Source organism: Pituophis catenifer, unplaced genomic scaffold, assembly GCF_029215685.1.
Source record: "Pituophis catenifer annectens isolate HBS135680 unplaced genomic scaffold, rPitCat1.0.hap2 SCAF_2, whole genome shotgun sequence".
NCBI classification, from domain to species: domain Eukaryota; kingdom Metazoa; phylum Chordata; class Lepidosauria; order Squamata; family Colubridae; genus Pituophis; species Pituophis catenifer.
The window spans coordinates 5172609-5423946 of NW_027256882.1; the positions used below are offsets into that span (position 1 = coordinate 5172609).

The 251338-nt window shown below is 46.5% G+C and overlaps 5 protein-coding genes, 1 long non-coding RNA gene and 2 pseudogenes across 7 annotated transcripts; 3 read left to right on the forward strand and 5 right to left on the reverse strand.

The window, feature by feature from the left end:
- The first annotated feature begins 17695 nt into the window (after nucleotides 1–17695).
- LOC139311633 (zinc finger protein 429-like) lies at nucleotides 17696–20805 on the forward strand (annotated as a pseudogene).
- An 8862-nt stretch (nucleotides 20806–29667) lies between these two features.
- Nucleotides 29668–63721, forward strand: LOC139311665 (zinc finger protein 721-like; annotated as a pseudogene).
- A 39398-nt stretch (nucleotides 63722–103119) lies between these two features.
- LOC139311632 (zinc finger protein 160-like) lies at nucleotides 103120–105368 on the reverse strand. The gene has a single exon (XM_070936115.1). It carries the CDS (start codon nucleotides 105295–105297, stop codon nucleotides 103624–103626), a length of 1674 nt encoding a protein of 557 aa, XP_070792216.1. The 5' UTR covers nucleotides 105298–105368; the 3' UTR covers nucleotides 103120–103623.
- A 13421-nt stretch (nucleotides 105369–118789) lies between these two features.
- Nucleotides 118790–182550, reverse strand: LOC139309261 (zinc finger protein 91-like). Its single transcript, XM_070933314.1, has 14 exons — nucleotides 182055–182550; nucleotides 181686–181800; nucleotides 181516–181583; nucleotides 174886–175012; nucleotides 173058–173487; nucleotides 171137–172889; nucleotides 159067–159074; nucleotides 146327–147436; nucleotides 130533–130734; nucleotides 130164–130278; nucleotides 129980–130047; nucleotides 128097–128178; nucleotides 127214–127285; nucleotides 118790–120475 (listed from the first exon to the last, which is right to left on the reverse strand). The coding sequence occupies exons 1-14, from the start codon at nucleotides 182466–182468 to the stop codon at nucleotides 118971–118973; spliced, it is 6069 nt and encodes a 2022-aa protein (XP_070789415.1). The 5' UTR covers nucleotides 182469–182550; the 3' UTR covers nucleotides 118790–118970.
- A 2704-nt stretch (nucleotides 182551–185254) lies between these two features.
- On the forward strand, nucleotides 185255–192071 carry LOC139309262 (rano class II histocompatibility antigen, A beta chain-like). The gene is made up of 6 exons (XM_070933315.1): nucleotides 185255–185411; nucleotides 187348–187455; nucleotides 190989–191267; nucleotides 191424–191537; nucleotides 191776–191799; nucleotides 192026–192071. Exons 1-6 carry the CDS (start codon nucleotides 185255–185257, stop codon nucleotides 192049–192051), a joined length of 708 nt encoding a protein of 235 aa, XP_070789416.1. The 3' UTR covers nucleotides 192052–192071.
- Nucleotides 192072–194814: 2743 nt separating this feature from the next.
- LOC139311593 (zinc finger protein 721-like) lies at nucleotides 194815–220431 on the reverse strand. Its single transcript, XM_070936057.1, has 7 exons — nucleotides 220018–220431; nucleotides 219651–219765; nucleotides 219467–219534; nucleotides 218120–218249; nucleotides 215230–217007; nucleotides 214975–215147; nucleotides 194815–196796 (listed from the first exon to the last, which is right to left on the reverse strand). The coding sequence occupies exons 1-7, from the start codon at nucleotides 220429–220431 to the stop codon at nucleotides 195554–195556; spliced, it is 3921 nt and encodes a 1306-aa protein (XP_070792158.1). The 3' UTR covers nucleotides 194815–195553.
- Nucleotides 220432–228952: 8521 nt separating this feature from the next.
- Nucleotides 228953–239647, reverse strand: LOC139311637 (rano class II histocompatibility antigen, A beta chain-like). Of its 2 annotated transcripts, XM_070936121.1 has the most exons (6): nucleotides 239398–239647; nucleotides 237826–238098; nucleotides 231217–231498; nucleotides 230947–231060; nucleotides 230682–230705; nucleotides 228953–229037 (listed from the first exon to the last, which is right to left on the reverse strand). In XM_070936121.1, the coding sequence occupies exons 1-6, from the start codon at nucleotides 239645–239647 to the stop codon at nucleotides 229024–229026; spliced, it is 957 nt and encodes a 318-aa protein (XP_070792222.1). In that variant the 3' UTR covers nucleotides 228953–229023. The 2 variants fall into 2 exon arrangements, with proteins under 2 accessions (XP_070792222.1, XP_070792221.1); XM_070936120.1 differs by lacking the exon at nucleotides 228953–229037 and having other exon boundaries at nucleotides 230641–230705.
- Nucleotides 239648–249393: 9746 nt separating this feature from the next.
- Nucleotides 249394–251023, reverse strand: LOC139311681 (uncharacterized). The gene is made up of 3 exons (XR_011599950.1): nucleotides 250915–251023; nucleotides 250653–250676; nucleotides 249394–249571 (listed from the first exon to the last, which is right to left on the reverse strand). It is a non-coding gene; the product is annotated as an uncharacterized lncRNA (long non-coding RNA).
- Between the last annotated feature and the right edge of the window lie 315 nt (nucleotides 251024–251338).

Consider the following 251338-nt stretch of genomic DNA (forward strand, 5'->3'; position numbering starts at 1 on the left):
CACACCTGAAATGTTGTTCTTTGTCTGGGTGGCAACCAGATTAGAGCTCTGCTTCAAATTAGAAATAACAAATTGAATGTTCTTCAGCATTATAGAATTAACAGTTATTAAAAACAATCCCTCAACAGTGAGAAACACTTAGCAAAGTACTCTGAGCTGGAGTGAACCTTTAAAGGACCATCTTGGGGGGCTCACCAGGGGTGGGGACTAAATTTTTTTACTACTGGTTTTGTGGGTGTGGCTTATTTTTGTGGGTGTGGCTTGGTGGGGGGATTAATGTGACTGGGTAGGCGTTGCCAATTTTTTTTTAACTTTTAAAAGCATTTTTTCTACAACCTTAAGAGATTGGGGTAAGCGAGCAGTAAGCGGGCCGGGGACCGGTTCGGGGACGTGGCCAGCCAATGTTATTACGGGTTCTCTGAAGTACTGCAAATTTTTACTACCGGTTCTTGCGAACCGGTGCAAACCAGGAGCAACCCCCCACTGGGGCTCACCCAGACCCTCCCATTAATCCAACTAAGAATTGTGCCAGTTAGAGGATTTGGTGAAGGAGGAGATCAAGAGGGATCCAGTCGAAGGATGTGTGGCGATCCCTGGATCTTACTGATTCAGCCTCAATCTGCCCCCACCTTCCCTTTCCCCAAGATCCCCCCTCATTCCCTTCCACACTTCTTGCCGCCAGTGGTGGGTTGCCCCCCATTTGCACCAGTTCTATAGAACCAGTAGTAAAACCGGCGGGAGGCTCCACCCACTGACCCCGACGTCACCAAAATGGTTCTGCACCTGTGCAAAAGAGCGTGGGAGCGAAGCGAGAGCGTGCGGCCCCATTGCAAACTGGTAGTAAAGGTAAGTAGAACCCACCCCTGCCACCCGATCCCGGCCAAGCTGCCATCTGGGAGTCGGACCCCTCCCCACCTGGAAGGAGGCCAGCCAGCTGCAGGCAGAGCCAGGTCTGGGGGGTCTCCCTTTGCATTCCCCCAAATCCCCCCCTCAGCAAGGATCTTGGCATGGCTCTGCATGGTCAGTCAGTCCCATGTGGCATCTGAAGTAACCAACTTTGTATTCTATTCTGGGTCCTCCTGTGCCTCTCCTGTGCCTCCTTCTCTTCCTTCCTTCCCTCCAGCCAAGCCCACCGTCACCATCTCCTCCACCACAATGGAACCCGCTTCCCCCAACACCATCCTCCTTGTGCACCACGATGGGCTTTTACCCATTGAGGTCCAGTGGCTGAAGAACAGGTGGCCGCACAAGGAAATTTTGGAGATTTGGGGCAGCTTTTCCTTACAGAGACCTGAAAAAGTATTGCAATGAAAAAGAAAAGCACACACAAACACTAAAATCTTGCCCAGAATTTTTCCATGTTTTGGGAAATTGCAAATGGGAAGGGAAGGAAGGGGACATCCCTTCCCATTCCTCCCTCGGGGAGGGTGCACCCCAACTTTGTGGCCAGTTCTTGACCCCCCTTTTTCCTTGTGACATTTGACTCAATTTCCAGCTAAAGGAGCCCCAGGTTCCCTCCTTTGCTGCCACCCCCCATCCTAGCCCCATTTTCTCTGTTCCTATGAAACGTCTGCAGGGAGGGAGCAGGGGAAGTGGGCCCTCCCCTTCTTGATTAACCCTCTAATTAAGTCATTTAGGGAGAATTCCAGAATCTCCTGCAGATGAAATGGGGAGGAATCCCTGGTCCTTCCCAGCTTTTTCCTCCATGAAATGAGCCTATTCTCCCTCTATCTGTCCCTGCCTATCAACCACCCGCCTGCAGTGTGGGCCTGCCTTGGGGGAGGGGGTTGAAAGGGAATAAAAATATGTTATTCTCCCTGGAGCTGCTTCGAGAGAATCCAGGATAGGATGGGTGTTGCTCTGTTCTGCCTGGAGACGGAGCACGTGATCATAATTTGCACATGTAGTCCCTCCTTTCTCGCCTGGTGCTTCCCCAGTTCGGCTCAGTCTTCAGCGCAGAGAGACGTGTTTGAATGAGCGGCTTCACCTTTCATTCTGTGATCATCTAAGTGTGAGCTTTCGAAGCGATTTATTATTGTAATTGTGAGGATCGCTTTTTTTTTTTTTTTTAAATGATTTATATGCCACCCTTCTCCGGAGACTCAGGGTAGCTTACAATGTGCTAAGCAATAGCCTTCATCCTTTTGTATATTTATACAAAGTCACCTTATTGCCCCCACAACTGGATCCTCAATTTTCCCAGCTTAGAAAGGATGGAAGGCTGAGTCAACCTTGAGCCTGGCAAGATTCGAACCTGCAGTAATTGCAGGCAGCTGGTCTTAATAACAGGGTGCTTTAGACCACTGTGCTACCAAGGCTCTAAGGATCGCTTTTGCGATCAGGCTGCTAGTGGTCCACTGGCTAGCGGCCTTGTGCTGGCTTTTCTACAGCCGAGGTCCCCGCCAGGTTCTGAAGGCCCTGGCTGAATCCCTGCCTCTGGCATCACATCTTCTCCAGCCTCCTCATTGTCTGACTCAAGTGCCAGCTCCACAGGGTGAACTGCACCACACCAGCCTCCTCGTTGTCAGAATCAGGAGATAAAATCAAAACCCTCGACTGGAAGGTGCAACTGAAGAAGTTTAATATGGAGGAAATACGCAGCTGCTGTCCAATGGAAGAGGGAGATACGGACACAAACTTTTAGTTTTATATCCATATAAATGAATTTAAGATTCACAGCAGAGAAGACAGTCAGGAACATCCTGAGGTAAATCTCAAACGGCGCCCAGAAGGAAAAGGCGGGAAAAAGGGAAACGCCCCCTTTCCACCCGCAGCAACCAATCAGAGCACAGATCCCCTCAACCACAACGGGGTCTTTGAGACCATTGTGCATTTAACCTTCTTCAGCCATTAAATTGAATATCTTCACATTTAAAGTGTTCAAAGGAAACAGACCTAAAACGACTTTGCTTTTGTCCATTAGATGGAATTGTCAGGTTGGAATAATTGTTTTTTTTCCTTGCACTGTGCTAAAAAGAAGTCAACTTTTCCCCCTTTTTTCTTGTACCTCAAACTTTCTTTTCCCCTCTTTTTCTCCTTTCCTTAATTTCCTATTTCTATTTTTCTTTGTGTTTTGTATAATAAATAAGATCTTGAGATTCTAGAAAGAGTGCAGAGAAAAGCAACAAAGATGGAGGCAAAAACATATTTAAAAAACTTGGTTCCTGGAACTGGGTATTTTCTAGTCTGATGAAAAGAAGGAGGAGGGCAGACATGATGGCATCTTCTGATATCTCAGCGGCTGCCAGAAAGAATATTTATTTTTTCTCTTCCCTTCTCTTCTCTTCTCTTCTCTTCCCTTCCCTTCTCTTCCTTCCCTTCCCTTCCCTTCCCTTCCATTCCATTCCATTCCATAAATAAGAAGCAGGCCGAATGAAAGAGGTGGAGGTGGAGTTCCATTATACGTATATAAGAAATAATCAACAGCTCTAGAAACGCAACAGAAGAAAGGCGAAAACTTCCTTCCATGCATTTGGGTTCATATAAAAGGGGGAAAAGAAGCACAGGCATCGAAGCCTTTGTCTGACAGGGAGCCATTGGGAGGGGCCTTTCCTCCTACTCCCAAGCCCATCCTCCCCGTCCTCTCCCTCCCCCCTCCCATTCACTCCTCTTTCCTGTCCTTTCTACGATCCTGGCACTTTGCACCAAATCCACCAGGGGGCGCCCTCTGCCAAGAGAAGGTGACTCCAGGCACTTCCCCATTGGTCCACTGGAGCCTTGCCTCTCTAGGACTTACGGAGAGGCTCCGGGTGAGTCTAGCATTTCTTTTTCTTCCCTTCTCAGATACCGAAACTGGAAGCCATTTGTGGTCTTTGCAAGGCAAACTTTCCGCTTGGGGGAAGAAGAAAAAGAGCGGAATCCCTTGCAGGGATCAGTCCTGCAACCCCAGAAATGGTCCCCTGAAGGAAAAGGCATCTGGAGACCCACCAGAGTCCTTGGAGCCATTTGCAGTTGCTCTGCAGGACAGAGAAAGGATGGAGACACAACCTTTTGGAAGGGAGGGAAGCGGAAAAGGCCCTTCAGCTGCTCAGCCTGGGAAGGGGGGGGAAGCTCTGGACAAGGACTGGGCCGGAGATCCTGGAGGAGGAAACCATCCTCCCTTCAGAAGTTCAGCCCTGGAACTCCATCCAATACCTGGAGGCTGAGGGTCCCCGAGGACTTTGCAGCCGACTCCATGACTTTTCCAGGCGATGGCTGAGACCAGAGAAGAACACCAAAGCCCAGATGCTGGACCTGGTGGTTCTGGAGCAGCTCCTGTTTCTTCTGCCCCCAGAGATGGAGGGCTGGGTGAGGGAGTGTGGAGCAGAGACCAGCTCCCAGGCGGTGGCCCTGGTGGAAGGCCTCCTCCTGAGCCAAGCGGAGGAGCAGAAGGAGCAGGTCCACTTGCAGGTAAGAGTTCAAAAGAGAATAGAGAATGTGTTTGAATACTTCACCTTTCCTTCCCAAACTTCTCTGACATTCATAATATGTGGCAATGTCCCACCTATTCTTGTAGGACATTGTTCCCTTGTTTCTCATTCAACCTCACGGATGGATATTGGGGGCTTTGAGGTGGCGTTCTGAATATAGGAATCGACTTTACGTCGCGTGACGTACATTAATTCTGCTTCTTTTTTCCTTCCTCCTACTGGAAGTGCTGCACTGTGGAGATCAGAGATCCTGAGGGAAAGAAGAACCCATCAAATCCCCCTCAGGAGGTATTTTTCAGGAGGATCCCTTGGGAAGATCCAAGTCAGGACATCTCAGGAGGTAATGGAAGATCCTCCAATTTCCCATCTGTCTTAACTTCGCTCTCTCTTCTCTTCTATAGAATATCTCCTATTTTGTTAATTATGGATTTTGAAATTATTTATTCCTTACAGAGAAACAAAGAATGACGCTTTCTGGTTTTTATGATGGAAATCAAACAGTGGTTGACCGTCCAAATCAGGTAAGAAAGGGAAAAGTGATTAGATTTCTATTTTTCCTTCAGGAAGTGAAGTGGGTGTGCAGAGGGCTCCCTCCTTCTATTTCCCCCCCTTGTTTGGCCTGGATTATTTTTGTGTTCTTCCACATGCAGAGCAGAATAGCATTTTCAAGTTCCTGTCAGCCAGCATAGCTTCCTCTTTCTGCTACGTACTCCTCCAACTTTGAGTTTATAAGAAGCAATTTTTAAAAAGTCCTTCAAGAGTAAACGTATCGCAGTGACAGTAACTGCTAGAGACCCTTTTTGGGGGAGAATTCTTTGACTCGGAATTCTGCAAGGCTAATGAAAAATAACTAAATACTCACATTGCCACATTACCATTTTTAAAAAACCTTATTTATAACCAGTAGTTCAAAAATAAGCAAACTGTATTAAAAAATAAAACCGACTATTAAAATCCAAAGGGAGTGGCCGTGTTGAGCATGTAATCCAGGAATACAAAATAATTTCCAATCCTCTGATTTGAGCCTCGATTAGGAGATCAAACATTCCCGCTTTGCAAAGGCTGAGAAATGAATTTCCCAGGGAATTTTCTCTTTTTTGTTTTCTTCCTTTCAGCCAATGGCTCAGACTACTAGATCAATCAGTGATAGATAGAGCGATGGATCAGTTGATCCAGAAGTGGGATTACTTTACTAAAAGGCACTGAAAGTTCTGCAGAGAAGACTCTCCCCCTGGGGGTCGCCAGCCTACATTGTTTGGCCGACGGCACCCTGAGGAGGCCCTCTCTGTGGGAGCGTACTGGTCGGTGGGAGGCAATCGGTGGCAGAATGTGGTCCTGTAGATAACCAAGTCCTAAGCCATGGAGCGCTTTAAAGGTGGTAACCAACACCTTGAAATGTACCTGGAAGACCACCGGGAGCCAGTGCAGCTCGCGCAAGAGGGGTGTTACATGGGAACGACGAGTCGCCCTCATTATTACTCGCGTGGCTGCATTCTGGACCAGTTGGAGCCTCTGGGTGCTCCTCAAGGGGAGCCCCATGTAGAGGGCATTACAATAGTCCAGACGGGAAGTGACGAGGGCATGAGTGACTGTGCGCACGGCGTCCTAATCCAGAAATGGACGCAACTGGGAGATCAGGCGAATCTGATAAAAAGCCCCCCTGGCCACGGCCGTCATATGATCATCCAAAGACAGCCGTGAATCCAGGAGGACGCCCAAGTTGCGAGCCCTCTCTGAGGGGGGTAAGATCTCATCCCCAATAGCCAGCGACGGTGTTAACTGACTATATCGGGCCGTCGGAAGCCACAGCCACTCAGTCTTGGAGGGGTTGAGTCTGAGCCTTTTCCTCCCCATCCAGATCCGCACGGCCTCCAGGCAACGGGACATCACCTCAAGGGCATCATTGGGGAGGCCTGAGGTTGAAATGTACAACTGTGTGTCATCAGCATACAGTTGACACTTCACCCCAAAGCCACAGATGATCTCACCCAGCAGCTTCACATAAATGTTAAACAGGAGGGGCGAGAGGACTGACCCTTGCGGCACCCCACGTGAGGAACCTCGAGGTCCACCTCTGCGGTCAGAGAGGAAGGAGGAGAACCACCGTAGCATGGTGCCCCCCACTCCGACCCCCTCTAGCCGACACAGCATGATACCACGATCGATGGTATCAAAAGCCGCTGAGAGATCTAGGAGGACCAGGACAGAGGAGCAACCCCTGTCCCGAGCCCTCCAGAGATCATCAACCAATGCAATCAATGCCATTTCCGTGCTGTAACCCGTCCTGAAGCCCGACTGGCACAGATCTAGATAGACAGCTTCATCCAGGAATCGAGGAAGTTGTCTTGCCACCACACTCTCAACAACCTTCGCCGCGAAGCGGAGGTTGGAGACAGGATGATAATTAGCTAATGCAGCCGGGTCCAGGGAAGGCTTCTTGAGGAGGGGCCTCACCACCGCCTCTTTCAGGGCAAATGGGAAGACACCCTCACTCAACTATGCTTTTTTAATCTCCTGAAACCAGCCTCGTGTAACCTCCCGGGAGGCCAGCACCAACCAGGAGGGACATGGGTCCAGTAAACATGTAGCGTTAAGCTAAGGTGACCAGACGTCCCGCTTTTGGCGGGACAGTCCCGCTTTTGAGCAATTTGTCCCGCGTCCCGCGGCGTTTTAAAAAAGTCCCGATTTTTCATTCTGCCTCCTGGTTCCCGGCTGCCTCCTGAATCCCCGCTGATGGCTAGAGGGAAAAAACCTGTTTAAACTCTTGCCGCGGGGCTTCAAAGGGCTGCCCTACGTTGATTAGCTCGGCTTCCCCCTCTCAGCTGATTTGCACAGGGCTCTGCTCTTGCTAAATTGCTCAGTTTTTTTTTCCTCTTTGTGCAAACCAAGCTCAAAACGAAAGTGAAAGTAAAACAGGCTGTTGGCTTTGCGGTTTGCTTGCAACGTTGGAAAATTAGGCAGCAGATTTATTTTCCTTTTCCTCACCAAAAAAGGTAGGTGCAAACAATGGGAAATTATTTAGGGCAAAAGAGGAGAGTTCAAGATTTTAAAACACAAAAGAAAAAAAAGCTCTTTTTAACTAGGGAATTGTAATAATTGAGATATTATTAATTGTATACTGTGTTGAAAGCAGAAATGGTTAAGTTGTGGTTTGGAGGAATATATGGGGGAAATTATTTGGTTTATTATTATTGGTAAGTATAATTAATTGATTTGTAAGAAATTGGATTGCATGGAAATAATTGGAATATTCATGTTCATATTGATTAATATACAAAAAAGATAGTTATATAACTAATTGATTTATATTAAAATGTTGAATTTGTATTAAACAACTGTATTACATAATTACATAATTAACCAATGTGAGGATGGATATAAAAATAGATGACAATGGGAAGGGGTATAAAATAGAATAGAAGGGAAAAATTGAATTTGATTAAGATTAGAGATGAGGATGAAGGGTAATATTGGTTTTTTAAAAAAATAGATGAGGAATAAATATGGCAAAAAGGAAATATAGAAATTGTAAATTTAATTGAAATGACTAAACACTGTTTAAATTTGTGAACCAGCCAAATATTCTGTTCAAAGAAAATACATTGTATGTATGTGTGTTTCTAATTATTGCTATTTATTCATATTTGTTCTCTTTTATTCTTTAAAGTTTAACAATTCATTCTTTATCTTAATATCTTTATATTTGTTTGGGGTTGGCTTTCTTCCCTTTCATCTTTTTTATTGTACAGCAATCTTTCTCCTCAAACCTACCACCTCTCTTTTCTTTCCTTCTTACTTTCTCTTCCCCCCCCCTCTTCTTCTCCTCCCTACTTCCTCTTCCTTTCTCCTTCTCCTCCTCTCTTCCTCCCTCTCTTAACCGTCACTCCTACTCTAATTTCCCTTCCCTTCCTTCATCCCTCTCAATTACTGTATCCTTTTATGCATATGGACTACTCAGAGGGCTGAAAAAGTTATTTTTGACTGGTCCTCGCACTTTTGACCAGTCCTCGAACTTACGACTGTCCTCACATTTTACATTTTTGCCCTATCTTGTCATCATGGTGAAGAGAAGCAGTTGTGAAATGAGTGACATGGTTGTTAAGAATGCTGCACGGGCATAAATGTGAGGATGGTCATAAGTGTGAGGACCAGTCAAAAGTGTGAGGACCTGTCAGAAATGACTTTTTTCAGCCCTCTGGTTAGTCCTTTTGTGCATATGGACTACTCAGACGGCTGAAAAAGTTATTTCTGACAGGTCCTCACACTTTTGACCGATCCTCCCACTTATGGCCAGTCATCATTTATGCCCGTTGCAGCATTCTTAAATTAATTTAATTTTTAAACTAACAATAAAATATGTTCATGTAATTATGTACCTACTTACTATGTTTTTAAGCAATATGTATATAATAATTTATAATATAATTTTAAATTAATTTTTTTTAGATTTTTAACATGAGTAAGAAAAGAGGATGCAAATTCAACGATAATCTAAGAAGTGAATTTCCTTTTATTAAAAAAACCAAAAGCGATTACATGGTAAAATGTGAGAAATGTAATGGTGAATTTTCTATTTTGCACGGCGGGAAGAATGATATTTCAAAGCACTTGGAGACACAGAAACATAAAAGATATTTAAATACTGCTGCATCTTCCTCCAAAATACAGGAATTTTTTCGGAAAACAATTTATGGAGACGAAGAAAAGAAATTAGCATTAGCAGAAGGACTTATGTCTTTTCATGCTATTAATCACAATCATTCCTTCAGATCTATGGACTGTACATCACAAGTTGTCAGAAAGTTATTCAACAAAAAATTTGCCTGTGCTAGAACAAAATCTGAGGCAATTGTGTGTAATGTGCTTTCCCCATATGCATTTTCAGAATTAAACAAAAATCTAGAAAAAATTAATTTTATATCCATATATTCTGACGCATCTAATCATAAGGATATAAAGTTATTTCCAACCATTATTAGATTTTTTGATTTGGAAACTGGAATAAAAATTAGAATTTTAGATTTCGTTTCTTTGCCTGGCGAAACTTCTGAAATAATTTTCAATTCCATTATTAATATTTTGGAAAAAAACAATTTAAAACATAAAATGATTGCATATTGTGCAGACAACACGAACGCAAATTTTGGAGGAAAAGCGAGAAGAGGTACAAATAATATTTTTTATAAATTAAACAAAAACCTTAATCAAAACATTATTGGTGTTGGTTGTGCAGCGCACATAATACATAACGCCATTCAAACAGCTGCTGACTTGTTGCCTGTAGATGTGGAAAATATTGTTATTAAAATATATTCTTATTTCTATATATACACTGTGCGCGTTGAAATGCTTAAAGAATTTTGTGAAACTGCGGAAGTCGAATATCAGAAAATACTTGAATACAGTAAAACGCGCTGGTTAGCTCTTTTGCCAGCTGTCGAAAGAATTTTGAAAATATACAATCCTTTGAAATCCTACTTTCTATCACAGGATAAATGTCCTAGAATTTTAGAAGAGTTTTTTGAAAAAGAATCTTCAAAAATTTGGCTAGAGTTTGTACACAATCAAGCAGCTCTTTTTCAAAATGCTATAAAACTTATTGAAGGTGACAAAATTTCGGTAATCGAAGTAGCAAATGAAGTTAATAATTTAAAATTTCAGTATCAAGAGCGGTTAGAAAATAATTTTGTTCCATTAACTATCCGTAATAGTATAAGCCAGCTAGAAGAACAAGGTGCAATAAATCCTGTAGATTTCATGAATCATGTCAAAAACTTCTATAGTAACTGCATAGATTATTTAGAAGAGTGGACGGTACATTACAATGATATTGAACATTTTCATTGGGTTACATTAAAACAAGAACTTAATTGGAATAATGTGCAAAAATCATTCGATTATATTACTCAAAATTTCCCATGTAGTAATATTTCTGAAAATGATCTTTTTGATGAGGTATCATTATTAAAAAAATATATTGATAAGGAAAAGGTTAAATCTTGGGCATCAGCAAAAATCACAATAGAGAACAAATGGTTAGAAATATTTCATCATTTTGAAACAAACCATGTTCCATACAATAATGCACTAAAAATTGTGGAATATGCGCTGTCCTTACCAGGAACTAATGCTGCGACTGAACGCGTTTTGTCTACGGTAAATAAAGTGTGGACATCAGAAAAATCACAATTAAGTGTTGAGACTTTGAAAGCCATTTTATGTGTGAAATATAATTTAACAAATTCTTGTGAAAAATTTCATGACCTTTTAAACAACGACAGCAATCTGCTAAAAAAAATTCACTCAAATGAGAAATATGACAAAGAATAAAATAATACTATACATTTATACAATAATTATTTATTATATTTGTAAATTGTAGTTATGTTGAAATAAAAAAATATATTAGAATACTATTTTTGCGTTGTATGAAAATTTTTGATGCTCCATATAGAAATATTTAATCAAGAACCGAATCCCCCCCCCTGTCAATGGTGTCCCTCTTTGGAGGAATATATGGGGGAAATTATTTGGTTTATTATTATTGGTAAATATAATTAATTGATTTGTAAGAAATTGGATTGCATGGAAATAATTGGAATATTCATGTTCATATTGATTAATATACAAAAAAGATAGTTATATAACTAATTGATTTATATTAAAATGTTGAATTTGTATTAAACAACTTTATTACATAATTACATAATTAACCAATGTGAGGATGGATATAAAAATAGATGACAATGAGAAGGGGTATAATATAGAATAGAAGGGAAAAATTGAATTTGATTAAGATTAGAGATGAGGATAAAGGGTAATATTGTTTTTTTAAAAAAATAGATGAGGAATAAATATGGCAAAAAGGAAATATAGAAATTGTAAATTTAATTGAAATGACTAAACACTGTTTAAATTTTTTTTTTTAATTTTTGATTTATATGCCGCCCTTCTCCGGAGACTCAGGGCGGCTTACAATGCGCTAAGCAATAGCCTTCATACTTTTGTATATTTATACAAAGTCAGTTTATTGCCCCCACAAACTGGGTCCTCAATTTACCTACCTTAGAAAGGATGGAAGGCTGAGTCAACCTTGAGCCTTGGCGAGATTCGAACCTGCAGTAATTGCAGGCAGCTGGTCTTAATAACAGGGTGCTTTAGACCACTGTACTACCAAGGCTCTACCAAAATTTGGGAACCAGCCAAATATTCTGTTCAAAGAAAATACATTGTATGTTTGTATGTGTGTTTCTAATTATTGCTATTTATTTATATTTGTTCTCTTATTCTTTAAAGTTTAACAATTCATTCTTTATCTTAATATCTTTATATTTGTTTGGGGTTGGCTTTCTTCCCTTTCATCTTTTTTATTGTACAGCAATCTTTCTCCTCAAACCTACCACCTCTATCTTTTCTTTCCTTCTTACTTTCTCTCCCCCCCCGCTTCTTCTCCTCCCTACTTCCTCTTCCTTTCTCCTTCTCCTTCTCTCTTCCTCCCTCTCTTACCCTCACTCCTACTCTAATCTCCCTTCCCTTCCTTCATCCCTCTCTATTGCTGTATCCTTTTATGCATATGGACTACTCAGAGGGCTGAAAAAGTTATTTTTGACTGGTCCTCGCATTTTTGACCAGTCCTCGAACTTACGACTGTCCTCACATTTTACGTTTTTGCCCTATCTTGTCACCATGGTGAAGAGAAGCAGTTGTGAAATGAGTGACATGGTTGTTAAGAATGCTGCACGGGCATAAATGTGAGGATGGTCATAAGTGTGAGGACCAGTCAAAAGTGTGAAGACCTGTCAGAAATGACTTTCCAGCCCTCTGAGTAGTCCCTATACACATAGCCATGGCCACCCGGTCACATGACCAGCTAGCCACGCCCACCCAGTCACATGGCCTCCAAGCCACGCCCACACAATAAGCCACGCCCACAATGGTGTCCCTCTTACCAATGTTAAAATCTGTTCACCTTACCCTATACACATAGCCATGGCCACCCGGTCACATGACCAGCTAGCCATGCCCACCCAGTCACATGACCAGCTAGCCACGCCCACAAAATAAGCCACGCCCACAATGTCCCTCTTTACCAATGTTAAAATCTGGTCACCTTACGTTAAGCCTCCCCAAAATCCTGTCCACGTCCTCAGGAGTCACATGGTCAAAACGCCTCCCAGATAACACTCTCAAGATTCACCTCCGTCATCCGGTCCAAGGCTATCCAATCAGAGTCCAGGCCGCCCTGAATCTGAGCAATTTTATCATGCAGGTATTGTCCAAAATCCTCAGCTCTACCCTGCAAGGGATCCTCCCTCGCTCCCACCTGTAGTAGAGAGCGGGTCACCCTGAAGAGGGCGGCTGGGCGGTTCTCTGCAGATGCAATAAGAGTGGAAAAATAGTTAGATTTCGCCACTCTTATTGCCATTAGGTAGGTCTTGATATAAGACCTCACCAGTGTTCGGTCAGATTCGGTGAGGCTAGACCTCCAATCGCTCTCTAGGCGTCTTTTCCGGCGCTTCATCTCTCTCAGCTCCTCAGAGAACCAAGGAGCCAATTGACAACGGCACCGAGTCAGAGGCCGCAAAGGCGCGCCGCGGTCCAAGGCTCCGGCGGCCGTCCTGTCCCAGGCGGCTGCCAGTTCCTCAGCCGAGCCGTGAGTCAGAGCCTCTGGGAATGGCCCAAGCTCTGTCAGGAACCTCTCGGGGTGCATCAGGCGCCTGGGACGGGACCACCTGGTCGGTTCCGTCTCCCTGCGGCGAGGGGCAGCAGTCCGAAAGTCCAGCTGAAGGAGCGAATGATCTGTCCATGACAAGGACTTAATGACTAGGTCCCCTATTGTAAGATCATTCAACCACTGACCAGAGACAAAAATCAAGTCCAGCGTGTGTCCCCCAGTGTGGGTGGGGTCATGAACTAACTGGGTCAGGTCCATGGCCGTCATGTAAGCCATGAACTCCCGAGCCGCTTCCGACGTTTCACTGACGGATGGCAGGTTGAAATCCAACATGACCATAAGCCTGGGGGTATCCACCGCCACCCCGGCTATTACGTCGAGCAGCTCAGGCAGGGCAGCTGCTACGTGGCAGGGAGCCAGGTACGTAGTCAGCAAACCCATCTGCACCCCCTGACCCCACTTCACAAAGAGGGACTCACAGCCAGCTATCTGAGGAACAGTGGCCTCACTGTTCAGATTACTTTACTGAAAGGCACTGAAGGTTTTGCAGAATCAATGAACTTGATAAAACTTCCCCAAATATTTCTTCAGTGGAAGTAATTTTCAGATTTGTTCACGTTCTCACCTAATATTAGGACTTGTGCAGTGGTGGGGTTCAATTTTTTTAACAACCGGTTCTATGGGTGTGGCTTAGTTGGGGGTGTGGCTTGGTGGTCATGTGACTGGGTGGTGTGGCTAGCTGCACATGTGACTGGGTAGACGTGGCTATCTGGTCATGTGACCGGGGTGGACATGGCTATGTGCATAGGGACTACTCAGAGGGCTGAAAAAAGTCATTTCTGACTGATCCTCACACTTTTGACTGGTCCTCGCACTTATGACCATACTCACATTTATGCCCGTTGCGCCATTCTTAACAACCGTGTCAGTCATTTCACCACTACTTCTCTTCACCACGGTGACAAGATAGGGTGCAAATCGTAAAATGTGAGGACAGTTGTAAGTTCAAGGACTGGTCCTTGCACTTTTGACCGGTCCTCGCACTTATGACCATCCTCACATTTATGCCCGTTGCGGCATTCTTAACAACCGTGTCAGTCATTTCACCACTACTTCTCTTCACCATGGTGACAAGATAGGGCACAAATCGTAAAATGTGAGAACGGTCGTAAGTTCAAGGACTGGTCAAGAGTGCGAGGACCAGTCAAAAATAACTTTCAGCCCTCTGAGTAGTCCATATGCACATAGGGACTACCCAGAGGGCTGAAAAAAGTGATTTCTGACAGGTGCTCGCACTTTTGACCGGTCATCATTTATGCCATCATTTATCTTCTAGTCCAGAGATCTCCAACCTTGGCAACTTTAAGCCTGGCAGACTTCAACTCCCAGAAAGCTGGCTAGAGAATTCTGGGAATTGAAGTCCACAAGTCTTAAAGCTGCCAAGTTTGAAGACCTCTGAGCTAGGGCTTTGTGGCCAGCCTTTTGGGGAGGGGGTCCCATTCGGAGAGACCCCCTGCTTCTCAGGAAGCATCAGGCCCAGGCAGAGAAAGTTGCCAACGTTGGAGATCCCTGGACTAGAAGACCTCCAAAGATCCCTTCCAACTCTGTAATTCTGGTATTGGCAAGCAAGCACAGTTAAGCTACTTAAATCCTCGAGAGCAGGGGTCCCCAACCTTTTGGACCTCAGGGACCACCAAGTTCATACTTTTAAATTTCGCGGACCACTAATACGAATCCAGTGCGCCGCTTGCTGAAGCACCTGGACTCCCAGTGACGGGATAGGGTCCTTCAGGCACTCTCCCCCCCCACTTTCTCTCTCCCCCCCCTCAATCATTCTCTCTTTCTCTCCCCCCTTTCTCTCTCTCCCCCACTCTTTCTCTCTCTTTCTCTCTCCTCCCTCTTTCTCTCTCTCCCCCTCTTTCTCTCATTCTCTTTCTCTCCCCCTTTCTCTCTCCCTCTCTCCCCCACTCTCTCTCTCTCATTCTCTCATTCTCTCTCCCCTCTTTCTCTCTCCCCCACTCTCTCTCTCTCATTCTCTTTTTCTCTTCCCCTCTTTCTCTCTCTCCCCCACTCTCTCTCTCATTCTCTCTTTCTCTCCCCCTTCTCTCTCTCCCCCACTCTTCCTCTCTCTTTCTCTCTCCCCTCTTTCTCTTTCCCTCCCCCTTTCTCCCATTCTTTCTCCCCCCCTTCTCCCTCTCCCACTCTTTCTCTCTCCCCCCTCTTTCTCTCTCCCTCTCCCCCTCTTTCTCTCATTCTCTTTCTCTCTCCCCCCCTCTTTCTATCTCTCTCTCTCGCTCCTCCACTCTCCCCCACTCTCTCTCTCTCATTCACTTGCAGGGGGCTGATCTAGTGTCTGCAATGAAGAGCAAAATCTGGCTTCTTCTCTCTGCTGTAAGTGCAGAATCAGGATTCCGTCTTGGTATATTTGCAGTGCAAGGCAGCCCTCATTTCCTGCCGACTCGGAGCGGTAAACAGCGTCTGGTTCGGGGAGCAGCCGGATTTTGCTCTCCATTGCTCTCTCGGCCCCCTGCAAGTTCTCATCTCTCGAGAAGCCCAACCAAAGTTTCCCGCACCACTTCAGGGAGCGCTCCTCGAGAGACGAGAGCTTCCTAGAGAGCAATGGAGCAATGGAGAGCAAAATCCGGCTGCTCCCCGAACCAGACACTGTTTACCGCTCCAAGTCCCAAGTGGCAGGAGATGAGGGCTGCCTTGTGCCGCAAATATACCAAGGTGGAATCCTGACGCCGCACTTACAGCAGAGAGAAGAAGCCGCATTTTGCTCTCCATTGCAGACACAGATCGTATTGCACCACCTGCAAAAATGCAAAAATTTCCAAATGTAGCCCTGCCCTCTAACAGCCCTCCTGATGTTCAACTGTTGTCTCTCAAGGAGGATACTTGGCCATCTTCATGCTTGAAAGGATTCTACAGTGTAACAGCAGATGTCTCCCACCTTGGCAGCTTTAAGACTTGTGGACTTCAACTCCCAGAATTCTCCACAGTTCCCCAGAATGGGCTAGGCGGGAGTTGAAGTCCACAGGTTGTAAAAGAGCCACAATTGCCCAGCCCTGGGCTAGGGTAGGCTGACGCGACGCGGGTGGGAGGAGGGGCGGGCGAGCTAGCAATTTAACAAAAGGTTCGGTGTGCTGCGAGGCCCATAAATTGCAAAAAAACACCGAAACGTTTGTTAAATTGCAATAAATTGCAAAAAAACACCGAACCATTTGTTAAAGAGCCTTGGTAGTTCAGTGGTCTAAAGCACCCTGTTATTAACACCAACTGCCTGCAATTACTGTAAGTTCGAATCTCGCCAAGGCTCAAGGTTGACTCAGCCTTCCATCCTTTCTAAGGTAGGTAAATTGAGGACCCAGTTGTGGGGGCAATAGGCTGACTTTGTATAAATATAGAAAAGGATGAAGGCTATTGCTTAGCGCATTGTAAGCCGCCCTGAGTTTCCAGAGAAGGGCGGCATATAAATCAAATTAAAAAAAAAAATTACTGGCCAGCAATTTAACAAACAGTTCAGCCGAACCGCCTAGAACCGGCAGAATCACACCACTGGACTTGTGTGATGCACAGCCATTTAACTTGGTGCACATCTTTACTTTGGGAATTTGGGAACAATGGAACACAATAACAGAGTTTATAGGGAACTTGGAGGTCTTCTAGTCCAACCCCCTGCTTAGACAGAAAGCCCTATAAAATTTCAGATAAATGGCTGTCCAATTTCTTCATAAACACCTCCAGTGTTGGAGCACCCACAATTTCTGGAGGCAAGTCATTCCACTGATTAATTGTTCTCAATGTCAGGAAATTCCTCTTTACTTGTAGGTTGGTTCTCTCCTTGAATCGTTTCCATCCATTGCTTCTTGGAACACTTCTATCATGTCACCCCATCTAGTCCTTCTTTTCATGAAACTAGACATACCCAATTCCAGCAACCGTTCTTTATATGTTTTAGCATCCAGTCCACTAATAATTTTTGTTGCTCTTCTCCGCACTGTTTCTAGAGTCTCAAGATCCTTTTTTACATCTGGCAACCAAACCTGGATGCAATATTCCAAGTGGGGTCTTCCCAAGGCCTTTTAAAGTGGTACTAACACTTCATGTCATCTTGATTCTGTCCCTCTTAATGCAGCCTATGATTCTGTTGGTTTTTTTTCTTTCTTTTTGGCAACTGTAGCCTACTGCTGACTCATGTTTAAGTGGATGTCCACTAGGACTCCAAGACCCCTGTTGCCCTTACTACTCTTCAGCCAGGTATCACCTCTTCTGTGCCAGTCCATTTGGCTTCTCTTTCCTAAATGTAGAACCTTACATTTCTCACTGTTGATTTCATTTTGTTTGATGGGGCCCAAATATGTTGATCCTTCTGTATCTTGAGTGTTGCTATTCCTGTCAATTTGGTCTTGTCTGCAAATTTGATGAGTTCCCCTTCTATCCCCTTGTCTAAATCATTCATGAAGATGAACAGATCTTGTGAATCCTCCTGTTCTGTTCTTTTTTCCGTGATCAGGGGAGTCTTGTGTCCTTTGAGGAGGTGGCTGTGTCTTTCTCTGAGGAGGAATTGTCTCTGCTGGATCCTGACCAGAAAGCCCTGCATTCGGAAGTCATGCTTGAAAACCATAGGAACGTGGCCTCTCTGGGTAAGAGTTCTCTAGTCCCCAATCAGAGAGTTCAAGAAGACAGATTATAGTTAGTTTTTTTATTAAAAAACCACTAATCAGATATCGTCTCCTGGGAGGGAGAAGGAAAGGATCTTCTCGTGCTCCAAGGAAGGAAAGAGTCAATGTCTCTGCTTAGATGTTTTCTGTGCCATTTCTTATCTCTATTTTTCCATTTCCATTTATTTATTTATCAAATATCAAATATTTGAACTTATCTGTGGGGGTATTGCAGAAAATCAAAGGACTCAGACTTCGAGATCAAGAGAAGCTTTATTTGGCCAAATATTGCATTCAGTTTTGGTCGCCACGATGTAAAAAAGATGTCGAGACTTTAGAAAAAGTGCAGAGAAGAGCAATGAAGAGGATTAGGGGACTGGAGGCTAAAACAAAGAACAGTTGCAGGAACTGGGTATGTCTAGTTTAATGAAAAGAAGGACTGGGGTGACATGATAGCAGTGTTCCAATATCTCAGGGGCTGCCCCAAAGAAGAGGGAGTCAATCTATTCTCCAAAGCACCTGAGGATTGGACAAGAAGCAATGGGTGGAAGCTAAGGAGCCTTGGTGGTGCAGCAGACTAAAGTGCTGTTAAAGTAGCACTTAGCTGCCAGCTGCCTGCAATTACTGCGAGTTCAATTCTCACCAGGCTCAAGGTTGACTCATCCTCCATCCTTCCGAGGTAGGTAAAACGAGGACCCGGATTGTGGGGGCGATAAGCTGACTTTGTATAAACAAGAACACCACTTGGAGGGGGGGGGGCGAAAGCCCTACTAAGCAGGTATATACAAAAGTATGAAGGCTATTGCTTAAAAAGCATTGTAAGCCGCCCTGAGTCTCTGGAGAAGGGTGGCATATAAATCAAACCAATAAATAAATATTTAAATAAATAATCAAGGAGAGAAGCAATTTAGAACTAAGGAGAAATTTCCTGACAGTGAGAACAATTCATCAGTGGAACAACCTGCCTCCAGAAGTTGTGAATGCTCCAACACTGGAAGTTTTTAAGAAGATGTTGGATAACCATTTGTCTGAAGTGGTGTAGGGTTTCCTGCCTAAGCAGGGGGTTGGACTGGAAGACCTCCAAGGTCCCTTCCAACTCTGTTATTCTATTCTATTCCTTAACTCTAAACTGAGTGAGGTTTGCATATATAGAGATAATTGTAAAGAAAGAGAAGTTTTCTAGACATCTTCAAAGCTTTCATGACTTATGAATATAGAAATCATCATGTCTATATCACACCCCTGGAAGCGTGCAAACATACAACCTAATGTAATTTTGGAGAAATTCAGAAGGAAATTCACTTGACTTTCTACGCTTTGATCTTTTTCTCTAACCTTGTTATGATTTTCATTTCCCTTTTGCTTCGAAGGTAATAATGGGCAGGAGAATCAAGAGTCCTGTGAACTGTTCCAAGTGATCAATGCTAAAGATGGAACGGAGAAGTTTGGAATTCGAATGGAATTAGGAAGCCATGAGAAAAATCAGTCAAAGAATTGGAATCAGGAAAGCTCATCTTCCACTGATGCTCCGATGCAAGACTTTCTTGCCCAACAAGAGAAAATAAGGAAAAAATATGTTGGGAAAAGTGTGAAGCTAATCAAAGCTAAAGTACAAGTAAATGAACAGGATTTAACCCAAAACAAAGGAGAAGATGCTATAAGAAGACACAACGGACAAAATTACAATGGGACATTCATTCTTTCCCTTGGAAATAACTTCCTTACTTCTCCAAAAGCGATTGACACAAAAGAGAAGCCTTATAAATGTTTGGAATGTGGAAAATGTTTTAGGACAAGCAGGCAACTTACTATCCATAAAAGGATCCACACAGGGGAGAAGCCGTATAAATACACGGAGTGTGGAAAGACCTTTGCTCGAAGAAGTCATTTTATTTCCCATAAGATGATCCACACAGGGGAGAAGCCGTATAAATGCGAGGAGTGTGGAAAGAGTTTTGCTCAGAGAAATGGACTTACAAGACACAAAAAGGTACACACAGGAGAGAAACCATTTAAATGCATGGAATGTGGAAAGACCTTTGCTCAAAAACATAATCTTATTTCCCATAAGATGATCCACACAGGGGAGAAGCCATATAAATGCATGGAGTGTGGAAAGAGTTTTGCTCGGAGAACTGGACTTACAAGACACAAAATGCTCCACTCAGGGGAGAAGCCGTATAAATGCACGGAATGTAGAAAGACCTTTGCTTATAGAAGTAGTCTTATTTCCCATAAAAGTATCCACACAGGGGAGAAGCCATATAAATGCACGGAATGTAGAAAGACCTTTACTTATAGAAGTAATCTTATTTCCCATAAAAGGTTCCACACAGGGGAGAAGCCATACAAATGCACGGAATGTGGAAAGACCTTTGCTCAAAGTGGTCATCTTATTTCCCATAAGAGGATCCACACAGGGGAGAAGCCGTATAAATGCATGGAGTGTGGGAAGAGTTTTGTTCTGAAAAATGGACTTAGAAACCACAAAAAGCTCCACTCAGGAGAGAAACCATTTAAATGCATGGAATGTGGAAAGACCTTTGCTAATAGAAGTAGTCTTATTTCCCATAAAAGAATCCACACAGGGGAGAAACCGTATAAATGTACGGAGTGTGGAAAGACGTTTACTCACGGCAGTGGATTTAGAAGGCACAAAAAGCTGCAGTCAGGAGAGAAACCATTTAAATGCATGGAATGTTGAAAGACCTTTGCTCATAGAAGTAGTCTTATTTCCCATAAGAGGATCCACACTGGGGAGAAGCCGTATAAATGCATGGAGTGTGGAAAGAGTTTTGCTCAGAAAAGTCATCTTACTTCTCATAAAAGGATCCACGCTGGGGAGAAACTATATAGCAATAGCGATTCCACTTAGATTTATATGCTACTCCACAATGCTTTACCACTTTATCTCTGAGTAATTTACAAAGTCAGAAAAGTTCCCAGCAATCTGGGTCCTCATTTTAGCGACCTTAGAAGTATGAAAGGCTGAATCAACTATTAAAAGTAATCTATACGAGTTCAAAATGTTTTCAATAAAATGCCAATTTGAAACTGTTCAATTTCCACTTATTTAAAATGCTCCATCCATTTTCTTGCTGAAATATTTCTTCTCATCCAGAATTTGCATTTCTTGCTCACTCACGATTTTCACTTTGCAAAGCCGCTGCCTTTTTTTTAGCTATTCCACAAAGATCTTTAATGTTCCCAGATGCAAATGGGATTATGATGAAAAAAACAAGAACATCCCACACCTGAAATGTTGTTCTTTGTCTGGGTGGCAACCAGATTAGAGCTCTGCTTCAAATTAGAAATAAGAAATTGAGCGGTCTTCAGCATTATAGAATTAACAGTTATTAAAAACAATCCCTCAACAGTGAGAAACACTTAGCAAAGTACTCTGAGCTGGAGTGAACCTTTAAAGGACCTTCTCGCTCACCAGGGGTGGGTACTAAAAATTTTTACTACCAGTTCTGTGGGTGTCGCTTATTTTGTGGGCGTGGCTTGGTGGTAGGTTAATGTAACTGGATGGGCGTGGCCATTTAAAAAAAACTTTTAAACCTTAAGAGGTTGCAGAAAAATGCTTTTAAAAGCCTCTGACGATCCCAGCTGAGCATTTTTTGGCCGAAGAGGTTGTAGAAAAAATGCTTTTAAAAGTAAAAAAAAAAGCTTCTGATGAGGTGGGCGGGGTAAGCGAGCGGTAACCGGGCTGGGGACTGGTTCGGGGGTGTGGCCAGCCAATGTTATTACCGGTTCTCCAAACTACCACAAATTTTTACTACCGGTTCTTGCGAACCGGTGCGAACCAGGAGCAACCCACCACTGGGGCTCACCCAGATCCTCCCATTAATCCAACTAAGAATTGTGCCAGTTAGAGGATTTGGTGAAGGAGGAGATGAAGAGTGATCCAGTCAAAGGATGTGTGGTGATCCCTGGATCTTACTGATTCAGCCTCAATCTGCCCCCACCTTCCCTTTCCCCAAGGTTCCCCCCCCCCCAATCCCTTCCACACTTCTTGCCGCCAGTGGTGGGTTGGCCCCGATTTGCACCAGTTCTATAGACCCGGTAGTAAAACCGACGGGAGGCTCCGCCCACTGACCCCGACATCACCAAAATGCTTCTGCGCCTGTGCAAAAGAGCGCGCGAGCGAAGCGAGTGCATGCAGCCCCGTTGCAAACCGGTAGTAAAGGTAAGTAGAACCCACCCCTGCCTGCCATCCCATCCCGGCCAAGTTGCCATCTGGGACTCGGACCCCTCCCCACCTGGAAGGAGGCTTGCCAGCTGAAGGCAGAGCCTGGTCTGGGGGGTCTCCCTTTGCATTCCCCCAAATCCCCCCCTCAGCAAGGATCTTGGCATGGCTCTGCCAAAGCCTTGGTGCATCCTGGAATCAGGGTTGTCAGGGCTCTGGACATGGTCAGTCAGTCCCATGTGGCATCTGAAGTAACCAACTTGGTGTTCCGTTCTGGGTCCTCCTGTGGCTCTCCTGTGCCTCCTTCTCTCCCTTCCCTCCAGCCAAGCCCACCGTCACCATCTCCTCCACCACAATGGAACCCGCTTCCCCCAACACCATCCTCCTTGTGCACCACGATGGGCTTTTACCCATTGAGGTCCAGTGGCTGAAGAACAGGTGGCCGCACAAGGAAATTTTGGAGATTTGGGGCAGCTTTTCCTTACAGAGACCTGAAAAAGTATTGCAATGAAAAAGAAAAGCATACACAAACACTAAAATCTTGCCCAGAATTTTTCCACGTTTTGGGAAATTGCAAATGGGAAGGGAAGGAGGGGGACATTCCTTCCCATTCCTCCCTCGGGAAGGGAGCACCCCAACTTTGTGGCCAGTTCTTCTTGACACCTCTTTTCATTTTGACATTTGACTCAATTTCCAGCCCAGCGACCCCCAGGCTCCCTCCTTTGCTGCCACCCCCATCCTAGCCCCATCTTCTCTGTTCGTATGAAACTTCTGCAGAGTGGGAGCAGGGGAAGTGGGCCCTCCCTTCTTGATTAATCTTCTAATTAAGTCATTTAGGGAGAATTCCAGAATCCCCTGCAGATGAAATGGGGAGGAATCCCTGGTCCTCTCCAGCCTTTTCCTCCATGAAATGGGTCTATTTTCCCTCTGTCTGTCCCTGCCTATCAACTACACCCCTGCAGTGTGGGCCTGCCTTGGGGGAGGGGGTTGAAAGGGAATAAAAACATGTTATTCTCCCTGGAGCTGCTTCGAGAGAATCCAGGATAGGATGGGTGTTGCTCTGTTCTGCCTGGAGACTGAGCACGTGATCATAATTTGCACATGTAGTCCCTCCTTCCTCGCCTGGTGCTTCCCCAGTTCGGCTCAGTCTTCAGCGCAGAGAGATGTGTTTGAATGAGCGGCTTCACCTTTCATTCTGTGATCATCTAAGCGTGAGCTTTCGAAGGGATTTATTATTGTAATTGTGAGGATCGCTTTTGCGATCAGGCTGCTAGCTGGTCCGCTGGCTAGCGGCTTTTTGCCGGCTTTTCTACAGCCGAGGTCCCCGCCAGGTTCTGAAGGCCCTGGCTGAATCCCTGCCTCTGGCATCAGAGGCAATCTTCTGCGCATGCTCCAAGATGGCGGCGACCAAGTGAGCTCCGTTTCGGGGATGGGAGAGTTGCCGGTCGCCAGGGTCTTCAGGAGCCTTCCTGTCCATCTCCGGCTCCAGTCCCAGTGAGGGGAGCATCCGCCCTGCCTGTTGAGGGCTTTTTCGCCCTCTGGAACGTCTGGGCAGGGCTAGACGACACCGCGAGAGATGGGGCGATGGGCCTGGCCGCGGCAGCTGTTTCCGGTGTCGGAGGGAAGCGGAGGCCAAGGCATCCGGCGGCGGGCGGCGTTCGTGCGGCGGCGGCTTGGAAGTGCCCCCCCCTCGCTCCCTATAGCCCTCTGGATCCCTGGGGCGCCCTTTTCCGGCGTTTTCGGGGCCCCCGGTGCGCCTTGGGAGCTTGGGGTGCTTGGTTGCGAGCTGGCGACGACGGCGGCGACGGCGGCGGTGGCAGTGGCTGACATGGACCGGCCGGCCAGAGAAACAGCCTGGCAGCAGGTTGATGGAGGAGAAGCTAACAGCCTCACCCCTAAGACTACCATCTGTGATTACTGTGATGACTGTGATTACTGTGATGGGGTGTTTTTAGAACTAAGCTGTGACTGGGGGGTTGTGGAAATTGGGCTGGAGAGACAGGAGGCTGACCATGGTTTGGTTGCTTGGTCGCCTCGGGTGGCCTCTCCTCCCCCCCCCCTTTCCCCCCAGGTAAGGGTGGGTGTTGACCTTAATGGCCAACCACCCCTGGATTGGGCTTTCCTGTCTCGCTACTCCTACTCTCACCTTAAGGAAGATCTTGTGCCCGTGGGTCTATTATCATCTTATTAATATCTTTATTATTACCATCGTTATTAACATCTACACTTTGGACACTTTGGACCTTTATTATGCTCCACTCATACCCTCGCTGGTTGGAGAGACTGTGCACCATTTGAGAGAGCTGAGGGATTTTCCACATCCCAACGGAGAGGATAGAACACTGCTCCCGTCAACTTTGTAACGGGACCGGCCATCGTGAGAGGATGGTTGGCCATTAACCTCTGTTGGAGAAAAAGAACATTGGACCCTCTCCCTGTCGTGAGAGGACAGTGGAGTCCAGCCCTATAAATGGATATTTTGTGACCTTTATGCTCAGTTATCCCTTGGACTATGATAGATTCCCGGACTGGCTTTTCTTTTCCCATCTTTGGCTCGGTTGATGCTCCAAAAAACCGACCTTCTTGCGCTGCGAGACTCCCCCCTCTCACAGGCCTGGCCCTCCACGTTATCGAGGGCCTATCTTGATGACGGGCTTTGGGACCCCGAGAGATGGCATGCAGCAAAGAGGGGGCTGAGGGGTTTTTTAGCTAAATTTTTAAGGAAAATTTTAAGGGGACCCGGGAGGATGGGTGGGAGTTGTAAAAGTGGACCTGGGGGGGTCCAGATAGCGACTGTGCGGGATGAGGGGTTGATTAGCTGCAGCAGAGGGGTCGTGACAGGAAATTTAACTGGGGGGCAGGGGGACGATAGAAAGGGCTGTGTAATTGAAATCATGAGTGGGAGGGGCAGGTACGACGGGCGCAGGGGGTCATATCAAGTGTCGGGGGTGCGCACGCGCTGTCTCCGAGCGATTGCGCACTCCGGCCCCCAATGCGTGACTCGTGTCCTGGGTTGTGTAGAGCCTCAGGCCCAGGGTCTGCGGCTGATGTTATGTAATGCCAGGTCGGTGGTTAATAAGGCCCCCCTCATCTGTGATCTTATTTCGGAGGGGGGTGCAGACCTGGCAGGTATTACGGAGACCTGGTTGGGCCAAGAGGGGGGGGTCCCCCTCGTAGAGATGTGCCCGCCAGGTTTCCGTGCATTTCATCAGCCAAGGGCCCAGGGGAGGGGTGGGGGAGTGGCGGTGATCATTAGGGAGAGTCTTTGTCCGAGGGAGACCACTGTTCCTCAGATAGCCGGATGTGAGTCCCTTTGTGTGAAGTGGGGCCGTGCGGTGCAGATGGGTTTGCTGACTACGTACCTGGCTCCCTGCCACGTGGCAGCGACCCTGCCCGAGCTACTCGACGTCATTGCCGGGGTGGCGGTCGATACCCCCAGACTTATTGTCATGGGGGATTTCAACCTCCCATCCGCAGGTGAGGCGTCAGAGGTGGCTCGGGAGTTCATGGCTTCCATGACGGCCTTGGACCTGACCCAGTTAGTTCAAGGCCCCACTCACATAGGGGGACACACTCTGGACCTGATTTTTATCTCTGGTCAGTGGTTGAATGATCTTGGTAGAGGGGAACTAGATATTAAACCCTTGTCATGGACAGATCATTCACTCCTTTAACTAGACTTTCCTACCGCCTCCCCCCACCGCAGGGAGACGGAACCGACCAGATGGTTCCGTCCCAGGCGCCTGATGGATCCCGAAAGGTTCCTGACGGAGCTTGGGCCGTTTCCTGAGACTCTAACACACGACTCGACTGAAGAGCTGGTGGCCGCCTGGGAAAGGGCGGCCGCCGGAGCTTTGGATCGCGTCGTGCCTTTGCGGCCTCTGACCCGATGCCGATCTCAATTAGCTCCTTGGTTCTCTGAGGAGCTGAGAGAGATGAAGCGTCGGAAAAGACGCCTAGAGAGCATTTGGAGGACTAGTCAATCCGATTCCGACCGGACACAGGTGAGGTCCTATATCAAGACCTACCTAGTGGCGATAAAAGCGGCAAAATCTAACCATTTTTCCGCTCTTATCGCATCTGCAGAGAACCGCCCAGCCGCCCTGTTTAGGGTGACCCACTCCCTTCTTCGGGGGGGAGTGCGGGAAGATCCCTTGCAGGGTCGTGCTGAGGATTTTGTGCAATTCCTGCACGATAAAGTCGCTCGGATTCGGGATGGCTTGGACTCCGATTGGATGAGTCCACGGGAGGAGACCGGGGCAGGCCTTGAGAATGTTATCTGGGAGGAGTTTGATCCTGTGACTCCCGAGGATGTGGACAGGGTTCTGGGTAAGATTAGTGCCGCCACGTGTTTATTGGACCCGTGTCCCTCCTGGTTGGTACTGGCCTCCCGGGAGGTTACACGAGGCTGGCTCCAGGGGATTATAGGTGCTTCTTTGGGTGAGGGTGCCTTTCCTGCTGCCTTGAAAGAGGCGGTAGTGAGGCCCCTCCTCAAGAAGCCTTCCCTGGACCCGGCTGAATTAGCCAACTATCGTCCAGTCTCCAACCTTCGTTTTGTGGCGAAGGTTGTTGAGAGCGTGGTGGCACGACAACTTCCCCGGCACCTGGATGAAGCTATCTATCTAGACCCGTACCAGTCGGGCTTCAGGCAGGGGTACAGCACAGAAACGGCATTGGTCGCGTTGGTGGATGATCTCTGGAGGGCTCGGGACAGGGGTTGCTCCTCTGTCCTAGTCCTATTAGATCTCTCAGCGGCTTTTGATACCATCGACCATGGTATCATTCTGCAGCGGTTGAGGGGGTTAGGAATAGGGGGCACCGTTTTGCGGTGGTTCTCCTCCTTCCTCTCCGACCGCTCGCAGTTCGTGTTGGCAGGGGGGCAGAGGTCGACCTCGAGGCGTCTCGCATGGGGAGTGCCGCAAGGGTCGGTCCTCTCGCCCCTCCTGTTCAACATTTATGTGAAGCCGCTGGGTGAGATCATCCGTGGTTTTGGAGTGAAGTGTCATCTGTACGCTGACGATACCCAGCTGTACATCTCCACCCCAGACCACCCCAACGATGCCCTTGATGTGATGTCCCGCTGCCTGGAGGCCGTGCGGGCCTGGATGGGGAGGAACAGGCTCAGACTCAACCCCTCCAAGACCGAGTGGCTGTGGCTCCCGGCGCCCCGATATAGTCAGCAGGTGCCATCGCTGACTATTGGGGGTGAATCTTTGCCCCCCACGGAGAGGGCTCGCAATCTGGGTGTCCTCCTGGATGCACGGCTGTCTTTAGAAGAGCATATGACGGCCGTGGCCAGGGGGGCCTTTTATCAGGTTCGCCTGATTCGCCAGTTGCAGCCCTTTCTGGATCGGGACGCCCTGCGCACGGTCACTCATGCCCTTGTTACTTCCCGGTTGGACTATTGTAATGCTCTCTACATGGGGCTCCCCTTGAAGAGCACTCGGAAGCTCCAACTGGTCCAGAATGCGGCCGCGCGGGTGGTTATGGGCGCAACCCGTTATGCCCATGTGACACCCCTCCTGCGCGAGCTGCACTGGCTCCCGGTGGTCTTCCGGGTGCGATTCAAGGTGTTGGTTACCACCTTTAAAGCGCTCCATGGCATAGGACCCGGGTACCTCCGAGACCGTCTTCTGCCACCAATAGCCTCCCACCGACCAGTTCGTTCCCACAGAGAGGGTCTCCTCAGGGTGCCGTCAGCCAAGTTATGTCGGCTGGCGACGCCCAGGGGGAGGGCCTTCTCTGTGGGAGCCCCAGCCCTGTGGAATGAACTGCCCCCGGAAATTCGTAAGATATCTGACCTCCGGGTGTTTCGCTGCGCATTGAAGACCCTGTTGTTCCGCCAGGCCGGACTATCAATACAATAGTTTTAAATTGGGGTATTTAAATTTATTGGGGTTTTAAATTTGAGCCATTTATTTAATTATTTTAAATTTTATATCATTGTTTTGTTTGTGTTTTTAAATAGGCTGTACACCGCCCTGAGTCCTTCGGGAGAAGGGCGGTATAGAAATAAAATTATTATTATTATTATTATTATTATTATCACATCTTCTCCAGCCTCCTCATTGTTTGACTCGAGTGCCAGCTGCACAGGGTGAACTGCACCACACCAGCCTCCTCGTTGTCAGAATCAGGAGATAAAATCAAAACCCTCGACTGGAAGGTGCAACTGAAGAGGTTTAATGTGGAGGAAATACGCAGCTGCTGTCCAATGGAAGAGGGAGATACGGACACAAACGGTTACTTTTATATCCATATAGCCTCCCACCGACCAGTCCGCTCCCACAGAGAGGGTCTCCTCAGGGTGCCATCGGCCAAGTTATGTCGGCTGGCGACACCCGGGGGAGGGCCTTCTCTGTGGGAGCCCCAGCCCTGTGGAATGAACTGCCCCCGGAAATACGTAAGATCTCCGACCTCCGGGTGTTTCGCTGCGCTCTGAAGACCCTGTTGTTCCGAGGGCCGGGCTATCAACATAACGATTTTAAACTGGGGTATTTTAAATTATGTGTTTTTAAATAGGCTATACACCGCCCTGAGTCCTTCGGGAGAAGGGCGGTATAGAAATAAAATTATTATTATTATTATTATATAAATGAATTTAAGATTCGCAGCAGAGAAGACAGTCAGGAACATCCTGAGGTAAATCTCAAATGGCACCCAGAAGGAAAAGGGGGGAAAAAGGGAAACGCCCCCTTTCCACTCACAGCAACCAATCAGAGCGCAGATCCCCTCAGCCACAACAGGGTCTTTGAGACCATTGTGCATTTAACCTTCTTCAGCCATTAAATTGAATATCTTCACATTTAAAGTGTTCAAAGGAAACAGACCTAAAACGACTTTGCTTTTGTCCATTAGATGGAATTGTCAGGTTGTAATAATTGTTTTTTTTCCTTGCACTGTGCTAAAAAGAAGTCAACGTCTTTTTTTCCTTCTTTTCTTGTACCTCAAACTTTCTTTCCCCCTCTTTTTCTCCTTTCCTTAATTTCCTATTTCTATTTTTCTTTGTGTTTTGTATAATAAATAAGATCTTGAGACTCTAGAAAGAGTGCAGAGAAGAGCAACAAAGATGGAGGCAAAAACATATTTAAAAAACTTGGTTCCTGGAACTGGGTATTTTCTAGTCTGATGAAAAGAAGGAGGAGGGCAGACATGATGGCACCTTCTGATATCTCAGCGGCTGCCAGAAAGAATATTTATTTTTTCCCTTCCCTTCCCTTCCCTTCCCTTCCCTTCCCTTCCCTTCCCTTCCCTTCCCTTCCATTCCATTCCATAAATAAGAAGCAGGCCGAATGAAAGAGGTAGAGGTGGAGTTCCATTATATGTATATAAGAAACAATCAACAGCTCTAGAAACGCAACAGAAGAAAAAGGAAAACTTCCTTCCATGCATTTGGGTTCATATAAAAGGGGGAAAAGAAGCACAGGCATCGAAGCCTTTGTCTGACAGGAAGCCATTGGGAGGGGCCTTTCCTCCTACTCCCTAGCCCATCCTCCCCGCCCTCTCCCTTTCCCCTCCCATTCACTCCTCTTTCCTGCCCTTTCTACGATCCTGGCACTTTGCACCAAATCCACCAGGGGGCGCCCTCTGCCAAGGGAAGGTGACTCCAGGCACTTCCCCATTGGTCTACTGGAGCCTTGCCTCTCTAGGACTTACGGAGAGGCTCCGGGTGAGTCTAGCATTTCTTTTTCTTCCCTTCTCAGATACGGAAGCTGGAAGCCATTTGTGGTCTTTGCAAGGCAAACTTTCCTCTTGGGGGAAGAAGAAAAAGAGCGGAATCCCTTGCAGGGATCAGTCCTGCAGCCCCAGAAATGGACCCGTGAAGGAAAAGGCATCTGGAGACCCACCAGAGTCCTTGGAGCCATTTGCAGTTGCTCTGCAGGACAGAGAAAGGATGGAGACACAACCTTTTGCAAAGGAGGGAAGCGGAAAAGGCCCTTCAGCTGCTCAGCCCGGGAAGTGGGGGAAGCTCTGGACAAGAACCGGGCAGGAGATCCTGGAGGAGGAAACCATCCTCCCTTCACAAGTTCATCCCTGCAATTTCATCCAATACTTGGAGGCTGAGGGTCCCCGAGGACTTTGCAGCCGACTCCATGGCTTTTCCAGGCGATGGCTGAGACCAGAGAAGAACACCAAAGCCCAGATGTTGGACCTGGTGGTTCTGGAGCAGCTCCTCTTCATTCTGCCCCCAGAGATGGAGGGCTGGGTGAGGGAGTGTGGAGCAGAGACCAGTTCCCAGGCAGTGGCCCTGGCGGAAGGCTTCCTCCTGAGCCAGGCGGAGGAGCAGAAGGAGCAGGTCCACTTGCAGGTAAGAGTTCAAAAGAGAATAGAGAATGTGTTTGAATACTTCACCCTTCCTTCCCAAACTTCTGTAACATTCATAATATGTGGCAATGTCCCACCTATTCTTGTAGGACATTGTTCCATTGTTTCTCATTCAACCTCACGGATGGATATTGGGGGCTTTGAGGTGGCATTCTGAATATAGGAATCCACTTTACGTCGCGTGATGTACATTAATTCTGCTTCTTTTTTCCTTCCTACTATTTAAAGTGTTGCACTGTGGAGATCAGAGATCCTGAGGGAAAGAAGAACCCATCAAATCCCCCTCAGGAGCTGTTTTTCAGGAGGATCCCTTGGGAAGATCCAAGTCAGGACATCTCAGGAGGTAATGGAAGATCCTCCAATTTCCCATCTGTCTTAACTTCGTTCTCTCTTCTCTTCTATAGAATATCTCCTATTTTGTTAATGATGCATTTTGAAATTATTTATTCCTTACAGAGAAACAAAGAATGAAGCTTTCTGGTTTTTATGACGGGGATCAAACAGCGATTGAATCTCCAAATCAAGTAAGAAAGGGAAAAGTGATTAGATTTCTATTTTTCCTTCAGGAAGTGAAGTGGGTGTGCAGAGGGCTCCCTCCTTCTATTTCCCCCCCTTGTTTGGCCTGGATTATTTTTGTGTTCTTCCACATGCAGAGCAGAATAGCATTTTCAAATTCCTGTCAGCCAGCATAGCTTCCTCTTTCTGCTCCGTACTCCTCCAACTTTGAGTTTATAAGAAGCAATTTTTAAAAAGTCCTTCAAGAGTAAACGTATCGCAGTGACAGTAACTGCTAGAGACCCTTTTTGGGGGAGAATTCTTTGACTCGGAATTCTGCAAGGCTAATGAAAAATAACTAAATACTCACATTGCCACATTACCATTTTTAAAAAACCTTATTTATAACCAGTAGTTCAAAAATAAGCAAACTGTATTAAAAAATAAAACCGACTATTAAAATCCAAAGGGAGTGGCCGTGTTGAGCATGTAATCCAGGAATACAAAATAATTTCCAATCCTCTGATTTGAGCCTCGATTAGGAGATCAAACATTCCCGCTTTGCAAAGGCTGAGAAATGAATTTCCCAGGGAATTTTCTCTTTTTTGTTTTCTTCCTTTCAGCCAATGGCTCAGACTACTAGATCAATCAGTGATAGATAGAGCGATGGATCAGTTGATCCAGAAATGGGATTACTTTACTGAAAGGCACTGAAAGTTCTGCAGAGAAGACTCTCCCCCTGGGGGTCACCAGCCTACATTGTTTGGCCGACGGCACCCTGAGGAGGCCCTCTCTGTGGGAGCGTACTGGTCGGTGGGAGGCAATCGGTGGCAGAATGCGGTCCTGTAGATAACCAAGTCCTAAGCCATGGAGCGCTTTAAAGGTGGTAACCAACACCTTGAAATGTACCTGGAAGACCACCGGGAGCCAGTGCAGCTCGCACAAGAGGGGTGTTACATGGGAACGACGAGTCGCCCTCATTATTACTCGCGCGGCTGCATTCTGGACCAGTTGGAGCCTCTGGGTGCTCCTCAAGGGGAGCCCCATGTAGAGGGCATTACAATAGTCCAGACGGGAAGTGACGAGGGCATGAGTGACTGTGCGCACGGCGTCCTAATCCAGAAATGGACGTAACTGGGAGATCAGGCGAATCTGATAAAAAGCCCCCCTGGCCACAGCCGTCATATGATCATCCAAAGACAGCCGTGAATCCAGGAGGATGCCCAAGTTGCGAGCCCTCTCTGAGGGGGGTAAGATCTCATCCCCAATAGCCAGCGACGGTGTTAACTGACTATATCGGGCCGTCGGAAGCCACAGCCACTCAGTCTTGGAGGGGTTGAGTCTGAGCCTTTTCCTCCCCATCCAGATCCGCACGGCCTCCAGGAAACGGGACATCACGTCAAGGGCATCATTGGGGAGGCCTGAGGTTGAAATGTACAACTGTGTGTCATCAGCATACAGTTGACACTTCACCCCAAAGCCACGGATGATCTCACCCAGCAGCTTCACATAAATGTTAAACAGGAGGGGCGAGAGGACTGACCCTTGCGGCACCCCACGTGAGGAACCTCGAGGTCGACCTCTGCGGTCAGAGAGGAAGGAGGAGAACCACTGTAGCATGGTGCCCCCCACTCCGACCCCCTCTAGCCGACACAGCATGATACCACGATCGATGGTATCAAAAGCCGCTGAGAGATCTAGGAGGACCAGGACAGAGGAGCAACCCCTGTCCCGAGCCCTCCAGAGATCATCAATCAATGCGATCAATGCCATTTCCGTGCTGTAACCCATCCTGAAGCCCGACTGGCACAGATCTAGATAGACAGCTTCATCCAGGAATCGAGGAAGTTGTCTTGCCACCACACTCTCAACAACCTTCGCCGCGAAGCGGAGGTTGGAGACAGGATGATAATTAGCTAAGGGAAGGCTTCTTGAGGAGGGGCCTCATCACCGCCTCTTTCAGGGCGGATGGGAAGACACCCTCACTCAACGAAGCATTGGTAATCTCCTGAAACCAGCCTCGTATAACCTCCCGGGAGGCCAGCACCAACCAGGAGGGACACGGGTCCAGTAAACATGTAGCGTTAAGCCTCCCCAAAATCCTGTCCACGTCCTCAGGAGTCACATGGTCAAATGCCTCCCAGATAACACTCTCAAGACTCACCTCCGTCATCCGGTCCAAGGCTATCCAATCAGAGTCCAGGCCGCCCCGAATCTGAGCAATTTTATCATGCAGGTATTGTCCAAAATCCTCAGCTCTACCCTGCAAGGGATCCTCCCTCGCTCCCACCTGTAGTAGAGAGCGGGTCACCTTGAAGAGGGTGGCTGGGCGGTTCTCTGCAGATGCAATAAGAGTGGAAAAATAGTTAGATTTCGCCACTCTTATTGCCATTAGGTAGGTCTTGATATAAGACCTCACCAGTGTTCGGTCAGATTCGGTGAGGCTAGACCTCCAATCGCTCTCTAGGCGTCTTTTCCGGCGCTTCATCTCTCTCAGCTCCTCAGGGAACCAAGGAGCCAATTGACAACGGCACCGAGTCAGAGGCCGCAAAGGCGCGCCGCGGTCCAAGGCTCCGGCGGCCACCCTGTCCCAGGCGGCTGCCCGTTCCTCAGCCGAGCTGTGAGTCAGAGCCTCTGGGAATGGCCCAAGCTCCGTCAGGAACCTCTCGGGGTCCATCAGGCACCTGGGACGGGACCACCTGGTCAGTTCCGTCTCCCTGCGGCGAGGGGCAGCAGTCCGAAAGTCCAGCTGAAGGAGCGAATGATCTGTCCATGACAAGGACTTAATGACTAGGTCCCCTATTGTAAGATCATTCAACCACTGACCAGAGACAAAAATCAAGTCCAGCGTGTGTCCCCCAGTGTGGGTGGGGTCATGAACTAACTGGGTCAGGTCCATGGCCGTCATGTAAGCCATGAACTCCCGAGCTGCTTCCGACGTTTCACTGACGGATGGCAGGTTGAAATCCCCCATGACCATAAGCCTGGGGGTATCCACCGCCACCCCGGCTATTACGTCGAGCAGCTCAGGCAGGGCAGCTGCTACGTGGCAGGGAGCCAGGTACGTAGTCAGCAAACCCATCTGCACCCCCTGACCCCACTTCACAAAGAGGGACTCACTATCTGAGGAACAGTGGCCTCACTGTTCAGATTACTTTACTGAAAGGCACTGAAGGTTTTACAGAATCAGTGAACTTGATAAAACTTCCCCAAATATTTCTTCAGTGGAAGTAATTTTCAGATTTGTTCACGTTCTCACCTAATATTAGGACTTGTGCAGTGGTGGGGTTCAATTTTTTTAACAACCGGTTCTATGGGTGTGGCTTAGTTGGGGGTGTGGCTTGGTGGTCATGTGACTGGGTGGTGTGGCTATCTGCTCATGTGACTGGGTAGACGCGGCTATCTGGTCATGTGACCGGGTGGGCGTGGCTATGTGCATAGGGACTACTCAGAGGGCTGAAAAAAGTCATTTCTGATTGATCCTCACACTTTTGACTGGTCCTCGCACTTATGACCATACTCACATTTATGCCCGTTGCGCCATTCTTAACAACCGTGTCAGTCATTTCACCACTACTTCTCTTCACCACGGTGACAAGATAGGGTGCAAATCGTAAAATGTGAGGACAGTCGTAAGTTCAAGGACTGGTCCTTACACTTTTGACCGGTCCTCGCACTTATGACCATCCTCACATTTATGCCCGTTGCAGCATTCTTAACAACCGTGTCAGTCATTTTACCACTACTTCTCTTCCCCATGGTGACAAGATAGGGCGCAAATCGTAAAATGTGAGAACGGTCGTAAGTTCAAGGACTGGTCAAGAGTGCGAGGACCAGTCAAAAATAACTTTCAGCCCTCTGAGTAGTCCATATGCACATAGGGACTACCCAGAGGGCTGAAAAAAGTGATTTCTGACAGGTCCTCGCACTTTTGACCGGTCATCATTTATGCCATCATTTATCTTCTAGTCCAGAGATCTCCAACCTTGGCAACTTTAAGCCTGGCAGACTTCAACTCCCAGAAAGGTGGCTAGAGAATTCTGGGAATTGAAGTCCACAAGTCTTAAAGCTGCCAAGTTTGAAGACCTCTGAGCTAGGGCTTTGTGGCCAGCCTTTTGGGGAGGGGGTCCCATTCGGAGAGACCCCCTGCTTCTCAGGAAGCATCAGGCCCAGGCAGAGAAAGTTGCCAACGTTGGAGATCCCTGGACTAGAAGACCTCCAAAGATCCCTTCCAACTCTGTAATTCTGGTATTGGCAAGCAAGCACAGTTAAGCTACTTAAATCCTCGAGAGCAGGGGTCCCCAACCTTTTGGACCTCAGGGACCACCAAGTTCATACTTTTAAATTTCGCAGACCACTAATACGAATCCAGTGCGCCGCTTGCTGAAGCACCTGGACTCCCAGTGACGGGATAGGGTCCTTCAGGCACTCTCCCCCCTCTTTCTCTCTCCCCCCCTCAATCATTTTCTCTTTCTCTCCCCCCTTTCTCTCTCTCCCCCACTCTTTCTCTCTCTTTCTCTCTCCTCCCTCTTTCTCTCTCTCCCCCTCTTTCTCTCATTCTCTTTCTCTCCCCCCTTTCTCTCTCCCTCTCTCCCCCACTGTCTCTCTCATTCTCTCATTCTCTCTCCCCTCTTTCTCTCTCCCCCACTCTCTCTCTCTCATTCTCTTTTTCTCTCCCCCTCTTTCTCTCTCCCTCTCCCACTCTCTCTCTCATTCTCTCTTTCTCTCCCCCTTCTCTCTCTCCCCCACTCTTTCTCTCTCTTTCTCTCTCCCCTCTTTCTCTTTCCCTCCCCCTTTCTCCCATTCTCTTTCTCCCCCTTCTCCCTCTCCCACTCTTTCTCTCTCCCCCCTCTTTCTCTCTCCCTCTCTCTCGCTCCTCCACTCTCCCCCACTCTCTCTCATTCACTTGCAGGGGGCTGATCTAGTGTCTGCAATGAAGAGCAAAATCTGGCTTCTTCTCTCTGTTGTAAGTGCAGCATCAGGATTCCGTCTTGGTATATTTGCAGTGCAAGGCAGCCCTCATTTCCTGCCGACTCGGAGCGGTAAACAGCGTCTGGTTCGGGGAGCAGCCGGATTTTGCTCTCCATTGCTCTCTCGGCCCCCTGCAAGTTCTCATCTCTCGAGAAGCCCAACCAAAGTTTCCTGCACCACTTCAGGGAGCGCTCCTCGAGAGACAAGAGCTTGCATGGGGCCGAGAGAGCAATGGAGAGCAAAATCCAGCTGCTCCCCGAACAAGACACTGTTTACTGCTCCGAGTCCCAAGCGGCAGGAGATGAGGGCTGCCTTGTGCCGCAAATATACCAAGGTGGAATCCTGACGCCGCACTTACAGCAGAGAGAAGAAGCCACATTTTGCTCTCCATTGCAGACACCAGATCGTATTGCACCACCTGCAAAAATTTCCAAATGTAGCCCTGCCCTCTAACATCCCTCCTGATGTTCAACTGTTGTCTCTCAAGGAGGATACTTGACCATCTTCATGCTTGAAAGGATTCTACAGTGTAACAGCAGATGTCTCCCACCTTGGCAGCTTTAAGACTTGTGGATTTCAACTCCCAGAATTCTCCACAATTCCCCAGAATGGGCTAGGCGGGAGTTGAAGTCCACAGGTTGTAAAAGAGCCACAATTGCCCAGCCCTGGGCTAGGATAGGCTGACGCGACGCAGGTGGGAGGAGGGGCGGGCAAGCTAGCAATTTAACAAAAGGTTCGGTGTGCTGCGAGGCCAATAAATTGCAAAAAAACACCGAAACGTTTGTTAAATTGCAATAAATTGCAAAAAAACACCGAACCGTTTGTTAAAGAGCCTTGGTAGTACAGTGGTCTAAAGCACCCTGTTATTAACACCAACTGTCTGCAATTACTGTAAGTTCAAATCTCACCAAGGCTCAAGGTTGACTCAGCCTTCCATCCTTTCTAAGGTAGGTAAATTGAGGACCCAGTTGTGGGGGCAATAGGTTGACTTTGTATAAACATACAAAAGGATGAAGGCTATTGCTTAGCGCATTGTAAGCCGCCCTGAGTTTCCAGAGAAGGGCGGCATATAAATCAAATTAAAAAAAAAAAAAATTACTAGCCAGCAATTTAACAAACAGTTCAGCCGAACCGCCTAGAACCGGCAGAATCCCCCCACTGGACTTGTGTGATGCACAGCCATTTAACTTGGTGCACATCTTTACTTTGGGATTTTGGGAACAATGGAACAGAATAACAGAGTTAATAGGGAACTTAGAGGTCTTCTAGTCCAACCCCCTGCTTAGACAGAAAGCCCTATAAAATTTCAGATAAATGGCTGCCCAATGTCTTCATAGACACCTCCAGTGTTGGAGCACCCACAATTTCTAGAAACAAGTCATTCCACTGATTGTTCTCAATGTCAGGAAATTCCTCTTTACTTGTAGGTTGGTTCTCTCCTTGAATCGTTTCCATCCACTGCTTCTTGGAACACTTCTATCATGTCACCCCATCTAGTCCTTCTTTTCATCAAACCAGACTCACCCAATTCCTTTATAGGTCTTAGCCTCCAGTCTACTAATAATTTTTGTTGCTCTTCTCTGCACTCTTTCTAGAGTCTCAAGATCCTTTTTTACATCTGGCAACCAAACCTGGATGCAATATTCCAAGTGGGGTCTTCCCAAGGCCTTTTAAAGTGGTACTAACACTTCATGTCATCTTGATTCTGTCCCTCTTAATGCAGCCTATGATTCTGTTGGGTTTTTTTCTTTCTTTTTGGCAACTGTAGCCTACTGCTGACTCATGTTTAAGTGGATGTCCACTAGGACTCCAAGACCCCTGTTGCCCTTACTACTCTTCAGCCAGGTATCACCTCTTCTGTGCCAGTCCATTTGGCTTCTCTTTCCTAAATGTAGAACCTTACATTTCTCACTGTTGATTCCATCTTTTTAGATGGGGCCCAATCTGTTGATCCTTCTGTATCTTGAGTGTTGCTATTCCTGTCAATTTATTTATTTATTTATTTTATTTTATCAAATTTCTATACCGCCCTTCTCCTTTCGGACTCAGGGCGGTGAACAGCCAAGTAAAACACTTTATATACAAAAGTTAAAATAGATTTAAAATAATTAAATAATTTGGCCCATAATTGAGAACATTACAATTTAAAACCAATTTCAAATTTTAAAAACCCATCATAAAATCAGGACAGCCTGGCTAACTGAAAAAGATAGGTTTTAAGGGCCCGACGAAAAGTCCGGAGGTCTGGGATCACTCGTATCTCTGGGGGTAGATTGTTCCAGAGGGTAGGTGCCACCACAGAGAAGACCTGGGGGTCGCGAGCCGACATTGTCTGGCCGACGGCACCCTGAGGAGGCCCTCTCTGTGGGAGCGAACTGGCTGGTGGGAGGCAATTGGTGGCAGAAGACGGTCCCGTAAGTACCCCGGCCCTAAGCCATGGAGCGCTTTAAAGGTGATCACCAACACTTTGAAGCGCACCCGGAAGTCCACTGGAAGCCAATGCAGCTCGCGCAGGAGAGGAGTCACATGGGAGCGCCCCGTTACTCCCATAATCCCCCGCGCGGCCGCATTCTGCACCAGTTGGAGCCTCCGGGTGCACCCCAAGGGGAGCCCTATGTAGAGAGTGTTACAATAGTCCAGACGAGAAGTGACGAGTGCTTGAGTGACTGTGCGTAGGGAGTCCCGATCCAGAAAAGGGCGCAACTGGGTATCAGGTGAACCTGATAGAAAGCCCCCCTGGCCACGGCTGTCATATGCTCTTCTAAAGACAGCTGTGCATCCAGGAGGACGCCCAAGTTGCGAGCCCGTTCTGTGGGGGCCAATGATTCACACCCAATAACCAGCGATGGCGCCAGCTGGCTATACCGGGATGCCGGCAGCCACAGCCACTCGGTCTTGGAAGGGTTGAGTCGAAGCCTGTTTCTCCTCATCCAGACCCTCACGGCCTCCAGGCACTGGGACATCACTTCCAAGGATCGTTGGGATGGTCTGGGGTGGAGATGTACAGCTGAGTATCATCAGCGTACTGATGGAACTCCACTCCAAAACCACGGATGATCTCACCCAGCGGCTTCACATAAATGTTGAACAGAAGGGGCGAGAGGACCGACCCTTGTGGCACCCCACAAACAAGGCGCCTCGAGGTCGACTGCTGGACCCTGTCAACACAGATTGCGACCGGTTGGAGAGATAGGAGGAGAACCACCGCAAAACGGTGCCCCCCACTCCCAATCCCTCCAGCCGGCGCAACATGATACCATGGTTGATGGTATCAAAAGGCGCTGAGAGATCTAACAGGACCAGGATAGAGGAATAACCCCTACCCCGAGCCCTCCAGAGATCATCCACCAACGTGACCAATGCCGTTTCCGTGCTGTGCCCAGGTCTGAAACTGGACTGGAGTGGATCTAAATAGACAGCTTCATCCATGTACTGGGGAAGCTGTCACGCCACCAAACTCTCAACAACCTTCGCAATAAAGCGAAGGTTGGAAACTGGACGATAGTTAGCCAAAACAGCCGGGTCCAGGGAGGGCTTCTTGAGGAGGGGCCTCACAACCGCCTCTTTTAAGGCAGCCGGCAAGACACCCCCACTCAAAGAAGTGTTAATAATCCCCTGGAGCCAGCCTCGTGTAACCTCCCGGGAAGCCAGCATCAACCAGGAGGGACACGGGTCCAATAAACATGTGGTCGCTTTCAGCCATCCCAAGATCCTGTCCACGACCTTGGGAGCCACAGGATAGAACTCCTCCCAGATAACACTCTCAAGGCCTGCCTCAGTCATCTTGTCTGAGCTAACCCAGTCAGCGGCCAAGTCTTCCCGAATCTGAGTAATTTTATCATCCAGATACTGTACAAAATCCTCAGCTCGGCCCTGCAAGGGGTCATCCCGCACTCCCAGATGGAGAAGGGAGCAGATCACCCTAAACAGGGCGGCTGGGCGGTTATCTGATGACGCGATAAGAGCGGCAAAATAGCTAGATTTCGCCACTTTTATCGCCACTAGGTAGGTCTTGATATGAGACCTTACCAGTGTCAAGTCAGATTCGGATCGGCTGGCCCTCCAACCGCTCTCTAGGCGTCTTTTCCGGCGCTTCATCTCCCTCAGCTCCTTGGAGAACCAAGGAGCTAAGTGAGTTCGGCGCTGGGTCAGAGGCCGCAAAGGCACGACTCGATCCAAAGCCCCGGCAGCCACATTATCCCAGGTGGCCCCCATGTCTTCAGCCGAGTCATGAGCCAGAGTCTCAGGAAATGGCCCAAGCTCCATCTGGAACCTATCAGGATCCATCAGGCGCCTGGGGCGAAACCACCTGGTCGGCTCCGCCTCCCTGCGATGGGGTGTGGCAGTCAGAAAGTCAAGTCGAAGGAGCGAGTGGTCTGACTATGGCAAGGGTTCAATGCCTATATCCCCAGTATCAAGGCCACTGAACCACTGACCAGAGACAAAAACTAAATCCAGAGTGTGTCCACCTATGTGAGTAGAGCCATGAATTACTTGGGTCAGGTCCATGGCCGTCATGGAAGCCATGAACTCCCGAGCTACCTCTGACGTTTCACCGATAGATGGCAGATTGAAATCCCCCATGACCACAAGTCTAGGGGTATCAGCCGCCACCTCGGCTATGACGTTGAGGAGTTTGGGCAGGGTCGTTGCCACGTGGCAGGGAGCCAGGTACGTGATCAACAGACCCATCTGGACCCCACGACCCCACTTCACAAAAAGGGACTCACATCCGGCTATCTGAGGTACAGTGGTCTCCCTCGGATCAAGACTTTCCTTTATAATAACCGCCACCCCCCCTGCCCCTGCCCTGAGCTCTCGGCTGATGGAATGCTTGGAAGCCTGGTGGGCACATATCCACGAGGGAAACCCCCCCCTCATGGCCCAACCAGGTCTCCGTAATACCTGCCAGGTCCGCTCCCCCCTCCAGAATAAGGTCACAAATGAGGGGGGCCTTATTTACTACGGACCTGGCATTACACAACAACAGCCGGAGATTCGGGCCCTGAGACTCTGAGCAGCCTGGGAAACGGGAAGAGCTAAGGGGACCGGGGCATGCAATCGCTCAAACGTAGCGAGTGCGTGCCCCCACCACACGATATGGCCCCCTGCTCCCGCCATACCTGCCCCTCCCACTCAGCGTATTAATAGAAAAGCCCTCAGCAGAGGGCATTTTAACAGCCCTCTTTCCCCCAGAGTCCATACCCCCCGTGGCACCATTAACTGCCGGGTCAGTCCCCATTCCCCGTGGGTTTTCCCCCAAACCCACATAACCTTCCCACCCTCTAGAACCCCTTAAAAGTCTATTTAAAAATGTCCTTAAAAAACCCCTCAAACCCCTTTTTGCGACATGCCACCTCTCGGGGTCCCAAGACCCATCATTAAGGTGGGCCCTCGATAACATAGAGGGCCAAGCCTGTGAGAGGGGGGAGTCTCACAGCGCAAGAAGCTTAGCCCTGGAGTACATTCAAACACTGGAATGGTAATACAGGTGTGGCCTAGACATGGCCTACGGGTCTATAATGATGGTCTCAAACGTCCAGGAAGCAAGACTAAATTAACCGGAAGAATCACAACTACCCTCTCACGGTAATGGGCAGGAGTCCTCATGTTCTGTCCAACTGAGGGAGATATTCAAACCACCCTCTCACGGTGGTTAGCCATCTTAATCAAGGCAAGTTGGAAAAGTCCAGAACCACCCTCTCACAGTGGTTTGGCCCTACTGGTCCTGGAAAGATGAGCATCCCATCAGCGGCGAACGTAGTATGGAACCGGCTCCATCAATCCTCCCGTAACTGTCTTGTCTTCCATACAGCCAGGAAACAGGACAAAAAACAGAGCCAGGTCCCAAGCTCCAGGGTAAGAAAGTCCACATTGACCGATGGCCGATAACAGGGCCAGAAAAAAAAAAGGGGGGGGCATTCATAGCGACCCAATGCCTGAGCCGTCCACCAGCCTCTCCAACCCCAATTTGGTCTTGTCTGTAAATTTGATGAGTTCCCCTTCTATCCTCTTGTCTAAATCATTGATGAAGATGAACAGATCTTGCGAATCCTCCTGTTCTGTTCTTTTTTCCGTGTTCAGGAGAGTCTCGTGTCCTTCGAGGAGGTGGCTGTGTCTTTCTCTGAGGAGGAATGGTCTCAGCTGGATCCTGACCAGAAAGCGCTGCATTCGGAAGTCATGCTTGAAAACCATAGGAACGTGGCCTCTCTGGGTAAGAGTTCTCTAGTCCCCAATCAGAGAGTTAAAGAAGACAGATTATAGTTAATTTTTTTATTAAAAAACCACTAATCAGATATCATCTCCTGGGAGGGAGAAGGAAAGGATCTTCTCGTACTCCAAGGAAGGAAAGAGTCAATGTCTCTTTGCTTAGATGCTTTCTCTGCCATTTCTTATCTCTATTTTTCCATTTCCATTTATTTATTTATCAAATATCAAATATTTGAACTTATCTGTGGGGGTATTGCAGAAAATCAAAGGACTCAGACTTCGAGATCAAGAGAAGCTTTATTTGGCCAAATATTGCATTCAGTTTTGGTCGCCACGATGTAAAAAAGATGTCGAGACTTTAGAAAAAGTGCAGAGAAGAGCAATGAAGAGGATTAGGGGACTGGAGGCTAAAACAAAGAACAGTTGCAGGAACTGGGTATGTCTAGTTTAATGGAAAGAAGGACTGGGGTGACATGATAGCAGTGTTCCAATATCTCAGGGGCTGCCCCAAAGAAGAGGAAGTCAATCTATTCTACAAAGCACCTGAGGGTTGGACAAGAAGCAATGGGTGGAAGCTAAGGAGCCTTGGTGGTGCAGCAGACTAAAGTGCTGTTAAAGTAGCACTTAGCTGCCAGCTGCCTGCAATTACTGCGAGTTCAATTCTCACCAGGCTCAAGGTTGACTCATCCTCCATCCTTCCGAGGTAGGTAAAACGAGGACCCGGATTGTGGGGGCGATAAGCTGACTTTGTATAAACAAGAACACCACTTGGAGGGGTGGGCGAAAGCCCTACTAAGCAGGTATATACAAAAGTATGAAGGCTATTGCTTAAAAAGCATTGTAAGCCGCCCTGAGTCTCTGGAGAAGGCAGCATATAAATCAAACCAATAAATAAATATTTAAATAAATAATCAAGGAGAGAAGCAATTTAGAACCAAGGAGAAATTTCCTGACAGTTAGAAGAATTATTCAGTGGAACAACCTGCCTCCAGAAGTTGTGAATGCTCCAACACTGGAAGTTTTTAAGAAGATGTTGGATAACCATTTGTCTGAAGTGGTGTAGGGTTTCCTGCCTAAGCAGGGGGTTGGACTGGAAGACCTCCAAGGTCCCTTCCAACTCTGTTATTCCATTCTATTCCTTAACTCAAAACTGAGTGAGGTTTGCATATATAGAGATAATTGTAAAGAAAGAGATGTTTTCTAGACATCTTCAAAGCTTTCATGACTCATGAATATAGAAATCATCAGGTCTGTATCACACCCTTGAAAGCATGCAAACGTACAACCTAATGGAATTTCGGAGAAATTCAGAAGGAAATTCAGTTAACTTTCTACACTTTGATCTTTTTCTCTAACCTTGTTATCATTTTCATTTCCCTTTTTTTTGAAGGTAATAATGGGCAGGAGAATCAAGATTCCTGTGAACTGTTCCAAGTGATCAATGCTAAAGATGGAAGGGAGAAGTTTGGAATTCGAATGGAATTAGAAAGCCATGAGAGGAACCAGTCAAAGAATTGGAAACATGAAAGCTCATCTTCCACTGATGCACCGATGCAAGACTTTCTTGCCCAACAAGAGAAAAAAAGGAAAAAATATACTGCAAAAAGTGTGAAGCTAATCAAAGCTAAAGTACAAGTAAATGAACACGATTTAACCCAAAACAAAGGAGAAGATGCTATAAGAAGACACAACGGACAAAATTACAATGGGACATTCATTCTTTCCCTTGGAAATAACTTCCTTACTTCTCCAAAAGCGATTGACACAAAAGAGAAGCCTTATAAATGTTTGGAATGTGGAAAATGTTTTAGGACAAGCAGGCAACTTACTATCCATAAAAGGATCCACACAGGGGAGAAGCCATATAAATACACGGAGTGTGGAAAGACCTTTGCTCGAAGAAGTCATTTTATTTCCCATAAGATGATCCACACAGGGGAGAAGCCGTATAAATGCGAGGAGTGTGGAAAGAGTTTTGCTCAGAGAAATGGACTTACAAGACACAAAAAGGTACACACAGGAGAGAAACCATTTAAATGCATGGAATGTGGAAAGACCTTTGCTCAAAAACATAATCTTATTTCCCATAAGATGATCCACACAGGGGAGAAGCCATATAAATGCATGGAGTGTGGAAAGAGTTTTGCTCGGAGAACTGGACTTACAAGACACAAAATGCTCCACTCAGGGGAGAAGCCGTATAAATGCACGGAATGTAGAAAGACCTTTGCTTATAGAAGTAGTCTTATTTCCCATAAAAGTATCCACACAGGGGAGAAGCCATATAAATGCACGGAATGTAGAAAGACCTTTACTTATAGAAGTAATCTTATTTCCCATAAAAGGTTCCACACAGGGGAGAAGCCATACAAATGCACGGAATGTGGAAAGACCTTTGCTCAAAGTGGTCATCTTATTTCCCATAAGAGGATCCACACAGGGGAGAAGCCGTATAAATGCATGGAGTGTGGGAAGAGTTTTGTTCTGAAAAATGGACTTAGAAACCACAAAAAGCTCCACTCAGGAGAGAAACCATTTAAATGCATGGAATGTGGAAAGACCTTTGCTAATAGAAGTAGTCTTATTTCCCATAAAAGAATCCACACAGGGGAGAAACCGTATAAATGTACGGAGTGTGGAAAGACGTTTACTCATGGCAGTGGATTTAGAAGGCACAAAAAGCTGCAGTCAGGAGAGAAACCATTTAAATGCATGGAATGTTGAAAGACCTTTACTCATAGATGTAATCTTATTTCCCATAAAAGAATCCACACAGGGGAGAAGCCGTATAAATGCATGGAGTGTGGAAAGAGCTTTGCTCAGAAAAGTCATCTTACTTCTCATAAAAGGATCCACGCTGGGGAGAAACTATATAGCAATAGCGATTCCACTTAGATTTATATACTACTCCACAATGCTTTACCACTTTATCTCTGAGCAATTTACAAAGTCAGAAAAGTTCCCAGCAATCTGGGTCCTTATTTTAGCGACCTTAGAAGTATGAAAGGCTGAATCAACTATTAAAAGTAATCTATACGAGTTCAAAATGTTTTCAATAAAATGCCAATTTGAAACTGTTCAATTTCCACTTATTTAAAATGCTCCATCCATTTTCTTGCTGAAATATTTCTTCTCATCCAGAATTGGCATTTCTTGCTCACTCACGATTTTCACTTTGTAAAGCCGCTGCCTTTTTTTTAGCTATTCCACAAAGATCTTTAATGTTCCCAGATGCAAATGGGCTTAAGATGAAAAAAACAAGAACCCACACCTGAAATGTTGTTCTTTGTCTGGGTGGCAACCAGATTAGAGCTCTGCTTCAAATTAGAAATAACAAATTGAGCGGTCTTCAGCATTATAGAATTAACAGTTATTAAAAACAATCCCTCAACAGTGAGAAACACTTAGCAAAGTACTCTGAACTGGAGTGAACCTTTAAAGGACCTTCTCGGGGGGCTCACCAGGGGTGGGGACTAAAAATTTTTACTACCAGTTCTGTGGGTGTCGCTTATTTTGTGGGCGTGGCTTGGTGGGAGGTTAATGTAACTGGATGGGCGTGGCCATTTAAAAAAAACTTTTAAACCTTAAGAGGTTGCAGAAAAAATGCTTTTAAAAGCCTCTGACGATCCCAGCTGAGCATTTTTTGGCCGAAGAGGTTGTAGAAAAAATGCTTTTAAAAGTAAAAAAAAAAAAAGCCTCTGATGAGGTGGGCGGGGTAAGCGAGCGGTAACCGGGCCGGGGACTGGTTCGGGGGCGTGGCCAGCCAATGTTATTACGGGTTCTCCGAACTACCACAAATTTTTACTACCGGTTCTTGCGAATCGGTGCAAACCAGGAGCAACCCACCACTGGGGCTCACCCAGACCCTCCCATTAATCCAACTAAGAATTGTGCCAGTTAGAGGATTTGGTGAAGGAGGAGATGAAGAGTGATCCAGTCAAAGGATGTGTGGTGATCCCTGGATCTTACTGATTCAGCCTCAATCTGCCCCCACCTTCCCTTTCCCCAAGGTTCTCCCCCCCCAATCCCTTCCACACTTCTTGCCGCCAGTGGTGGGTTGGCCCCGATTTGCACCAGTTCTATAGACCCAGTAGTAAAACCGACGGGAGGCTCCGCCCACTGACCCCGACGTCACCAAAATGCTTCTGCGCCTGTGCAAAAGAGCGCGCGAGCGAAGCGAGTGCACGCAGCCCCGTTGCAAACCGGTAGTAAAGGTAAGTAGAACCCACCCCTGCCTGCCACCCCATCCCGGCCAAGTTGCCATCTGGGACTCGGACCCCTCCCCACCTGGAAGGAGGCTTGCCAGCTGAAGGCAGAGCCTGGTCTGGGGGGTCTCCCTTTGCATTCCCCCAAATCCCCCCCTCAGCAAGGATCTTGGCATGGCTCTGTCAAAGCCTTGGTGCATCCTGGAATCAGGGTTGTCAGGGCTCTGGACATGGTCAGTCAGTCCCATGTGGCATCTGAAGTAACCAACTTGGTGTTGCGTTCTGGGTCCTCCTGTGCCTCTCCTGTGCCTCCTTCTCTTCCTTCCCTCCAGCCAAGCCCACCGTCACCATCTCCTCCACCACAATGGACCCCGCTTCCCCCAACACCATCCTCCTTGTGCACCACGATGGGCTTTTACCCATTGAGGTCCAGTGGCTGAAGAACAGGTGGCCGCACAAGGAAATTTTGGAGATTTGGGGCAGCTTTTCCTTACAGAGACCTGAAAAAGTATTGCAATGAAAAAGAAAAGCATACACAAACACTAAAATCTTGCCCAGAATTTTTCCACGTTTTGGGAAATTGCAAATGGGAAGGGAAGGAGGGGGACATTCCTTCCCATTCCTCCCTCGGGAAGGGAGCACCCCAACTTTGTGGCCAGTTCTTCTTGACACCCCCTTTTCCTTGTGACATTTGACTCAATTTCCAGCCCAGCGACCCCCAGGCTCCCTCCTTTGCTGCCACCCCCATCCTAGCCCCATCTTCTCTGTTCGTATGAAACTTCTGCAGAGTGGGAGCAGGGGAAGTGGGCCCTCCCTTCTTGATTAATCTTCTAATTAAGTCATTTAGGGAGAATTCCAGAATCTCCTGCAAATGAAATGGGGAGGAATCCCTGGTCCTTCCCAGCCTTTTCCTCCGTGAAATGGGCCTATTCTCCCTCTATCTGTCCCTGCCTATCAACCACCCCCCTGCAGTGTGGGCCTGCCTTGGGGGAGGGGGTTGAAAGGGAATAAACATATGTTATTCTCCCTGGAGCTGCTTCAAGAGAATCCAGGATAGGATGGGTGTTGCTCTCTTCTGCCTGGAGACCGAGCACGTGATCATAATTTGCACATGTAGTCCCTCCTTCCTCGCCTGGTGCTTCCCCAGTTCGGCACAGTCTTCAGCGCAGAGAGATGTGTTTGAATGAGCGGCTTCACCTTTCATTCTGTGATCATCTAAGCGTGAGCTTTCGAAGGGATTTATTATTGTAATTGTGAGGATCGCTTTTGCGATCAGGCTGCTAGCTGGTCCGCTGGCTAGCGGCTTTGTGCCGGCTTTTCTACAGCCGAGGTCCCCACCAGGTTCTGAAGGCCCTGGCTGAATCCCTGCCTCTGGCATCACATCTTCTCCAGCCTCCTCATTGTCTGACTCGAGTGCCAGCTGCACAGGGTGAACTGCACCACACCAGCCTCCTCGTTGTCAGAATCAGGAGATAAAATCAAAACCTTCGACTGGAAGGTGCAACTGAAGAGGTTTAATGTGGAGGAAATACGCAGCTGCTGTCCAATGGAAGAGGGAGATACGGACACAAACGGTTACTTTTATATCCATATAGCCTCCCACCGACCAGTCCGCTCCCACAGAGAGGGTCTCCTCAGGGTGCCATCGGCCAAGTTATGTCGGCTGGCGACACCCAGGGGGAGGGCCTTCTCTGTGGGAGCCCCAGCCCTGTGGAATGAACTGCCCCCGGAAATACGTAAGATCTCCGACCTCCGGGTGTTTCGCTGTGCTCTGAAGACCCTGTTGTTCCGCCAGGCCGGGCTATTAACATAACGATTTTAAACTGGGGTACTTTAAATTTCTGGGATTTTAATTGGAGCCTAATTATTTAATGATTTTAAATTTTAATTGTTGTTTTGTTATGTGTTTTTAAATAGGCTATACACCGCCCTGAGTCCTTCGGGAGAAGGGCGGTATAGAAATAAAATTATTATTATTATTATTATATAAATGAATTTAAGATTCGCAGCAGAGAAGACAGTCAGGAACATCCTGAGGTAAATCTCAAATGGCACCCAGAAGGAAAAGGCGGGAAAAAGGGAAACGCCCCCTTTCCACTCACAGCAACCAATCAGAGCGCAGATCCCCTCAGCCACAACAGGGTCTTTGAGACCATTGTGCATTTAACCTTCTTCAGCCATTAAATTGAATATCTTCACATTTAAAGTGTTCAAAGGAAACAGACCTAAAACGACTTTGCTTTTGTCCATTAGATGGAATTGTCAGGTTGGAATAATTGTTTTTTTTCCTTGCACTGTGCTAAAAAGAAGTCAACGTCTTTTTTTCCTTCTTTTCTTGTACCTCAAACTTTCCTTCCCCCTCTTTTTCTCCTTTCCTTAATTTCCTATTTCTATTTTTCTTTGTGTTTTGTATAATAAATAAGATCTTGAGACTCTAGAAAGAGTGCAGAGAAAAGCAACAAAGATGGAGGCAAAAACATATTTAAAAAACTTGGTTCCTGGAACTGGGTATTTTCTAGTCTGATGAAAAGAAGGAGGAGGGCAGACATGATGGCACCTTCTGATATCTCAGCGGCTGCCAGAAAGAATATTTATTTTTTCTCTTCTCTTCCCTTCCCTTCCCTTCCCTTCCCTTCCCTTCCCTTCCCTTCCCTTCCCTTCCATTCCATTCCATTCCATAAATAAGAAGCAGGCCGAATGAAAGAGGTAGAGGTGGAGTTCCATTATATGTATATAAGAAATAATCAACAGCTCTAGAAACGCAACAGAAGAAAGAGGAAAACCTCCTTCCATGCATTTGGGTTCATATAAAAGGGGGAAAAGAAGCACAGACATCGAAGCCTTTGTCTGACAGGGAGCCATTGGGAGGGGCCTTTCCTCCTACTCCCTAGCCCATCCTCCCCGCCCTCTCCCTTTCACCTCCCATTCACTCCTCTTTCCTGCCCTTTCTACGATCCTGGCACTTTGCACCAAATCCACCAGGGGACGCCCTCTGCCAAGGGAAGGTGACTCCAGGCACTTCCCCATTGGTCTACTGGAGCCTTGCCTCTCTAGGACTTACGGAGAGGCTCCGGGTGAGTCTAGCATTTCTTTTTCTTCCCTTCTCAGATACGGAAGCTGGAAGCCATTTGTGGTCTTTGCAAGGCAAACTTTCCTCTTGGGGGAAGAAGAAAAAGAGCGGAATCCCTTGCAGGGATCAGTCCTGCAGCACCAGAAATGGTCCCCTGAAGGAAAAGGCATCTGGAGACCCATCAGAGTCCTTGGAGCCATTTGCAGTTGCTCTGCAGGACAGAGAAAGGATGGAGACACAACCTTTTGCAAAGGAGGGAAGCGGAAAAGGCCCTTCAGCTGCTCAGCCCAGGAAGTGGGGGAAGCTCTGGACAAGAACCGGGCAGGAGATCCTGGAGGAGGAAACCATCCTCCCTTCACAAGTTCATCCCTGCAATTTCATCCAATACCTGGAGGCTGAGGGTCCCCGAGGACTTTGCAGCCGACTCCATGGCTTTTCCAGGCGATGGCTGAGACCAGAGAAGAACACCAAAGCCCAGATGTTGGACCTGGTGGTTCTGGAGCAGCTCCTCTTCATTCTGCCCCCAGAGATGGAGGGCTGGGTGAGGGAGTGTGGAGCAGAGACCAGTTCCCAGGCGGTGGCCCTGGCGGAAGGCTTCCTCCTGAGCCAGGCGGAGGAGCAGAAGGAGCAGGTCCACTTGCAGGTAAGAGTTCAAAAGACAATAGAGAATGTGTTTGAATACTTCACCCTTCCTTCCCAAACTTCTGTAACATTCATAATATGTGGCAATGTCCCACCTATTCTTGTAGGACATTGTTCCATTGTTTCTCATTCAACCTCACGGATGGATATTGGGGGCTTTGAGGTGGCATTCTGAATATAGGAATCCACTTTACGTCGCGTGATGTACATTAATTCTGCTTCTTTTTTCCTTCCTACTATTTAAAGTGTTGCACTGTGGAGATCAGAGATCCTGAGGGAAAGAAGAACCCATCAAATCCCCCTCAGGAGGTATTTTTCAGGAGGATCCCTTGGGAAGATCCAAGTCCGGACACCTCAGGAGGTAATGGAAGATCCTCCAATTTCCCATCTGTCTTAACTTCGTTCTCTCTTCTCTTCTATAGAATATCTCCTATTTTGTTAATGATGCATTTTGAAATTATTTATTCCTTACAGAGAAACAAAGAATGAAGCTTTCTGTTTTTTATGATGGAAATCAAACAGTGGTTGACCCTCCAAATCAGGTAAGAAAGGGAAAAGTGATTAGATTTCTATTTTTCCTTCAGGAAGTGAAGTGGGTGTGCAGAGGGCTCCCTCCTTCTATTTCCCCCCCTTGTTTGGCCTGGATTATTTTTGTGTTCTTCCACATGCAGAGCAGAATAGCATTTTCAAGTTCCTGTCAGCCAGCATAGCTTCCTCTTTCTGCTCCGTACTCCTCCAACTTTGAGTTTATAAGAAGCAATTTTTAAAAAGTCCTTCAAGAGTAAACGTATCGCAGTGACAGTAACTGCTAGAGACCCTTTTTGGGGGAGAATTCTTTGACTCGGAATTCTGCAAGGCTAATGAAAAATAACTAAATACTCACATTGCCACATTACCATTTTTAAAAAACCTTATTTATAACCAGTAGTTCAAAAATAAGCAAACTGTATTAAAAAATAAAACCGACTATTAAAATCCAAAGGGAGTGGCCGTGTTGAGCATGTAATCCAGGAATACAAAATAATTTCCAATCCTCTGATTTGAGCCTCGATTAGGAGATCAAACATTCCCGCTTTGCAAAGGCTGAGAAATGAATTTCCCAGGGAATTTTCTCTTTTTTGTTTTCTTCCTTTCAGCCAATGGCTCAGACTACTAGATCAATCAGTGATAGATAGAGCGATGGATCAGTTGATCCAGAAATGGGATTACTTTACTGAAAGGCACTGAAAGTTCTGCAGAGAAGACTCTCCCCCTGGGGGTCACCAGCCTACATTGTTTGGCCGACGGCACCCTGAGGAGGCCCTCTCTGTGGGAGCGTACTGGTCGGTGGGAGGCAATCGGTGGCAGAATGCGGTCCTGTAGATAACCAAGTCCTAAGCCATGGAGCGCTTTAAAGGTGGTAACCAACACCTTGAAATGTACCTGGAAGACCACCGGGAGCCAGTGCAGCTCGCGCAAGAGGGGTGTTACATGGGAACGACGAGTCGCCCTCATTATTACTCGCGCGGCTGCATTCTGGACCAGTTGGAGCCTCTGGGTGCTCCTCAAGGGGAGCCCCATGTAGAGGGCATTACAATAATCCAGACGGGAAGTGACGAGGGCATGAGTGACTGTGCGCACGGCGTCCTAATCCAGAAATGGACGCAACTGGGAGATCAGGCGAATCTGATAAAAAGCCCCCCTGGCCACGGCCGTCATATGATCATCCAAAGACAGCCGTGAATCCAGGAGGATGCCCAAGTTGCGAGCCCTCTCTGAGGGGGGTAAGATCTCATCCCCAATAGCCAGCGACGGTGTTAACTGACTATATTGGGCCATCGGAAGCCACAGCCACTCAGTCTTGGAGGGGTTGAGTCTGAGCCTTTTCCTCCCCATCCAGATCCGCACGGCCTCCAGGAAACGGGACATCACGTCAAGGGCATCATTGGGGAGGCCTGAGGTTGAAATGTACAACTGTGTGTCATCAGCATACAGTTGACACTTCACCCCAAAGCCACGGATGATCTCACCCAGCAGCTTCACATAAATGTTAAACAGGAGGGGCGAGAGGACTGACCCTTGCGGCACCCCACGTGAGGAACCTCGAGGTCGACCTCTGCGGTCAGAGAGGAAGGAGGAGAACCACTGTAGCATGGTGCCCCCCACTCCGACCCCCTCTAGCCGACACAGCATGATACCATGATCGATGGTATCAAAAGTCGCTGAGAGATCTAGGAGGACCAGGACAGAGGAGCAACCCTTGTCCCGAGCCCTCCAGAGATCATCAATCAATGCGATCAATGCCATTTCCGTGCTGTAACCCGTCCTGAAGCCCGACTGGCACAGATCTAGATAGACAGCTTCATCCAGGAATCGAGGAAGTTGTCTTGCCACCACACTCTCAACAACCTTCGCCGCAAAGCGGAGGTTGGAGACAGGATGATAATTAGCTAATACAGCCGGGTCCAGGGAAGGCTTCTTGAGGAGGGGCCTCATCACCGCCTCTTTCAGGGCGGATGGGAAGACACCCTCACTCAACGAAGCGTTGGTAATCTCCTGAAACCGGCCTCGGGTAACCTCCCGGGAGGCCAGCACCAACCAGGAGGGCCACGGGTCCAGTAAACATGTAGCGTTAAGCCTCCCCAAAATCCTGTCCACGTCCTCAGGAGTCACATGGTCAAAACGCCTCCCAGATAACACTCTCAAGACTCACCTCCGTCATCCCATCCAAGGCTATCCAATCAGAGTTCAGGCCACCCCGAATCTGAGCAATTTTATCATGCAGGTATTGTCCAAAATCCTCAGCTCTACCCTGCAAGGGATCCTCCCTCGCTCCCACCTGTAGTAGAGAGCGGGTCACCCTGAAGAGGGCGGCTGGGCGGTTCTCTGCAGATGCAATAAGAGTGGAAAAATAGTTAGATTTCGCCACTCTTATTGCCATTAGGTAGGTCTTGATATAAGACCTCACCAGTGTTCGGTCAGATTCGGTGAGGCTAGACCTCCAATCGCTCTCTAGGCGTCTTTTCCGGCGCTTCATCTCTCTCAGCTCCTCAGGGAACCAAGGAGCCAATTGACAACGGCACCGAGTCAGAGGCCGCAAAGGCGCGCCGCGGTCCAAGGCTCCGGCGGCCACCCTGTCCCAGGCGGCTGCCAGTTCCTCAGCCGAGCTGTGAGTCAGAGCCTCTGGGAATGGCCCAAGCTCCGTCAGGAACCTCTCGGGGTCCATCAGGCGCCTGGGACGGGACCACCTGGTCAGTTCCGTCTCCCTGCGGCGAGGGGCAGCAGTCCGAAAGTCCAGCTGAAGGAGCGAATGATCTGTCCATGACAAGGACTTAATGACTAGGTCCCCTATTGTAAGATCATTCAACCACTGACCAGAGACAAAAATCAAGTCCAGCGTGTGTCCCCCAGTGTGGGTGGGGTCATGAACTAACTGGGTCAGGTCCATGGCCGTCATGTAAGCCATGAACTCCCGAGCCGCTTCCGACGTTTCACTGACGGATGGCAGGTTGAAATCCCCCATGACCATAAGCCTGGGGGTATCCACCGCCACCCCGGCTATTACGTCGAGCAGCTCAGGCAGGGCAGCTGCTACGTGGCAGGGATCCAGGTACGTAGTCAGCAAACCCATCTGCACCCCCTGACCCCACTTCACAAAGAGAGACTCACAGCCAGCTATCTGAGGAACAGTGGCCTCACTGTTCAGATTACTTTACTGAAAGGCACTGAAGGTTTTGCAGAATCAGTGAACTTGATAAAACTTCCCCAAATATTTCTTCAGTGGAAGTAATTTTCAGATTTGTTCACGTTCTCACCTAATATTAGGACTTGTGCAGTGGTGGGGTTCAATTTTTTTAACAACCGGTTCTATGGGTGTGGCTTAGTTGGGGGTGTGGCTTGGTGGTCATGTGACTGGGTGGTGTGGCTAGCTGCACATGTGACTGGGTAGACGTGGCTATCTGGTCATGTGACCGGGTGGACATGGCTATGTGCATAGGGACTACTCAGAGGGCTGAAAAAAGTCATTTCTGACTGATCCTCACACTTTTGACTGGTCCTCGCACTTATGACCATCCTCACATTTATGCCCGTTGCGCCATTCTTAACAACCGTGTCAGTCATTTCACCACTACTTCTCTTCACCACGGTGACAAGATAGGGTGCAAATCGTAAAATGTGAGGACAGTCGTAAGTTCAAGGACTGGTCCTTGCACTTTTGACCGGTCCTCGCACTTATGACCATCCTCACATTTATGCCCGTTGCGGCATTCTTAACAACCGTGTCAGTCATTTCACCACTACTTCTCTTCACCATGGTGACAAGATAGGGCGCAAATCGTAAAATGTGAGAACGGTCGTAAGTTCAAGGACTGGTCAAGAGTGCGAGGACCAGTCAAAAATAACTTTCAGCCCTCTGAGTAGTCCATATGCACATAGGGACTACCCAGAGGGCTGAAAAAAGTGATTTCTGACAGGTCCTCGCACTTTTGACTGGTCATCATTTATGCCATCATTTATCTTCTAGTCCAGAGATCTCCAACCTTGGCAAGTTTAAGCCTGGCAGACTTCAACTCCCAGAAAGCTGGCTAGAGAATTCTGGGAGTTGATGTCCACAAGTCTTAAAGCTGCCAAGTTTGAAGACCTCTGAGCTAGGACTGTGGGGCCAGCCTTTTGGGGAGGGGGTCCCATTCGGAGAGACCCCCTGCCTCTCAGGAAGCATCAGGCCCAGGCAGAGAAAGTTGCCAAGGTTGGAGATCCCTGGACTAGAAGATCTCCAAAGATCCCTTCCAACTCTGTAATTCTGGTATTGGCAAGCAAGCACAGTTAAGCTACTTAAATCCTCCAGAGCAGGGATCCCCAATCTTTTGGACCTCAGGGACCACTAAGTTCATAATTTTAAATTTCACGGACCACTAATACGAATCCAGTGCGCCACTTGCTGAAGCACCTGGACTCCCAGTGACGGGATAGGGTCCTTCAGGCACTCTCCCCCCTCTTTCTCTCTCGCCCCCTCTATCATTCTCTCTTTCTCTCCCCCCTTTCTCTCTCTCCCCCACTCTTTCTCTCTCTTTCTCTTTCCCCCCTCTTTCTCTCTCTCCCCCCTCTATCATTCTCTCTTTCTCTCCCCCCTTTCTCTCTCCCTCTCTCCCCCACTCTCTCTCTCTCATTCTCTCATTCTCTCTCCCTCTCTCCCCCACTGTCTCTCTCTCATTCTCTCATTCTCTCTCCCCTCTTTCTCTCTCCCCCACTCTCTCTCTCTCATTCTCTTTTTCTCTCCCCCTTTCTCTCTCCCTCCCCCACTCTCTCTCTCATTCTCTCTTTCTCTCCCCCTTCTCTCTCTCCCCCACTCTTTCTCTCTCTTTCTCTCTCCCCTCTTTCTCTTTCCCTCCCCCTTTCTCCCATTCTCTTTCTCCCCCTTCTCCCTCTCCCACTCTTTCTCTCTCCCCCCTCTTTCTCTCTCCCTCTCCCCCTCTTTCTCTCATTCTCTTTCCCTCTCCCCACCTCTTTCTCTCTATCTCTCTCGCTCCTCCACTCTCCCCCACACTCTCTCATTCACTTGCAGGGGGCTGATCTAGTGTCTGCAATGAAGAGCAAAATCTGGCTTCTTCTCTCTGTTGTAAGTGCAGCATCAGGATTCCGTCTTGGTATATTTGCAGTGCAAGGCAGCCCTCATTTCCTGCCGACTCGGAGCGGTAAACAGCGTCTGGTTCGGGGAGCAGCCGGATTTTGCTCTCCATGCCATGAACTCCCGAGCTACCTCTGACGTTTCACTGATAGATGGCAGGTTGAAATCCCCCATGACCACAAGTCTAGGGGTATCAGCCGCCACCTCGGCTATGACGTTGAGGAGTTTGGGCAGGGTCGTTGCCACGTGGCAGGGAGCCAAGTACATGATCAACAGACCCATCTGGACCCCACGACCCCACTTCACAAAAAGGGACTCACATCCGGCTATCTGAGGTACAGTGGTCTCCCTCGGATCAAGACTTTCCTTTATAATAACTGCCACCCCCCCTGCCCCTGCCCTGAGCTCTTGGCTGATGGAATGCTTGGAAGCCTGGTGGGCACATATCCACGAGGGGAACCCCCCCCCTCATGGCCCAACCAGGTCTCCGTAATACCTGCCAAGTCCGCTCCCCCCTCCTGAATAAGGTCACAAATGAGGGGGGCCTTATTTACTACGGACCTGGCATTACACAACAACAGCCGGAGATTCGGGCCCTGAGACTCTGAGCAGCCTGGGAAACGGGGCATGGAATCGCTCAAATGTAGCGAGTGCGTGCCCCCACCACACGATATGGCCCCCTGCTCCCGCCATACCTGCCCCTCCCACTCAGCGTATTAATAGAAAAGCCCTCAGCAGAGGGCATTTTAACAGCCCTCTTTCCCCCAGAGTCCATACCCCCCGTGGCACCATTAATTGCCGGGTCAGTCCCCATTCCCCGTGGGTTTTCCCCCAAACCCACATAACCTTCCCACCCTCTAGAACCCCTTAAAAGTCTATTTAAAAATGTCCTTAAAAAACCCCTCAAACCCCTTTTTGCGACATGCCACCTCTCGGGGTCCCAAGACCCATCATTAAGGTGGGCCCTCGATAACATAGAGGGCCAAGCCTGTGAGAGGGGGGAGTCTCACAGCGCAAGAAGCTTAGCCCTGGAGTACATTCAAACACTGGAATGGTAATACAGGTGTGGCCTAGACATGGCCTACGGGTCTATAATGATGGTCTCAAACGTCCAGGAAGCAAGACTAAATTAACCGGAAGAATCACAACTACCCTCTCACGGTAATGGGCAGGAGTCCTCATGTTCTGTCCAACTGAGGGAGATATTCAAACCACCCTCTCACGGTGGTTAGCCATCTTAATCAAGGCAAGTTGGAAAAGTCCAGAACCACCCTCTCACAGTGGTTTGGCCCTACTGGTCCTGGAAAGATGAGCATCCCATCAGCGGCGAACGTAGTATGGAACCGGCTCCATCAATCCTCCCGTAACTGTCTTGTCTTCCATACAGCCAGGAAACAGGACAAAAAACAGAGCCAGGTCCCAAGCTCCAGGGTAAGAAAGTCCACATTGACCGATGGCCGATAACAGGGCCAGAAAAAAAAAAGGGGGGGGCATTCATAGCGACCCAATGCCTGAGCCGTCCACCAGCCTCTCCAACCCCAATTTGGTCTTGTCTGTAAATTTGATGAGTTCCCCTTCTATCCTCTTGTCTAAATCATTGATGAAGATGAACAGATCTTGCGAATCCTCCTGTTCTGTTCTTTTTTCCGTGTTCAGGAGAGTCTCGTGTCCTTCGAGGAGGTGGCTGTGTCTTTCTCTGAGGAGGAATGGTCTCAGCTGGATCCTGACCAGAAAGCGCTGCATTCGGAAGTCATGCTTGAAAACCATAGGAACGTGGCCTCTCTGGGTAAGAGTTCTCTAGTCCCCAATCAGAGAGTTAAAGAAGACAGATGATAGTTAATTTTTTTATTAAAAAACCACTAATCAGATATCATCTCCTGGGAGGGAGAAGGAAAGGATCTTCTCGTACTCCAAGGAAGGAAAGAGTCAATGTCTCTTTGCTTAGATGCTTTCTCTGCCATTTCTTATCTCTATTTTTCCATTTCCATTTATTTATTTATCAAATATCAAATATTTGAACTTATCTGTGGGGGTATTGCAGAAAATCAAAGGACTCAGACTTCGAGATCAAGAGAAGCTTTATTTGGCCAAATATTGCATTCAGTTTTGGTCGCCACGATGTAAAAAAGATGTCGAGACTTTAGAAAAAGTGCAGAGAAGAGCAATGAAGAGGATTAGGGGACTGGAGGCTAAAACAAAGAACAGTTGCAGGAACTGGGTATGTCTAGTTAAATGGAAAGAAGGAGTAGGGGGTGACATGATAGCAGTGTTCCAATATCTCAGGGGCTGCCCCAAAGAAGACGAAGTCAAGCTATTCTTCAATGGGTGGAAGCTAAGGAGCCTTGGTGGTGCAGCAGACTAAAGTGCTGTTAAAGTAGCACTTAGCTGCCAGCTGCCTGCAATTACTGCGAGTTCAATTCTCACCAGGCTCAAGGTTGACTCATCCTCCATCCTTCCGAGGTAGGTAAAACGAGGACCCGGATTGTGGGGGCGATAAGCTGACTTTGTATAAACAAGAACACCACTTGGAGGGGGGGGGGCGAAAGCCCTACTAAGCAGGTATATACAAAAGTATGAAGGCTATTTCTTAAAAAGCATTGTAAGCCGCCCTGAGTCTCTGGAGAAGGGCGGCATATAAATCAAACCAATAAATAAATATTTAAATAAATAATCAAGGAGAGAAGCAATTTAGAACTAAGGAGAAATTTCCTGACAGTTAGAAGAATTAATCAGTGGAACAACCTGCCTCCAGAAGTTGTGAATGCTCCAACACTGGAAGTTTTTAAGAAGATGTTGGGTAACCATTTGTCTGAAGTGGTGTAGGGTTTCCTGCCTAAGCAGGGGGTTGGACTAGAAGACCTCCAAGGTCCCTTCCCACTGTGTTATTCCATTCTATTCCTTAACTCTAAACTGAGTGAGGTTTGCATATATATACAGTACCATAGATCATTGTAAAGAAAGAGATGTTTTCTAGACATCTTCAAAGCTTTCATGACTTATGAATATAGAAATCATCATGTCTATATCACACCCCTGTAAGCATGCAAACATACAACCTAATGGAATTTTGGAGAAATTCAGAAGGAAATTCACTTGACTTTCTACGCTTTGATCTTTTTCTCTAACCTTGTTATTATTTTCATTTCCCTTTTGCTTCGAAGGTAATAATGGGCAGGAGAATCATGATTCCTATGAATTGTTCCAAGTGATCAATGCTAAAGATGGAACGGAGAAGTTTGGAATTCGAATGGAATTAGGAAGCCATGAGAAAAATCAGTCAAAGAATTGGAATCAGGAAAGCTCATCTTCCACTGATGCTCTGATGCAAGACTTTCTTGCTCAACAAGAGAAAATAAGAGAAAAATATGTTGAGAAAAGTGTGAAGGTAATCAAAGCTAAAGTACAAGTAAATGAACAGGATTTAACCCAAAACAAAGAAGAAGATGCTATAAGAAGCCACAACGGACAAAATTACAATGGGACATTCATTCTTTCTCTTGGAAATAACTTCCTTACTTCTCCAAAAGCGATTGACACAAAAGAGAAGCCGTTTAAATGCATGGAGTGTGGAAAGACCTTTACTCGAAAACATCATTTTATTTCCCATAAGAGGACCCACACAGGGGAGAAGCCGTATAAATGCATGGAGTGTGGAAAGACGTTTACTCAGAGCACTGGACTTACAAGACACAAAAATATCCACTCAGGAGAGAAACCATTTAAATGCATGGAATGTGGAAAGACCTTTGCTCAAAGAGGTAATCTTACTTCCCATAAGAAAATCCACACAGGGGAGAAGCCATATAAATGCATGGATTGTGGGAAGATGTTTGCTCAAAGAGGTAGTCTTACTTCCCATAAGATCATCCACACAGGGGAGAAGCCGTTTAAATGCATGGAATGTGGAAAGACCTTTGCTCAAAGAAGTCAGTTTATTTCCCATAAAAGAATCCACACAGGGGAGAAGCCATATAAATGCACGGAATGTAGAAAGACCTTTGCTCATAGATGTAATCTTATTTCCCATAAAAGAATCCACACAGGGGAGAAGCCGTTTAAATGCATGGAGTGTGGAAAGACCTTTGCTCAAAGTAGTCATTTTATTTCCCATAAAAGAATCCACACAGGGGAGAAGCCATATAAATGCACGGAATGTAGAAAGACCTTTGCTCATAGATGTAATCTTATTTCCCATAAAAGAATCCACACAGGGGAGAAGCCGTATAAATGCATGGAGTGTGGAAAAACGTTTACTGATAGCACTAGACTTACAAGACACAAAAAGCTCCACTCAGGAGAGAAACCATTTAAATGCATGGAATGTGGAAAGACCTTTGCTCGAAGAAATAATCTTATTTTGCATAATGTGATCCACACAGGGGAGAAGCCGTATAAATGCATGGAGTGTGGAAAGAGTTTTGCTCAGAAATATCGACTTACAAGACACAAAAAGCTCCACTCAGGAGAGAAACCATTTAAATGCATGGAATGTGGAAAGAGCTTTGCTAAAAGAGATAATCTTATTTCCCATAAAAGAATACACACAGGGGAGAAGCCGTATAAATGCATGGAGTGTGGAAAGACGTTTACTCAGAGCAGTGGACTTATAAGCCACAAAAAGATCCACACAGGGGAGAAGCCATATAAATGCATGGAGTGTGGAAAGACCTTTGCTCAAAGAAGTCATTTTATTTCCCATAAAAGAATCCACACAGGGGAGAAGCCATATAAATGCATGGAATGTAGAAAGACCTTTGCTCATAGATGTAATCTTATTTCCCATAAAAGAATCCACACAGGGGAGAAGCCGTATAAATGCATGGAGTGTGGAAAGTCGTTTACTGAGAGCACTAGACTTACAAGACACAAAAAGCTCCACTCAGGAGAGAAACCATTTAAATGCATGGAATGTGGAAAGACCTTTGCTGAAAGAAGTATTCTTATTTTGCATAATGTGATCCACACAGGGGAGAATCCGTATAAATGCATGGAGTGTGGAAAGACGTTTACTCAGAGCAGTGGACTTATAAGCCACAAAAAGATCCACACAGGGGAGAAGCCATAGAAATGCATGGATTGTGGAACGATGTTTGCTCAAAGAGGTAATCTTACTTCCCATAAGATGATCCACACAGGGGAGAAGCCGTTTAAATGCATGGAATGTGGAAAGACCTTTGCTAATAGACGTAGTCTTATTTCCCATAAAAGAATCCACACAGGGGAGAAGCCGTATAAATGCATGGAGTGCGGAAAGACGTTTATTCAGAGCAGTGGACTTATAACCTCAGATAGCTGGATGTGAGTCCCTTTTTGTGAAATGGGGTCGTGGGGTGCAGATGGGTCTGTTGATCACGTACCTGGTCCCTGCCACGTGGCAATGACCCTGCCCGAACTCCTCAATGTTATAGCCGAGGTGGCGGCTGATACCCCCAGACTTGTGGTCATGGGGGATTTCAACCTGCCATCCATCGGTGAAACATCTGAGGTAGCTCGGGAGTTCATGGCTTCCATGACGGCCATGGACCTGACCCAAGTAATTCACAGCCCTACTCATATGGGGGGACACACTCTGGACTTAGTTTTTATCTCTGGTCAGTGGTTGAGTGGCCTTGATATAGGGGATGTAGATATTGAACCCTTGTCATGGTCTAACCACTCGCTCCTTCGACTTGACTTTCTGACCACCGTACCCTGTCGCAGGGAGGCGGAGCCGACCAGGTGGTTCCGCCCCAGGCGCCTGATGGACCCTAATAGGTTCCAGATGGAGCTTGGGCCATTTCCTGAGACTCTAGCTCATGACTCGGCTGATGACCTGGTGGCTGCCTGGGATAGGGCAGCTGCCGGAAAAGACGCCTAGAGAGCGGTTGGAGGGCCAGTCGTTCCGAGTCTGACTTGACACTGGTAAGGTCTCATATTAAGACCTACCTAGTGGCGATAAAAGCGGCGAAATCTAGCTATTTTGCCGCTCTTATCGCGTCATCAGATAACTGCCCAGCCGCCCTGTTTAGGGTGACCCACTCCCTCCTCCATCTGGGAGCACGGGAGGACCCCTTGCAGGGCTGAGCTGAGGATTTTGTACAGTATCTGGATGATAAAATAACTCAGATTCGGGAAGACTTGGCCGCCGACTGGGTTAGTTCAGACGAGATGACTGAGGCAGGCCTTGAGAGTGTTATCTGGGAGGAGTTTGATACGTGGACAGGATCTTGGGACGGCTGAACGCAACCACATGTTTATTGGACCCGTGTCCCTCCTGGTTGGTGCTGGCCTCCCGGGAGGTTACATGAGGCTGGCTCCAGGGGATTATCAACGCTTCTTTGAGTGAGGGTGTCCTGCTGGCCGCCTTGAAAGAGGCAGTGGTGAGGCCTCTCCTCAAGAAGCCATCCCTGGATCCGGCTGTTTTTGCTAACTATCGTCCAGTCTCCAACCTTCGCTTTATTGCGAAGGTTGTTGAGAGTGTGGTGGCGCGACAGCTTCCCAGTACCTGGATGAAGCTGTCTATCTGGATCCGCTCCAGTCCGGCTTCAGACCTGGGTACAGCACGGAAACGGCATTGGTCGCGTTGGTAGATGATCTCTGGAGGGCCCGGGATAGGGGTTATTCCTCTATCCTGGTCCTATTAGACCTCTCAGCGGCTTTTGATACCATCGACCATGGTATCATGTTGCGCCGGCTGGAGGGACTGGGAGTGGGGGGCACCGTTTTGCGGTGGTTCTCCTCTTATCTCTCCGACCGGTCGCAACCGTGTTGACAGGGGGGCAGCGGTCGACCCCAAGGCGCCTTGTTTGTGGGGTGCCGCAAGGGTCGGTCCTCTCGCCCCTTCTGCTCAACATTTATGTGAAGCCGCTGGGTGAGATCATCCGTGGTTTTGGGGTGGAGTTCCATCAGTACGCTGATGATACTCAGCTGTACATTTCCACCCCAGACCATCCCAATGATGCCTTGGAAGTGATGTCCCAGTGCCTGGAGGCCGTGCGGGTCTGGATGGGGAGAAACAGGCTTCGACTCAACTCTTCCAAGACCGAGTGGCTGTGGCTGCCGGCGTCCCGGTATAGCCAGCTGACGCCATCGCTGGTTATTGGGGGCGAATCATTGGCCCCCACCAAGAGGGCCCGCAACTTGGGTGTCCTCCTGGATGCGCAGCTGTCTTTAGAAGGGCATATGACAGCCGTGGCCAGGGGGGCTTTTTGTCAGGTTAGCCTGATACGCCAGTTGCGCCCCTTTCTGGATCGGGACTCCCTACGCACGGTCACTCAAGCACTCGTCACTTCTCGTCTGGACTATTGTAACGCTCTCTACATGGGGCTCCCCTTGGGGTACACCCGGAGGCTCCAACTGGTGCAGAATGCGGCCGCGCGGGGGATTATTGGAGTGACGGGGCGCTCCCGTGTGACTCCTCTCCTGCGCGAGCTGCATTGGTTTCCGGTGGACTTCCGGGTGCGCTTCAAGGTGTTGGTGATCACCTTTAAAGCGCTCCATGGCTTAGGGCCAGGGTACTTACGGGACCGCCTTCTGCCACCAATAGCCTCCCACTGGCCGGTTCGCTCCCACAGAGAGGGCCTCCTCAGGGTGCCGTCGGCCAGACAATGCCAGCTGGCGACCCCCAGGAGGAGAGCCTTCTCTGTGGTGGCACCTACCCTATGGAACAATCTACCCCCAGAGATACGAGTGATCTCCGACCTCCGGACTTTTCGTCAGGCCCTAAAAACTTATTTTTTTCAGTTAGCCGGTCTGTCTTGATTTTAGGGTTAGTTTTAAAATTTTAATATTGATTTTAAATTGACAAATTTTAAATTATGGGCCAAATTTATAAATTATTTTAACTTTATTTTTAACTGTGATGTTATGTATAGATGTTTTTATTTTGGCTGTTCACCGCCCTGAGTCCGAAAGGAGAAGGGTGCTATAGAAATTTGAATAATAAAATAAATAAGCCACAAAAAGATCCACACAGGGGAGAAGCCATAGAAATGCATGGATTGTGGAAAGAGCTTTGCTCAGAATGGTCCTCTTATTTCTCATAGAAGGATCCATGCTCAGGAGAAACTATATAGCAATAGCGATTCCACTTAGATTTATATGCTACTCCACAATGCTTTACCACTTTATCTCTGAGCAATTTACAAAGTCAGCGTATTGTCCCCAGCAATCTGGGTCCTCATTTTAGCGTCCTTAGAAGTATGAAAGGCTGAATCAACTATTAAAAGTAATCTATATGAGTTCAAGATGTTTTCAATAAAATGCCAATTTGAAACTGTTCAATTTCCACTTATTTAAAATGCGCCATCCGTTTTCTTGCTGAAATATTTCTTCTCATCCAGAATTTGCATTTCTTATCGCCACTAAGTAATTCCTAATGTGGGATCTTACTAGTGTCCGGTCAGATTCAAGAAGACTGGCCCTCCAACTACTCTCTAGGCGTCTTTTCCGGCGCTTCAACTCCCTCAGCTCCTCGGTAAACCAAGGAGCCAATTGAGATCGGCGCCGGGTCAGAGGCCGCAAAGGCACGACCTGATCCAGAGCACCAGCAGCCGCCCTATCCCAGGCGGCCACCAGGTCTCCAGTCGAGGCGTGTGCCAGAATCTCAGGAAATGGCCCAAGCTCCGTCTGGAATCTGTCAGGTTCCATCAGGTGCCTGGGGCGGAACCATCTTACCGGCTCTGCCTCCCTGCAGCGGGGTGCAGCGGTTCGAAAGTCGAGACGAAGGAGAGAGTGATCTGACCATGACAAGGGTTCAGTAACTATATCCCCTATCTCAAGATCCCTCAACCACTGTCCAGAGACAAAAACCAGATCCAGCGTGTTTCCCCCTGTGTGGGTAGGGCCATGAATTAACTGGGTCAGGTCCATAGCTGTCATGGAAGCCGTGAACTCCCGAGCCATCTCTGACATCTCACCCACGGACGGCAGGTTGAAATCCCCCATGACCATAAGCTTAGGGGTATCAACCACCACCGCGGCGATGACGTTGAGTAGCTCGGGCAGGGCTGTTGCCACGTGGCAGGGGGCCAGGTACGTGATCAGCAAACCCATCTGAACCCCATGACCCCATTTCACAAAAAGTGATTCACAGCCGGCCGTCTGAGGAACAGTGGCCTCCCTCGGTCTCAGACCTTCTTTAATGATAACCGCTACCCCCCCCCGCCCCTCCCCTGTGACCTCGGCTGATGGAATGCTTGGAGACCTGGCGGGCACATTTCAACAAGGGGAACCCCCCCCTCCTGGCCCAACCAGGTCTCCGTAATACCTGCCAGGTCCGCACCCCCCTCCTGAACAAGATCACAGATGAGGGGGGCTTTATTTACTACGGACCTGGCATTGCACAGCATCAGCCGAAGGCCTGGGTCCTGAGGGTCTATGCAACCTGAGGAGCGAGTAGAGCCTTGGGGGCCGGAGCACGCCACCGCTCGTAGACAGCGAGTGCGCACTCCCCTAACACGATATGGCCCCCTGCTCCCGCCATATCTACCCCTCCCACCTACAGTACTGATGTTCAAAAAACTATCCGGACAAGCTCTAACCCCCCCCCCTCGATCCCGGGTCCCCCATCCCCCACTATGATACTATGTATCATAGTATTAAGCATAATCTGACTGTCTCAGAAATAATTTTTTTTTTTATTTTAATTTGATTTATATGCCGCCCTTCTCCGAAGACTCAGGGCGGCTTACAATGTGCTCAGCAATAGCCTTCATCCTTTTGTATATTTATACAAAGTCAGCTTATTGCCCCCACAAACTGGGTCCTCATTTCACCTACCTTAGAAAGGATGGAAGGCTGAGTCAACCTTGAGCTTTGGTGAGATTCGAACCCTGCAGTAATTGCAGGCAGCTGGTCTTAAGCAGCTTAATAACAGGGTGCCTCAAACCCTTGTACTACCAAGGCTCTTGGTAATTCATTGCATGTTTAAATTGTTTCATAGTGAAAGCGTAGCAACCACAACAAGAATGTCTAAAGATTTCTTCTCAGCCAGGATAAAACCTGGGACTACTGTAAGTGAACATTTAATATCATTAAACAAAATCAGAGCAGAACTACATTTAAGGGGAGAAATAATATCAGACCAAACAATGAAAAGTGTTATCATTAACTCATTAGACTCATCATGGGATAACTACATATCACATTTAGACACAATTAATTTGGGATATCTATCCATAGAAAACTTATCAAATAAACTAATAGCTGAAGATAATCTAAGAAGAAGCCGCTGTAGTACACACATGGAACATAGACAGACTAAGAGAGTAGTATTTCAAGAAAAACATAGAGAATCAATTGAATGTTATAATTGTGGATCCAAAGAACGTTGTAGAAGGGATTGTCCTAAATTTCTTAGAGAAAGACAAAAACATGACTATAGAAGCAGATACCATAACAGACAATCATCTATTGATAGATATAGGTATAGAAACTCACCAAATTTTAGAGAACGTAGAGGGGGTAGAGATAATTCAAGAGATAGAAAATCTGGATCATTAAATGGACTAGATAAACATAACATAACTAACATACAAAATTCAAGGGATAATGCTTGGCTTATTGATTCTGGGGCAACTAATCACACAACACATGACAAGAAAATACTATCTTCCTTTATAGAAGATAAATTTGTAATTAAGGTAGCCAATCAAGAAAAGGTCCAAGTTATTGGAAGAGGAAGTGTAAATTTACCCGGTCTAGGGAAAATAGAAGGGGTATTATTAATACCCGAAATACCTCATAACATACTTAGTGCAATAAAGCTAAGCAGAGATTCTGACATAAATATAGTATTCTCAAAAGGAAAAGCAATCCTAGAGAAAAACAAAACAAATTTGGGTAGTGTAGTTATCAAAGGGGGCCTACCATATTTAATCACAGAAGAAAAATGGCTACACAATATTGATTCAAACATGGAAGATGACACTAGTGTAGAAAATGAAGACAATAGCAATAGTGATAATGAGGAACATGAAACAAATCATAATCACGAAAACACATCTATTGGTGATACACTCATTAACAAAAAACCTACGATTGGAAAACCAATTCATGATGAATGTGCACATATATTACATAGAAAATTAGGACATGCTAGTTTTCCTGTAATACAAAAAATGATTGAACATGCTGAAGGTGTTAAAATAAAAAATTGTAAAAATTATTTGGAATGTTCAGTATGTAAGTCCTCAAAATTCAGAACTAATCCCAGGCCAAAAAAGGCAACAAGATCAACTAATCACATTTTTGATCTGGTACATATGGATCTAGTTGGTCCATTAACCCCATCAATCACATATAAAAAACGATATTTTCTAACTATTGTAGACGACTATAGTCGTTATGGGTTTGTCTATACCTTGAAACACAAAGATGAAACTTTTCAAAAATTTAAAGAGTTTTATAAACGTGTAGAAACACAACACAATATTAAAATAAAACAAATCATGACAGACAGGGGATCTGAATTCATGTCAAAAGAATTCTCCCAATGGCTAAAAGACAAAGGAATGTTACACTTCACATCTAGCCCTTTCTCTGCATTCCAAAATGGAGTGGTAGAACGAAAGAACTCAACACTACAAACCATGATTAGATGTACATTAGAAGATGCTGGCTTAGGAAAACAATTCTGGTCAGAAGCCTTATTATATTCTAATTATACTCAAAACAGAACTTGGTCCAGCATCATAAATAAAACACCATATGAACTAATGTATAATAGAAAACCTAAGATAACACACATGCACATATTTGGAGTTACAGCGGATGTACACATACCAAAACAATTGAGACGTAAAGGAGATAACGTATCCAGAAGACTTAGATTTATGGGATACGAAACAGGTACAAAAGGGTACAGATTTATTGATAATAACAACAAATTCATAATTTCTAGAACAGCTGTATTTCATGAACAGGCCAATTGGTCTAAGATACATCTTAATGAGATATTTCCAATTACAAAAACTGACATTAAATATCAAGACAAAATAGAAAGAAAAGAACATAACCACAACATACATGAAAACAAAAATAAAACATGGACAAATAGTCAACCCAGAATAAAAACAGATTCATTAACCAAAAAGGAAGCAAGATACTTACACGATAACGATAGCAAACCAGAAAAAACAACTAGATGTAACAGAAATCAAATGCCAAGTAAATATAAGGATTACATAATGTACATGAACAATGAAACACAAACACCCAACACATACGAGGAAGTATTAAGGTTCCCCATTGAAGAAAGAAAAAAGTGGGAATTAGCCATGGCCAAAGAAATGGACAGTTTGCGAGAATTAAATGTATTCACACCAACTCCTGCACCTAAGGACAAAACAATTATAGGCACCAGATGGATATTCAAAATTAAAAATCTGGAAGAAGGCAACACATTATACAAAGCTAGATCAGTTGTACAAGGCTACGCTCAAAAGTATCCTGAGGATTACACAGACACATACTCTCCCACTGTAAGAACTGAGAGTGTTAAGACAGCTTTAGTTATAGCATCTGCACTTAATCTTGATGTTTTTCAATATGATATACAAACTGCATATTTACATGCAAAGCTTGATAAAGAGATATATGTAAGAGCACCTCACAGCCAATACACAAACAAAAATGAAACTTGGTTATTGAACAAAAGTTTGTACGGACTAAAGCAATCCGGCAAACGTTGGTATGAATGTTTGGTCAATGTACTCAAAACTATGAATTTCAATGCCACAACTGCAGACAATTGTTTCTTTGTTAAAAAAGAAGGTGATTCATTAGAATTTGTGTTAATTTATGTGGATGACATTCTATATATTGGTAAACATAAAGAGAAAAGAGATACATTTGTAACAAAACTAAGTGAACATTTTTCTTTAAAATCACTGGGAAAAGTAAATAAATATCTTGGAGTTCAAATCAGTAAGACAAAAAAAGGATTTAAATTATCTCAAAAAGATAAAATTATAGAACTCCTGAATAAATGTAATTTAAATGATGCTAAGCCTTGTGATACTCCAATGCAAGCTGATTTTCTAAGAAACATGGATGAATCATCCCCTGAATTCAGCGATAATACACTTTACAGATCAGTTATTGGTTCCCTTTTGTATATATCTAATTGGACTAGACCAGATATTGCTTTACCCCTTAATCTGTTATCCAGATATGTTAGTAAACCCTTAATGTATCATTGGGAAGCCATTAAACGAGTATTAAGGTATTTAAAACACAGTTTAGACTTCTGCCTACTATTGGAACCCAATAATGTTAAAGATCCCATTCTCACTTGTTATGCTGATGCGGACTGGGCAGGTGATACTAAGTGCAGAAAAAGCACCTCAGGTTATGTATTCTTTCTTAACGATTGTCCAGTCTACTGGTATACTGGGAAACAAGATTTAGTAGCCACATCAACAACTGAGGCAGAATATGTTTGTTTGTCTAAAGCCTCCAATAATCTTGTATGGTTTAATGATTTATTATCAGATGCTTGGAAAAATCCTTCATTACCATTTATTATACATGAAGATAACAAAGCTGCTATAGAGATATCTAGATCTGATGCTATTGGTCAAAGGTCCAGACATATAGATATCAAATTTAAACACGTAAGACAATTATCTCAAGATGGATTCATTAAAGCCATTCACTGCGATACCTCAGAACAAATAGCTGACATATTGACTAAGCCTTTGCAATCTAAACAACATAAATATTTAACTTCAAAACTACAGGTCTTATATTGTTCTGAATCTGAATGTAATTATTGTTATATATCGAATCGGCATTTAGAGGGGGATTTGTTACGAGTAAATGCCTTATTCTCAAATGGGGAAAATATATATTCACAGGGTATCAGGGGTTAATTTATTCTCCCTTCCTTAATGTATTCATATGTAACCACTCCCATCTTTTACTCCGCCTCATTGATATAAAAGGGGATGTATGCACCTCCTGCTTCGCTTCTATCTACAATCACTCAGAGAATATAGAATGCCTACTGTAAATAAATAGTACTTTGTTTAAATACTTTGTTCCTGAATCATTTATTGAGTCTGATCCTCAAATTTATGTAACACATCTCCTCCATCAACATGGACCCCGCTTCCCCCAACACCATCCTCCTTATGCACCACGATGGGCTTTTACCCGTTGAGGTCCAGTGGCTGAAGAACAGGTGGCTGGACAAGGAAATTTTGGAGATTTTGGGCAGCTTTTCCTTACACAGACCTGAAAAAGTATTGCAATGAAAAAGAAAAGCACACACAAACACTAAAATCTTGCCCAGAATTTTTCCACGTTTTGGGAAATTGCAAATGGGAAGGGGACATTCCTTCCCATTCCTCCCTCGGGGAGGGAGCACCCCAACTTTGTGCCCAGTTCTTCTTGACCCCCCCTTTTCCTTGTGACATTTGACTCAATTTCCAGCCAAGCGACCCCTAGGCTCCCTCCTTTGCTGCCACCCCCATCCTAGCCCCAACTTCTCTGTTCCTATGAAACGTCTGCAGGGAGGGAGCAGGGGAAGTGGGCCCTCCCTTCTTGATTAACCCTCTAATTAAGTCATTTAGGGAGAATTCCAGAATCCCCTGCAGAAGAAATGAGGAGGAATCCCTGGTCCTTCCCAGCCTTTTCCTCCGTGAAATGAGCCTATTCTCCCCCTATCTGTCCCTGCCTATCAACAAACCCCCTGCAGTGTGGGCCTGCCTTGGGGGAGGGGGTTGAAAAGGAATAAAAATATGTTATTCTCCCTGGAGCTGCATCGAGAGAATTCAGGATAGGATGGGTGTTGCTCTCTTCTGCCTGGAGACGGAGCACGTGATCATAATTTGCACATGTAGTCCCTCCTTCCTCGCCTGGTGCTTCCCCAGTTCGGCTCAGTCTTCAGCACAGAGAGACGTGTTTGAATGAGCAGCTTCACCTTTCATTCTGTGATCATCTAAGCGTGAGCTTTCGAAGGGATTTATTATTGTAATTGTGAGGATCGCTTTTGCGATCAGGCTGCTAGCTGGTCCGCTGGCTAGCGGCCTTGTGCCGACTTTTCTACAGACAAGATCCTCACCAGCTATGGTTAGTCATAGGGTCTTTGTAGGCCGGCTTCTGTTTGAGATGGGGCCCAGGCATTCCCACCGGAGGGCAGAGGGAACCAGTCCCTGCCCACTTCGTCTGGGCACACTGAAACAGCTAGAGCGCATGGGAGTGCGATTTAGAGTCACGGCACCTTCAGCCCTTCATGGGCCGGCTTGCCTTCATCGCGGTAGAAAATGGCATTTCGCGCGCCTTGTACCAGCTAAGAGGCCCAGAAAGGGGACAAGAGGCCTTGCCTTACAGCCTCCCAGGGTCAGAGGTATGGGGCCTCCAACCAGAGGGCTGCAGCAAAGGGAGCAACAACTAGGAGCCAGGCAGCCACTTCGAGTGGCAAGAGGGACTCCAAATTGGCCGAAAAAAACACAGAACGGCGTCAAAAGGCCTTGGAGAAAGAGCTAGCCAAGCTCCAGAAGGCTAAAAAGAGCCAGGAGCGAAGTGACCCCCCCCCACCCAGAGAAGGAGCGGAACTTTCCCGCCCTGAAGGAGATGAGTCATTGGAGCCTATTAATGATCCAGCTCCTTTGCAAACAGCCTCTTACAGTGCCTGGTCACCAGATGGCACCAGGGAGCCGTCTTCTCCAACCTTAGGAGAGGTTCTGGATAGAGTGGAAGCCTTTGTATTTGCAAACCCCGGTTCGCCTGCAGCAAGTTTTGCAGAGCTACGCCTGCATTCTGTTAGGTTGGGTGAATGAGGACGCAGCAAGCCAGGGTAGTGAGTGACAACAGCTCTTTATTGTATGGTGAGAACCCAGCAACTGACTCAGGGAGCCAGCTCCCTTTATATACCTTGCAGCTGTGGTGGTCAGCCAATCAGCTGATGGTCAGTTAATTCAAACTTCCCGCCTAGAAAACCTATTTACATAACACATACCACTTCAGGGCCTGCAGCTCCCTTTACTCCGAGGGCAGCGGGGATCCGCCCACAGGAGGAAAATGGGTCAGCAGTTCCTGATCATTTGCAGCAACTGATTTCTCAGGTACAGGCATAGGCTTGCAGCAAAGGAACCAACCTTCTCCAGGGGTTCCTTCCCATCAGCCTCCATTATTGCACCCTGTACGTCAGGAGACTTGGATGGGTCCTCAGAGTCTCCCATCTGTGGCCCATTCTATCAGAAGTGGTGACTCCTTGGTTGAGGAGGAGGATTTTAAAGGCCTTTTCTGAAGATGAGGGGATGGATACAGAACCCTTCCCCTTGACAGGCCTTTTCAAACACTGACCTGTTCAAACCATTGCTTCGTAAGGCCAAATCCACTACAAATTTGGAATCTGAGGCTGTTCCTGACCCTGACCCTATCCCGTGGGGTTCTGGTCATGTGCTCCTTAAGAGCCTGCAGTTGAGGCTAAGGTTAGCCTCAACCCATTAGCCTAATTATTTTTGGACATTGTCCAACATCAATGGAACAACCCTGGAGCAGGGCTTCCTCCGTCCAGAGCAGAAAAGAAGCTCTATAATGTGGCTCCAGATCTGGCTGAAATTCTATCAGGCGCTCCCTGGGCAGTGAAGGCTGGCACCTTCGCTTCCTTTTTCAATTGTGCTTCACTGCTCTGGCTTCGCCAAATGCAGGAATGCATTCCACCGGAAGATGTGACTGTACACCAAGATATTAATAAATTAATAGCTGCTGCTAAGTTTTCAGTGGATGCGATTGTCGAGTGTCAAATAACTCTCAATACCACACACATCTTAACAGCATGGAAGACCATGAGGGGGGGAATACCATCGGAGGATCCGGAACATCTGAACAAACTCTAGCAACAGATCACGGTGAAAGGGGGTGTTGCGTTAATAAGCCCTAATAGTGGGTAATGGATGGGACGCAAGAAGAGGTGGGGGGGTGGACTGATGAAACAAGTGGTAGATTTGAGTGTAACAGCTGAGAAAGATTGCCTGGGGATAGGTAATGAGTTAATGAGTTAATGAGGCCCTATAAAACCAACCAAGCGGGAAGCTTGGGCGTCTCTGTCTTTAACTTTTGCTAAGCAGCTCAGTGTCTACTGTTCGTTGCTGTAGTCGCTTTCATTAAACCAGATTTTGAACCACAGCTTATATCGTGGGTGTGTATGTGTGTGTGTGTGTTCCTTCACGCCTGGCGAAGCACCAGCGGCTCCAGAGGGGCTGAGAAGGACATTGAATGCGGCCAAATTTGCCTCACCGGCCATAGCATCTTTAATTACTACCTATTGCCTGTTTTGACTTAAGCACTGGCAGGCTGACAACAAAAACAAATGGAAATTGGCTTCAGCTCCCTTTACAGGCAACAAATTATTTGGAGAAGTTCTGGACCGTATCCTGGTTGAGACCAGAGGCAAAGGTAATGTCGAAGCGTAAATCAGCCTCGTTCCCCCTCGGGGGTAATTGAAATTAATTAGAGGTGGATGGACCTTGTTTTCCAATGCTGTATACTTATAAAAGAAAAAACCGAAGTATATATTCTAATAAGTATTTTATTTATAAAAACAAACAAAACTAGATAACTACATTTTTACTGGACAGCTCATCTCAGGGACGAACAAAGGAAGTGTAAGTCAGGAAGTTAGAAAAGAAAGAATGTGGACATGCGCGGTAGCCCAATGTTTCACAAGACCAGTCTTATCTCAGTTGCTATAGGTACGTGATAAGGTTCTCAGGCAGGCTACCGTAAATCTCAGAATGGATGCTCAGCTGACAAATACATAACGCAGTGACAACCCCTTCTTTGTCAGTTGAACGAACATCAGGTATAGCCATCAAATAAGGCACACCTTCTTACGCAGATACTCGTGCTGAGCTGCTGGAAGCGGTTTGTTGAGCATGTCAGCAATCTGATCATGTGTAGGCACATACTGCAATTTAACAAAACCTTGTTTCACTAATTGTTTTATGTTTTTGTAACGGATTTCAATGTGTCTGGACCTAGAACCCGTGAAACGTGATTCAGAAATATAAATGTGGAAATTGGGATCGTAGAAAACACCCAGGAGCATAGAAGAGTCCAAAGGCAGATGCATGAATAAATGTGATAAATGTATTTATTCATATAACAAAACATATTAACTATATACAAAGGCTGTCTTAATATCCATTAGGGTAGGGGGCACACAGCGTGTGTGACTACCCCTATCAAAGATCATGTCTCATGGAAAACAAACGTAAAAGAGAGCAAGGTGGAAAGGTTAGAGGGGGTTTTATACTCAGTGTAAGCCCCTCCTCTCCACATAGGGGTGGGGGCACTTTCTGCCTCCACTAGTGTCTGTATGATATATGTGCCAATGGCTTGCAAATATTTGACAGTTCCCCTCCTTGCGAGCCAATGGCATGCAAACATACGAATGCAATGCACAACAGATTTTACCCTGTGAGACATAACTTTTTACACAGATCTTTGTGCCTATCTGCTGGTAGAGGTTTTGTGAAAATATCAGCTGTTTGATATTTGGTCTGACAATGTGATAAAGATATAAACCCCATCTCTACTAGTTGCCTAACATTTTGATAGCGGATATCAATATGTCTGGACCTTTTTCCCACCGCATATGCTTTGGCAATGCCTATGGCCCCGGTGTTGTCTTCTATAATTTGGATGGGCAAAGTCGGTGGTGTCCAGATGCTAGAAATTAAGGCATCAAACCATATCAGATCGTTCCCTGCCTCTGATAAGCATGCATATTCGGCCTCAGCGGTGGAGCACGAAACAAATTTCTGTTGCCCCACATGCCAATGGATGGGTGCCTCATTTAATAGTACCAAGAAGCCCGAAGTACTCCTACGTGTCTTGGTATCTCCGGCCCAGTCCGCATCTGTGAAGCATTTTAATTGGGCCTTGTCTCTATTCTCAGGTTCCAAGCGAAGCACGTAATCTGCTGTGGTCTTGAGATACCTTAATAGCTTTTTAATGGCTAACCAGTGGAACTGGGTAGGATGTTCCACTTGTCTAGATAGCAGGTTTACGGCCAGGGCAATATCTGGACGGCTCCAGTTACTTATATATAGTAATGAGCCAATCACTGACCTAAATAGAGTATTATTTTGGAACTCTGGGCTATCCTTGTGTGCCAACCCATAATAGTCGGTCTGCATTGGGATAGCCGTTGGCTTGCTATCTTCCATTTTACATTTCACCAAGAGTTCCTCTATCTTTTCCTTTTGGGAGAGAGCAAAACCTTTTGGTGTAGTGATGATTTGTACGCCTAGGTACTTGTCCACATATCCTAAAGACTTTAGAGTGAACTTTTTTTGTAGGGTCCTGGCAAATATAATACTTCCCCCCTTGTCAGGCCCTATATATAAAAGATCATCGACATACACTAAGACTTTCTCCAGCCCCCCTTTGGTATCCCTTGTGAAGGTACATTTATCAGCTGGAGATGGATGGAAACCCAGTGATTTGAGAGTTTTAGTCAGGCATTTGTACCACAGTCTGCCTGATTGTTTGAGGCCGTACAAACTTTTCTTCAGAAGCCAGGTGTGGCCTTCCTGCCGTTGAAATCCGGGGGCACCTCTGACGTAAATTTCTTGTTTTAGATGTGCGTGTAAATAAGCAGTTTGCACATCAAATTGAAAAATGTGTTCCCCATGTGCTGCTGCGGTGACCAAAACAGCCCTCACACTTTCCGCTCTCACGGTGGGGGAGTATGTTTCATCAAAGTCCTGCAAGTAGCGCTGTGCGTAGCCTTGTGCTACCAGCCGGGCCTTATAGAGGAGTTTGTTGTTGGGCATTGGCTTGACCTTGTAGACCCAACGGGTGCCAATTGCTTTCCTCTTTTTGGAGACTTCCATGGGGATGAAGACTTTCAATTTTTTTTTTTTTGAGACTGTCCATTTCCCGCTCCATTGCCACCCTCCACCTGCGCTGTTCTTCCTCGGGAAGCTGAAGGACATCTGAGTACGTTTTAGGGGCCATGGTAACGCTGTTGACCGAGGCAACACAGCCAATGTCCAATCTTTTGGGTGGCACCCCTTTATTGGAGCGTTTTGATCGTCTGGGAAATTGCCACTCACCATCATCATTGTCATCCGGAGCATCGGTGTCAGAATTGGAGCTGCCGGAGGTATCTTTCCAATCAAAATGGGGCGGGCCTCTGTCCCAGGCGCTGCGAAGATATGGTCGTTTAGGTGAGGCAGGAGGTGTGAAGTCACCCAGGGATTCCTTGTCTGAATCGTCAGAGTCAGGTAGGGATTCATCACCATCTGGATCTTCGCTGGTCAGTTGCTTGGAGTTTGTTGGTTCATCCTCTTCAGATGGTGCTGCTTGTTCAGTGTCGCTTCTAATAGGGGAATAACGGGGTTCATTGGAATGAATTTTTGACCAATTTGACCCCTCCTCAAAGGAAGCTGATCTAGAGACAATGACAAGGTTATTTTTATCTACAAACCTAGAGGCCTTGCTGCCGGTTGCATAACCTATAAATCTGAGCCTCCTTGATGCCTTGCCCCCCTTTCTTCTGAGGTGCTTGGGAATATGGACCCAGGCATAGGAACCAAAAATTCTCAAGTGTGAGAGACTAGGTTTCCTTCCATGGACCAGGAAGTATGGGGTTTGGTTAATGGCACTACTCCACGTCCTGTTGACTAGATAATTAGCCATTTTGACCGCTTCTGCCCAAAAAACTTGGCTCATGTCAGCATCTGCAAGTAGGCAGTTCATGACATTCTGCAGCACTCCATTTCTCCTTTCTGAAATACCATTCTCGGACGGAGTTCGAGGGGATGATTTAAAATGGAGGATACCTCTCTCCTTCATCCACTTTTCAAAAATCTTGGATGTAAACTCAGTCCCCCTATCACTCTGCACCTGAGCGATGCACACCTTGTGTTGCGTTTGGATCTGGTTGTAAAGATATTTGAAGTTGGTAAAGACTTCAGTTTTGTCCTTTAAAATAAATACATGGCCATAACGAGAGTAATCATCTACTACCGTTAAAAAATAACGCCCCCTACCAAGGGAGGGTCTAAAAGGACCAACCAAATCCATGTGTACCAGCTGATAAGGGTACCTTGCACGACGGGAAGAGACCTTAGGTATAGCAGCAGTTTTAGATTTTGCTGCCTTACAGATGGCACATTCCAAATAGGTATTACAATTCTTTATCTTAAGCCCATCAGAAAAATCTTGCATTTTCTTAATAACCGGGAAGCTGGCATGGCCAAGCCTGCGGTGTAATATATGAGCACAATCCAAATGTAAAGGTTTACCCATGCATACTTTGTCAACCTTATGTATCTTACCATTACAAGCTTTGGTCTGTTCAGTAATGAGAGTAGGCACTGGATTAATGGTCACCTTAGAGTTCCTCAGGATTGGCTGAGGAGTTGTGACCTTAATGGGCTCAGCCTTAATGGCTTTGGATGTCCTAGGAGCTGGTTTAAAAGCTTCATTGGTTTTAGGTCCAGGGTCCTTGAGTTTCGACAACCTGGGGGCTGGCACAGAAGCTTTCTGCTCTATCTGGGCGTTAGCTCCCTGAGCCCTCTTGTTAGGTTTCTTGTGCCTTTTGACCTGTGCTTTTGGGGAAAAATAAGGCAAATTGTTGATTTTTACAATATCGCCAACAACACCCCCATTTTCGAAAACATAACCTCCACCCTTCTCAAAAACCAGTTTTACATTTTTATCCTCAGTCAATTTTAAGATGCTTAAAAGGTTGTTCTTGATTGAGGGAACATACAGTGCCTCTGTGACATCTCCTATACCAGGCACATTGATCACGCCTTCCCCAGTTACCTCTGCCTTGTCCCCAGTGGCAACTTTTACTGAGGACTTGAGTGGGTGTAAAACCTTAAATCGTTGCTTCGTGTTGGCTATATGCGTTGATGCACCTGAATCAAGAAGCCACAGCCCCTCAGCATCCTTTACCTGGGAGGTGTGATTGTCACTAGTGACACTAAAGTATTGGTATCCTTTATGACCACCTCCCCCTCTTCCACGGCCTCTTTTATTTTTACTGTGCTTAAGTCCAGCCGTGTTGGCCCTAGAGCGAGGGCACTCCCTTTTAAAGTGACCTTGTATGCCACAGTCAAAGCAGGTGGGAAGGGTATTAATCCTTTCACTTGTGTCCTGGCGCCTCCTCTGAGGCCTAGGCCTGTGATATGCCTCCTTCATTTCTTGTTGTTCCTCATCTCTGCATCTTAAATCTTCCTCAATAAAGCGGCCAGAAAAGTATTCTATATTTCTTTGTTCCCTAGAAACCCCTTCTAGAGAAATAATAAAGGGACTCCAGGATTTGTCTAGGGAATTCAACATCACACTAATTAAAGTGGATTCAGAAACAGGCTCCCCCCTCTGTATAAGTTCATCCCTCATGGCTTTAAGCGTTGCCAAATGTTCCCCCATTTTGACACCAGGTTTGAGTTTATAGTTGTGGAAAATTCTTGACAATCTGCTGGTTGCAGCCATATTGTCACTATGGAACAAATTATATAGGGCAGTCCAAACTTCCTGAGCTGTGAGGCCGTCTGAAAGACTGGCATACAGAGCTGTGTCTATAGAACTTAACAGAGTTGTGTAAGCTCTTTTATGCAGGAACTCAATTTCAGGGCTCCAAGGTAAAGGGGGTGGTCTTTTGATCATGTCCAGAGTATTTTCTCTTAAGAGAATTATCTGAATCTCTTTACACCATTTTTTAAAATTCTGACCACTTAAATGTAATTTTTCAAAATTATTTGGCAAAGTTACAAAATTATTGCCATTAAACTGCATGGGGAGTTGTTCAAATGGCTGAAAAGATCCTGATGTGAATGGCATTGGGATCCCTAAGCCTGGGATCGATTGCTTAGGTCTGGCTCCTTTTTGTAGTCCTTCTGTAGTTTGAAGCAACTGGGCACGTGCAGGAAATGGAGCATGCTCCAAAGCCTTTTCTTGTTGGAGCTCCGATCTCCCTCTCTGAGCTCTGAAGTCAGGTCTGGCTGGAGCCTCAGAATAGGCCCGGACATCATCGATGTGGTGGGGAAGCCTTGGAGGAGTGGGAAGAAGGCCTGGAGATCTTTCTGGAGACTGGAGGCCCATCAGATGAGGTCCATGGGCTGGGTAGGCCTGGAAATGTCTCTGGATCTCCTCTTCTCCATCAGAGGAGCAGGATTGCAGCTCCGGGTCATCCCAGCAGGGCCGGAAAGGTGCGGAGGCCTCAGCCTGGGCCTCCCTGGAGCATTCAGTGAATGGTGAGCGCCTCTGCAGTGGGGGGTGGGAGGCTGCAGGTCCATCTGGGTTCCTCCGGGGGTGGGAGGTTGGATTTGGGGCCCTCCTTGAGTGGGCAGCTGGGTCTGGGGCCTCGGGGGGGCCAGTGGGTGGTTTCTCCATTAGTTGCAGGGCAGCGACCAGGGCCTCTATGGCCTCTTTGATGTTTGCCATGGCAGGCGGGGCCTGGCAAGGGCCTTGTGGGCTCGGAGTGGTCCTCTGGGCCGCTGGAAGGCTGAACTGACTGGCTGGCGTTGTAGGCCTGGGCTGTGGAGCTGGGGAGGGCCTGGCTCGTGGTTCTGGCAAAGTGCCCAGGGGAGCAGCCATCTTGGAGGAAGTTGCCTCCGGAAGTGGCCTGGCGGCCATTTTGTTTGGCGGGAAACTGGGTGGGGGGGCAGTCTCTCTGGGTAAGGACAGGGTAAGACTCCCCTTACAGGTGCAGCACTCCTTTCGTTGGTGGACATTGCCAGCTCTCCGCAAGGGCTGCCTGTTCAAACAACCAGCCCGTACCACCATTACGACAGACACCGGCCTCTACAGTTGGGGAGCTCACAGTCAAACTTTGATAGCCCAGGGCAAGTGGACCCTGGGAAACTGATCCCACAAGATCAACTGTCTGGAGTTCCAAGGAGTCTATCTGGCTCTCCAAAGCTTCAAGGGCTCCATCTCCTGGCATCACGTTTTGATCTTATCCGACAACGAGATGGCCAAAGCACACATCAACCAACAGGGAGGGACACATTCCAGGTCCCTCATGAAGGAGGCAGGCCATCTGGGTCGCTGGGCAGAGCGACACCTATAGTTACAGACAGAACATACATCAAGGGCCCTGAATGTGCAGGCAGACAGTCTTAGCAGGGTGATGGTAGACCATGCAGAATGGCGCCTGCATCCCTCACTGTTTCAACAGCTGACTCACAGATACGGAACCCCGGTCCTGGATCTTTTCGCATCCCCATAAAACTCCCAGTTACCATGGTTTTTCAGCAGGTACCAGGCTCATGGCGCAGAGGGGATAGATGCCCTTCGCATACCGTGGCCTCTGGGTCTTCTATACGTCTTTCCTCTACTTCCTCTAATTCCAGGAGTCATCGCGAAGATGCTGGAGGAAAAGGCAGAGGTGATATTGATAGCGCCTCACTGGCCCAGGACGCCATGGTTTGCGGACCTGGTGACCCTGTCTGTGGTTCACCCTTGGCGAATACCACACAACAAGATCTCACTCAGTCAGGAAGTATTGATACGCCCGGAGCCTCAGTGGCTCTAACTGACTGCCTGGCGATTGAGTGGCGGGCCCTGAGGCAAAGATATTTCTCACCAAAAGTGATCCAAACTATTCAGGCATCCAGACGGAAGTCTACTACCAGAGTTTACAATGCTACTTGGCGGGCCTTCTGTACCTGGTGTTCTAGGTTGCAGGCTGACCCAGCTATGGCCTCAGTGGTTGTGCAACGCCAGGTCCGTGGTAAATAAAGCCCCTCCTCATTTACGATCTTATTCAGGAGGGGGGTGCGGACCTGGTGGGTATTACGGAGACCTGGCTGGGTCTGGAAGGGGGGGTGCCCCTTGTTGAAATATGCCCACCAGGTTTCCGGGCATCTCACTGGCCGAGGGCTCAGGGTAGGGGCGGGGGTGGTGGCGGTGATTATTATTAATGAAAGTCTCTGTCCGAGGGAGGCCACTGTTCCTCAGATAGCCGGATGTGAATCCCTCCTTGTGAAGTGGGGTCAAGGGGTGCAGATGGGCCTGCTGATTGCGTATCTAGCTCCCTGCTATGCAACAGCAGCCCTACCCGAGCTGCCTGACGTGATAGCAGGGGTGGCAGTTGATACCCCCAGGCTTATGGTTCTGGGGGATTTCAACTTGCCATCGGTCGGTGAAATGTCTATGGCAGCTTGGGAGTTCATGGCTTCCATGACGGCCTTGGACCTGACCCAGTTAGTTTATGGCCCCACACACATGGGAGGACACACTCTGCATCTGATTTTTGTCTCTGGTCAGTGGCAGAATGATCTAGAAATAGGGGATTTAGTCATCAAGCCCTTGTCATGGTCTGATCATTCACTCCTCCAACTGGACTTTCAAACCGCTAACCCTCGCCGCAGGGAGACGGAACCGGTTAGATGGTTCCGTCCCAGACGCCTGATGGACCCGGATCGGTTCCTGATGGAGCTTGGGCCATTCCCTGAGGCTCTGGCTCACGGCTCAACTGAAGAACTAGTGGCGGACTGGGAGAGGGTGGCCGCTGGGGCTTTGGATCGCGTCGTGCCTTTGCGGCCTCTGACCCGGCGCTATTCTCAATTGGCTCCTTGGTTCTCTGACGAGCTGAGAGAGATGAAGCGCTGGAAAAGACGCCTAGAGAGCGATTGGAGGGCCAGCCGTTCTGAATCCGAATGAACACTGGTGAGGTCCTATATTAAGACCTACCTAGTGGCGATAAAAGTGGCCAAATGTAACTAGCAAGTTACATTTTGCAAGTTGTGGGAACCCAGCCTGGCTTTATTAAGTCCGAAACTGATGAATGCGTGTTTACAAAAAGATCTGACAATATGTATGAGATAGTTCTTGTTTATGTTGATGATATTGTTTACATTGGCCCAAATAAGCAGATGAGTGAGAATTTTGCTAAAGCTTTGCAGAAATATTTCACATTGAAATCTTTAGGTCATGTTAACACTTATTTAGGTGTTCAGATTGACAAAACACAGAAGAGGTTTAGTCTTTCACAAGAGGATAAAATTGAACAAATTTTAGATGCTAATACAGGAAGCATACCCATGCAAACAGATTTTCACAACCTGGCACATGAACCAAGTCCTGAGTTCGAGGATCAAACACTTTATCGTTCAGTTATTGGGTCACTGTTGTATATTAGTAGTTGGACTAGACCCGACATTGCACTTAGTGTTAATCTCTTGTCTCGACACGTAGGTAAGGCAAAACAGTTTCATTGGACATGGGTTAAGAAAATATTGAAATACCTAAAACACACTAAACATATGAGGTTATTGTTAGAACCGACACATACTGATTATGCAGAATTATGTTGTTATGCAGATTCTTTTTTTTTTTTTTTTTTTTTTATTGAAAAAGTTTTCAAATACAAATTTTTTCCCCCTTTTTCCCCCCCCTCCCCCCCCTAACCCCCCCTCCCCACCCTTCCCCCCCTGTGACTTCTTCGTAACAAAAAAAAAACCCTAATTCATAACAGATTACTTGCTCCCTCCTCAAAATACTGACCTTTACTTACTAAAAGTATTATAAATCCCCCTTTATCCATACATCTCAGAAAAGAAGAAGAGAAAAAAACAAAACAAAAAACAAACACATTATACTATAACTATTATAAAATAACTTCTAATTTAGCATAATAGTGTTTTATATCTATACATTATTGCAACAATTCAAAACCACCTTCCACTTTAAAACTATACGATAAGTCCTACTTTAATAACATTTCAAAGCGGGCTCACCATAAAATCTAATTTAACATTTATTCCACTCTATCCATTTCCTCCACTCCCCTAAATGTATCACTTAAAAATCCCTTTTCTTAAACTAATCAATCTGTAGCTAGCTTATTCACCCACTGTCTTACAAATTTACCATACACAACAATTCTTGATATCTTTAATTCACTGCCCACACTACTTAAAAATATATATATATATATATTCCATTATATCTAAATAAAAAAAGAAAAGACAATAACTTTAAATTTATAGTCCATATAATATCTTCTTGAAGTCTTTCCACTGGATTGTTAGAACCAACATCCATAATGGGGTAACATAGCTTGCTGATGCAACAGTTTATTCAAGGTCTCCAATCATATCTGCCCCCATCAGTAGTAAACATCTTCTTATATATATAAAAGTAAAAACAACCACCCGAGTGACATTATAATTATATTCCATATAATAATAATTGTGGGTTTCATCAGGATTATTAATTTCCATCATCGTATTGGGTAACAACCCGATCTTCTGCATGTCCCAATGTGATTCTCTTGCCTTATAATTCAAAATAATTATAATATCTTTATCAACACAAAAAGAAGTTTCAAAGTAGATAATTCAAAACCATCAATTTGAGGCTCTTTCCATGTCCCAAAATTACGGCAATGCAGAGATCTGCCACTATCCTCAGGATGATATTGACCAATGTGTCGCCTCCTCTATGTTTTCACATAATCATTCATATTTTAAAATCACTGGCTTCACTGTTGCTTGGATTAGAAATTTCTATTTTTGCACAACCTATTTCTTTTTTGTTTTCTTTTTGTGGGTTTGACTTCCATCCTAATTTTTTGTGTCTCGCGTTTCTTTTTTATCCCTTGTATATCCTCTAATTGGTTTCCATGCTTGTCCTTGCCTTGATAAGTCATCACATTAAAATCAGATGGCACTTCTCTCGAATTTGTAGATAATCCAGCTGGGGTATCCGATAAATCCAAAGGCAATTTATCTGGTACAGTCTCTGTCTTTAGTTCCAGCTCCTTCTGCTTATCCTGTATTATATCTGAAGACGTTAAATTCATTTTCAACCTATTTTGATAAAATTCTTCCGCTCTTTCAACAGTATTTAACTGGTATCTTTCTCCTTGATATCTCAATATAATACCAACTGGGACGTCCCACCGGAATTGAATATTTCTCCTTTTTAACTCAGACACCAGAAAGCCAAATTTCTTCCTTTCCATTAATATCTTAGGTGGGAGTTCCTTGTAAATCCAAATCTTTCTTCCATACAATTGCAAATTAGAATTGAAGGAATTTTGCACAATTTTATTCCTAATTTCTTTATCTGAAAAATAGATTACCACATCTCTAGGCAATTGCCTTTGCTTGGCAGTCCAGGAGTTTATTCGATAAGCTCTGTCAATCCTACAAAACACTTCCTCAGGTTGAATCTTTAAAATCCCAGCTAGAAATTCAGAAGATATTTTCCTTAAGTCATCTCTGTTATTTTCCTGCAAACCTCTAAGTCTTATTGCATATTCTGTAAAATTATATTGTATCTTTAGAACCTCTTTTTCAATCCTCTGTTGCAGAGTTTCTACATTACCAGACTTTTGATCAGCATCCATTTTAAATTTTTCTTCTGAACTATAATCCTGAATATTTAACAAATCATTTTCAATTTTTTGAATTCTATTGTCCAATTTGTCTTGAATTTCATCCATTTTTGACTCTAGTAAATTAGCATTTATTTCCAACCGAATCATGAATTCTGACATTTTTAAAATTTTTTGCTGCAAAAAGTCAAACTTGGATTTCACCAATTCCTTAGTTTCCTGCTTAAATTTTTCAAGTTGCTGATTCACAATCTCATCCCTTCTTTCAATCTCCTCTAAGAGAAATTCTATTATATTAAAATCAGGTTTCTGGGACTGAAGAGTTAAAACTTGTTCCTTTAAATTCTTAGTGGGGGAATCCCCCCCACCTATTTTTTTGTCTGACTTCACAAGCCTCAGTGCCATGTTTCCGCCTAAGCAGGCTTTGTTAGAAGAAAAAAAAAAAACAAGACAAAAGACTTCCAGCCAGCAACAATCAGGCCTCCAGGGGAAAAAGAGAAAAACAAAAACAGGAGCGGAGTTTTGTCTACAAATGTAGCCAGTGGTATTTATTCCGCTACATTGTAAGAATAAAAAACGGAAGAACTTTCCCTCTCAAACTCTTCTCCAGCCGCGGCAGACGCCATTTTAAAAAAAACCTTTTTTCCTCTTTCTCTTCCTCTATTCTCTTAAGTAATTTTTAAAAGATAAGTAAAATACTTGCGCTTCAGTATTACAGGTCCAGCTCACATTTTCTTTGAGTAATCTGTCAAATTCGCAGGCTTGCTTTTGACGCCTAGCTCTGCATTAGCAGAGGTCTCCCAAAGCCCGGAGCAGCGGCTGGGGATATGGGGCATCTCATCCGCTCCATCCCAAAAGTAAAAGAAAAACTTTTGGGACTCTGCAGAGAGTTCTACCCACCCCTGCCGGCTCTATCTCCGTTTCCTCATGGGAACGGAGTTTTTTCGAGCCGCCGTTCCGTTGTGAAGGCGGCTCTGACAGGCTATGGAAGCTGACGATCCCAAAGGAACGTCTGGCGGCGGCCAGCAGCAAACCGTTGTTATGCAGATTCTGATTGGGCGAGTGATAAGAAATCACGTAAAAGTACTTCAGGTTATATGATGTTCTTAAATGGATGTCCTGCTTACTGGCAAGTGCATAAACAGAATTTTGTTTCTTGTTCATCTGTGGGCTGTGGGCCAAATTGTTCATCTGTTAACTGTGAGCCAAATTAATTTAATTGGTTTTTAATACTGTTTTAAATTTTTTGTATTTTCTGTATTTTATCTGTTGGCTGTTCACCGCCTCGAGTCCTTCGGGAGAAGGGCGGTATACAAAATAAATCATCATCATCATCATCATCATCATCATCATCATCATCATCGTCGTCGTCGTCTACTGAGGCTGAATATGCTTGTGTTTCACATGTATGTAATTCTCTAACGTGGTTTGATGCATTGGTCACAGATATCTGGGCACACCCGATCCGACCGATCACTGTGATGGAAGACAATGAATCTGTGGTTTAGGCCGGCTTCTGTTTGAGATGGGGCCCAGGCATTCCCACCGGAGGGCAGAGGGAACCAGTCCCTGCCCACTTCGTCTGGGCACACTGAAACAGCTAGAGCGCATGGGAGTGCGATTTAGAGTCACGGCACCTTCAGCCCTTCATGGGCCGGCTTGCCTTCATCGCGGTAGAAAATGGCATTTCGCGCGCCTTGTACCAGCTAAGAGGCCCAGAAAGGGGACAAGAGGCCTTGCCTTACAGCCTCCCAGGGTCAGAGGTATGGGGCCTCCAACCAGAGGGCTGCAGCAAAGGGAGCAACAACTAGGAGCCAGGCAGCCACTTCGAGTGGCAAGAGGGACTCCAAATTGGCCGAAAAAAACACAGAACGGCGTCAAAAGGCCTTGGAGAAAGAGCTAGCCAAGCTCCAGAAGGCTAAAAAGAGCCAGGAGCGAAGTGACCCCCCCCCCACCCAGAGAAGGAGCGGAACTTTCCCGCCCTGAAGGAGATGAGTCATTGGAGCCTATTAATGATCCAGCTCCTTTGCAAACAGCCTCTTACAGTGCCTGGTCACCAGATGGCACCAGGGAGCCGTCTTCTCCAACCTTAGGAGAGGTTCTGGATAGAGTGGAAGCCTTTGTATTTGCAAACCCCGGTTCGCCTGCAGCAAGTTTTGCAGAGCTACGCCTGCATTCTGTTAGGTTGGGTGAATGAGGACGCAGCAAGCCAGGGTAGTGAGTGACAACAGCTCTTTATTGTATGGTGAGAACCCAGCAACTGACTCAGGGAGCCAGCTCCCTTTATATACCTTGCAGCTGTGGTGGTCAGCCAATCAGCTGATGGTCAGTTAATTCAAACTTCCCGCCTAGAAAACCTATTTACATAACACATACCACTTCAGGGCCTGCAGCTCCCTTTACTCCGAGGGCAGCGGGGATCCGCCCACAGGAGGAAAATGGGTCAGCAGTTCCTGATCATTTGCAGCAACTGATTTCTCAGGTACAGGCATAGGCTTGCAGCAAAGGAACCAACCTTCTCCAGGGGTTCCTTCCCATCAGCCTCCATTATTGCACCCTGTACGTCAGGAGACTTGGATGGGTCCTCAGAGTCTCCCATCTGTGGCCCATTCTATCAGAAGTGGTGACTCCTTGGTTGAGGAGGAGGATTTTAAAGGCCTTTTCTGAAGATGAGGGGATGGATACAGAACCCTTCCCCTTGACAGGCCTTTTCAAACACTGACCTGTTCAAACCATTGCTTCGTAAGGCCAAATCCACTACAAATTTGGAATCTGAGGCTGTTCCTGACCCTGACCCTATCCCGTGGGGTTCTGGTCATGTGCTCCTTAAGAGCCTGCAGTTGAGGCTAAGGTTAGCCTCAACCCATTAGCCTAATTATTTTTGGACATTGTCCAACATCAATGGAACAACCCTGGAGCAGGGCTTCCTCCGTCCAGAGCAGAAAAGAAGCTCTATAATGTGGCTCCAGATCTGGCTGAAATTCTATCAGGCGCTCCCTGGGCAGTGAAGGCTGGCACCTTCGCTTCCTTTTTCAATTGTGCTTCACTGCTCTGGCTTCGCCAAATGCAGGAATGCATTCCACCGGAAGATGTGACTGTACACCAAGATATTAATAAATTAATAGCTGCTGCTAAGTTTTCAGTGGATGCGATTGTCGAGTGTCAAATAACTCTCAATACCACACACATCTTAACAGCATGGAAGACCATGAGGGGGGGAATACCATCGGAGGATCCGGAACATCTGAACAAACTCTAGCAACAGATCACGGTGAAAGGGGGTGTTGCGTTAATAAGCCCTAATAGTGGGTAATGGATGGGACGCAAGAAGAGGTGGGGGGGTGGACTGATGAAACAAGTGGTAGATTTGAGTGTAACAGCTGAGAAAGATTGCCTGGGGATAGGTAATGAGTTAATGAGTTAATGAGGCCCTATAAAACCAACCAAGCGGGAAGCTTGGGCGTCTCTGTCTTTAACTTTTGCTAAGCAGCTCAGTGTCTACTGTTCGTTGCTGTAGTCGCTTTCATTAAACCAGATTTTGAACCACAGCTTATATCGTGGGTGTGTATGTGTGTGTGTGTGTTCCTTCACGCCTGGCGAAGCACCAGCGGCTCCAGAGGGGCTGAGAAGGACATTGAATGCGGCCAAATTTGCCTCACCGGCCATAGCATCTTTAATTACTACCTATTGCCTGTTTTGACTTAAGCACTGGCAGGCTGACAACAAAAACAAATGGAAATTGGCTTCAGCTCCCTTTACAGGCAACAAATTATTTGGAGAAGTTCTGGACCGTATCCTGGTTGAGACCAGAGGCAAAGGTAATGTCGAAGCGTAAATCAGCCTCGTTCCCCCTCGGGGGTAATTGAAATTAATTAGAGGTGGATGGACCTTGTTTTCCAATGCTGTATACTTATAAAAGAAAAAACCGAAGTATATATTCTAATAAGTATTTTATTTATAAAAACAAACAAAACTAGATAACTACATTTTTACTGGACAGCTCATCTCAGGGACGAACAAAGGAAGTGTAAGTCAGGAAGTTAGAAAAGAAAGAATGTGGACATGCGCGGTAGCCCAATGTTTCACAAGACCAGTCTTATCTCAGTTGCTATAGGTACGTGATAAGGTTCTCAGGCAGGCTACCGTAAATCTCAGAATGGATGCTCAGCTGACAAATACATAACGCAGTGACAACCCCTTCTTTGTCAGTTGAACGAACATCAGGTATAGCCATCAAATAAGGCACACCTTCTTACGCAGATACTCGTGCTGAGCTGCTGGAAGCGGTTTGTTGAGCATGTCAGCAATCTGATCATGTGTAGGCACATACTGCAATTTAACAAAACCTTGTTTCACTAATTGTTTTATGTTTTTGTAACGGATTTCAATGTGTCTGGACCTAGAACCCGTGAAACGTGATTCAGAAATATAAATGTGGAAATTGGGATCGTAGAAAACACCCAGGAGCATAGAAGAGTCCAAAGGCAGATGCATGAATAAATGTGATAAATGTATTTATTCATATAACAAAACATATTAACTATATACAAAGGCTGTCTTAATATCCATTAGGGTAGGGGGCACACAGCGTGTGTGACTACCCCTATCAAAGATCATGTCTCATGGAAAACAAACGTAAAAGAGAGCAAGGTGGAAAGGTTAGAGGGGGTTTTATACTCAGTGTAAGCCCCTCCTCTCCACATAGGGGTGGGGGCACTTTCTGCCTCCACTAGTGTCTGTATGATATATGTGCCAATGGCTTGCAAATATTTGACAGTTCCCCTCCTTGCGAGCCAATGGCATGCAAACATACGAATGCAATGCACAACAGATTTTACCCTGTGAGACATAACTTTTTACACAGATCTTTGTGCCTATCTGCTGGTAGAGGTTTTGTGAAAATATCAGCTGTTTGATATTTGGTCTGACAATGTGATAAAGATATAAACCCCATCTCTACTAGTTGCCTAACATTTTGATAGCGGATATCAATATGTCTGGACCTTTTTCCCACCGCATATGCTTTGGCAATGCCTATGGCCCCGGTGTTGTCTTCTATAATTTGGATGGGCAAAGTCGGTGGTGTCCAGATGCTAGAAATTAAGGCATCAAACCATATCAGATCGTTCCCTGCCTCTGATAAGCATGCATATTCGGCCTCAGCGGTGGAGCACGAAACAAATTTCTGTTGCCCCACATGCCAATGGATGGGTGCCTCATTTAATAGTACCAAGAAGCCCGAAGTACTCCTACGTGTCTTGGTATCTCCGGCCCAGTCCGCATCTGTGAAGCATTTTAATTGGGCCTTGTCTCTATTCTCAGGTTCCAAGCGAAGCACGTAATCTGCTGTGGTCTTGAGATACCTTAATAGCTTTTTAATGGCTAACCAGTGGAACTGGGTAGGATGTTCCACTTGTCTAGATAGCAGGTTTACGGCCAGGGCAATATCTGGACGGCTCCAGTTACTTATATATAGTAATGAGCCAATCACTGACCTAAATAGAGTATTATTTTGGAACTCTGGGCTATCCTTGTGTGCCAACCCATAATAGTCGGTCTGCATTGGGATAGCCGTTGGCTTGCTATCTTCCATTTTACATTTCACCAAGAGTTCCTCTATCTTTTCCTTTTGGGAGAGAGCAAAACCTTTTGGTGTAGTGATGATTTGTACGCCTAGGTACTTGTCCACATATCCTAAAGACTTTAGAGTGAACTTTTTTTGTAGGGTCCTGGCAAATATAATACTTCCCCCCTTGTCAGGCCCTATATATAAAAGATCATCGACATACACTAAGACTTTCTCCAGCCCCCCTTTGGTATCCCTTGTGAAGGTACATTTATCAGCTGGAGATGGATGGAAACCCAGTGATTTGAGAGTTTTAGTCAGGCATTTGTACCACAGTCTGCCTGATTGTTTGAGGCCGTACAAACTTTTCTTCAGAAGCCAGGTGTGGCCTTCCTGCCGTTGAAATCCGGGGGCACCTCTGACGTAAATTTCTTGTTTTAGATGTGCGTGTAAATAAGCAGTTTGCACATCAAATTGAAAAATGTGTTCCCCATGTGCTGCTGCGGTGACCAAAACAGCCCTCACACTTTCCGCTCTCACGGTGGGGGAGTATGTTTCATCAAAGTCCTGCAAGTAGCGCTGTGCGTAGCCTTGTGCTACCAGCCGGGCCTTATAGAGGAGTTTGTTGTTGGGCATTGGCTTGACCTTGTAGACCCAACGGGTGCCAATTGCTTTCCTCTTTTTGGAGACTTCCATGGGGATGAAGACTTTCAATTTTTTTTTTTTTGAGACTGTCCATTTCCCGCTCCATTGCCACCCTCCACCTGCGCTGTTCTTCCTCGGGAAGCTGAAGGACATCTGAGTACGTTTTAGGGGCCATGGTAACGCTGTTGACCGAGGCAACACAGCCAATGTCCAATCTTTTGGGTGGCACCCCTTTATTGGAGCGTTTTGATCGTCTGGGAAATTGCCACTCACCATCATCATTGTCATCCGGAGCATCGGTGTCAGAATTGGAGCTGCCGGAGGTATCTTTCCAATCAAAATGGGGCGGGCCTCTGTCCCAGGCGCTGCGAAGATATGGTCGTTTAGGTGAGGCAGGAGGTGTGAAGTCACCCAGGGATTCCTTGTCTGAATCGTCAGAGTCAGGTAGGGATTCATCACCATCTGGATCTTCGCTGGTCAGTTGCTTGGAGTTTGTTGGTTCATCCTCTTCAGATGGTGCTGCTTGTTCAGTGTCGCTTCTAATAGGGGAATAACGGGGTTCATTGGAATGAATTTTTGACCAATTTGACCCCTCCTCAAAGGAAGCTGATCTAGAGACAATGACAAGGTTATTTTTATCTACAAACCTAGAGGCCTTGCTGCCGGTTGCATAACCTATAAATCTGAGCCTCCTTGATGCCTTGCCCCCCTTTCTTCTGAGGTGCTTGGGAATATGGACCCAGGCATAGGAACCAAAAATTCTCAAGTGTGAGAGACTAGGTTTCCTTCCATGGACCAGGAAGTATGGGGTTTGGTTAATGGCACTACTCCACGTCCTGTTGACTAGATAATTAGCCATTTTGACCGCTTCTGCCCAAAAAACTTGGCTCATGTCAGCATCTGCAAGTAGGCAGTTCATGACATTCTGCAGCACTCCATTTCTCCTTTCTGAAATACCATTCTCGGACGGAGTTCGAGGGGATGATTTAAAATGGAGGATACCTCTCTCCTTCATCCACTTTTCAAAAATCTTGGATGTAAACTCAGTCCCCCTATCACTCTGCACCTGAGCGATGCACACCTTGTGTTGCGTTTGGATCTGGTTGTAAAGATATTTGAAGTTGGTAAAGACTTCAGTTTTGTCCTTTAAAATAAATACATGGCCATAACGAGAGTAATCATCTACTACCGTTAAAAAATAACGCCCCCTACCAAGGGAGGGTCTAAAAGGACCAACCAAATCCATGTGTACCAGCTGATAAGGGTACCTTGCACGACGGGAAGAGACCTTAGGTATAGCAGCAGTTTTAGATTTTGCTGCCTTACAGATGGCACATTCCAAATAGGTATTACAATTCTTTATCTTAAGCCCATCAGAAAAATCTTGCATTTTCTTAATAACCGGGAAGCTGGCATGGCCAAGCCTGCGGTGTAATATATGAGCACAATCCAAATGTAAAGGTTTACCCATGCATACTTTGTCAACCTTATGTATCTTACCATTACAAGCTTTGGTCTGTTCAGTAATGAGAGTAGGCACTGGATTAATGGTCACCTTAGAGTTCCTCAGGATTGGCTGAGGAGTTGTGACCTTAATGGGCTCAGCCTTAATGGCTTTGGATGTCCTAGGAGCTGGTTTAAAAGCTTCATTGGTTTTAGGTCCAGGGTCCTTGAGTTTCGACAACCTGGGGGCTGGCACAGAAGCTTTCTGCTCTATCTGGGCGTTAGCTCCCTGAGCCCTCTTGTTAGGTTTCTTGTGCCTTTTGACCTGTGCTTTTGGGGAAAAATAAGGCAAATTGTTGATTTTTACAATATCGCCAACAACACCCCCATTTTCGAAAACATAACCTCCACCCTTCTCAAAAACCAGTTTTACATTTTTATCCTCAGTCAATTTTAAGATGCTTAAAAGGTTGTTCTTGATTGAGGGAACATACAGTGCCTCTGTGACATCTCCTATACCAGGCACATTGATCACGCCTTCCCCAGTTACCTCTGCCTTGTCCCCAGTGGCAACTTTTACTGAGGACTTGAGTGGGTGTAAAACCTTAAATCGTTGCTTCGTGTTGGCTATATGCGTTGATGCACCTGAATCAAGAAGCCACAGCCCCTCAGCATCCTTTACCTGGGAGGTGTGATTGTCACTAGTGACACTAAAGTATTGGTATCCTTTATGACCACCTCCCCCTCTTCCACGGCCTCTTTTATTTTTACTGTGCTTAAGTCCAGCCGTGTTGGCCCTAGAGCGAGGGCACTCCCTTTTAAAGTGACCTTGTATGCCACAGTCAAAGCAGGTGGGAAGGGTATTAATCCTTTCACTTGTGTCCTGGCGCCTCCTCTGAGGCCTAGGCCTGTGATATGCCTCCTTCATTTCTTGTTGTTCCTCATCTCTGCATCTTAAATCTTCCTCAATAAAGCGGCCAGAAAAGTATTCTATATTTCTTTGTTCCCTAGAAACCCCTTCTAGAGAAATAATAAAGGGACTCCAGGATTTGTCTAGGGAATTCAACATCACACTAATTAAAGTGGATTCAGAAACAGGCTCCCCCCTCTGTATAAGTTCATCCCTCATGGCTTTAAGCGTTGCCAAATGTTCCCCCATTTTGACACCAGGTTTGAGTTTATAGTTGTGGAAAATTCTTGACAATCTGCTGGTTGCAGCCATATTGTCACTATGGAACAAATTATATAGGGCAGTCCAAACTTCCTGAGCTGTGAGGCCGTCTGAAAGACTGGCATACAGAGCTGTGTCTATAGAACTTAACAGAGTTGTGTAAGCTCTTTTATGCAGGAACTCAATTTCAGGGCTCCAAGGTAAAGGGGGTGGTCTTTTGATCATGTCCAGAGTATTTTCTCTTAAGAGAATTATCTGAATCTCTTTACACCATTTTTTAAAATTCTGACCACTTAAATGTAATTTTTCAAAATTATTTGGCAAAGTTACAAAATTATTGCCATTAAACTGCATGGGGAGTTGTTCAAATGGCTGAAAAGATCCTGATGTGAATGGCATTGGGATCCCTAAGCCTGGGATCGATTGCTTAGGTCTGGCTCCTTTTTGTAGTCCTTCTGTAGTTTGAAGCAACTGGGCACGTGCAGGAAATGGAGCATGCTCCAAAGCCTTTTCTTGTTGGAGCTCCGATCTCCCTCTCTGAGCTCTGAAGTCAGGTCTGGCTGGAGCCTCAGAATAGGCCCGGACATCATCGATGTGGTGGGGAAGCCTTGGAGGAGTGGGAAGAAGGCCTGGAGATCTTTCTGGAGACTGGAGGCCCATCAGATGAGGTCCATGGGCTGGGTAGGCCTGGAAATGTCTCTGGATCTCCTCTTCTCCATCAGAGGAGCAGGATTGCAGCTCCGGGTCATCCCAGCAGGGCCGGAAAGGTGCGGAGGCCTCAGCCTGGGCCTCCCTGGAGCATTCAGTGAATGGTGAGCGCCTCTGCAGTGGGGGGTGGGAGGCTGCAGGTCCATCTGGGTTCCTCCGGGGGTGGGAGGTTGGATTTGGGGCCCTCCTTGAGTGGGCAGCTGGGTCTGGGGCCTCGGGGGGGCCAGTGGGTGGTTTCTCCATTAGTTGCAGGGCAGCGACCAGGGCCTCTATGGCCTCTTTGATGTTTGCCATGGCAGGCGGGGCCTGGCAAGGGCCTTGTGGGCTCGGAGTGGTCCTCTGGGCCGCTGGAAGGCTGAACTGACTGGCTGGCGTTGTAGGCCTGGGCTGTGGAGCTGGGGAGGGCCTGGCTCGTGGTTCTGGCAAAGTGCCCAGGGGAGCAGCCATCTTGGAGGAAGTTGCCTCCGGAAGTGGCCTGGCGGCCATTTTGTTTGGCGGGAAACTGGGTGGGGGGGCAGTCTCTCTGGCGGCAGGCGCCATCTTGGAGAGATCAGGCAGGGGAGTCCTTACCGGGATGGCAGGCATCTCTGGTGCTGCCTCCTCAGGCCTCTTTCTGGCTGCTGCCCTTGTCTTCAGGAGGCAGGCGAGCGCTGCTCTGCACTCCTCTTCTGACATCTCAGCCACTTGCCTGTCCAGGCTTTCATCTGGTCCTTCTGCCCCCTCTTCGTCAGTGCTGAAGAAGCCTTCTCCAGCATCGCTTGGCTCGGCCCCTGGGATCTCTTGCTGCATCTGGGTGGCCTCTGGCTGCCAGGGTGTAGCAGGATGGAAACCCCCTTCAATGTTTTCCATCGTTGATTCAGTCTGGGGCTGCTGTGAAGTTCTCCTCCGTTGAAGGCCTCTGGTCACAACAGGGGAGCTTCTCTCACAGGTTATTTTGGAGGGCATCTTGCCTTTTCAACAGCTCCTGGAGTGGAGTTCTGCTACCATTCCCTCTGCTACCATTCTGTGGAAATTGGGATCGTAGAAAACACCCAGGAGCATAGAAGAGTCCAAAGGCAGATGCATGAATAAATGTGATAAATGTATTTATTCATATAACAAAACATATTAACTATATACAAAGGCTGTCTTAATATCCATTAGGGTAGGGGGCACACAGCGTGTGTGACTACCCCTATCAAAGATCATGTCTCATGGAAAACAAACGTAAAAGAGAGCAAGGTGGAAAGGTTAGAGGGGGTTTTATACTCAGTGTAAGCCCCTCCTCTCCACATAGGGGTGGGGGCACTTTCTGCCTCCACTAGTGTCTGTATGATATATGTGCCAATGGCTTGCAAATATTTGACAATAAACCACAGATTCATTGTCTTCCATCACAGTGATCGGTCGGATCGGGTGTGCCCAGATATCTGTGACCAATGCATCAAACCACGTTAGAGAATTACATACATGTGAAACACAAGCATATTCAGCCTCAGTAGACGACGACGACGATGATGATGATGATGATGATGATGATGATGATGATGATTTATTTTGTATACCGCCCTTCTCCCGAAGGACTCGAGGCGGTGAACAGCCAACAAATAAAATACAGAAAATACAAAAAATTTAAAACAGTATTAAAAACCAATTAAATTAATTTGGCTCACAGTTAACAGATGAACAATTTGGCCCACAGCCCACAGATGAACAAGAAACAAAATTCTGTTTATGCACTTGCCAGTAAGCAGGACATCCATTTAAGAACATCATATAACCTGAAGTACTTTTACGTGATTTCTTATCACTCGCCCAATCAGAATCTGCATAACAACATAATTCTGCATAATCAGTATGTGTCGGTTCTAACAATAACCTCATATGTTTAGTGTGTTTTAGGTATTTCAATATTTTCTTAACCCATGTCCAATGAAACTGTTTTGCCTTACCTACGTGTCGAGACAAGAGATTAACACTAAGTGCAATGTCGGGTCTAGTCCAACTACTAATATACAACAGTGACCCAATAACTGAACGATAAAGTGTTTGATCCTCGAACTCAGGACTTGGTTCATGTGCCAGGTTGTGAAAATCTGTTTGCATGGGTATGCTTCCTGTATTAGCATCTAAAATTTGTTCAATTTTATCCTCTTGTGAAAGACTAAACCTCTTCTGTGTTTTGTCAATCTGAACACCTAAATAAGTGTTAACATGACCTAAAGATTTCAATGTGAAATATTTCTGCAAAGCTTTAGCAAAATTCTCACTCATCTGCTTATTTGGGCCAATGTAAACAATATCATCAACATAAACAAGAACTATCTCATACATATTGTCAGATCTTTTTGTAAACACGCATTCATCAGTTTCGGACTTAATAAAGCCAGGCTGGGTTCCCACAACTTGCAAAATGTAACTTGCTAGTTACATTTGGCCACTTTTATCGCCACTAGGTAGGTCTTAATATAGGACCTCACCAGTGTTCATTCGGATTCAGAACGGCTGGCCCTCCAATCGCTCTCTAGGCGTCTTTTCCAGCGCTTCATCTCTCTCAGCTCGTCAGAGAACCAAGGAGCCAATTGAGAATAGCGCCGGGTCAGAGGCCGCAAAGGCACGACGCGATCCAAAGCCCCAGCGGCCACCCTCTCCCAGTCCGCCACTAGTTCTTCAGTTGAGCCGTGAGCCAGAGCCTCAGGGAATGGCCCAAGCTCCATCAGGAACCGATCCGGGTCCATCAGGCGTCTGGGACGGAACCATCTAACCGGTTCCGTCTCCCTGCGGCGAGGGTTAGCGGTTTGAAAGTCCAGTTGGAGGAGTGAATGATCAGACCATGACAAGGGCTTGATGACTAAATCCCCTATTTCTAGATCATTCTGCCACTGACCAGAGACAAAAATCAGATGCAGAGTGTGTCCTCCCATGTGTGTGGGGCCATAAACTAACTGGGTCAGGTCCAAGGCCGTCATGGAAGCCATGAACTCCCAAGCTGCCATAGACATTTCACCGACCGATGGCAAGTTGAAATCCCCCAGAACCATAAGCCTGGGGGTATCAACTGCCACCCCTGCTATCACGTCAGGCAGCTCGGGTAGGGCTGCTGTTGCATAGCAGGGAGCTAGATACGCAATCAGCAGGCCCATCTGCACCCCTTGACCCCACTTCACAAGGAGGGATTCACATCCGGCTATCTGAGGAACAGTGGCCTCCCTCGGACAGAGACTTTCATTAATAATAATCACCGCCACCACCCCCGCCCCTACCCTGAGCCCTCGGCCAGTGAGATGCCCGGAAACCTGGTGGGCATATTTCAACAAGGGGCACCCCCCCTTCCAGACCCAGCCAGGTCTCCGTAATACCCACCAGGTCCGCACCCCCCTCCTGAATAAGATCGTAAATGAGGAGGGGCTTTATTTACCACGGACCTGGCGTTGCACAACCACTGAGGCCATAGCTGGGTCAGCCTGCAACCTAGAACACCAGGTACAGAAGGCCCGCCAAGTAGCATTGTAAACTCTGGTAGTAGACTTCCGTCTGGATGCCTGAATAGTTTGGATCACTTTTGGTGAGAAATATCTTTGCCTCAGGGCCCGCCACTCAATCGCCAGGCAGTCAGTTAGAGCCACTGAGGCTCCGGGCGTATCAATACTTCCTGACTGAGTGAGATCTTGTTGTGTGGTATTCGCCAAGGGTGAACCACAGACAGGGTCACCAGGTCCGCAAACCATGGCGTCCTGGGCCAGTGAGGCGCTATCAATATCACCTCTGCCTTTTCCTCCAGCATCTTCGCGATGACTCCTGGAATTAGAGGAAGTAGAGGAAAGACGTATAGAAGACCCAGAGGCCACGGTATGCGAAGGGCATCTATCCCCTCTGCGCCATGAGCCTGGTACCTGCTGAAAAACCATGGTAACTGGGAGTTTTATGGGGATGCGAAAAGATCCAGGACCGGGGTTCCGTATCTGTGAGTCAGCTGTTGAAACAGTGAGGGATGCAGGCGCCATTCTGCATGGTCTACCATCACCCTGCTAAGACTGTCTGCCTGCACATTCAGGGCCCTTGATGTATGTTCTGTCTGTAACTATAGGTGTCGCTCTGCCCAGCGACCCAGATGGCCTGCCTCCTTCATGAGGGACCTGGAATGTGTCCCTCCCTGTTGGTTGATGTGTGCTTTGGCCATCTCGTTGTCGGATAAGATCAAAACGTGATGCCAGGAGATGGAGCCCTTGAAGCTTTGGAGAGCCAGATAGACTCCTTGGAACTCCAGACAGTTGATCTTGTGGGATCAGTTTCCCAGGGTCCACTTGCCCTGGGCTATCAAAGTTTGACTGTGAGCTCCCCAACTGTAGAGGCCGGTGTCTGTCGTAATGGTGGTACGGGCTGGTTGTTTGAACAGGCAGCCCTTGCGGAGAGCTGGCAATGTCCACCAACGAAAGGAGTGCTGCACCTGTAAGGGGAGTCTTACCCTGTCCTTCGAGGTGCTCCTGCCAGATCTTTGGTGGGGCAGGAGGAACCATTGAAGCATCCTGGCGTGTAGTCGCGCCCACGGCACTATGGAGATGCACGACATCATCTTCCCCAGGAGCTGCGACAGGAGTGATAAAGGAACCTCCCTCATAGCCATGATGTCCTTGGCTAGTTGTTGAAGGCCGACCTGTCTCTCCAGAGAGAGAAAGACTTGGCAGGTTACTGCATCTATTATGGTGCCAAAATAGAGGAAATTGGTAGTTGGAAAAAAACAGCTTTTCTTGTCATGTACTTTGACTTTGAGAGTGCCTGGATCGGGACCCTTAGAGCCTCCCTTGCCTGAAGAGCTGTTGAGGACTGGATCAAAATGTCATCCAGATAGCACTGGACTCTGATTGGGATTGATCTCAGGGGGGCTGCCAGAGCCGCCAAAATCTTAGCGAAGGCTCTCGGTGCTGATGAGAGGCCGAATGGCATGGCTCTGTATTGGTAATGATTGTCCGAATAGGCAAAGCGAAGGAACTGCCTGTGCGCAGCCCTGATTGGGACATGAAGGTAAGCTTCTGTTAAGTCTATTGAGGTGAGGAAGTCGCCCTTGCATGTACTGTCCAGTATTGATTTGAGTGACTGCATTTTGAACTTCTTGAACTCTAGACACTGGTTGAGACGTTTCAAATCCAGAATTGCCCTGCACCTACCTGAAGACTTTTGGATCACAAATAGGATCAAATAGAATCCTTGCCCCTGTTGATCCAGGGGAACTGGTTCAATAGCCTGGATATCCAGCAAATCCTGGATGGCTGTCTCCATCAGGCTTCTTTTGGATGTGTCCCTGGACCTGGGTCACCTTATAAAGAATTTGGGGGGGGGGCATAGAGGAACTCCAGAGCCAAACTTGAACTCACTGTGGTGAGTACCCACTTGTCTGAAGTCGTGGCCGCCCACTGATGGGAATGGAGGCTGAGCCTTCCACCAATAGGTGGTGGGGCCCTGCACTTCGAACGTCGGTAAGGACGACTTCCTGCTCCTCGAAAGGGCCGTTTGCCCTGAGACATTTGGCAACTCCTGAAGTCTGACCTATCAGGCTGTCTGTCCTGGTGACTAGGGTACGGCTGTTGAAACTGCTGATAGTCGGAACCCTGGACAGGGGTTCAAAAGGACTGCCTCCTATAATATGGAGATGGCCGGCAGTCCCCCCCTCCTGTAGAGTGAAGGCAAGGCCTTACCTTTGCCTCTGGTCTCAACCAGGATAGGGTCCAGAACTTCTCCAAATAATTTGTTGCCCGTAAAGGGAGCTGAAGCCAATTTCCATTCGTTTTTGTTGTCAGCCTGCCAGTGCTTAAGCCAAAACAGGCAACCGGTAGTAATTAAAGATGCTATGGCCGGTGAGGCAAATTTGGCCGCATTCAATGTCGCATCCGCTGAAAACTCAGCAGCAGCTATTAATTTATTAATATCTTGGTATGCAGTCACATCTTCCGGTGGAATGCTTTCCTGCATTTGGCGAAGCCAGAGTAGTGAAGCACGATTGAAAAAGGAAGCTGAGGTGGCTGCCTTCACTGCAGCCGCCTGATAGGCCTTACGTCATGACAATTCAGTTTTCTTGTCATCAGGTCTCAAGCAATCTATTGCATCAGTTGGAATAAGGGCAACTGATGTCAACGCTGCCACCGGCTTATCCACCGTGGGTACCTGTAGAATTTCAGCCAGATCTAGAGCCACATTATAGAGCTTCTTTTCTGCTCTGGACGGAGGAAGCCCTGCTCCAGGGTTGTTCCATTGATGTTGGACAATGTCCAAAAATAATTAGGTTAATGGGTTGAGGCTAACCTTAGCCTCAACTGCAGGCTCTTAAGGAGCACATGACCAGAACCCCACGGGATAGGGTCAGGGTCAGGAACAGCCTCAGATTCCAAATTTGTAGTGGATTTGGCCTTACGAAGCAATGGTTTGAACAGGTCAGTGTTTGAAAAGGCCTGTCAAGGGGAAGGGTTCTGTATCCATCCCCTCATCTTCAGAAAAGGCCTTTAAAATCCTCCTCCTCAACCAAGGAGTCACCACTTCTGATAGAATGGGCCACAGATGAGACACTCTGAGGACCCATCCAAGTCTCCTGATGTACAGGGTGCAATAATGGAGGCTGATGGGAAGGAACCCCTGGAGAAGGTTGGTTCCTTTGCTGCAAGCCTATGCCTGTACCTTGGGTAATAGCCTGAGAAATCAGTTGCTGCAAATGATCAGGAACTGCTGACCCATTTTCCTCCTGTGGGCGGATCCCCGCTGCCCTCAGAGTAAAGGGAGCTGCAGGCCCTGAAGTGGTATGTGTTATGTAAATAGGTTTTCTAGGCGGGAAGTTTGAATTAACTGACCATCAGCTGATTGGCTGACCACCACAGCTGCAAGGTATATAAAGGGAGCTGGCTCCCTGGGTCAGTTGCTGGGTTCTCACCATACAATAAAGAGCTGTTGTCACTCACTACCCTGGCTTGCTGCGTCCTCATTCACCCAACCTAACAGAATGCAGGCGTAGCTCTGCAAAACTTGCTGCAGGCGAACTGCTTCCACTCTATCCAGAACCTCTCCTAAGGTTGGAGAAGACGGCTCTCTGGTGCCATCTGGTGACCAGGCACTGTAAGAGGCTGTTTGCAAAGGAGCTGGATCATTAATAGGCTCCAATGACTCATCTCCTTCAGGGCGGGAAAGTTCCGCTCCTTCTCTGGGTGGGTGGGGGGGGGTCACTTTGCTCCTGGCTCTTTTTAGCCTTCTGGAGCTTGGCTAGCTCTTTCTCCAAGGCCTTTTGACGCCGTTCTGTGTTTTTTTCGGCCAATTTGGAGTCCCTCTTGCCACTCGAAGTGGCTGCCTGGCTCCTAGTTGTCGCTCCCTTTGCTGCAGCCCTCTGGTTGGAGGCCCCATACCTCTGAAGGCAAGCCGGCCCATGAAAGGCTGAAGGTGCCGTGACTCTAAATCGCACTCCCATGCGCTCTAGCTGCTTCAGTGTGCCCAGACGAAGTGGGCAGGGACTGGTTCCCTCTGCCCTCCGGTGGGAATGCCTGGGCCCCATCTCAAACAGAAGCCGGCCTACAAAGACCCTATGACTAACCATAGCTGGTGAGGATCTTGGCTGTAGAAAAGCCGGCACAAGGCCGCTAGCCAGCGGACCAGCTAGCAGCCTGATCGCAAAAGCGATCCTCACAATTACAATAATAAATCCCTTCGAAAGCTCACGCTTAGATGATCACAGAATGAAAGGTGAAGCTGCTCATTCAAACACGTCTCTCTGTGCTGAAGACTGAGCCGAACTGGGGAAGCACCAGGCGAGGAAGGAGGGACTACATGTGCAAATTATGAGCACGTGCTCCGTCTCCAGGCAGAAGAGAGCAACACCCATCCTATCCTGAATTCTCTCGATGCAGCTCCAGGGAGAATAACATATTTTTATTCCTTTTCAACCCCCTCCCCCAAGGCAGGCCCACACTGCAGGGGGTTTGTTGATAGGCAGGGACAGATAGAGGGAGAATAGGCCCATTTCATGGAGGAAAAGGCTGGGAAGGACCAGGGATTCCTCCCCATTTCATCTGCAGGGGATTCTGGAATTCTCCCTAAATGACTTAATTAGAGGGTTAATCAAGAAGGGAGGGCCCACTTCCCCTGCTCCCTCCCTGCAAAAGCTTCATAGGAACAGAGAAGATGGGGCTAGGATGAGGGTGGCAGCAAAGGAGGGAGCCTGGGGGTTGCTGGGCTGGAAATTGAGTCAAATGTCACAAGGAAAAGGGGGGGGGTGTCAAGAGGAACTGGCCACAAAGTTGGGGTGCTTCCTCCCCGAGGGAGGAATAGGAAGGAATGTCCCTCCTCCTTCCCTTCCCATTTGCAATTTCCGAAAACGTGGAAAAAATCTGGGCAAGATTTTAGTGTTTGTGTGTTTTTCTTTTTCATTGCAATACTTTTTCAGGTCTCTGTAAGGAAAAGCTGCCCAAAATCTCCAAAATTTCCTTGTCCGGCCACCTGTTGTTCAGCCACTGGACCTCAACGGGTAAAAGCCCATTGTGGTGCACAAGGAGGATGGTGTTGGGGGAAGCGGGTTCCATTGTGGTGGAGGAGATGGTGATGGTGGGCTTGGCTGGAGGGAAGGAAGGAAGAGAAGGAGGCACAGGAGAGGCACAGGAGGACCCAGAATAGAACACCAAGTTGGTTGGTTCAGATGCCACATGGGACTCACTGACCATGCAGAGCCATGCCAAGATCCTTGCTGAGGGGGGGATTTGGGGGAATGCAAAGGGAGACCCCCCCAGACCAGGCTCTGCCTTCAGCTGGCCAGCCTCCTTCCAGGTGGGGAGGGGTCCGAGTCCCAGATGGCAGCTTGGCCGAGATGGGGTGGCAGGGGTGGGTTCTACTTACGTTTACTACCGGTTTGCAACGGGGGCCGCACGCTCTCGCTTCGCTCGCACTTCGCTCGCACGCTCTTTTGCAGAGGCGCAGAAGAATTTTGGTGACGTCGGGGTCAGTGGGCGGAGCCTCCCGTCGGTTTTACTACTGGGTCTATAGAACTGGTGCAAATCGGGGGCAACCCACCACTGGCGGCAGGGAGTGTGGAAGGGATTGAGGGGGATCTTGGGGAAAGGGAAGGTGGGGGCAGATTGAGGCTGAATCAGTAAGATCCCGGGATCACCACACATCCTTGGACTGGATCCCTCTTGATCTCCTCCTTCACCAAATCCTCTAACTGGCACAATTCTTAGTTGGATTAATGGGAGGATCTGGGTGAGCCCCAGTGGTGGGTTGCTCCTGGTTCGCACCGGTTCACAAGAACTGGTAGTAAAAATTTGTGGTAGTTCGGAGCTCGTAATAACATTGGCTGGCCACACCCCCGAACCAGTCCCCAGCCCGGTTACCGCTCGCTTACCCCGCCCACCTCATCAGAGGCTTTTTTTTTTACTTTTAAAAGCATTTTTTCTACAACCTCTTCGGCCAAAAAATGCTCAGCTGGGATCGTCAGAGGCTTTTAAAAGCATTTTTTCTGCAACCTCTTCGGCCAAAAAATGCTCAGCTGGGATCGTCAGAGGCTTTTAAAAGCATTTTTTTCTGCAACCTCTTAAGGTTTAAAAGTTTTTTTAAAATGGCCACGCCCATCCAGTTACATTAACCTCCCACCAAGCCACGCCCACAAAATAAGCGACACCCACAGAACTGGTAGTAAAAATTTTTAGTACCCACCCCTGGTGAGCCCCCCAAGAGGGTCCTTTAAAGGTTCACTCCAGCTCAGAGTACTTTGCTAAGTGTTTCTCACTGTTGAGGGATTGTTTTTAATAACTGTTAATTCTATAATGCTGAAGACCGCTCAATTTGTTATTTCTAATTTGAAGAAGAGCTCTAATCTGGTTGCCACCGAAAGAACAACATTTCAGGTGTGGGTTGTTCTTGTTTTTTTCATCTTAAGCCCATTTGCATCTGGGAACATTAAAGATCTTTGTGGAATAGCTAAAAAAAAGGCAGCGGCTTTACAAAGTGAAAATCGTGAGTGAGCAAGAAATGCCAATTCTGGATGAGAAGAAATATTTCAGCAAGAAAATGGATGGAGCATTTTAAATAAGTGGAAATTGAAAAGTTTCAAATTGGCATTTTATTGAAAACATCTTGAACTCCTGTAGATTACTTTTAATAGTTGATTCGGCCTTTCATACTTCTAAGGACGCTAAAATGAGGACCCAGATTGCTGGGGACAATACGCTGACTTTGTAAATTGCTCAGAGATAAAGTGGTAAAGCATTGTGGAGTAGCATATAAATCTAAGTGGAATTGCTATTGCTATATAGTTTCTCCTCAGCATGGATCCTTCTATGAGAAATAAGAGGACCATTCTGAGCAAAGCTCTTTCCACACTCCATGCATTTCTATGGCTTCTCCCCTGTGTGGATCTTTTTGTGTCTTGTAAGTCCAGTGCTCTGAGTAAACGTCTTTCCACACTCCATGCATTTATACGGCTTCTCCCCTGTGTGGATCCTTTTATGGGAAATAAGACTACGTCTATTAGCAAATGTCTTTTCACATTCCATGCATTTAAACGGCTTCTCCCCTGTGTGGATTCTTTTATGGGAAATAAGACTACGTCTATTAGCAAATGTCTTTCCACATTCCATGCATTTAAACGGCTTCTCCCCTGTGTGGATTCTTTGATGGGAAATAAGATTACCTCTTCGAGCAAAGGTCTTTCCACATTCCATGCATTTAAATGGTTTCTCTCCTGAGTGGATCTTTTTGTGTCTTGTAAGTCCAGTGCTCTGAGGAAAACTCTTTCCACACTCCATGCATTTATACGGCTTTTCCCCTGTGTGGATGATCTTATGGGAAGTAAGATTACCTCTTTGAGCAAAGGTCTTTCCACATTCCATGCATTTAAACGGCTTCTCCCCTGTGTGGATGATCTTATGGGAAGTAAGATTACCTCTTTGAGCAAAGGTCTTTCCACATTCCATGCATTTAAACGGCTTCTCCCCTGTGTGGATTCTTTTATGGGAATTAAGTTTATTGCTATAAGCAAAGGTCTTTCCACACTCCATGCATTTATACGGCTTCTCCCTTGTGTAGATGATCTTATGGGAAGTAAGATTATCTCTTTGAGCAAAGGTCTTTCCACATTCCATGCATTTAAACGGCTTCTCCCCTGTGTGGATGATCTTATGGGAAGTAAGATTACCTCTTTGAGCAAACATCTTTCCACAATCCATGCATTTATACGGCTTCTCCCCTGTGTGGATTCTTTTATGGGAAATAAGCCTACTTCTATTAGCAAAGGTCTTTCCACATTCCATGCATTTAAATGGTTTCTCTCCTGAGTGGATCTTTTTGTGTCTTGTAAGTCCAGTGCTCTGAGTAAACGTCTTTCCACACTCCATGCATTTATACGGCTTCTCCCCTGTGTGGCCCATCTTATGGGAAGTAAGATTACCTCTTTGAGCAAAGGTCTTTCCACATTCCATGCATTTAAATGGCTTCTCCCCTGTGTGGATGATCTTATGGGAAGTAAGATTACCTCTTTGAGCAAACATCTTTCCACACTCCATGCATTTATACGGCTTCTCCCCTGTGTGGATTCTTTTATGGGAAATAAGCCTACTTCTATTAGCAAAGGTCTTTCCACATTCCATGCATTTAAATGGTTTCTCTCCTGAGTGGATCTTTTTGTGTCTTGTAAGTCCAGTGCTCTGAGTAAACGTCTTTCCACACTCCATGCATTTGTACGGCTTCTCCCCTGTGTGGCCCATCTTATGGGAAATAAGATGATGTTTTCGAGTAAAGGTCTTTCCACATTCCATGCATTTATACGGCTTCTCCCCTGTGTGGATCCTTTTATGGAAAATAAGATTACGTTTTTGAGTAAAGGTCTTTCCACATTCCATGCATTTAAACGGCTTCTCTCCTGAGTGGATTCTTTTATGGGAAATAAAATGACTTCTTCGAGCAAAGGTCTTTCCACATTCCATGCATTTAAACGGCTTCTCTCCTGAGTGGATGATCTTATGGGAAGCAAGTGCACTTCTTTGAGCAAACATCTTTCCACATTCCATGCATTTATATGGCTTCTCCCCTGTGTGGATTCTTTTATGGATAGTAAGTTGCCAGCTTGTCCTAAAACATTTTCCACATTCCAAACATTTACAAGGCTTCTCTTTTGTGTCAATCGCTTTTGGAGAAGTAAGGAAGTTATTTTCAAGAGAAAGAATGAATGTCCCATTGTAATTTTGTCCGTTGTGTCTTCTTATAGCATCTTCTCCTTTGTTTTGGGTTAAATGCTGTTCATTTACTTGTACTTTAGCTTTGATTAGGTTCACAGTTTTCCCAACATATTTTTTCCTTATTCTCTGTTTTTGGGCAAGAGAGTCTTGCATCGGAGCATCAGTGGAAGATGAGCTTTCCTGATTCCAATTCTTTGAGTGATTTCTCTCATGGCTTCCTAATTCCATTTGAATTCCAAACTTCTCCGTTCTATCTTTAGCATTGATCACTTGGAACAGTTCGCAGGAATCTTGATTCTCCTGCCCATTATTACCTTCGAAGCAAAAGGGAAATGAAAATGATAACAAGGTTAGAGAAAAAGATCAAAGCGTAGAAAGTCAAGTGAATTTCCTTCTGAATTTTTCCAAAATTCCATTAGGTTGTATGTTTGCATGCTTCCAGGGGTGTGATATAGACATGATGATTTCTATATTCATAAGTCATGAAAGCTTTGAAGATGTCTAGAAAACATCTCTTTCTTTACAATTATCTCTATATATGCAAACCTCACTCAGTTTTGAGTTAAGGAATAGAATGGAATAACAGAGTTGGAAGGGACCTTGGAGGTCTTCCAGTCCAACCCCCTGCTTAGGCAGGAAACCCTACACCACTTCAGACAAATGGTTATCCAATCTCTTCTTAAAAACTTCCAGTGTTGGAGCATTCACAACTTCTGGAGGCAGGTTGTTCCACTGGTTAATTGTTCTAACTGTCAGGAAATTTCTCCTTAGTTCTAAATTGCTTCTCTCCTTGATTATTTATTTAAATATTTATTTATTGGTTTGATTTATATGCCGCCCTTCTCCAGAGACTCAGGGCGGCTTACAATGCTTTTTAAGCAATAGCCTTCATACTTTTGTATATACCTGCTTAGTAGGGCTTTCACCCCCCCCCACTCCAAGTGGTGTTCTTATTTATACAAAGTCAGCTTATCGCCCCCACAATCCGGGTCCTCGTTTTACCTACCTCGGAAGGATGGGGGATGAGTCAACCTTGAGCCTGGTGAGAATTGAACTCGCAGTAATTGCAGGCAGCTGGCAGCTAAGTGCTACTTTAACAGCACTTTAGTCTGCTGCACCACCAAGGCTCCTTAGCTTCCACCCATTGCTTCTTGTCCAATCCTCAGGTGCTTTGGAGAATAGCTTGACTTCCTCTTCTTTGGGGCAGCCCCTGAGATATTGGAACACTGCTATCATGTCACCCCAGTCCTTCTTTTCATTAAACTAGACATACCCAGTTCCTGCAACTGTTCTTTGTTTTAGCCTCCAGTCCCCTAATCCTCTTCATTGCTCTTCTCTGCACTTTTTCTAAAGTCTCGACATCTTTTTTACATCGTGGCGACCAAAACTGAATGCAATATTTGGCCAAATAAAGCTTCTCTTGATCTCGAAGTATGAGTCCTTTGATTTTCTGCAATACCCCCACAGATAAGTTCAAATATTTGATATTTGATAAATAAATAAATGGAAATGGAAAAATAGAAATAAGAAATGGCACAGAAAGCACCTAAGCAAAGAGACATTGACTCTTTCCTTCCTTGGAGTACGAGAAGATCCTTTCCTTTTCTCTCCCAGGAGACGATATCTGATTAGTGATTTTTTAATAAAAATTAACTATAATCTGTCTTCTTGAACTCTCTGATTTGGGAAAAGAAAATTCTTACCCAGAGAGGCCACGTTCCTATGGTTTTCAAGCATGACTTCCGAATACAGCACTTTCTGGTCAGGATCCATCTGAGACCATTCCTCCTCAGAGAAAGACACAGCCACCTCCTCAAAGGACACAAGACTCTCCTGAACACAGAAAAAAAAAAAAGACCAGGAGGATTCACAAGATCTGTTCATCTTCATCAATGATTTAGACAAGGGGATAGAATAAGGGGAACTCATCAAATTGGCAGACAAGACCAAATTTACAGGAATAGCAACACTCAAGATGCAGAAGGATCAACATATTTGGGCCCCATCTAAAAAGATGGAATCAACAGTGAGAAATGTAAGGTTCCACATTTAGGAAAGAGAAACCAAATGCACTGGCACAGAAGAGGTGATACCTGGCTGAAGAGTAGTAAGGGCAACAGGGGTCTTGGAGTCCTAGTGGACAATCACTTAAACAGGAGTCAGCAGTAGGCTACAGTTGCCAAAAAGAAAGAAAAAAACCCAACAGAATCATAGGCTGCATTAAGAGGGACAGAATCAAGATGACAAGAAGTGTTAGTACCACTTTAAAAGGCCTTGGGAAGACCCCACTTGGAATATTGCATCCAGGTTTGGTTGCCAGATGTAAAAAAGGATCTTGAGACTCTAGAAAGAGTGCAGAGAAGAGCAACAAAAATTATTAGTGGACTGGAGGCTAAAACATATAAAGGAATTGGGTGAGTCTGGTTTCATGAAAAGAAGGACTAGATGGGGTGACATGATAGAAGTGTTCCAAGAAGCAACAGATGGAAACGATTCAAGGAGAGAACCAACCTACAAGTAAAGAGAAATTTCCTGACATTGAGAACAATTAATCAGTGGAATGACTTGTTTCTAGAAATTGTGGGTGCTCCAGCACTGGAGGTGTTTATGAAGAAATTGGACAGCCATTTATCTGAAATGTTATAGGGCTTTCTGTCTAAGCAGGGGGTTGGACTAGAAGACCTCCAAGTTCCCTATAAACTCTGTTATTGTGTTCCATTGTTCCCAAATTCCCAAAGTAAAGATGTGCACCAAGTTAAATGGCTGTGCATCACACAAGTCCAGTGGTGGGATTATGCCAGTTCTAGGCGGTTCGGCTGAACTGTTTGTTAAATTGCTGGCCAGTAATTTTTTTTTTTAATTTGATTTATATGCCGCCCTTCTTCGGAGACTCAGGGCGGCTTACAATGCGCTAAGCAATAGCCTTCATCCTTTTGTATATTTATACAAAGTCAGCCTATTGCCCCCACAAACTGGGTCCTCAATTTACCTACCTTAGAAAGGATGGTGAGTACTTGAGCCTGGTGAGATTCGACCTTACAGTAATTGCAGGCAGCTGGTCTTAATAACAGGGTGCTTTAGACCACTGTACTACCAAGGCTCTTTAACAAATGGTTCGGTGTTTTTTTGCAATTTATTGCAATTTAACAAACGTTTCGGTGTCTTTTTGCAATTTATTGGCCTCGCAGCACACCGAACCTTTTGTTAAATTGCTAGCTCGCCTGCCCCTCCTCCCACCCGCGTCGCGTCAGCCTACCCTAGCCCAGGGCTGGGCAATTGTGGCTCTTTTACAACCTGTGGACTTCAACTCCCGCCTAGCCCATTCTGGGGAATTGTGGAGAATTCTGGGAGTTGAAGTCCACAAGTCTTAAAGCTGCCAAGGTGGGAGACATCTGCTGTTACACTGTAGAATCCTTTCAAGCATGAAGATGGCCAAGTATCCTCCTTGAGAGACAACAGTTGAACATCAGGAGGGATGTTAGAGGGCAGGGCTACATTTGGAAATTTTTGCAGGTGGTGCAATACGATCTGGTGTCTGCAATGGAGAGCAAAATGTGGCTTCTTCTCTCCGCTGTAAGTGCGGCGTCAGGATTCCACCTTGGTATATTTGCAGCACAAGGCAGCCCTCATCTCCTGCCGCTTGGGACTCGGAGCAGTAAACAATGTCTTGTTCGGGGAGCAGCTGGATTTTGCTCTCCATTGCTCTCTCGGCCCCATGCAAGCTCTTGTCTCTCGAGGAGCGCTCCCTGAAGTGGTGCGGGAAACTTTGGTTGGGCTTCTCGAGAGATGAGAACTTGCAGGGGGCCGAGAGAGCAATGGAGAGCAAAATCCGGCTGCTCCGCGAACCAGATGCTGTTTACCGCTCCGAGTCGGCAGGAAACGAGGGCTACCTTGCACCACAAATATACCAAGGCGGAATCCTGATGCTGCACTTACAGCAGATAGAAGAAACCGGATTGTGCTCTCCATTGCAGACACTAGATCGGCCCCCTGCACGTGAATGAGAGAGAAAGAGTGGGGGAGAATGGAGGAGAGAGAGAGAGAGAGAGAGAGAAAGAGGGGGGGAGAGAGAAAGAGAATGAGAGAAAGAGGGGGAGAGGGAGAAAGAAAGAGGGGGGAGAGAGAAAGAGTGGGAGAGAGAGAAGGGGGAGAAAGAGAATGGGAGAAAGGGGGAGGGAAAGAGAAAGAGGGGGAGAGAGAAAGAGAGAAAGAGTGGGGGAGAGAGAGAAGGGGAGAGAAAGAGAGAATGAGAGAGTGGGGGAGAGAGAGAGAAAGAGGAGGAGAGAATGAGAGAATGAGAGTGGGGGAGAGGGAGAGAGAAAGAGGGGGAGAGAATGAGAGAGATGGGGAAGGAGGGAGAGGGGGAGAGAGAGAGAGAAAGAGGGGGAGAGAAAGAAAGAGGGGGGAGAGAAAGAGAGGGAAAGATTGGGAGAAAGGGGGGAGAAAGAGAGAGAAAGAGGAGGAGAGAGAATGAATGAGAGGGGGGAGAGAGAAAGAGAATGAGAGAAAGAGTGGGAGAGAGAAAGAGGGGGAGAGAGAGAGAAAGAGGGGGAGACAGAAAGAGGGGGAGAGAAAGAGAATGAGAGAGGGGGAGAGAGAGAAAGAGGGGGGAGAGAAAGAGAGAGGGGGAGAGAAAGAGAATGAGAGAAAGAGTGGGAGAGAGAGAGAAAGAGGGGGAGAGAGAAAGAGAGAGAAAGAGTGGGGGAGAGAAGAAAGGGGGGAGAGAAAGAGAGAATGAGAGAGGGGGGAGAGAGAAAGAGGGGGGGAGAGTGCCTGAAGGACCCTATCCTGTCACTGGGATTCCAGGTGCTTCAGCAAGTGGCGTGCTGGATTTGGATTAGTGATCCGCGAAATTTAAAATTATGAACTTGGTGGTCCCTGGGGTCCAAAAGGTTGGGGACCCCTGCTCTGGAGGATTTAAGTAGCTTAACTGTGCTTGCTTGCCAATACCAGAATTACAGAGTTGGTCCCTATGCACATAGCAACACCCACCCGGTCACATGACCAGATAGCCACGTCTACCCAGTCACATGATCACCAAGCCACACCCCAACTAAGCCACACCCATAGAACCAGTTGTTAAAAAAATTGAATCCCACCACTGCACAAGTCCTAATATTAGGTGAGAAAGTGAGCAAATCTGAAAACTACTTCCACTGAAGAAATATTGGGGAAGTTTTATCAAGTTCATTGATTCTGCAAAACCTTCAGTGCCTTTCAGTAAAGTAATCTGAACAGTGAGGCCACTGTTCCTCAGATAGCTGGCTGTGAGTCTCTCTTTGTGAAGTGGGGTCAGGGGGTGCAGATGGGTTTGCTGACTACGTACCTGGCTCCCTGCCAAGTAGCAGCTGCCCTGCCTGAGCTGCTCGACGTAATAGCCGGGGTGGCGGTGGATACCCCCAGGCTTATGGTCATGGGGGATTTCAACCTGCCATCCATCTGTGAAACGTCGGAAGCACTCGGGAGTTCATGGCTTCCATGACGGCCATGGACCTGACCCAGTTAGTTCATGACCCCACCCACACTGGGGGACGGAGCTTGGGCCATTCCCAGAGGCTCTGACTCACGGCTCGGCTGAGGAACAGGGCGGCCACCGGAGCCTTGGACCGCGTCGCGCCTTTGCGGCCTCTGACTCGGTGCCGTTCTCAATTGGCTCCTTGGTTCTCTGAGGAGCTGAGAGAGATGAAGCGCCGGAAAAGACGCCTAGAGAGCGATTGGAGGTCTAGCCGCACCGAATCTGACCGAACACTGGTGAGGTCTTATATCAAGACCTAACTAGTGGCAATAAGAATGGTGAAATCTAACTGTTTTTCCACTCTTATTGGATCTGCAGAGAACCGCCCAGCCGCCCTGTTCAGGGTGACCCGCTCTCTACAACAGGTGGGAGCAATGGAGGATCCCTTGCAGGGTAGAGCTGAGGATTTTGGACAATACCTGCATGATAAAATTGCTCAGATTCGGGGCGGCCTGGACTCTGATTGGATAGCCTTGGACGGGATGACGGAGGTGAGTCTTGAGAGTGTTATCTGGGAGGCGTTTGACCATGTGACTCCTGAGGACGTGGACAGGATTTTGGGGAGGCTTAACGCTACCACATGTTTACTGGACCCGTGTCCCTCCTGGTTGGTGCTGGCCTCCCGGGAGGTTACCCGAGGCTGGTTTCAGGAGATTACCAATGCTTCGTTGAGTGAGGGTGTCTTCCCATCTGCCCTGAAAGAGGCGGTGATGAGGCCCCTCCTCAAGAAGCCTTCCCTGGACCTGGCTGTATTAGCTAATTATCATTCTGTCTCCAACCTCCGCTTCGCGGCGAAGGTTGTTGAGAGTGCGGTGGCGAGACAACTTCCTCGATTCCTGGATGAAGCTGTCTATCTAGATCCGTGCCAGTCGGGCTTCAGGACGGGTTACAGCACAGAAATGGCATTGATCGCATTGGTTGATGATCTCTGGAGGGCTCGGGACAGGGGTTGCTCCTCTGTCCTGGTCCTCCTAGATCTCTCAGCGGCTTTTGATACCATCGATCATGGTATCATGCTGTGTCGGCTAGAGGGGGTCGGAGTGGGGGGGCACCATGCTACGGTGGTTCTCCTCCTTCCTCTCTGGCCGCACGCAGTCTGTGTTGACGGGGGGGCAGAGATTGACCTCGAAGTTCCTCACTTGTGGGGTGCCGCAAGGGTCAGTCCTTTTGCCCCTCCTGTTTAACATTATGCTGATGACACGCAGTTGTACATTTTAACCTCAGGCCTCCCCAATAATGCCCTTGACGTGATGTCCCGTTGCCTGGAGGCCGTGCAGATCTGGATGGGGAGGAACAGGCTCAGACTCAACCCCTCCAAGACTGAGTGGCTGTGTCTTACGACAGCCCGATATAGTCAGCTAACACCATTGCTGGCTATTGGGGATGAGATCTTACCCACCTCAGAGAGGGCTCGCAACTTGGGCATCCTCCTGCATTCACAGCTGTCTTTGGATGATCATAAGACGGCCGTGGCCAGGGGGGGCTTTTTATCAGATTCGCCTGATCTCCCAGTTGTGTCCATTTCTGGATCGGGACACCGTGCACACAGTCACTCACACCCTCATCACTTCCCGTCTGGACTATTGTAATGCTCTCTACATGGGGCTCCCCTTGAGGAGGACCCGGAGGCTCCAACTGGTCCAGAATGCAGCTGCGCGAGTAATAATGGGGGCGACTCGTCGTTCCCATGTAACACCCCTCTTGCGCGAGCTGCACTGGCTCCCGGTGGTCTTCCGGGCGCATTTCAAGGTGTTGGTTACCACCTTTAAAGCGCTCCATGGCTTAGGACCTGGTTATCTATAGGACCTCATTCTGCCACCGATTGCCTCCCACCGACCATTACGCTCCCACAGAGAGGGCCGTCCTGAGTCCTTCAGGAGAAGGGCGGTATATAAATATAATAAAAGTAAAAGTAAAAGTAATCCCACTTCTGGATCAACTGATCTATCGCTCTGTCTATCATTGATTGATCTAGTAGTCTGAGCCATTGGCTGAAAGGAAGAAAACAAATAAGAGAAAATTCCCTGGGAAATTCATTTCTCAGCCTTTGCAAAGCGGGAATTTTTGATCTCCTAATCGAGGCTCAAATAAGAGGATTGGAAATTATTTTGTAGCCCAGAGTACCTGGATTACATGCTCAACAGGGAAACTCCCTTTGGATTTTAATAGTCGGATTTATTTTTTAATACAATTTGCTTATTTTTGAACTGCTGGTTATAAATAAGGCTTTTTAAAAATGGTAATGTGGCAATGTGAGTATTTAGTTATTTTTCATTAGCCTTGCACAATTCCGAGTCAAAGAATTCTCCCCCAAAAAGGGTCTCTAGCAGTTCCTGCCACTGCGAAACGTTTACTCTTGAAGGACTTTTTAAAAATTGCTTCTTATAAACTCAAAGTTGGAGGAGTACGGAGCAGAAAGAGGAAGCTATGCTGGCTGACAGGAACTTGAAAATGCTATTCTGCTCTCCGTGTTGTGGAAGAAGAGAAAAATAATCCAGGCCAAACAAGGGGGGGGGAAATAGAAGGAGGGAGCCCTCTGCACACCCGCTTCACTTCCCGAAGGGAGAATAGAAATCTAATATCTTTTCCCTTTCTTACTTGATTTGGAGGTTCAATCGCTGTTTGATCCCCGTCATAAAAACCAGAAAGCTTCATTCTTTGTTTCTCTGTAAGGAATAAATAATTTCAAATGCATCATTAACAAAATAGGAGATATTCTATAGAAGAGAAGAGAGAGCGAAGTTAAGACTGATGGGAAATTGGAGGATCTTCCATTACCTCCTGAGATGTCCTGACTTGGATCTTCCCAAGGGATCCTCCTGAAAAACAGCTCCTGAGGGGGATTTGATGGGTTCTTCTTTCCCTCAGGATCTCTGATCTTCACAGTGCAGCACTTCCAGTAGGAGGAAGGAAAAAAGAAGCAGAATTAATGTACATTACACGACGTAAAGTGGATTCCTATATTCAGAACGCCACTTCAAAGCCCCCAATATCCATCCGTGAGGTTGAATGAGAAACAATGGAACAATGTCCTACAAGAATAGGTGGGACATTGCCACATATTATGAATGTTACAGAAGTTTGGGAAGGAAGGGTGAAGTATTCAAACACATTCTCTATTCTCTTTTGAACTCTTACCTGCAATTCGACCTGCTCCTTCTGCTCCTCCGCCTGGCTCAGGAGGAAGCCTTCCACCAGGGCCACCGCCTGGGAGCTGGTCTCTGCTCCACACTCCCGCACCCAGCCCTCCATCTCTGGGGGCAGAATGAAGAGGAGCTGCTCCAGAACCACCAGGTCCAGCATCTGGGCTTTGGTGTGCTTTTCCGGTCTCAGCCATCGCCTGCAAAAGCCATGGAGTCGGCTGCAAAGTCCTCGGGGACCCTCAGCCTCCAGGTATTGGATGAAATTGCAGGGATGAACTTGTGAAGGGAGGATGGTTTCCTCCTCCAGGATCTTCTGTCCAGTTCTTGTCCAGAGCTTCCCCCCCTTCCCAGGCTGAGCAGCTGAAGGGCCTTTTCTGCTTCCCTCCTTTCCAAAAGGTTGTGTCTCCATCCTTTCTCTGTCCTGCAGAGCAACTGCAAATGGCTCCAAGGACTCTGGTGGGTCTCCAGATGCCTTTTCCTTCACGGGACCATTTCTGGGGCTGCAGGACTGATCCCTGCAAGGGATTCCGCTCTTTTTCTTCTTCCCCCAAGAAATAAATTTTGGTTTGCAAAGACCACAAATGGCTTCCAGCTTCCGTATCTGAGAAGGGAAGAAAAAGAAACGCTAGACTCACCCGGAGCCTCTCCGTAAGTCCTAGAGAGGCAAGGCTCCAGTGGACCAATGGGGAAGTGCCTGGAGTCACCTTCCCTTGGCAGAGGGCGCCCCCTGGTGGATTTGGTGCAAAGTGCCAGGATCGTAGAAAGGGCGGGAAAGAGGAGTGAATGGGAGGGGGAAGGGAGAGGGCGGGGAGGATGGGCTTGGGAGTGGGAGGAAAGGCCCCTCCCAACGGCTCCCTGTCAGACAAAGGCTTCGATGTCTGTGCTTCTTTTCCCCCTTTTATATGAATCCAAATGCATGGAAGGAAGTTTTCGCCTTTCTTCTGTTGCGTTTCTAGAGCTGTTGATTATTTCTTATATACGTATAATGGAACTCCACCTCTACCTCTTTCATTCGGTCTGCTTCTTATTTATGGAATGGAATGGAATGGAATGGAAGGGAAGGGAAGGGGAAGGGAAGGGAAGAGAAGGGAAGAGAAGGGAGGGAAGAGAAGAGAAGAGAAAAAATAAATATTCTTTCTGGCAGCCGCTGAGAAGAAGGTGCCATCATGTCTGCCCTCCTCCTTCTTTTCATCAGGCTAGAAAATACCCAGTTCCAGGAACCAAGTTTTTTAAATATGTTTTTGCCTCCATCTTTGTTGCTTTTCTCTGCACTCTTTCTAGAGTCTCAAGATCTTATTTATTATACAAAACACAAAGAAAAATAGAAATAGGAAATTAAGGAAAGGAGAAAAAGAGGGGGAAAGAAAGTTTGAGGTACAAGAAAAGAAGGAAAAAAAGACGTTGACTTCTTTTTAGCACAGTGCAAGGAAAAAAAAACAATTATTCCAACCTGACAATTCCATCTAATGGACAAAAGCAAAGTCATTTTACGTCTGTTTCCTTTGAACACTTTAAATGTGAAGATATTCAATTTAATGGCTGAAGAAGGTTAAGTGCCCAATGGTCTCGAAGACCCCGTTGTGGCTGAGGGGATCTGCGCTCTGATTGGTTGCTGCGGGTGGAAAGGGGGCGTTTCCCTTTTTCCCGCCTTTTCCTTCTGGGCGCCGTTTGAGATTTACCTCAGGATGTTCCTGACTATTCTCTCTGCTGCGAATCTTAAATTCATTTATATTGTAGGAAGTTAGCACCCACCCCTTTCCTGGAAGAGTGAAATATTTTAGGAAATATGAAAAAGGCAGAATATTATATTTCCCTGGGAGAAGCATGTTTTACAGACAAAGCAGCTCCCACCTTCCTGCCCCCCACCCTTTGTCAATGGGCCATTAAGGCTTGGGCCAGTCTATTCTACATAACAAAGATCTGCCTCCTTCAGGCACAGCCATAGTAGGAATTGCCAAAGATAGGATTAGCCCTCTACACAATAGCAGCAGAAACTCACCACATGTGACCTGGGAAGCACATGTGACCATCAGCCAGCAAGGCCCCCATCCCCTGGGAGTCTGACAACCAATCAGGATACTCTTTCGGGGCCCCAAGAAATGCAGAGCCAGAGAGAGCATAAAAATCCGAGGATTTACTGTATCTGCCCTTTTCTGTTCAGGAACTCAAGCCATGTGATCCTGTCCACCATTAAACCATCTTTCCAAGCAGTCTCCATGTTTCCAGTGTCTGTTTCCCCACTTGGAGCAGAACCTAGAAGGATGTTTCTTCCAACAATATGGATATAAAACTAAAAGTTTGTGTCCGTATCTCCCTTTTCCTTTGGACAGCAGCTGCGTATTTCCTCCACATTAAACTTCTTCAGTTGCACTTTTCAGTCGAGGGTTTTGATTTTATCTCCTGATTCTGACAACGAGGAGGCTGGTGTGGTGCAGTTCACCCTGTGCAGCTGGCACTTGAGTCAGACAATGAGGAGGCTGGAGGAGATGTGATGCCAGAGGCAGGGATTCAGCCAGGGCCTTCAGAACCTGGTGGGGACCTCGGCTGTAGAAAAGTTGGCACAAGGCCGCTAACCAGCGGACCAGCTAGCAGCCTGATCGCAAAAGTGATCCTCACAATTACAATAATAAATCTCTTCGAAAGCTCACGCTTAGATCATCACAGAATGAAAGGTGAAACTGCTCATTCAAACACGTCTCTCTGCGCTGAAGACTGAGCCGAACTGGGGAAGCACCAGGCGAGGAAGGAGGGACTACATGTGCAAATTATGAGCACGTGCTCAGTCTCCAGGCAGAACCGAGCAACACCCATCCTATCCTGGATTCTCTCGATGCAGCTTCAGGGAGAATAACATATTTTTATTCCCTTTCAACCCCTCCCCCAAGGCAGGCCCACACTGCAGGGGGTGGTTGATAGGCAGGGACAGATAGAGGGAGAATAGGCCCATTTCACGGAGGAAACTGGGAAGGACCAGGGATTCCTCCCCATTTCATCTGCAGGGGATTCTGGAATTCTCCCTCAATGACTTAATTAGAAGATTAATCAAGAAGGGAGGGCTCACTTCCCCTGTTCCCTCCCTGCAAAAGCTTCATAGGAACAGAGAAGATGGGGCTAGGATGGGGGGTAGTAGCAAAGGAGGGAGCCTGGGGGTCGCTTGGCTGGAAATTGAGTCAAATGTCACAAGGAAAAGGGGGGTGGTGGGTCAAGAAGAACTGGCCACAAAGTTGGGGTGCTCTCTCCCCAAGGGAGGAATGGGAAAAAATGTCTCTCCTCCTTCCCTTCCCATTTGCAATTTCCCAAAACGTGGAAAAATTCTGGGCAAGATTTTAGTGTTTGTGTGTGCTTTTCTTTTTCATTGCAATACTTTTTCAGGTCTCTGTAAGGAAAAGCTGCCCAAAATCTCCAAAATTTCCTTCTCTGGCCACCTGTTCTTCAGCCACTGGACCTCAACGGGTAAAAGCCCATCGTGGTGCACAAGGAGGATGGTGTTGGGGGAAGCGGGTTCCATTGTGGTGGAGGAGATGGTGACGGTGGGCTTGGCTGGAGGGAAGGAAGGAAGAGGAGGCATATGAGACGCACAGGAGGACCCAGAACGGAACACCAAGTTGGTTACTTCAGATGCCACATGGGACTGACTGACCATGTCCAGAGCCCTGGCAACCCTGATTCCAGGATGCACCAAGGCTTTGGCAGCGCCATGCCAAGATCCTTGTTGAGGGGGGGATTTGGGGGAATGCAAAGGGAGACCCCGCAGACCTTGCTCTGCCTTCAGCTGGCCAGCCTCCTTCCAGGTGAGGAGGGGTCCGAGTCCCAGATGGCAGCTTGGCCGGGATGGGGGTGGTAGGCAGGGGTGGGTTCTACTTACGTTTACTACCGGTTTGCAATGGGGCCGCATGCACTCACTTCACTCGTGCGCTCTTTTGCACAGGCGCAGAAGCATTTTGGTGACGTCGGGGTCAGTGGGCGGAGCCTCCCATCGGTTTTACTACCGGTTCTATAGAAACCAGGGGCAACCCACCACTGGCGGCAAGGAGTGTGGAAGGGATTGGGGGGGAACTTGGGGAAAGGGAAGGTGGGGACAGATTGAGGCTGAGATCAGGCAGATCCCAGGATCACCACACAACCTTGGACTGGATCCCTCTTGATCTCCTCCTTCACCAAATCCTCTAACTGGCACAATTCTTAGATGGATTAATGGGAGGGTCTGGGTGAGCCCCAGTGGTGGGTTGCTCCTGGTTCGCACCGGTTTGCAAGAACCGGTAGTAAAAATTTGTGGTAGTTTGGAGAACCCGTAATAACATTGGCTGGCCACCCCCCCGAACCAGTCCCCGGCCCGGTTACCGCTCGCTTACCCCGCCCACCTCATCAAAGGCTTTTTTTTTTCTTTTACTTTTAAAAAGCATTTTTTCTACAACTTCTTCGGCCGAAAAAATGCTTTTAAAAGTAAAAAAAAAGCCTCTGATGATCGTGCGGCTCAGCTGGGATTGTCAGAGGCTTTTAAAAGCATTTTTTCTGCAATCTCTTAAGGTTGTGCAAAAATGCTTTTAAAAGTTGAAAAAAATTGGCCACGCCCATCCAGTCACATTAACACCCCACCAAGCCAACATTCAGAAATATTTCAGCATGAAAACGGATGGAGCATTTTAAATAAATGGAAATTGAAAAGTTTCAAATTGGCATTATATTGAAAACATCTTGAACTCATATAGATTACTTTTAATAGTTGATTCAGCCTTTCATACTTCTAAGGTTGCTAAAATGAGGACCCAGATTGCTGGGGACAATATGCTGACTTTGTAAACTGCTCAGAGATAAAGTGGTAAAGCATTGTGGAGTAGTATATAAATCTAAGTGGAATCGCTATTGCTATATAGTTTCTCCCGAGCGTGGATCCTTCTATGAGAAATAAGAGTACCATTCTGAGCAAAGCACTTTCCACATTCCATGCATTTAAATGGCTTCTCTCCTGAGTGGATCTTTTTGTGTCTTGTAAGTCCACTGCCATGAGTAAACGTCTTTCCACACTCCATGCATTTATACGGCTTCTCCCCTGTGTGGGTCCTCTTATGGGAAATAAGATTGCTTCTTTGAGCAAAGGTCTTTCCACACTCCGTGCATTTATATGGCTTCTCCCCTGAGTGGAGCTTTTTGTGTCTTGTAAGTCCTTTGCACTGAGCAAAACTCTTTCCACACTCCAAGCATTTATACAGCTTCTCCCCTGAATGGAGCTTTTTGTGTCTTGTAAGCCCATTGCACTGAGCAAAACTCTTTCCACACTCCATGCATTTATACGGCTTCTCTCCTGTGTGGATCATCTTATGGGAAATAAGATGACTTCTTTTAGCAAAGGCCTTTCCACATTCCATGCATTTAAATGGTTTCACTCCTGAGTGGAACTGTTTGTGCCTTGTAAGTCCAGTGCTCTGAGGAAAACTCTTTCCACACTCCATGCATTTATACGGCTTCTCCCCTGTGTGGATCATATTATGTAAAATAAGATGACCACTTTGAGTAAAAGTCTTTCCACATTCCATGCATTTATATGGTTTCTCCCCTGTGTGGATTCTTTTATGGCAAATAAGATTACATCTATGAGCAAAGGTCTTTCTACATTCCGTGCATTTGTATGGCTTCTCCCCTGTGTGGATTCTTTTATGGCAAATAAGACTACTTCTATAAGCAAAGGTCTTCCTACATTGCATGCATTTAAATGGTTTCTCCCCTGTGTGGACGTTTTTGTGTCTTGTAAGTTCACTGCCGTAAGGAAACGTCTTTCCACACTCCATGCATTTATACGGCTTCTCCCCTGTGTGGATCATCTTATGGGAAATAAAATGACTTCTTTTAGCAAAGGTCTTTCCACACTCCATGCATTTAAATGGCTTTTCTCCTGAGTGGATCCTTTTATGGATAGTAAGTTGCCTGCTTGTCCTAAAACATTTTCCACATTCCAAACATTTATAAGGCTTCTCTTTTGTGTCAATCACTTTTGGAGAAGTAAGGAAGTTATTTCCAAGAGAAAGAATGAATGTCCCATTGTAATTTTGTCCGTTGTGTCTTCTTATAGCATCTTCTCCTTTGTTTTGGGTTAAATCCTGTTCATTTACTTGTACTTTAGTTTTGATTAGGTTCACAGTTTTCCCAACATATTTTTCCCTTATTTTCTCTTCTTGGGCAAGAAAGTCTTGCATCGGAGCATCAGTGGAAGATGAGCTTTCCTGATTCCAATTCTTTGAGTGGTTTCTCTCATGGGTTTCTAATTCCATTTGAGTTCCAAACTTCTCCGTTCCATCTTTAGCATTGATCACTTGGAACAGTTCACAGGAATCTTGATTCTCCTGCCCATTATTACCTTCGAAGCAAAAGGGAAATGAAAATGATAACAAGGTTAGAGAAAAAGATCAAAGCGTAGAAAGTCAAGTGAATTTCCTTCTGAATTTCTCCAAAATTCCATTAGGTTGTATGTTTGCATGCTTACAGGGGTGTGATATAGACATGATGATTTCTATATTCATAAGTCATGAAAGCTTTGAAGATGTCTAGAAAACATCTCTTTCTTTACAATGATCTATGGTACTGTATATATATGCAAACTTCACTCCGTTTAGAGTTAAGGAATAGAACGGAATAACAGAGTTGGAAGGGACCTTGGAGGTCTTCTAGTCCAACCCCCTGCTTAGGCAGGAAATCTTACACCACTTCAGACAAATGGTTATCCAACATCTTCTTAAAAACTTCCAGTTTTTATATTTTTATAACCTGATTTATAACAAACTAAACGAATTGGAGTATGAACATGTTTGCTTAATGGGCGACTTCAATGCGGTTATGGGTGCCACTAAAGATTATGCCAAGGGGGTGGAAATGGGAAATAGGAAAGGGGTAAGGAAGACACTGCTGTTGATATGTGACCAAATTCAGGATGAATTAGGACTGGAAGATGTTTGGAGAGTTGCACATGCAAGAGAGGCCCAATTTACGTATTTCTCCCCTAGACATAAGACATGGTCCCGGATAGATGTGATTTGGGCTACTCCAGAAATATTAAGATTGGCTGTAGAAATAGAAATTGGACCAAACGAATGGACGGACCACCATCCGGTGACAGTAACTTGGAACGAAAGAAAGTTTAGGGGAAGATGGACAATGAGGACAGATCTGGTAAGGGAGGAGGACTTTGTCACGGGATTGAAAAAAGAACTAAAGCTTTTTTGTGAGGAAAATAGACGAGAGGATACCTGGGATACTATGAAAGCGGTTATAAGAGGATATTCGATAAAAATGTTGGCGCATAAATGGAAATTAGAAGGAGAGAAGAGGGGCAAAATTTTAGAAGAATTGGAAAAGCAAGAGAGGGCATTACAAGTAGACCTGAGAAATGAGAAGATAAAAGAGAGAAAAGAGCTTCTTAAACATAAATTATCATTACTGGATCAAGAGGAATTGGCGAACAAACTTAAGCGGGGGAGGCAACATTTTTTTGAACATGCTAATAAAGCAGGTAAATGGCTCTCATATAGGTTAAGAAAAGAAACAGAAGCAAAGAGAATTGATACCTTACAAGATGGTGAGGGAAATCTCGTGGGGAATGTGGAAGGGAAAAAGAGGGTGATTACAAAATTTTTTGAGAAATTATATCAAAAAGAGGGAATATAGGAGATGCAAGTAAGGGCATACCTTGAAAACTTAAAATTAGCTAAAACCCCACAAAATATGAAGGATATTCTTAATTCAGAGATTAGGGAAGGAGAAATTGAAACTGTTATTAAGAAGCAGAAATGTGGCAAATCACCGGGACCGGATGGATTGCCAGTTGAATTATATAAAGAGATATACGATATATTATTGCCAAATATGAAAGACCTATTTAATGAAGTTCTAACTAAAGGTGTAGTTCCCAGGTCATGGATGGAAGCTTACATCACGTTGCTTCCCAAGCCTGATTCTGATCGAACACAGATTAAAAACTATAGACCCATCTCCCTACTAAATTCAGACTACAAAATATTTACATCAATATTAGCAGAAAGATTAATGGTTTTTTAAAAGAATACATTCACCAAGATCAAAACGGCTTTTTGCCATATAGATACTTACGAGACAACGTTAGAACCATCATGGATACACTGGAATCAGTGGTGGGTTCCTCCTGGTTTGGTCCGGTTCGGCCGAGCCGGTAGCAGTGACGATATGACGTCACCGAACTGGTTCTCCCCCTCCGTCTTCCCACCCCTCCACCCCCCCACGTTATTCTTACCTTTTATTTGGTCCCACCCCCAATCTATTGCTGCCTCCTGAGTCCCAGCTGATGACTAGAGGGAAAAAAACTGTTTAAAACTCTTGCCGCGGGGCTTCAAAGGGCCGTCCTACAGCTGATCAGTGTTAAAAGCAAACAAATGAGTCGGGTCGTAAGTGTGAGGACTGGTCGTAAGTGCGAGGACATTCCAGAAATGACTCTGACCAGCTAGCCACGCCCACCTAGTCACATGACCTCCAAGCCACACCCACAAAATAAGCCACGCCCACAGAACCGGTAGTAAAAAAATTTAGAACCCACCCCTGACTGGAATATTATGAAACACATACAGACAAAGAAATGGTTATAATGTTCCTCGACGCGCAAAAGGCGTTTGATAGGGTTAATTGGGACTTTATTTTATTACAAATTGAGGGGATGGATTTTGGATCTAGTTTTACACAAGCTATCCGGGCACTTTATACGGCGCAATACGCAAGAGTGTTAATTGAAGGTGAAACAATAGAGGAGATACAAATATGTAGGGGAACTAGGCAAGGATGCCCACTATTATTTATTTTGACTCTGGAACCTTTACTAAATCAAATCAGATAAAACAAATAAATAAAAGGACTTAATGTTAGGAAAGAGGAGTTTAAAATACAAGTGTTTGCAAATGATCTCATCTTCATATTGGAGGAGCCAATGACCTCGGGGCCAAATTTGTTAAGAAGTATTTATTTATTTATTTAGTTATTCATTTATTGCGATTTATATGCCGCCTTTCTCCCTAGGGACTCAAGGCGGCTTACAAAATGACAACTTCAATACAAATCACAATACAATACAAAATTAAAATCAGTAACCCAATTAAAAAACGATTTAAAATTATACCAGTATTGAGGAATTCGGCGCAGTAGCGGGTCTACAAATTAACAGGGACAAAACCAAATTACTTGTTAAAAATCTTAAGGGGACACGGAAATTGGAGATAGAGAATGTGATGGGAATACAAATAGCTAAAAAGGTAAAATACTTGGGCATATGGCTGACCCCAAAATGCTCCTTGATAAAAAAGAATAATTATGATAAACTCATCTTGCAAATGGAAGAGGATTTAGATCGGCGGAGGAAAGTACAGCTATCCCTGTTAGGAAGAGTGGCAGTGATAAAGGCACAGGTGCTGCCAAAATGGATATATCTTTTCCAGACGGCCCCGGCAAGATTAGAGAAAAGTTTATTTAGGAAAATGGATCAGATAATTGGAAAATTCATATGGCAAGGGAAAAAGCCACGTATTAAAAGGAAAATGATGCAGGAGCATAAAACAAGGGGAGGCTTGGGACTCCCCAACTGGGAGCGGTACTATCAAGCTTCTTGCCTGGTTTGGGTAAAAGATTGGATAATACTGAAAAGGAAGCGTATATTAAAAATTGAAGGGTATAATCTACAGCAGGGGTGGCATTATTTTCTCTGGCCAATCAAAGCAGGACAGCATAAATATTTTACAAATCACTATGTAAGGGGATGTCTGATTAAGGTATGGAATAAGGTCAAAGGAATGATGTATAGTAAGATTCCATATTGGTTTGTGACCCTTGAAGCGACTACACACCCACCTCTATACAACTTGGATAAACCTGTGATGTACGGGGAATTGTTGGACGGTGGGGAAAATCTTAGATCTAAAGCGGAACTACAAATACAGGGAATCAATTTGGACTGGTGGGCATATGCACAAATTCAAGCAAGATATCAAAAAGATAAAGCCAATGGGGGGGGGGTTCACTTCACCACAAGAGTTGGATAAGGCCCTCCTGGAAGGTGATAAGAAATGTATCACTAAGGTATATAACCTCCTCCTGTCCCGATTTGTAGCTGAGGAAATAGTTAAAGACTCGATGATAGCCTGGGGGAGGAATTTCGGATATTCATTAGATCTGGAAAAATGGCAACGAATATGGAATAGGAATGCGAAAATGACGATGGCAGTGTCTTTCAAAGAAAATATATTTAAAATGTTATATAGATGGCATATACCACCAGCAAGAATCGCAAAGATGTTCCCTGGAACCTCAGCAGAATGTTGGCAATGTGGGTCAGCCAGGGGTACATTTTACCACCAATGGTGGGCATGTCTACAAGCCCAAAATTATTGGAGTAAGATAAAAGTTTGGCTCATGGAGATTACAGGAGTCAGTTTTCAACGGAGACCAGAGGTCTACTTGCTAGGAATAAACCCTGGAGGCATAAGGAAAGCAGACTGGTACCTTTTCGTACACATTATCACTGCGGCTAGAATTGCATATGCGCAACTTTGGAAAGGGAAGGAAGTACCATCGGATCAGATGATTATCAACAAATTTTTGTGGTGTGCAGAATGTGATAGATTAACATATATACTTAAAGATAGACAAGAATCAATTTTCAATCAAAGCTGGGATGAATGGTACCAATGGACAGAAGTCAAAAGAGCCTTGATAGTACAGTGGTTTAGTGCACCCTGTCATTAACACAGCTGCCTGCAATTTCTGCTGGTTCGAATCTCTCCAAGGCTCAAGGTTGACTCAGCCTTCCATCCTTTCTAAGGTAGGTGAAATGAGGACCCAGTTTGTGGGGGCAATAAGCTGACTTTGTATAAAATATACAAAAGAATGAAGGCTATTGCTTGACGCATTGTAAGCCGCCCTGAGTCTCCGGAGAAGGGCGGCATATAAATCAAATTAAAAAAAAAAATGTTATGAGGTAGATGTTAGGGAAGCATGTAGCATAGATATGTAAATAGCAAGCTAAATATAAATATGAGGACCCAGTTTGTGGAGGCAATAAGCTGACTTTGTATAAATATACAAAAGTATGAAGGCTATTGCTTAATACATTGTAAGCCACCCTGAGTCTCCGGAGAAGGGCGGCATATAAATCAAATTAAAAAAAATAATAAAAATAAAAATAAGGGAATATTAGATATAAGAAGATTAACAAATGCAAGATGTAGTTTGAAGCTGTAGTATGATGATATGTAATGTTATTTAGAAACTGTATATATATGGGGGTTGACTCAACCTCAGTCGTATGTATGTGATTGTGTTTCGTTATAGTTTTTATTGTTTTTTGTTTCGAATTTATAATAAAAAATTTTTTTAAAAAAACCTTCCAGTGTTAGACCATTCACAACTTCTGCCGGCAAGCTGTTCCACTGTAATTTTCCTCACTGTCAGGAAATTTCTCCTTAGTTCTAAGTTGCTTCTCTCCTTGATTAGTTTCTACCCATTGCTTCTTGTCCTGCCTTCAGGTGGTTTGGAGAATAGCTTGGCTCCCTCTTCTTTGGGGCAGCCCCTGAGATATTGGAAGACTGCTATCATGTCTCCCCTAGTCCTTCTCTTCATTAAAGTAGACCTACCCAATTCCTGCAACCATTCTTCATATGTTTTAGCCTCCAGTCCCCTAATCATTTTTGTTACTCTTCTCTGCACTCTTTCTACAGTCTAAACATCTTTTTTACATCGTGGCGACCAAAACTGAATGCAATATTCCAAGTGTGGCCTTCCTAAGGCATTACTTGTGATCTTGATTCTATCCCTCTCTTTATGCAGCCTAGAACTGTGTTGGCTTTTTTGGCAGCTGCTGCACACGGCTGGCTCATATGTAAATGGTCGTCCACTAGGACTCCAAGATCCCTCTCACAGTTACTACTATTGAGCAAGGTACCACATAGACTGTACCTGTGCATTTTGTTTTTCTTGCCTAAATGTAGAACCTTCCTTTTTTCAACGCTGAATTTCATAATAATCAGGGGAAACATCCAAGGAGGAATTAGGAGAAAATTTAAGTATTATTGGGGTGGGTTAATTTCAGCAGAGACCTGTGAGAAATGAAACAATTTTGAAACAAACTCTTTCTTCCCAGGTGTACCTTCCAGCAGCTGTTCCACAGTGTCTGTCTAGTGGGTGGGACCCCCGCTCGGCCCATTCCTTGATCCCAGTGATGAGACTTTGGAGCGAAATCCCTTGCTGAAGCCTCCCATTGGCTTGTAAACGTTCTTTGTGCCGAGACTGGAAAGGTTGGGAGCAGTGGCGGGTTTCAAATTTTTTTACTACAGGTGCTGTGGGTGTGGCTTGGTGGGCGTGGCATGGCTTGGTGGGTGTGGCTTGGTGAGCGTGGCAGGGGAAAGATACTGTAAAATCTCCATTCCCACCGTACTGCAGAGGAAGGTTACTGCAAAATCCCCAGCTGGGACTCAGAAGGCAGAGAATAGATGGGGGTGGGGGCAGTCAGAATTTTTAATACCGGTTCTCCAAACTACTCAAAATTTCTCTTCTCCAGAACTGGTCAGAACCTGCTGAAACCCACCTAGGTTGGGAGGCTTCAAGAATGGCTATTTCGCTGCCCCAAAGTTTCATCGGCTTCCAAGGGCTCTTTGGCCGGATCTCGTACAGGCATCGGTTCACAGAGAATGCAGGCCAAAATTACTTTAGTGTGAGATGACACAAGACCAGGAGTGAAAGATCTCAGGCTACTAATCTCACGTGATCTCACACTGCAGTACTTTAGGCCTCTGTTCTCTGCTAACCAAGGCCTGCACGAGATCCAGGGCAAAAGTCTTTGAAAATGAAGAGGCCTTCCCTCTCTTTTTGCCCTGGATCTCGTGCAGGCCTTGGTTAGCAGAGAACAGAGGCCTAAAGCACTGAGTGCGAGATCACGTGAGCTCAATAGTGCTAGATTTCCCATACTGATCTCATGTATCTCTCACTACTTTAGGCCTCATTTTTCTGCAAAGGCACCTAAGTAAGCAAAGGAACCAATGGCTCACCACATCGTCGCAAGGTACCATATTTTTTGGACCATAAGACGCACCTAGGTTCAGAGGAGCAAAACAAGACTCTCCGGCGTCCAGAAGCACTCTGCGTTTTTGGTCTCCCAAACCCTCTGCGAGGAGGACAAAAACGGGACCCACAAAGACCAAGACAAGGCCTGTTTTTGCCCTGCAGGTTGCTTCTGGACACCAGGGAGGGCAAAAAAGGGACGCACAGATGGTTTGGGAGGCCAAAACCAGGCTCACATTCGCTCTCTAAGACTCAGACATTGCCACCTGCTTTTTTCGGGGAGGGGGGGGGAAGTGCATTTTATAGTCTCAAAAATACAGTAAGTCCCTGTGGGGGTGGGGGAATAGGTAGGGCAAATGTTGCAGCGCTTCTGCTGTCATTTGTAAGTATGAACAATGGCTGTGGTGCTGCAACTCTCATAATTTCGGGACTGGGTCTCAAGTACTTGGTGGAGGGCTGGTCGTAACTTGGAACAGTCACTAAGTGAACTGCCGTAACTCGGGGATTATCTGTACCCTAGGATGCTCTTGAGTGTCATTGCATGAGGCCTTTGTTCTTGAATTGGATTGGGAGAATGCTCTTCCATGGGCTGAGTGTGAAAGTTCTGTTATCAGAATTCTGGAGGTTTCAGAGAACAAATAACACGCTCCTCTCATATGACCGCCACATAAAAGCACACCTCGTTCTTTTCAGCCTCCACAGGTAAGTTCAAATAGAAATGGAGAAATAGAGATAAGAAATGGCACAGAAAGCATCTAAACAAAGAGACATTGACTCTTTCCTTCCTTGGAGTGCAAGAAGATCCTTTCCTTCTCCCTCCCAGGAAACGATATCTGATTAGTGGTTTTTTCATAAAAAAGCTAACTATCATCTGCATTCTTGAACTCTCTGATTGGGGACTAGAGAACTCTTACCCAGAGAGGCCACGTTCCTATGGTTTTCAAGCATGACTTCCGAATGCAGCGCTTTCTGGTCAGGATCCAGCTGAGACCATTCCTCCTCAGAGAAAGACACAGCCACCTCCTCGAAGGACACAAGACTCTCCTGAACACGGAAAAAAGAACAGAACAGGAGGATTCGCAAGATCTGTTCATCTTCATGAATGATTTAGACAAGGGGATAGAAGGGGAACTCATCAAATTTGCAGACTAGACCAAAATGACAGGAATAACAACAGACAATAACAAAGAAAAGCTCAAGATATACAAGAATCGATGGATTGGGCCCCATCTAAAAAGATGGAATCAACAGTGAGAAATGTAAGGTTCCACATTTAGGAAAGAGAAACCAAATGCACTGGCACAGAAGAGGTGATACCTGGCTGAAGAGTAGTAAGGGCAACAGGGGTCTTGGAGTCCTAGTGGACATCCACTTAAACATGAGTCAGCAGTAGGCTACAGTTGCCAAAAAGAAAGAAAAAAACCCAACAGAATCATAGGCTGCATTAAGAGGGACAGAATCAAGATGACATGAAGTGTTAGTACCACTTTAAAAGGCCTTGGGAAGACCACACTTGGAATATTGCATCCAGGTTTGGTTGCCAGATGTAAAAAAGATCTTGAGACTCTAGAAAGAGTGCAGAGAAGAGCAACAAAAATTATTAGTGGACTGGAGGCTAAAACATATAAAGAACGGTTGCTGGAATTGGGTGAGTCTGGTTTCATGAAAAGAAGGACTAGATGGGGTGACATGATAGAAGTGTTCCAAGAAGCAGTGGATGGAAACGATTCAAGGAGAGAACCAACCTACAAGTAAAGAGGAATTTCCTGACAGGGAGAAAAATTAATCAGTGGAATGACGTCTCTCCAGAAATTGTGGGTGCTCCAACACTGGAGGTGTTTATGAAGAAATTGGGCAGCCATTTATCTGAAATTTTATAGGGCTCCCAGTCTGAGCAGGGGGTTGGACTAGAAGACCTCCAAGATCCCTACCAACTCTGTTATTCTGTTCCATTGTTTTCAAAGCAAAGATAAGTTAAATGGCTGTGCATCACACAAGTCCCAATATTAGGTGAGAAAATGGGAAAATCTGAAAATTGCTTTCACTGAAGAAATATTTGGGGAAGTTTTATCAAGTTCATTGATTCTGCAGAAGTTTCAGTGTCTTTCAGTAAAGTAACCCCACTTCTGGATCAACTGATCTATCGCTCTGTCTATCACTGATTGATCTAGTAGTCTGAGCCATTGGCTGAAAGGAGGAAAACAAAGAAGAGAAAATTCCCTGGGAAAGTCATTCCTCAGCCTTTGCAAAGCGGGAATGTTTGATCTCCTAATCGAGGCGCAAATCAGAGGATTGGAAATTATTTTGTAGCCCAAAGTACCAGGATTACATGCTCAACACGGCCACTCCTTTTGGATTTTAATAGTCGGCTTTATTTTTTTAATACGATTTGCTTATTTTTGAACTGCTGGTTATAAATAAGGCTTTTTAAAAATGGTAATGTGGCAATGTGAGTATTTATTTATCTTTCATTAGCCTTGCACAATTCCGAGTCAAAGAATTCTCCCCCAAAAAGGGTCTCTAGCAGTTTCTGCCACTGTGATACGTTTATTCCTATTTCTTGAAGGACCTTTTAAAAATTGCTTCTTGCAAACTCAAAGTTGGAGGAGTACGTAGCAGAAAGAGGAAGCTATGCTGGCTGACAGGAACTTAAACCTGCTACTCTGCTCTGCATGTGGAAGAACACAAAAATAATCCAGGCCAAACAAGGGGGGGAAATAGAAGGAGGGAGCCCACTGCACACCCACTTCACTTCCTGAAGGGAGAATAGAAATCTAATCACTTTTCTCTTTCTTACCTGATTTGGAGAGTCAACCACTGTTTGATCTCCGTCATAAAAACCAGAAAGCTTCATTCTTTGTTTCTCTGTAAGAAATAAATAATTTCAAAATGCATAATTAACAAAATAGAAGGAGATATTCTGTAGAAGAGAAGAGATAGCGAAGTTAAGACAGATGGGAAATCGGAGGATCTTCCATTACCTCCTGAGGTGTCCCAACTTGGATCTTCCCAAGGGATCCTCCTGAAAAATAGCTCCTGAGGGGGATTTGATGGGTTCTTCTTTCCCTCGGGATCTCTGATCTCCACAGTGCAGCACTTCCAATAGGAGGAAGGAAAAAAGAAGCAGAATTAATGAACGTCACACGACATAAAGTGGATTCTTATATTCGGAACACAACCTCAAAGCCCCCAATATCCATCCGTGAGGTTGAGTGAGAAAACAAGGGAACAATGTCCTACAAGAATTGGTGAATTGCCACATATGATGAATGCCAGAGAAGTTTGGGAAGGAGGAGTGAAGTATTCAACCACTTTCTCTATTCTCTTCTGAGCTCCCTAAAGTCTCTCACCTGCAACTGGACCTGCTCCTTCTGCTCCTCCGCCTGGCTGAGGAGGAGGCCTTCCGCCAGGGCCACCGCCTGGGAACTGGTCTCTGCTCCACACTCCCGCACCCAGCCCTCCATCTCTGGGGGCAGGAGAGCCAGGAGCTGCTGCAGAACCACCAGGTCCAGCATCTGGGCTTTGGTGTTCTTCTCTGGTCTCAGCCATCGCCTGCAAAAGCCATGGAGTCGGCTGCAAAGTCCTCGGGGACCCTCAGCCTCCCGGTATTGGATGGAGGTCCACGGTTGAACTTCTGAAGGGAGGATGGTTTCCTCCTCCAGGATCTTCTGCCCGGTTCTTGTCCAGAGCTTCACCCCCTTCCCAGGCTGAGCAGCTGAAGGGCCTTTTCCACTTCCCTCCTTTCCAAAACGTTGTGTCTCCATCAGTGGTGGGATTCTACTGGTTCGCACCAGTTCGGTAGAACCGGTTGTTAAGTAGTTAAGTAGTTAAGCAGTTAGGAGAACCGGTTGTTAAATCTCCTTTTGTTTTTTTCCACTTTACAGGGTTAATCCTGTAAGGATTAATTACAACATTTGGTGTTGTTTCCTAGCCTAATCTTTATTACAGAAACTGCCTCTCCGGCAGTATGCCTAGACTTACTGTCACTTCCGGTTCCGGAGGTGCTTGACTTTCTTAAAGGGGGAAGTGTTGTTTTAAAGTATTTTACACCGCTGTTGGGAGGAAATACTCTCCTGTTAGAGTTCTTCAATGATCAGCATTTTGAAGAAATAATTGAATAACGAAGCAGAAGCTTTTAATGACAAAGAACCAAGATGAGTGACATTCAGCAAGGCTTATTGGCTAGCTAGAAAGATTGACATTCAAACGTGAGTTTACTTACCCTTTCTGACTTTTGGTCTAAAACTGGTTTTCGGTGAAGTTTAATTCTGAGCTTGGTGAAGTTTAATCCTGTGTTTAGTGATGGGATAGTGATGGGACCCTATTCAGCTTTGCTTGGAAGGAAAAATGTTAATCTCTGTTCCTGAAAAGAAGCAGCTTCGGAAATCTGACTAGTTCCTGTGTCTCTTTGTTCTGGTCATTGGCTTAACAAGCGACAGCTACTCTGTTTGCTCCTTTGCTTCATTCTGGAGAGCTTCAATGACCTCTCTGCTAAAGGGTTTCACTTTATGAGCAAGAGTTGGCCGCTGATAGTTATCACTGCATTTTAACTCTTTTAATTCCTCAAGGTGCTCTGGCACCCTCCCTGATTTGTAACTCCAGTTTGCAGGTATTTCTAATCTAATGATTGGTATTCAGGGCAGCTTTTTGTAAGCAAAGAAGCTTTTTCTATTTTTCTACAGGTAATCCTTGACTTACAACAGTTACAATGGCACTGGAAAAAGTGACTTATGACCGTTTTTCACACTTACGATCATTGCAGCAAACTGTCATTACAGCAAAGAAGCGATGTCACATGACCACCTGGCCACACCCACCCAGTCACATGAAGCACCACAGTTGTGAAATCAGTGACACGGTTGTTAAGAATGCTGCAACGGGCATGAATGATGACCAGTCTTAAGTGCGAGGACCGGTCAAAAGTGCGAGGACCTGTCAGAAATCACTTTTTTTCAGCCCTCTGGGTAGTCCTTTTGTGCATATGGACTACTCAGAGGGCTGAAAAAGTTATTTTTGCCTGGTCCTCACACTTTTGACCAGTCCTCGAACTTACGACTGTCCTCACATTTTAGGTTTTTCGCCCTATCTTGTCACCATGGTGAAGAGAAGCAGTTGTGAAATGAGTGACACGGTTGTTAAGAATGCTACAATGGGCATAAATGTTGACCAGTCATAAGTGTGAGGACCAGTCAAAAGTGCGAGGACCGGTCAGAAATGACTTTTTTCAGCCCTCTGAGTAGTCCCTATACACATAGCCATGGCCACCCAGTCACATGACCAGCTAGCCATGCCCACCCAGTCACATGACCTCCAAGCCACACCCACCCAAATAAGCCACGGCCACAGAATCGGTTGTTTAAAAAATTGAATCCCACCACTGGATAATTTCCCTCTTCCCAAAGTCAATCAAGAGCCCCCCTTTGCAGTCCCGGGATATGAAATGGGCAGATGCTCTCTCCATGGCAGGGGTGAAATCCAGCAGGTTCTGACACGTTCTGGAAAACCGGTAGCGGAAATTTTGAGCAGTTCGGAGAACCGGCAAATACCACCTCTGGCTGGTCCCTGGAGTGGGGTGGGAATGGAGATTTTGCAATATCCTTCCCCCAGGTGTGGGGATGGAATGGGGATTTTGCAGTATCCTTCCCCTGCCACGCCACCAAGCCATGTCCACAGAACTGGTAGTAAAAAAATTTGGATTTCACCACTGCTCCATGGGGTCCCTGCCCATCAGCCACTGCCCTGCAGTGTGAGCCCCGGGGGTGGGGGTGGGGGTGGAGGTTTGTGGAACGGGAGGGGGAGGGGCAGGCTGGATCTTTTCCTGCTGAGACCTACCAGCTTCCTTTCAGGGCCTCCCTTTCTTTAAGGCGGGCGGGCGAGGGGAGACAGGAAGGGGGTGGAGATTATAGAAATGGTTCATATTTACTAAGAATCTACAATAGAAATAAAAACCGAGGCTGCAATTTGACTTCCTCTATTATTGTGCTGGAAAAAAAGGTTTCTCCCTCTCTTTTATTCCTTTGCCCTTTATCCCCTGCTCCTCCTTCCCCTTCCTTTCCCTTTTCCTCACTACCTTTATTTTCTCTTTTATGCCATAATAGTCTTAATAAATAATAATCAAAAGACGTTTTAGGAACGCTTCTTTTTTTTTTTTTTATTGCAAAAGTTTTACAATTAGATTTTCACCCCTTTTTTCACCCCCCCCCACCTCCCTCCCCAAACCCTCCCTAACCCTCCCTAACCCTCCCCCCCCCCAGACTTCCCTATTATATACTCATAACTAATAACACTAGTAAACAAGCTTAAACCCATCCCTCCCCCTGTATAATTTTTCCTCTTTATCTCTTTACCTTAAAATATTTCTAATACATTAAAATATTTCTAATACATTATTTTCAAATAAAAGCTATTTGATACTTTCTAGTTTGGTATTTGTTCTGAACATATTCTATCCACCTTTTCCATTCCCATTCATAAGTCTCTTGTGAACAGTCTTTTAAATATGCTGAAATCTTCGCCATCTCAGCAAAACTGGCCATCTTCAAAGTCCATTCCTCGATAGTGGGTAAAGCTTCATTCTTCCAATATTTACCTATCAACAATCTTGCTGCTGTTATCATATACAATATCAGTTTTATCTCACCCCGTGTAAAACCCTTAACTATACCCAATAAAAACAACTGTGGAGAAAATTGAATTTTTTTCCTCAAAACATTCTGCATGACCCACCAAATTTTTATCCAAAAAGCCTTAACTTTCCTACAGGTCCACCAAACATGATAATACGTAGCATCCAAACATTCGCATCTCCAACATTTTGGCTGAACATTAGGGTACATACATGACAACTTTTTAGGATCTAAATGCCATCTATAAAACATTTTATAAAAATTTTCTCTCAGGTTTTGCGACTGTGTAAATTTAACATTCTGAACCCAAATTTTTTCCCATGTTTCCAGCATCACTGGTTCTTCAAAATTCTGTGCCCACTTAATCATACAGTCTTTAACTAATTCAGTTTCTGAATCTCTTTCTAGCAAAACATTATAAAGCCTTTTAATATGCATTGGACCTTTCTCTCTTATATGTCTAACCAATTCTTCCTCATGCAACATAATACCAGTTTTTTGGTCCTCTTTCCATCTCAGTTGTAATTGATTATATTGTAACCAAGTTAGATTAAGCCCTTCATCCAACAGTGTCTGTAATGTCTTCAGCTGCCATCTGCCCGCATCTGTAAAAAGAACCTCTTTGTATAAAAACCCCCCGAGTGACATTATATTTGTATTCCACAAAGTATGACCAAGATCCAGCCATAGCGGTATTTTGTAATCCCATTTGAGTCGGTGCTTCTTCCAAACTCTCATCAAAGAGTCTCTAAGTATATGACTTTTAAATACTTTATCAACTTTGTCATCGTAGAATAAGTAGGCATGCCATCCAAATTCAAGGTCAAAACTTTCTGCTTTCAATATTCCAATCTTTTTACTTCCAAACCAATCACTTGTTAAAGTTAAAGCTGCTGCATCATAATATAACTGTAGGTTTGGGAGTTTAAGACCTCCTCTTTCTGGAACATCTTGCATAATTTTCAATTTCACTCTCGGCTTCTTCTCGTTCCAGACAAACTTATTCACACCAGACTGCCAAACTTTCAGTTGTTTATCACTTTTAAGCACCGGAATCATTTGAAACAAAAACAGAAATCTTGGCAAAATGTTCATCTTAACTGCTGCTATTCTTCCAAGTAGAGACAGTTGCAGCTTTTTCCAAGTCTCCATATCCTTCTGAACCTCTCGCCACAACACCTCATAATTATTTTGAAACAATTTCATGTTTGATTCTGCAACCTGAACTCCAAGATATTTTACCTTAGGTACAATTTCAAAACCTGCCCTCCTTTCAAGCTCATGTTTACGATCTTGTGTCATATTTTTAACTATCATTTTAGTCTTTTTTGAATTCAGTCTAAAACCTGAAACTCTACCATAGTCTTGTATAATGTCGTTCATCAGGATTGTTGATTCCATTGGTTGTGATAGGGTAACGACCAGATCATCTGCAAATGCCTTTATTCTATAATCCTCTTGCCTTATCATTATGCCTTTCAAAATTTTAGAGTCCCGTATTGTATTTAACAAGACTTCCAATGTTAAAATAAATAAAAGTGGGGACAACGGACATCCCTGTCTTGTTCCTTTTTCAATTTTAAACTCTGTCGTCAAACTTCCATTAATAATAATCTGTGCTTTTTGCTCTTGATAAATCGCTGCAATCGCCTGTATAAATTGATCCCCAAAGTTCATCTTTTTTAAAGTCTTTAGTAGAAAATTCCAATCCACTCTATCAAAGGCCTTCTCTGCATCCAAGAAAACCAGCACTGCAGGAATCTGTTTATTCTTATCAAGATATTCCAATAAGTCTATTACTTGCCTTACATTGTCCTTCATATATCTACCCTCAATAAATCCCGCTTGGTCCTCATGAATCACCTTTTGGATTACTGGCATCAACCTGTTGGCTAATACCTTCGCATAAATTTTATAGTCTGTATTCAAAAGAGATATTGGTCTATAATTCTCTGGTTTTTTAGGACCAACTTGTTCTTTTGGTATCAAAGATATATAAGCAGTTGTCCAAGATGGGGGTATTTTACCCCCTTGTTGAATATTGCAAAATAAATCTCTAAGTTGTCCCACCATTTCAGCTTGTAAAGTTTTATAGTACACTGCAGTCAAACCATCCGTGCCAGGAGCTTTGGCTGTTTTTAGCTGTTTAATTGCTGCTGTTATCTCCTCCTCTGTTATAGGATAATTCATTCTTTCCTTTTGTTGATCGGTAATTTTTGTAACTCTCTTATCATTTAAATATTTTTCTATAAGTCCATTCTGCACCTCTTCTTTGGCATATAATTTAGTATAATAGTCCACAAAAGCTTCTTTAATTAATTTTTGTTGAAAGATTTCTTTCCCTCCAATATCAATACGATCGATAATCCGTGCACTTTGTTTTTTCCTCAATGTGTAAGCCAACCATCTGCCCGGTTTATTAGCGTTGCAAAATGTGTTATGCTTCGCGTATTGTAGGCTTGTTGCAACTTGTTCCGCCATAAGCATTTGAAATTGTTCTTTCAAAAGTTTTATAGCACTTCGTATTCTTTCATCTGATGGGTTTTTAATAAGTAACTGTTCTTTATTCTTTATTTCCATTTCCAACTCAGATCTTTTCTTTTGTCGGAGCAGTCTATGTTTAGAATTCATATAGATAAGTACTCCTCTCATATAAGCTTTACTTGCGTCCCAAACAATTTCAATTGGGGTACCTTTATTCAAATTTATTTCAAAAAATTCTTTCAAATGCTTCTTAAGTTCTATTGTATTTTTTTCATATCTAAACAAGTTCTCATTTAATCTCCAAGAACGTCTCTCAACCTTTTCCATCTCAATTTCTATCCATACAGGGCTATGGTCAGTCAAAGTTCTTGGAAAAATCTTTGTTCTTTTTGTCTTAACAAGTAGATCATTTGACAACAGAATAAAATCAATCCTAGAAAAGGATCTATGTCTATCAGAAAAGAAAGTGTAATCCAATTCATTTGGATTATGTATTCTCCAAACATCTTTTAGTTCCATATCTTCTTTCATATCAAAAAAAGTCTGTGGTAGTCTAATTCTAGACTTTGCCAAGCTCTTTTTATCTAGTTTAGAATCAATTACTCCATTCCAGTCTCCCATAATTAAAATAGATCTATAGTCCCATTGCAATATTTTAGTATGTAACATCTTATAAAAATAGTCCTGTTGTTGGTTGGGAGCATAAATTCCAATCAAAAGAATTTGTCCATTTGCTGTAAGCAATTCAATTGCTACAAACCTACCATCTTGATCTGCTTCTATAACTTTTGCTGTTAATTTTTTATTTACATAAATAACCACACCATTCTTTTTCTGCGAAGTTGAAGATATATAATGTACTCCTAGTTTTGGATTTATCAAATATTTTTGATCTTGAATTGTAATATGCGTTTCTTGTAAACATATTATATCATTATTAAATTGTTTCAAATATGTAAATAATTTCTTCCTTTTCTGTGCTGAATTCAACCCATTAACATTCCAAGATAGACATTTAAAGGTCATCAGCCTCTTTCTGTAACGCAGAGCAAAATATTTGAAGTTCATCCGAGAGCTTCGATCTCGCTCCTCCCATAGCGCCACTCTCTTGTACGGTACTCTTAACTGCCTTCTTATCTTGTCTTTCCTGTTGTTGTTGTTGCTTTTGTTTAAGTAGCTTGGATTGAGCTCTAGTTATACGTTGATCTTTAACTTCAGTCAACTGAATCAAATCCAAAATTGGAGAAGAATCCAGCAAGGGCTCACTCAGAAAACCTCCTTCTGCACCTTGCACTATTTCTAATTCCTGCTTAGACTGTTCTTTCAATTGCCTCTCTTCACTCTCCTTAATCTCCAAAACTGTAGATGTACGTGGAGATGGTGTTCTTTCCTTAAGAATAGTACTATAAAAGTGTTGTGCCTTCTCCACGGTATTCAATCGATATCCTTCTCCCTTATATCTAAAAATTATCCCAGCTGGTGCGTCCCACCGGAAGGGTATCTGTAAGTTTTTCAATTCCTTAACAAGAAAACCAAATTCTTTTCTAGCTTTCAGCATTTTAGGAGGTAGTTCTTTAAAAATCTCAAGTCGTGAACCCCCCACTTGTACAGAGGTATGAAAAGATTTTTGCAGGATATCATTTCTAATTTCTCTATCAGTAAAGTATATGACCACATCTCTGGGCAGTTGTCTTTGTCTGGCCACCCAAGAGTTCACTCTGTATATTTTATCTATTTTATGAAATACCAAATCAGGATTAGCTTGTAAAATCTTAGCCAAGGCTTCAGAGCAAACTTGTCTCAAATCCTGTCTCTCCTCCTCTCGAATTCCCCGAAGCCGTATGGCGAATTCCATCGCCCGGAATTGTATCATAACAATCTCATCTTCAATTCTCTGCATTTTATTGTCAACCTCATCAATTTTATAATCATTGTCTTTCATTTTAACATTAACTTCTGATTTAAATTCTTCAACTTTAAAATCAACTGTCCCAATAAATTTTGCCAGGCCAGACGCCACTTCTGAAATTTTTTTGGTCACCTTATTTTGATTCTGTTTCACCATGTCTTTAACTTCATTAATTTCCTGCATAAATTCCTGATGTGATTTTTGAAGTTTATCATCTATCTCCTGTTGAGATTTTTGAAATTTATCATCCAAAGTTTTAGAAATAAATTCTTTTAAATCTCCCACATCAAATTCTTTTTTCTGAGTTTGTAACTGTTGAGCAGGGGGAAGTTGCGTTTCATGTTTGTGTGTGGGGGATCCCCCCCCTAATGCCTTCCCTTCCTGCTTCTTTGAAGCCATCCTGGCTCGTGATCTAGTTTTTCTAAAGAGGGAAGTTCCTTTTCCTTTCCCTCCTGCACAAAGACTTCTAAAAAAGTCCCCCAGATTTATTCAATTAAAAGCTAAGGTAGAGCAAAGTCCAATATTAGAAAGGGAGAAATTTTTCACTTGCTTCTCTAACAAACAAGGCAACTTTGCAACAACTTGAAGACTTGTAACACAAAATAACTTCACCAATCCACACTCATTGGCTCGTTAACTTTAAGGCTAAGCGCCATGTTTTTTCCCAAAGCACTTTCACTCACTCAAATGTCTCAGTTTAAAAATCAGCAAAACGCTAATACTTGCGTCTCCAAATTTGAGGGTTCCGATAGGTTCGCTGTTTATTAAAACTTATTCTTTTCAAATTACGTTTTCTGCAGCCGGCTTGTTTTGCGAGAGCAAAGTCGTCCCACGTCGCCCGGAGTTTCCGCAGGTTGGGAGGGAGCCTCGCCCGTTCTCACCCCAGAAACAGTTCCCTGGGGGACAACGGGGGCTCAACCTGTGCCCTGCGATCTCTACTTCTTCAATCCTTGGGATTTTGAAGCTTTCAAGCCGCTTCTGAGTAGCGAAGCGGCTCTACGGGCGGCGGGGCTGGCGGAGCTCCGAAAGGCACCGCCGTCGCCGAAGGCAGAGAAACCGGAAGTCTTTAGGAACGCTTCTTGTTCCACAACCGAAATGTGCAAATTTATGGGGAAAAGGTTCATCAGATTCCACTTTATATCTGCACTTTTATCCTGGCACAATTTCTTCCAAAAAGTTACTTTATATATTTTTCTGTTGAAAGAGAAAAATACCTTGAAATGATGGCAAAGATGTGGACGTTCTCCGAGGAAAGGAGCGGGAAGCGGAGGAGAAACGGCCGAAGTTTATTCCGAGATCTTCACGCGGGGCTGCTTTGCAAGGAAAAGGGGGATCCCGACCCACAGAAAGAAAGAAAGAAAGGGGGAGATTCCTTCACATTTGGGGTCGAGGGGTGGGAAATCGGAAGGAGAAGGAGCCGCTTCATACAGGCACGGCTTTCAAAGAAGGGAAAGGCCGTTTTCTCTTGTAAAGCCAAGAGATCCGTGCAGAAATTCCCCCATGGCCTGGTGATCCGGCTGGATTAGGAGGGATCCCTGCAGATCCTGCGTGGACTGTCAGCTGAGGGTTTTCCTGGCTTCCCTTCGGATTGGGGGGAGCGTGTGACCCCCAAGTCCTGGCTGGCTGTGGGGCTGCCCCTCCCCCCTTGTCATCCAGGGCAGCTGCTGGGGCCTCCCTCCTCCCAGACTGAGCCCCGAAGGACCCCTCCAGCTCTGGATCCACTTTGCCCTTCTGGACTCTCGGCAGCTCCATCTTAGGCTCCTTCTGGGCACTGTGGGAACTCAAAGGGCATCTAGTCCACCTCTCCAGGAATACTGAGGAGATTGGATGAGTATCATGTGGGGGTGGGGCGCAAAACGGAGGTCCCTTCCAACTCTCTTATTCTGTTATGATCCCGGAAAACCAACCCTAATATGATTTGGGGTGGGGGAGAGGAATCCAGCAAGGTCTCTCTCGCCTATTCAATAGAGGCAGTCCTTGACTTACAACAGTTCATTTAGTGACCGTTCAAAGTTACAACGGCAGTGAAAAAAATGACTTATGACCGCTTTTCACACTTACGACCGTTGCAGCATCCCCCGGGTCACATGATCAAAATCCAGATGCTTCGCAACTGACTCATACTTATGACGGTGGGAGCGTCCCGGGGCCACGTGATCCCCTGTGGCAAGAAAGATACACGGGGCAAAATTCATTGAACAAACGTCTCACTTAGCAACAGAAAATTTGGGGCTCAATTGTGGTCATAAATCAAGGACTCCCTGTATCTACATATATATTTCTCTCTATCCCTGATTCATTTCTATCCTATTCAGGGACCTCCTGTCTCCCTCCCTCTTCCCACCCAGAAGCCCCTCCCTCTCTTCCTCTGCTCCAGAAATGCTGTTTTTGGCACTTTAGGATAAAAAAACGATTTTTAAAGAAAAAATTTCAAAAAGAATTACTGGAGGCTCTTCTGCCTGTCGTCCGCTTGATAAGCTCCTTTTTCTTCTTTCTTCATTTGAGTCATTTGCAGTCCGGCAGCTTTTAAATCCAAGAACAAACAAACAAATAAAGGAAGTTTATAATGATTATAATAAATTTATAATGATTCAATGCTTAAACCAAGATGTAAAAGCCCGAATCACGTGGAATCCTGGTCTGGTGTCTGTCTTGAGCAGAAGCTGATTCAAAGGCTGAGAAATTTCAGCCAATTTTGGGGGTCTGGGAGAAAATCCCTCCTTGAAACCCCCTTTTTGTTCACAGACTCAGCTTCACCTGCAGCCAAATCCTTCCTTCTGAATCCCCCCCCCAAGCCCCCCCCCGGAAGGCTCCTCTGCAGCACCTTGAAATCCCCAAAATCTCTTCTGTCCATCTTGCCCCTAAAGAATTTGGGGTCTGTCAGTCTTCTGGCAATTATGGGCAAATGGCTTCTCTGCCCTTTTCTTTGCGGCCACATCACAGCCTCTTTTCCAAAGCACCAGAAGGCAAGAGAAGAAGCAATGGACGGAAACTAATCAAAGAGAGAAACGACAGAAAACTAAGGAGAAATTTCCTCACAGTGAGAACAATCAATCTGGAACTTACCTTGCCTTCAGAAGCTGTGAATGCTCCAGCACTTGAAGTTTTTAAGAAGAGATTGGACAACCACTTGTCTGAAATGGTGGAGGGTTTCCTGCCTGAGGAGGGGGTTGGACTAGAAGACCTCCAAGGTCCCTTCCAACTCTCTTATTCTCTTATTCTGCTGTGGGATTTGCCTATTTTGAGGATTCTTCCCTTTGGATGAGTTCACCTGATCCCAACCGGAAAGATTTAGGTTTTCCCATTTCTCAGGATCCCTTTTCATTCCTTGCTGCCATTCGCTTTGGAAGAGGACTCCAAACACCGTCCCAAAGGAGTTTCTTCAGACGGCAAATAGACTCTGTTTTCCCTTGAAGACCTTTTGCTTCTCACCCAAGAAGCTTCAATTGGGACAGTCAGAACTGAAGAAGCTCCTCGGATGGGAAGCAAAATGTCTCCTGTTCTGGGCCCTCCTGTGTCTCTCATGTGGCTCCTTCCCCTCCTTCCCTCCAGCCAAGCCCGTCACCATCTCCCCCACCAAGATGGACCCCTCTTCCCCCAACACCATCCTCCTCTGCACCGCGACCGGCTTTTACCCCGTGGAGATCGAGGTCCAGTGGCTGAAGAACGGGCAGCCGGAGGAGGGCGTCGCCTTTGGGGAGGAGCTCCAGAACGGAGACTGGACCTACCAGCTCCAGGTGATGCTGGAGACCCAGCCCCAACGGGGGGATGTCTACACTTGCAAGGTGGAGCATGCCAGCCTGGAGGCCCCCATCACCGTCCAGTGGGGTAAGCCCCTCCCTCCCCTCCTAGTTTGGGGACGCCATCCTGCCCTGAGAAGGGGAAGAAGCCCACTCCATGGGGAGAGCTAGAATGGACCCTCTTGGGGGAAGGTGGGCCTGATCCTCCTGCTCAGGTGAGGCTCCTTCTCCTTCCCCAGAGCCCCGTTCCTCCAGCTCTGCCAGGAGCAAACTCTGGACGGGGATCATGGGGGCCGTGATAGGAGTGGCCTTCCTGGCTGTGGGGCTCTTCTCCTACCTGAAGAGCAAGAAAGGTGAGTCTGGGGGGGCTGGAGGAGAGGTTGTGGGGAGGGGGCCCTCTAGGGGAGGCCTCTCCTCAAGCTTAGCAGGTGGCCAAGAGGGGCCACTTGGGGAGTATTTTTGGCAGCTTCTCTTGTTTGAGGAGCTATAAGTGAAGATCACACAACCTCTTATGGGCTATCGATGGGGAGGGGGACCCCCTGAGTCCTCCAGCCCTTGAAGGTTTCTGATTGGGTCTTTTTCTCCTTCCAGCAACTCCCATCCAACCTCCTGCAGGTGAGTTTCTCCTCTTCCTTCCTCTTCTCATCCTCTCCTACAAGTTATAGGTGGTTTTAAAAATTCTTTAATTTTCTTGGCTTTGAACCCACAGCAGCTTCATCTACATTATTCTTCCTACGAATCACTTCCCTTCCCTTCGCTTTGCTATAAAAGAATAAACTTCAGATGTAAGAAAATCCTGGAATCCTCCCTTCCTTCCTCTTCCTTTTTGCTGTCCCCACAGGAGGCTCCTCCCTCCGCTGCCTCTAGATCCACCATCCTGGCTACTTTGCGTCCGAAGCCAGAACTGGTTCAGGAGGAGGGTGGGCAGATCCAGGGGGACGAAAGGGCAGGACCCCCCTTTCTGCTCAGAGGCTCCCTTGCTCTGCTTCCCCTCAAGCCCCCTTTTGAGGAGCAGAAGGCCAGCACGCACGGTCCTCCCTGAGCATTTGTGGGGAGCCATTGTGGGGGCACCTGAGACTCCCCCTACATTCACCCAGCCATTTCAACCATTTCTCTTCTTCACAACTGGAGGGACCCAGCGTAAAATGAACGGCTAATTGGCACTTGGGAATGTTATTTATTTAAATTTATATGCCGCCCCGTTAATTGGAGAGAAAAGAACAAAGAGGAAGTTAAAAGACCAAAAAAGAAAACTTTCTACCTGGACTTAAAATTGAATTTGGAGGTATTAGAAATAATACAAGAAAAAGAAAACTGAGAGAAAGCATTTTTTAATAATAAAAGGAAAAGAAATTGAAGAGACGAGAAAGTATTTTCTATGTGGATTTAAAAGTGATACTTTGTTGCCTGGGGATTTATGGACTGGTGAGAGACATGTGCTGGTGGAAAGAAAGCACTACAACAAACGCTTTAAATATTGAAGGAACAGTAAGAATATTGACTATCGTGGGAAATTTTAAGGAGTACTTGTTTAAACAGCTGGATCCCGACTTTGAAAAGAAGTGAAAAAGAACAAAGCCTTAAACTGGAATGGTCTAGATAAATAAATATTTGAACACTACATGGACTTGAATTTTAACTACATATAAATTAAAATAAAATGTTTGAATTGACAATATGGAACATTGGGAATATGAGGAAGTAATGGAAATGTTTAAGAAGGTGCGTGAAGCATTTAAGGGTGATAAAGAAGCGGAAATATGGTTAGAATACCAAAAAAAAAAAAAAAAGGAAAAAGAATATAAATGTGAAGCAAGAACATAATGTTGAAAGGAAAATAATTGAAGATGAAAAAATAGATGATTACATTGGGATTGACAGTGAAAAACAAAATGTGGATGGGGGGAATATCACCCGAAAAAGAAAGGAAGAGAAGGAGATGGGAAAAGACTGAGGGGGAGAATTAAAAGGGTAACAATTTTAAAAATGAGAGAAACGATTCAGGGGAAAAGATACAATAAATATAAAAAGAAAAAGAAGAAAATAAGAGAATGGGAAAAAGGGAAAAAAATATTAAGAAGTGGAATTTTGGAGAGACCAAAAGAAAATGGGTAAAAGGGGAAGAATAATGGAGAGAAGGAAGGGAAATAAAGCATTTAATGGTTGATTTAAGGGAAATGTATTAATAATAGAAATTTATATAAGAAGTAAACAAGAAGTATATTGTTTATTGTAAAATAGATCAACAGGTGTAATATGCAATGTAGATTGGTTTAAATATGAAAATAATGGAAATTAAGATATAAAATTGAAAGGCTAGTAAATGAGGAAAATTATTGATGTTGGAATATGAAATTATGGAATGAGTTGAGATACATTAATAATTTTAAAATGTGATGGAGACTTTGAAAAATATAGTTAATATGTGGAGAAAAATCCGGTTGCCCAGATACCATTGTGGAAAATATTGAATTGAAAATTAATACAACAATGGAAAGAGAATGGAAGGAGTAGTAGAGGGAAAAAGAAGAGAAGGAGAAAGAGGAATAGAAGAAAGGAAAAAGGATAGGAAGAAAGGGAGGGGAAATAAGAGGAGAGAGTTAGAAAGGGAGGAAGGAATGGAGGAGGGGAAAGGAAGGGGAAGTAGAGGAGGAGGAGGAGAGGAGGAAAGAGGAAAGTAGAAAAGGATAGAAGGGAGGGAAGAAAAAGAGGAAAGGCAAAGAATTGTTGTAAAACAAGGGAGATGAAATGGTAGAAAGGCAACCCCGAGCATGTTCAAATTTATTAGGATGAAGAACAAATTAATATGAAAGTTAAAAGGGAATATATATGATTAACAATGGATAACTAATTGAAATAATGTTAAGAAAGTAGGATTTGAGGGTAGATGGTGATGCTGTTTATAAAATAAGCATAGAAGTATTAAGATAAGATTTAAAAGTATGGAAAAAGAATATTTTGGCAAAAATGGTAACTATGTAAAATGAAATTGGATATAAGTTGTATAAATTATGATATGGTCAATACTCTGTTCATAAAATGTGTGTGTCTCTGTAAAAGAAAAAAATCAATAAAACTTGATTTAAAAAAAAAGAAAATGGATGGAGCATTTTTAAATCGGTGGAAATTGAAAAGTTTCAATTTGGCATTTTTATTGCAAACATCTTCAAGTCGTAGAATTACTTTTAGTAGGTAAACAAACAGACTGTCAGATGGCATGAATCATTTTTATGGCCCAACGCAAAATTAACCTAATTTTAGACAAAAATGTACTGATAACATTTTGTGGTTCCAATTTGATATGGCAGTTGCTGGAGAGAGATTTTAATTGACTTCTGGATCCACTAGTGAATCGGAAGAAGAATTTTTTTTCTTTTGAAAGACCCCCCAAGAGACACAACTTTCTCCTTCTGTCCATCCAGGAATTGATGGAGCCCTGGTGCCTGAAGTCCTAAGCCTGGTACAAGTCCTTGGCGGCTGGTGCCCCATCCGCACTTTCGGCTCAAGCGGGAGATCCTATACCATTTCAAGATCTATTGATATTCCTATAGGATCCAGTCTCTTCTTAAGAATGCCAGTGAAGAAGCAACCACAATTTATTTATTTATTTATTATTTAAATTTTTATTCCGCCCTTCTCCCGAGGGACTCAGGGTGGTGCACAGCCACAATAAAACATGTATATCCATAAAGTTTAAAAACAATTTAAAACATATTAAATAATTTGGCCCTATATTAAAAACAATATCTGAAGGAAAGCTGTTCTACTGGTTAATTGTCTTCACTGTAAGGAAAATTCTCCTTAATTCGAGGTTACTTTTCTCCTTGATTATTTTACAGGCATTGTTTCTTGTGCCGTCTGGTGCTCTGGAAAATAAATTGAGCCCCCTGGAATACTTCTACCATGTCACTCCTAATCCTTCTTTTCTGGAGACTAGCCATACCCAAATCCTGCAATCGTTCTTCATATATTTCAGTCTTCAGGCCTTTAATCATCTTTGCTGCTCTTCTTTGCACTTTCTCCAAAGTCTAAACATCTTTTTTGTAATGTGATGACCAAAACTTGATGCAGTATTCCAGGTGTGGTCTTACTAAGGCTTTATAAAACAGTCATCATCGATTCGGACTCCCAAAGTCCCTCTCACAATTACTGTTTTTGAGCTAGGTTTCAAGTAATCTGTTTTTCCTGCCCAAGTGTAAAATCTTACTTTTCTCCACATTAAATTTCATTTTGTTGGATCAGCCTTGTCTCATTTGGATCAAAAAGGCAAAATATGCATACACATACAAATCTACAGAGACAGGGTGGGTCAGTGGTTAGAATGCAGTACTACAGGCTAATTGTCCACAGACAGGAGTTTGATCCTGACCGGCTCATGGTTGATTCAGTCTTTCATCCTTCTGAGGTGGGTAAAATGAGGACCCAGATTGCTGGGGATCATATGCTGACTTTGTAAACTGCTCAGAGAGTGTGGTAAAACATTGTGGAGTGGTATGTAAGTCGAAGTGGAATTGCTATTGCAATATGGTTTCTCCCGAGCGTGGATCCTTTTATGAGACGTAAGATGACCATTCTGAGCAAAGCTCTTTCCACACTCCATGCATTTATATGGCTTCTCCCCTGTGTGGATAATCTTATGGGAAGTAAGTCCACTGCTCAGAACAAAGGTCTTTCCACACTCCATGCATTTAAATGGCTTCTCCCCTGTGTGGATTCTTTCATGGGAAGTAAGTGAACTGATATGAGCAAAAGTCTTTCCACACTCCATGCATTTATATGGTTTCTCCCCTGTATGGATCCTGTTATGGGAAATAAGATTACTTTTGTCAGCAAAGCTCTTTCCACACTCCATGCATTTATATGGTTTCTTTCCTGTGTGGAGCTTTTTGTGTCTTCCAAGGCCACTATTATATGCAAAGGTCTTTCCACACTCCATGCATTTATACGGCTTCTCCCTTGTGTGGATCATCTTATGGGAAATAAGATGACCCCTTTGAGCAAAGGTCTTTCCACATTCCATGCATTTATATGGTTTCTCCTCTGTGTGGATCATCTTATGGAAAATAAGTTGACCCCTTTGAGCAAAGGTCTTTTCACATTCCATGCATTTATATGGTTTCTCCCCTGTGTGGATCCTTTTATGGATAGTAAGTGTACTGCTACGAGCAAAGGTCTTTCCACAATCTGTGCATTTATACGGCTTCTCCCCTGTGTGGATCATCTTATGGGAAGTAAGATTACCTCTTTGAGCAAAGGTCTTTCCACATTCCATGCATTTATATGGTTTCTCCTCTGTGTGGATCATCTTATGGGAAGTAAGATTACCTCTTTGAGCAAAGGTCTTTCCACATTCCATGCATTTATATGGTTTCTCCTCTGTGTGGATCATCTTATGGGAAGTAAGATTACCCCTTTGAGCAAAGGTCTTTCCACACTCCATGCATTTATATGGTTTCTCCCCAGTGTGAATCCTTTCATGGGAAGTAAGTTGCCTGCTTGTTCTAAAACATTTTCCACATTCCAAACATTTATAAGGCTTCTCTTTTGTGTCAACTGCTTTTTGAGCTGTAAGGAAGTTATTTCCAAGGGAAAGAATGAATGTCCCATTGTAATTTTCTCCGTTGTGTCTTCTTATAGCATCTTCTCCTTTTTTGGGGGTTAAATAGTGTTCATTTACTTGTACTTTAGCTTTGATTAGCTTCATACTTTTTGCAGTATATTTTTCCCCTATTTTCTCTTGTTGGGCAAGAAAGTCTTGCATCGGAGCATCAGTGGAAGATGAGCTTTCCTGATACCAATTCTTTGAGTGGTTCCTGTCATGGCTTCCTAATTCCATTCGAATTCCAAACTTCTCCCTTCCATCTTTAGCATTGATCACTTGGAACAGTTCGCAGGAATCTTGATTCTCCTGCCCATTATTACCTTCAAAGCAAAAGGGAAATGAAAATGATAACAAGATCATTTTTAGAGGAAAAGATCAAAGTGTAGGAAATTTCCTTCTAAATTTCTCCGAAATTCCATTAGGTTGTATGCTTACAGGGGTGTGATATAGACATGATGATTTCTATATTCATGAGTCAGGAAAGATGAAAGCTTTGAAAATATCTAGAAAACATCTCTATCTTTACAATTATCTCTGATATATATATATATATATATATATTTGCTCCTGGAAGCACGAAGCCGAGAACACCAGCCTGAAGATGACGAATGAGACTTCGTCGAACCCCAGCTCTGTAGAATCACATCCACTCGATTCTGGGCTTTTTTCCTTTCTAGCAGCCAGCAAGCTCTTCCTGCTAGGTGGGAGACCTATATAGATCTATTTCTAGCTCATTTGCTTTAGAAATAGATCTATATAGGTCTCCCACCTAGCAGGAAGAGCTTGCTGGCTGTTAGAAAGGAAAAAAGCCCAGAACAGCTTTGGAAGCCATATTAGACAGGAAGCTTCCAACTGCCACCTTCTCATGTGTGGGAAAATAAGAGGTGAGGATATAAGATAAGATAATTTAATTTTAATTTTGTTTTAATGTATTTTAATATTCGTATTGTGTGTTTTTAATTCTGGCTGTTCACCGCCCCGAGTCCTTCGGGAGAGGGGGCGGTATAAAAATTTAATTAATTAATTAATTAATTAATTAATTAATTAATTAATTAATATTTGAGAGTTTGTATTTAAACAAAATAGCATTCTTCCAGTCGGTCAAGGTCAGGACGAACGTGCATCTGGAGAAGGAGTGGTTGGAGTGCTATTTCGAGATGAGACGGATGGAGATTGGTGTCATCCCTGGAAGCCATATTACCTTTGTGCCTTCAGGATCCAGGCCTGCCACAATCCTCCCGTGGGAAGTAGATATAGCCATAACAAACTTCTCTAGAGAAGTTCAAGGCCATGGTGTCTCATACCTTGAACTTCTTCTCAAAGAAGAAATTGGAGGATGTCTTCTGTTCAACTAATTATCATCTGTCTTCTTGAACTCTCTGATTGGGGACTAGAGAACTCTTACCCAGAGAGGCCACGTTCCTATGGTTTTCAAGCATGACTTCCGAATGCAGCGCTTTCTGGTCAGGATCCAGCTGAAACCATTCCTCCTCAGAGAAAGACACAGCCACCTCCTCAAAGGACACAAGACTCTCCTGAACACGGAAAAAACAGAACAGAACAGGAGGATTCACAAGATCTGTTCATCTTCATGAATGATTTAGACAAGAGGATAGAAGGGGAACTCATCAAATTTGCAGAGAAGACCAAATTGACAGGAATAACAACACACAACAACAAAGAAAAGCTCAAGATATACAAGAATCGACAGATTGGGCCCCATCTAACAAAATGAAATCAACAGTGAGAAATGTAAGGTTCTACATATAGGAAAGAAAAACCAAATGCACTTGGCATAGAATAGGTGATCCCTGGCTCAACAGTAGTAAGTGCGACAGCAATCTTTGAGTCCTAGTGGACATCCACTTAAACATGAGTCAGCAGTAGGCTACAGTTGCCAAAAAGAAAGAAAAAAACCCAACAGAATCATAGGCTGCATTAAGAGGGACAGAATCAAGATGACATGAAGTGTTAGTAACATTTTATAATGTCTTTGGAAGACCACACTTGGAATATTGCATCCAGGTTTGGTTGTCAGATGTAAAAAAGATCTTGAGACTCTAGAAAGAATGCAGAGAAGAGCAACAAAAATTATTAGTGGACTGGAGGCTAAAACATATAAAGAACGGTTGCTGGAATTGGGTATGTCTAGTTTCATGAAAAATAGGACTAAGGCAGTGATGACTAACCTTTTTTTGCTTGGGTGCCAAAGGCACGTGCGCTACAATGCATGCACGTGGCCACACCCATAATGGAATGCCCCCCGTTGCGGGGGCCATCCCCCCCCACATGCACGTGTGAACCTCCCCTGCTGCTTGCCCCCCTCGGGATTCACCCCCCCCCGGCGTGCTCCCTTTTAGGCCTAGCAGGACTCCCTGAAGCCTCTGGAGGCCGGAAAGGGTTTCCTGGAGCCTCCGGGAGGGCGGAAACAGCCCATTTCTGGACTTCCAATAGTCCTGTATTTCACCTTCCCCAGGCTCCGCAGGATTTCCTGGAGCCTCCAGGAGGGCGAAAACAGCCTCCCCCAGCCCTCAGGAGGCTGGAAACAGCCCATTTCCTAACTTCCAGAGGCCTGTTTTTCACCCTCCACAGGCTCTGCACAAGCCCTGTCTGTGAAGTTTCCAAACGATGCCCTAATTAATTCATAAACCACGAGCCAAACTTTAAAAGAAATACAGTCATTTATTGGAGCACCATTTCGGCAATATTCGAATGCAGTTTTAGAACTAATCCTACGTAGATTTACATTCCCCTATGACCCTGTTTCTCCCCTCCTTCCTGGCCTTGTCATAAATCACATTCTCCAATTAACCACTTTGACTGGCTGTGAAACCCAAAACTCTCCTACTGATTGCGGTAGAAAAGCATCTGTGGAACGTAGTTTCAGTTAGGGAAATCAACCAGTTCAATCAGTTTTCCCTCCCTCCTGCTCATGGCAACTTGATAGCTTTGCAAGTTGACATTCGGCTCCCCTCACTTCCTAAGGGCGACCTGTGCAAAGCAAAACAATTTGAATACAAATGTAGAGTTTAGGGACCCGATCCACCATCCGGCTTTGGATTTTCCGTGTGAAATTTGGCTATAAGGCGATCAACCTGGATGTTTCGACTCTTTCCCGAAGATGCCTCTGATAAGGGATATTTAATCCACTTGATTAAATATTGGCATTGTCTCCTGTGCCACCTCAAATTGAGGATTTTCTACACCTCATAATGGGTCTGGCCTCCTATGACCACGGGGTCCCGCGGCTCACAGGGTAGTGGCCTCAGGGTCGATCCGACAATGGGTTTTAAGAGGCTACAATGGAATACCGGGTGTATCTTCCCTAGCATTTGGGGCAATTTCAATTGCACCGTGACTGGGTTGATTATCTTTACTATGGGAAATGGTCCCATAAAATTGGCCCCAGTTTCTTGCTTGTCTGCCTGTTCCTTATAAGTTTGTGCCACTTTACCTAGAGCTTTCTTGACATTCTCCCAGGTTGCTTTCAATATGGCCAGCCAATCAATCAAGCAAGCTGGCTGAGGAAAGGGGCTCCCTTGGGTACTCAGGCATTGGGACGAAGTCCATGCCGCTCAGTACCTTGAACAGGATTAGCCCTGTTACAGGCACCTCTACTTTCAGAAACCCCATCCAGGCACTGGTGGGTGGGATCTGCAGAGAGTCGAGGGTTAACTTTTCAGCACCCCCCCCCATCCTGCGATACAAACCCAACTGGCTTCTCCGCGTCCCAAGGACACCCTCCTCCTGCGCTCAGCAGCTACTTCTACCAGCTTCGCCTTCTTGCGCCCAAACCGAGCCATCTGTTGTAAGCCAAGGAGGACGCGAGGCAACAATCACGTCCCTATCTCAACGTCCCCTCTCGACTTCGGACGGGTTTCACAGTTGTGACCCTGAGCCAACACCAGGGAAGGAGCATAAAGGCAGCTGGCTACCCTGCCCGCTGCTCCTTCTGCGGCGTTGGCTCAGCAGGCGGTGCAGCAGTGGGCATGGTGGAGATCAGGCGATGGGTCCAAACGCAAGTGGCGCAGCACCCCCCCACGACCCTTGCTACGCCCGCTGAGCCGGGCTCTCTGGCCACTGTAGGGGGAGGTGGCGACACCCACAGTCCAGGGGACACATGCGGCCGGCAGAGCAAGCCAAGAGGGTTTCTCAGCCTTGCTTTGACAGCGGCAATGTGGTCACCTGTGCAGGCAGTACATCCCCCCTACCGTCACTGGCTGCTGGTCTGCCAATGCCCCGCCAGTTGCAATTGCTCGGCCAGCGGTTCCCGGCGAGAGGAGCCCAGGAAGGGCAGCGGAGGCCACATGGTTGGAGGCCAAGGTGCCGCCGCCACCCACACATAGCAACTGGGGCAGTGCTCCTTGCTGGCAAGGAGATGGATTTCCCAGGGCACTCATGTGCACAGGCCAGCTAGTCGTCTGTTTACTGGTACGCATGCATGCGTGTCAATCAGCTGGCTAGCTGATCTTCCGGTTTCTGGCACTGCCGCACACATGGCCAGCTGATCGTCGCACACGCATGCGCACCAATAACTAGAAGACTAGCAGACCAATGCGCATGCGTGCCACAGTAACCCGGAAGAGGAATGAGCGACGCTGCGTGTGCCAGGTGAAATGGCTCTGCGTGCCACTTCCGGTACGCATGCCATAGGTTCGCCATCACGGACCTAGGAGAACAAGTTAACCAGAGGAAGCTATGCTGGCTGACAGGAACTTGAACCTGCTATTCTGCTCTCCATGTTGTGGAAGAACACAAAAATAATCCAGGCCAAACAAGGGGGGGAAATAGAAGGAGGGAGCTCTCTGCATACCCGCTTCACTTCCTGAAGGGAGAATACAAATCTAATCACTTTTCCCTTTCTTACCTGATTTGGAGGGTCAACCGCTGTTTGATCTCCATCATAAAAACCAGAAAGCTTCATTCTTTGTTTCTCTGTAAGGAATAAATAATTTCAAAATGCATAATTAACAAAATGGGAGGAGCTATTCCATAGAAGAGAAGAGAGAGTGAAGGTAAGACAGATGGACAATCGGACGATCTTCCATTACCTCTTGAGATATTCTGACTTGGATCTTCCCGAGGGATCCTCCTGAAAAAAAGCTCCTGAGGGGGATTTGATGGGTTTTTCTTTCTCTCAGGATCTCTGATTTCCACAGTGCAGCACTTCAAACAGGAGGAAGGAAAAAAGAAGCAGAATTAATGTACTTCACATGACACAAAGTGGATTCTTATATTTGGAACAAAACCGCAAAGCCCCCAATAGCTATCCGTGAGGTTGAATGAGAAAACAACAGAACAACATCCTACAAGAATTGGTGAATTGCCACATATGATGAATGCCAGAGAAGTTTGGGATGAAGTATTCAAACACTTTCTCTATTCCCTTCTCAGCTCCCTAAAGTCTCTCACCTGCAACTGGACCTGCTCCTTCTGCTCCTCCACCTGGCTCAGGAGGAGGCCTTCCACCAAGGCAACTGCTTGGGAGCTGGTCTCTGCTCCACACTCCCGCACCCAGCCTTCCATCTCTGGGGGCAGAAGGAACAGGAGCTGCTCCAGAACCACCAGGTCCAGCATCTGGGCTTTGGTGTGCTTTTCTGGTCTCAGCCATTGCCTGCAAAAGCCATGGAGTCGGCTGCAAAGTCCTCGGGGACCCTCAGCCTCCTGGTATTGGATGGAGGTCCAGGGCGGAACTTGTGAAGGGAGGATGGTTTCCTCCTCCAGGATCTCCTGCCCGGTTCTTGTCCAGAGCTTCGCCCCCTTCCCAGGCTGAGCAGCTGAAGGGCCTTTTCCGGCTCCCTCCTTTGCAAAAGGTTGTGTCTCCATCCTTTCTCTGTCCTGCAGAGCAACTCCAAATGGCTCCAAGGACTCTGGTGGGTCTCCAGATGCCTTTTCCTTCACGGGAACATTTCTGGTGCTGCAGGACTGATCCCTGCAAGGGATTCCGCTCTTTTTCTTCTTCCCCCAAGAGGAAAGTTTGCCTTGCAAAGACCACAAATGGCTTCCAGCTTCTGTATCTGAGATGGGAAGAAAAAAAAAACGCCAAGAATTAGAAAGTGGAATTCAGCCACTGAGCGACCTTCCCCCAACCTGCCCCAAGTGGCTCATCCCACCGCAGAGCCCAGGTCCCCCCGAGCAGGGCCGGGAAGGAGGCAGCTGGAGAGGCCGCCACGCTTCTCTCCCCCTCCGGAGACAGGATAGGGCCCTCGAGAGCCTGGTGCGAATCCTGCCTCCTCCTCGCCCGGCTTCTCTCCACTCCTGCTGGGCCTCCGCAAGGCCGACCCTCCCCTCCCCCCACTCGGGCTCTTCCCCGGATCCCCGCCGCCTTCCCGGCATCCCCGATTCCCCCTGCAGGGAGAGGGCGGCTGGGGAGCATGGGACCCGGGAAGAGCCCCTCCCCTCACCTGGGGCACGTCTAGATGTCCCCCCGCCAGACTTTCCCGCAGCCTCTCTGCCTCCTCTGGTCCTCCAGGGGTTAAGGAGACCGAGTGCGGCGTCCTAGAGAGGCAAGGCTCCAGTGGACCAATGGGGAAGCGCCTGGAGTTCCCTTCTCTTGGCGGAGGGCGCCTCCTGGTGGATTTGGCGGAAAGTGCCAGGATGTTAGAAAGGGCGGGAAAGAGGAGAGCGTCTGAGGGGAAGGGAGAGGGAGGGGATGATGGATTTGGGAGTAGGGGAAAGAAAGGCTCCTCTTCACGGCTCCCTGCCAGACAAAGGCCTCGGCGTCTCCAGAGGCGTCTCTTTCTCCGTCTTCCTCTCCTTTCCTCTCCAGGAACCGTCTGTGGAGATGGAGAAAAACCTCTCCGGAGGTTCCCTGAAGAACAGCCGCCCTGAAAGCTCCGTGGAGATCGAAGGAGGCCTCCAAAGGGGCCAAAATCCTGTCAGAAACGGGCGGGCGGTCAGAAGACGAGGACCGGGGGGCTCTCTGGGGGACTCCGGCCTGAGAAAGGTCGGAGACGGGCAGGGAGGCCTCCATGAGGGAAAAGGATTGGAAAGGGACCGAGGAGGGAAAGGAAAAGGCTCCACAATGGGGAAAAGCTGGAAATCTCTGGAGTGGGCAGAAATTTTACCTCAGAACGAGGCTCCTTCATTGGGAAGCGAAGGGGGGGAAATGGCGCCTCCTCTCTGACTGGAGAGAAACTCAGGGAGGAAGAGGGTGGAAAAGGGAGATGAAGCTCAACTGGGAAGAGGAGGAGGAGGGAAAAAAAACATTTCCATGGAGGGATCGATGGGGAGATTCGCCTCCAGAGACGAGAGGAGGAAGCGGAGCCCTTGGGGGGGTTGAAGGCGGGAATCTCCCCCGCATTTTCCACGCTTCTCCCTCCTTCAGTTGACATCACAAGGGACTCTGCCCGGAGACCGATGACGCTGGAGCAGCGAGAACTCCCATTGGTCCAAAGTCCGAGGAAAAGCTCCAATCTAGAAGCCGATGCTGCAGCTCTGAATCGGGGGCGGGTCTGGATGGGGGCGGGGAGGAAGCGGTCTCCGCGAGCTTCGGGATTGGGAGAGGCCAGGAGGAGCAAAAGGACCAATGGGAGTTCTCCCTTCTGCCGTGTCATCGGTCTCCGGGCAGAGTATCCCTTGAGTTAGAGGAGAGGTGGGCGCAGAGAGAAGGGGAGAAAGTGGGAGGGGAGTCGTTTCGGACATATTGAAATAGATACTATATCCTCAAGGAAGAAGAATTGATTTAGTTTTAAACTTCACACACGATGGTCTCTCTCCCAGCTTCACTTTCCTATCTATAAAATGGGACCAATATCTGTATTTCTCAAGGTGTTACAGATGATGGAAACGCAGGCTCTCCGCACTTGTGCACAAAGGAACTTCTGAGAAAAGGCTAAGTATCCTTCAATTGGGAGCATTTTTTTTCCTGAGCTGGACAGGATCTGGGTTCACCTGAATGCAGGAGAACAGTATCACCTCTATGTCCCAAAGGTGCTTTTTCAAGAGGCAGCTGGACTTTCTGGTTTTTCTCCTTGCGCTTCTTCGGATGAGAAGACGCCTGGTTTTCAGGCATGGTGGAAAAATCCCTCTCCAAAAGTCCAAAACAAGGATTTGGAAACAAAAGGAGAGGCAAGAAGAAGGGAGAGGGCAAAGAAACAGCCAGGAGAATTACTTCATCCCCCATCTAACAGCTGCTGCAGCTGTTTTCTTTCACCTTGCCTAGCCAGCCTTTTTTTTTCTCTGCCTCTCCCCCCCCTTCATGTCTACATAGGAATTATAGAGGAGGAGGAGGATGGGCAGAAGCAGCCCCTTCCTTCAGCTAATCCCTCTCCAGGTCTTCAAGGACTAGGAGCCTCTGTGATGTCACTCTGACTCTCCAGACGAGTTAGAAGTGAATTCAGAGATCAACTTGATCCCGCTTACATCATTCCTGCAGGATTTGCATAATCTCTCATTGTACTGTTGGGAATCCACCTCCCTTCTAACCTGGTGCCTTCGATCCCGGAGTGACCCCCATTCGCAAGGTTTGGGGGTCACTTTTAAAGAAAAAAGACGAAAGTGAAAAATTTGAAGCATGATTTCTCTGTCACCAAAAAGACAATTGCAAAGCATGAGGATGGAGCTGGCACAGAATGGAGGATAGTACAGATAAGTCCTCGGCTTAGAACAATTGATTTAGTGACTGTTCAAAGTTACAACAGAGTCACTGAGAAAAGTTTGATTGAGGTTGGAGACCGGACAATAGTTAGCCAAAACAGCCGGATCCAGAGCAGGCTTCTTGAGGAGGGGCCTCACCACCGCCTCTTTCAAGGCGGATGGCAAGACACCCTCGCTCAAAGAAGCATTGATAATACCCTGGAGCTAGCCTCGCGTAACCTCCCGGGAGGCCAGCACCAACCAGGAGGGACACGGGTCCAATAAACATGTCGTCGCGTTCAGCCGCCCCAGTATCCTGTCCATGTTCTTGGGAGCAACAGGGTCGAACTCCTCCCAAATGGCAGTCTCAAGACCGACACCCATCATCCCGTCTGTACCTACCGAGTCAGAGACCAAGCCTTCCCGAATCTGAGTGACTTTATCGTGCAGATACTGGACAAAATCCTCGGCACGACCCTGCAAGGGATCCTCCCGCGCTCCCAGATGAAGGAGGGAACGGGTCACCCTAAACAGGGCGGCCGGGCGATTATCTGCCGATGCGATAAGAGCGGAAAAATAGTTACATTTTGCCGCTTTTATCGCCACTAGGTAAGTCTTAATATGAGATCTTACCAGTGTTCGGTCGGATTCGGAGCGACTAGATCTCCAACTGCTCTCTAGGCGTCTTTTCTGGCGCTTCATCCCCCTCAGCTCCTCGGAGAACCAAGGAGCCAGGTAGACTCGGCGACAGGTCAGAGGCCGCACAGGCACGACTCGGTCCAAAGCATCAGTGGCCGCCCTATCCCAGGCGGCCACCAGATCCTCAGCCGAGCCATGAGTCAGAGTCTCAGGAAATGGCCCAAGCTCCATCTGGAACCTATCAGGATCTTACTCGCGGCATACTCATATTGCCTGGTACATTGACCAGGGGCGGACATGGGCAACGCGGACGCACTCAGCCGATGCCAACTACCCGACAACCTAGAGGACCCCACACCCGGCATTCCAATCCTGCTGATAGACGTATTGGACTCAGGACCCATTACATCAGCAGAAGTAGCGAGAGCTTCAACCAAGGACCACGTGATCCGGACGGTCGCAAGTTGGGTTATGAGGGGGTGGCCGGAAAGGATTGGGAGCGGGGAATTTAAACAGTTCGCGAACAAACGGGACGAGCTAACCATGCAAGGGGGTGTCTGCTATGGGGCGATCGGGTCATTATTCCCTTGTGCCTAAGGGAGAAAGTGTTAATGTTGTTGCATGAGGGGCACCCTGGGATTGTTCGGATGAAGGGGCTAGCCAGGAGCTACGTCTGGTGGCCCAATATGGATGCAGACATTACCGAGTGGGTGGGGAGATGCCAGCCCTGCCAGGAGTCTAGGCCAGATCTGCCAACAGCACCAGTGAGGGAGTGGGAAAGACCACAGGGACCCTGGTCCAGGATCCACATAGATTTTGCCGGCCCGTTTCACGGACAGACCTTCATGGTCATCGTAGATGCATTTTCCAAGTGGCTGGAGATTAAGCTAATGAAGGCCACTACCACCGACAGTTATCAGGGAGCTCAGACAGTTATTCGCCACCCATGGGTTACCGGACATCCTAGTTTCGGACAATGGGCCACAGTTCACGGCGACACAATTCGAGGGGTATTTAGCGGACCTAGGGATCAGACATGTCCTTTCGGCCCCGTTCCATCCGGCTAGTAATGGTCAGGCTGAGAGATTTGTGAGATCAGCCAAGGAGGCCCTCTCACGGCTAGGCCCCGGGGATTGGCAGGAAAGAGTAGATAAATTCCTAACAGCACAGCACTCCACACCTTGTACAGCCACAGGCCGAAGTCTGGCAGAGCTCTTAATGGGACGGAAGCTCCGAGGGGTGTTAGATAGACTCAATCCCAACTACTCTCCAGAAGCCTTCAAGGGGGAGGAGAGGAAGCTCAGAGAATTCGCCATAGGAACCCCAGTGCATGCCAGGAACTACGGGAGGGGCCCACTCTGGGAGGCAGGAACAATTACAGAAATTACGGGGCCCAAATCATACAGGGTTGACATGGGGGATGGGAGAGTCTGGCGCAGGCACATTGATCAGCTGAGGAAACGAATAGCCGCAGACGCCGAGGAAAGATTCGACGAACCGATCCCTAACTACCAACCAGAACCACAAACTACATCAAGCCCGGGCTTTTTTTTTTTTTTTTTGGTTTTAAATGTTTTATTATTAAGAAATTATAATAATACAATTTTTGTCCATCCGGTTACATAGTGTAGAAAAAGGAAATAAATAACAATATAAATGTTTGTACATATAGATAATCTTTGCTACATGGTTACATGGAATAAAAATGTGTTCTTAGATCATTCTTAATGTATATATATATATATATATATAATAAGTCTTTAAAGGTAAAATAATAAATACATGTCATATCTTTTGCTTACCTATGTAACCCTTCCTTATCTCGTTATATTTTCTACCATCTACAGTACATCTTTTCTTTCTGTTTCATTTAACTATTTCGTGTACTCACTCTGGTCTCTTTCATTTTTTTTTTATTTATTTCATCTTCCTCTTCTCTAACCACCCGTACCACTTGTCCCACACGCTATAATAGTCAGAATCTTCTCTATCATTAATTTCTAATGTTAATTTATTCATCTCGGCACATTCCATTATTTTGCCGATTACTTGTTCCTTAGTTGGTATTTTTTTCCTTTCCATTGTTGAGCGAAGGCGATTCTTGCTGCTGTTGTTATATGCACTGCCAAATATTTCTTCTTTTTTGCCATTTCCGTCTTGAGAATTCCCAGGAGAAATATTTTAGGATCTAATTCAAAGGTTTCACCTATTATTTCTGAAAGCCAATTGCCAATCATCTTCCAATATTTTTTTGCTTGAGAGCAGGTCCACCAGCAATGGTAGAAAGTACCTTGCTGGTGTCCGCACTTCCAGCACTTTGGATTTAAGTTGGGATAAATCTTGGCAATCCTAGCTGGTGCTAGGTGCCACCTATAGATCATCTTGTACTGGTTCTCCTTGTAGGTAGTTGCCTTAGTAAGTCTTATATTGTTGTTCCATAGTTGATCCCATTCTTCCAAATTTATATTTTTCCCAATATTTTTGGCCCATGCTAACATTGGGTCTTTATATATGTACTGAAAGTCTTTTTTTTAGGAATTGAGAATCCAATTAACTAATAATCAGGATTTAAGTCAAATAAGAAACACGGTTTCCAAATATTGATTAGCTACCAAAGCTAAGTAGTTGGCAGCACAGTGGAGAAACGGTTTGACTGTACTATTTAATACTTGTCTTGCAAATTGGGAATATTCCATAATAATTCTTAGTCCTGTTAATTTAAGCAAGGGAAGACAATTAGTGGATGATTATTTGGAGGAACATAGAAAAGATAGTCAGAGAACAGGCGAAAGTGTTGAGGGAGATGACAAGTCTTGCATCCACTGTGGCAAAAACGGGAAAGAGAGTAACCCCCAGTTTATCAAGCCCCACAATTATAATGTCGTCCCCTGCAACCCAAAAATCGATAGAAGGGCTACCAAAAATTGAGAAAGCATCAGTGATTCCAACAATGCAAGCGATGCAGTCGTCATTAGTAATGATTCAAGAGACAATGCTCTTAATGCAAGAGAAAATGTCTAATAATCACCAAGAATTGAAAACAGATATACAAGGCATTGACCAGAAAATGAGTGACATACAACAGCTATACAAAAGAATCAACAGAGAATACAAAAAATAGAATCTAAGGTGGAACAACAAGAGAAAAATCTAGAGACAGTAGATCAAAAATTAATGGCCCAGAATATGGATCTGGAAGATTCGATTATGCAGTTGGAAATGGACAGAGCTTCTTTCTATCTGCATTTCCAAAACATTACAGAAGATAAGGACGAAAATCTGGGCCAAGTAATGGCAGAATTAATAGCGGAGGTTCTTCAACAGGATACAGACGATATAATAAAAGAATTGGATGAGGTGTACAGAGTACAGACGAACTACGCTAGATGGAACAAACTACCCAGAGAGGTACATATAAGGTTCGCACGAAAGAAAGTTAAAGATATCTTCTATGAAATGGTAAAGGAAGAACCAATCAATTATAAGGAAAAGGAGGTGGTTGTCCTGAAGCAAGTGCCAAGGAGGGTGAGAGAACAACGAAGAAACTATAGATTCCTCGCCATACAGCTGAATAAAATACAGCGGAATATATTTTTCAGATGGACCTTGCCAGAGGGTATGCTGATTACATGGCAAGGGAGGAGAATTAAAATAAATAGTCTGGTGGAGGCTCAAGAATTCCTTGAACAACTGAGAGGGTCAGAAGATGAACAGAGTAGCAAAGAGGAATTGGAAGCTGTTACCACAGAAGAGGAACTCACCCAAAGAAGATCCAAAGAAGGGACCCCGGAGGGGAAAGAGAGCTTAGAGGAGAAAGAGAAGGAAGAGAAAGAAAGTAGAGGAGCAGGGAAGAAACAAAGACCTCAAAGAGCAGTTCGAGCAAACACCAACCTCAAATTCAGGTAAATTAACACAAGGCAAAAAGGATGGATGATTGGAAAATCCTATCGATTAATGTAAATGGACTTAATGACTATAAAAAAAGAAAAACCTTCTTTAACAAATTAGCAACACAAAATGCAGACATAGTCTGTCTCCAGGAGGTACACATTAAACACGAAGATAAAAAATATCTGGAATATAAAAAATTGGGGAACCTTTATACCTCCTTAGCCATGAAGAAAAAGAGAGGGGTGGCACTGTATATTAAAAAAGAGATAAAGACAGAATTGAAATATGCAGACCCAAAAGGAAGACTACTAATTGTTGAAATCAAGAGAGGCAATTCGGCAATATTAATAGCAGCGATCTATGCCCCAAACAAAAATTTGAAAGAGTTTTATAACAAAACGCGAGAAATAATAAGGAGAATGGATAATAATAATACTTGCATCATTGGGGATTTCAACGGAGTGGTTGACGCGAATAAAGATCACAAAAGACCTAGAGGTCAAAAGAAAAAAAGGAAAAACTTACCAAAAACCTTCTTCGACTTAGTGGATGAACTAAATCTCGTAGATATCTGGCGAACACTACACCCCAAAAAAAAGACAGTACACCTTTTATTCTAACCCCAACAAATCATGGTCTAGAATAGACATGATGTGGGTGAGCAGGAATCTGGGAATGGACATTGTATTAGCAGAGATCTTACCCAATACCTGGGCAGACCACAATCCACTGGAAATAAGATGGAAAAGTAGATATAAGAGAAAGAATACGAGATGGAGAATGAATACACAACTTCTACGTGACAACAAAAATATTGACAGTCAGGGGGGAGCTAGCAATTTTTTTCGAAGAAAATGAAAGAGAACCAACGGACAGGGGAATAATCTGGGATACGATGAAGGCCTACTTAAGAGGCCTAATGATATATGGAGCATACAGAAATAAAGAGAGGAGAGAAGCTCAAAGAACATTGCTAGAAGAACTGGCAAAGGCAGAGAAAGAGGCACAACAAAACCCTGACAATGAAACAATAAAAGAAAATTGGATGAATATCCGTCATAAATTAAATATAATAGATCAAGAAAAATTAGCATATGATATTAAGAGAACAAAACAATATTACTTTGAGAATGCCAATAAGCCAGGAAGGTGGCTATCCTACAGAATTAAAAAAGAGAGAGAGAAAGGAATTATTTTCCAATTAGAGGACCCGGAAGGCCACATTACAACCAAGGAGGAAGAAAAACTGGAAATAGCACGCGAATTCTATGCATCTTTATATAAAGAAGAAGATATTCCGAAAGAAAAAGTAAAACAATATCTATTGGAGGAGGGAATGCCACAGATCAGAGAGGAGGAAAAAGAGATGTTGAATAAAGAGATTACATTAACAGAGTTAAAGATAGCAATTGCCAAATTGAAAAAGAATAAATCTCCGGGCCCGGATGGATTCCCAGGGGAATTATACAAAAATTTAGAATTAGAAGACATTTTGCTTCCAAGAATGCTTGAAATTTTTAATGAGGCCTTAATGAAAAATAAAATACCAGAATCTTGGAGAGAGGCCTATATTACACTCTTACCAAAAGAAGGATCGGATACCAAATTGATACAGAATTATAGGCCAATTTCCCTTCTCAATATTGATTATAAAATATACATGAACATATTAGCGGAAAGACTAAAAAGAATCCTCAATAAGATAATACATAGTGACCAGAATGGATTCCTCCCAGGGAGGCAAATTAGGAATAACACAAGGACGATTCTGGATGTGATAGAATATTATGAGGAACACCTGGACAAAAAGGTGGCATTACTTTTTTTAGATGCACAGAAGGCCTTCGACAATTTGAATTGGGAGTTTATAAAGCAACAAATGAATATAATGGGATTTGGACAAAATTTTACAAACACAATAAATACAATTATGAGAAGCAAAGGGCTAACATCTTAGTAAACGGTGAACTTGCCAAAACATTTCAGATCAGTAAAGGAACAAGACAGGGATGCCCAATGTCACCACTTCTGTATATATTGGCACTAGAAGTGCTATTGAAGAAGATTAGAGAGAGTGATCAAATCAAAGGGCTTAAAATCAGGAAGGAAACATATAAAGTTCAAGCGTTCGCGGACGATGTCGTTTTAATAATGGAAGAACCGGTGGAAACAGGTATACAAATATTGGAAGTACTTGACAAATATGGAGAAGTAGCGGGGCTCAAATTAAACAAATCTAAAACCAAAATGCTCACCAAAAACATGACGAAAAACCAGAAAGAAGCCCTGGAGGAATCCATGGGAATACAAATTGTGAAGAAAGTTAAATACCTGGGAGTGTGGATCTCAACAAAGTATCTGGCCCTCAAAATATGGCCCCCTATATTTATTATAAATTTAATAAATAAATAAATAAATAAATAAATAAATAAATAAATAAATAAAGAGGACAATTATGTCCCCTTGGTAAAAAGCATAAAACAAGACTTAGAGAAGTGGGGGAAGCTGCAGATCTCCTTCCTATGGAGGATAGCGACAATTAAAATGAGTGTCCTACCCAAATTGTTGTATTTGTTTCAAATGGCGCCAATTAAATTAGATAAAAAATTTTTCAGAGAATTTAATGCCACCATTAGGAAATTTATTTGGGGAGGAAAAAAACCAAGAATAGCAATTAGGAGTTTACAAGACAAAAAAAATAGAGGAGGGCTCGGACTACCTATTTGGGAAACTTATCATAAAGCAGCAATTCTTGTTTGGCTAAAAGATTGGGCGACCTTGGCGAACAAAAGAATTTTAACGTTAGAAGGGCATGATCTCCAGAAAGGCTGGCATGCTTACCTATGGGAAACGGGGAAAAAAACTAAAACACACTTCAATAAACATAAAATGAGGGATATATTGAAGTCAACCTGGGAAGAAATAAGATGAAAACACTATACTAAAATTCCCAGTTGGTTTTCAACTATGGAGGCGATAATATACCCAAACGTTTTGGATCATGGTGAAACGGTAAAATATAAAGAAATTCTAGACGAGGCAGGGAACCTCAAAACAATAGAACAATTAAAAGAACAAGGCACTCATATTGAATGGTGGACATACGCACAGATAAAATCAAGATACAAAAAAGATAAAGAACAATATGGTATAGAAATGGGTAGCAAAGATTTTGATAAGATTTGGATGAGCACGGACAACAAATTATTAGCTAAATTGTACAACTATTTAGTAGAATATGACCTGATGGAAGAAAAGGACATAACACATCCTATCCTGGATTCTCTCGATCCAGCTCCAGGGAGAATAACATATTTTTATTCCCTTTCAACCCCTCCCCCAAGGCAGGCCCACACTGCAGGGGTGTAGTTGATAGGCAGGGACAGACAGAGGGAGAATAGTTCCATTTCACAGAGGAAAAGGCTGGGAAGGACCAGGGATTCCTCCCCATTTCATCTGCAGGGGATTTATTTTATTTATTTTATTTTATTTTTGAATTTGTATACCGCCCTTCTCCCTGAGGACTCAGGGCGGTGAACAGCCAAATAAAAACATCAAATACAAATATTAAAACACATTTAAAAAATATATATAGATTTGGCCCCATTAATTAAAACGATAAACAAAACAAAACAATTAAAAAACCCTTAAAAAGAAATTAAGCCAGCCCGGCTTGTTGAAAAAAGAAAGTTTTAAGGGCACGGCGGAAGGCACTGAGGTCATGGATTCTCCTTATCTCAGGGGGCAACTGATTCCAGAGGGTGGGTGCCCCCACAGAGAAGGCCCTCGCCCTGGGGGTCACCAGCCTGCATTGTTTGGCTGATGGCACCCCGAGGAGGCCCTCTCTGTGGGAGCGCACGGGTCGGTGGGAGGTCGTCGGTGGCAGTAGGCGGTCTCGAAGATAGCTAGGCCCTATGCCATGGAGCGCTTTAAAGGTGATAACCAACACCTTGAAGCGCACCCGGAAGACCACCGGGAGCCAGTGCAGTTCACGCAGGAGCGGTGTTACATGGGAGCGCCACGCTGCTCCCGTCGCTACCCACGCTGCTGCGTTCTGGACCAGTTGGAGCCTCCGGGTGCTCTTCAAGGGGAGCCCCATGGCGGATCAGGCGAACCTGATAAAAGGTCCCCCTGGTTACAGCCGTCAGATGTTCCTCCAAGGACAGCTGCGTATCCAGGAGGACTCCCAGATTGCGAGCCCTCTCTGTGGGGGCCAAAGACTCGCCCCCAATAGTCAGTGATGGAGTCAACTGACCATATCGGGATGCCGGGAACCACAGACACTCAGTCTTGGAAGGGTTGAGCCTGAGCCTGTTCCTCCCCATCCAGATCTGTACAGCCTCCAGGCACTGGGACATCACTTCAAGGGCATCATTGGGGTGGCCTGGGGTGGAGATGTACAGCTGAGTATCATCAGCGTACTGATGGTATCTCACCCCAAAGCCACGGATGATCTCGCCCAGCGGCTTCACATAAATGTTGAACAGGAGGGGCGAGAGGACCGACCCCTGAGGCACTCCACATATAAGAGGCCTCGAGGTCGACCTCTGCCCCCCTGCCAACACGAACTGCGACCGGTCGGAGAGAAAGGAGGAGAACCACCGTAACACGGTGCCCCCCATCCCCAACTCTTCCAACCGGTGCAGCATGATACCATGGTCGATGGTATCAAAAGCCGCTGAGAGGTCTAACAGGACCAGAACAGAGGAGCAACCCCTGTCCCGAGCCCTCCAGAGATCATCAACCAACGCGACCAATGCCGTTTCCGTGCTGTGCCCAGGCCTGAAACCAGACTGGAACGGATCCAGATAGGATGTTTCCTCCAGGAATTGCGGGAACTGTCGCGCGACCACACTCTCAACAACCTTCGCCATAAAGCAAAGGTTGGAGACAGGACGGTAGTTGGCCAATATTGCCAGATCCAGGGACGGCTTCTTGAGGAGAGGCCTCACCACCGCCTCTTTCAAGGCCGCGGGGAAGTAACCCTCACTGAACGAAGCGTTGATAACACCCTGGAGCCAGCCTCGTGTAACCTCCCGGGAGGCCAGTACCAACCAGGAGGGACACGGGTCCAGTAAACATGTGGCTGCACTAAGTCTCCCCAAAATCCTGTCCACATCATCGGGAGTCACAGCATCAAACTCCTCCCAGATAACATTCTCAAGACTATTCCTCGTCACCCTGCCCTGATCTACCCAGTCAGAGTCCAAGTCCCCCTGGATCTGAGCGATTTTGTCATGCAGGTATTGTCCGAAATCCTCCGCCCTGCCTTCCAAGGGATCCTCCCGCGCTCCCAGGTGGAGCAGGGAGCGGGTTACCCTGAACAGGGCAGCCGGACGATTCCCTGATGACGCAATAGAAGCGGAAAAGTAATTAAACTTTGCCATCTTTATCGCCACTAGGTAGGTCTTAATATGCGACCTTACCAGTGTTCGGTCAGATTCAGCGCGACTGGCCCTCCAACCGCTCTCTAGGCGTCTTTTCCGGCGTTTCATCTCCCTCAGCTCCTCGGTGAACCAAGGAGCCGCAAGGGATCGACACCGGGTCAGAGGCCGCAAAGGCACGACTCGATCCAAGGCCCCACCAGCCGCCCGGTCCCAGGCAGCTACTAGGTCCTCGGCCGAGTCGTGTGCCAGATCATCAGGAATTGGCCCAAGCTCCGTCTGGAACCTATCAGGATCCATCAGGCGCCTGGGGCGGACCCATCTAATTGGGTCCGCCTCCCTGCGGCGGGGTGTAGCGGTATGAAGGTCCAGACGAAGGAGTGAGTGATCTGACCATGACAAGGGTTCCATATCTATATCCCCTATAACAAGATCACTCAACCACTGGCCAGAGACAAAAATCAAGTCTAGAGTGTGTCCCCCCCCGTGAGTGGGGCCATGAACTAACTGGGTCAGGTCCATGGCCGTCATGGAAGCCATGAACTCCCGAGCCATCCCAGACGTTTCACCAACGGATGGCAAGTTGAAATCACCCATGTGTTGTGGCCCCGCCCTCTGAGCCTGTCCCATCGGAGGAAGAAAGCTCCGAGCATGAGGAAGAGGAGTCAGCCAGGCCTCCCTCTCCAGGCCCCTCCCCTCTGGCATTGTCTCAAGTGCCGGCCGAGGGAGAAGAGACAGCTGATTCAAATCAGAGTGATGAGGAAACATCATTCCTGGACGCACGCCTCCGAAGGCGTGATAAACGTTTGCAGCAGCTTAGGAGGCGTGCTAGGGATTAGAACTGAGTCACTGGACCACACCCCAGAGACTATATAATAGAGGGTAGTGGTCAAAGGATCCTTGTGACGAACAAAGCAAACCTTGGATAGTCACTAAAGCCTCGTCCAGAGCTGCTGAGAGAAAGATTTAAAGTGTCGGACATTTGGACTTTTGAGTATTTATCTTTCTGTTTTACTTTGAAAATAAAGTCACTTGGCAGACGGTGTGTCTATCGCTGCCAAGTGGGAGATAAGAACTGGGTGCGTTCCAAAGTGTTTCCTTAACCCTCGACTGGCTGTGTGTGTGTGTGTGGGTACGGGGACAGATCACCATGACCATAAGCCTGGGTGTATCAACTGCCACCGTGGCTATCACGTCGAGTAGCCCAGGCAGGGCTGCTGCCACGCGGCAGGGAGCCAGGTACGCAAGCAGCAAGCCCATCTGAACCCCATGACCCCATCTCACGAAGAGGGACTCACATCCGGCAATCTGAGGCACAGTGGTCTCCCTCGATTCTGGAATTCTCCCTAAATGACTTAATTAGAGGGTTAATCAAGAAAAGAGGGCCCACTTCCCCTGCTCTCTCCCTGCAGAAGTTTCATACCAACAGAGAAGATGGGGCTAGGATGGGGGGTGGCAGCAAAGGAGGGAGCCTGGGGGTCGCTTGGCTGGAAATTGAGTCAAATGTCACAAGGAAAAGGGGGGTCAAGAAGAACTGGCCACAAAGTTGGGGTGCTCCCTCCCCGAGGGAGGAATGGGAAGGAATGTCCCCCTCCTTCCCTTCCCATTTGCAATTTCCGAAAACATGGAAAAATTCTGGGCAAGATTTTAGTGTTTGTGTATGCTTTCCTTTTTCATTGCAATACTTTTTCAGGTCTCTGTAAGGAAAAGCTGCCCAAAATCTCCAAAATTTCCTTGTCCGGCCACCTGTTCTTCAGCCACTGGACCTCAACGGGTAAAAGCCCATCGTGGTGCACAAGGAGGATGGTGTTGGGGGAAGCGGGTTCCATTGTGGTGGAGGAGATGGTGATGGTGGGCTTGGCTGGAGGGAAGGAAGAGAAGGAGGCACAGGAGAGGCACAGGAGGACCCAGAATAGAATACCAAGTTGGTTACTTCAGATGCCACATGGGACTGACTGACCATGCAGAGCCATGCCAAGATCCTTGCTGAGGGGGGGATTTGGGGGAATGCAAAGGGAGACCCCCCAGACCAGGCTCTGCCTGCAGCTGGCCAGCCTCCTTCCAGGTAGGGAGGGGTCCAAGTCCCAGATGGCAGCTTGGCCGGGATGGGGTGGCAGGGGTGGGTTCTTTTTTTTTTATTATTTTTTATTTAATAAACAAACATACATATACAGACGTAGACATTTAAACAAACTATACATAAACTAACTATACAGAGAGGTCAAGTCTTACAACTTGAACTTTAAAAATAGAGCTACTTCGGTAGTTATATATCCATATATCTATATATATTTATCTTTCATCATGTATCAATGTTTATACAACGATATTTCATTTTATTTCCTTATTTTTGTATCATTGGGTGGTATTCCCTTATTTCGTGTTCTTTTTATCTAACCAGTTGTACCATTTCTGCCAAATTAAGTAATAGTCTGAATCTTCTTTTCCCTGTATCTCTTTGGTAAGTTTGTCCATTTCCGCACATTCCATTGTTTTTTGTATTATTTTTTCCTCTGATGGCGTGTTCTCTAGTTTCCACATTTGTGCGAAAGTGATTCTAGCTGCGGTGAGGATATGTATTATCAAGTATTGTGTCTCTTTTTTATAGTCCTTTGTCAGTATTCCTAATAGATATGTTTCCGGTCTGAGGGGCACTTTTTGGGTGGTGATTTCTTCCAGCTGATTTTAAATTGTTTTCCAAAATTTTTTGACCTTTGGGCATGACCACCACATATGGTAGTAGGTCCCCTTCTGTGTTTTACACTTCCAACAGTTTTGATTCGCATTGGGGAACATCCTTGCCAGACGTGCAGGGGGGAGATGCCACCTATAAAACATCTTGTAGATATTTTCTTTGTAGGGCACGGACATTGTCAGCTTAGTATTTACTTTCCACATTTTCTCCCAATTTTCTAGGTTAATATTATATCTAAAATTTTTAGCCCAAATAATCATATTTTCCTTCACCACTTCTTCCAATTTGTATTTTAATAGATAATTATATATTTTAGTTATTAATTTATTGTCTGATTGCATTATAATTTTATCTAATTCATTTTTTTCTTTTTGGATTCCAAATTTTTTCATGTCGATTTTATATCTTGATTTTATCTGTAAATACGTCCACCAATCAATGTCCGTGCCCTGCTGTCTCAATTCTTCTCTTGTTTTCATTTCTCCCTCTGTGTTCAACAATTCGTCATAGGTTTTCATCTTGTCTATATCCATTGTGTTCGGATAAATTTGGGCCTCCATGGTTGATAGCCATCTTGGGATTTTATCGTAGTGTTTTCTCCTTATTTCAGTCCAAATTTTTGCCAGTGCTCCTCTGATATAGTGTCTCCTAAAGTGCTCATGTTACCTGGGTTTTTCCTCCCATAAGAATGCGTGCCAGCCTTTCGACAGGTCAAATCCTTCTAATGCTAGCGTTTGTTTATCTTCGAGTGTCATCCAATCTTTGATCCAAGTTAAAGCTGTTGCAATGTAGTAAGTTTGCCAATCTGAGAGTCCCAGGAGGGTGGCAGGGGTGGGTTCTACTTACCTTTACTACCGGTTTGCAATGGGGCTGCGTGCACTCGCTTCGCTCGCGCGCTCTTTTGCACAGGTGCAGAAGCATTTTGGTGACATCGGGGTCAGTGGGCGGAGTCTCCCGTCGGTTTTACTACCGGTTCTATAGAACTGGTGCAAACCGGGGGTAACCCACCACTGGCAGCAGGGAGTGTGGAAGGGATTGGGGGGGGATCTTGGGAAAGGGAAGGTGGGGGCAGATGGAGGCTGAGATCAGGCAGATCCCAGGATCACCACACATCCTTGGACTGGATCCCTCTTGATCTCCTCCTTCACCAAATCCTCTAACTGGCGCAATACTTAGTTGGATTAATGGGAGGATCTGGGGGAGCCCCAGTGGTGGTTTCCTCCTGGTTCGCACCGGTTTGCAAGAACCGGTAGTAAAAATTTGTGGTAGTTCGGAGAACCCGTAATAACATTGGCTGGCCACGCCCCCGAACCAGTCCCCGGCCCGGTTACCGCTCGCTTACCCCGCCCACCTCATCAGAGGCTTTTTTTTTTTACTTTTAAAAGCATTTTTTCTGCAACCTCTTCGGCCAAAAAATGCTCAGCTGGGATCGTCAGAGGCTTTTAAAAGCATTTTTCTGCAACCTCTTAAGGTTTAAAAGTTTTTTTAAAATGGCCACGCCCATCCAGTTACATTAACCTCCCACCAAGCCACGCCCACAAAATAAGCGACACCCACAGAACTGGTAGTAAAAATTTTTAGTACCCACCCCTGGTGAGCCCCCCGAGAAGGTCCTTTAAAGGTTCACTCCAGCTCAGAGTACTTTGCTAAGTGTTTCTCACTGTTGAGGGATTGTTTTTAATAACTGTTAATTCTATAATGCTGAAGACCGCTCAATTTGTTATTTCTAATTTGAAGCAGAGCTCTAATCTGGTTGCCACCCAGACAAAGAACAACATTTCAGGTGTGGGTTCTTGTTTTTTTCATCATAAGCCCATTTGCATCTGGGAACATTAAAGATCTTTGTGGAATAGCTAAAAAAAAGGCAGCGGCTTTACAAAGTGAAAATCGTGAGTGAGCAAGAAATGCAAATTCTGGATGAGTAGAAATATTTCAGCAAGAAAATGGATGGAGCATTTTAAATAAGTGGAAATTGAAAAGTTTCAAATTGGCATTTTATTGAAAACATCTTGAACTCATATAGATTACTTTTAATAGTTGATTCGGCCTTTCATACTTCTAAGGACGCTAAAATGAGGACCCAGATTGCTGGGGACAATGCACTGACTTTGTAAATTGCTCAGAGATAAAGTGGTAAAGCATTGTGGAGTAGCATATAAATCTAAGTGGAATCGCTATTGCTATATAGTTTCTCCTGAGCATGGATCCTTCTATGAGAAATAAGAGGACCATTCTGAGCAAAGCTCTTTCCACACTCCATGCATTTATATGGCGTCTCCCCTGTGTGGATCCTCTTATGGGAAATAAGATTACCTCTTAGAGCAAAGGTCTTTCCACATTCCATGCATTTAAATGGCTTCTCCCCTGTGTGGATCCTCTTATGGGAAATAAGATGATCTCTTTTAGCAAAGCTCTTTCCACATTCCATGCATTTAAATGGTTTCTCTCCTGTGTGGATCTTTTTGTGTCTTGTAAGTCCACTGCCATGAGTAAACGTCTTTCCACACTCCATGCATTTATACGGCTTCTCCCCTGTGTGGATCCTCTTATGGGAAATAAGATTACTTCTATGAGCAAAGGTCTTTCCACATTCCATGCATTTAAATGGCTTCTCCCCTGTGTGGATTTTCTTATGGGAAGTAAGATTACCTCTTCGAGCAAAGGTCTTTCCACATTCCATGCATTTAAATGGTTTGTCTCCTGAGTGGAGCTTTTTGTGTCTTGTAAGTCCAGTGCTCTGAGTAAACCTCTTTCCGCACTCCATGCATTTATACGGCTTCTCCCTTGTGTGGATGATCTTATGGGAAGTAAGATTACCTCTTTGAGCAAAGGTCTTTCCACATTCCATGCATTTAAACGGCTTCTCCCCTGTGTGTATTCTTTTATGGGAATTAAGTTTATTGCTATAAGCAAAGGTCTTTCCACATTCCATGCATTTAAACGGCTTCTCCCCTGTGTGGATTCTTTTATGGGAAATAAAATGACTACTTTGAGCAAAGGTCTTTCCACACTCCATGCATTTATACGGCTTCTCCCCTGTGTGGATTCTTTTATGGGAAATAAGATTACATCTATGAGCAAAGGTCTTTCTACATTCCATGCATTTAAACGGCTTCTCCCCTGTGTGGATGATCTTATGGGAATTAAGTTTACTGCTATATGCAAAAGTCTTTCCACACTCCATGCATTTAAACGGCTTCTCCCCTGTGTGGATTCTTTTATGGGAAATAAAATGACTACTTTGAGCAAAGGTCTTTCCACACTCCATGCATTTATACGGCTTCTCCCCTGTGTGGATTCTTTTATGGGAAATAAGATTACATCTATAAGCAAAGGTCTTTCCACATTCCATGCATTTAAATGGTTTCTCTCCTGAGTGGATCATCTTATGGGAAATAAGATTACCTCTCTGAGTAAACGTCTTTCCACACTCCATGCATTTATACGGCTTCTCCCCTGTGTGGCCCATCTTATGGGAAATAAGATGATGTTTTTGAGTAAAGGTCTTTCCACACTCCATGCATTTATACGGCTTCTCCCCTGTGTGGCCCATCTTATGGGAAATAAGATGATGTTTTTGAGTAAAGGTCTTTCCACACTCCATGCATTTATACGGCTTCTCCCCTGTGTGGATCCTTTTATGGAAAATAAGATTACGTTTTTGAGTAAAGGTCTTTCCACATTCCATGCATTTAAATGGTTTCTCTCCTGTGTGGATCATCTTATGGGAAATAAGATTACCTCTCTGAGTAAACGTCTTTCCACACTCCATGCATTTATATGGCTTCTCCCCTGTGTGGCCCATCTTATGGGAAATAAGATGATGTTTTTGAGTAAAGGTCTTTCCACACTCCATGCATTTATACGGCTTCTCCCCTGTGTGGATCCTTTTATGGAAAATAAGATTACGTTTTTGAGTAAAGGTCTTTCCACATTCCATGCATTTATACGGCTTCTCCCCTGTGTGGATCCTTTTATGGAAAATAAGATTACATTTTTGAGTAAAGGTCTTTCCACATTCCATGCATTTAAATGGTTTCTCTCCTGTGTGGATCATCTTATGGGAAATAAGATTACCTCTCTGAGTAAAGGTCTTTCCACATTCCATGCATTTAAACGGCTTCTCTCCTGAGTGGATGATCTTATGGGAAGCAAGTGCACTTCTTTGAGCAAACATCTTTCCACATTCCATGCATTTAAATGGTTTCTCTCCTGAGTGGAGCTTCTTGTGGTTTCTAAGTCCATTTTTCAGAACAAAACTCTTTCCACACTCCGTGTATTTATACGGCTTCTCTCCTGTGTGGATCCTTTTATGGATAGTAAGTTGCCAGCTTGCCCTAAAACATTTTCCACATTCCAAACATTTATAAGGCTTCTCTTTTGTGTCAATCGCTTTTGGAGAAGTAAGGAAGTTATTTCCAAGAGAAAGAATGAATGTCCCATTGTAATTTTGTCTGTTGTGTCTTCTTATAGCATCTTCTCCTTTGTTTTGGGTTAAATCGTGTTCATTTACTTGTACTTTAGCTTTGATTAGCTTCACACTTTTCCCAACATATTTTTTCCTTATTCTCTCTTTTTGGGCAAGAAAGTCTTGCATCGGAGCATCAGTGGAAGATGAGCTTTCCTGATTCCAATTCTTTGACTGATTTCTCTCATGGCTTTCGAATTCCATTCGAATTCCAAACTTCTCCGTTCCATCTTTAGCATTGATCACTTGGAACAGTTCACAGGAATCTTGATTCTCCTGCCCATTATTATCTTCAAAGGAAAAGGGAAATGAAAATGATAACAAGGTTAGAGAAAAAGATCAAAGCGTAGAAAGTCAACTGAATTTCCTTCTGAATTTCTCCATAATTCCATTAGGTTGTATGTTTGCATGCTTCCAGGGGTGTGATATAAACATGATGATTTCTATATTCATAAGTCATGAAAGCTTTGAAGATGTCTAGAAAACATCTCTTTCTTTACAATTATCTATGGTACTGTATATATATGCAAACCTCACTCAGTTTAGAGTTAAGGAATAGAACGGAATAACAGAGTTGGAAGGGACCTTGGAGGTCTTCTAGTCCAACCCCCTGCTTAGGCATGAAACCCTACACCACTTCAGACAAATGGTTATCCAACATCTTCTTAAAAACTTCCAGTGTTGGAGCATTCACAACTTCTGGAGGCCGGTTGTTCCACTGGTTAATTGTTCTAACTGTCGTGAAATTTCTCCTTAGTTCTAAATTGCTTCTCTCGTTGATTATTTATTTAAATATTTATTTATTGGTTCAATTTATATGCCGCCCTTCTCCAGAGACTCAGGGCGGCTTACAATGCTTTTTAAGCAATAACCTTCATACTTTTGTATATACCTGCTTAGTAGGGCTTTCGCCCCCCCCTCCAAGTAGTGTTCTTATTTATACAAAGTCAGCTTATTGCCCCCACAATCCGGGTCCTTGTTTTACCTACCTCGGAAGGATGGAGGATGAGTCAACCTTGAGCCTGGTGAGAATTGAACTCGCAGTAATTGCAGGCAGCTGGCAGCTAAGTGCTACTTTAACAGCACTTTAGTCTGCTGCACCACCAAGGCTCCTTAGCTTCCACCCATTGCTTCTTGTCCAACCCTCAGGTGCTTTGGAGAATAGCTTGACTTCCTCTTCTTTGGGGCAGCCCCTGAGATATTGGAACACTGCTATCATGTCACCCCAGTCCTTCTTTCCATTAAACTAGACATACCCAGTTCCTGCAACTGTTCTTTGTTTTAGCCTCCAGTCCCCTAATCCTCTTCATTGCTCTTCTCTGCACTTTTTCTAAAGTCTCGACATCTTTTTTACATCATGGCGACCAAAACTGAATGCAATATTTGGCCAAATAAAGCTTCTCTTGATCTCGAAGTCTGAGTCCTTTGATTTTCTGCAATACCCCCACAGATAAGTTCAAATATTTGATATTTGATAAATAAATAAATAGAAATGGAAAAATAGAGATAAGAAATGGCACAGAAAGCATCTAAGCAAAGAGACATTGACTCTTTCCTTCTTTGGAGCACGAGAAGATCCTTTCCTTCTCCCTCCCAGGAGACGATATCTGATTAGTGGTTTTTTAATAAAAAAACTAACTATAATTTGTCTTCTTGAACTCTCTGATTGGGGACTAGAGAACTCTTACCCAGAGAGGCCACGTTCCTATGGTTTTCAAGCATGACTTCCGAATACAGCACTTTCTGGTCAGGATCCATCTGAGACCATTCCTCCTCAGAGAAAGACACAGCCACCTCCTCGAAGGACACAAGACTCTCCTGAACACAGAAAAAAAAAAAAGACCAGGAGGATTCACAAGATCTGTTCATCTTCATCAATGATTTAGACAAGGGGATAGAATAAGGGGAACTCATCAAATTGGCAGACAAGACCAAATTTACAGGAATAGCAACACTCAAGATACAGAAGGATCAACATATTTGGGCCCCATCTAAAAAGATGGAATCGACAGTGAGAAATGTAAGGTTCCACATTTAGGAAAGAGAAACCAAATGCACTGGCACAGAAGAGGTGATACCTGGCTGAAGAGTAGTAAGGGCAACATGGGTCTTGGAGTCCTAGTGGACATCCACTTAAACAGGAGTCAGCAGTAGGCTACAGTTGCCAAAAAGAAAGAAAAAAACCCAACAGAATCATAGGCTGCATTAAGAGGGACAGAATCAAGATGACAAGAAGTGTTAGTACCACTTTAAAAGGCCTTGGGAAGACCCCACTTGGAATATTGCACCCAGGCTTGGTTGCCAGATGTAAAAAAGGATCTTGAGACTCTAGAAAGAGTGCAGAGAAGAGCAACAAAAATTATTAGTAGACTGGAGGCTAAAACATATAAAGGAATTGGGTGAGTCTGGTTTGATGAAAAGAAGGACTAGATGGGGTGACATGATAGAAGTGTTCCAAGAAGCAATGGATGGAAATGATTCAAGGAGAGAACCAACCTACAAGTAAAGAGAAATTTCCTGACATTGAGAACAATTAATCAGTGGAATGACTTGTTTCTAGAAATTGTGGGTGCTCCAACACTGGAGGTGTCTATGAAGAAATTGGACAGCCATTTATCTGAAATTTTATAGGGCTTTCTGTCTAAGCAGGGGGTTGGACTAGAAGACCTCCAAGTTCCCTATAAACTCTGTTATTCTGTTCCATTGTTCCCAAATTCCCAAAGTAAAGATGTGCACCAAGTTAAATGGCTGTGCATCACACAAGTCCAGTGGTGGGATTCTGCCGGTTCTAGGCGGTTCGGCTGAACTGTTTGTTAAATTGCTGGCCAGTAATTTTTTTTTTAATTTGATTTATATGCCGCCCTTCTCTGGAGACTCAGGGTGGCTTGCAATGCGCTAAGCAATAGCCTTCATCCTTTTGTATATTTATACAAGTCAGCTTATTGCCCCCACAAACTGGGTCCTCATTTCACCTACCTTAGAAAGGATGGAAGGCTGAGTCAACCTTGAGCCTGGCGAGATTCGAACCTGCAGTAATTGCAGGCAGCTGGTCTTAATAACAGGGTGCTTTAGACCACTGAACTACCAAGGCTCTTTAACAAATGGTTCGGTGTTTTTTTGCAATTTATTGCAATTTAACAAACGTTTCGGTGTTTTTTTGCAATTTATTGGCCTCGCAGCACACCGAACCTTTTGTTAAATTCTAGCTCGCCCGCCCCTCCTCCCACCCGCGTCGCGTCAGCCTACCCTAGCCCAGGGCTGGGCAATTGTGGCTCTTTTACAACCTGTGGACTTCAACTCCCGCCTAGCCCATTCTGGGGAATTGTGGAGAATTCTGGGAGTTGAAGTCCACAAGTCTTAAAGCTGCCAAGGTGGGAGACATCTGCTGTTACACTGTAGAATCCTTTCAAGCATGAAGATGGCCAAGTATCCTCCTTGAGAGACAACAGTTGAACATCAGGAGGGCTGTTAGAGGGCAGGGCTACATTTGGAAATTTTTGCATTTTTGCAGGTGGTGCAATACGATCTGGTGTCTGCAATGGAGAGCAAAATGCGGCTTCTTCTCTCCGCTCTAAGTGCGGCGTCAGGATTCCACCTTGGTATATTTGCGGCACAAGGCAGCCCTCATCTCCTGCCACTTGGGACTCGGAGCAGTAAACAGTGTCTGGTTCAGGGAGCAGCCGGATTTTGCTCTCCATTGCTCCATTGCTCTCTAGGAAGCTCTCGTCTCTCGAGGAGTGCTCCCTGAAGTGGTGCGGGAAACTTTGGTTGGGCTTCTCGAGAGATGAGAACTTGTAGGGGGCCGAGAGAGCAATGGAGAGCAAAATCCGGCTGCTCCCCGAACCAGATGCTGTTTACCGCTCCGAGTCGGCAGGAAATGAGGGCTGCCTTGCACTGCAAATATACCAAGACGGAATCCTGATGCTGCACTTACAGCAGAGAGAAGAAGCCAGATTTTGCTCTCCATTGCAGACACTAGATCAGCCCCCTGCAAGTGAATGAGAGAGAGAGAGTGGGGGAGAGTGGAGGAGCGAGAGAGAGAGAGAGAAAGAGGGGGGAGAGAGAAAGAGAATGAGAGAAAGAGGGGGAGAGGGAGAGAGAAAGGGGGGAGAGAGAAAGAGTGGGAGAGAGAGAAGGGGGAGAAAGAGAATGGGAGAAAGGGGGAGGGAAAGAGAAAGAGGGGGAGAGAGAAAGAGAGAGAAAGAGTGGGGGAGAGAGAGAAGGAGAGAGAAAGAGAGAATGGGGGAGAGAGAGAGAAAGAGGAGGAGAGAATGAGAGAATGAGAGAGAGAGAGTGGGGGAGAGGGAGAGAGAAAGAGGGGGAGAGAATGAGAGAATGAGAGAGACGGGGAAGGAGGGAGAGGGGGAGAGAGAGAGAAAGAGGGGGGAGAGAAAGAAAGAGGGGGAGAGAAAGAGAGAATGAGAGGGAAAGATTGGGAGAGAGGGGGGAGAAAGAGAGAGAAAGAGGAGGAGAGAGAATGAATGAGAGGGGGGAGAGAGAAAGAGAATGAGAGAAAGAGTGGGAGAGAGAAAGAGGGGGAGAGAGAGAAAGAGGGGGAGAGAAAGAGAATGAGAGAGGGAGAGAGAGAAAGAGGGGGGAGAGAAAGAGAGAGGGGGGAGAGAAAGAGAATGAGAGAAAGAGTGGGAGAGAGAAAGAGAGAGAAAGAGTGGGGGAGAGAGAGAAAGGGGGGAGAGAAAGAGAGAATGAGAGAGGGGGGAGAGAGAAAGAGGGGGGGGAGAGTGCCTGAAGGACCCTATCCTGTCACTGGGATTCCAGGTGCTTCAGCAAGTGGCGCGCTGGATTTGGATTAGTGGTCCACGAAATTTAAAATTATGAACTTGGTGGTCCCTGAGGTCCAAAAGGTTGGGGACCCCTGCTCTGGAGGATTTAAGTAGCTTAACTGTGCTTGCTTGCCAATACCAGAATTACAGAGTTGGTCCCTATGCACATAGCCACGCCCACCAGGTCACATGACCAGATAGCCACGTCTACCCAGTCACATGATCACCAAGCCACACCCCAACTAAGCCACACCCATAGAACCAGTTGTTAAAAAAATTGAATCCCACCACTGCACAAGTCCTAATATTAGGTGAGAAAGTGAGCAAATCTGAAAATTACTTCCACTGAAGAAATATTTGGGGAAGTTTTATCAAGTTCATTGATTCTGCAAAACCTTCAACGTCTTTCAGTAAAGTGATCTGAACTGTGAGGCCACTGTTCCTCAGATAGCTGGCTGTGAGTCCCTCTTTGTGAAGTGGGGTCAGGGGGTGCAGATGGGTTTGCTGACTACGTACCTGGCTCCCTGCCACGTAGCAGCTGCCCTGCCTGAGCTGCTCGACGTAATAGCCGAGGTGGCGGTGGATACCCCCAGGCTTATGGTCATGGGGGATTTCAACCTGCCATCCGTCTGTGAAACGTCGGAAGCGGCTCAGGAGTTCATGGCTTCCATGACGGCCATGGACCTGACCCAGTTAGTTCATGACCCCACCCACACTGGGGGACACATGCTGGACTTGATTTTTTTCTCTGGTCAGTGGTTGAATGATCTTACAATAGGGGACCTAGTCATTAAGTCCTTGTCATGGACAGATCATTCGCTTCTTCAGCTGGACTTTCGGACTGCTGCCCCTCGCCGCAGGGAGACGGAACCGACCAGGTGGTCCCGTCCCAGGCGCCTGATGGACCCCGAGAGGTTCCTGACGGAGCTTGGGCCATTCCCAGAGGCTCTGACTCACGGCTCGGCTGAGGAACTGTCGGCCACCTGGGACAGGGCAGCCGCCGGAGACTTGGACCGCATCGCGCCTTTGCGGCCTCTGACTCGGTGCCGTTCTCAATTGGCTCCTTGGTTCTCTGAGGAGCTGAGAGAGATGAAGCGCCGGAAAAGACGCCTAGAGAGCGATTGGAGATCTAGCCGCACCGAATCTGAGCGAACATTGGTGTGGTCTTATATCAAGACCTAACTAGTGGCAATAAGAATGGCGAAATCTAACTATTTTTCCACTCTTATTGCATCTGCAGAGAACCACCCAACCGCCCTGTTTAGGGTGACCCGCTCTCTACTACAGGTGGGAGTGAGGGAGGATCCCTTGCAGGGTAGAGCTGAGGATTTTGGACAATACCTGCATGACAAAATTGCTCAGATTCGGGGCGGCCTGGACTCTGATTGGATAGCCTTGGACCGGATGACGGAGGTGAGTCTTGAGAGTGTTATCTGGGAGGCGTTTGACCATGTGACTCCTGAGGACGTGGACAGGATTTTGGGGAGACCTAACGCTACCACATGTTTACTGGACCCGTGTCCCTCCTGGTTGATGCTGGCCTCCCGGGCGGTTACCCGAGGCTGGTTTCAGGAGATTACCAATCCTTCGTTGAGTGAGGGTGTCTTCCCATCCGCCCTGAAAGAGGCGGTGGTGAGGCCCCTCCTCAAGAAGCCTTCCCTGGACCCGGCTGTATTAGCTAATTATCATCCTGTCTCCAACCTCCGCTTCGCGACGAAGGTTGTTGAGAGTGCGGTGGCGAGACAACTTCCTCGATTCCTGGATGAAGCTGTCTATCTAGATCCATGCCAGTTGGGCTTCAGGACGGGTTACAGCACGGAAACGGCATTGATCGCATTGGTTGATGATCTATGGAGGGCTCGGGACAGGGGTTGCTCCTCTGTCCTGGTCCTCCTAGATCTCTCAGCGGCTTTTGATACCATCGATCATGGTATCATGCTGTGTCGGCTAGAGGGGGTCGGAGTGGGGGGCACCATGCTACGGTGGTTCTCCTCCTTCCTCTCTGACCGCACGCAGTCTGTGTTGACGGGGGGGGGCAGAGATCGACCTCGAAGTTCCTCACTTGTGGGGTGCCACAAGGGTCAGTCCTCTCGCCCCTCCTGTTTAACATTATGCTGATGACACGCAGTTGTACATTTCAACCTCAGGCCACCCCAATGATGCCCTTGACGTGATGTCCTGTTGCCTGGAGGCCGTGCGGATCTGGATGGGGAGGAACAGACTCAGACTCAACCCCTCCAAGACTGAGTGGCTGTGGCTTCCAACAGCCCGATATAGTCAGCTAACACCATCGCTGGCTATTGGGGATGAGATCTTACCCCCCTCAGAGAGGGCTCGCAACTTGGGCATCCTCCTGGATTCACAGCTGTCTTTGGATGATCATAAGACGGCCGTGGCCAGGGGGGCTTTTTATCAGATTCGCCTGATCTCCCAGTTGCGTCCATTTCTGGATCGGGACGCCGTGCGCACAGTCACTCACGCCCTCATCACTTCCCATCTGGACTATTGTAATGCTCTCTACATGGGGCTCCCCTTGAGGAGCACCCGGAGGTTCCAACTGATCCAGAATGCAGCTGCGCGAGTAATAATGGGGGCGACTCGTCGTTCCCATGTAACACCCCTCTTGCGCGAGCTGCAATGGCTCCCGGTGGTCTTCCGGGTGCATTTCAAGGTGTTGGTTACCACCTTTAAAGCGCCCCATGGCTTAGGACCTGGTTATCTATAGGACCTCATTCTGCCACCGATTGCCTCCCACCGACCATTACGCTCCCACAGAGAGGGCCGTCCTGAGTCCTTCAGGAGAAGGGCGGTATATAAATATAATAAAAGTAAAAGTAAAAGTAAAAGTAATCCCACTTCTGGATTAACTGATCTATCGCTCTGTCTATCATTGATTGATCTAGTAGTCTGAGCCATTGGCTGAAAGGAAGAAAACAAAGAAGAGAAAATTCCCTGGGAAATTCATTTCTCAGCCTTTGCAAAGCGGGAATGTTTGATCTCCTAATTGAGGCTCAAATAAAAGGATTGGAAATTATTTTGTAGCCCAGAGTACCTGGATTACATGCTCAACAGGGCCACTCCCTTTGGATTTCAATAGTCGGCTTTATTTTTTAATACAATTTGCTTATTTTTGAACTACTGGTTATAAAGGCTTTTTAAAAATGGTAATGAGGTAATTTGAGTATTTAGTTATTTTTCATTAGCCTTGCACAATTCCGAGTCAAAGAATTCTCCCCCAAAAAGGGTCTCTAGCAGTTCCTGCCACTGTGATACGTTTATTCCTATTTCTTGAAGGACTTTTTAAAAATTGCTTCTTATAAACTCAAAGTTGGAGGAGTACCTAGCAGAGCAAGATAACCAGAGGAAGCTATGCTCGCTGACAGGAACTTGAAAATGCTATTCTGCTCTCCATGTGGAAGAACACAAAAATAATCTAGGCCAAACAAGGGGGGGGGAAATAGAAGGAGGGAGCTCTCTGCACACCCACTTCACTTCCTGAAGGAAAAATAGAAATCTAATCACTTTTCCCTTTCTTACCTGATTTGGAGGGTCAACCACTGTTTGATTTCCATCATAAAAACCAGAAAGCTTCATTCTTTGTTTCTCTGTAAGGAATAAATAATTTCAAAATGCATCATTAACAAAATAGGAGATATTCTATAGAAGAGAAGTTAAGACTGATGGGAAATTGGAGGATCTTCCATTACCTCCTGAGATGTCCTGACTTGGATCTTCCCAAGGGATCCTCCTGAAAAATAGCTCCTGAGGGGGATTTGATGGGTTCTTCTTTCCCTCAGGATCTCTGATCTCCACAGTGCAGCACTTCCAGTAGGAGGAAGGAAAAAAGAAGCAGAATTAATGTACATTACACGACGTAAAGTGGATTCTTATATTCAGAACACAACCTCAAAGCCCCCAATATCCATCCGTGAGGTTGAGTGAGAAAACAATGGAACAATGTCCTACAAGAATTGGTGAATTGCCACATATGATGAATGCCAGAGAAGTTTGGGAAGGAGGGGTGAAGTATTCAAGCACTTTCTCTATTCCCTTCTGAGCTCCCTAAAGTCTCTCACCTGCAACTGGATCTGCTCCTTCTGCTCCTCCGCCTGGCTCAGGAGGAGGCCTTCCACCAGGGCCACCGCCTGGGAGCTGGTCTCTGCTCCACACTCCCGCACCCAGCCCTCCATCTCTGGGGGCAGAAGGAACAGGAGCTGCTCCAGAACCACCAGGTCCAGCATCTGGGCTTTGGTGTGCTTTTCTGGTCTCAGCCATCGCCTGGAAAAGCCATGGAGCCGGCTGCAGAGTCCTCGGGGACCCTCAGCCTCCCGGTATTGGATGGAGTTCCAGGGCGGAACTTCTGAAGGGAGGATGGTTTCCTCCTCCAGGATCTTCTGCCCAGTTCTTGTCCAGAGCTTCGCCCCCTTCCCAGGCTGAGCAGCTGAAGGGCCTTTTCGGGCTCCCTCCTTTCCAAAAGGTTGTGTCTCCATCCTTTCTCTGTCCTGCAGAGCAACTCCAAATGGCTCCAAGGACTCTGGTGGGTCTCCAGATGCCTTTTCCTTCACGGGACCATTTCTGGGGCTGCAGGACTGATCCCTGCAAGGGATTCCGCTCTTTTTCTTCTTCCCCCAAGAGGAAAGTTTGCCTTGCAAAGACCACAAATGGCTTCCAGTTTCGGTATCTGAGAAGGAAAGAAAAAGAAACGCTAGACTCACCCGGAGCCTCTCCGTAAGTCCTAGAGAGGCAAGGCTCCAGTGGACCAATGGGGAAGTGCCTGGAGTCACCTTCCCTTGGCAGAGGGCGCCCCCTGGTGGATTTGGGGCAAAGTGCCAGGATCGTAGAGCCTTGGTAGTACAGGGGTTTAAGGCACCCTGTTATTAAGCTGGTTATTAAGACCAGCTGCCTGCAATTACTGCAGGGTTCGAATCTCGCCAAGGCTCAAGGTTGACTCAGCCTTCCATCCTTTCTAAGGTAGGTAAATTGAGGACCCAGTTGTGGGGGCAATAAGCTGACTTTGTATAAATATACAAAAGGATGAAGGCTATTGCTGAGCACATTGTAAGCCGCCCTGAGTCTTCGGAGAAGGGCGGCATATAAATCAAATTAAAAAAAAAAAATCGTAGAAAGGGCGGGAAAGAGGAGTGAATGGGAGGGGGAAGGGAGAGGGCGGGGAGGATGGGCTTGGGAGAGGGAGGAAAGGCCCCTCCCAACAGCTCCCTGTCAGACAAAGGCTTCGATGTCTGTGCTTCTTTTCCCCCTTTTATATGAATCCAAATGCATTGAAGGAAGTTTTCGCCTTTCTTCTGTTGCGTTTCTAGAGCTGTTGATTATTTCTTATATACGTATAATGGAACTCCACCTCTACCTCTTTCATTCGGTCTGCTTCTTATTTATGGAATGGAATGGAAGGGAAGGGAAGGGAAGGGAAGGGGAGGGGAGGGGAGGGGAGGGGAGGGGAGGGAAGGGAAGGGAAGGGAAGGGAAGGGAAGAGAAGAGAAGAGAAGAGAAGAGAAGAGAAGAGAAGAGAAGAGAAGAGAAGAGAAGAGAAGAGAAGAGAAGAGAAGAGAAGAGAAAATATTCTTTCTGGCAGCCGCTGAGATATCAGAAAGTGCCATCATGTCTGCCCTCCTCCTTCTTTTCATCAGACTAGAAAATACCCAGTTCCAGGAACCAAATTTTTTAAATATGTTTTTGCCTCCATCTTTGTTGCTTTTCTCTGCACTCTTTCTAGAGTCTCCAGATCTTATTTATTATACAAAACACAAAGAAAAATAGAAATAGGAAATTAAGGAAAGGAGAAAAAGAGGGGAAAAGAAAGTTTGAGGTACAAGAAAAAAGGAAAAAAAGACATTGACTTCTTTTTAGCACAGTGCAAGGAAAAAAAACAATTATTCCAACCTGACAATTCCATCTAATGGACAAAAGCAAAGTTGTTTTACATCTGTTTCCTTTGAACACTTTAAATGTGAAGATATTCAATTTAATGGCTGAAGAAGGTTAAGTACCCAATGGTCGCGAAGACCCCGTTGTGGCTGAGGGGATCTGCGCTCTGATTGGTTGCTGCGGGTGGAAAGGGGGCGTTTCCCTTTTTCCCGCCTTTTCCTTCTGGGCGCCGTTTGAGATTTACCTCAGGATGTTCCTGACTGTCTTCTCTGCTGCGAATCTTAAATTCATTTATATGGATATAAAACTAACAGTTTGTGTCCAAACTGTTGTATCTGTTGTATCTCCCTCTTCCACTGGACAGCAGCTGCGTATTTCCTCCACATTAAACTTCTTCAGTTGCACCTTCCAGTCGAGGGTTTTGATTTTATCTCCCTGATTCTGACAACGAGGAGGCTGGTGTGGTGCTGCGCCAGCACCCTGTGCAGCTGGCACTCGAGTCAAACAATGAGGAGGCTGGAGAAGATGTGGTGCCAGACGCAGGGATTCAGCCAGGACCTTCAGAACCTGGCGGGGACCTCGGCTGTAGAAAAGTCGGCACAAGGCCGCTAACCAGCGGACCAGCTAGCAGCCTGATCGCAAAAGCGATCCTCACAATTACAATAATAAATCCCTTCGAAAGCTCACGCTTAGATGATCACAGAATGAAAGGTGAAGCTGCTCATTCAAACACGTCTCTCTGCGCTGAAGATTGAGCCGAACTGGGGAAGCACCAGGCGAGAAAGGAGGGACTACATGTGCAAATTATGATCACGTGCTCCGTCTCCAGGCAGAACCGAGCAACACCCATCCTATCCTGGATTCTCTCGATGCAGCTTCAGGGAAAATAACATCTATTTATTCCCTTTCAACCCCCTCCCCCAAGGCAGGCCCACACTGCGGGGGTGTAGTTGATAGGCAGGGACAGACAGAGGGAAAATAGACCCATTTCATGGAGGAAAAGGCTGGAGAGGACCAGGGATTCCTCCCCATTTCATCTGCAGGGGATTCTGGAATTCTCCCTAAATGACTTAATTAGAAGATTAATCAAGAAGGGAGGGCCCACTTCCCCTGCTCCTTTGCCCTTTATCCCCTGCTTCTCCTTCCCCTTCCTTTCCCTTTTCCTCACTATCTTTATTTTCTGTTTTATGCCATAATAGTCTTAATAAATAATAACCAAAAGACGTTTTAGAAGCACTTCTTGTTCCACAGCCAAAATATGCAAATTTATGGGGAAAAGGTTCATCAGATTCCACTTTATAACTGCACTTTTATCCTGGCACCATTTCTTCCAAAAAGTTACTTTATATATTTTTCTGTTGAAAGAGAAAAATATCTTGAAATGATGGCAAAGATGTGGACGTTCTCCGAGGAAAGGAGCGGGAAACGGAGGAGAAACGGCCAAAGTTTATTCCGGGATCTTCACGCGGGGCTGCTTTGCAAGGAAAAGGGGGATCCCGACCCACAGAAAGGAAGAAAGGGGGAGATTCCTTCACATTTGGGGTCGAGGGGTGGGAAATCGGAAGGAGCCGCTTCATACAGGCACGGCTTTCAAAGAAGGGAAAGGCCGTTTTCTCTTGTAAAGCCAAGAGATCCGTGCAGAAATTCCCCCATGGCCTGGTGATCTGGCTGGATTAGGAGGGATCCCTGCAGATCCTGCCTGGACTGTCAGCTGAGGGTTTTCCTGGCTTCCCTTCGGATTGGGGGGAGCGTGTGACCCCCAAGTCCTGGCTGGCTGTGGGGCTGCCCCTCCCCCCTTGTCATCCAGGGCAGCTGCTGGGGGCTCCCTCCTCCCAGACTGAGCCCCGAAGGACCCCTCCAGCTCTGGATCCACTTTGCCCTTCTGGACTCTCGGCAGCTCCATCTTAGGCTCCTTCTGGGCACTGTGGGAACTCAAAGGGCATCTAGTCCACCTCTCCAGGAATACTGAGGAGATTGGATGAGTATCATGCGGGGGTGGGGCGCAAAACAGAGGTCCCTTCCAACTCTCTTATTCTGTTATGATCCCGGAAAACCAACCCTAATATGATTTGGGGTGGGGGAGAGGAATCCAGCAAGGTCTCTCTCGCCTATTCAATAGAGGCAGTCCTTGACTTACAACAGTTCATTTAGTGACCATTCAAAGTTACAACGGCAGTGAAAAAAATGACTTATGACCGCTTTTCACACTTACGACCGTTGCAGCATCCCCCGGGTCACATGATCAAAATCCAGATGCTTCGCAACTGACTCATACTTATGACGGTGGGAGCGTCCCGGGGCCACGTGATCCCCTGTGGCAAGAAAGATACACGGGGCAAAATTCATTGAACAAACGTCTCACTTAGCAACAGAAAATTTGGGGCTCAATTGTGGTCATAAATCAAGGACTCCCTGTATCTACATATATATTTCTCTCTATCCCTGATTCATTTCTATCCTATTCAGGGACCTCCCGTCTCCTTCCCTCTTCCCACTCAGAAGCCCCTCCCTCTGTTTCTCTGCTCCAGAAATGCTGTTTTTGGCACTTTGGGATAAAAAAATGATTTTTTAAAGAAAAAATTTCAAAAGGAGACTCTTCTGCCTGTTGTCCGCTTGATAAGCTCCTTTTTCTTCTTTCTTCATTTGAGTTTTTTGCAGTCCGGCAGCTTTTAAATCCAAGAACAAACAAACAAATAAAGGAAGTTTATAATGATTATAATAAATTTATAATGATTCAATGCTTAAACCAAGATGTAAAAGCCCGAATCACGTGGAATCCTGGTCTGGTGTCTGTCTTGAGGAGAAGCTGATTCAGACGCTGAGAAATTTCAGCCAATTTTGGGGGTCTGGGAGAAAATCCCTCCTTGAAACCCCCTTTTTGTTCACAGACTCAGCTTCACCTGCAGCCAAATCCTTCCTTCTGAATCCCCCCCCAAAGCCCCCCCCGGAAGGCTCCTCTGCAGCACCTTGAAATCCCCAAAATCTCTTCTGTCCATCTTGCCCCTCCCCACCTCCCACTAATCCATCCAAGAATTGTGCCAGTTGGAGCATTTGGTGAAGGAGGAGATCAAGGGGGATCCTCTCCAAGGCTCTGCTGAGATCCTGGGACTGGCCTGATCTCCTCAGCCATTAACTACCCACACCTTCCCTTTCCCCAAGATCCCCTCTGGATCCCTTCCCACCTCCCTGCCACCCCCATCCTGGGCAGAAGCTGCCCTGAGGGAGTCGGATGGACCCCTCCCCACCTCCTTCCCTGGGAGTGGCCGGTTCCTGCAGCTGGGAAGGAGGCCAGCTGGCTGCAGGCAGAGCCTGGTCTGGGGTAGGGGTCTCCTTCTGAATCCCCCCAAAGCCCCCCCCCAGAAGGATCCTCTGCAGCACCTTGAAATCCCCAAAATCTCTTCTGTCCATCTTGCCCCTAAAGAATTTGGGGTCTGTCAGTCTTCTGGCAATTATGGGCAAATGGCTTCTCTGCCCTTTTCTTTGCAGCCACATCACAGCCTCTTTTCCAAAGCACCAGAAGGCAAGAGAAGAAGCAATGGACGGAAACTAATCAAAGAGAGAAACGACAGAAAACTAAGGAGAAATTTCCTCACAGTGAGAACAATCAATCTGGAACTTACCTTGCCTTCAAAAGCTGTGAATGCTCCAACACTTGAAGTTTTTAAGAAGAGATTGGGCAACCATTTGTCTGAAATGGTGGAGGGTTTCCTGCCTGAGGAGGGGGTTGGACTAGAAGACCTCCAAGGTCCCTTCCAACTCTCTTATTCTCTTATTCTGCTGTCGGATTTGCCTATTTTGAGGATTCTTCCCTTTGGATGAGTTCACCTGATCCCAACCGGAAGGATTTAGGTTTTCCCATTTCTCAGGATCCCTTTTATTATTTATTTATTTATTTATTAATTTAATTTGTATACCGCCCTTCTCCCAGAAGGGACTCAGGGCGGTGAACAGCCAAAATTAAAAAACATACAAATGCAAAAGTTAAGATAATTAAAAGAATTAAATCATTGGCTACCCAAATTTAAAACCCCAAATCCATAAAATTTAAAATCCCAATTAAAAAACCATTTAGGCTAGGCCGGCTTGATGAAATAAAAACGTCTTCAGGGCTTTACGGAAGGTCCGGAGGTCCGGGATCAATCGTATTCCAGGAGGCAGCTCATTCCACAGGGCGGGTGCCCCCACAGAGAAGGCTCGCCCCCTGGGGGCCGCCAGCCGACATTGCCTGACCGACGGCACCCCGAGGAGGCCCTCTCTGTGAGAGCGTATTGGCCGGTGGGAGGTTATCGGTAGCAGCAGGCGGTCTCGCAAATACCCTGGCCCTAAGCCATGGAGCGCTTTAAAGATGAGAACCAACACCTTAAAGCGCACCCGGAAGACCACCGGGAGCCAATGCAGCTCGCGCAGGAGAGGTGTTACGTGGGAGCGCCACGTCGCTCCCATAATCACCCGCGCGGCCGCATTCTGCACCAGCTGGAGCCTCCGGGTGCTCCTCAGGGGGAGCCCCATGTAGAGAGCGTTACAGTAGTCCAGGCGTGACGTAACCAAGGCATGAGTGACTGTGCACAAGGAGTCCCGATCCAGAAAGGGGCGCAACTGGCGTATCAGGCGAACCTGATAAAAAGCCCCCCTGGCCACGGCCGTCATATGCTCTTCTAAAGACAGCCGTGTGTCGAGGAGGACGCCCAAGTTGCGAGCCCCCTCTGTGGGGGTCAGTGACTCGCCCCCAATAGCCAGAGATGGCACCAGCTGGCTATACCGGGACGCCGGCATCCACAGCCACTCGGTCTTGGAAGGGTTAAGCCGAAGCCTGTTCCTCCCCATCCAGACCCGCACGGCCTCCAGACACTGGGACATCACTTCGAGGGCATCATTGGGGTGGTCTGGGGTGGAAATGTACAGCTGAGTGTCATCAGCGTACAGATGGCACCGCACCCCAAAACCACGGATGATCTCACCCAGCGGCTTCACATAAATGTTGAACAGGAGCGGCGAGAGGACCGACCCTTGCGGCACCCCGCAAGCAAGGCGCCTCGAGGTCGACCTCTGCCCCCCTGCCAACACAGACTGCGACCGGTCAGAGAGATAGGAGGAGAACCACCGCAACACGGTGCCTCCCACCCCCAGTCCCTCCAGCCGGCGCAGCATGATACCATGGTCGATGGTATCAAAAGCCGCTGAGAGGTCTAACAGGACCAGAACAGAGGAACAACCCCTGTCCCGAGCCCTCCAGAGATCATCCACCAATGCGACCAATGCCGTCTCCGTGCTGTACCCAGGCCTGAAGCCGGACTGGCACGGATCTAGATAGACGGTTTCATCCAGGAACTGTGGGAGCTGTCGCGCAACCACACTCTCCACAACCTTCGCAACAAAGCGAAGGTTGGAGACCGGACGATAGTTTGCCAAAACGGCCGGGTCCAGAGAAGGCTTCTTGAGGAGGGGCCTCACCACCGCCTCTTTCAAGGCGGGAGGCAAGAAACCCTCTCTCAGAGAAGCATTTATAATCCTCTGGAGCCAGCCACGTGTTACCTCCCGGGTGGCCAGTACCAGCCAGGAGGGGCACGGGTCCAATAAACATGTGGTTGCGTTTAACCTCCCCAGGATCCTGTCCACGTCCTCAGGAGTCACAGGGTCGAACTCATCCCAGGTAACATTCTCAAGACCAGCCTCAGTCACCCCGCCGGGATCTACCCAGTCAGAGTCCAAGCCTTCCCGAATCTGAGCGATTTTATCGTGCAGATACTGTGCAAAATCCTCAGCCTGCCCTTGCAAGGGGTCTTCCCGTGCTCCCTGATATAGGAGGGAGCGGGTCACCCTAAACAAGGCGGCTGGGCGGTTATCTGCCGATGCAATAAGAGCGGAAAAGTGGTTACGCTTTGCCGCTTTTATCGCCACTAGATAGGTCTTAATATAAGACCTAACTAGTGTTCGGTCGGATTCGGAGCGACTAGCCCTCCAACCACTCTCTAGGCGTCTTTTCCGGCACTTCATCTCCCTCAGCTCCTCGGAGAACCAAGGGGCCGGGCAGGTTCGGCGTCGGGTCAGAGGCCGCAAAGGCACGACTCGGTCCAGAGCACCGGCGGCTGTCCTATCCCAGGCAGCCACCAGATCTTCAGCCGAGTCGTGAGCCAGAGTTTCAGGAACTGGCCCAAGCTCCCTCTGGAACCTATCAGGATCCATCAGGCGCCTGGGGCGGAAACACCTGGTCGGTTCCGCCTCCCTGCAGTGGGGTGCAGCGGTCAAAAGGTCCAGTCTCAGGAGAGAATGGTCCGACCATGACAGGGGTTCAATAACTATATCCCCTATATCCAGACCACTCCGCCACTGACCAGAGATAAAAACCAAGTCCAGAGTGTGTCCTCCCACGTGAGTGGGGCCATGAATTAATTGTGTCAGGTCCATGGCTGTCATGGAAGCCATAAACTCCCGAGCCATCCCAGACGCCCCACCGGTAGATGGCAGGTTGAAATCCCCCATGACCAAAAGTCTGGGGGTATCAACCGCCACCCCGGCAATAACGTTGAGAAGCTCGGGCAGGGCCGCTGTCACGTGGCAGGGAGCCAGGTACGCGATCAGCAGGCCCACCTGCATCCCATGGCCCCACTTCACCAGGAGAGACTCACATCCGGCTATCTGAGGTACAGTGGCCTCCCTCGGATCAAGACCTTCCTTTATAACGACCGCCACCCCCCCACCCCTGCCCTGGGCCCTTGGCTGATGGAATGCACGGAAACCTGGTGGGCACATCTCTACGAGGGGGACCCCCCCCCTTGGCCCAACCAGGTCTCTGTAATACCTGCCAGGTCCGCACCCCCCTCCTGTATTAGCTCACAAATGAGGGGGGCCTTATTAACCACGGACCTGGCGTTGCACAACATCAGTCTAAGGCCTTTTCATTCCTTGCTGCCATTCGCTTTGGAAGAGGACTCCAAACACAGTCCCAAAGGAGTTTCTTCAGACGGCAAATAGACTCTGTTTTCCCTTGAAGACCTTTTGCTTCTCACCCAAGAAGCTTCAATTGGGACAGTCAGAACTGAAGAAGCTCCTCGGATGGGAAGCAAAATGTCTCCTGTTCTGGGCCCTCCTGTGTCTCTCATGTGGCTCCTTCCCCTCCTTCCCTCCAGCCAAGCCCGTCACCATCTCCCCCACCAAGATGGACCCCTCTTCCCCCAACACCATCCTCCTCTGCACCGCGACCGGCTTTTACCCCGCGGAGATCGAGGTCCAGTGGCTGAAGAACGGGCAGCCGGAGGAGGAGGGCGTCGCCTTTGGGGAGGAGCTCCAGAACGGAGACTGGACCTACCAGCTCCAGGTGATGCTGGAGACCCAGCCCCAACGGGGGGACGTCTACACTTGCAAGGTGGAGCATGCCAGCCTGGAGGCCCCCATCACTGTCCAGTGGGGTAAGTCCCTCCCCTCCCTCCCCTTCTGGTTTGGGAACCCCATCCTGCCCTAAGAAGGGGAAGAGACCCTCCCTGTGGGGGGAGCCGGAATGGAGCCTCCTGGGGGAAGGTGGGCCTGATCCTCCTGCTCAGGTGAGGCTCCTTCTCCTTCCCCAGAGCCCCGTTCCTCCAGCTCTGCCAGGAGCAAACTCTGGACGGGGATCATGGGGGCCGTGATAGGAGTGGCCTTCCTGGCTGTGGGGCTCTTCTCCTACCTGAAGAGCAAGAAAGGTGAGTCTGGGGGGGCTGGAGGAGAGGTTGTGGGGAGGGGGCCCTCTAGGGGAGGCCTCTCCTCAAGCTTAGCAGGTGGCCAAGAGGGGCCACTTGGGGAGTATTTTTGGCAGCTTCTCTTGTTTGAGGAGCTATAAGTGAAGATCACACAACCTCTTATGGGCTATCGATGGGGAGGGGGACCCCCTGAGTCCTCCAGCCCTTGAAGGTTTCTGATTGGGTCTTTTTCTCCTTCCAGCAACTCCCATCCAACCTCCTGCAGGTGAGTTTCTCCTCTTCCTTCCTCTTCTCATCCTCTCCTACAAGTTATAGGTGGTTTTAAAAATTCTTTAATTTTCTTGGCTTTGAACCCACAGCAGCTTCATCTACATTATTCTTCCTACAAATCACTTCCCTTCCCTTCGCTTTGCTATAAAAGAATAAACTTCAGATGTAAGAAAATCCTGGAATCCTCCCTTCCTTCCTCTTCCTTTTTGCTGTCCCCACAGGAGGCTCCTCCCTCCGCTGCCTCTAGATCCACCATCCTGGCTACTTTGCGTCCGAAGCCAGAACTGGTTCAGGTGGAGGGTGGGCAGATCCAGGGGGACGAAAGGGCAGGACCCCCCTTTCTGCTCAGAGGCTCCCTTGCTCTGCTTCCCCTCAAGCCCCCTTTTGAGGAGCAGAAGGCCAGCAGGCACGGTCCTCCCTGAGCATTTGTGGGGAGCCATTGTGGGGGCACCTGAGACTCCCCCTACATTCACCCAGCCATTTCAACCATTTCTCTTCTTCACAACTGGAGGGACCCAGCGTAAAATGAACGGCTAATTGGCACTTGGGAATGTTATTTATTTAAATTTATATGCCGCCCCGTTAATTGGAGAGAAAAGAACAAAGAGGAAGTTAAAAGACCAAAAAAGAAAACTTTCTACCTGGACTTAAAATTGAATTTGGAGGTATTAGAAATAATACAAGAAAAAGAAAACTGAGAGAAAGCATTTTTTAATAATAAAAGGAAAAGAAATTGAAGAGACGAGAAAGTATTTTCTATGTGGATTTAAAAGTGATACTTTGTTGCCTGGGGATTTATGGACTGGTGAGAGACATGTGCTGGTGGAAAGAAAGCACTACAACAAACGCTTTAAACATTGAAGGAACAGTAAGAATATTGACTATCGTGGGAAATTTTAAGGAGTACTTGTTTAAACAGCTGGATCCCGACTTTGAAAAGAAGTGAAAAAGAACAAAGCCTTAAACTGGAATGGTCTAGATAAATAAATATTTGAACACTACATGGACTTGAATTTTAACTACATATAAATTAAAATAAAATGTTTGAATTGACAATATGGAACATTGGGAATATGAGGAAGTAATGGAAATGTTTAAGAAGGTGCGTGAAGCATTTAAGGGTGATAAAGAAGCGGAAATATGGTTAGAATACCAAAAAAAAAAAAGGAAAAAGAATATAAATGTGAAGCAAGAACATAATGTTGAAAGGAAAATAATTGAAGATGAAAAAATAGATGATTACACTGGGATTGACAGTGAAAAACAAAATGTGGATGGGGGGAATATCACTCGAAAAAGAAAGGAAGAGAAGGAGATGGGAAAAGACTGAGGGGGAGAATTAAAAGGGTAACAATTTTAAAAATGAGAGAAACGATTCAGGGGAAAAGATACAATAAATATAAAAAGAAAAAGAAGAAAATAAGAGAATGGGAAAAAGGGAAAAAAATATTAAGAAGTGGAATTTTGGAGAGACCAAAAGAAAATGGGTAAAAGGGGAAGAATAATGGAGAGAAGGAAGGGAAATAAAGCATTTAATGGTTGATTTAAGGGAAATGTATTAATAATAGAAATTTATATAAGAAGTAAACAAGAAGTATATTGTTTATTGTAAAATAGATCAACAGGTGTAATATGAAATGTAGATTGGTTTAAATATGAAAATAATGGAAATTAAGATATAAAATTGAAAGGCTAGTAAATGAGGAAAATTATTGATGTTGGAATATGAAATTATGGAATGAGTTGAGATACATTAATAATTTTAAAATGTGATGGAGACTTTGAAAAATATAGTTAATATGTGGAGAAAAATCCGGTTGCCCAGATACCATTGTGGAAAATATTGAATTGAAAATTAATACAACAATGGAAAGAGAATGGAAGGAGTAGTAGAGGGAAAAAGAAGAGAAGGAGAAAGAGGAATAGAAGAAAGGAAAAAGGATAGGAAGAAAGGGAGGGGAAATAAGAGGAGAGACGGTTAGAAAGGGAGGAAGGAATGGAGGAGGGGAAAGGAAGGGGAAGTAGAGGAGGAGGAGGAGAGGAGGAAAGAGGAAAGTAGAAAAGGATAGAAGGGAGGGAAGAAAAAGAGGAAAGGCAAAGAATTGTTGTAAAACAAGGGAGATGAAATGGTAGAAAGGCAACCCCGAGCATGTTCAAATTTATTAGGATGAAGAACAAATTAATATGAAAGTTAAAAGGGAATATATATGATTAACAATGGATAACTAATTGAAATAATGTTAAGAAAGTAGGATTTGAGGGTAGATGGTGATGCCGTTTATAAAATAAGCATAGAAGTATTAAGATAAGATTTAAAAGTATGGAAAAAGAATATTTTGGCAAAAATGGTAACTATGTAAAATGAAATTGGATATAAGTTGTATAAATTATGATATGGTCAATACTCTGTTCATAAAATATGTGTGTGTAAAAAAAAATCAATAAAACTTGATTTAAAAAAAAAGAAAATGGATGGAGCATTTTTAAATCAGTGGAAATTGAAAAGTTTCAATTCGGCATTTTTATTGCAAACATCTTCAAGTCGTAGAATTACTTTTAGTAGGCAAATAGACTATCAGATGGCATGAATCATTTTTATGGCCCAACGCAAAATTAACCTAATTTTAGACAAAAATGTACTGATAACATTTTGTGGTTCCAATTTGATATGGCAGTTGCTGGAGAGAGATTTTAATTGACTTCTGGATCCACTAGTGAATCGGAAGAAGAATTTTTTTTCTTTTTAAAGACCCCCCAAGAGACACAACTTTCTCCTTCTGTCCATCCAGGAATTGATGGAGCACTGGTGCCTGATGTCCTAAGCCTGGTACAAGTCCTTGGTGGCTGGTGCCCCATCCGCACTTTTGGCTCAAGCAGGAGATCCTATACCATTTCAAGATCTATTGATATTCCTATAGGATCCAGTCTCTTCTTAAAAATGCCAGTGAAGAAGCAACCACAATTTATTTATTTATTTATTATTTAAATTTTTATACCGCCCTTCTCCCGAGGGACTCAGGGTGGTGCACAGCCACAATAAAACATGTATATCCATAAAGTTTAAAAACAATTTAAAACATATTAAATAATTTGGCCCTATATTAAAAACAATATCTGAAGGAAAGCTGTTCTACTGGTTAATTGTCTTCACTGTAAGGAAGATTCTCCTTAATTTGAGGTTTTCTCTCCTTGATTATTTTACAGGCATTGTTTCTTGTGCCGTCTGGTGCTCTGGAAAATAAATTGAGCCCCCTGGAATACTTCTACCATGTCACTCCTAATCCTTCTTTTCTGTAGACTAGCCACACCCAAATCCTGCAACAGTTCTTCACATGTTTTAGTCTTCAGGCCTTTAATCATCTTAGCTGCTCTTCTTTGCACTTTCTCCAAAGTCTAAACATCTTTTTTGTAATGTGATGACCAAAACTTGATGCAGTATTCCAGGTGTGGTCTTACTAAGGCTTTATAAAACAGTCATCATCGATTCGGACTCCCAAGGTCCCTCTCCCAATTACTGTTTTTGAGCTAGGTTTCAAGTAATCTGTTTTTCCTGCCCAAGTGTAAAACCTTACTTTTCTCCACATTAAATTTCATTTTGTTGGATCAGCCTTGTCTCATTTGGATCAAAAAGGCAAAATACGCATACACATACAAATCTACAGAGACAGGGTGAGTCAGTGATTAGAATGCAGTACTACAGGCTAATTGTCCACAGCCAGGAGTTGGATCCTGACCGGCTCATGGTTGATTCAGTCTTTCATCCTTCTGAGGTGGGTAAAATGAGGACCCAGATTGCTGGGGACCATATGCTGACTTTGTAAACTGCTCAGAGAGTGTGGTAAAACATTGTGGAGTGGTATGTAAGTCGAAGTGGAATTGCTATTGCAATATAGTTTCTCCCGAGTGTGGATCCTTTTATGAGACGTAAGATGACCATTTTGAGCAAAGCTTTTTCCACATTCCATGCATTTGTATGGCTTTTCCCCTGTGTGGATAATCTTATGGGAAGTAAGTCCACTGCTCAGAACAAAGGTCTTTCCACACTCCATGCATTTAAATGGTTTCTCTCCTGTGTGGATCTTTTTGTGTCTTCTAAGTCCACTGCTCTGAGTAAACGTCTTTCCACACTCCATGCATTTATGTGGCTTCTCTCCTGTGTGGATCATCTTATGGGAAATAAGACTACATCTATGAGCAAAGGTCTTTCCACACTCCATGCATTTATACGGCTTCTCTCCTGTGTGGATCTTTTTGTGTTTTCCAAGTTTACTGTTCTCAGTAAACGTCTTTCCACACTCCATGCATTTATACGGCTTCTCCCTTGTGTGGATCATTTTATGGGAAATAAGATGACCCCTTTGAGCAAAGGTCTTTCCACATTCCATGCATTTATATGGTTTCTCCTCTGTGTGGATCATCTTATGGAAAATAAGATGACCCCTTTGAGCAAAGGTCTTTTCACATTCCATGCATTTATATGGTTTCTCCCCTGTGTGGATCCTTTTATGGATAGTAAGTGTACTGCTACGAGCAAAGGTCTTTTCACAATCTGTGCATTTATACGGCTTCTCCCCTGTGTGGATCATCTTATGGGAAGTAAGTGTACTACTATGAGCAAACGTCTTTCCACATTCCATGCATTTATATGGTTTCTCCTCTGTGTGGATCATCTTATGGAAAATAAGACGACCCCTTTGAGCAAAGGTCTTTCCACATTCCATGCATTCATATGGTTTCTCCCCTGTGTGGATCCTTTTATGGATAGTAAGTGTACTGCTATGAGCAAAGGTCTTTCCACACTCCATGCATTTATATGGTTTCTCCCCTGTGTGGATTCTTTCATGGGAAGTAAGTGTACTGATATGAGCAAAGGTCTTTCCACACTCCATGCATTTATATGGTTTCTCCCCAGTGTGAATCCTTTCATGGGAAGTAAGATGCCCGCTTGTTCTAAAACATTTTCCACATTCCAAACATTTATAAGGCTTCTCTTTTGTGTCAATTGCTTTTTGAGCTGTAAGGGAATTATTTCCAAGAGAAAGAATGAATGTACCATTGTAATTTTGTCCGTTGTGTCTTCCTATAGCATCTTCTCCTTTGTTTTTGGTTAAATAATGTTCAGTTACTTGTACTTTAGCTTTGATTGGCTTCACACTTTTTGCAGTATATTTTTCCCCTATTTTCTCTTTTTGGGGAAGAAAGTCTTGCATCGGAGCATCAGTGGAAGATGAGCTTTCCTGATTCCAATTCTTTGACTGGTTTCTCTCATGGCTTTCAAATTCCATTCGAATTCCAAACTTCTCCCTTCCATCTTTAGCATTGATCAGTTGGAACAGTTCGCAGGAATCTTGATTCTCCTGCCCATTATTACCTTCAAAGCAAAAGGGAAATGAAAACGATAACAAGATCATTTTTAGAGAAAAAGATCAAAGTGTAAGAAATTTCCTTCTGAAATATATATATATATATATGTATATGTATATGTATATGTATATGTATATGTATATAAATATGTCTTCTTAAGTTTTTGCGGGTGTGTGTATGTAAAAAGTTAAAATCTCGGGTGTTTTCCCCCGTCATTTTAAGTTTGTTAGTTAAAATGTTTAAAATCCTGGCTAAGATCACAGCTCAGAATCCTCTAAATTCCCAAACAAAACCCTTTTTAAGGTCTTTCAAAAACTCTGGCTGAAATCCTAACCAATACTTTAAGGTTAAGCAACGTTTTGACAAGCTCTCTACCTTGTCATCTTCGGGCCTTTATTATCAGTTTAGAAGCTGTGGGTCATGTTCATTATAATAGCTGCAGCCTGAATGTGTTTTAACAGTCCAGTTTTCTCTGGCTCCCTATTACCAACTGTCAACTGCAAAGAGGTAAGAATTCTAGTAGGCATCACAGCACCACTGGTTGCCCGTTGAGATCTTAGCATATCTTCTGGCTTGGTTCTCTCTCTCTCCCTATTGTTAGCTATCAACTACAAAGAGGAAAGGGTTCTTGTATACATTACAACACCACTGGTTGCCTGTTGGGATCTCTGCTTATCCTCTGATGTTAAAATTCAAGTTTCCCTCAGTGCAGGTTTCCAAATACTTGATAACCTAGAGGCGTCATCTCGTCTATTCATATTGTGTGGCCTCTTTTCAATTTCGATAGCCTCCCTAATTATTCTCTTATTAAGATGTTCCTCTTTTACCACTGTTCTAGCCTTGTTGAAATCTATATTATGTCCTGTGGCCTTCATGTGTTGTACCAAAGAAGAAGTTTGCTCTTCTTTTTTCACTGCATTTTTATGTTCTTCTAAACGCACACTTATTCGTCTATTCGTCTGTCCAATATAAGATGACTGACAGGAGGTACATGGTATTTCATATATTCCTTGATTTTCCAGCTCAATTTTATCTTTGGGGTTTCTCAACATCATTGATATTTTTCTATCTGTGCGGAACAGTTTTTATTTTTTGTTTCTGTAGTATCTTGCTAATTTTATTGGTAGTTCCTTTTATATAGGGCAGGATGGCTTTTCCCATCTTTTGTTCTTCTTCTTGGGTTTCTCTCTGTCCTGATGTCCCTTGTCAAATTATACTTTTAATTTTATTTTCGTGGAACCCATTTGCTATTAATACCTCTGTGAGAGTCTGAAGCTCTGTTTGTACATGTGCCTCATCTGCTAGACGTTTAGTTCTAGTGATTAAAGTTTTTGCTACTGAATTTATTTGTGAGGGATGATGGTGTGAGTGTGCGTTTAGGTATCTATTTGTTTGTGTCTTCTTTTGGTAGACACTATGTCCTAGGGTGCCATCAGTTCTCTTATATATACATCTAAGAATGGGAGTTGATTTTCAATCTCCGTTTCCATAGTGAACTGTATCTTCGGATGCATGTTATTCAAATGTGCTAGAAAATTGTCTAGCTTGTCTTTTCCATGGGGCCAGATCACAAACGTATCATTTACATATCTGAGCCATATGCAAATCTCACTTTCAGCTTTGGAAGCCGTATTAGGCAGGAAGCTTCCAACTGCCACCTTCTCATGTGTGGGAAAATAAGAGGTGGGGATATATTTGAGGATTTGTATTTAAACAAAATAGCATTCTTCCAGTTGGTCAAGGTCAGGACGAATCTGCATCTGGAGAAGGAGTGGTTGGAGTGCTATCTCGAGATGGGATGAATGGAGATTGGTGTCATCCCTGGAAGCCATATTACCTTTGTGCCTTCAGGATCCAGGCCTGCCACTATCCTCCCATGGGAAGTTGGGAGGGGGGATTGCATGAGTGAAGTAGATATAGCCATAACAAAGTTCTCTAGAGAAGTTCAAGGCCATGGTGTCCGGCAGCTGTACAAAGAAGAAATTGGAGGATGTCTTCTGTTCAAGAAAGAACTGATTGGAGCTGTGTGGGACATGTGGAAGATGTGGGCAGGGTCTTGAACTTTCTTTTGGGTGAGGAAAACCCAGAAGCTTTCAGGTTCGGGTTTTCCCAGGTGTGCCAATATGACATCTCTAATAAAAGTTAGCTTTGAGGAACTTCAGGCCTCGGAGTTTGATTTCGTTGGGGGTGTTACTTGGAACCCTGACAATTGGAGCATGTGATCGACTGATGAGTGAGGGGATAGTTTTGAGGGTTTTGATTTACTGAGGGAAAACCCGGAATTCTCAGATTTGGGTTTTCCCACAATGTGCCAGTATACCTACTCTAGTAAACGGAACTTTGAGAAAATGCTTGCCTCAGAGTTTTTAATTGGAGCGGAGGATTTTCTGGAACACTGTCACTCTGTCAGTTTTGAGTTAAGGAATAGAATAGAATAACAGAGTTGGAAGGGACCTTGGAGGTCTTCTAGTCCAAACCCCTGCTTAGGCAGGAAACCCTACACTACTTCAGATAAATGGTTATCCAACATCTTCTTAAAAACTTCTCGTGTTGGAGCATTCACAACTTCTGGAAGCAAGTTGTTCCACTGATTAAAAATCATTTTTGTCCTCTGAACGTCCCGTTTTTCCCCTCCCTGGCATCCAGAAGCACTCTGCAGGCCCAAAACGGGCTCATTTTGGGCCTCTCAAACCCTCTGCGCATCCCATTTCCAGCCTCCCCGATGCTGGAGACGACAAAAACGGGACCCGCAAAGGCCTCCGGAGGCCAAAAGTGGGGCTGTTTTTGCCCTGCAGAGTGCTTCTTGACGCCAGGGAGGGCAAAAAAGGGATGCACAGAGGGTTTGGGAGGCCAAAAAGAGGCCCGTATGTGCTCTATAAGATGCAAAGACATTTCCACCCACTTGTTTTGGGGGGGGCGGGGGCGGAGTGTGTCTTACAGTCTGAAAAATAGAGTAAGTCCAAGCGGGGTGGGGTGGGGGAATAGGTAGGGTGAATGTTGCAGCGCCTCTTGTGTCATTCGTTAACAGTCATTCGTGTGACAGATGGCCATGGTGCTGCAACACTCATAATTTCAGGACTGGGTCTCAAGTTCTTGGGGGAGGGCTGGAACCGTCGCTAAGTGAACTGCCGTAACTCAGGGATTACCTATACCCTAGGATGCTCTGAGTGACATTGCATGAGGCCTTTGTTCTTGAATTGGATTGGGAGAATGCTCTTCCATGGGCTGAATGTGAAAGTTCTGTTCTCACACAATTTTGGAGGTTTAGAGGACAAATGACAACACACTCCTCTCATGTGACCTCCAGAGGACACATTAACGTACATCTCGTTCTTTTCAGTCTCCACAGATAAGTTCAAATAGAAATGGAGAAATAGAGATAAGAAATGGCAGAGAAAGAATCTAAGCAGAGAGACATTGACTTTTTCCTTCCTTGGAGTACGAGAAGATCCTTTCCTTCTTCCTCCCAGGAGATGATATCTGATTAGTGGTTTTTTAATAACAAAAACTAACTATCGTCTGTCTTCTTGAACTCTCTGATTGGGGACTAGAGAACTCTTACCCAGAGAGGCCACGTTCCTATGGTTTTCAAGCATGACTTCCGAATGCAGCGCTTTTTGGTCAGGATCCAGCTGAGACCACTCCTCCTCAGAGAAAGACACAGCCACCTCCTCGAAGGACACGAGACTCTCCTGAACACGGAAAAAAGAACAGAAAAGGAGAATTCACAAGATCTGTTCATCTTCATGAATGATTTAGACAAGAGGATAGAAGGGGAACTCATCAAATTTGCAGACAAGACCAAATTGGCAGGAATAACAACAGACAATAACAAAGAAAAGCTCAAGATATACAAGAATCGATGGATTGGGCCCCATCAAACAAAATGAAATCAACAGTGAGAAATTTAAGATTCCACATTTAGGAAAGAGAAACCAAATGCACTGGCACAGAAGAGGTGATACCTGGCTGAAGAGTAGCAAGGCCAACAGGGGTCTTGGAGTCCTAGTGGACATCCACTTAAACATGAGTCAGCAGTAGGCTACAGTTGCCAAAAAGAAAGAAAAAAACCCAACAGAATCATAGGCTGCATTAAGAGGGACAGAATCAAGATGACAAGAAGTGTTAGTACCACTTTAAAAGGCCTTGGGAAGACCCCACTTGGAATATTGCATCCAGGTTTGGTTGCCAGATGTAAAAAAGAACTTGAGACTCTAGAAAGAGTGCAGAGAAGAGCAACAAAAATTATTAGTGGATTGGAGGCTAAAACATATAAAGAACAGTTGCTGGAATTGGGTATGTCTAGTTTCATGAAAAATAGGACTAGGGCAGTGATGGCTAACCTTTTTTTGCTTGGGTACCGAATGCGTGTGTGCGATAATGCACGTGCATGTGGCCACACCCATAATGGAATGCCCCCCGTTGCGGGGGCCATACCCCCACACAGGCACATGTGAACCTCCATTGCTGCTCACCCCCCTGCGCATTCACATGCAACTCCCCCACGCTCCCTTTTGGGCCTAGCAGGCCTCCCTGAAGCCTCTGGAGGCCGGAAAGGCTGGAGGCTCCTGGAGCCTCCGGGAGGGCGGAAACAGCCCATTTCTGAACTTCCAATAGGCCTGTATTTCACCCTCCCCAGGCTCCGGAGGATTTTCTGGAGCCTCCAGGAGGGCAAAAACAGCCTCCCCCAGCCCTCAGGAGGCTGGAAACGGCCCATTTCCGAACTTCCAGGAGGCCTGTTTTTCACCCTCCACAGGCTCTGCACAAGCCCTGTCTGTGAAGTTTCCAAAAGATGCCCTAATTAATTCATGAGCCACGAGCCAAACTTCACAAGAAATACAGTCATTTATTGGAGCACCATTTCGGCAATATTCGGATGCAGTTTTAGAACTAATCCTACGTAGATTTACATTCCCCTATGACCCTCTCTCTCCCCTCCTTCCTGGCCATGTCATAAATCACATTCTCCAATTAACCACTTTGACTGGCTGTGAAACCCAAAACTCTCCTACTGATTGCAGTAGAAAAGCATCTGCAGAACGTAGTTTCAGTTAGGGAAATCAATCAGTTCTCCCTGCCTCCTGCTCATGGCAACTTGATAGCTTTGCAAGTTGACATTTGGTTCCCCTCACTTCCCAAGGGCGACCTGTGCAAAGCAAAACAATTTGAATACAAATGTAGAGTTTAAGGACGCGACCCACCATCCGGCTTTGGATTTTCTGTGTGAAATTTGACTATAAGGCGATCAACCTGGATGTTTCGACTCTTTACTGAAGATGCCTCTGATAAGGGATATTTAATCCACTTGATTAAATATTGGAGTTGTCTCCTGTGCCACCTCAAATTGAGGATTTTCTACACCTCATAATGGGTCTGGCCTCCTATGACCACGGGGTCCCGCGGCTCACAGGGTAGTAGCCTCAGGGTCGATCCGACAACGGGTTTTAAGAGGCTACAATGGAATACCGGGTGTATCTTCCCTAGCATTCGGGGCAATTTCAATTGCACCGTGACTGGGTTGATTATCTTTACTATGGGAAATGGTCCCATAAACTTTGGCCCCAGTTTCTTGCTTGTCTGCCTGTTCCTTATAAGTTTGTGCCGCTCTAGCTAGAGCTTTCTTGACATTCTCCCAGGTTGCTTTCAATATGGCCAGCCAGCCAATCAATCAAGCTGACTGAGGAAAGGGGCTCCTTGGGTACTCAGGCATTGGGATGAAGTACCTTGAACAGGATTAGCCCTGTTACAGGCACCTCTACTTTCAGAAACCCCATCCAGACGCTGGTGGGTGGGATTTGCAGAGAGTCGAGGGTTAACTTTTCAGCACCCACCCCCCATCCTGCGATACAAACCCAACTGGCTTCTCCGCGTCCCAAGGACACCCCCCTCCTGCGCTCAGCAGCTACTTCTACCAGCTTCGCCTTCTTGCGCCCAAACCAAGCCATCTGTTGCAAGCCAAGGAGGATGCGAGGCAACAATTACATCCCTATCTCAAAGTCCCCTCTCAACTTTGGACGTGTTTCGCAGTTGTGACCCTGAGCCAACACCAGGGAAGGAGCATAAAGGCAGCTGGCTACCCCGCCCGCTGCTCCTTCTGCGGCGTTGGCTCAGCAGTGGGCATGGTGGAGATCAGGCGATGGGTCCAAACGCAAGTGGCGCAGCACCCCCCCACGACCCCTGCTACGCCCGCTGAGCCGGGCTCTCTGGCCACTGTAGGGGGAGGTGGCAATGCCCACAGTCCAGGGGACACATGCGGCCGGCAGAGCAAGCCAAGAGGGTTTCTCAGCCCTGCTTTGACAGCGGCCATGTGGTCACCTGTGCAGGCAGTACATCCCCCCTACCGTCACTGGCTGCTGGTCTGCCAAAGCCCCGCCAGTTGCACCTGCTCGGCCAGCGGCTCCCGGCGAGAGGAGCCCAGGAAGGGCAGCGGAGGCCACGCGGTTGGAGGCCAAGGTGCCGCCGCCACCCACACATAGTGACTGGGGCAGTGCTCCTTGCTGGCAAGGAGATGGATTTCCCAGGGCACTCATGTGCACAGGCCAGCTAGTCGTCTGTTTACTGGTACACATGCGTGCGTGTCAATCAGCTAGCTAGCTGACCTTCCGGTTTCTGGCACTGCCGCACACATGGCCAGCTGATCGTCGCACACGCATGCGCACCAATAACTAGAAGACTAGCAGACCAATACGCATGCGTGCCTCAGTAACCTGGAAGAGGAATGAGCGACACTGCATGTGCCAGGTGAAATGGCTCTGCGTGCCACTTCCGGTACGCATGCCACAGGTTCGCCATCACGGACCTAGGAGAACAAGTTAACCAGAGGAAGCTATGCTGGCTGACAGGAACTTGAACCTGCTATTCTGCTCTCCATGTTGTGGAAGAACACAAAAATAATCCAATCCAAACAAGGGGTGGGGGGAATAGGAGGAGGGAGCTCTCTGCATACCCGCTTCACTTCCTGAAGGGAGAATACAGATCTAATCACTTTTCCCTTTCTTACCTGATTTGGAGGGTCAACCACTGTTTGATCTCCATCATAAAAACCAGAAAGCATCGTTCTTTGTTTCTCTGTAAGGAATAAATAATTTCAAAATGCATAATTAACAAAATGGGAGGAGCTATTCCATAGAAGAGGAGAGAGAGTGAAGGTAAGACAGATGGACAATCGGACGATCTTCCATTACCTCTTGAGATATTCCGACTTGGATCTTCCCAAGGGATCCTCCTGAAAAAAAGCTCCTGAGGGGGATTTGATGGGTTCTTCTTTCTCTCAGGATCTCTGATCTCCACAGTGCAACACTTCAAACAGGAGGAAGGAAAAAAGAAGCAGAATTAATGTACTTCACATAACATAAAGTGGATTCTTATATTTGGAACAAAACCGCAAAACCCCCAATAGCTATCCGTGAGGTTGAATGAGAAAACAACAGAACAACATCCTAGAAGAATTGGTGAATTGCCACATATGATGAATGCCAGAGAAGTTTGGGATGAAGTATTCAAACACTTTCTCTATTCCCTTCTGAGCTATCTAAAGTCTCTCACCTGCAACTGGACCTGCTCCTTCTGCTCCTCCGCCTGGCTCAGGAGGAGGCCTTCCGCCAAGGCAACCGCCTGGGAGCTGGTCTCTGCTCCACACTCCCGCACCCAGCCTTCCATCTCTGGGGGCAGAAGGAAGAGGAGCTGCTCCAGAACCACCAGGTCCAGCATCTGGGCTTTGGTGAGCTTTTCTGGTCTCAGCCATCGCCTGCAAAAGCCATGGAGTCGGCTGCAAAGTCCTCGGGGACCCTCAGCCTCCCGGTACTGGATGGAGGTCCAGGACTGAACTTGTGAAGGGAGGATGGTTTCCTCCTCCAGGATCTTCTGCCCGGTTCTTGTCCAGAGCTTCGCCCCCTTCCCAGGCTGAGCAGCTGAAGGGCCTTTTCCGGCTCCCTCCTTTCCAAAAGGTTGTGTCTCCATCCTTTCTCTGTCCTGCAGAACAACTCCAAATGGCTCCAAGGACTCTGGTGGGTCTCCAGATGCCTTTTCCTTCACGGGACCATTTCTGGGGCTGCAGGACTGATCCCTGCAAGGGATTCCGCTCTTTTTCTTCTTCCCCCAAGAGGAAAGTTTGCCTTGCAAAGACCACAAATGGCTTCCAGTTTCTGTATCTGAGATGGGAAGAAAAAGAAACGCCAAGAATTAGAAAGTGGAATTCAGCCACTGAGCGACCTTCCCCCAACCTGCCCGGAGCCCCAAGCGGCTCATCCCACCGCAGAGCCCAGGTCCCCCCGAGCAGGGCCGGTAAGGAGGCAGCTGGAGAGGCCGCCCCGCTTCTCTCCCCCTCTGGAGAGAGGATGGAGCCCTCGAGAGCCTGGTGCGAATCCTGCCTCCTCCTCGCCCGGCTTCTCTCCACTCCTGCTGGGCCTCCGCTAGGCCAACCCTCCCCTCCCCCCACTCGGGCTCTTCCCCGGATCCCCGCCGCCTTCCCGGCATCCCCGATTCCCCCTGCAGGGAGAGGGCGGCTGGGGAGCGTGGGACCCGGGAAGAGCCCCTCCCCTCACCTGGGGCACGTCTAGATGTCCCCCCCGCCAGACTCTCTCACAGCCTCTCCGCCTCCTCTGGTCCTCCAGGGGTTAAGGAGACCGAGTGCGGCGTCCTAGAGAGGCAAGGCTCCAGTGGGCCAATGGGGAAGCACCTGGAGTTCCCTTCCCTTGGCGGAGGGCGCCTCCTGGTGGATTTGGCGCGAAGTGTCAGGATGGTAGAATGGGCGGGAAAGAGGAGCGCATCTGAGGGGAAAGGAGAGGGCGGGGATGATGGACTTGGGAGTAGGGGAAAGAAAGGCTCCTCTTCATGGCTCCCTGCCAGACAAAGGCCTCGGCGTCTCCAGAGGCGTCTCTTTCTCCATCTTCCTCTTCTTTCCTGTCCAAGAACCGTCTGTGAAGATGGAGAAAAACCTCTCGGAGCCTCCCTGAAGAACCGCCGCCCTGAAGGCTCCGTGGAGATCGAAGGAGGCCTCCAAAGGGGCCAAAATCCTGTCAGGAACGGCCGGGCGGTCAGAAGACGAGGACCGGGGGGCTCTCTGGGGGACTCCGGCCTGAAGGGGAGGAAGGTGGGAGACGGGCAGGGAGGCCTCCATGAGGGAAAAGGATTGGAAAGGGACCGAGGAAGGAGAGGAAAAGGCTCCGCAATGGAGGAAAAGCTGGAAATCTCCGGAGAGGCCAGAAATTTTACCTCAGAACGAGGCTCCTTCATTGGGAAGCGAAGAGGGGGAAATGGCGCCTCCTCTCTGACTGGAGAGAAACTCAGGGAGGAAGAGGGTGGAAAAGGGAGATGAAGCTCAACTGGGAAGAGGAAGAAAAAAAAACATTTCCACGGAGGGATCGAAGGGGAGATTTCGCCTCCAGAGACGAGAGGAGGAAGCGGAGCCTTGGGGGGGGGGGGTTGAAGGCGGGAATCTCTCCCCACTTTTCCCGCTTCTCTCCCTCCTCCTTCAGTTGACATCACAGGGGACTCTGCCCGGAGACCGATGACGCTCGAGCAGCGAGGATTCCCATTGGTCCAAAGTCCGAGGAAAAGGCTCCAATCCAGAAGCGCCGATTCCTCCTCTGGGGCTGGAAGCTTCAGGCAGGGAGGCCCCCTCCCCTCCCCCCCTTCAAGTCACAGATCAAAGGTTCTGCCGAAGGGAGGGGGAGGCGGAGCCCAGAGCCAGGGGAGACTTGGGGGTTACAGCAGGGGTGAAATGAAATTCAAATGTTTTTTCCCTACCGGTTCTGTGGGCGTGGCTACTAGAGATCATGCAGAAGAAAATACATATTTCTTCATGCTTAAGAGTTCTCTTCACAGGGAGTTCTTTTTTCATTTTCCGTGTGTATATTATGTATGAGTTCTCAACTCAATTCTAAATACCTTTCCCTATACAGAAACCCCACTTACTCTGCTTCGGATACTATTAATTAATTAATTAATTAATTAATTAATTACATGTATTTATATGCCGCCCTTCTCCCGAAGGACTCAGGGCAGCAAACACAAGTTAAGAAACATGTACAATAAAATCCCGTTTTAAACCAAATAACTAATTAATAATAAATAATAAAAACCTGGAATCAGAGTCAGCCTATTTGCTTGAACAGCCAAGTCTTCAGGTCCCGACGGAAGGAGCGGAGATCAGGAGCCGTCCGGAGCTCGGTAGGTAACTCATTCCAGAGGGTGGGAGCACCCACAGAGAATGCCCTTACCCCTGGGCACCGCTAAATGACATTGGCTCGCCGTTGGAACCCTGAGGAAAGCGGCCCTATGTGAGCGAACAGGACGGTGAAAGGCAGGCAGGAGAAGGTCCTGCAAATATCCTGGACCTAAATCATGTAGGGCCTTATAGGTGAGAACCAACACCTTGAAGTGGACCCGGGAAACCACTGGTAACCAGTGCAGCTCGCGCAGGAGGGGTGTTATATGGGAGTAACGAGGGGCTCCCGTAACAACCCGTGCGGCTGCATTCTGGATCAGCTGGAGTCTCCGGGTGCATCTCGGGCAGGCCCATGTAGAGGGAATTGCAGTAATCCAAGCAGGAAGTAACCAGGGCATGAGTGACTGCGAAGGTCATCTCGGTCCAGGAAAGGGCGCACCAGGCGAACCTGTGCGAAGGCCCCCCTGGTCACGGCTGTTAAATGGTCTTCTAGGGACAGCCGAGCATCCAGGAGGACACCCAAGTTGCGAGCCCTATCAATGGGGGCAAGTTTTTCCCCATCCATCAAAAGTGATGAGGTCTCTGAAACCCAAGATGTCGGCATCCACAGCCACTCAGTCTTGGAGGGATTGAGTTTGAGTCTGTTTCTGCCCATCCAGGCCCGTACCGCCTCCAGGCAACGGGACATCATGGAAAGCGCACCTCTGGGGTAGAGATGTATAATTGGGTATCATCAGCATATTGATGATATCTCACCCCAAAGCCACGAATGATCTCACCCAGTGGCTTCATATAGATGTTAAAGAGTAGGGGGGAGAGAACTGACCCCTGAGGCACCCCACAATTTAGGGGCCTCGGGGTGGATCTCTGCCCTCCCGCCCATACAAACTGAAAGCGACTTCCTTGACAGAAACAGGGTCAAACTCAATCCAGATATTATTCTCAAGACCCACCCTAGTCTCCCGATTGGATTCTGCCCAGTCAGAGTCCAATCCGACCTGGAGCTGAGCGATTTTATCATGCAGAAACTACAAAATCCTCAGCTCTGCCCTGTAAAGGGTCTTCCCTCACTCCCTGATTGAGGTAGCGGGTCACACGAAACAGGGCCGCTGGGTGGTTTTCTGCAGATGCAATGAGGGCGGCGAAGTAATCTCGCTTCGCCGCTTCCATCGCCACTAGATAAGACCTAATATGGGTTCTTAACTGTGTTCGGTCAGATTCAGATCGGGAGGACCTCCATCTCTCCTCTAGGTGTCTTTTCCGACGTTTCATATCCCGGAGCTCATAGAAAACCAAGGAGCGATCCGGGATCTGCGTCGGGTTAGAGGCCGCAAAGGTGCAATTCTGTCCAAGGCATCAATAGCCACCCGTTCCCAGGATGCCACCAGAGCCTCAGCTGAATTGCAGGATTGAGAGGTGGGGAATGTTCCAAGCTCCTTCAAGAACCTTTCTGGGTCCATCAGGTGCCTGGGGCAGAACCATTTTATGGGTCCCGTCTCCCAGCAGCAAGGGTTGGCAGATTGAAAGTCCAGTCTAAGGAGGGAATGGTCAGTCCATGACAGGGGAGTGATGGAAAGTTCCCCCTTACCATGACCATTTATCCACTGCCCAGAGAGAAAAACCAGGTCGAGTGTGTGTTGGGCCCTGAATAACCTGAGTCAGGTCCATGGAGGCCATGAACTCCCGGACTGTCTCAGATGACTCGCCGATCGAAGGCAGATTAAAATCTCCCACAACTAAAAGGCTGGGGAGTTCAAGTGCCACTTCAGTCAAGACATCGAGCAGTGTGGGTAGGGCTGTGGCAACATAGCTGGGAGATAGGTATGTGACCAACAAGCCCGACTGAACTCCAGGGTCCCACTTCAATAGAAGAGACTCACACCCGCCTATCTGAGGGACAGTGACCTTAGGACTCAGACTTTCTCTAACAACCACTGCCACCCCCCCCGCCCCTTCCCTGGTGTCACGGCTGGTGCAGGACACAAAAGCCTGGGGGGCATAAAGCAGAGAGAGGGATTCCCCCCTCTTGCCCCAACCAGGTCTCCATGATACAGGCCAGGTCCGCACCATCCTCATCAATAAGATCTCGTATGAGGAGGGCCTTATTCATCACTGACCTGGCATTCACATATATCAGACGGAGACCAGGGTCCCTCGCTCTCATATCCCCAGGAAAGCAGGGTGAGCAGGAGGTATGGGAGCAAGCCACCATCCGAATGCGTCTGGTGTGATGCTCCCCACCCCTACTTCGATTTCTTCTGCCCCCTTCCACCACCACAGGTATAGAATGTCCCACCCTCCTCCGAGCATCCCCTACGACCCCCAACCCCCCCCAACCCGCCGGGACTGTCAGAATGGCATGGCTGCTGATCCTTAAGAGACCCCCCCAGTCTCATTTTTGTTATTAAAAACGACCCTCCTCCCGGATCCCCTTAAAATTGGATCTAAAAATCTATTTTAAAAACCCCAGAGCCTCCGTTTTTTAGCATACCACCTCTCGGGGTTCCAAAACCCGTCATCAAGGGTGGCCCTCGATAGTTGAGAGGGCCAAACCTGCGAGAGGGGGGAGTCTCGCAGTGCAAGGAGCTCCGCAGTTGAATACATTAAAGAATAATTGTCATGATTGACAATTTCCTGCAGATGATCAAAGGAAATGCTATCCTGGGGATAGAAGCCTGTCAGTGAATCTGCGTGGAAGCAGGTGTATGCACACACTTATGGGTGGCAAAAGATCACCAAAGCATCTCACCCCAGGGAGCAAAGACAAAATAACCAGAGAACGGACTTTGCTATTTACCCGCATTGGCATGTAACTCGAAAGGCAGCAAATAGCAGGGCGAAGGAGGAGAGGGCTGACTTCCCAAACACCAAACACTGCAGAGGAGGAAGGGGAGATTCCAGCCCATCTCCTCCTTCCCTCCCCACACTAACCGGTGTCCGCAATGACCCTGCAGCTCTCTGGGCGTCCCCAGCAGGCCAAAAGGAAATGGCGGAAGGAGCCGAGCAGAAGCAGACGCGCCAGGCAGGCTGAGTGAGAAGGGAGCGCGAGAGGATCAGCGGTGCCGGCAGCTGCCGGAGAAGGGCTGCCGCAGAGAACTGCCAGGCGGCTTCCTTTATTTATTTATTTAATTTGATTTGTTAAAAGAGCGTGCATGGGAGGGGGGAGAAGCAGATGTTTCCTCTGGCTCTGGAGAGGACCAGGATGAGATGGGGCCTGGGGCGATTTTTACTGGCTCGGTGAACCGATTAAAATCATCCCTACAGCCCGAGGTGGTCGAATTTCATCCCTGGGTCACAGACACACACACAAACCCTCAATCTTTCTTAAGGTTGTAGAAAAAAATGCCTTTAAAAGTTTAAAAAAAAAGTTGGCCACACCCACCCAGTCACACTACCCCACCACCAAACCACGCCCACAGAACCGGTAGTAACAAATTTTACATTTCACCACTGATCCCAAGGATCACTTCTCAGAATACAGAATAACAGAGTTGGAAAGGTCCTTGGAGGTCTTCTAGACCCTATACCATTCCAGAGGAATGGTTGTTCAATCATCTCTTCTTAAAAGCCTTAACTGATGGAGCCCCCATAACTTCATCTCCCTTTTTTTTACAACAATTCTCCTCTCCTCTCTTTCTCTTCCCTCCCTTCTTCTATCACTTTCCTCTTTCCTCCTCTCCTCCTTCTCTACTTCCCCCTCCTCTATTCCTTCCTCCCTTCCTCCCCTTCTCTCCTCTTATTTCCCCTCCCTTCCTTCCTCTCCTTTTCCCTTTCTTCTATTCCTCTCTCTCCTTCCTTTCTTCTCCTTCTTTCCTCTACTCCTCCTTCCATTCTCTTTACATTGTTGTATTCATTTTCAATTCAATATTTTCTACAATGGTATCCGGGCAACCCTGATTTTTTCCCAACTTATTAACTATATTCTTCAAAGACCCCATCACATTTTATAATTATTTCAATTATTAATGTATTTCAACTCATTCCATTTTTACATTGAAGTCTTTTAACTTAATTAATCTTCCACTTCTTATTTTCCTTAGTTCCTAATTTCTTATTCCAACATCCATTAGTTATTTTTCTCATTTACTAGCCTTTCTATACCTTAATTTCAGTTATTTTCACATTTTCACAAGGGTTAAGGAATAACCCTTGAGTAGCAAGGGTGTGCACATGAAAGCAATTGAGAGTAGTTACGAATAAACACAGTCAACACACAAAATAGTAAGGCACAATCCAATACAGTCCAGGTCATACACATATAAAGCAGGAGATAGCCAAAACGACAGTCCAGGGATAATCCAATAACAAAGTCTTCTTACCAGTCGTCATAGTCATTCACAATAAACAGTTCTTTTGGATTTGCAAACAGTAGCATACAGAGATATCAGAGAGCAAGAACAGCAAAGAGAACAAACCATGTTTCTAGCTCCCTCTTAAGGACATTGGCTACAGAGCTAACCAATCAGGACACAGTATGATGCAATACAGCAGTCTTAAAGCTACATTGATGGTTTATATATTGCCAACCCAACAAGTTAGGTAGTAATCATTTCCTAACAAAACCAATCTTCATTTCATATTGCATCTGCTAATCCATTTTACAATAAACAATATATTTCTTCTTTTTTACTTCTTATATACATCATTTACTAGCATTTCAATTTTGTATCTTAATTTCCATTATTTTCATATTTAAACCATTAATTTCACTTTACATTACACCTGATCCATTTTACAATAAACAATATACTTCTTCTTGTTTACTTCTTACATACAATTTCTACTATTAATACATTTCCCTTAAATCAACCATTAAATGCTTTATTTCCCTTCCTTCTCTCCATTATTCTTCCCCTTTTACCCATTTTCTTTTGGTCTCTCCAAAATTCCACTTCTTAATATTTTTTCTCTTTTTCCCATTCTCTTATTCTCTTCTTTTTCTTTTTATATTTATTGTATCTTTTCCCCTGAATTGTTTCTCTCATTTTTAAAATTGTTACCCTTTTCATTCTCCCCCTCAGTCTTTTCCCATCTCCTCTTCCTTTCTTTTTTGGGTGATATTCCCCCCTATCCACATTTTGTTTTTCACTGTCAATCCCAGTGTAATCATCTATTTTTTCATCTTCAATTATTTTCCTTTCAACATTATGTTCTTGCTTCACATTTATATTCTTTTTCTTTTTTTGTAGTCTAATCAGATTTCTGCTTTTTTAAACGCTTCACGCTCCTTAAACATTTCCATTAATTCCTCATATTCCCAATGTTCCATATTGTCAATTCAAATAAATTTTTATTTTAATTTATATGTAATTAAAATTGAAGGCCATGTAGTCTCTCTCTCTCTCTCTCTTTTATTTCCAAATGGTATCCAATTCAAATATCTAAACCATTTCAGTTTAAAGCTTTGTTCTTTTTCTCTTTCAAGGTCGGGATCCAGCTGTTTAAACAAGTACTCCTTCCATGTTTAAAGTGTTTGTTGTGGTGCTTTCGTCTCTCTCCAGTTCACAAATCCCCAGGCAACACAATATCACTTTTAAATCCACATCGAAAATACTTTCTCTTCAATTTGTTTTCCTTTTATTGTTGAAAAAAGGCTCTCACTTTTCTTTTTCTTGTATTATTTCTAATTTCTCCAAATTCAATTTTAAGTCCAGGTAGAAAGTTTAATTTTTTGGGCTTTAGTCTTTTAACTTCCTCTTTGTTCTTTCCCCTCTAATTAACATTCCAAAGTGCCAATTAACCGCTCATTTCACGCTGGGACCTCTTTCAAGCTTTTTCCAAAGAATTTCTTTTTACCTTTAAATTGGCCAAATTGCTCCTCTGGTAACAATACTCCAAACATCGCTCCTGCACAAATCTTAGTCCGGTTGCCCCAACTTAGAGCGGTCGGTCGTTTAAAGGCCGCCACCCACCCGCCCGCCGCCAGATCTAAGAGCTACCTCCAATCCTTTGAGTAACTTGCCTGTTCCTCTTGGTCTTCCAAGGCGCCTCTTTTTCTTCACCATCCCTCCAAGACAGTTCCGGTCCAAAGACCCTCCAACAACAATTTGTCTGGCTGGATTTTCGTAAAGCTCATCAGAGCTCCGCTATTTTCCAGCCAGTATCGTTGCAACGCTTCTGGTTCCTCCCCTATAACCCCATTCTCCTTATGGTTTTCTTACTCAGTTACTTGCATTACATAATATGAAGCCTGTTGGAGGCAGATTTCGACAATATTAAGCAAAGTAAGAAAACCTGAAACAATATTAAGGGATTCGGGATGAATGCATTCCTGACTGCAACTCTGCTCTAGTGGATATACTCATCAGAGGCAGTTTCTTGAAATGATTGGGGAATCTCCACGACTTAAATATTGGCAGCCACACATCACTTTGAGGGCAAATGATAACTTTAATCTCCACTGATGATCATGTTTGCTTTAAAACCTTCTACTTAGCAAAAAAAAGCACAAGAAAGGATTGAGGATTCAGAATCAGAATCAGAATCGAGCTGGAAGCAGCCTTGGAGGTCTTCTAGTCCAACCCACTGCTCACGCAGGAGATCCTATATCATTTCAGACAAGTGACTATTGAGTCTCTTCTTAAAAATGTCCATTGATGAAGTACCCACAACTTCTGAAGGAAAGCTGTTCCACTGGTTAATTGTCCTCACTATAAGGAAGATTCTTGTTAATTCCAGGTTGCATCTCTCCTTGATTAGTTCACATGCATTGTTTCTTGTCCTGCCCTCTGGTGCTTTGGAAAATAAATTGACCCCCTCCTCTTTGTAGCAGCCTCTCAAGAACTGGAATACTACTATCATGTCACTCCTAATCCTTCTTTTCTGTAGACTAGCCAAACACTAATCCTACAACCGTTCTTCATATGTTTTAGTCTTCAGGCCTTTAATCATCTTAGCTGCTCCTCTTTGCACTATTTCCAAAGTCTAAAATTCTTTTTTGTAATGTAATGACCAAAACTGGATGCAGTATTCCAAGTGTGGTCTTATTAAGGCTTTATAAAACGGTACTAATATTTCACATGATTTTGATTCTATGCCTGTTTATACAACCAAGGATTGTATGAGCTTTTTTGGCTGCAGCCGCACACAGGTGATTCATGTTTAAATAGTCATCCATTCAGACTCCCAAGGTCCCTCTCACAGTTACTGTGTCAAGGTTCCAAGTAATACATCCCCCCAAAATAAGAATTCCAAGGCAGACATATTCCTCAAATAACATTTTATTGGGACATATCATATTGGCACGACTTGGTGGAAAACTGGCTCTGGATTCCCGCTGGTTTTCATCCCAATTAAAAGTAAAACTTCGTCAATTCCCCCAAAGTCTCCAGTCACCTGGCCCAATCAGCTCGCAATCCAGTTGCTGGGCATGACCAGTCTTCTCTGCCCAAACACCTGCAGAAACATACTTAACTCCTAGGGGAAAGAATTTTATTTTGGCTACAACACCACAACTATCTCTACACCACCCTCCCTGGCTCCTAGCTCCAGGCTGTGTCATCCCTGAAGCCAGGCAGGGAAAAACCTTACAAAAAAACTATGAAAAAGAAAATAGCCACAGTTAGGCCAGCTTCAGGGTTGACATACCATTTTTGAGCCAGGTTTCGTCTAGTTTTTCCCGCCCAGGTGTAAAACTTTCCTGTGTGGATCATCTGATGGGAAATAAGATGACTTCTTTGAGCAAAAGTCTTTCCACATTCCATGCATTTATATGGCTTCTCTCCTGTGTGGATCATCTGATGGGAAATACGATTACAATGTGGAGCAATCGTCTTTCCACACTCCATGCACTTAAATGGCTTTTCCTGTGTGTCTCTTTTTGTGGATAGTACGTTCAGAGCTACGAGTAAAGGTTTTGTCAAACTGCATGCGTTTATATGGCCTCTCTCCCATGTATCTCTTTTTGTGGATAGTAAGTTCAGAGCTACAAGTAAAGGTCTTTCCACACTCCATGCATTTAAATGGCTTCTCCCCTGTGTGGATCTTTTTGTGGTTAGTAAGTCTACTGCTCAGAGCAAAGGTCTTTCCACACTCCATGCATTTAAATGGCTTCTTCCCTGTGTGGATCTTTTTGTGGTTAGTAAGTCTACTGCTCAGAGCAAAGGTCTTTCCACACTCCATGCATTTAAATGGCTTCTTCCCTGTGTGGATCATCTCATGGGAAATAAGATGAACTCTTTGAGCAAAGGTCTTTCCACACTCCATGCATTCGTATGGCTTCTCCACTGTGTGGATCTTTTTGTGGATAGTAAGTCTACTGCTCAGAGCAAAGGTCTTTCCACACTCCATGCATTTAAATGGCTTCTCCTCTGTGTGGATCATCTGATGGGAAATTAGATTACCTCTTTGAGCAAAGGTCTTTCCACACTCCATGCATTTATACGGCTTCTCCTCTGTGTGGATCATCTTATGAGAAATAAGATTACCTCTTTGAGCAAAGGTCTTTCCACACTCCAGGCATTTATATGGCTTCTCCCCTGTGTGGATCATCTGATGGGAAATAAGATTACCTTTTTGAGCAAAGGTCTTTCCACACTCCATGCATTTATACGGCTTCTCCTCTGTGTGGATCATCTTATGAGAAATAAGATTACCTCTTTGAGCAAAGGTCTTTCCACACTCCAGGCATTTATATGGCTTCTCCCCTGTGTGGATCATCTGATGGGAAATAAGATTACCTTTTTGAGCAAAGGTCTTTCCACACTCCAGGCATTTATATGGCTTCTCCCCTGTGTGGATCATCTGATGGGAAATAAGATTACCTTTTTGAGCAAAGGTCTTTCCACACTCCATGCATTTATATGGCTTCTCCCCTGTGTGGATCATCTTATGAGAAATAAGATTACCTCTTTGAGCAAAAGTCTTTCCACATTCCATGCATTTATACAGCTTCTCCGCTGTGTGGATCTCTTCGTGGATCGTAAATTCATTGCTACGAGTAAAGGTTTTCCCGCACTGCATGCATTTATATGGTTTCTTTCCCACGTGTCTCTTTTTGTGGATAGTAAGTTCAGAGCTACAAGTAAAGGTTTTCCCACACTCCATGCTTTTATATGGTTTCTCTCCCATCTGTCTCTTTTTGTGGATAGTAAGTTCACTGCTACGAGTAAAGGTTTTCCCACACTCCATGCATTCATATGGTTTCTCTCCTGCTGCTTGGAGGGACTGGGCTGCATGGGCTACGGGTGCTTCTGACCACTGTTTCTCCCCAGTGTGAATTTTTTCATGGGAAGTAAGTTGCCTGCTTATTCTAAAATATTTTCCAGATTCAAAACATTTATAAGGCTTCTCTTTTGTGTCAATCGCTTTGTCAGATGTAAGGAAGTTATTTCCAAGAGAAAGAATCAATGTCCTATTGTAATTTTGTCCGTTGTGTTTTCTTATAGCTTCTTCTCCTTTGTTTTGGGTTAAATAGTGTTCATTTACTTGTACTTTAGCTTTGATTAGCTTCACACTTTTCCCAACATATTTTTCCCTTATTTTCTCTTCTTGGGCAAGAGAGTCTTGCATCGGAGCATCAGTGGAAGATGAGCTTTCCTGATTCCAATTCTTTGAGTGGTTTCTCTCATGGCTTTCTAATTCCGTTCGAATTCCAAACTTCTCCGTTCTATCTTTAGCATTGATCACTTGGAGCAGTTCACAGGAAACTTGATTCTCCTGCCCATCATTACCTTCAAAGGAAAAGAGAAATGAAAATGGTAACAAGGTTAGAGAAAAAGATCACAGTGTAGAAAATCAACGAATTTTCTTCTGAATTTTTCCAAAATTCCATTAGGTTGTATGTTTGCATGATTACAGGGATGTGATATAGACATAAAGATTTCTATATCCATGAGTCATGAAAGCTTTGAAAATATCTAGAAAATATCTCTTTCTTTACAATTATCTATATATATGCAATCAGGGGAAACATCCAAGAAGAAATTAGGAGAAAACTTAAGTTTTTTGGGGGTGGGTTAATCTCAGCAGAGACCTATGAGAACTGAAACAATTTTGAAAAAAGCTCCTTCCCTGGTATACCTTATAGCAGCTTCTCTGTAGCGTGTCTGGCGGGCCAGACCCCCGCTTGGCCTGTTCCTCGACCCCAGTGATAAAACTTTGGGGCAATAAATATCCTTCGTTTGAAGCCTCCCGTTGACTTGTAAACGCTCTTCGTGCCGAGACTGGAAAGGTTGGAAGACTTCAAGAAAGGCTATTTCAAAACCCCAAAGTCTCACCGGCTTGCAACAGCTCTTTGGCCAGATCTGGTACAGGCCTTGGTTAGCAGATAACAGAGGCCTAAAGTACTATAGTGCGAGATATCAGTAGCATGAGATTTTGCACTACTGATCTCACATGATCTCTCACTACTTTAGCCCTATGTTTTCTGCCAATGCACCAAAGCAGGCAAAGGAACCAATGGCTCGCTACATCGTCGCAGGGTAAGTCTCAGTAGGGTGGGGTGGGGGAATAGGTAGGGTGAATGTTACAGTGCCTCTGCTGTCATGTGTAAGCATGGACGGCCATAGTGCTGCAACATTTGTAATTTCGGGACTGGGGCAACTCTAAAGTATTCAGGCGGTAAATCATAACTTCGAATGGTCGCTAAGTGAACTGTCGTCACTTGGCCATTACTTATACCATAGGATGCTCTGAGTGACGTTGCATGAGGCCTTTGTTCTTGAATTAGATTGGGAGGATGCTCTTCCATGGCCTGAGCTTGAAAGTTCTGTTCTCACACAATTTGGGGAGGTTTTAGAGGACAAATGACAAACTCTCTGATTCGGGACTAGACAACTCTTACCGAGAAAGACCAAGTTCCTACGGTTTTGAAGCATGACTTCTGAATGCAGCGCTTTCTGGTCAGGATCCAGCAGAGACCATTCCTCCTCAGAGAAAGACACAGCCACCTCCTCGAAGGACACAACACTCTCCTGAACACAGAAAAAAGAAGAGAACAGGAGGATTTGCAAAATCTGTTCATCTTCATCAATGATGTAGACAAGAGGATAGAAGAAGGGGAATTCATCAAATTTGCAGACAAGACCAAATTGACAGGAATAAAAACACTCCAGAAGATAAGATCCAGATATAGAAGGATCAACAGGACCCTAGCTAACAAAATGAAATAAACTGTGAGAAATGTAAGGTGCTACATTTAGGAAAGAAAAACAACATGCATTGGCATAGAATAGGTGATACCTGGCTCAACAGTAAAAAGTGCAACAGGGATCTTGGAGTCCTAGTGAATAATCATTTAAACATGAGTCAGCAGTATGCTACAGTTGCCCCCCCCCCCCAAAAAAAACCCAACAGAATCATAGGTTGCATTAAGAGGGATAGAATTAAGATGACATGAAGTGTTAGTACCACTTTATAATGCCTTGGTAAGACCACACTTGGAATATTGCATCCAATTTTGGTTGCCAGATGTAAAAAAGATCTTGAGACTCTAGAAAGAATGCAGAGAAAGCAACCAAAATTATTAGTGGACTGGAGGCTAAAACATATAAAGAACGGTTGCTAGAATTGGGTATGTCTAGTTTCATGAAAAAGTAGGACTAGGAATGACAGGATAGCAGTGTTGCAGTATCTAAGGGGCTGCCACAAAGAAGAGGAGCCCAACCTATTCTCCAAAGCATCTGAAGGTGGGACAAGAAGTAGTGGATGGAAACTATAATCAAGGATAGAACTAACCTACAACTAAAAAGAAATTTCCTGACAGAGAACAATTAATCAGTGAACTGACTTGCCACCAGAAGTTGTGGATGCTCCAAAACTGGAGGTGTTTAAGAACAAATTGGACAGCCATTTTTTCTGAAATGTTATAGGGCTTCTTGTTTGAGCAGGGGGTTGGACTAGAAGACCTCCAAGATCCCTACCAACTCTGTTATTCTGTTCCACTGTTCCCAAATTACCAAAGCAAAGATGTGCACTAAGTTAAATCACTGTGCATCATACAAGTCTTAATTTTAGGTGAGAAAATGGACAATTCTGAAAATCTGTTTGACTGAAAAAATATTTGGGGTAAGTTTTATTAAGTTGATTGATTCTGCAGAACATAAAGTGCCCATTGGTAAAGTAATCGCACTTCTGGATCAACTGATCTATTGCTCTATCATTGATTGCTCTAGTAGTTTCCCTTTCTTACTTGATTTGGAGATTCAACCACTGTTTGATCTCCGTCATAAAACACAGAAAGCTTCATTCTTTGTTTCTCTGTAAGGAATAAATAATGTCAAAATGCATAATTAACAAAATAGAAGGAGATATTCTATAGACGAGAAGAGAGAGCGAAGGTAAAACAGATGGGAAATTGGAGGATCTTCCATTACCTCCTGAGGTGTCCAGACTTGGATCTTCCCAAGGGATCCTCCTGAAAAATAGCTCCTGAGGGGGATTTGATGGGTTCTTCTTTCCCTCAGGATCTCTGATCTCCACAGTGCAGCACTTCAAATAGGAGGGAGGAAAAAAGAAGCAGAATTAATGTACTTCACATGACACAAATTGGATTCTTATATTTGGAACACAACTTCAAAGCCCCCAATATCCATCCATGAGGTTGAGTGAGAAAACAATGGAACAATGTCTTACAAAATTGGTGAATTGCCACATATGATGAATGCCAGAGAAGTTTGGGAAGGAGGGTGAAGTATTCAAACACTTTCTCTATTCCCTTCTGAGCTCCCTAAAGTCTCTCACCTGCAACTGGATCTGCTCCTTCTGCTCCTCCGCCTGGCTCAGGAGGAGGCCTTCCGCCAGGGCCACCGCCTGGGAGCTGGTCTCTGCTCCACACTCCCGCACCCAGCCCTCCATCTCTGGGGGCAGAAGGAACAGGAGCTGCTCCAGAACCACCAGGTCCAGCATCTGTGCTTTGGTGTGCTTTTCTGGTCTCAGCCATCGCCTGCAAAAGCCATGAAGTCGGCTGCAGAGTCCTCGGGGACCCTCAGCCTCCCGGTATTGGATGGAGTTCCAGGGCTGAACTTCTGAAGGGAGGATGGTTTCCTCCTCCAGGATCTTCTGCCCGATTCTTGTCCAGAGCTTCCCCCCCTTCCCAGGCTGAGCAGCTGAAGGGCCTTTTCCGGCTCCCTCCTTTGCAAAAGGTTGTGTCTCCATCCTTTCTCTGTCCTGCAGAGCAACTGCAAATGGCTCCAAGGATTCTGGTGGGTCTCCAGATGCCTTTTCCTTCACGGGACCATTTCTGGTGCTGCAGGACTGATCCCTGCAAGGGATTCTGCTCTTTTTCTTCTTCCCCCAAGAGGAAAGTTTGCCTTGCAAAGACCACAAATGGCTTCCAGTTTCTGTATCTGAGATGGGAAGAAAAAGAAAGTGGAATTTAGCCGCCGAGCGACCTTCCCCCAACATGCCCGGAGCCCCAAGCGAATGCAAAGTCCTAGAGAGGCAAGGCTCCATGGGCCAATGGGGAAGCGTCTGGAATTCCCTTTCCTTGGCGGAGGGCGCCCCCTAATGGATTTGGCGCGAAGTGCCAGGATCATAGAAAGGGCGGGAAAGAGGAGAGCGTCTGAGGGGAAGGAAGAGGGCGGGGGTGATGGGCTTGGGAGTAGGAGGAAAGGCCTCGGCGTCTCCATAGGCGGCTCTTTCTCCGTCTTCCTCTCCTTTCCTGTCCAAGAACCGTCTGTGGAGATGGAGAAAAACCTCTATGGAGGATTCGAACTCGCCTCCCTGAAGAACAGCCGCCTTGAAGGCTGGGCAGAGATCGGAGGCCTCAAAAGGGGCCAAAATCCTGTCAGGAACGGCCGGGCGGTCAGAAGACGAGGACCGGGGGGCTCTCTGGGGGAGTCCAGCCTGAAGGGGAGGAAGGTGGGAGACGGGCAGGGAGGCCTCCATGAGGGAAAAGGATTGGGAAGAGACCGAGGAGGGAGAGGAAAAGGCTCCGCAATGGAGGAAAAGCTGTTAATCTCTGGAGTGGCCAGAAATTTTACCTCAGAACGAGGCTCCTTCATTGGGAAGCGAAGGGGGGGAAATGGCGCCTCCTCTCTGACTGGAGAGAAACTCAGGGAGGAAGAGGGTGGAAAAGGGAGATGAAGCTCAACTGGGAAGAGGAAGAAAAAAAAAATTTCCACGTTAAAGATCGAAGGGGAGATTCGCCTCCAGAGACGAGAGGAGGAAGCGGAGCCTTTGGGGGGGTTGAAGGCGGGAATCTACCCCCCATTTTCCCCGCTTCTCTCCCTCCTCCTTCAGTTGACATCACAGAGGACTCTGCCCGGAGACCGCTGACGCTGGAGCAGCGAGGATTCCCATTGGTCCAAAGTCCGAGGAAAAGGCTCCAATCTAGAAGCCGATGCTGCAGCCCCAGAGGAGGAATCAGGGGCGGGGTCTGGATGGGGGGGAGGAAGCGGTCTCCGCGAGCCTCGGGATTGGGAGAGGCCAGGAGGAGCAAAAGGGCCAATGGGAGTTCTCCCTTCTGCCGCGTCATCGGTCTCCGGGCAGAGTCTCCCTTGAGTTGGAGGAGAGAGTTGGGCGCAGAGAGAGGAGCGGAGAAAGTGGGGGGGGGGGGGTCGTTTCGGACATATTGAAATAGATACTATATCCTCAAGGAAGAAGAACTGATTTAGTTTTAAATTTCACACACGATGGTCTCTCTCCCAGCTTCACTTTCCTATCTATAAAATGGGACCAATATCTGTATTTCTCAAGGTGTTACAGATGATGGAAACGCAGGCTCTCCGCACTTGTGCACAAAGGAACTTCTGAGAAAAGGCTAAGTATCCTTCAATAGGGAGCATTATTTTTCCTGAGCTGGACAGGATCTGGGTTCACCTGAATGCAGGAGAACAGTATCACCTCTATGTCCCAAAGGTGCTTTTTCAAGAGGCAGCTGGACTTTCTGGTTTTTCTCCTTGCGCTTCTTCGGATGAGAAGACGCCTGGTTTTCAGGCATGGTGGAAAAATCCCTCTCCAAAAGTCCAAAACAAGGATTTGGAAACAAAAGGAGAGGCAAGAAGAAGCGAGAGGGCAAAGAAACAGCCAGGAGAATTACTTCATCCCCCATCTAACAGCTGCTGCAGCTGTTTTCTTTCACCTAGCCAGCCTTTTTTTTCTCTACCTCCCCCCCCTTCATGTCTACATAGGAATTATAGAGGAGGAGGAGGATGGGCAGAAGCAGCCCCTTCCTTCAGCTAATCCCTCTCCAGGTCTTCAAGGACTAGGAGCCTCTGTGATGTCACTCTGACTCTCCAGACGAGTTAGAAGTGAATTCAGAGATCAACTTGATCCCGCTTACATCATTCCTGCAGGATTTGCATAATCTCTCATTGTACTCCACCTCCCTTCTAACCTGGTGCCTTCGATCCCGGAGTGACCCCCACTTGCAGGGTTTGGGGGTCACTTTTTTTAAAGAAAAAAAAAGACAAAAGTGAAAAGTTTGAAGAATGATTTCTCTGTCACCAAAAAGACAATTGCAAAGCATGAGGATGGAGCTGGCACAGAATGGAGGATAGTACAGATAAGTCCCCGATTTACAACAATTGATTTAGTGACTGTTCAAAGTTACAACAGTGTCACTGAGAAAAGTGACTTATGACAATTATTTACATTTATGACCTTTGTAGCATCCCATGATAATGTGATCAAAATCCAGACACTTGGCAAATGGTTCGGATTTATGGCCGTTGCTGTGTCCCAAGGTCATGTGATTGCCTTTTGCAACCTTTCCACAAGCAAAATCCATGGGGAAGCCAGATTCACTTAACAACCGTGGTACAAACTTAACTGCAGTGATTCACTTAACAACTGTGGTGAGAAAGGTCGTAAAATGGGGCAACATTCACTTAATAAACGTCTCACCTAACAACAGAAATGTTGGGCTCAATTGTGGTTATAAATCAAGGACTATCTTTAACTGCTGTTTTTATGCAGTGTCCTTGTATCTGATCTTTGTCTCATTCCAGCTAATAACAAAGCCTAAAGGTATCCTCTGATATTATTTCCCACTTTTCCTGATAAAACCCATCTCATTACTTTCTTCGTCATCAGTCGTTGTTGACAGAGCCCAGGGATCTGCAATTTTAAACACTCAAAAGAGCCATTTGTACCCGTTTCCTACAGAAACGAAAACACCGGGAGCCAAATATTTAACAACCGGTGTGACTAGGTGGGCGTGGCCATCTCAAAGTCACTCAGTCCCACCCAGTCATTTGACACACCCCCAGCCACGCCTACCCAGCTGGTCATTAGGGCAGAGAACCAGTTGTTTTTATTTGCCCCGCCTGGCCCCACCTCACCCCTCCCTTCCCAGTCACCTCTTGCCAGACCCAGCCTCGTATTTGTTCTTCATCTTTTCTCTCTCTCTCTCTCTCTCTCCCTCCCTCCCTCTTTATCTCTCTCTCCCTCCCTCTCTGTCTGTCTGTCTCTCTTTTCTCTTTCTTTCTCCTCTTTCCCTCTTTCTCTGTCTGTCTCTCTGTCAACTCTGAAACTGTTCTGGAAAACTATGGGAGTTTTCTTTTTCCTTTTCTGTAGTTCTATTAGGGGTTCTTTCATTTTATTTCAGGCCTCAAGAAGCTTGGAGCTGAGGAGTGGGGTGTTGTAACTAAAACAAACTACTAGTAATTCATTCCTAGGACAAGGACATTCCAACTGCCAGCTGGCTGGAGGTGGAGGAAGGAGTTGCCAGGTAACCAGCCAGTGCCTGGTGATTTATAATGTGATTTATTGTTGTGAGAAAGTGAAACTTTCACTTTTATCTAGGTGGAAAGCCTGAGGAAGCTCAGAGTGTCAGGGTTCCAAGGAACACCCCACACAAAATAAAGCTCCGAGGCCTGAGGTTCCTCAAAGTTCCAATTTATTAGAGATGTCATGTTGGCACGTCTGGGAAAACCCAGATCTGAAAGCTTCCTGGTTTTCCACACCCAGCTGACAGTTCACAGCCCTGCCCCACACCCACAAGTTCATCACATTGTCCAATCAACTCTACACACTCCACCGGATACAATCTTCATGCAGCCTGCATCAGACACAGCAGAAGTCCTTGAGTAGGAAATGTTGTTATGACTAACTTTCTACCGCTCCAACAACAACCCCCTCCCAACTTCCCCAGCTAAAATATGTGGCAGTTTAGAAGCAAAAAGAAAATTGTCTTCCAAAACTGATACAGAGTTGGCTTTTCACCAGTTGCTGCCAAGATGATGTCTCTAAATTAAAAACTGTTCTTTGAGAATCTGCCTCAGAGTTCTGTTTTGAAATGGGGTCATTTCTTGGAACCCTGACTCCCTCCCTCCCTCTCTTTCTCCTCTTTCTCTCTCTCTCCCTCTCTTTTTCTTTCTCTTGGTCTCTCTCCTCTGCCTCGGTCTCTGTTTCTCTCTGTCTCTCTCTCTCTCTCTCTGTGTGTGTGTGTGTGTGTGTGTGTGTGTGTGTGTGTGTATGTGTGTGTCTTCTCTGTCTCTCTCGGAAAGCCGAGGCTGGGCCGACCCGGCAAGCTCTCCTTTGGGGCTCTTTGCTACTCCTTTTCTTTCTTCTTGGCAACTTTTCAGGCTGGCTGAGGAGTGAGCGCAAGCTGCAGTGGAGGCTTCCCCAATGACAACCCTCCTCCTCCTTCTCCTCATGTGACTCCCTGGCCAGCTGTGGCGGGGTCGGTAGGGCGCGCACAAGTGGGGAGACCCTCCTCAAGTGAGCGGCCGGGCTTGACCTAAGTACAGCAAGTATGCAGGGCGGGCGGGTTGACCGACTGACAGGTGAGCATCTTTAGTGAGGGTGCTCCGGCTTTCTCCAAGCCTGACCCCTGGGGTGAGTGTGCGAGCTTTGGCAGGGCCAGCGCACTTTTCCCACTGCCCTGAGCTACTTTACCTGAGCGACCGCACCAACAAGGGCCAGAAGAAGCAACTGCACCAATAATGCCTAGCACCAATGCCTCACCTTCTCAAGCCAGGCGAGGAGGGACTGGGAGTGGAGAGGGGCAGGGCCACCCAGTAGTGGGATCAGCCGGTTCCCCGAACTGCAGACGTTTGCCGGTTCAGCAGGGAGCTGCAGCAGAGGGGTCGAGCTACAGAGCCCCCGGTTGCCGACCTCGCTATAGACTAACATGGCTTCCTTTGCTACAATGTCTCCTTAATTTGACACTAAAATTGTTAGTAAAAATAATGTTGGTCATCAGCTTCATTTCTATAGTGGAATAGATTGGCACTGGACTAATACATTTTAAAGTTGGGATACTTTCCTGTTAGTTCAAGCAGTAGTGAATAGGAGTTTAATTCAGCTGTAAGGAAGAGCCCAATGTCTCTGCACCAAAGAGTTAAATGATAAAGCTTGAATTGGGGACAAACTATATAAAACATATACCATCATCATCATTCTGATACTGTTAAATGTGCTATTCTCTACAACTTTAACACAGATAATAAGATTTGTACTGTCCTTGTTGGGTATCATACCAGAAAAATAAACTAAAGGAGATATGTACTTAATATTAGATGTATTGACAGCGACTAGAATTGCATTTGCGCAACACAGGAAGAGCATTGAGATTCCTACAGAAGAGAATGCAATTAAAAATATTAGAATGTGCAGAAATGAACAGACTAACACTTAAAATTAAAGACAAGGAAGACACTGAATATTTCTTAATTTGGGATTCATTTTATCAATGGTTAACAAGTAGAAACAGAAGTTAGATTTCTTTAAAAATACAAGAGAATGACTAATTTTGTAAAAACGGTTTATCAAATGTATAATTAAGCACTACTCTTATTATATGTTTATTATTAATGTTATGATGAGGCATTACTGCGATATGATTATTACAGGGGTGAAATCCAGCAGATTCTGGAGAACCGGTAGTGGAAATTTTGAGTAGTTCAGAGAACCGGCAAATACCACCTCTGGCTGGCCCCAAAGTTGGGTGGGAATGGAGATTTTGCAATATCCTTCTCCCAGGAGTGAGGAAGGAATGGGGATTTTGCAGTATCCTTCCCCTGACACGCCCACCAAGCCACGCCCACAGAACCGGTAGTAAAAAAATTTGGATTTCACCACTGGATTATTACTAATATTATGAATACTATTATGATGACTATTGCTCAAATGAACTGTACCCAAACAACACACAGTTTATATAGGCATTAAAATTTTTGCCCCGAAAATAAGACTTAATATTGTTTTTTTTAATACTTAAAATGGTCATTAAGGAACAGAACCGGTTGTTAAATTATTTGAATCCCACCACTGGAAGGGCAGCCCCACAGCCAGGACTTCGGGGTGGGTTGTCTCATACACACACACAGAGTTTCTTTCTACAAACTCCAACAGCTGCAGAAGCGCTTGGGATTCGCTTCTCCCTCGCCCCCAGCCTCAAGTGTTGGGCTCCTCCAAAGCGGATCCAGGAAAGTGGCCATGATCCAGCAGGCAAGAAGCCTCAATTCTTCATCAGGGAAGCTCAGGGACTGACCTGCTCTACTCCATTGCTGAGTCTCCAGGTGGGGTAGCCCCTTGGTCCTGGGCCCCACTGGAAGTGGTTGAAGGGGCCCTTCCCGACTCCCGAGAAGTGAAAGCAACGGGAGAGGCTCTCCGGGGGAAGCAGAACTCCAGCACCTCTGAGGGTCCCCTCCATCTGGCAGGACTTGGAGAAATTGAGGAGGAAGGGGGGATTCTCACCCCTGCCCCTACCCTGTTCTGTCCCCGTCCCACACACGCACCCCCACAGACGGCCCGGAGTTAATAAGCCACACGACAAAGTCTTTGAAGATAAAGCTGGCAGCAACCCAGTGGCTAGCTGCCAATTCAGACTTTACTCACACAAAACAAAGATTAGACTGCAAGCATTCCGATAAAGCAGGCAAAGTTTCAGCAATACAAGGATTAGTCCAAATGCAGTCCGACAAGGCAGGGAGAAGTCCAGTAAAGCAAAGATCATGGATTATTTCTAGTTTTTGCTCATCACAAACTGAACCGGCCAGCACACCCACATTTATACCCTGTGGGGTGTGGTCCAGTGACTCAGCTAATCTCTGGCATGCCTTCCCCTCTGTTGCGCACGCTTCTCCCTGCGCCGCTGTCGAGGATCTAGCCAGCACTTAGCTCCTTCGTCGCTGTCCACCTGTGGCTGCGGGGACGTGCTTGGCTCTGGGCCTATATCTTGGCCTTCAGTGTCCTCCAGAGGCATTGCCAGAGAGGATGGTCCTGGAGAGGGAGGCCTTGCCAACTCCTCTCCCTCACTCTCAGAGTCTGCATCTGTTGATAGCCCAGGCTCAGGCAACGGAGCCACAACATTCCCCAGCCTGGGATCTGCCCACCCTCCCCCTGAACCAGTCCTGCCTTCAGACCCAAAGCAGCCGGGATGGTCGATCCAGAGGCAGGGGAGGCCTCAATCTGGGGACAGTGGGAAGAGAAGGGGGGACCCTCCTGAGGATGCAGGAAAGAAGAGAAGGAGGAGGGAGGAAGGAGGAATTCCAGGCTTTTCCTATAATGTTTATTCTTCTATAGCAAAACAAAGGAAAGTGACTTGGAGGAAGAATAATGTAGATGAAGCTGCTGTGCATCCAAAGCCAGGAGAGATGAGGGATCCGGGGTGACAGGCAGAGCCAGAGTCCCCGGGGTCAGTCTAGATCAGGGGTGTCCAACTTGATTGGGGAGGGCTGTGGTTGACCTCGGGGGTCTGGCCGGGCGTGGCCAGCTTGATGCCACTCCCTGGGTGTGGCTGACTCAGGACAATCCAGTCTCGAGCACCGGGATCCCACAGCCCAGCCCAGCCCTGCTTCCCCGAGAGGACATCCATTTACCTTCTCCTCAAGGCTGCTGCTGGTGCCACCACGGGGTGAGGCTGGGCAAAGAGGCTGGGTGGGGCAAGGGCAACAACCTGTAGCTGTTTCTGGGCAGAGTGAAGTGTAGAACCCAGTCTCCATGCACTTGCCACAAGTGCCCGTGCACACCCGCCTCCTCCTGTGCACATGCACTTATGACAAGTGCATGGAGACTGGCCAATATATTTAACTCTGCCCGGCAACAGCTACAGGTTGTTGGCCTCGCCCTGCCCAGCCTCTTCGCCTAGTCTCTAGCCTCTGTGCCCAGCCTTGCCCACCGCCTCCTGTATGCATGCATGCCTGCTAGGATGGGGTGGCCCAGGCTGGAGCAATGCTAACCCAATGCCTAGGATCTGGCCCACAGGCCTTGAGTTTGACACGCCTGGTCTAGATGGTCTCCACCCCTCCCTCCCAAGAAAGAGAGGACCTGAAAGGAAGCGGGGGGGGGCAGTCTCAGCAGGAGAAGGTCCAGACTGCCATTCTCCTCCCCTCCCCCAACCTGCCACTTTCAGCCTCCATTTCTCAGAGGTTGCAAACAGGACAAAGAGTCTGTCAGCACTCCAAACTACATTCGTTCCAGTGCTGACATAAGGAGAAGAGGGGGCAGCTGGCAAGAGGACGCTTGACTTTTCACCTACTTATTTTCCCTGAAGATAATATCCCCTAGGAGATGGGATGGGAGGGGGGGACATTCCTGGGAGCTGAAGTAGTAGATATGGGGAGAGTGATTTGGAAGATGGCCAATGAGACGCAGAGAATTGGGGAACAGAAAGGGAAGGTTTGGGGTCAGGAAGTCAGTGTTGGCTACGATGTAGTCGGGAACAGATTGTCGTGCTTAATAAATGAAAGATTTCATCAAAGACTGTTTGGAAATGCAATTTATTTGAGACGACACCGAAACCTGACAGAGTCATCATTTGACTAAAGAAAATATATCCTTTTGCATCAGAGAGCAGGATTAATTCATCAGTGCTGTAGAAAAAGAAATGGGGAAGAAAACTATGAAGAGAAACCTTTAGGGTAAAAACATATTTTACTTCCCTTTCAGCCCCTAACCCCAAGGCCGACCCACAACGCAGGGGTGTGGTTGATAGGCAGGGACAGATTGAGGGAGAAGTCACTCATCTCAGGGAGGAAAAGGTTGGGATTCCTCCCCATTTCATCTCCAGGGGCTTCTGGAATTTTCTCTAATTGTCTTAATTAGAGGGTTAATCAAGAGGGGAGACCCTCTCTCTCTCCCCCACCTCTCTCCCCCCTGCCTCCCTGCAGCGTTTCATATGAACAAAGAAGATGGGGCTACGATGGGGGTGGCAGTAAAGTTGGGAGCCTGAGGTCACTGGGCCAGAAATTGTGTGAATTCTCACAAGGAGAAGGGGGGTCAGGAAGAAGAGCCTGTCAAGGTTTCAACTAATGAACCCAAAGGAGTCTGTATGGGGTGCCAAGAAGGATCCTCTCGGACCGGAGGGTGGGGTGCAGTTCAGGGAGAAGTTTTGGAGGGAGTTCATTAAGTTGATAGGGTCATCTCAAGGACTTAGCTCCACCTCCCACCCGAGTACGAACGGAGGTATAGAACGAGCGAACGCAATGACAGAACAATACCTGAGATGCTAAGTTCATTATCAGCAATTTAGCTGGGCAGATCTCCTGCCATTTGCTGAAGTGACCTACAATACTGCAGTGCATAGTAGCATGAGGTGAAATGTAAAATTTGTTACTACCGGTTCTGTGGGCGTGGCTTGGTGGTGGGGGTAATATGACTGGGTGGGCATGGCCAACTTTTTTAAAAAAACTTTTCAAAGCATTTTTTACTACAACCTCTTTGACCAAAGAGGTTGTCAAAAAATGCTTTGAAAAGCCTCTGATGATCCCAGCTGAGCCGTGGCTTTTTTGAGAGGCTTTTTTTTTTACTTTTAAAAGCATTTTTTTGGCGGAAGAGGTTGTAGAAAAAATGCTTTTAAAGTAAAAAAAAAAAAGCCTCTGATGATCATGCGGCTCAGCTGGGCATTGGGGGGGGGCAGGGATTTTTGCTACTGGTTCACCGAACCACCCGCCACTATCGCTACTGGACTGGGCGATCCGGTCCGAACTGGGAGCATTTCACCCCTGGTGTCACCCCTTTTAAAATAGCCATAGGGTGGAATTTTCCTCATGCCTGAATAGCCTCAGGAACCCCCCTCCACAGTGAGCCTAACAGAATGGGTGGGTTGCTTACAAAATACGTGGGGGAATTTAAACCTGGGGTGCTCCCTCCCCAAGGGAAGAATGGGAAGGAATGACCCCTTCCTTCCCTTCCCTTCCCTTCCCTTCCCTTCCCTTCCCTTCCCTTCCCTTCCCTTCCCTTCCCTTCCCTTTCCTTTGGCAATTTCCCAAAACATGGAAAAATTCTGGGCAAGATTTTAGCATTTGTGTGTGCTTTTGTTTTTGATTGCGATACTTTTTCAGGTCTCTGTAAAGAAACGCCCAAAATCCAAAAAACTGCTCTATCCACAACAAGGAGATATTGTTCAGGCAAGTTTTTTTTTTTTTTTTTTTTTTAAAGGAACAATTAAGGAATTTTAAAAGCCACCTATAACTCTTAGGAGGGGTTGAGATGAGGGAAGAAGAGGAGAAACTCACCTGCAGGAGGTTGGATGGGAGTTGCTGGAAGGAGAAAAAGACCCAATCAGGACCCTTCATGGGCTGGAGGACTCAGCGGGACCCCCTCCCCATCGATAGCCCATAATAGTTTGCAGGATCTTCCCTTAATAATAACCGCTTGAGGAACAGAAGTTCCCATAAACATTCCTCAAGGGGCCCCTCTTGGCCACCTGCTAAGCTTGAGGAGAGGCCTCCCCCAGATGGTCCCCTCCCCACAGCCTCCCCTCCAGCCCCCCAGACTCACCTTTCTTGCTCTTCAGGTAGGAGAAGAGCCCCACAGCCAGGAAGGCCACTCCTATCACGGCCCCCATGATCCCCGTCCAGAGTTTGCTTCTGGCAGAGCTGGAGGAACGGGGCTCTGGGGAAGGAGAAGGAGCCTCACCTGAGCAGGAGGATCAGGCCCACCTTCCCCCAGGAGGGTCCATTCCGACTCCCCCCACAGGGAGGGTCTCTCCCCCTTCTCAGGGCAGGATGGGAGTTCCCAGACCAGGAGGGGAGGGAGGGAGGGGCTTACCCCACTGGACGGTGATGGGGACCTCCAGGCTGGCGTGCCCCACCTTGCAAGTGTAGACATCCCCCCGTTGGGGCTGGGTCTCCAGCATCACCTGGAGCTGATAGGTCCAGTCTCCGTTCTGGAGCTCCTCCCCAAAGGCCACGCCCTCCTCCTCCGGCCGCCCGTTCTTCAGCCACTGGACCTCGATCTCCACGGGGTAAAAGCCGGTCGCGGTGCAGAGGAGGATGGTGTTGGGGGAAGAGGGCTCCATCTTGGTGGGGGAGATGGAGACGGTGGGCTTGGCTGGAGGGAAGGAGGAGAAGGAGGCACATGAGAGACACAACAGGAAAGAAATAACGCAGAAGACGGAAAGGGCAGACGCAGCACGAGTCGGATGATTCTTGGGATCTCCTTGAAAATGAAATCAGATTTTTAATTAGGTGCAATACCACAACATTTGTTTGTTTGTTTAGTAAATTTAGTTATTTATTAAATTTATTTGCCAAAGTGGCCACAACTAACCCAAAGTCTTACAGACACTCTCCTAGCCGTGACTGCCACCTGCTCTCCGGGAGTCCAGGAGAATCTCCAGAATTGCCAACTGGGTCTCTGGGACAATGCAGCTCCACCCAGAAGGAACTTGGTTAAAGTCCCCCATCTTGGGGCTCCCAACACCCAAAGCCCTTTGGCCTTTCCAGGGTTCAGCTGAAGCCCCTAACCCCCCATTCAGCCCCTCCCCCCACAGCCTCCAGGCCCCTCGAGGGGGCAGCCTCAGCATCTCCTGGGTCCCCAGAGGTGGAGATGAAACCTTATCACATCAGCAGACGGAGGAGACCTCCAGCCCTGGTGACGGATGGCCTCACCCAGCGGCTTCATGCGGAGGTTATAGAGGAGAGGAGAGAGGACGGAGCCAAATGCCTCTGAGCAGCCCTGAAGGTGATCAAGCAAGATTGCCAAAGAAAGAAAGAAAAAGAAAGAGAGAGAGAGGAAAGAGGAGAGGAGAGGAGAGGAGAGGAGAGGAGAGGAGAGGAGAGGAGAGGAGAGAAGAGAAGAGAAGAGAAGAGAAGAGAAGAGAAGAGAAGAGAAGAGAAGAGAAGAGAAGAGAAGAGAAGAGAAGAGAAGAGAAGATCTTTGTCCCATTTTTCTTCGGTGTTTCAATCACTTTTCAAAAAGTTTTATTTGGAGAGAGAAAATTTCTCCTTCCACTTTCCCTTTTCTCCCTTTAGGAGCCACAAGATGCAGAAATAAACAAAAAAATCAGCAGAAGATTTCAGGGGGAAAAGTGCAAAATGTGATGTGGCGGCAAAACCTCCCAATTTTAGGCAGCCTCAACAGAAAGAGGCATTTTGAAGGACAGAGCAAAGGAGCCCAATGGGGGGCAGCCCTTTGCTCCCCACAACTGCCAGAATCCCCTGAAGGAAAAGTTTCTCCCCCATTGAAGATGAGAGACCCCGAATCCCCCCTTCAGAGCAAGAAGGGCAGAAGAGGTTTTGGGGGATCTCATGATCTCTCTTGAGGATCCTTCCTGGGAGGGCTTTGGGGGGATTCAGAGGGAGACCCTCCCCAGACCAGGCTCTGCCTGCACCCAGCCGGCCTCCTTCCCAGCCGCAGGAACCGGCCATTCCTGGGGAAGGAGGTGGGGAGGGGTCCCTCTGACTCCCGGAGGGAAGCTTCTGCCCTGGATGAGGGGGGCAGGGAGTGGGGAAGGGATCCAGAGGGGATCTTGGATCTTGAGCTCCTCCTTCAGCAAATGCTCCAACTGGCCCAACTCTTGGATGGATTAATGGGGGGGGTTTAGTCTGGATGAGCCCCCCAAGAGAGTTGACAATAGATCCATTCCAGCCCAGAGTCCTTTGCTAACCATTTATTTTTTCTGTTGAGGGATTTTCTTATTAACAGTAAATTCTATAATGCTTAAGAAGAACCCATTTTTAAATGGTTATTTGTAATTCCAACCTGGGATCTGGTCAGGTTTCCAGGCAGAGAAACAGCAACATTTCAGGTGTGAATTGTTTTCTTTTTTCAGGAAAATCCCATTTGCCTCTTGGGACATTAAAGGCCTTTGTGGAATTGCTAAAAGAAGGCAGAGGCTTTACAAACTGAAAATGGCCTTTTTTTTTCAACAGGAAATGCAAATTTTGGATGAGAAAAAAAGTCTTTTAGCAAGAAAATGGAAGGATCAGATTTTAAAGCTGCAATTTGGTATTTTTATATTTTTATTTTTATAGCCCATCCCAAACCTCCTTATTTACAAGACTGCAGTGTGAAGATTTTGGGCTTCCAATTTGGCTAGATGGGAGTTGCTGGAGATTTTAATTGGATCAGATTTTTTTTTTTTCCTTTTAAATACCTACCAAGGGACACAACTTTCTCCCTCGGCCCTTCCAGGAATCCAGTTTAATAGACAAATAGAGACCTCTTGATTTAAAACAGCAGGAGGACAAAGTACATTTTAGCTGCCCCACATCATGAAAATTCCCCCAAAGAGACTCAAGAAACATCCTGTGATTTCAGGTCTCCTAAACTGGAGCTGCACCAACAATTGGCTTTAAATACACGTAATTTAATAAATATTCCTGTTCTTTTAATAAAGAAGAGAATTATTGGCCTCTTGTCTGAAGTATTTTCATGGAAGTAAAAATAATACTTTTGATGAAGAAGAAATTATATGAATCACAATGAAATTCAGGATCACCATTTTGGATTTATAATAAAAATGCATTCTATTTATATGGATGAAGCTTGTGAGGAGCTAAAGGTTTTTCACAAACTATCCAGACAGAAATTTTGGTCCTGTCCCTGAACCAGGCAGGGAGGAAGGAAGGAGGGGAGGGAGGAAAAGAGGAGGGGAGCATGGGCTTTGGAGTCTTTGGGCAGTTGATTTTAGGGTTGGTTTTAAAATTTTGATACTGATTTTAAATTGACAAGTTTTAAATTATGGGCCAAATTTATTAATTATTTTAAATCTATTTTTAATTGTAATGTTATGTATAAATGTTTTTATTTTGGCTGTTCACCGCCTTGAGTCCGAAAGGAGAAGGGCAGTATAGAAGTTTGAATAATAAATAAATAAATAAATAAATAAATAAATAAATAAATAAATAAATAAATAAATAAATAAATAAATGAAGCTCCTTTCCCTGAAGGGAAAATCCCCCCAGAGACCCCCAAAAGGAGGGAGGAGGGAGGGAGGCCCTGAGAAGCCCACAAAAGAGACAGACTCACAACACCAACACAATTGGCACTTGGGGCACTTCGGAGGTTATCAAAAATCAGTAGATAAATGAATAAAAGTGGTGAAATCTCTATATTAAATATTATTGGAATGAGAATTATTTCAAATATTATACCAGATGACAATAATGTTGTGCTGTTTGTAGGGGAATTTTTTTTAAAAAATTGTCCAGAAACAAATTATATTATTTGAATATTATTGAATAATATTGAATATTATTATCTCCAAGAAAATATCCTGTTTGGTATTAAAAACATTTCCAAATGCATTTTATGTGGCAGGTGAAAATCCTCCCAGGTTTCGCAGGGAAGAATTTAGGAGTGAAAATGAGTTTTGCCTCCTGACTGACTATGTGGAGAGCAAAGTCTCTGCAGGTTCCCAGAAAATATTGAATAATCTCCAAGAAGGAGCAAATGCTCCAAGAGGCTCTTCTCTCTTAGGATCTGGAGGTTTTCCTCTTATGGAAGAAAGATCTAATTGGATTCTATGGTGAGACGTTATTTTTGGAGAATCTCTGGAGTCACAATGGGAACATTAAACTTAACCAGTTCTTAAGTGATGATGGCCAGGGGGGCTTTTTATCAGGTTCGCCTGATCCTCCAGTTGCGGCCCTTTTTGGACAGGGACGCCTTACTCACAGTCACCCATGCCCTTGTCACCTCCCGGCTGGACTATTGTAATGCTCTCTACATGGGGCTCCCCTTGAAGAGCACTCGGAAGCTCCAACTGGTCCAGAATGCGGCCGCGCGGGTGGTTATGGCGGAACTCATTGCGCCCGTGTGACACCCCTCCTGCGCGAGCTGCACTGGCTCCCAGTGGTCTTCCCGGTGCGATTCAAGGTGGTGGTTACCACCTTGGCATAGGACCCGAGTACCTTCGAGACTGACTTCTGCCACCGATAGCCTCCCACCGGCCAGTCCGCTCCCACAGAGAGGATCTCCTCAGGGTGCCATCGGCCAAGTTATGTTGGCTGGCGACACCCAGGGGGAGGGCCTTCTCTGTGGGAGCCCCTGCCCTGTGGAATGAACTGCCCCCGGAAGTGCGTAAGATCTCCGACCTCCGTGAATTTCGCTGTGCCCTCAAGACCCTGCTGTTCCGCCAGGCCGGACTATCAATGTAATGATTTTAAATTAGGTGTTTAAATTTTGGGGGTTTTAAATTTGAGCCGAAACTATTTAATAATTTTAATTATTTTTAAGTGATGTCTGTCTTTGTGCTTTTAATAGGCTGTACACCGCCCTGAGTCCTCCGGGAGAAGGGCGGTATAGAAATAAAATTATTATTATTATTATTATTATTATTATTATTATTATTATTATTATTATTATTATTATTATTCTGTAAAGGCCGAATGGCAACAAGGGCAGCTAAAATCCTTGATTTGCGCAATGCTTTTGGCGTCTGAAACACCATCAGTCAATAGAAATATAGAAGATTTTTATTAGACAAAGAAATAAAACGAGAAAAAGAAATGTAGGCAACATTGAAGGAATCTGGAAGAGAGAAGGAAAGAATCGGAGGCTTCAGGGCTGAATGGAGGCCCAATTTCTTTCTTATGACCCCAAATTCAGTTTTAAGGTTTGTGGGTGTTTTTGGATTCTCCCCCCAAATCAGGAGCCTCCCCAGGAAGGAAGAACAGAAGGATTCCTGTTATTGGGATTTTTACATCTCGGTTTAAGCATTGAATCATGATGACAAATTCTAGGCTGCTTCCGTTACTCATTTCTTTCTTTATTGGATTGAAAAGCTGCAGGACTGGAAATGACTCTGAATGAAGAAAGATGAAAAAGAAGCGAAAGATCCATATTAAGGGGATAACAGGTGGAAGAGACTCCATTCTTTTTTTATTATTATTTCAGGTTAAAAAAAACCCACATTTTTTTATCCCAAAGTGCCAAAAAGAGCATTTCTGGGGCAGAGGAAGAGAGGGAGGGGTTTCTGGGTGGGAAGAGGGAGGGAGACGGGAGGTTCCTGAATAGGATAGAAATGAATCAGGGATAGAGAGAAATATATATGTAGATACAGGGAGTCCTCGACTTAGGACCACAATTGAGACCAAGATTTCTGTTGCTAAGTGAGACGTTTGTTCAATGAATGTTGCCCCATGTTACGACCTTTCTTGCCACAGTCATTAAGTGAATCACTGCAATTGTTAAATGAGTAACAGGGTTGTTAAGTGAATCCGGCTTCCCCACGGACTTTGCTTATCGGAAGGTCGCAAAAGGGGGTCACGTGACTCTGGAATGCTGTGACCGTCACAAGGAAGAGTCCGTTGCCAAGCATCTGGATTTGGATCATGTGACCCTGGGGAGGCTCCAACGGTCGTAAGTGTGAAAAACAGTCATAAGTCATTTGTTTCCACTGCTGTTGTAACTTTCAACGGTCACTAAACGAACTGTTGTTAAGTGGAGGACTGCCAGTATTGAGCAGGAGAGAGAGAGACCTGGCTGGATTCCCCTCCCCCTCCCCCACCCAAAAAACCCTTATCTGGGTGGATTTTCTTGGGGGGGGAATGGATCAAAGGGATCCCAGATTCCAGACAGGAGGAGAGTTTGGAGCCTGGGAAAAAAAGGGGGATTTTGCACATCTGAGAGTGCAGAATAAATAAATAAATAAATAAATAAATGAGTAAAATCTCCATCTGGGAGGATCCCAAGGAATGAAAGGAATGAAAGGAAAGGAAAGGAAAGGAAAGGAAAGGAAAGGAAAGGAAAGGAAAGGAAAGGAAAGGAAAGGGGGGTCCTGGCATCCTCCTCCCAGGGAAGAGCCCCCCCTCCCTCCCTCCCTCCCAGAGTCACCTCTCTGGCCAATCAGACGCTCCTCCCTCTTGGCAGCCTCAAAATCTCCTGGGCAGGAGAGGGCACTGGGGAGACTTATTTATTTTATTAATTTTTCATTTCATTTCATTTATTTATTTATTTAATTTTATATATTCGTTTATTTTACTTACTTATTTATTTACTTATTTATTTCCTGGATTGAAAAGATGCCGGAGTGGAAATGACTCAGAATGAAGAATAGAGAGAAGGGAGACCTGGAGAGAAAGGATTTCGTGGATTCCCTTTGAAGATTCTTTTTTTTTTTATCCTAAAAATCCCAAAGGCCCCAGAGGGGGAGGGAGACCCCCCTTATTGGCCTCCTGGAAAGGGCTCCCAAGGGGGCTCTGGGGCTTTGCTGGGGGGGGCAGAGAGGGGGAGGCAGCCTGAATCCCCTGAAGCCTTTCAATTAAGTCTCTTCATGAATGAATGAATTGATTTTTCCACTGAATTGGAGTCATCCTTGCTTTTGAAACAACCACTAAATCTTCACCCGGGAGAGTCTCAATCAAGGGAAGGAAAAGGGGGTCCCCTCCCCCACACTCCCCCCCAAACTCTTCTCCCCCCCCACGAACTCACCTCTCCGGCCAACCACAGAAATCCTCTGGGACGTCTCGTAGTTGTTCCGGCAGAAGTGATCCACTTCGGCCTTCCGGTACTGCAGCTTGACCTCATCCCTGTTCCACCTGTCCACATCCACCTTCCCCAACTCCGTGACGGCCACGTACTTCCCGAGGTCGCTGTCGAAGCGCAGGTATTCCTGCCGGTCGTAGAGTTGCCTGTACAGGTATCTCACCCGCTGCGTCCCGTTCAGGAAGCGGCACTCGCCCTTCTCCTGGTACAAGAAATGGGCTGCGAGGGGGAGGAGGAGGAAGGCCGTCAGGAAGGACTCCAGGGCCCATCGCTCCCAGCCGTTGGGAGAGGAGGGGGGGACCCACGTGGGAAAGGGGCGGGAACGGGGACCTTCCTTGGACAGACTGGCGGAAGACGCCCCCTGGAGGAGGGAAGGGGAACTCTGTCAGTCCCAGAGAGGAAGGGAGGCTTCCTGGGGGGTCTGGAGGGGGGAGGGGAGGAAAGAGGAGGAGGGGTGGGAAAAGGCAGGCAGAAGCTCAACCGGTCCAGCGATCCCGTTCAGTCTACGCAGGGAAGGTTGGATCTCAAGGGGCAGGAAGGATGGGGGGGGGGGGCTGGAGGGAAAATAACATCCATCCCCCCCACTCTCTCTTCCTTTGGGAGGGGCTCTGGGGAGGGGCCACAATGAGGACATCTAGACTGACTCTCCTGGGGCCTCCCAGCCCTTCAGTCCTCACCTTCCCTCAGTCTCCCCCCCCTTTTCTTCTTCCCCCCAATCTTCAGCCCAGCTCCTCCCTTTGGGTGACTGTGGAGGATCACCCCCCTTTCCTCTCCCCCTCTCAAAGGGAGGGTCTCCTGCCCCCTTCACAAAAGACCCCCAACATCCTCTTCCCTCACTTCTCCTTCCCCTCCGTCAGTCCTCCCCTTCAGTCTTCCCCTTCCCTCTGTCTCTCCCCTCCTTTCTTCTTCCCCCAAATCTTCAGCCCAGCTCCCTCCCTTTGGGGGACTCCTGATTCCTCCCCCCTCCCCAAAGAGACCCTGCGGTGCAGCCCCCCCCGAAGAGCCTCTCAAAGGGAGGGTCTCCCGCCCCCTTCTTCTCCCTCCCTTCCCCCTCCCCTCCAGGGGGATTATGGGGGTTCTTGCTCTTCTCCCCAAATTCAGGGGCTCCCCAGAAGGGCCAGAAGCCCCCCTCTTGCCTGACCTCCAAAGCCTCAAAGTTGAGATTCAGGAGAAAAACGGAAGTTTCTGAAGAAGCCAAAAGACTTTTGCTCAAATGCCTCTTTTTCCTTCTGGGGCTCAGGGCTGAAAATGCCTCAGTTTCCCTCTTTCGCTTTTCCTCCCCTTCCTCTTTCCCTGCAGCCCCCTCCCACCCAGGCACAGGAGAGGCTGCGACCCCCGCCTGGCTACATGGGGGGAGGGTTAGGATTAGGGTCCCTCTCTCGTCCTCCTGGGGGGGAGGCTGTGGGGAGGAAGGGGGAGGAGACCACGCAGAGATGGAGGCTGCTGGAGGCTCTGGGGACCCATCGGCTTCCTTCCCCCTTCCCAGCCCCCTCCTCCCCCGCCCAGCCCCCTCCTTACCGGGGGTCTCCTGCCCCCCTTCGCTCCCGGGGATCCGGGCCAGCGCCCCCAGCAGCAGCATCAGGGGGAGCCCAGCCAAAGCCATGGAGGCTCCCCACAAGCGCCCCAAAGGGAGGAGAAAGACGCTCCCAGCCCCACAGGAGGAATCGGAGGGTCTGGAGGGGGGGAGGAGTTTTCCTCGGACTTCGGAAGAGGGAGAGTCCTCAAAGAGCAGGAGGACCAATGGGAATCCTCCCTTCTGCAGCGTCATCGGTCTCCGGGCAGAGCCTCCCTTGACTTCGCCCGATGCAGGAGATAGTTCCACGCAGAGAGAGAAGCGGAGAAAGTGGGGGAGGGGAATCCCTTCAGTCTTGGGGGGCTGCAATCTGGGGGGTCTTTCATGCCAGCTCCGGAGGAGAATCTCCTCTTCCTTTTGCCCCCCCCCCGATTCTCCTCCACTCTCCCTTTCTCTGGGCGCCTGGACTGGAGGGGCGGACTAGATGCCCTCTGAGTTCCCAGAGTGCCCAGAGGGACCCTAAGCTGGAGCTGCGGAGAGTCCAGAAGAGCTCGAGGGGTCCTTCGGGGCTCGGAATGGGAGGAGGGAGCCCCCAGCAGCTGCGCTGGATGACAAGGGGGGAGGGGCAGCCCCACAGACAGCCAGGACTTGGGGGTCACACGCTCCCCCCAATCCGAAGGGAAGCCAGGAAAACCCTCAGCTGACAGTCCACGTAGGATCTGCAGTGATCCCTCCTAATCCAGCCGGATCTTGTGGGATCCCAAGTGAGTGAGGGAGATTCCAAGGACAGGAGTGGTCTTCCCCTCCAGGAAGGGTCCCAAGTGGAGTTTCCCCCCACCCAGAGCCCAGCCAAGACCCCCCCATCCCCCCTTCTCTTCCGGCCCAAGCCCAGAATTCAGGGAGGTTCCCCCCCCCCGTCTGAGCAGCGGCTCTTCCTCCGTCCCCCCCCCCCCAATTCTCAGCCAAAGACCCTCAAGGCAGTTTTTCCTCCCTGGAGATTTTGAGGGCGTTTTTGTCCTTAATTCCCTCCAATGTTTGTACGTGTGTTTGTACAAAACATCTTTTGAAGAGAAATATCGTTTTCACATAAATGCAGCTTTTCCCTCCTTTCCAAATTTCTGCCGTGATTTGAAATAAACCTTTAAGCTCCATAAATCTCAGAAACATTTTATATTAGGAAGGAGCAGATTCTCCATTCCTGCCATTTGTTCTTTGCCAGGGAACTCAACGTTTTGCCTGCAGGGATCTTGAGAGAAAAAAAGAGATTTTATGGGGAAAGGAATCAGTCCTGGGACTCCCAAGTCAGCCTCTGAGATGAATTTAGTTCTTCTGGAGGGGAGTTGGAGGAAACATTTTCCCAAAAGAAGAAGAAGAAAATCCATATCCACGGATATGATGTGTCAGAGGATCTGAGCGGATTTTCTTCCTTGTAAAAGATTTCAGGATTATTTAGGAAGGATGGAGGGAGGGACAGTATGTTAAACCGAAGAATAAATTTATAATTTATAGAATAACCTTGAATTTTAATAGAAATCCTGGGGACTTCAGGGATCCTATTTCCTCCACTATAGGATTACAGCCTTTTAAACATCACAGTCAGGAAATCTCTCCCCCCACAAACTATTCCAAAAGGAAACCTTCTGTTTCTTCTTCTCCTCTTTCACTTCATCCATAGAAAGCATTTTTTTTCTAGTCTTTGGGGGAGATTTGGGTTCCTGTGAGTTACGCAAAGGCGGCTCAGAGAGATCCTGAATTCCGGATCCTGTTTCAAGAGCTTTGGGGGTCCAGAGGTGGCCTGGGTCCTTTCCAGGGATGGGGGGCTGGAGGGGTCAAACTCCCCCCTGGCCCAGCACCAGCCTCAGCAGCCCAGAGCCAGGTCCCCCCCAGCATCTGCCCCACAGTTGTGTATCTGACACAGCCACTCACACACAGTCAGCCCCAGATCCAGGCAGCCTCTGTGGGGCCTCCCTCCCTCACCTGACCCAGGCAGAACCTCTGGGCCCCTTTCATGCTTCCCCCCCCCAAATATTGTGCTCTTCTCCAAGTTCCCTCTTCCACACACACACACACACACACAAAAATACACACACACACAGATCAGCCCTTCTTTCTCCAGCCCCCAAGAGCTGCAGAGGCGCTTGGGCTTCGCTTCCCCAGCCTGAAGCTCTGGGCTCCTCCGAAGCGGAACTGAGGACCTGGCCAGGATCCAGCAGGCAACAAGCCTCCATTCTCCCTCAGGGCAGCTCAGGGACTCCCCTCCTCCTCCTCCTCCGCCCCATGGCTGAGTCTGCAGGTGGGGCAGCCACAAGGTCCTCTGCCCCATTGGAAGCGGCTGAAGGGGCCCTTCCTGACTCCCGAGGAGACCCTGGAGAGCCCAGGAAAGAAACCGATGGAGGGTTGGAGAAATGTCACTCAAAGGACCCACATTCTCCCCCTTGGGACCCTTTGTGGGGAGACCCTCCCTGCTCTCTGGGGAGGCTCTGATGGAGGAAGGATGGGAGGGAAGAGAGGAAAAGGGGAGGAGCATGGAGGGGGAGGGGCTCAGTGGCAGATCCATAGGGATCCTGAGCTTCTCTTCTGGGGTTGTGGCTACTCCTGCCAACTTAGCCTCCTCTGCAAATCTGATGAGTTCCCCCTTCCCCACTTGGGACTCCAGGACTCTGACTTTGTTGCTTCTCTCCTTGAGATTTATATGGATTTTGATTGTTTCCCAGGATGATTTGATTGCTTCTTGTGCCGTATGACTGTCACTGGGTGTTGTGCCCTGTGATTCTGGACGAATGTATCTTGCCTTTTAGAATAGAATAGAATAGAATAGAATAGAATGGAATGGAATGGAATGGAATGGAATGGAATGGAATGGAATGGAATGGAATGGAATGGAATAGATAGAATGGAATGGAATGGAATGGAATGGAATGGAATGGAATAGAATAGAATAGAATAGAATAGAATGGAATGGAATGGAATGGAACGGAACGGAACGGAACGGAACGGAACGGAACAGAACAGAACAGAACAGAATAGAATAGAATTCTTTATTGGCCAAGTGTGATTGGACACACAAGGAATTTGTCTCTGGTGCATACGCTCTCAGTGTACATAAAAGAAAAGATACATTCGCCAAGAATCATAAAGTACAACACTTGAGGATAGTCACAGGGAACAAATAAGCAATCAGGAAACAATATCAATATAAATCGAAAGGATACAAGCAACAAAATTACAGTCAGGCAGTGATAAGTGGGAGGAGATGGGTGGTGGGAACGATGAGAAGATTAATAGTAGTGCAGATTTAGTAAATCAATCAAGGGTTGAGGGAATTATTTGTTTAGCAGAGTGATGGCGTTTGGGAAAAAACTGTCTTGCATCTACTTGTTCTGGTGTGCAGTGCTCTATAGCGTCGTTTTGAGGGTAGGAGTTGAAACAGTTTATGTCCAGGATGTGAGGGGTCTGTAGATATTTTCCCAGCCCTCTTTGTGACTCGTGCAGTAGACAGGTCCTCCATGGAAGGCAGTTGGTAGCCTTTGTTTTTTCTGCAGTTCTAATGATCCTCTGAAGTCTGTGTTTGTCTTGTTGGGTTGCAGAGCCAAACCAGAGAGTTATGGAGGTGCAGATGACGGACTCCGTAATTCCTCTGTAGAACTGGATCAGCAGCTCCTTGGACAGTTTGAGCTTCCTGAGTTGGAGCAGAAAGAACATTCTCCGTTGTGCTTTTTTGATGACGTTTTTGATGTTAGGTGTCCATTTTAGATCTTGAGATATGGTAGAACCTAGAAATTTGAAGGTCTCTACTGTTGATACTGGGTTGTCTAGTATTGTAAGAGATGGAAGGATGGGAGGGTTTCTCCTAAAGTCCACCACCATTTCTACGGCTTTGAGTGTGTTCAGTTCCAGATTGTTCCGGTCGCACCACGAGGCTAGTTGTTCAACCTCCCGTCTGTATGCGGCGTCATCGTTGTCTCGAATGAGACCGATCACTGTTGTGTCATCTGTGAACTTCAGTAGTTCAACAGATGAAGGGGGGGTCTCTGCTGGTTGGGGGGTCCGGGGCGACAGGCAAGCCTGGGCCAGACTAGATGGCCTCCACTCCCTCCTCCCTCCGAAGAAAGAGAGGAGGCCGGGGAGCCTCAGCAGGAGAAGCTCCATCCGTCATTCTTCTCACCCACCTGCCAGGTGGAGCCTCCGTCTCTCAAAGGTTGCAGGAAAAGCCAGAAATTCATCAGCTACAGAAAAACCAAAATCCTTTTGCATCCAATAACTGCATTAACTCCTGAGTGCTCTGGGAGGAAAGAAGATGAGGAAGAAAATTAGAATATGAAATAAAATCTTTGGTGTAAATGTTTCTGGAGAATCTATGGGGGAAAACGGACCCCTTCCCTTTCAGTTTCCCCTCCCCCCATGAAGGCCTACACTGCAGGGGGGTGGTTAATGGGCAGGGACTGGAGGGAGGGAGGGAGGCTCCGCCCCTTTCAGAGAGGAGAAGGCTGGGAGGGGCCAGATGAAGCCTCCCCATCTCCTTCCCTGGGACTTCCAAGGGGGGGGGGCTGAGTTCAGCTGTGGGACTGCAAAGGGGGCTCCTCCCTCCCTCCCGAGGTTTCCTATTGAGCAGGAGGAAGATGGGGCGGCCATGGGGGAGGCAGCAAAGGGGGGAGCCAGAAATGTCAGAAGGAAAAGGGGGGGACAGGAAGGGCAATTTAGAGCCTGCAGTGCTCCCTCCCCCTCCCCCAAGGACAGGGGTCCTCCCCCCCCTTCCCTCCTGCAGCATCCCAGAACCTGGAGGAAGTTTTCGTGCTTTGTGTGTGTCTGTTTTGGTGTTTGAGGGCACCTCGTTGTGGAGTTTTGCGTAAGGAAAATCTGAAATTTCAAGGCTTTCCTTCGTCTGGAGCACGGAGGCCCTGCAGGGAGAGTTTGAGGCGGTTTGATTTGTTCAGAAACGATTTTTTTTGTAAGGAAAATGGAAGAATTAAAGGGTTTTTAGAAACTGGGGTGGGGGAGGGGTTCAGGTGAGGGAGGAAGAGGAGAAACTCACCTGCAGGAGGTCGGATGGTGCAGGAGATGAGAAACTCCAAAACTAAAAGAGGATGAAGGTATATAGGTTGGAAATGCAGATAAGTGAAGATTCAATTGTGCTCAGGCAGGGGGTTGGACTGGATGACCTCCAGGGTCCCTTCCACCTCTGCTACTCTCTTCAATTGGTTGGACTTTATTCTGCTTGAGGAGAGTTGGAGAAGGTGACCTGGTTGTCTTGGAGGAAATCTTGGAAAGAGGCCCTGCTAAGCGGACATTCCTTGATGCTAAGGCACTAGAGGGAAGGAGGAGCCTTGGGGGGGATCCTGTCAGTAGAGAAAAGAGATCACGTGGTCTCTCAAAGGGGCCTGGGATTAGCCGGGATCGGTCCCTGGATCCGATGGAGGAGGGGCACGTGGAGGGAGCGTGGGGATAGGGATCTATCCAATGGAATCCTTTTGGAACTTCAGGTGAGGCTTCCTGGCTCAAACTCCTTGTTGAGGTCTCTGCTGGGATCCCTCCTATTTTGCAAGATTGATTTTATTATTTTCTTTGAATAAAGTCTCTTTGTTTTCATCGACCGAAGTCTTTGTTGCCTGGATTCATTTCCAACAATGGGAGTTGCTGGAAGGAGAAAAAAGAGCCAATCAGGAGCCTTCCTGGGCTGGGGGAGTCAGGGGAGCCCCCTCCCCATCGAGAGATCCCATGATGTTTCCTGATGGGAGGAAGCTCTCCAAATAGATTTCTCCCCACTGCTTCCTACCTATCCAGACAGGCTGGATCCCTCCGTCATGTGAAGAAGGGATCCTCCAGATCACACCCAGCCCTTCAAGATCAGACTTTGCCCTGCAGGTGTTAGAGAGCGGCTCCCCTCCAGAGGTTGTGGCTGCTCCATCCCTGGAGGCTCTGAGGGAGAAACTGGGCAGCCCTTTGACCAGAAGGACATAAGCTCTCCTGCTTGAACAGGGGGTTGGACTGGATGACCTCCAAGGTCCCTCCCAACTCTGTTATTCTGGATCCCGTGTGTTGCATTTCCAGGTGTCAGAAAAATCCCCCAATAGATTTCTCCCCACTGACCTCGACCTACCTAGGCAGGGTGGATCTCCCGGGGGTCAGACTTCCTGGCCCAACAAGACCTTCCTCCACCAGAGGACCCCCTTCCTCTCCAGCCCCACAGACGCCCCTTTCCTGCCCTTCAGGGTGAGGGTCAGGCATTGACCAAATCCCCCTCAGTCAATTGCGGAAGGCAGCTCTGCTTGCAACTGCTGAAATCCCGCCAGGAGGAGACCTTTGGCGCCATCAAACTCCCACCTCCGCCTCTCCCGGGTCCTCGGAAGGGCTCGATGGGCGGACACAAAGGCCAAATCCAGGCTGAAGAGCTGAACATCCCCCGGCCCCTCCGAGAACCATCTCCTCCAAAGGACCCCTCGGAGGCTCCTCTGCCTGGAGACGGATGACGCTCACAAAGCTCCATTTTTCATTGGGTGAGTCCGATGTTTGACTTTCTGGAAGTCAGAAATAGAATTCTGCAGAGCTGCTGTTCCCTCCTCTTGATTTCCCCTCCCCCCTCTCCATCCTCACTTCCCCCTTGCTTTCCCCCTCCCCCTCCCTCTCTTCACTCCCCCTAACTCTCCTCCCTCACTTCCTCCCCACTTCCTCCCACCCCCCCCCCCGTTTTCTGTCCTGCTCTGCGTCGGCAGCCTTTACTCCCTCCTGACGCAGGACTGGGGGTCGGGCTTCCTCATGCACCTGAGGCCGGCAGGAAAGGGGGGAGGGCTCCCAGGGGAGGAGCATAAAGAGGGGCTTGGAGACCCCCAATTTCCTCCCTTGCACCCCGAGCCTCAGGAAGGTGGGAAAGACTAAAAGGCTACTGTGTTTAGAGGTGGGGGCAAGGACCAAGGAAGTTGAGACCCCCTCATTGCCCCCCTTTAGGGCTTCCCTTCCACTCCAACCTTGTCCCCTCTCTCTGGACAAGGGGAATTGGGTTCCCTCGAGATCTTCCAAACGGCAGGAACTGAGAAAGGGGGGAGGGGGAGGAGAGTTCAGGGGAGATCAGGCAAGGCTGAGAGAGGAATGGGAAGTGAATCTTTTGAGGGAGGGGAGTTCGAGGAGGGCCTGAAGCTTCTCCCTCCTTGTCTTGGAGGAGTTTCAGCCTCTACAGCAGCCCAGAGGCTTCCTGGTGGTCTCCCATCCTCAGGCTCACCAGGCCCATCTCTCTCAGCTGGGTGAGGGCATCGGAGGCTGGGCAGCTGCCAGCTGTTGAGGGCTGAGGATCAAATGCCAGCTAATGGTTGGTGATGCCAGATCAGAGCCCCCACCCTCTCCCAGCTGCAGCAGGCAGACATCCCACAGGGCGCCTATCCTGAGGCAGCCTGGATCCTCTCCTGGGATGGGGGGAGGGGCTGGAGGGACCAAACTCCACCCTGGCCCAGAGACTCTGGTGGGACTCCCATCGCTCTCCTGATCAAAGCAGGTTTCCCCTCCCCCACAAGACTTTGATTGAGTTCTTCCTGACACCCCCACCCCTCACACACACACACACACACACACACACACACAGAGCAGCCCTCCTTTCTCCAGCCCCCAAGAGCTGCAGAGGCGCTTGGGCTTCGCTTCCCCAGCCTGAAGCTTTGGGCTCCTCCGAAGCGGAACTGAGGACCTGGCCAGGATCCAGCAGGCAACAAGCCTCCATTCTCCCTCAGGGACTCCCCTCCTCCTCCTCTGCCCCATGGCTGAGTCTGCAGGTGGGGCAGCCACAAGGTCCTCTGCCCCATTGGAGGTGGCTGAAGGGGCCCCTCCCCCCACAACCTCATTATAGCTCTCCCTCAGTTGAAGCCCATTGAAGAAAGGAGTCCCTGACTTATGACGGTTCATTTAGTGACCATTTGAAGTTAAAATGGCACTGAAAAAAGTGACTTTGCCTAATATTCCTTCTATTTAAAATATTTTTATTTGTGAAGAGACAGTAGAAGCTTATTCGTTCACATCCGTGTGTTGTCCATTCGTTGCAGCCTCTTTAAATACGTTCCAATTTCTGCCCTTGAAGGAATCTCCTCGTAGAGCCTCCACAGCTTCTGCCGGCCACAGTCTCCCTAGTTCTCTCCTGGGTCCTCTCTGATGAACCTTAAAGGCTTCTCTGCTGACCGGAGCCTCCCAGAGAGAGGATCGGAGGGGCCAGGAGGAGGAGGGGGAGGGGCGGCCTTCAAGGCTCCCTGGGGGTTGGAGAAGGCCCCGTCCAGGGTCTCCCCTCCCCTGGTGGCAAAGGCCCCGTATGGGGGGCAAGGAGGGGGGGCTGCTTTCAAGGCGGCCTCTGGTCTGCTGGGTTTCCCAGGAGCCTCTTTCCTCTTCCACCAGGCGCAGAACCTGCCTCCCAGGTGAGGCCAGGGGAGTCCAAGCCCCCCATGACTCTTGGGGGGAGCTTCCTCCGGGCCTCGGCTAATTCACAGAAACTTCCATCTCTTTCCTCTGGTTGGTTGGGAGGCTCCGAATATTCCCCCATCCCTCTTTTCTCCCCTTTTATGTCAACCCAAATGCATTGAAGGAGGTTTTCCTCTTTCTTCTGTTGTGTTTCTAGATCAGTTTGTTTATTTTTATATATATATAGTGCAACTCCCTCTCTTCTTTTATTGGGTCTGTTTCTTTGGAGCACTTTAAATGTGAAGATATTAAATCTTGAGAGCTGGAAGAGGAAAATGCACAATGGTCCAGAACACCCCCGTTGTGGCTGAGTGCGTGCAGGCTCCTGTATGAGGTGATCTGCGCTCTGATTGGTTGCTGTGGGTGGAAAGGGGGAGTTTCCCTTTTTCCCCGCCTTTTTCTTCCATGGGCTCAGAATGCTGTTTGAGATTTACCTCACAATCTCCCGGCATTCCCGACTATCTTGTCTGCTGTGAATGTAGATGTGAAATACATTTATTTACATAAAACTACAAGTTTGTGTCCGTGTCTCCCACTTCCTTTGGACAGCTGCTGCCTGATTCCTCCGCATTAAATCTCTTTAGTTGCACCTTCCAATTTTGGGTTTCATCCCATGAAGTTTTGGTGATTGCAACAATGTCACACCTGCCTTTGGGCTCCACCTTCACCCCGTTTATTCCTCGTACTATGAACATCCGTGCAGAGGCATCTGAGTCCCTTTTTGACTGACCCCATATTTGCTTTCTACATCTCCTGCTCTGTCTCCAAGTTTTCCCTTCTTTCTTTCCATTCGGTTGATTCCCCTGAGATTTGAGCTTGGAATTTGCTTCTAAAACTTCGTCTCCCTCTCACTTCGGTCTCACTTTCAAGCCCTTCGGATGAGGCGAGCCAGTTGGTGTCCAAAGCCGACCTTCTGGGTTCTTGTGAGGGGCAGCTCATCCCCTGCCAGAAGCCCCCCATGAGGGTGTTGTGGACCATGGTCCAAGAATCCCAATTTCCCTCGAGAGAACCATCCCCTAAGCCAGGCTTGACTTCCCTCCTTGGATGGTTCCCTTTATTGGGGGAGTGGAAGAGAAATCCCCCTGTGCCCCCAACTCTTTGGCTCCCTTGCCCACCTGCTCCGAGTCTCTTGGCATCGTTTCCAGGGACTTTTTCATTCCTCCCAGCATGAAAGAGGAAAAAGGGATAAGAATCTGTGGGCTTCATTATTTCTGTAAGCCCCTCAGTCACGTCTTTGATAGCTGCTCCTGGGAAACAACCAACCCCCTTAGTTTGATTCTCCGTCTTAGAAACGGCTGTTTCAGTTCCCCTAAACAATGAATCAACACAAGACTTTCTTTTTTTCATAAGGAAGAGGAAGGAAGGATTCCAGGGTTTTCTTACATCTGAAGTTTATTCTTTTATAGCAAAGCGAAGGGAAGGGAAGTGAGTGGGAGGAAGACTAATGTAGATGAAGCTGCTGTGGGTTCAAAGCCAGGAGAGTTGAGGGGTCTGGAGTGACAGGTCCACCTAGCATTCCTGGGGACAGTCTAGATGGTCTCCACCCCTCCCTCACAAGGAAGAGAGCCCTGAAAGGAAGCTGGGGTGTATGTTTGTCTCAGCAGGAGAAGGTCCAGGCTGCCATTCTCCTCCTCCCCCCAAACTGCCACCTTCAGCCTCCATTTCTCACAGGTTGCAAAGAGGACAAAGAGTCATCAGCTGTTAAATAAAAAATATGCTTTTGCATCGGAGAGCAGGATTAATTCATGAGTGCTGTAGAAAAAGAGGTGGAGAAGAAAATCAGAATATAAAGAGACACTTTTACTGTAAATAATAAATTCTTCTTCCCTTTCATCCCCCACCCCCAAGGCAGACCCACACTGCAGGGGGGTGGTTGACAGGCAGGGACACATAGAGAGAGAATCCGCCCATTTCAGGGAGGAAAAGGCTGGGATGCTTCATAGGAAGAAAGAAGACGGGGCTACGATGGGGGGTGGCAGCAAAGGGGGGAGACTGGGCTCACTTGGCCAGAAATTGTGGGAATTCTCACAAGGAGAAGGGGGGTCAGGAAGAAGAGCCTGTCCAGGTTCCAACTGATGAACCCAAAGGAGTCTGCATGGGGTGCCAAGAAGGATCCTCTCGGACCGGAGGGTGGGGTGCAGTTCAGGGAGAAGTTTTGGAGGGAGTTCATTAAGTTGATAGGTTCATCTCAAGGACTCACCTCCACCTCCTACCCGAGGACGAACGGAGGTAGAGAACGAGCGAATGCAATGATAGAACAATACCTGAGATGCTATGTTAATTATCAGCAATTTTATCTGGGCAGATCTCCTGCCATTTGCTGAAGTGGCCTACAATACCGCAGTGCATAGTAGGGGTGAAATGTAAAATTTGTTACTACTGGTTCTGTGGGCGTGGCTTGGTGGGGGGGGATGTGACTGGGTGGGCGTGGCCTAACAGAATGGGTGGGTTGCTTACAAAATGCGTGGGGGAATTTAAACCTGGGATGCTCCCTCCCCAAGGGAGGAGTGGGAAGGAATGGCCCCCTCCTTCCCTTCCCTCCTCTCCCCTCCCCTCCCCTTCCCTTCCCTTCCCTTCCCTTTTGCAATTTCCCAAAACATGGAAAAATTCTGGGGAAGATTTTAGCGTTTCTGTGTGCTTTTGTTTTTGATTGCAATACTTTTTCAGATCTCTGTAAAGAAACGTTGCCCAAAATCCAAAAAACTGCTCTATCCACAACCAGGAGATATTGTTCAGGCAAGTTTTTTTTTTTTAAAGGAACAGTTAAGGAAATTTAAAAACCACCAATAATTTGTAGGAGGGGTTCAGATAAAGGGGAAGAGGAGAAACTCACCTGCAGGAGGTTGGATGGGAATTGCTGGAAGGAGAAAAAGACCCAATCAGGACCCTTCATGGGCTGGAGGACTCAGCGGGACCCCTCCCCATTGATAGCCCATAATAGGTTGCCTTATCTTCACTTATAAACCCCTCCAAGAACAGAAGTTCCCATAAACGTTCCCCAAGGGGCCCCTCTTGGCCACCTGCTAAGCTTGAGGAGAGGCCTGCCCTAGAGGGTCCCCTCCCCCACAACCTCTCCTCCAGCCCCCCAGACTCACCTTTCTTGCTCTTCAGGTAGGAGAAGAGCCCCACAGCCAGGAAGGCCACTCCTATCACGGCCCCCATGATCCCCGTCCAGAGTTTGCTCCTGGCAGAGCTGGAGGAACGGGGCTCTAGGGAAGGAGAAGGAGCCTCACCTGAGCAGGAGGATCAGGCCCCACCTTCCCCCAGGAGGCTCCATTCTAGCTCTCCCCATGGGGTGGGTTTCTCCCCCTTCTCAGGGCAGGGTGGGGTCCCCAGAGCAGGAGAGGAGGGAGGGGAGGGAGGGGCTTACCCCCACTGGACGGTGATGGGGACCTCCAGGCTGGCGTGCCCCACCTTGCAAGTGTAGACATCCCCCCGTTGGGGCTGGGTCTCCAGCATCACCTGGAGCTGGTAGGTCCAGTCTCCGTTCTGGAGCTCCTCCCCAAAGGCCACGCCCTC

Bases quoted from the DNA above. Each gene is read 5' to 3' on its own strand.
- LOC139309262 (XM_070933315.1), top strand. From the start codon at position 185,255: ATGTGGACGTTCTCCGAGGAAAGGAGCGGGAAACGGAGGAGAAACGGC. The intron at 187,456-190,988 runs GTGAGAACAATC...CCTTCCCTCCAG, and splicing joins TAAGGAGAAATTTCCTCACA to CCAAGCCCGTCACCATCTCC. The intron at 191,538-191,775 runs GTGAGTCTGGGG...TTCTCCTTCCAG, and splicing joins CTACCTGAAGAGCAAGAAAG to CAACTCCCATCCAACCTCCT.
- LOC139311593 (XM_070936057.1), bottom strand. From the start codon at position 220,431: ATGGAGACACAACCTTTTGCAAAGGAGGGAGCCGGAAAAGGCCCTTCA. The intron at 219,766-220,017 runs GTGAGAGACTTT...TCCTATTTGAAG, and splicing joins AGGAGCAGATCCAGTTGCAG to TGCTGCACTGTGGAGATCAG. The intron at 218,250-219,466 runs GTAAGAAAGGGA...TTCTGTGTTCAG, and splicing joins TGGTTGAATCTCCAAATCAA to GAGAGTGTTGTGTCCTTCGA.
- LOC139311637 (XM_070936120.1), bottom strand. From the start codon at position 239,647: ATGACGCTGCAGAAGGGAGGATTCCCATTGGTCCTCCTGCTCTTTGAG. The intron at 231,061-231,216 runs GTAAGCCCCTCC...CTCCTTCCCCAG, and splicing joins CCCCATCACCGTCCAGTGGG to AGCCCCGTTCCTCCAGCTCT. The intron at 230,706-230,946 runs GTGAGTCTGGGG...TTCTCCTTCCAG, and splicing joins CTACCTGAAGAGCAAGAAAG to CAACTCCCATCCAACCTCCT.
- LOC139311632 (XM_070936115.1), bottom strand. From the start codon at position 105,297: ATGGAATGTGGAAAGATGTTTGCTCAAAGAAGTGCACTTGCTTCCCAT.
- LOC139309261 (XM_070933314.1), bottom strand. From the start codon at position 182,468: ATGGAGACACAACCTTTTGGAAAGGAGGGAGCCCGAAAAGGCCCTTCA. The intron at 181,801-182,054 runs GTGAGAGACTTT...TCCTACTGGAAG, and splicing joins AGGAGCAGATCCAGTTGCAG to TGCTGCACTGTGGAGATCAG. The intron at 130,735-146,326 runs AATCAACCATGA...TGGCTTTTGCAG, and splicing joins CTCAGAAGGATGAAAGACTG to GCGATGGCTGAGACCAGAGA.